The sequence below is a fragment of the Hakea prostrata genome, chromosome 6 (genome assembly GCF_041222555.1).
Source record: "Hakea prostrata isolate BN-2017 chromosome 6, UWA_Hpros_2, whole genome shotgun sequence".
NCBI lineage: Eukaryota > Viridiplantae > Streptophyta > Magnoliopsida > Proteales > Proteaceae > Hakea > Hakea prostrata.
In genome coordinates, this window is record NC_142605.1 from 36358150 (window position 1) to 36602795 (window position 244646).

General features: G+C 36.5%; 29 protein-coding genes and 1 long non-coding RNA gene across 39 annotated transcripts in view; 16 read left to right on the plus strand and 14 right to left on the minus strand.

Annotated features, from left to right (window-relative positions):
* LOC149013744 (D111/G-patch domain-containing protein) overlaps nt 1-453 on the minus strand; it is a 10523-nt gene extending 10070 nt beyond the window's left edge. The window contains exon 1 of the mRNA XM_089159165.1: nt 181-453. Within this exon, the coding sequence (XP_089015291.1) occupies nt 181-258 (78 nt within the window). The 5' untranslated portion in view covers nt 259-453. The remainder of the gene's footprint in view (nt 1-180) is intronic.
* Nucleotides 454-2163: 1710 nt separating this feature from the next.
* On the plus strand, nt 2164-9194 carry LOC149013745 (DET1- and DDB1-associated protein 1-like). Its single transcript, XM_089159571.1, has 4 exons — nt 2164-2487; nt 7004-7064; nt 8410-8471; nt 8577-9194. The coding sequence occupies exons 1-4, from the start codon at nt 2404-2406 to the stop codon at nt 8667-8669; spliced, it is 300 nt and encodes a 99-aa protein (XP_089015697.1). The 5' UTR covers nt 2164-2403; the 3' UTR covers nt 8670-9194.
* Nucleotides 9195-15336: 6142 nt separating this feature from the next.
* LOC149013746 (mitochondrial metalloendopeptidase OMA1-like) lies at nt 15337-18824 on the plus strand. Its single transcript, XM_089159801.1, has 3 exons — nt 15337-16436; nt 16530-16660; nt 18393-18824. The coding sequence occupies exons 1-3, from the start codon at nt 15693-15695 to the stop codon at nt 18688-18690; spliced, it is 1173 nt and encodes a 390-aa protein (XP_089015927.1). The 5' UTR covers nt 15337-15692; the 3' UTR covers nt 18691-18824.
* Nucleotides 18825-32742: 13918 nt separating this feature from the next.
* Nucleotides 32743-35561, plus strand: ISPF (isoprenoid F). The gene is made up of 3 exons (XM_089157813.1): nt 32743-33107; nt 33218-33348; nt 35065-35561. Exons 1-3 carry the CDS (start codon nt 32765-32767, stop codon nt 35296-35298), a joined length of 708 nt encoding a protein of 235 aa, XP_089013939.1. The 5' UTR covers nt 32743-32764; the 3' UTR covers nt 35299-35561.
* A 127-nt stretch (nt 35562-35688) lies between these two features.
* Nucleotides 35689-47702, plus strand: LOC149013748 (DUF21 domain-containing protein At2g14520-like). The gene is made up of 13 exons (XM_089157811.1): nt 35689-37517; nt 37612-37688; nt 37766-37849; nt 37950-38063; nt 38684-38770; nt 38925-39064; nt 39142-39229; nt 40350-40423; nt 43258-43439; nt 43559-43818; nt 44498-44544; nt 44622-44847; nt 46468-47702. Exons 1-13 carry the CDS (start codon nt 37337-37339, stop codon nt 46516-46518), a joined length of 1611 nt encoding a protein of 536 aa, XP_089013937.1. The 5' UTR covers nt 35689-37336; the 3' UTR covers nt 46519-47702.
* Nucleotides 47703-52069: 4367 nt separating this feature from the next.
* Nucleotides 52070-55626, plus strand: LOC149013749 (1-aminocyclopropane-1-carboxylate synthase-like). Its single transcript, XM_089157812.1, has 4 exons — nt 52070-52299; nt 52402-52533; nt 52735-52895; nt 54630-55626. Exons 1-4 carry the CDS (start codon nt 52117-52119, stop codon nt 55624-55626), a joined length of 1473 nt encoding a protein of 490 aa, XP_089013938.1. The 5' UTR covers nt 52070-52116.
* A 523-nt stretch (nt 55627-56149) lies between these two features.
* LOC149013750 (uncharacterized protein PAM68-like) lies at nt 56150-57263 on the plus strand. Its single transcript, XM_089159202.1, has one exon. It carries the CDS (start codon nt 56215-56217, stop codon nt 56764-56766), a length of 552 nt encoding a protein of 183 aa, XP_089015328.1. The 5' UTR covers nt 56150-56214; the 3' UTR covers nt 56767-57263.
* Nucleotides 57264-61131: 3868 nt separating this feature from the next.
* On the minus strand, nt 61132-62435 carry LOC149013751 (heavy metal-associated isoprenylated plant protein 39-like). Its single transcript, XM_089160037.1, has 3 exons — nt 62195-62435; nt 61723-61798; nt 61132-61617 (listed from the first exon to the last, which is right to left on the minus strand). Exons 1-3 carry the CDS (start codon nt 62198-62200, stop codon nt 61274-61276), a joined length of 426 nt encoding a protein of 141 aa, XP_089016163.1. The 5' UTR covers nt 62201-62435; the 3' UTR covers nt 61132-61273.
* Nucleotides 62436-70058: 7623 nt separating this feature from the next.
* LOC149013752 (C-terminal binding protein AN-like) lies at nt 70059-85987 on the plus strand. The gene is made up of 9 exons (XM_089158095.1): nt 70059-71013; nt 72961-73181; nt 75311-75896; nt 76698-76866; nt 76942-77072; nt 78964-79749; nt 79850-79897; nt 84194-84307; nt 85307-85987. Exons 1-9 carry the CDS (start codon nt 70261-70263, stop codon nt 85376-85378), a joined length of 2880 nt encoding a protein of 959 aa, XP_089014221.1. The 5' UTR covers nt 70059-70260; the 3' UTR covers nt 85379-85987.
* Nucleotides 85988-89216: 3229 nt separating this feature from the next.
* Nucleotides 89217-99416, plus strand: LOC149013753 (protein REVEILLE 6-like). 2 transcript variants are annotated; one of them, XM_089158296.1, is made up of 9 exons: nt 89217-89617; nt 91314-91371; nt 92128-92251; nt 92344-92499; nt 92621-92743; nt 93709-93818; nt 94221-94280; nt 98281-98383; nt 98501-99416. In XM_089158296.1, the coding sequence occupies exons 1-9, from the start codon at nt 89388-89390 to the stop codon at nt 98521-98523; spliced, it is 987 nt and encodes a 328-aa protein (XP_089014422.1). In that variant the 5' UTR covers nt 89217-89387; the 3' UTR covers nt 98524-99416. The 2 variants fall into 2 exon arrangements, with proteins under 2 accessions (XP_089014422.1, XP_089014421.1); XM_089158295.1 differs by having other exon boundaries at nt 92344-92520; nt 98501-99415.
* A 1284-nt stretch (nt 99417-100700) lies between these two features.
* Nucleotides 100701-126439, plus strand: LOC149013754 (uncharacterized). Of its 2 annotated transcripts, none has more exons than XR_016173900.1 (4): nt 100701-100983; nt 101065-101888; nt 125200-125353; nt 125878-126439. It is a non-coding gene; the product is annotated as an uncharacterized LOC149013754 (long non-coding RNA). The 2 variants fall into 2 exon arrangements; XR_016173899.1 differs by having other exon boundaries at nt 101065-101142.
* A 5355-nt stretch (nt 126440-131794) lies between these two features.
* On the minus strand, nt 131795-145450 carry LOC149013755 (uncharacterized). 2 transcript variants are annotated; one of them, XM_089158384.1, is made up of 10 exons: nt 144482-145450; nt 144269-144358; nt 143882-144096; nt 138950-139152; nt 138658-138766; nt 138154-138470; nt 136544-136957; nt 135609-135696; nt 133893-135464; nt 131795-132227 (listed from the first exon to the last, which is right to left on the minus strand). In XM_089158384.1, the coding sequence occupies exons 1-10, from the start codon at nt 144553-144555 to the stop codon at nt 132202-132204; spliced, it is 3108 nt and encodes a 1035-aa protein (XP_089014510.1). In that variant the 5' UTR covers nt 144556-145450; the 3' UTR covers nt 131795-132201. The 2 variants fall into 2 exon arrangements, with proteins under 2 accessions (XP_089014510.1, XP_089014509.1); XM_089158383.1 differs by lacking the exon at nt 131795-132227 and having other exon boundaries at nt 132277-135464.
* Nucleotides 145451-146251: 801 nt separating this feature from the next.
* LOC149013756 (Ribosomal L5P family protein) lies at nt 146252-149050 on the plus strand. The gene is made up of 3 exons (XM_089160075.1): nt 146252-146566; nt 146753-146953; nt 148519-149050. The coding sequence occupies exons 1-3, from the start codon at nt 146315-146317 to the stop codon at nt 148852-148854; spliced, it is 789 nt and encodes a 262-aa protein (XP_089016201.1). The 5' UTR covers nt 146252-146314; the 3' UTR covers nt 148855-149050.
* Nucleotides 149051-150539: 1489 nt separating this feature from the next.
* Nucleotides 150540-156763, minus strand: MDAR6 (monodehydroascorbate reductase 6). The gene is made up of 17 exons (XM_089159257.1): nt 156536-156763; nt 156266-156440; nt 156076-156175; nt 155908-155985; nt 155524-155595; nt 154749-154867; nt 154570-154654; nt 153773-153862; nt 152828-152929; nt 152610-152699; nt 152408-152488; nt 151741-151812; nt 151559-151653; nt 151389-151477; nt 151214-151276; nt 151087-151127; nt 150540-150942 (listed from the first exon to the last, which is right to left on the minus strand). Exons 1-17 carry the CDS (start codon nt 156543-156545, stop codon nt 150823-150825), a joined length of 1482 nt encoding a protein of 493 aa, XP_089015383.1. The 5' UTR covers nt 156546-156763; the 3' UTR covers nt 150540-150822.
* Nucleotides 156764-159129: 2366 nt separating this feature from the next.
* On the minus strand, nt 159130-160700 carry LOC149013758 (uncharacterized). The gene is made up of 3 exons (XM_089159210.1): nt 160494-160700; nt 160281-160410; nt 159130-160024 (listed from the first exon to the last, which is right to left on the minus strand). Exons 1-3 carry the CDS (start codon nt 160675-160677, stop codon nt 159340-159342), a joined length of 999 nt encoding a protein of 332 aa, XP_089015336.1. The 5' UTR covers nt 160678-160700; the 3' UTR covers nt 159130-159339.
* Nucleotides 160701-164356: 3656 nt separating this feature from the next.
* Nucleotides 164357-167736, plus strand: LOC149013759 (protein NRT1/ PTR FAMILY 4.5-like). The gene is made up of 5 exons (XM_089159225.1): nt 164357-164456; nt 164626-164843; nt 165932-166372; nt 166473-166597; nt 166820-167736. The coding sequence occupies exons 1-5, from the start codon at nt 164369-164371 to the stop codon at nt 167646-167648; spliced, it is 1701 nt and encodes a 566-aa protein (XP_089015351.1). The 5' UTR covers nt 164357-164368; the 3' UTR covers nt 167649-167736.
* Nucleotides 167737-174224: 6488 nt separating this feature from the next.
* Nucleotides 174225-177116, plus strand: LOC149013760 (small ribosomal subunit protein eS10z-like). Its single transcript, XM_089158313.1, has 5 exons — nt 174225-174333; nt 174410-174458; nt 174541-174820; nt 174943-175075; nt 176682-177116. Exons 1-5 carry the CDS (start codon nt 174331-174333, stop codon nt 176751-176753), a joined length of 537 nt encoding a protein of 178 aa, XP_089014439.1. The 5' UTR covers nt 174225-174330; the 3' UTR covers nt 176754-177116.
* A 276-nt stretch (nt 177117-177392) lies between these two features.
* On the minus strand, nt 177393-180026 carry LOC149013761 (pentatricopeptide repeat-containing protein At1g11290, chloroplastic-like). The gene has a single exon (XM_089158310.1). It carries the CDS (start codon nt 179626-179628, stop codon nt 177511-177513), a length of 2118 nt encoding a protein of 705 aa, XP_089014436.1. The 5' UTR covers nt 179629-180026; the 3' UTR covers nt 177393-177510.
* A 183-nt stretch (nt 180027-180209) lies between these two features.
* Nucleotides 180210-183152, minus strand: LOC149013762 (heat shock protein 83). The gene is made up of 4 exons (XM_089158312.1): nt 182791-183152; nt 182554-182695; nt 182168-182448; nt 180210-182041 (listed from the first exon to the last, which is right to left on the minus strand). The coding sequence occupies exons 1-4, from the start codon at nt 182926-182928 to the stop codon at nt 180491-180493; spliced, it is 2112 nt and encodes a 703-aa protein (XP_089014438.1). The 5' UTR covers nt 182929-183152; the 3' UTR covers nt 180210-180490.
* A 4116-nt stretch (nt 183153-187268) lies between these two features.
* QC (glutaminyl cyclase) lies at nt 187269-196703 on the plus strand. 2 transcript variants are annotated; one of them, XM_089158992.1, is made up of 11 exons: nt 187269-187812; nt 188848-188904; nt 189494-189529; nt 191063-191127; nt 191796-191859; nt 194086-194203; nt 194299-194396; nt 194973-195043; nt 195183-195210; nt 195346-195400; nt 195958-196703. In XM_089158992.1, exons 1-11 carry the CDS (start codon nt 187549-187551, stop codon nt 196065-196067), a joined length of 966 nt encoding a protein of 321 aa, XP_089015118.1. In that variant the 5' UTR covers nt 187269-187548; the 3' UTR covers nt 196068-196703. The 2 variants fall into 2 exon arrangements, with proteins under 2 accessions (XP_089015118.1, XP_089015119.1); XM_089158993.1 differs by having other exon boundaries at nt 195964-196703.
* Nucleotides 196704-198053: 1350 nt separating this feature from the next.
* Nucleotides 198054-201367, plus strand: LOC149013764 (putative serine/threonine-protein kinase At1g01540). 2 transcript variants are annotated; one of them, XM_089159866.1, is made up of 7 exons: nt 198060-198912; nt 199446-199550; nt 199731-199853; nt 199947-200117; nt 200254-200383; nt 200482-200691; nt 200842-201364. In XM_089159866.1, exons 1-7 carry the CDS (start codon nt 198317-198319, stop codon nt 201073-201075), a joined length of 1569 nt encoding a protein of 522 aa, XP_089015992.1. In that variant the 5' UTR covers nt 198060-198316; the 3' UTR covers nt 201076-201364. The 2 variants fall into 2 exon arrangements, with proteins under 2 accessions (XP_089015991.1, XP_089015992.1); XM_089159865.1 differs by having other exon boundaries at nt 198054-198912; nt 199731-200117; nt 200842-201367.
* Nucleotides 201368-203529: 2162 nt separating this feature from the next.
* On the plus strand, nt 203530-205846 carry LOC149013765 (protein BPS1, chloroplastic-like). The gene is made up of 2 exons (XM_089159873.1): nt 203530-203620; nt 204482-205846. Exon 2 carries the CDS (start codon nt 204496-204498, stop codon nt 205564-205566), a length of 1071 nt encoding a protein of 356 aa, XP_089015999.1. The 5' UTR covers nt 203530-203620; nt 204482-204495; the 3' UTR covers nt 205567-205846.
* LOC149013766 (mitogen-activated protein kinase homolog MMK2-like) lies at nt 203540-213146 on the plus strand. Of its 5 annotated transcripts, none has more exons than XM_089159869.1 (9): nt 203540-203620; nt 205871-207355; nt 207476-208031; nt 208168-208364; nt 209006-209135; nt 209884-210021; nt 210592-210924; nt 211996-212179; nt 212271-213146. In XM_089159869.1, the coding sequence occupies exons 3-9, from the start codon at nt 208026-208028 to the stop codon at nt 212441-212443; spliced, it is 1161 nt and encodes a 386-aa protein (XP_089015995.1). In that variant the 5' UTR covers nt 203540-203620; nt 205871-207355; nt 207476-208025; the 3' UTR covers nt 212444-213146. The 5 variants fall into 5 exon arrangements, with proteins under 5 accessions (XP_089015995.1, XP_089015994.1, XP_089015996.1 ...); XM_089159868.1 differs by having other exon boundaries at nt 205871-206348; nt 206746-208031; XM_089159870.1 differs by having other exon boundaries at nt 205871-206348; nt 207197-208031.
* A 560-nt stretch (nt 213147-213706) lies between these two features.
* Nucleotides 213707-219234, minus strand: LOC149013767 (putative polygalacturonase). The gene is made up of 7 exons (XM_089157745.1): nt 218877-219234; nt 218686-218775; nt 215158-215618; nt 214947-215073; nt 214681-214855; nt 214512-214582; nt 213707-214392 (listed from the first exon to the last, which is right to left on the minus strand). Exons 1-7 carry the CDS (start codon nt 219232-219234, stop codon nt 213707-213709), a joined length of 1968 nt encoding a protein of 655 aa, XP_089013871.1.
* A 543-nt stretch (nt 219235-219777) lies between these two features.
* LOC149013768 (putative polygalacturonase) lies at nt 219778-222775 on the minus strand. Its single transcript, XM_089159286.1, has 7 exons — nt 222743-222775; nt 221974-222309; nt 221763-221889; nt 221498-221672; nt 221321-221391; nt 220505-221184; nt 219778-219798 (listed from the first exon to the last, which is right to left on the minus strand). The coding sequence occupies exons 1-7, from the start codon at nt 222773-222775 to the stop codon at nt 219778-219780; spliced, it is 1443 nt and encodes a 480-aa protein (XP_089015412.1).
* A 1551-nt stretch (nt 222776-224326) lies between these two features.
* On the minus strand, nt 224327-226674 carry LOC149013769 (putative polygalacturonase). The gene is made up of 6 exons (XM_089158991.1): nt 226621-226674; nt 225811-226146; nt 225599-225725; nt 225336-225510; nt 225135-225205; nt 224327-225018 (listed from the first exon to the last, which is right to left on the minus strand). The coding sequence occupies exons 1-6, from the start codon at nt 226651-226653 to the stop codon at nt 224333-224335; spliced, it is 1428 nt and encodes a 475-aa protein (XP_089015117.1). The 5' UTR covers nt 226654-226674; the 3' UTR covers nt 224327-224332.
* A 1470-nt stretch (nt 226675-228144) lies between these two features.
* LOC149013770 (putative polygalacturonase) lies at nt 228145-230402 on the minus strand. Its single transcript, XM_089157746.1, has 6 exons — nt 230370-230402; nt 229601-229936; nt 229390-229516; nt 229124-229298; nt 228947-229017; nt 228145-228830 (listed from the first exon to the last, which is right to left on the minus strand). The coding sequence occupies exons 1-6, from the start codon at nt 230400-230402 to the stop codon at nt 228145-228147; spliced, it is 1428 nt and encodes a 475-aa protein (XP_089013872.1).
* A 1615-nt stretch (nt 230403-232017) lies between these two features.
* On the minus strand, nt 232018-234059 carry LOC149013771 (putative polygalacturonase). Its single transcript, XM_089157747.1, has 5 exons — nt 233502-234059; nt 233290-233416; nt 233022-233196; nt 232820-232890; nt 232018-232703 (listed from the first exon to the last, which is right to left on the minus strand). The coding sequence occupies exons 1-5, from the start codon at nt 234057-234059 to the stop codon at nt 232018-232020; spliced, it is 1617 nt and encodes a 538-aa protein (XP_089013873.1).
* Nucleotides 234060-234898: 839 nt separating this feature from the next.
* Nucleotides 234899-238052, minus strand: LOC149013772 (putative polygalacturonase). The gene is made up of 7 exons (XM_089157748.1): nt 238020-238052; nt 237251-237586; nt 237040-237166; nt 236776-236950; nt 236600-236670; nt 235797-236476; nt 234899-234994 (listed from the first exon to the last, which is right to left on the minus strand). Exons 1-7 carry the CDS (start codon nt 238050-238052, stop codon nt 234899-234901), a joined length of 1518 nt encoding a protein of 505 aa, XP_089013874.1.
* Nucleotides 238053-240332: 2280 nt separating this feature from the next.
* Nucleotides 240333-242186, minus strand: LOC149013773 (putative polygalacturonase). Its single transcript, XM_089159185.1, has 5 exons — nt 241815-242186; nt 241603-241729; nt 241336-241510; nt 241135-241205; nt 240333-241018 (listed from the first exon to the last, which is right to left on the minus strand). Exons 1-5 carry the CDS (start codon nt 242145-242147, stop codon nt 240333-240335), a joined length of 1392 nt encoding a protein of 463 aa, XP_089015311.1. The 5' UTR covers nt 242148-242186.
* Nucleotides 242187-244646: the final 2460 nt, after the last annotated feature.

Below are 244646 nucleotides of genomic sequence, written 5' to 3' on the forward strand. Positions count from 1 at the left end.
TTATGCAAAATTCTAACTCTAGGAAGCAGACAAATAAAACAGCCTAGGATACAGGTGAAAGATCAAAATACTCCACCGAGTAACAGTTTCGAGAAATTGGAGGCGATTTTGGAGAAACGGAGAAGCTAAGAAACATTTTCAGACATAGATTGATCAAGAGAGAGAGAGAGAGGAACTCACCATTTGCTTCATAAGGCGAAAGGCAGCAGACTGTTTCTCAATTCCAACATAGCGAAGGGGAGCTTCAGGTGCCGCCATGGCTTCTTCCACCGACGATCCTCCCTTCGTCGTGTTCTAACGGTTCCTCTCAGAAAGAGAGGGAGAGAGGGAGAGAGGGAGAGAGAGGGAAAAACCTTCGTCGGAGATGCAAAATCCGAAACTAGGCAACAGTGGAAGACGGAAAAGATACACTAACACGTTGCGGCGCGTTTGGTTAAGTTGCTTTACGAGGTCACCGTTCAGGCATCAGATGCAATTTTATAAATTTTACCAGGAAAATACCGACTTCCGCTCTCGAACTAAAATGTCTTACGGATCTCTATTTCGATTCAAGTTCGGCTAGTCCAGAATTTGGGCCTGGGCTGGGATGTAGCAGCCCAAGTCCAGTGATAATGGACTCAATCAACCCATCTCTCAATCCGGTCTTGGTTGATCTTGATTGGGCCAGACTGGGTCAGATTGACCCTACTTAAGACTCCATTTTCAAGAAATTCAATTTGATTGAAATACCATTTGTTGTCTATAAAAAATAAAAAAAAAAAAAAAAACCATTTGCCTAAGTAATATTCCTCTTATCTAGACTTCTAGATTCCCTTTTGTTTGGCTGGAAAGCACCCCAGACTTTTTCTTTCCGGTTAACCTACACTAGATATATTATGTTCTTCTTTTATAATAGAAAGAGAGGCTTTTGTAAAATGCTGTGTATATACGCAAGTAATTTCAAAACTTTAAGATAGAAATGATCGTGTACTCTTTTTTTTGAGGTGAATTAGAAATGATCGTTGTGTCGTGTGCAATACATGACTTCTTGACTCCAGTTGAAAAACAAGATCGAATCATATGCAATCATGAACAAAATATTTAGTTATGATTTATCGAAAAAATATGGGAAAGGGATGGAGGAGAGGAGTCGAGTGATGGACGATGGAATCTAAGATCTCCTTAGTCTTAAAGCCCTCATGTAGAATGCTACATCAAAGCACATTCACATTAGAGTTTTCTTCAACCATGGCGGCTGATGGATGCATGGGAAACGTTATAAATTTAACTATGAAATTTTTCCAAAGCCACCCTTTGAGTTTCCCTAGTACCACTATCCTTCCTGCGATCAATCATACTTCTAATGAATAACACCATTCGTCTTTATTAAATTTTATTATTTGGAAAACACAACACGATTACTGATTAGGCACTATTAAGTTTATGTTTGAAACAGTGACTACATATTCTTTTAGCATACAAGAATAAGCTATTTTGTATCTACTAAAGTACCAAACTAGCCAAAATAGCGTCCACAAATTTACCCTTCATTTATCTTCCCTACTTATTTCTCCCTCAACCCCATGTTGTTATCTTGTCCGGATCTTTCGTCAAAAAATTGACAATTTACCAGTTCCACATGATCATCATTGTTTTCAATTTTTTTTACATTTTTTTTTTTGGGTTCATCTCGGGCGGTTCTGATTTCATCCTCAAGGGAGCTTTTATATAATTAATGTCGCCGAATGGATGCGAACCCAAGACCTCTCCTAGATAGGTTGGGCATTTAACCGCTTTACTGACCCATCATCTTAAAAGAGAAATCCAAGTGATCGACATCGAAAAAGCCCTACAACTATTAGCAGAGAAAATATACTAAAGGTCTCAAAATTGTATAATTCAAATCCATTGTAATTATTGAAAATACTCCAGCTAGAGGATGGAATATGTGCCTTTAATTCTTTTGCCAATTGAGGAACCCTTGGGGATTAACTTGTTTTTTTTGAAAAGTTTAACTTATTTATATTATATCGTTTAATTTTAATTTCTTAATAATTAGGGCTACTGATATATTTTATTCGTACAAGGGTCTAATTGATTAATTGGCTAAGTGAAGGGGTGGCGCTGAAATTTCACTTTGAACCATTTATTCTAGGGGTCGCCACTCAGCCAGCCTATCATGAATAAGAACGAGGGAATATCCATAATTCCATAACGAGTACGGCCTTTTCAACCTTTTTCGGGTTAAAGTTGCACGATTAACTCTGGAAGCTGCGAAAATTGCTAGAGTTTATATTTGCTCTGTAATTCTTCGATGAATTCCGATTTCGTCACATCGATGCCATGGTGCTCTAAATGGGCAATATCTAGTTCGTTTTTCCTCGTACCTGCGATCGACATCCACTTCCCAAACCCATTTCTTTAATGGGATCTATGTTCGGGAACTGGCCTTCAATCGATCCTCACAATTTTAGCCAACTTCGACCATCTGATCCCTCCAATCCTTCTGTAAGCTTCTTGTCCTTTTCTTTTTTTCGTTGTTGCTTGTAATAACTATAATGTTTTAGTTGGAATTTCATTTATGTTTACTTTAATTTATTGTTTGGATTTGAGTTCATCACCCCTTCATTCACCTGAGAATTGAAGTTCGAACTAGAAGTATAGAACTACTTTATTTTAAAATTTGATGGGTTTGCCGTTTCTTCACGCAAATTTAGTATTTTTTTTTTCAGTGATCTGTTCAGAAACTACTGTTCAAATTTTTAATGAAATTTTAGGGATTCCACACTCGTGTGGAAAATTATAGAACCTGTTGTTTCTATTCATTTGCATGTCAGGAAAAGAGTTCATATTTGATGGGCTGGCAACCATGAGGGGTTTCAACTGTTATGTGAAATTTGGTTTTCCAGTGTGTATTACTGGTCGGGACAGTAAGCTTTATATATCCCCGTTCGATGATGTAGATAGAGGTGAAGCCTACTGTGTGCATAGTTCCAGAACAATTTTAGTGCTGTTTCTTATCCATTGATGCCTTTCTTTTGATGCAAACATAATCTGTTTACACTAGATCACATTTTGTGGGTTGGAGCTCAAATTTATTGAGCTGCTAATTCAGTTCCTGACCCTATCTTATTGTGTAGAGTCCTAGATTAGGGAAACAGTCTGGACCAATAGTGCGTTAGCATAGATCATTAGCACTTAACACAATGCAGTTTTGCACTGCCACCTCTGGAACTGCACTAGCAACTTAAAAACTATAGAAGGTAATGTTAGAAGGAACACCAAAGGAAATGTGGTAGAGTCCAAAAATGAACCAGACAGCACAAAGATTGACATGGTTCGTACACCAATATGACGTACTTGTTACATGGGCAAAGTTGAAGATGTTTCACCATGTAAAGGAGCAAAAAATTACAATGGAGCCCTCTTATGAGAACCCAATACAGACTGCAAGCTCTCACCTAACATTGTAACTCAAAAAACCCAAATCTCATTTGTGCTCTACAAGAAGATGATAAGGCATATTAATACTCTTCCAAATGGGTTGGGTTGTACCATACCCCTTCACACCCCTAGCAAGTTCAGTTTGGGGCTTAATTGCCTCTAGAACATATTACGATGGTTCAATCTTCTAGCTGAGTACATGAATGTGAAAAGCATAACAGGTAATACGACAACTCAGCCTTATCCCCACTAAATGGGGTTAGCTACATGGGTGCTACATGGTTAATGTGGCAAGTACTAGAGAAGAAAGTAGAAAGGACAAACTAGGTGCCGAAAGCCTCCGCACAAGCAGAGTCCAAGGGGGAAATTTCCTAGCAACCTTACCCAGCAATTTTTGTTGTGAGGCTGTTTGGATACCTTGACCTCATACTACAATTGTGGTTCACCAACCATTGCATAGATCCGTCCCTTTACTAGAGAATAGAAGTGTTTCAAATAAATATGAAGACTTAATTAAAGATACATATGATGATGTGAAAACAAGTGTAAAAGTGATGGAGGGTCTGGTGGTGGAGATGGGGCCGTTGGGATGGATGAGTGGCAATACTAGGTAGGATAAAGTAAAGGATGGTTATATTAGAGTTGGTTTGAGAGCCGTTCTGATACATGGTAAGCTACAACAAATTCAAGATGGCATGACCATGTTCAATGAAGGCCTTGGATGCTCCAGCACAGTGGAGTATAGGATTCAGGCTAAAGGAACAACAGGAGCTAGGGGGGCAAACCTAAAATGACCTTGAGATAAATGGTGAGTCAAGACATGCATAACCTAGGTTTCATATCAGGTATATCTGAAGTAGGAGGTAGTATTAACTAAAAATAACAGACAGTTTGACTACTATTACAATTCCGACATTTGACTTTACCTTTGTTTTGAGAAAATTCTATTGTCAAAGTCTTCCAATTGTTATTGTTCATAATGAATGCTGAATTTGCTTTGCTTCTACTAAAACCCAGGTATTTTTCCATCATAACGTCTCACCCCCGTTAGTTCTGTTTCTCTTTCATAGTCAGCACCAATTATTGAATTGCATGTGGAAATCTGTGCAACTGCACCACTCCCAATCACTTTTAGAAACTTGGGATCCAATTTGATGAGCTGACTGCAAAACCATGGGAAGATAATGGCATGATAGAATCAACAATTGAGCCCTGATGGCTGACAGGTTGTGGAACAAATTTATGCATAGTTTGTGCTTCTCAGAGTCATTAATCACAGTTGACTAAAAGTCGTAGTAATGGCTCCCCTACCACTCATTTTTTAGATCACATTACTCTATTTGAGATGGTACTATGAAGCCTAAATATAGCATGATTGGTGTGTTGGGTGCTAATAAGATAAGTTTTGGAGTGAAGTCCCCCCCCAAAGGAGAGAAATCATGGCCACAACATGAACATGACCTAGGGATCAAAGTGGATGTCCAGTAATTCACAAGATAGTGGATACAAGTATCAAATATGTTTGTTGAGTGTTTAAGCGGTTTGGTTTAGTATTTGTATATTTATTCTAGAGGATAGGAAAATGCACTGTTGGCAAACCATTATGACACTATGTTTAGATTTTGACTCCAAATGGATTATGGAGCTTGGCCCCATGATCAGTCCAGACATGATGGAAGTAGTTCAACCATTTTTTCTCATTCAATGTCCCTATTTTGTGTTGAAAATTGTGAGATCACACTTAATTTTAAGGAATAGGCAACGAGGGAATATGCTTGTTCGATACGATTTCACCTAAAAGCTCAAACTGTTATGAAGGGCAGCTTAACGTATGCATCAACAGGTCGTCATCACGTAGATGCCCATTTCCATCGAGGATGCAGGTTTCAGACATAGCCTCTACTGTGATAGTTATATTGGTGAATGTAATTTCAGATTCTGGCATGGCAAAATTTTGAAAATGAAGTGCTGTTGTTTCAAAGATTGTATAAGATATCTTAACTGATGATTTCTATGATCATTCAGAGATTCACTAGCCACTTTACCCTGAAAGATGCTTTGAAGTTGTTTCATTTGATCCATGATAAATGGAAGCATGGTCCAATGGTTTGACTTCTTAGAGTAAGATGTATTATTTTCTGTGAGGGAGCTGAGATATGTACCTGATTGATGGCCAAAATGTATTTCTCAGAATTTGTGGGAAAATTTTCTTGATTGTCCCTTGAAAATGGAATGATTAACTTACTTTGCATCTGAGTGATATAGATACTTGTCATCCATTTCATTTATTGGGTAAGTGATCACAGTTTTCTCATAAACCTTCATTGGGTAAGTGATCACAGTATTCACATAAGGTATAATACACAGTTGAGCCTGGGAATAATAATTTTGATGCATTACACGTGCATTGGCTGGGCTTCATTATTGTTCATAGTTGGCCCATAAAAGATGGGTCTAATTAAGTTCATCAAGCCAGCATTTATTAGCACATGTAATGAGTTAATTTGAGCCCATTGAGCGAGAATAAAGTCGGCCCAGTTTACAATTGATCAGCAGCTTGAATAAAGATTCTTTTTCTGTTGGGGATGGTTTTTAGTCTATTTTATAGGTTGTTATATGTAAGTATAATTTTCTAGGATTTTTTTTAGTTTGCTAATTAGATTTGGATTGGGATACCTTGTAAGTGTTTCCTATTTAGGATAACATTCAACTTGTGAGGGATTCCTTTCCACACAGAGAAGGCACCTTTGATGTAATCAATTGGAAGCTTAAAAGTAAAGAACGGAGGGTGAATAGTCATTTTTTTGGTTGTGGGGGGAGGGAAGAAACTAATTTTTTTTTAAAACATTAATGGTTGGGAGATGCAGTTTGGGTGAGATGCCCATGGCCATGCTTCTAATAACTCTTGGGAATTGCTGAAAGGTGAGGAGGCCCTTGGCAGTTGACATGCTCCCCCAGACGTCTGAGAGAGTGGTGGTGAATGGAACAATATTGGATGTGGAGTGTTTACCTTGGGGTTCATCTTCTTATTTATAGGAGGATGCATGAATCTGACTTATGGCATTGTAATGGAGTGTATAGGCCTTCCAGCCTATGGGTGGTGGAGTGTAATGCTCCTCTGCCAGGGGGCAGTTGACCCAGACCTTTCTGCTAAAAGGGTGGGGTTGCAGTTAGGGTTTCCGCGTGCTGGGAGCACATGCTGTCTCCCTGATGAGCTAGCTTTGCCACATATCTCTTGCTGTAGTGAATCGATTTTAGGAATATCAGGGACTAAGTATTTTTGCACCGAAACAGGCTTGAGATCCTTTTCAATTCACAGTAGAGGTGGCATAGTTTCGGATACAAAAGGAGGTGTTGGACAACCCATTCTTAATTTGCTGTTGGTCTCTGTAGAATTTTGAACCGTCCTGGTTGTTAGCTTGGATGTACTTATTTTATTTTGTTAAGCATCAGATTTGCTGTCCCATTTGGGTATATGATTTCACTTTTCTTTTGCATTTATTGTTAAAAAGCCAGTATGTAATAAGATGTATCTTTGCAATATTCTTTTGTTCTGATTTTTTTTGGGTGTTATCTTCAGAAGCTAATGCCTGCTACCTATCATCCTACTCATAATCGGACAGTTCCACCGCCTAATCAAGGTTAGATCAGATCCTTTTAAGTCCACAAGACTTTACAATATTCTATTTTGGTTGCATTTTGCAATTATAGAATGATATAGTTCTTAGCTTTCATGCATTTTTTTTGCCTGCTTACTGGTTTTAATTTAAATTAATCCATTTTCTTTGTGCTTAATTGTTCCCAATGTATCACTGTGTTCTTCCCGAGGATTTGCTCATTTTCTTTTTTTTTTCCCCTCCTTTTTTTTTTTTGTTTGGGGGGGGGGGCAGTTGACACCCGTAAACAGAAGAAAAGAGAGTGGCACTTTAAATGCTGTACAACATGTAATTTTTGGATGATATTCAATGGGTCTTGTCGGCATCAGATCTTTGCTACATGTCCTTAAGATCATGGGTTATAGACCCTTAGGCATCAAGAAAGTATTAATGCAGCCTGTTCCTTTTAAATATGGTTCCAACACATTGTGTTAATTAGGTGATTCTCCACGTATGGTGTCAATTTATGGTGATTGTATTTGGATTTGGAAGACATGTACAGTGAGATGGTTGGGCAAATAGGAATGTGATCTTCCTCTCAGTTTAACAGCTCAGCCACGAATACTGACTCTTCCAGCAAGTTGAGCTAGTAAGGTAAAGTCACCTGCCATGAATGGGTAATGGCTGGAAGCCTGCGATGGTTTAATAGTTGATTTGGTTGTCCTGATCTTGCTATGTGAACTAGCTCTGACCTTGTTAAACACAAATGGATAACAACCTCCACGCTTCCTTTCCCCTACTAAATGGGTTGGCTAAATTGATCGTTGTTCTCCAATCAGTCCTATTAGATGTCATTACAAGAAATGAGACCTAAGCTATGCATGTTAAAATTTCAGGAGGGGCTTGAACTTTATCCCTGATGCTATAACCACAGAAGTAGGTTAGTCATCCATATTTGGCTATAGCTCTATTTTAGTTACCGAATCACTTACGCCTGCTCCATCTGTCCAAGTTTATATATCATATATGTTCTAGTAGGGTAATAGCTACTTTGTGCAGAACTGCAAAAGATTGAAACAATCTCCTGCCACCCCTCCCTGGACCCTGCAAAAGTGGGATTTCACTGGATTATGACTGTTTATTATGTTCTTATATTGGTTCATCAGTTTATTTTGGGCTGGTCGGTTATCTGCTGTAGTTCCGCACTGAGTGCACATCAGGTAGACAGAGCAAAACACAAAAAGACTCTTGACTCAGATTTGTGGAGTTTCCTGTGTCTGTGACTACAGAAGTTGTATAACCTCAAAATTCAGTTTGCTAGTGGAAGCATCTTCTAATGTCTGTGTATGTTTTAAGTGGTTGATTGCTAACATCCTCATGTTTTTAGCAGTTATATCAACTGAAGCCACAAATATTCTTTTGAGACAGTTCTACCAACATGGTGAAGAAAAGGTTTGATTTCTGCGCTTGATTTAAATTAATCTCAGTACACACAAGCATCTTATGCCTAACCTTAACCCTTTATTTCGTTCTTTTTTTTTTGTTCTGTTCTTTCAGTTAAGGCCCAAGAGAGCTGCCTCTGAAAATCTGACTCCAGAACATGGGTTCAAGCAGCCTAGGGGTTCAATGCCAGATGAATGTTTCAAATGAGCTCTTCAACCAAGTAATCTACTAGTTATCTGCGTGTCCCGTCTGCTCTTCCTACCATGTGAAGAATGGTGTAATGTATTAGTTGGGTGCTTGCTTGTGGATAGAATGCTTTGGGAAGACATGTAGATTATGTATCCGTAGGACATATATTTAATAAATACAGGGTATCAAACATCCCTTTTATGTCTCTCAGAAGCAAATCTTGGTGTTAACTCTTAACCACTCAATAAAGGGGGGAACACAAAAAAGAAAAGAAAAGGGAAAGCAATCTCGGGCGTGTTCAAACTTCAAATTTCTCAGAGCGATAGAGAGAGAAATTAATCATCTCTACCGTGTTTGTTTGTTTTTATTTTTTATTTTTTATTTTTTTGTTTTTTTAATTTTTAAGAAGTCTACCGTGTTTTCTTTGTTAGGTTCCATGTCTAACCTTTTCTTAATTCTATATCTTCATGAGGCGTATTTTTGTCTTTTGAAGAAATATAATTGGAAGATATCACTAGTTATTAATGGTGGATGGCATCAATATTGGGGGTAACATATAGGATTCTTGGAAAAGAAAGATGTGAGAATGCATTTGTGGAAATATTACGGTTTAGGTAAAATGTAGAGTGCCACCCCCTTTAATCCAAAATTAAAACCAACCCTTGTGGTTGTCTAATTTATCAATTAGATTTCTTATAGGACAAAAGCCCCTGAGAAGAAATTGAAATTAACTGCTGATGCAAGTAAATTAAATCGGAAAAAAAATGTAGGTTCTCTTAGGGCCTGTTTGGTTACTTGAATTCAGAGATTTCAAATCTCTGGATTCATGAATCTGAGTATTATACCCTTTTGGTTGTAAAAATCTCCAGATTCATGAAATCTAGAGATTCACCTTTTTACACTAAAAACGTGAATCTGTAGATTTATGGGTAAGGGGTGAAATCCAGAGATTTCAAAAAAGCTATACATTTGCACATTCATAAAAATCACGTCGATCAAATAGTTTTTTAGGATGAATCCACAAATTTCATTCCACAACCAAACATCTAATTTTAAAAATTATGACTCCATAGATTTGAAATCTATAGATTTGAAATCTCTAGATATTTGAAATTTCCAGACTCATGTAACCAAACAGGCCCTTAGTGAATTATAAACTAATGTTAGGTCCTCTTAGTGCAATATATTGGGGAAAATTAGGTGATTATCCACTTTTAGGTTTTCTTTTACAAAAGTAACCACTAGATGTTTCACTTAACAAAACTAGCTAAAACTAAGTTTGAGTTTACAAAACTAACCACATTGAAAAGGAAAATCAGTGATTTTGTCAGGAAATCACTAATTTTTCATTCCCTTAACATTTTTAACCCTTAAAACTAATCACATTGAAAAGGGAAAATCACTATTTTGGCTAATTTTGTAAACCCAAATTCAATTTTAGCTAGTTTTGTTAAAGTGCATATTTCATATAAACCTGTACAATTCATTTTTTTTCGAATATCAGCCAAAATTTTGATGATATATTCCAAAGCATTTCAAAATTGACTAGTATTTGTCATTTTGGTGAGAAAAGTTAAAACTATGCTAAATAATATCCGATTCAAGTATGAGTTTGTTGGTATTTAGGACATATTTCGTTTCATTTCAAATTCTACTGATGTTTTCCAGTTAAATTCCATATACAAATGATGTTTAGTTTTTTCCCAAACCGTATATTATGCATGCTTCATACTTCTTCAACATTGAAACAACGTTTTTTTTTTTTGGCAACACACTTTTCTTTATCATGGATTTAGGGACCTTGTGTAAACATATACAACGACGTGTTTTACAAGCCTAATTCCACTCAAAGTGATGAAGAGCTTCAATGATGTCTTTAGATGAGCTACTTGATGCTAATCTCTAATTCAAGTGAGTTTACGTTTAATTGTTATTATCAATCGGTACAATATTCTATTAAGGTGTATATCTCGTTAAAATAAAAAGCAAAATAACAAGGTGCGGTTAAATGTTGTTCATAAAATTATACTTTTTATTCCATTGCACTCTGGTCTATTGAGATCAGAAACTCTAGTTTTATAATGAAGTAAAATAATCGAATCCTATGTAAACAGCCACATGGAGATAGAATCTAACACACACCTGAAAAAAACAGAACGATGATCCTTTATCTGGGCCTGTATTCATTTATGTTATTTAGTCAAGGGCATTATTGATCTTTATCATTGTGGGAGTGATTAAATGTTAGGATTTTACGTTATAAATAGCTTATTGAGTACTCATAACCGTTTCACGTAATATTTTGGTTTGAGGTTGTTTACACACACTCTCAAGCGAAAGATTCCAAAGAGTAAAAGACTTCAGAAGTTTTAAAAAAAGTAAAGAAGGCAAATCTATAACAATAACACACTACAAATATTTATTTAGCTACCCTTCCATTGATTATATTCATAATATATTATTTAATTATTATAAAAATAATATAAATCACTCTCATGCAGGTCCAACAACTTGGTTTTAAAAAGTAAAGAAGGCAAATCTATAACAAGAACACACTACAAATATTTATTAAGGTTATGATTCATTGATTACTTTATCTTTTGATTAGTATAAGGTGATTCCAGAGTAAGATTTAATTTTGAAATTAGATCGAATAGGAGGATTCCATTGTTTAATTTAATAAAAATAAATAAATCATAACACAAAATTATTATAATAAAAGTTATGAATTGATTACCGATTAGTTGGATTGTGGGATTGAACTAAGGGAGGATTGAGGTAATTAATAAAACAATAACATACACCTAAATTATAAAACGATACCAAAGATGTGGATGTCATTGGAATCCAAAAAGTCGTCCACATAGATCGAAGATAATCCGCGACCATCCAAAGTTGGATGATCAGCTAAAAGAGTTCAACTGGGAAGTAATTGTGGTTGATGACCCTCAAATTCATAATGCTATGGCCCTACCCTGTGGTCAAATTTTTGTATATACGCCATATCTTCAAACTTCTGAAATTAAGTTGGATTTCGTATTATCGCATGAGGTTGCCCATGTCATTGTTGCGCATTGTTTTGAGAACGTTTACAGAGATCCGAACGACAAACTCTGCTTTAACGCGCTTGGTTTTGTTATGCAATGTATTTTTGATGGTTCTATTGCCGATATTCTTCACTTAGTTTTCGAATCAAAATGTTATATTCGAAAACATAAATGTGGCATTCAATCTACAATTTATCACCTTCTTTGGCTTCATCAAGAACGCAAGTATACGTAATTTACATTATTCAATTAAGTTCTTCTACTTTGGTCTTTGCTTCCCCACTAATTTGTTTATCTTGTTTGTTTATTAGGAATGAAATTGAAGTTAACACCGTTGCAGTCATATTGATGTCCGAAGCCGGCTATGACTCGAGGTCAGTTCCTCGATTCCTTCAGAATATGGATGTGAAAGGGTACACGTATAATCCTACTACTTCGACTCACCCTCCTAAATGGGTGAGAGCCAAGATGGTGGAGAAGGGGAATTTAATAGAAGAAGCCCACCAAAAGTATGAAGTAATACTTGACAAGCAAGGGGCCATAAAAACTCTCCAATGGCAATCAGAACATTTTACCCTCACAAGTATTTGCTATTTGGTAAATTAATTTGAAAATATAGAAGGCTACATTCTAAAGTATTTTAGCTCTCATAATGAGCAGCTAAAGACAATCGAAATAGAGGTTCTATCCACAGGATGTCACATTTTAAAAGTATAGAAGGCTACATATATTTTATGTCAGTTTGTTTATATTTATGGGAGTTTGATAGGCTTGCCCACTCCTTAGATTGGATCATCCAATCATTGGTATCAGAGCTAGTTTCTATAATCAACAGAACACCTAACTAATCAAACGATAAAAAATCAATAATTCATAATCTATAATAGTCGTTCGATGGTGGTCGAAAATGAGATGGGATGGTATATAGTTGCTTTGTGGTCTCTGCATTCTATTCTTCCAGTCGAATGCAGAGAAACTGACCTCGAGTCATAGCCGGCTTCGGACATCAATATGACTGCAATGGTGTCAGCTTCAATTTCATTCCTAGTAAACAAACAAGATGAACAAATTAGCGGGGAAGCAAAGACCAAAGTAGAAGAACTTAATTGAATAATGTAAATTACGTATACCTGCATTCTTGATGAAGCCAAAGAAGGTGATAAATTGCAAATTAAATGCCATGTTTATGTTTTCGAATATAATCTTTCGATTCGAAAACTAAGAGAATAATAACAGCGATAGAACCATCAAAAATACATTACATAACAAAACCAAGCACGTTAAAGCAGAGTTTGTCGTTTGGATCTCTGTAAACGTTCTCAAAACAAAACGTAGCAATAACATGGGCAACCTCATGCGATAATAAGAAATCCAACTCAGTTTCAAAAGTTTGAAGATATGGCGTATATACAAAAATTTGACAACGAGGGTAAGGCTATAGCATTATGAATTTGAGGGTCATCAACCACAATTACTTCCACAGTTGAACTCTTTTAGCTGATCATCCAACTTTGGATAGTCGCGGATTATCTTAGATGCTATGCGGCTGACAAGCAGACTTTTTGGATTCCAAGGACTCAGTGTTAATTAAGCCCACAATCCAACTATTGGTATCAGAGCCAATTTTTATAATAATTTAGGTTATAAATTATTGATTTTTTCTAAATTAAATCTTGAATCCTCCCATTCGATCCAATTCAAAATTAAATGAATAGAACACCTAACTAATCAAAAGATAAAAATCAATAATCATAACCTTAATTATTATAGAAGCTAGCTCTGATACCAATTGTTGGACCCATGATGATTTATATTATTTTTATAATAATTAAATAATATGTTATGAATATAATCAATGGAAGCGTAATTAAATAAATACTTGTAGCTAAATAAAATTTCTGAAGTCTTTTACTCTTTGGAATCCTTCGCTTGAGAGTGTGTGGAAACAACCTCAAAAGTCTTATTACTCTTTTGAAGTCCTTCACAGAAGCTATTTATAACGTGAATCCAACAATTTAATCCCCCACTCCCACAATGACAGAGATCAATAATGCCCTTGACTAAATAACATAAATGAATACAAGCCCAGGTAAAGGACCATCGTTATTTTTTTCAGGTCTGTGTTAGATTCTATCTCCATGTGGTTGTTTACAATTTACATATGATTCGACTATTTTACTTCATTATAAAACTAGAGTTTCTGATCTCAATAGACTAGAGTGCAATGGAATAAAAAGTATAATTTTATGAACAACATTTAACCGCATATTGTCATTTTGCTTTTTATTTTAACGAGATATACACCTCAATAGAATATTGTACCGATTGATAATAACAATTAAACATAAACTCACTTGAATTAGAGATTAGCATCAAGTAGCTCACCTATTTCAAAGGGTATCAGAGATTAGTCAGTAACTTAACTCTATTTGAGTTATCCGTTAAGTTTTTATTTTAAAATCGATTTTGAAATTTTCTGAATTTCCTATTTTTCGTAATACTTAGTAACTAATTATAGAGTAAGTTGTAACTATTTATGCAGAACATTAGCTATCATCTAAGTCTTATTTAAATAAAGATATTGCACAGTAATTTATTACACGTAATAATTGGGGTTTGAGGTTGTTTCCACACCATTTGCACGGAGAGTGATTACCATCAACCAATACTACGACGAAGATTGATTCAACGAACCAGATAGGCCGGAGATCCGGCCAACGAAGACACAGCAAAATAGGACGGAGAATGCGAAAGAAATGATAATGGTAAGAATAAGAAAGAGAAGAGCTAAGATTCAAGAAGAAAAAAAACAAAGACAATAGAAGGTAGATGAGAGAAAACATATATATAAAGGCATACAAAGGTGGTTAGCTTGAGGCATATTTCTCTCACAACTATTCACAGTTCATCGTTCTACTCAGATAATCGATCATCGTTCAAACTCTTTGTTGTTTTTCTTAAATCTTTTATGCATTCGTTTAATTGCTACAACTAATTTTGCACTATGTCTTACCTTTGCATTATGGCTCGGAGATTCTTAACGGCCCAATCCAAAAATTCGCTGATGGTATTCAATCAATCTTCCGTCGCAGTATTGGTTGATGATAGTGAATATCTCTCCATCACAGATGGTGGTGGTGAAACAGAGCATTGTCCTTCTTCGCATATGGTAGTGAAGCAGTCTCTAATGGTCGAAAGCATTCGGTTTTGGACGCTTGTTTTGATCACTTCTTTTACTTCTGTTTCTATTACTCTGCTCTATAAGGATTTAGACTCTGCATTGTACAGTGTACACAAAAAGGAAGCGATTCATTTATCTGTCGAAGGAGAATTTGATGAACATGACGCCATAGAATTGAAATCTCTATATTTTTTAAATTTCCAAACTTTAAGTGGCACAAAAATACTCAGCAAAATTAGGCGCGAAGCCCGAATTTCGATTAGGGAGATTCGATAAACCCGGGGAAAATCGAACGTCTAAAAGAAACCCTAATCGGAGGATACGGGGATCCTTTTTAACCAACTGCTCTTGTATAGATTACACACCGTAAATCAATTCCATCTTTAGATCTTTGTGCTCTCTAATTATTGTCATTTGATTCACGTTACTAACTCTTGCTGTTTCTCTAAAGAAATCGACGACCTAAAAATCGATTTAAATGGCTGCGGGAAGAGGGATTCATCACTTGTTGAAGAGAAGACTTCCCTCCCAATATACTCTAATTCATACCTCTCTTCCTCTATTTATGATTATTGTTCTCTGCGTGTGATTATTTACATTTATTTCGCTCTTCTGTTGAGGGTATCGAGAACCATTGGGTGTTTAGTTTAATTGGCCTGATTGGTGGCTTTTCCTTTGACATTTCGCTAGATAACTACGATTTGTGAGCGTCACGTTTTCTCTTATACAATACTTTTCCTTTTTGTGTTTGTAGTTTATACTCGATCTCTATTCTGAATCGGAACTAGAGTTCGGGAATGGTATTCTAAAATTATGAGTCCTTACAACAAAGCAAAGTTTGCTGTTGTTGCGTTGCGGGGCTTTGCTTCAAGAATCTTAACTGAAGAACCTGTTCGTCGTTATGGGCTTTCTTGTTCGTCGTTGATTTCTTCGAGAACCTGTTCTGGGATTGCAGTTAAACCGAATCACTTACCCTTTCTTCGCTTTGGGAAAAGATTATATTACACGTATCAGTATCTGGACCATCAGCAATTCAGACCCAGAAGCCCTAAACGATGGTACAAGCACCCTCTGACCGCGATCATTGGTGTTCTTGTTGGCTTTGTTGGCTTTGTTGGCTCTGGTTTAGCGATTAGTGTTTATTTTGGGAATTTAGAGACAGTTCCTTATACAGAACGTAAGCATTTCCTACTTTTCTCCAAGAAGACCGAAGGAGAGATTGGTGAAATTCTGTTTCAGAAGTTGAAGGAGGATGATTCTATCAAGGGAAGGATTCTTCCTGACATCGACCCTCGTAGTATTCGGGTGAGGTTGATAGCCGGAGACATCATTGAAGCTCTTCCAACGCGGTTAAGCGGTGAATTTAATTGGGAGATTGTAGTGGTGGATGCGATTTCTCCTATCGCGGGTGTGTGTCTCTTTAGAGGGCTCTTTACAGGAGTAGAATCTGCGTTTAATGCCTTCTGCCTCCCAGGTGGGAAGATTGTTGTTTTTACCGGTGAATTCAAATTCAAGTTTTATTCTGATGCAACGATAGCGAGTGTACTTGCACGCCAGGTATATCAATTATACTATTCCTAGATCAAAAATCACTTTTTATGTTTTTGCTGAACTGATCGATATCTTTGTTAATTTCTTTTTTTCAATGAGATTGTCCATGTCGTGGCTCGACATCCTGAAGAGACGATGACAAGGAAGATTAGGGTTGTCATTCTACGCACGATTCTTGCAAAATTTACCGGCAGGGCTCCCTTTGTTGTTGGGCTTCCTTACTCACAAAGGTATACATTTTGCCTTTCATATTTAAATTTTAAATAAAATATAGAGCTTTTAATTTTATATTTGTTCCTTTTTGGGGTCAAAGTGCATATCATCAAAATTTAGATAATGACTCCAGCCATAGGGTTAGGTGAGACCTGCAATATAAGAACATGACTAGGGCACGTGAGAATATCTCTCAACCTTCTACAGGTTGAAAGAGCTACCACGTACCTTTGCTAAAATAGGCATATAAGAAGATAAAAGTAACTTATCTAATGGTGAGACTTCTATTATACATATACACAGATCGTAGTCCTGATTTATATACATACCTAGTTAAATACGTACAACCTTCCCCCAAAAAAAAAAATTTCACAATTTAGTTTATCAATTACAAAAGAAAATTTTCCATTGTTTTCTTCAACTATGGTCTTGGGTAATGGCACACTTTCCTTTATCATGGATTTGGGGACCTGTAAACATATACAATGATGTGCTTTATAAGCCTCATAAGAGATATAGACAACCATGCAAAACAAACCAAGTATACCATGCATCAATTACTTTATCAAAGTTCTTTGAAGTAAAATTATTTTCGTTACATTTTAATGCCCACATCAGGTTTTTATTTTTTCTTTCTATTTTCTTTATTAACTCTAGACCTAGGCTTTACCTATATAGATGATGCCTTCAGTCTAAACAACATATGTGGCATCGGTTTCAATCTCAGTCTTAGTCTTAGATGTTTTCACTTGGAGATTCATTTTCAGTCTTTTGGCAACAGACAGCTATCGTTAGTCTAGTCTATTTTTTTACTTTTTTTGTGTTGTTTAAAAGTTCAATTCGAATCATGCATTACTATGCCACTTTAGTTTAAGCTATTACTTAACCTTGCTTAAACAGGGTTGACGCAGTTCATACAACCACCAATAGAATCCCACATTTAAAGAAAGAAAACATGTAAATTCTAAATTTAACAAGTATAGGCATTGAGCATTGTTTCATTCAAATATTTCAATCATCATTTAATACATTGTTCAATTACATGCTAGATTTTCTTGTTCAAAAGACAACACATGATACAATTTTGTGGATTGCATAAGCGAAAGAAATAAGATCTCATAGTCTACAAGTAGATATTATCCATTTATTGAGTGGCACCATTCACTTGCAATAAACATGAGTTAGTCAATATCACTTATCTGTTCTTGTGATGGGCACATTTCTTTTGATCCAAAATCAATTAGAGACCGCACCTTGTCTTATTAGTTTTACTGTCTCTTTTAATCCATAAATTTTACTTGAATTATAAAGAATATTCAAATCCTTTGTCTTATTTTAGAGTTAATGAGCCTACCTTCCTTTTGGGGTCTCTTTTAATCCATAAATTTTACTTGAATTAGAAAGAATATTCAAAGCCCTGCGAGTTATAATAGACAGAATAAAGTGAACCTTTCTGCAAATATGAATTAATTGGAAAATTTCAGAGTAAGCTTACAAATAAAACTTGGACTTGGAGATTTCATGTTAGGGGAGTTGTTCCCCCCCTGGTTTTGGAAATTCTTTCTCTTTCCTGTGAAGATCATGGTCCTTGGTCAAAACTTCAAAGTTATGGAGAAGCTTTCATCTTCATGACATTTGTGGTATGATTTGTTTTTATCCAATCCACGAACTATTGTTAGTAAACAAACAGTATCATTTTCTCTTGCTTCTACCACTGCTGATTTATAATTTGTTCATCACTTTTATTAGGATGGAGTGGGAAGCAGATTACACTGGACTATTATTAATGGCTTCAGCTGGATACGACCCCACAAAAGCTCCCTTAATGTATGATATTCTGGCCTATAACCGTGATCCTTGGTATTTTGATCCTTCTCGGTGTAGATCAAAGGTTTTAAGGGAAGACAAAGTCATGGAAGAAGCTTACAAATTGTATGAAGAAGTAAAAGCAAACAAAAGGACTGAAGGAATTATTCTAAGAATATGGAGAAAAATTGGCGGTATAATCCACCGAAAAACAACTTCTGGTGTTTCTTGCATTGAATAGAAAATACATTTCTGAATGTACTAGGTCATTTTTGGGTGTACATTACAAATAGCCATGATTGAAGTAATTAGCTCTGTTTATTGAACCTGCGCATAGCTCATTAATTTGTTTGAGCTTTTTATTGAATATATAGATAGATGACAAGGAAGCTTTCCATTGGTTGGGTCAATGAAAAACAAAGGGTTTTGGGATCTAATAATTGTAAACTTAGAAGATAAACTTTGATAATCACCATTCAAAATAATTGTAGAAATTTATAGTAAATTTTAGTAACGTTTTTTTTTTTATGTAACTTTTACTTTAATTCTTAAATATGTAAAATCTCGTTGTAGAGTAATATATATTTAAATTGTTTAGAATTGACAAATATAATCATGTGAATTAAAAACTCGAGACTTTTATTTATCTTGGGTTTGACATTTTCGTTTTTTCCTCATTAATTTTCTTGAAAACTAAATTGTTGGATAAGTACCCATAGAATTAAATGTATCATTTAATAAAGTGTATTTCCTATCTTGACCATATAAAAGCAATTGAGTTGGAATGCTGGAAGATTACTAATTTGGATACACTTTTAAAGCTTGAAAAGTTTATGAATTTTATCGAGCAACTCAGGCTTGCTGAATTCACTTCCAGTGGGTCTAATCAATCATCCACTCTCTAAGATTAAACAATAAATGAAAAAATTGGGATTCCAAGGCATGAAAAATTTTCACCCCATTTAAGGTCATCATTAAATTGAGAGGTACAAAGAGAAAAGAGAAGAAAGGGAAAAATAAAAGAAATCAGAATTTCTCCAGATGTGAAATTTGAAGTTTCTGTTTCATATGAAATTTGAATTATTCAAACTTACTTGTATCATTACGTTATATTTACTTGATATGGGCTTTTAAGGTCTGAGAGCAAGTTGGAGTGTGGATACCAAAGCAAGATTGAAGGATAACTAATTAACAAGATCAGGAAACATAGAGACACTGGACACTCATATGAACAATTCTGAATTCTTACCTGTGACCATGTCACTTGAAACTGTATCCAGTTGAGGAAATTAGGCAACCTTAGACAGTTTGTCTCCTTTTAGAAGACCCATTCTTGTGCCATTGATTTGGCCCTAGTACCTTAACACTACTGAACATCATTTCATATATACTTCCAACATTGGCCCAGACTGAAACTTGAAAGATCTTATATATTGTACGCTTTTTTGGCGGTTGTATTTGGTTCTGATTTCTGATGCCCAGTTGTGATTTTTTCCTACTCTATAAAGTCATATTTCTTTCAATCTTTAAGACCACAACTATGTGAATGCATTATGTGACCAGAGGATATTCCTGTTGCTAACACTGTTCTGACCTTCTCTGTTATATGTATGTGTTCACTCTACTCAACACAGTGAGGGCCTTCTATCTCTACTGCTCATTAGGAGAGCTACAAAAATTTAGAATGTATTCTTTTATCCATTCAAACAAATCTACCATGTAGCAAATATTTTTGAGGAGAAAGTGTTCTGATTGCCATTGGAGAGTTGTTATGGCCCCTTGCTTGTCCAGTATCACTTCATAATTTTGGTAGACTTTATCTATTAAATTCCCCTCTTCACAATGTTGGCTCTCACCCATCCAAAAGGGTGAGTCAAAGTAGTAGGATTATACGTGCCCCCTTCCACATCCTATTCCGAAGGAATCGAGGAACTGACCTCGGGTCATAGCCCGCTTCTAACATCAATATGACTGCAACGGTGTCAGCTTCAATTTCATGCCTAGTAAACAAACAAGATGAACAAATTAGCAGGGAAGCAAAGACCAAAGTAGAAGAAATTAATTGAATAATGTAAATTATTGTGTTCTTGATGAAACCGGTGATAAATTGCAAATTGAATGCCATGTTTATGTTTTCAAATATAATCCTTGGAAAGAATATCAACAATAGAACCCTCAAAAATACATTGCATAATAAAACCAAGCGCATTAAAATAGAGTTTGTTGTTCGGACTCGTGTAAACGTTCTCAAAACTATGAGCAGCAATGACATGGGCAACTTCATGCGATAATACGAAAGCCAACTCAAAAGTTTGAAGATATAGCGTATATACAACAATTTTACGGCCATAGCATTATGAATTTGAGGGTCATCAACCACAATTACTTCCCAGTTGAATTCTTCTAGCTGATCAACCAACTTTGGTAGGCCACGGATTATCCAAATTGTTGGTATCTTTTGTAATTTTTCATTTATTTTAATTTATAAATTAAATTAAGAAAAAGAATTTTCTCCCACTGATTTCGTTCTCTTATATCAATCCTTAATAAAGAAAATTTATTCAAATTAGATATTATTCAAAATAACTCCAAAATATTGTTATTTTAAATCCAACGCGATTTAATCCCTAATAAAAAACTTTTGATTAAATTCCACATTTCCACCATCATTTTTTATCAATCCATCCAATCTCTAATATTCTAAAAAAAAAAAAATCATATTATATCATATCATATTATTTGAATATAAATTGAGATTATTTAAGATATGTTATTTTCTTAATAAATAATGAAATATGGTACAATTTAGTAAATTCTTAAAAGGTGATTAAAAATAAAAACTCTCTCCCACTTTTTACTAATAAAACCATTTTTAACATAATTTTTAATTTATATAAACCAAAATTCTTTATTTGAGATTCGATTAATTTTTTATTTTTAAGAAATAATGTCTTATGGATTTATCTCATTCTCGATTTGAATTTAATTTTTTTTAATTATAAATTATCATAATATTGTTAATAGATTAGTTGCCTTAAAAAAAAAACTCTTAGTTTTATTAAATTATTTCTATCTCAAAAATAAATAATATAATAATTTAAAATATTTTCCTAAATTTAAATCTCTAGATTTCTATATTTTTTTTTTATCATAATCTATTCATCTCCTTAAAACTTTCTTACGGTTGACCAAACAACTTCATTTCATTTTATTTATTCTTTGTATCTTTTTAAAAAATAATAGAATATGAGTTGAGATACGAATATTGATATTTTATACAATATATATTTTTCTTAATAAAATAATGAAATATCCTACAATTGAATCATTTTAAAAAAGTAATATAGAAAAACAAACAAACATAAAATCATATGCAAATGAACATCTAAGCATTAGAATGACTTGAATGAAATAACAACTTTATTGTTATTTAGGTTAAACAATACCATTAAGAATAGAACGTATGATGTTATAGACATCAATTAATTATTCTGAAATTTATAGAAAAAGTACGGTTTAGTATTATAGTCTTTTTATCTATTTTTTTTCAAATTTATACTTCAATATTTTTCTTTCATTTTTTTATTATATATAATTGCACACACACACACACACACACATATATATATATATATATATATATATATATATATATATATATATATATATATATATATATATATATATATATATATATATATATATATTATATATATATATATATATATATAAAGTCATCTTATCAAATTAACTTTATGCCACAACAATTTCAATATAACTTTACTCCACAATTGTAAATTTGTAACTATATTCATCTAATTTATATAATAATACTTCAAATTATAGTTATTTCTTCTATTTTAGTTAAACTTCAAAGTTATAATTCATAATAAAAATAATAAGTCAGAAGCACCTTTTATATATATATATATATTGAAATACATTACATTTTGTAATTCAATAATTTGGATAATCATTCAACTAATTAAAAATAAATATTATAATTTAATTCATATTGTTGTGACATTAGAAATAAAAATTTACCTGAGATTTGTAGTATTTCAATTTCCTCCCGTATGTCAATCATATTATTCAAAAAAAAACAATGAAAAATCATTGTGTTGAATTAGTAGTCGTTTTGATTATTAATGTGATTCTTGTATGACTATTTATTATCCTCAATCATGCATAATTTATTTCTTAAAAAAAAAAATAATAATAAATAAATTCATGACCCAATTTAGTGGCTTAGACCTAAGCATAAGTGACACGTTCTTTTTGCACAATTATTTTTTTTAGATATTTATTATTTATTATTTTAAAAACTAATCATGCATTTATTGAGGCAAAAATGAGTGATCTCTATTTATTATTAGGCATTGGACCATTTTGAACGGTGGATCTCTCTTATTGTGTCTCCATTTCTTCCACCGTTTTGAATTCTCTCATTTTGGATTTGATAATTGATTTTTAAATAAAGTCTCATTGTCTCTCCATTTCTTCGCCATTTGGACTTCTTCGCCATTTGGGTTTGATAATTGATTTTACAAATAGCCATGATTGAAGTAATTAGCTCTGTTTATTGAACCTGCGCAAAATATTATTTGTTTGAATATATATACCTAGATTTGTAGTTTTCAGCTTCCCTTATGTGAATTTTATTAGATAGATAACAAGGAAGTTTTCCATTGGTTGGGTCAATGAAAAACAAAGGGTTTTGGGATCTAATAATTGTAAACTTAGAAAATAAACTTTGATAATCACCATTCAAAATAATTGTAGAAATTCCTTCAAAATTTATAGTAAATTTTAGTAACGTTTTTTTTTTATGTAACTTTTACTTTAATTCTTAAATATGTAAAATCCCGTTGTAGAGTAATATATATTAAAATTGTTTAGAATTGACAAATATAATCATGTGAATTAAAAACTTGATTGACCTGCGCTTCATTTATCTGGGGTTTGACATTTTGAACATTTTCCCAGTAATTTTCCATTGAAAACTAAATAGTTGGATAAGTACCCATAGAATTAAATGTATCATTTAATAAAGTGTATGTCCTATCTTGACCATATAAAAGCAATTGAGTTGGAAATGGAATGCTGGAAGATTACTAATTTGGATACACTTTTAAAGCTTGAGAAGTTTATGAATTTTATCGAGCAACTCAGGCTTGCTGAATTCACTTCCAGTGGATCTAAACAATCATCCACTCTCCAAAACTTGTCTGTCACCATTTTGATAATCTGAAGACATCGAGTCAGCTATTGTCACAGATGATTTAAGATGGAAGAGATTTCATTTAAAAGCAACTTTGAATGCGGAAGATCAAATGGACACTCCTGGCTTCTGGTTCAGACCCAACGAGCACTCAGTATTGCAATCGTACCAATGGGCTAATCAATCATCCACCCTCTAAGATTAAACAATAAATGAAAAAATTGGGATTCCCATGCATGAAAATTTTTCACCCCATTTAAGGTAGGTCATCATTAAATTGAGAGGTACAAAGAGAGAAGAAAGGAAAAAATAAAAGAAACCAGAATTTCTCCAGATATGAAATTTGAAGTTTCTGTTTCATATGATTTGAATTATTCAAACATACTTGAATCATTAGTTATATTTACTTGATATGGGATTTTAAGGTCTTTGAACAAGTTGGAGTGTGGATACCAAAGCAAGATTGATCGAACACTAGACACTCATATGAACAATTCTGAATTCTTACCTGTGACCATGTCACTTGAAAGTTGAAACTGTATCCAGTTGAGGAAATTAGGCAACCTTTAGACAGTTTGTCTCCTTTTAGATCGAAGACCCATTCTTGTGCCATTGATTTGGCCCTAGTAGCTTAACACTGAACGTCATTTCATACTTCCAACATTGGCCCAGACTGAAACTTGAAAGATCTTATTGTATGTACGGTTTTTTGGCAGTTGTATTTGGTTCTGATTTCTGAAGCTCAGTTGTGATTTTCTCCTACTCTATACTGTAACACCACAACTATGTGAATGCATTCTGTACCCATGGGATATTCCCGTTGCTACACTTCTCTGAACTCTGCTATATGCATGTGTTCACTCTACTCAACACAGTGAGGGCCTTCTATCTCTACTGCTCATTAGGAGAGCTACAAAAAATTTAGAATGTATTCTTATATCCATTCAAACAAATCTACCATGTAGCAAATATTTTTGAGGAGAAAGTCTTTTGATTGCCATTGGAGAGTTGTTATGGCCCCTTGCTTGTCCAGTATCACTTCATAATTTTGGTAGGCTTTATCTATTAAATTCCCCCTTTCACCATGTTGGCTCTCACCCATCCAGGAGGGGTCATAGCCTGCTTCTGACATCAATATGACTGCAATGGTGTCAGCTTCAATTTCATGCCTAGTAAACAAACAAGATGAACAAATTAGCGGGGAAGCAAAGACCAAAGTAGAAGAACTTAATTGAATAATGTAAGTTACGTGTATACCTGCATTCTTGATGAAGCCAAAGAAGGTGATAAATTACAGATTGAATGCCAGGTTTATGTTTTCGAATATAATCATTCGATTTTGAAAACTAAGTGAAAGAATATCAGCAATAGAACCCTCAAAAATACATTGCATAACAAAATTAAACGCGTTAAAGTAGAGTTTGTCATTCGGACCCGTGTAAACGTTCATGGGCAACGTCATGCGATAATATGAAAGCCAACTCAGCTTCAGAAGTTTGAAGATATGGCGTATATACAAAAATTTTACCGCACGGTGGGGCCATACCATTATGAATTTAAAGGTCATCAACCACAATTACTTCCCAGTTGAACTCTTCTAGCTGATCATCCAACTTTGGTAGGCGGCGGATTATCTTAGATGCTATGCGGCTGACTAGCAAACTCTTTGGATTCCATGGACTCAAAATCTTCTCTCTTAGCTCTTCCTTGTGCAGCTCAAATTCCGATTCACCAGCGGACTCAAAATCTTCTCTCTTAGCTCTTCCTTGGTGCAGATTAGATTCGAATCGTTTCTTTGCCTTTGTGAGATGGATGAATCGAGTCTTAATTGTGGGGGGCAGAGTATTAATTCTCATAATTCTCATAGATGTGTGTAATTGAAGCAGAAGCAACAACCGTGATTAGAAGAAGCGTGAAAAACTGAATGCTTTCTCCCATTGGAGAAAGCTTCACCACCATTTTTCCCACCACGAGGAAGACTGCGAGGGATTCATCACCATCAACGAGGAAGACTGCGAGTAAAGAAAATTAGATATTATTCAAAATAACTCAAAATTATTGTTATTTTAAATCCAACCGGATTTAATCCCTAATAAAAAACTTTTGATTAAATTCCACATTTCCACCATCATTTTTTATCCATCCATCACCATCTATATTCTTAAATAAAAAATCATATTATATTATATCATATTATTTGAATATAATTTGAGATTCTTTAAAATATGTTAATTTCTTAATAAATAATGAAATATGGTACAATTTAGTAAATTCTTAAAAGGTGATTAAAAAAAAAAAAACTCTCTCCCTTTTTACTAAGAAAATCATTTTTTTAATATAATTTTTAATTTAAATAAACCAAAATTCTTTATTTGATATTCGATTATTTTTTATCTCATTCCCGATTTGAATTTCATATTTTTTTAATTATAAATTATCATAATATTGTTGATAGATTAATTGCCAAAAAAAAAACTCTTAATTTTATTAAATTATTTCTATCTAAAAAATAAATAGTAATAATAATTTAAAATATTCTCCTATATTTAAATATCTTGATTTCTATATATTTTTTTATTATCATAATCTATTCATCTCCCTAAAACTTTGTTACGGTTGACTAAACAACTTCATCTCATTTTATTTATTCTTTGTATCTTTTTAAATAATGATAGAATATGAGTTGAGATACGAATCTTGATATTTTGTAAAATATATATTTTTCTTAATAAAATAATAAAAATATCCTACAATTGGGTAATTTTAAAAAAGTAATATAGAAAAACAAACAAACAAAAAATCATATGCAAAGGAAAATCTAAGCATTAGAATGACATGAATGAAATAACAACTTTATTGTTATTTAGATTAAACAATACCATTAAGAATAGAACGTATGATGTTATAGACATCAATTAATTATTCTGAAATTCATAGATAAAGTACGGTTTAGTATGATGGTCTTCTTATCTAATTTTTTCAAATTTATACTTCAATATTTTTCTTGTATATATATATGTATAAATTCATCTTATCAAATTAACTTTATGCCACAACAATTTCAATATAACTTTACTCCACAATTGTAAAATTTGTAACTTTATTCATAATAAAAATAATAGTCTAGAAGCACCTAATATATATATATATATATATATTGAAATACATTACATTTTGTAATTCAAAATTTTGGAAAATCATTCAACTAATTAAAAATAAATATTATAATTTAATTCATATTATTATTACATTAAAAATAAAAAATTACCTGAGATTTTCTTCTATAAATTAATAGTATTTCAATTTCCTCCAGTATGTCAATCATCTTATTCAGAAAAAAGACAAATAAAAAATCATTGTGTTGAATTATAACTAAATACATAGAATAACTAAAGACAAATGAAAAATCATTGTGTTGAAATAGTAGTCATTTTGATTATAAATGTGATTCTTGTATGACTATTTATTATCCTAAATCATGCATAATCTATTTCTTTAAAAAAAAATAAAAATAAATTAATGACCCAATTTAATGGTTTAGACCTAAGCATAAAAGTGACACGTTATTTTTGCACAATTAGTTTTTTTGGTTATTTATTAGTAATTATTTTAAAAAACTAATAATGCATTTATTGAGACAAAAATGAGTGATCTCTATTATTATTAGGCATTGAACCATTTTGAACGGTGGATCTCTCTTATTGTCTCTCCATTTCTTCCACCGTTTTAAATTCTCTCATTTTGGATTTGATAATTGATTTTTTAATAAAGTCTCATTGTCTCTCCATTTCTTCACCATTTTGACTTCTAACTTTAACTCTCATTTAACATATCTCATCCAATAACATATTAAGTAATTAATGATTTCTTGAAAAATGAGAAAAGTAGAAATTGTGAATTAAAATTAATTCAATAATTTAAATTTACATTTATAGACATCATTTATTACTGATTCAAAAGTCTAACCGATTGAATACAATAGGTTATTTGTGGAAAACAAAATGTAGTCTTGTACCTTGAGTTCATATTTTTATAATAATAATAATAATAATAATATGATTTGGATTTAATTGATTTTAAATAAAGGGAGGAGAAGAATTAATGAACCCTATTGATAACCGGCAGATAAATAAAATCCCAAAGAGATGAAATCAGTGGAGGATTTTCCATCTCATTGTTCTACACTGATACTGTTATTCTCACTCAGTCTATGATGGATTTAATCTTAACCATTATGCCGGTAAAATTTTTATTTATTTACCCACTTTTAATTTTCTTTTGCTCTTGCACTCAAGTTTCTTAACCCATTTACTTTGTTCTTTTTCATGTTATGTTCTGTGATGTTCTTACAGCACGCATTGTGCATATATGAGACTGTTAATTTGATTATTCATCGTTTTAACATTTATTTTTTCATCCTTATTTCTAAAACTCAATGAGTAATTGTGAAATGGATGTTGTTTTCTCAACGTAGAAATCGAGTCCGAAGCTCTGAAAATGAACTTGATCTAACAGGTTTTTTTCTAATTATATTTTAAAATTGTGACCTGATATGGTGTGGCATTAATTCCTTGTATTTTCTTGAATAAGTTCTAATTTGTCTATGAGATTGTGCACAAAGATCGAGAACTTCTGGTGTTTTTCATCAATACTCATCTAATTACAAGTTCTTCAATCTTCCGGTATTAGTCATCAAAACTCTTTATCTTTTGAAAGAAACATTTTCGGATCGTCCAATGACAAATCCTTTGTTCATGCTGTTAATTGTAATATGATATGTATTCTCACCAAATAGAAGTGGAGGCCTTAATCTCAAGAGCTTGTGCATGATGAATTTAGCCTTACTATCTAAGGCTATTTTTGGTATCAATTCTCATTCTCTATTATGCCTATTTAAAATAAATAAGTACAAGAATTCATTTTTGGTCAAGAATGAAAAATGGTTTGGCAAATTTCATTGAAAATAACAATGAGAAATGGAAAATAAGTTTGGTGTCAAGATAAAAAATTGTGTAAAAATGATAGTACAACAAGTGAGAAAAGTAAAAAAAGTATGGTTGTTATAAAAGAAGATGTATTGACTATTTTCACCCTCATCTTACTTATAGAACTTTAAGTAAACTTACACAAATGAAGATAATGAAATTCTCATCATAATCCATAATGGATCAAGCTTATTTGAAAAATTATGCTGCAGAATTTACAATCTTTAAATTTTTTGGTTAGAAAATGTTGTAACGTTTGAGATATGTGTGCTATTTGCAAACCCTCAATAACCACCCCAAATCACATCTTTTTAAAATGCCTTTTGAGAAAAGATTTGGTTTATTTTATCTATTACCTAGTTTGTTGGTAGACCATAGACCAACTCAATAACGTTCAAGATTTATTGAGTTACTCAAGCTCTAACTAAGATCAATGGAATTTTATCATTGCTATAATCTCCAATGCAATGTGGTTAATTTGGAATAGTTTCAATTAAAAATCTTGTAAGGGGTAATCTGGGTATTCTACATGTATTAAGTGGTTTGGCTTAACCGGTTGGTTCACTTACATGTGTACGATGTACACTGAGAAGAAGAATGATAGAGGACCGTACACAAAAAAGAAGCGATTCATCTATCTGTCGAATGAGCAGCAACAGCTCTATAAATCATCATGGGTCCAATAATTGATATCGAGCCAGGCTTCTATAATAATTAAGGTTATGATTATTGATTTTTATCGTTTGATTAGTTAGATGTTCTGTTGATTTAATTTTGAATTTAATCCAATGGGAGGATTCAAGGTTTAATTTAGTAAAAATCAATAATTCATAACCTAAATTATTCTAGAAGCTGGCTATGATACCAATGATTGGATCCATGATGATCAATATAAATCCTATAATAATTAAAACATGTATTATGAATATAATCAAAGGAAGTGTAGCTGAATAAATACCTGTAGTGCATTATTGTTATAGATTTGTATTTTTTATTTTCCTTAAATCTTCAGAATTCTTTCACTTTTTAGGATCCTTCACTCAAGTATGTAGAAACAACTTCAAACCTAAATATTACGTGAAATAGCTACGATGACCCAATAAACTATTTATAATGTAAAACCCTAACCTTTAATAACTCACATAATGATAAAGGTTAGTAATGCTCTTGAATAAATAACCTGAATAAATATAGGTTCAAATAAATGAACAGTGTTAATTAAGCCTATAACCCAACAATTGCCTTCCAACTGAACATTTTAAAGTAATCCAACTTTGGCAGACCGCTTATTATCTTAGGCTCATTTTTGAATCAATTATCATTATCTATTATGCCTATTTAAAAATAAATAAGTAAAAGAATTCATTATTGGTCAATAATGAAAAATGATTTGGTGAATATTGTCGAAAGTAAATTATGGAATGAAAAATAAATTTGGTTCAAAATAAAAAAATCTATAGGAAATAATAATGAACAAGAGAAGAAAAAAAAAAAAAAAGGGAAAAGGTATGTTTTTTATAAATTTTTTAAAAAAAAAAGTGTATTGATTATTCTACCTTCATTAAACTATAAAATTTTAAGAAAAGTTATGCATAAATGAAGAGAATGAAATTCTCACCAAAATCCATAATAGACAAAATATTTATTATGGATTTTGGAGGTTTTTATATTATTTTAAATAAAAATAAAAGTGTTAATAGATGCTAAACAATTTAAAATAATGAAAAAATCTCATAAGAATGAGAATTGATTTAAAAAAAAAAGTCTTATCATTATGAGATTTTTTCATTATTTTAAATTGTTTAGCAACTATTGTCACTTTTATTTTTATTTAAAATAATAGAAAATTTTCCAAAATTTATAATAGACTCTTTTTTCTTTCTATTATGGATTATTCATTTATATGCAAGTTTACTTAAAAATTTATAGTTAAAAAGAGGGTAAAATAATCAATACATACTTTTTTATAAAAACCATAATTTTTCTTCTTTTTTCACTTGTTTACTATTATTTTCTAACAATTTTTTATTTTGATACCAAACTTATTTTATTCCATAATTTATTCATAACAAAATTCATCAAACAATTTTTCATTTGACCATAATAAATTCTTGTATTTATTTCTTTTAAGTAGGTATAATAGAGAATGAGAATTGATATCAAGAAGAGCCTAAATAATGGAGTTCTTTATGGGGCTTGTGGGTCCGTTTTATTATCTTATGCAATGTCCACTTTGAAGTGTGAATATTAATACCTATAGGTTTAGAAAAATTATGCTGATCATAGTTCAGTCTAATTATACCATTGTGGGATCCACAAACAATGTCAGACCTCGATCAAGATATCAATTGGAATCTAATCTAATTAAAACATTATCACATAATGATAAAATAAAAATATAAAAATATGCAAAGCAAGATTGTGTTTTAATAACTAAATATTGTTTTAAAAATAGTAATAACTCATGGTTTTTTGGTCTGCAGATAACAAAATCTATTGATTGAATTACTTTTCTCTAATAAAATTGAATCAAATAATAATCTGGTTTACGCGTGATCTAAACGTTGGATTTATTTTCCAAAATAAAAACGTTGGATTTGATTTTAATAATCAATTTTGGTTTATATTAAAATCATCAGTGGGACCCAAAATGGATCACAGATTCACAATTGCACCAATGAAGTGGATTTCAGAAAATCAGATGGGCATTGGTCTATTGGAATCGGCTGATAGCGATTCGGTAGACGCATTGAGAGTTTCATAGAATCTGGTTTCTGGGGTTTTACTTGACCAATTCAGGTCCGAGTCGAATCTGAGTTACCATTAGACGATTCCGTCATCCATTCCAAGATTTAAAATCCTACTCATGGAACACGTTTGAAGCTTCTAACCGGTTTTATATTCCTATTTATTTTTTAAAATAAATTTTCAGCGCCCAGCTTATTCTTAAAATTAATACCACATTTTAAATTATTTAATTTATCAATAAGACTTTTTTTTTTTTTTTTGTTGCCAACCCTGGTTCCAAGGTTTTGCCCTGACTAATCCGGTGTTTGACCGGGGTCGCACACGTGGTTGTGGTGGGTGAGTCTCCCAGTGAGAATTTTTTGCATCCACAAGATTTCGATATCGAAACTTTGCTTGAGTGGACCAAATTGCTTATCACTTGGACCAACCCCAGTTGGTATCAATCAGACTCTTTATAGAGTGAAATATATTAGTGATACATTTTGTCATTAAGAATTCATTATTAAATGCCATTGCAAAAAAGTTAGGATTTTCATAAAGATAATAATGAAAAATCTTATGCTTGACTAGTTTCTTTGTCGTGTTTTAGGGTCTATGATTTCTCTTCCCCTCTAAATCATAAATCTTCCTAAAATTTGGAAGAGTGGTGTTTCTAAATTTAAGATCTATAGGTAAATAATTAAAAATTAATTAAAATAAAGATAGTAACGAGAGGTCTAACAGATAAATTAGATAAATAAGGGGTGTGACATTAATGTTAAGGGATAACTCAAAGGGTGATTTGAAGAAAAAGGAAAAATTCAATCCCACCCCCTGAGTTTTATCCAATTAATCAATTAAATTTCCTGTTACTAACACCATTACTCTGTTTACCAAAAAAAAACACCATTATTCTGAATTATTATTTATTTATTTATTTTTAAATACTTCTTTCATATTTTAAGGAAATAAAAGCATAGAGGAGAAGAAAACAAAAAATATTCGTTCGATAATATAAATGATGAAAATACAAGAATTGAAGAAGAGGAGTGATCGTAGACAATAGAGGAAGATGAAGCCGAGTTGAACGTAGAATTTTCATTCATGGGTAATCTTGTCTTTTTGAAAAGTTTAATTTTGTTATATGAGGACTAAAGGTGTCATTTGAATATTTTTCCCAGGAATTTAATTGATAAATTAAATAACTCAAGGTGAGATTAATATTAGGGTTAATTCAGGTGGCGCTGGTTTTATTTATTTATTATTATTATTTTTCGGATTACTTAATATTTTAGTGGACAAAACCCCACTGATTCGGTCGATTACAGCGCCGTGTGTCTCTCTTCAGAATCTGAAGAGGCGAAGACCGAAGCTTCAAAACAATGGCAGCAGCTTCTCCTATCTCTGCTTCTGTAGTTTTGGGCAAAGTCGCCACCAATAAGCTAACTTTTCATCTATCGCCATCTTCTCTTCGTCCTTTCAACAACGACAATGGTCGCAGCACTTTCACTGGTCTTGTCTCGTCGTTTCCTCGATCTCTGACTGTATCTGCAACTGCTTCTGCGATCGAAGTCGAAAAAGATACAACTTCCAGAAATCCGTCGAAGACTCTTCCTTTCCGCGTCGGTCACGGGTTTGACCTTCATAGACTGGAGCCTGGGTACCCATTGATCATTGGCGGAATCGATATTCCCCATGATAGAGGCTGTGAAGCTCATTCCGATGGTAAATTTAGGTTATAATCGAACATTTTGGTTAATTAGGGTTTTCAATTGCGGGAATTTCGGTTTTGAAGTAATTTACCGTTGGTCTTCTTCTTCTTGTTGTTGTTGCAGGTGATGTGTTGTTTCACTGCGTGGTTGATGCTATTTTAGGTGCTTTGGGGCTTCCGGATATCGGGCAGATTTTCCCAGATAACGACCCTAAATGGAAGGGTGCAGCGTCTTCTGTGTTCATGAAAGAAGCTGTAAGTTTATTGGCATTTTTTCTATTTGCTGATTTAGCTTTGAATTTTTCAGGGGCATAATTTATTTCTCAGTAGCTATTAAATATATTTAAGTGATTAGGTATGCTATCCATGTTTGTATGTGCCTAGCCTGCGAGCCATGTCATATTACCGATAATCGGCAAAGTTAATCTTATCTGATTATCTCAAACGGGTTGATATTTCAAATATTTTTTGTGAGATAGTGTGTGAATTAATTATTTGAACTATTTTGTGATTTTCGGCTCCGTTGGTCTTCATGTGCTATGCAGATATGTCAAATGGAGTTCTTGATCTAAATTGAGTCACCAACAAGCTGACTGTGAACTGCTAATCCACAGCATCCTAGAATATATTAACCGGTAAAAAATGACAAATAACCAATTAAATCATCGGCAAGTAGACACAGCATAGATGCTTTTCAAAAAGCCTTTCTAGGGGACTACAGTATGTTAGTGATTGCAGCCATAATTTTACCTTGACTTTGTGACACCAGATACAAAGTAGGAAGTACACTTTGCAAAATATTTAATTATCATCTTCCTATCTGCTTCTAAGGTCATGATTGCATCATCATCATCATATCATGGTTGTTTTTGCTGGCTGCCAATATTTGTTTGATGGGCCTCATTGGCATTTTTCTTTTGTTAGCCATTTGTCAATATTTGTCTGATGGGCTTTGTCAGCATTTTCCATTACTGATTCAATGCACTTGGTAATTTTCATCCTGACGGTGAGACCAACAATGTGAGCAGAAAGCTCTGGATGGTGGACCTGTTTCACACAGAAAAAAGAAAAGAACAAAATTTGGCATAAAAGCTTCCATAGTAAATGCTTCGGCAGACTATTGTTAGCTTGTTTTCGAAAATTGAAATTATACTGGTAATAGTAAAACCGTCTTCCCTTTGAGGATGAATTTGCTGACATTGCCAAAATCCTTTGCATAATTTACAATCTGTTGTTGTCCAACACAGGCTTAAATTTCAAGGAATAACTGTAAGGTCTAAAAAGGAGATGGATAGATGGAAGCAAAGGCTTTGCAATGTAATCACAGTGAGCTAGGCTAGCCACATAGATGGCCTACTTTTTGGATATTGGGGTGATTATGCTGTTGCGGTTTTATTATTTTTCCTCTTTCATTTTATGGCTGTGGCTTGGCCTTCTCTTGGCTCTATTTGTGAATTATGTTTTTCTCTATACAATGTGTTTTCCACCTATATATGTGATTGGGGCATTATAATTCAAAAATTATAGGCAAGTTGCTGTTAAGACATATTTCAACACATTGAATTCATAAATGATTGTACCCATTGCACAAGGTTCTCACACTTGGCAAGGTCTGGGAATGGTTTGATTTGTACAGTTTTACTCCTTTTCCCAAAGAGGATGTTTCCAGGATTTGATCCCATGACTGAATTGAATTCATAATGAAATTATAAAGTATAGTTAGCAACTTAGCATTACAGTTTGATTTTCTGATTGCTGCTGCAACTAATCAGTCTATCTGGCTGCATCATCACATCATCAAAGTTGCACTCCAAAAATTTTTGTTTTTAAGATTTCTAGTTTCTGAAGTTTGCTCTGCTACTTCCTTCACTTTGTTCCCTGATAAGCAAAGAGGATGTAGCTCATAGTATTGCTCTTTGATGTCAGGTGATTAGTCTTGTCCTGTCTTATTCTGTAATGTTGCCTTTTCAGGTGAGATTAATGCACGAATCAGGTTATGAACTGGGAAACTTGGATGCAACATTAATTCTGCAGAGACCAAAACTGAGCCCACACAAGGAGGCAATCAGAGCCAACCTGTCAGCTCTGCTTGGCGTGGATCCATCTGTCGTTAATCTCAAAGCAAAAACTCATGAGAAGGTGGACAGCCTCGGAGAAAACCGTAGCATTGCAGCGCATACTGTGGTTCTTCTTATGAGAAAGTGAAAGGGTTATCTTCCAAAACGGTTCAGTGAGAGAACTTAGAATTCTTTCCTGATTTATATACTGTTGGCAGAAAAATGTATCTGCTTAGTTCTTGTAAGAATTGAGTATCATGTGGTCGCTGGCCTAATGGGGCCAATGTTCAGCATTGTATGTAACTCAATTATAATATATAATAGGCTTCAAAAGTATAGAAATTGTAGAATATTCAGTTACTCTAGTTCTTTCACATGAACTTTTCTTGAATCCTTTCAGCAGTAATATCAGTGCTCAGTCAATTCTTGACATTTTGTGTTGCAGAGCTGAAGTTCGAATTGTGCGGTCTGGAAATTCTCATGCACAGGCCATTTGATGGTCTTCAATCTTAATATGAAAATGTATGGTCTTTCCTCTCTTTTACTGGCACGGGTAGAACCTAATATATATTTGAGAAAACTGAAAGACTAGCAACATCTGAGACAGGGGTTTTTTCCCCAATCAAACTTCTGTCCTATCCAGTAAGTTTTCAACAGGCCTTGGGGCATGATGAATCCCCTTTGATCCAACCATGGAAGGGTTAAAGATTAGTTGCAGATGCTACCTCAGCCCTTCCAGGAACTAATATTTAGTTTCCGACAAGCTCTTACTTCAGTGGAGCTTAACTAAAACTAAACCTAATCCAGTGGATTCTGTTGTAAACAATACCTTACAACAGAACGTGTGTAAAGTAGAGGGCTGGGGGCTTGGGCATGCTGTTAGTTTTATAAGTTAGTGGGAAACACCAAACACAGAGCAGGAGAGAGGAAGGTGTGGGATGAGTTGTTTCCAAAATGATGGGCACCTGGCCAGTGTATCCTGTGGTGCTAGAATGGAACTGTGAGAGATGAAACTGAAAGGACTTTTGAATCTAGACTCAACTGGTTCAATGTTGGCATCTTGAAAAACATAATGATATGTTATGACTTATGATACACATAAAAAAGCATCACATTAGATGTAGGAGTTGATCTCACATCAGACTTAGGATTTATGGGGAGTTGGCATGAAATTAGGTTTCTTCACCTTTGACACTGACTCTTTGTGATATAAAATAAAAGATAACTATAAACGATGACATTGTAAGATGAACAAACTTTTGCTTTTATACTCCACAAGACAAAGAAACTCCTGTTTGCTTGTGAATTGCATAAAATAGTAACTGATGCAGAAGCATGGTGAGCGGCGGTGATATAAAATTTCTTCTGTATGAACAGATGATGTGCTGGTGAAGGAAACAACAAATGGAAAAGAGAACTCAGAAAGAACAAAAGAAAAGGAGTTGATCACAGTGTCAGATGACCCTCCTTTTTTTTCTTAAAACAAACCCATTATTAAAATAATACTAATAACACAATGAGATCATGTTATTCACATTAGAATGTTAAAAAAATATTTTTTTCTTGAACCAAGCCAAATCTGTAAAAAAGTGTCGAATCTAATAGCATTTTGTTTTTGGCTGCAACTATCTTTGTGAGAGCCTTTAATTTGTGGATGCTGAGTCCCAAATCACTGGGATTTGCGTGAAACACCCAGGTGAGTTGTTATATGGGGAAGCATTTAGGTCAGGGTTTTGGCATAGTTTGGGTAGCTACGTGTATGTATTAGCGCATGCTTAAGTCTGGAAATTAACTGTTTTTGGAGAAGCCGGATGGGTAAAGGTTGGCTGGCTTTAACTGATTTCACTTGTGTGCATCAGTAAGTGTTAATGTGGCGGTTAGAGTCTTCTGGGTTCAAGTTTCTAACTACTCTCTGTCCGTTCTTCCTCGGCTATACACCGTCTTTTTCGCTCTTCTCTAAATTCCAAGAAGAAATTTGATAGTTTTGGGTGACAGTGCTGGTTTTCTGTGACGTGAGACCCCAAAAAGGTTGAAAACGTCACCTGTTCGAACCCACCCCGGATTTTTCTTCTCCGTCCCCTTTTCTTCTGTGTCGATCTTGGGGGAGGGATGACGTTTTCAATTCCCTATATATTCTCTGTTCATGTCTTCTTAATAACTGAATTTGAACTGTTGAACTCGTTACAATGGCTGCCAACGACGTTCCTTGCTGCAAACCCATGTTTTGGGTATACCTTATGATCTCTACTGGGCTCGTCACCTTTGCTGGTCTCATGTCTGGTCTCACTCTTGGACTCATGTCCATTAGCAAAGTTGAACTCGAGGTGCTCGTCAATGCTGGCCAGCCCCAAGACCGTAAGAATGCTGGTAAGCTTATCATTCAATTTCATTGGGTTTAATGTCATGACTCCTTTCTTCCTGATGCCTCTGTTTTTGTTTATTTTGATGTCTTTCTTGGCAGTTAAGATTCTACCTGTTGTGAAGAACCAACACTTACTCCTCTGCACACTTCTCATTTGCAATTCCTTGGCAATGGAGGTAGGCTGCTAGTTCTTCTTACGTCCTTGCCTTGCAGTATAACACACTAACATTTACATTTTTTGCATCTTCCAAAGGCATTACCCATTTTCCTTGATGCGATTCTTCCAGCTTGGGGTGCCATATTGATATCAGTCACTCTTATACTTGCATTTGGAGAGGTAACATCCTGGGTATTTGGTTTCTGAGTCTAAAACCAATTTAATCACATTTAACTGATGCCAGATGTTCATTTTTCCTTTCCTTCTCATATAATTGTAGATAATCCCTCAAGCTGTTTGTTCACGATATGGATTGAGTGTTGGGGCAAAACTTGTTGGATTTGTTCGAGTGCTTATGTTGGTTGTCTTCCCCATATCCTATCCTATCAGTAAGGTAACTTGCGTGTTCGCCTACGATGATAAGTAATCTTGTGTTCATCATTAGAAACACCCAGTATGGTTATACACTCATATGATGTCTTGCATAGAAGTTGTTCCAAGGGGGAGTTAGCTGGCTATGGCTGTTCTTTCTGAGACTATACACCCAACCCAGTGGTTGCTATAGCTGGCGTTTGTGATCCATCATTTATTTTAGCCCATTAGATGGAAGGAATACTATTTAATCTCAAGGAAGCTGGAAAAACTGATTGCCATTACCACCTCCTACATAGTGCAATAGACTTGAGAAGTACTTTTTGGCTTGGGAAAAATCGGATGCATTGCGTCTTGGTTTTACTCCATATGATTTCTTAATCATAGAGAAAAACTAAAAGAGTGGCAAACATACTTTTCAAAAATTGGAGAATACTCATGAGAGCTTCCCTATAGATATTTCTAGGATCATTGCAGAAGATGCTACAGGTGCAAAATACCTGAATGCATATTTTTGTTCCATATTGTTTATACTTGTGTATTCAGATTCCCCTTGAAAAGATGATGGACGGAGGGAAGGAGAGAAAAGAGTGGCTTTTGGAGGTAGTTCATGACGTTTTTGTGTTCTCTCCATTGTGGCAGTTATTGGATTGGCTTCTTGGGAAGGGGCACTTTGATCTTTTCAGACGGGCAGAGTTGAAATCATTGGTCAATTTGCATGCACATGAGGTTTGCTTCTTAAAACTATACCTAACTGTTTTGCCTCTAAACATCATTTTCGTGACAAAGGAAATCATTGGGTGAAATCCATCTTGTATTAATGAAAGGTGATTACATCTTACTGAAATATTCACAATTCTAGTGATTGCATATTCATTGTTAGGCAGGGAAAGGTGGAGAGTTGACGCATGATGAAACTACAATTATTGCAGGAGCCCTAGACCTGACACTGAAGAGTGCTAGAGATTCCATGACGCCCATATCCAAAGTTTTTTCCCTTGATATAAATTGTAAACTTGACATGTACGCGTATTCCTCATTTCTGTACTTGGCATTCTTTCTGTGTGTCGCTTGCAGCAATAATCTGCTTTTATTTTTAGGGATACAATGGGATTAATAATGACCAAAGGTCATAGTCGTGTACCTATCTACTCTGGAAGGTCAACAAATATCATAGGCCTTATTTTGGTAAGCATTTCAGATTTGTTATCTCATGCTATTGAATCCTTTAAAAGGTTCATATGACATCAAAGTTGGAATTTTACATTTTCATGGGTGTTTACTTAATCCTATTTATTTCAATTACACCTTGCTGCTTTATAAAGGTGGATGCAGCTTCTAAAGTTTGTGCATACATTCCTTAATGGAAACTATCTGTTGTCATTTTCCACTTGGATTCAAGGTTGTCGATTTGAACTTGTTCATGTTATGAGGAACATAACTTTATGTAATCTTCATTGTGAATGCAATGGAGTAATCGAATGATTGCTGTTATGTTATCCATTGTGAGCTCAGGTCTGTATGTCATATGGTTGATGCACTAAATTGAAATCATGAGGTTTTCCAGTGCACTCAATGTGTTCTTAAGAACATATAGTTGGAGGTATTGTGTAGACTTCTGAAAGTGCCTTCTTGTATTTGATCGATAAATCTAGTATTCATAATGATTTTGCCATTTGTGATGTTTTAACGTGAGAATAGAACCACATCTACCTGCTTGTCCATGTCCATACACAGGAAGAGATATGGGGACATATATGATAGGGAAAAACCCACGCAACTTTCTACCCCAGTTAAAGGAAATTCCATCTGAGAAGTGTACTGGAAAAGCTCTGATAGGTGTATGACCAATAAAGTTACAATTCTATTGTTAACGTGTTATCTGTAATCCTCTCTTGCAGCACTTTATTTTATTAAGCATGTTTGAGACAGTTGTTTTCATTTCTGTGAAACTTTTTATTTTTTATTTTTTTTATTTGTCTTTTGTTTTGAGTTATTTCAACTCTAATAAGTTTTTTTTGTTTCTCAAGTACTAGTTGTTGGATTTATTGGGTGCATAGGTTTTACCATTTGATTGTCATTCAAAAAATGTATCATTGAAGGTTATGCTTATAGTGAATATTGTCTTGTACGCTGTTAACATCCCTGACTACTTATTTATTATACTTTGTCTCTAAAAATATGGTACCACCTATGTTCTCACTGAAAGCGGATGTCAGAAGTTTTATGGTATTTAATTTATTTTACAATCTTGTTCCAAATTATAATATTTTGCATTACTTAACATTGTGATTTCTTTTCGTTTTAGGTGAAAAATTTGATCACTTGCCGCCCTGAAGATGAAACTCCAGTTAGAAATGTAGCCATAAGGAAAATCCCAAGGTATGGAATTTTTCAGTTGACATTCGTATTGGTTACATGTCATGACTCTTATTAAATGGTTATTCTCACTCAATATATTCTTATTAGTACAAGTTTCTATCCTATAATTATGTAAGCTATTTAGATTTCAAAATAAACCTTGTTTGTAAAGGTCTGTAATCAGTGTTTCAAATGAACTTTAACATAACAGTTCCTACTTTTAACTGAAACAAAGGTAAGAAAGGAGGTTTTGAACTTCCAACAGTTAACTACCCCAAGCTATAACAACTACTATAAAGAAACTGTTGATTTCTGTACAGCTATAGTTGTTTACAAGTAGGATAACAAGTACATATTTATGATGGTTTGAGTAGTGAAAATTCACCTGAAGATCTCTTCATAAGTATAAATTATGTCCCTCTATACTCCACTTTGGCTGTCATCGAGGCTACATAAGGTGGCTAACTATGCACCAGAAGTGATTATTTGACAGGTTACAGTTAAATAAATTAGCTCCCAACCAATTGATCACTGCCTTGTCTCACCTTATTGATCATCAAACTTCACATCAGGATCCATCTGGTATTAATTGGCGTAGTACATAACTTGCCTTTTTTGCTTCTTCCAAACAGATTGGTCGCATTCAATACTACTATTATTCATGATGCTTCAACTCCCAAACTGCACCTTGAATGACTCAGTTCATTAATTGGAAAATGCATGCTCAACTTTGCAAAGCAATAATTCCCCTGACTTGTAACTCATACAGCCAATTAAAGGTATAGTTGGCAACAAAACCTGTCTCACTTGATCTAGCCATCACTGTTGTATTTAAATTTCAATTGGCATGTGCCAATAGACATACCAACAAATTGTCACAAACAGAAACCAGATGGTTACCCCATTTTATGATCGGATGTTAGTGATCAGATTGTACATGAACCACCATGGTCTGCCCACCATGGTTCTTGACCATGAGATATTACTTCATAACACTCCAAAGCATGAAATGATATAAAATAGGGATAATTACTGTTGCCCCCTTGTACTTTGATTTTATTACTACTTTATCACTTGTACTTTTTAAAATTACTATTCCAACCTTTAACTTTGTCAACAATTACTAATGCCCCCCTACCGTTAAGCTCCATCAGTTTACTGATGATGTGGCATCTATATATTTTTTCAAAATCCCAAAAATAACCCAGCAATTATCTTTTTACTTATTTGCTCTTTTTTCAAGTTATAATACGACCCTTAATAGGAAAAAAATTAACTTTAATTTCACTTTTCTTTTTTAAAAAGAAACCACCAAATAAAGGAAAGATGTGATTTTTTTTCTCTAAAAATAAATCACCCAAATAAAGGAAAGATGTAATTAAATAGAAACTAAAATATTAAGAAATATCAAATTTAATTCAAAGCTGAAAATTGAAAATCAGCTAATATATGCTGACCATTATGTATGTTACCAAATTTTCTATCAATTAGATCTTATATGCTAATTTGTTTGTAAAACTTCCATCATGGTGATTATGAAAAATTTAAGTGGAATGTGAAAGTTTCAATAATCATAAGTATGTGGTCCCATCAAATCCAAAACTAATTCTAAAATATAAGATTTTGAGGATATAATTGACATGCAATATAGTTTCTATAAATGAGGGTAATGCCATATTTTTCACTTCTTAATTTAAGGGCAAAATAGACATTTCATATTTGATGTTAACAGCCACTTAACACCTTTAGAAGTGAGGGGGGCAATAGTAATTTCACAAAGAAGGAGGTTTGATTAGTAATAAAACCAAAGTATAAGGGGGCAATAGTAATTATCCCTATAAAATATGGTGAATCATGTATGTTTGATGATATCCACGTAAACAATTTCTGTATTGTATGTGTAGATGGAATAAGTAGAGAGGTGATTTACAGAGATCTCACGAAGGGAACACAAAGAAACCATCCATAGTGGTGCTTGCACAAGACGGAAATGAATAAAAAATGGAGATAAATCATTTTAACCCTAGGGAGGAAAGGTATGAGAGATAAATAGTGGATAGAAATCTTCACATGATCTGAGGTTATGAAGACGACCACCTTGGGTTAGGTTACAATCAATTCAACTCATGATGGAAGCAGATTGAGTACACATGAATTTGTGTCTTGCAGTCTGTATCCATTTAGGTGGATATACAATGGGGATGTATATGGGTTTTGTTGGGGTCATGAAATCATGCCAGCGCCACCCATGAGTCCAACTTCTTCTTCTTCTTCTTCTTCTTCTTCTTCTTCTTTCTTTTGGGGGGGGGGGGGCGGTTTGAGGGTGGGGGTGGGAGTTTGAGGGAGAGACGTAAAACTCATTTTGTCTGCTTTGGACATCAAGTTTTTGTGAGGTTATCATTATCCTTTGCATCTATCCCAACTTTATAAACATGATTCTTTGTTCTAGGATGTTTATGGTCTATTTGCAGGTTGCAAAATGTTTTTTTAATTTTTATTTTTAAGGGACCTACGTTCATTTAATATTTCAAGGTTTCTCCCTGCTACTGTTTCTAAATTTTCTTCCAGCTACTGTTTCTAAGTTGCATTCTTACATTTACATTAAACAGTCTAATCTTTCTTGTTTTAAGCTTAATGTTGCATTATTCTTCACAAGAATGATCCGGGTATGTATATTCAAGTGAAACTAATTCTGTATATTGTAATTAGCTTTACTAGAATCATCTGCATTTTGATGAATTGTGATGATCATGATGATGGTGATAACACTGTCATTTTCCCCTCATGTTTGTTACCTTCATTGTGATTATCTGTGTTGTGGTTCTATGGCATAAACTTGCATGGATCTTTGACAGGGTCTACGAAAACATGCCACTTTATGAGATACTGAATGAATTTCAGAAGGGTCATAGCCACATGGCTGTTGTTGTAAAGAACCAGAAGGTTTCCGAGTTATCTGTGGAAAATGCTAGACTCAAGCCTGGGATGTTAGAGAGAAAGACAAAACTGAATAAAAATCAAATAGAAGTGGAAGAAGGTACAGATTTTGATTCCTCAATGTGGTACTAATTTGGTACTCAATTCTTGTAATGCTTGAACGTCTTCACAAAATTTAGGTCATTAAAGAAGAATCAAATTAAATTCTTACTTATGCAGGAAGTTGTTCACATTCAGATGTAGAGAAGCTCCACAACCCTGCTGCATTGGCATCCCCTTTGAGTTCTGATGTCACCAACACTTGGAGGCCTACGGTAATAAGTATCATGGAGCAAGAAGAAAAGTGTAAACAACTGAGGAAAAAGGAGCATGGAGATGAAAGTATTCTTGATGTAGATTCAGATCTTCCTAGCTATACATCAGAGGATGACGTCATTGGTATCATAACAATGGAGGATGTTATTGAGGAATTACTACAGGTAAAAAATGTTTTTCAGAGCTCTTGGCTTTTGGTTTCATCCATTGAACAGACTTTATATCATCTAACTATGATTTGCATGGATCATGGAATAACTAGCTGAAATAAAACATGATTTTTGTTCATAGTGAGTATGATACAGCGATCTGATGCTGAAAGCATCCAAAAGACAAACAAATCACTAGAATCTTATGGCTTCTATTCTGTAAAATCCAGTAATATTCCTAAGGGTGTATTTGAAAGAACAAGTGACACAAAATTGTTTTATTTTTTTTATTCTGTAAAATCCAGTACTATTCTGAAAATCATGTACGATAGAGTCGTGACCTGGACGCAAAATAGAACTGCAATGATTTATAAAGTGCTAATAGGAACTCTTCCCTTTGTGCTCCACCTAAGCATGGAGTTGAAGCAAAATAACTTCCATCGATATTGTTCCCAAAGACAGCCTAAAGATTCGGTGTTGAGGATCAAGACCTTTTTGGTTCTTTATACATCAGAAAATTTTAAGACTAACAACAATTAATGTTCTATAATTTCACGAGAGTAAGAAGTCTACATCTCCCAGGTTGATTACTGATAACTCTAAATTCTATATTAGAGTACAGCATATACTCCCCCCCCCCCCCCCCCCCCCCCAAAATTGCTGAACTAATCTTTTTTCTTTCCTGTTTCTGAAGGAAGAAATATTTGATGAAACTGATGGGTTTGTTGAGGTCCATGACAAGTAAGCAACTTGCACTTTGATTTGTTCAAAACTGAATCATATAGTTATTACTGACTTCCTACCCTCCTTCATTTCAGGATTACAATAAATATGCTACACCCAAGAAGATCATCACCATTTAGAACTCCAGTGGCTTCTCCACTTTCTCCGTATCATCATACTTCTATATTGTGTTCTCCTGTTTCCCGATATTATCGGTCACCAGGTCCATTGCCAACTCTATCTGGCTCCCCTGGAAAATATTCACCAAATTCTCCAGCAAAACTTACAAGCCTTGGACAAAAGTCACCAGCCTCACATCAAGTGAGTTTGAACGTATATATTTCTTATTCTTCTTTATCAGCTATAGAACTTTTCATTTCATTTATTTACAAATGTTATCTCTTCCCTGGTCTGTCATCTCCCCCCCCCCCCCTCTCACACCCAAAACTCTGTTGTGTTTTCTGTTGCTCAATGTGAATTATTGCAGCTCCAGTGTTTGAAATTTACTGGCGATATAACATGTCTCTCAGAAAGAATACCTTGAGGAAATCATTGATTTGTATGGAATTTGCATAAAGCAAAAGAATTCAATGTTTCTAGGGCTTGAGCTTTTGGCTGGTTGCATTCAAAGTAGTACCTACCATTACTGGGGTCCAATCACTACAGTGCATGTGTGCATTCTTAAATGAACAAACCAGGAATTCTGAGATGTTCAGATAAAGAACGTTGACAAAATCTTTGTGGAATGAAAGGAAGTATCTTAGTCTTTGTCTTAAATTGTTTGGAGACTGAAATTTAAGTTAGAAAAAATCTGAGGAACTTTAAGACCGAGCATGAGTTGATCTCTTAAAGAGAAAGCCAGCAGAGGGGTGTAGTTGGGGAATGAATATCAAGAACACTGGGCCTAGAAGTTTCTCTGAAAGAACAGGGTGCGTTGAGAGCAGAAGTTCCAGTTGGTGTGATGAGAATTGGTGAGTTGTAAGTGAAATTCACACTAGAATAGAATTTGGGTTCATTTTCTGCCCCATTAAATATATTAACCGTCAAAACTCTATCTTGACTTTTCAAGTGACAATGTCATTGGAAATCTTGGCTTTAACACTTTATATGTCAACCACATACAGTGCGTTTCCTAAGAACTAACCCCTAACTGGCTCCCCTGTCATACCTACAGTCAGCCTCTGCCCCCTCTCCAGAATGTAAATAAAAATATATATTAGAGGAGATACAGATGGGGAGGAATAATCAGTTGATGAAGGAACATGGACCCATTCTTTTGCAATAAACGTAGGGGAAACCGCTGGGGGCAATGAGGTGAAGTGGTTGGATCTTGTGAGCTGGTCCGACCACTGCTATGAACTCAGAAAAAGTAAGCATGTATGTGACTTGATTTTTTTTCCAATATCTTCAACTAGGACTGGACGGACTGACTTGCAAATATGGTTACTTGATAAAATGTAACCTTCAATGCTTCTTCAGCTAAAGAGCCAACCGTGACCACTAATCTATATCAGCAATTAAGAATTTTTGGTTTCTCCCCTGACTCGGCTCCAACTATAAACTGTGATGCTGGCCCAACTTCCTGGCAATGGTCCAACCAGCTATTTTGGTTAAAACTAAAATGTTGAAGGGTACAACTTCTTGGTGTAAAACCGTAAAAAGAAAGCAATAAGAACTGCCCAGTAGGCAAAGACCAACATCTCATAATTAAGAGGTTGTGACTTGAAACATCCTTGGAGCCTATCTATGAAAAAATGGAAGAAGATTGCAGTAAGTATAATTTTGTTAAAAGAACAGAATTTCTTTCAGAACCTTGTTTCAAATCTTCATATAGCATTGAGAAAACATTCTTGAATGTTAACAAAATTAGGTGAAATTTTAATTTTTGGAATCTTGTAGTCCACACATTTTGAGAGAATAATATAGCTGCTTGTTTCTTAGCAGGTGTCGAGAAAACCATATGAGAAGCTACAGAAGTTTGATAATATGTAAGGCTACAATTTTTTGTCAGGATGATAGAATGCATATATTTTCTGGTAACTTCTTTGGACATGAATGCTGAGTTCTTTTAGATATAAGGTGAGTTTGTGCCTTAGTGTAGTCAAATCATTTGGATTGTTACTTGTAAATTTGCTGCATAGTCTGTTTTTGTCTGTTATATTGTTTCATGTCACACAAGTGCAGTTCCTAAACTCTAGTATGTACAATGTAACATCGAGAAGATCATTGGAAAAGAAGCTTTCCATTGAGCCCTTTACTGTTTTTCCTGTATTTTTGCCTTACAATTCCTAGTTATATTGAGAGACTCAGTAATCTTGTGGGCAAGAATTGGTCATTTCCTCTCAGTATTGTTCTCCTAGCCAACTCATTGAAGTGGCACCCATCCCATGATTGGCGACTACCTGAAGCTCATAGATATCATTGGAATCCAATATTTACATGCAAGATTGGTAAGAAGTTCTTTTTTAAAATAAAAAATAAATTGAATCCAAATTTTCAACCCTTGAATGTGTTTGTCTAGTTATTGTACTACTATTGATCTGGTAGACATTTGACAACTGCATGTGGCTCCAAGTATACAGTAGTTCGTCATAGGTCCTCCAGAAATGAACCAAAATTCTTATTCATTGCTTGGCTGACAGATCCAGAGCTCCATCAGTACTCATTGTGATACCTGGAGGTGGCAATTAAGTCAGGTTGCTTATGGTGGATAAACCCTTCAAGCTGCACACCACCCAATTGAAAACAGGGGTGCGCTTAGGTGAGACATGAGAATACCCAACCCAACCCAACCCAACCCAAATACTATTCTGTTTTTCAGTTTCTCCCCTGTTGGTTCTCTCTTAACAGAGAATGAAACCCAGTAACTCATTTAGAATGAGGGCTTCCTGCCAAGTTTTGTGAAGAGTCCTATCTCATGAAGTAATGCTATGTCAAGGCAATAACAACCCACCAATCCAAAATTTTGAATCTTTTGGTTTAGGAGCACAACCTGCAAACTACGTTTGACTGACTCCTCAAGACCATTGGTATTGATCCAGTCAGATAGACCATTTTTCACTGTAAAAAGAAAAAGAAAAAGAAATGTGAAACACATGGATTAATGCAACTGATTAAACAAGGGAAATGGATCAGATATACAGATCAGAAGCTCACAATGGCGTCTATATTTTACTTTCTAAACAGGACTTGTTTTCCTTAGTAAACATTTTTTTTTATTCTCTCTAACCATGTAACTCTGGTTTCTTATATAGTTGCAAGAGCAGTATGGTGTTGGTATGAAATTCTATTGAAGTTTGAATGATCAACGATTGACGTTCATTCTTGAAAAAAATTTGAATAGCCCAAGAATGGGAGACAATCACGCAATCGATTCAACTAAACACCTCAAGAATTTTCTTGCTGACCATCCACTTGCCAATTTGTGAGACAAGGGAGCCGCCAGCAATAGACCCTTCCATCCATCCATGCCTGAGTGAAGATTGTTATTGGCTCTTTGTATCTCTGATTTTTTCCCATTCAGCCATTTTAGTCTTTCTTGTATTTGGGTTATTAAACAATTTCACCATACGTCCGTGGATTTATACAAAATGTGTTGATTCAGGAGTAGTGATGGCTAGGTCTCTCTTTCTTATTTCAATCACATGTTTATGAGTTACCCTTAAAATTCTTCCGCTGACCATTTAAGAAGGTTGAGACCAAGAGACCAGTCCCCGGTCAACCCCACTCATTTAAGAGTCAACTATTTACAATATTGGATTTGGAACAGAAAACATAGAAAGACAATGAAGCTGGTAAAACGCCTTTTTCTTTTTCTTTTTTCCTCTAAAGCTGCTGATAAAACAAGTCTTTTTCTGCTCTAAAACTGCTGGTAGAGCATTTTTTTTTTCTTTCTTCCTACTTTAAAACCATTAACTACCTTCCCCCACCCAAGAGTGCAAGAGAGAGAGAGAGTTGTGCCTAATGTGCATTGTGCAGTTTGATTTGAACACATAAATCTTCTATGCCAATGAACTGTTGCAAGAAGGTGATGCTTGCTGGCACACACAAGATGAGATTTATATGGTTTATCAAAGACTGCACACTCATGATTGAGCAAGGATGGTGTTTGATTAGGAAAAAGAACAGATATAATCTTAGTCATTTTTATACAAATTCGCCCTCACCTCCCACACACAGAAAGAAAGAAAAAAAACTTTTACTTCTTCATTTCAATCATTTTATTTAATTTAACTAATTAATTATTCTTTCTCTTCCTCTCAATTATAGCAGATAAGACAAGTTACTTACACACCACTATGGAAGTATCTAATTTTAACCAAAATTAAAATATCAATAAACACTACAAAAAGTCTTCTTATCAGATTAACCTAATACCACAATAATTTCAATATCACTTAAGTCCACAATTGCAAAATTTTAACTTTATTCAGTTAATTCTAATATAACACTAATTTAAGTTTATAGTTCATAATAAAAAGAACATATCAAGAATTTAGATAATCATATTCATTAAAAATAAATAACCTAATTTAATTCATATTGTCATGAAATTGAAAATAAAAATTTACCTGAGATTAAAATATACCTAAGTACTTAAAATATCCAAAGACAATAGCCATAAACATTCTTATCATTTATGCAGATTTTTTTGTATGATTATTTATTATTCTCAACCATGCATCTTGTATTTCTCAATAAAAAAAAGCAAATTTTTAGAGATACCCAAAGACAAAAGCATAGACATCTCAAAAATATATCAAATTAGCATAAATACCCTAAAATCAAATCTCTCTTAAATTTTCACAATGATACACTCTCTTAACAAATTATGTTAAGTCATGGTGAGATAATTTCATAATTCCTATATTACTCTTATCCTCTTATGACTTTACAATGTTGCCCCTAAAAAATTGAATCCTAACTGTCATTTTGTTTCTTCCTCCATGAATTCCTTCTTCCTCAATTCGTCATTTTATATTATATAGAATAATACAGCTAGGGATGTATTCGTCATTTTCTTTAACTAATTAGTATTTCTAACGGAAAAAGGGGTGATTGCAAATTTGGCATAGTTTTGGGGTATCTATGATTTTCACCAATTACCTCGGGGTGTTCCTAAAAATTTTCCAACAAAAATCATGCAAAATGTATTAATAAAGTATTTTTTTAAATTACCAGGAAAAAAAAAGAAACGAAGTACTCTTAAAATGCCTTAGATGAACATCAAAATTTTAAACATTTCTTTATGTTCACTTAATTCATTTGTATTCACCACTTCACATTATATAGTTTGAAATATTATTTATTTTTATAGTACATCCAACAACTTTATAACTAATGGTCACTTATAAGTATTACCACCTAATTAATTTTGACAAGTTCTACCAAATGTTCGAACTCTATAGATAGTATTATGCGACTTATTAGTAATTTTTTACATAAATCTAAAAACTAATTAATTATCCTTTTTATTTTGTACAAATTAATTAACATGCCATATATGTGAGATGTATTGCTCACCTTTTTTGTATTTGTTTTTTCCTCTCTTTTCTTCTTCTTCTTTCCCTTTCTTTTTTTTTTTTTTTAATAATAATAATTATTATTATTATTTAACCATTTGTGCATCTACACGTGAAAGTTTACTGGCTTATCTGTGAAAAAGAAAGAAAGAAAACAAAAATGGTGGGGGTTTTCTCACATTTATTTAAGTTAAAAAAAGAAGAAGAAAGTAAGAGAGTAGGAGAGCAACGACCCCCTTGGGCCTTGAGGGGTGGGGGTGGGTGGGGTGGGGGGAGATGCAAAGAATCTGGGTGGGTTAACCCACCAAACTCTAGAGATTTTTAACCTTGAGGAGCCAGAGGCGAGATAGTCAGCCATGGCATTCTCAGATGTTACATCTGGATTAATCCGATCCAGATCATCCCATCTTTACAAATTATGAGTGATCAGGGGATGTCACACACACACACATTAGACATATATACAGAGACACAATACTCTCCTGTTGCCATATCTTGGACATAAATGGAGGTAAACTAAGAATCTACAGTAGACAGTATACATATATGGGAGAATACTCATGAAACTACAAAACGAAGAAAGAATTTCTCCAAAATACATTCATGCCCGTGAGACACACAGCAGGGAAGGAACTTGCCAGGAACTGAGGAATTAAATTACCTAAGACTATTGTCTTATATTGAAAAAACAGGAAAAGACAATGAGATCTTTGCCTTCAATAAACCCACGCCACCTGCAGAGTTGAATGAAGAATAAGGTAGCTTTTGTAATGTAATCTTTCTTCTCCTTCTTTGTCCCAGTTTACAGTTAACTCAATTTCCATGACTTTTCTTCCTTAACTACTCTAATTCCTGAAAGAGAAAGAGAAAGAGAAGAATGTGGTTTTTTCTGTTCTTTTGACCTCGTTTGGTGATGAATAGACAAACAGTTTCATAATCAACTTTTCTGAGTTTCTCCCTTCCCTCATGGCTTAGAATCGTCTTCACTTGTGTACCACAACCTTTCTCTCACTTCGTCATCTCATTGATTTTAAGTAAGTCATTCAAGATGATGGCATGGCATGAGATAGTTTAGTTTTTAAGCCACTAACCCTAGAATCCATGGTTTCATGCATTCCGACCAAACCCAGAGTTGCACCATTCCTCTGGCCTTTTCACGTGTGGAGATGAAAATTGAATTATGCCGTGAACGTCACGTTAACGAAACCCATATTTCACGTGAGATTGAATTTGAAATTACTTTGAACCAAAAAAATAAAATTATATCTGTAACGTCCTTCACACATTGCTGCATGTCCGTCGATGTTCTGCTAAACTTATTCTAGTCGTTTGATTGGAATAGTCAACCACGTTAATGGAATTTGACTTTTACAAGTTATGATGCATCAGCTTGATGGTCTCTTTAAAGGAGCTCAAATATCTGCAGAAAATACAGTATGGACCACCAAATTATTCCTTGGCACAATGACAGCAAGTGATCAACAACTTAAAAGAAAAAAAAAAAAAAAAAAGTCCTAAGCAGCGTTGTTATTCATGATTCATCTACATCTAGTTAAAAGGGTTTCAGTTTTTCTAAACTAGTGAAAATTGAGATCCTTCATGGAAGGTTCACTTTGTATGAAATATGAAAAATTCTCAAGAGAACAAGTCCAATCTGAATTACTTCTTCGTAGCCACCATAAAAGGACTTCAGGCCACCATGAACAGACAGACTCACTCGTGAAATAATAAATCAGAAAATTAAAGATTAGTGGATGTATATCCATTTTAGCCTCCAGCAAATTACACGTGCCTTATGTTTTGAGTTGAATCGATGCATTGAAACTACTACTAGAAACATACTCTTTGTTAATTTGCTTGGATTTGAAGATTTGCCTCTCCTTTTTTGAATTCTTGAGCTTTGAAAAGTTCTTTTTCTTTGGCCAGTCACACCTGCATTTGTCTATAAATGGGAAAACGTTTCTGGGTTTCAGTAACCCATCTCTTTAGTTCACTGGTCGACCTACTCAGGGCCCATTGCAGTTAGTTCTCAACGCGCGCTCTCTCTCTCTAGCTTTACATTACATTTATGGATTTCAGTTCCAAGTCAAGTGATCAGCCACACAAGCAACTGTTATCCAAGATTGCAACTGGCCATGGACATGGCGAAGATTCCCCATACTTTGATGGTTGGAAAGCCTACGACAAGGATCCTTTCCACAAAACACAGAACCCTAAAGGAGTTATCCAGATGGGTCTAGCAGAGAACCAGGTTTGAACAAAACCCACTTCATCATGTTGAGTCATGGTTTAATTAATTTCCATGCATTAGTGCTAAAGTAATTAACGTTCTTGCTTCTCATTACTCTTGCAGCTTTGCTTTGACTTGATAGAAGGTTGGATTAAGAGAAACCCACAAGCGTCTATTTGCACTGAAGAAGGAATAAAAGAATTCAAGGGAATGGCAAACTTTCAGGACTACCATGGCTTACCAGCTTTCAGAGAGGTAAGCAAAGAAAGAACCTAAATTAATTCTTCTTCTATTATCATTATTCTGTTAGGTATTTGACAAAAGCTCTAAAACTAATTAATTAATGACACTAACTTGAATCAAGCCATTTGCTAGGCTGATTAGACATTACATAACATATTCATAATCTTATATATATCAGATGATCAAAGTTAATTTATTGATTCTGAATGACAGGCCATGGCGAAGTTTATGGGAAGAAGCAGAGGAGGAAGAGTGAGATTCGACCCAGATCGCATAGTTATGGGTGGAGGATCCACTGGAGCTAACGAGATGATCACCTTTTGTTTAGCTGACCCTGGTGATGCTTTCCTGGTCCCCTCACCTTATTACCCAGCGTACGTGTGTCTTTTCCTTCTTCTTCCATTGTTTTTAAGTTTTTAACTCGTGCTTTAATGAATAAAAAAAGGAGAGGTTAAAAGAATAATGTGGATTAATTAGGTAGCTGTGTTCATGATTAATTAGTGCATGAGAGATTAATCCCCCCTTTCCAAAAGAGAGAGAGAGAGAGAGAGAGATTAATCCCCCCACCCATGCAAGCGTTTTGTTGTAGTTCATAAGGTAAGGGCTTGAATTGCCAAAGTTGCAATGCGTTCAAAATTAAAATATAATTAAAAAATAAAATCCATCTTTAGTGGTTAAAGAAAAACTTAGAATGCTAATTAAGTGGAACTAAAATTTTGTTTGTACCATGTGGTCTTTTTCCTATCAATAGTCATTCTTTATTTTATCTTATTTAAAATAAATGAATACGTTGTGCTGTTAGGCGAAGCGGTAGAGTGCTGGCGAGAGTCCAGTAGCCGAAAGCATCACTAACATACGCTCTAACCCAGTACCATGGGGCACGTGAAATCCTGTGTGAATCAGCAATGACCATCTTGCGAAGCTAATTACTCCTAAATGATTGATAGTGAAGTAGTACCGTGAGGGAAGAGTGAAATAAAACATGAAACCGTAAGCTCTCAAGCAATGGGAGGAAACCAAGACTCTGACCGTGTGCCTGTTGAAGAATGAGCCGGCAACTCATAGGCGGTGGCTTGGTGAAGAGTCTATTTTTTGTCAAAAAAATAATTTAATAATTTTTTTCCATAATCAAATCATGAAATGAAAAATAAGTTTGCAAAATGAAAACTTGATAAAAAAAAAATAATATTAATAACGAAAATTGAGAATGGATCTTTACTTTAGGCTCTTTTTGTATCAATTATCATTCTCAATTATAAGGTTTTTCATTATTTTAAGTTGTTTGGCATCTATTATCAGTTTTATTTTTATATAAAATAATAGAAAAACTCCCAAAATCCATAATGAACTTTTGGTCTATTATGAATTATGGTGAGAATTTCATTCTCTTTATTTATGCACAAGTTTACTTAAAATTTTATGGTTAAGATGAGAGTAAAATAATCAATACACATTTTTTTATAAAAAACCATTTTTTCCCCCTCTTTTTAATCACTTGCTCACTATTATTTACTAATAATTTTTATTTTGACAACAAATTTATTTTTCATATCATAATTACTTTCAACAAAATTCACCAAACCATTAATATCATTCATGACCAATAATGAATTCTTATACCTATTTCTTTTAAATAGGCTTAATAGATAATGAGAACTGATACCAAAAAATGCCTTAGAAGTGAGAAAAAAAAGAGAAACAATAATATATAAATATTTTTATTTATTTATTTTTAATTTATTTATTATGATACTCTCAACATGTATTTAGAATTTTATATATTTCTTCTTTATAAAGTCTATTATGAATTTTGAAGACTTTTCTATTCTTTTAAAAAAAAATATAATTTAAAATAGATATTAAACATGTCAAAAAGAATGAAAAAGGTCAGGAAAAAAAAGGGCCCTCAGATTGTTCAAACAAAAAATATCTTCCGTTCATCAATTGTCAACTTGAAAGGTTGTCTAAAGGGGAAAGAAAATTTTGATATCCATTAATTGGAGGCTACTCCAAACTTCTTATATACAGAATGATTTATAATCTCGTCTTAAATGTTTTTCTTTTGGTGTGGTGTTTAAATTACTAAAAGACTGAGCATCCAATTGCAGATTTGATCGAGATTTGAGATGGAGAACAGGAGTGCAACTAATTCCCATCGTCTGCAAGAGCTCTAATGGTTTTAAAGTCACCAAAGCTGCATTAGAAGAAGCTTATGAGAAAGCCCAAGAAGCCAACATCAATGTAAAGGGAGTTCTCATCACCAACCCATCAAACCCTCTAGGAACCTTCATGGACAGAGACACACTGCAGACCCTAGTAAGCTTCATCAACAAGAAGAACATCCACTTAGTCTGCGACGAGATATATGCAGCAACAGTGTTCAGCCAACACCAATTCATAAGCATTGCAGAGATAATAGAGGAAGATGGTGACTGCAATAGAGACCTAATCCACATTGCTTATAGTCTCTCAAAGGACATGGGCATCCCAGGCTTTAGGGTTGGGATAGTTTATTCATATAATGATGAAGTTGTGAATTGTGCTCGTAAGATGTCAAGCTTTGGGCTTGTCTCCACACAGACACAGCACCTTATTGCATCTATGTTATCAGATGACAAGTTTGTGGAAGAATTCCTGGTTGAGAGTGCAAATAGGTTAGAGAAAAGGTATAATTTCATCAGAACTGAGCTTCGTAAGGTGAAGCTCGACTGTTTAGAAAGCAATGCAGGTCTCTTTTGCTGGATGGATCTGAGGAAGATGCTTAAGAAACCAACATTTGAAGAAGAAATGGCTTTATGGCGTGTGATAATTAATGAAGTTAAGCTCAATGTTTCACCTGGTTCTTCTTTCCATTGCTCGGAGCCAGGTTGGTTTAGAGTTTGCTTTGCAAACATGGATGATAAGACAATGGAAGTAGCTCTGAAGAGAATACAAGCGTTCGTGAGAAAACCTGAAGGAGAGGAAGTGGTTGCAGAAAGGAACAAACGCCCCAAGAAGGGCTTTAACCTTGGGCGTCTAAACAGCTTCTCACGAAGGCCGATGGAAGATATTATGTCACCAAGCATTTTGTCACCACACTCACCCCTTGTTAGTGCCAGGACATAAGGCCAAATCCTAGCATGTTTCCTCTCTTTTCTTTTCTTTTTTAGGGGTAAACTCGTAATTTGTCTGAAAGGAATGTATATATATTATAGTGTATACATTCTTTCATTCCTCAATGAGATTAATAATGTCATTTTATTTCATTTCATATGAATGTTCTCTTAAAACGATGTAGCTTTCAATTTTATTTTCAGCCATAATTTTGTTGAAAAAAAAAAAAAAAAAAAAAAAAAAGAAGAAGAAGAAAGCAAACAAGCAAAACACGGTTAAAGAATTTATCATAATTGGACAAAATTATACCGTGTTACTTTTTGTTCGTCTCTTATTTTAATAATAAATAGCAGAATAAATACAGTCAAAATGTAATTATATATATATGAACCTGCCAATACAAGATATACCCAAACCCACCGAGGCTGTTCAACTAATTACAGAAAAATGAATAGATAGAAATTCAAAATATCTCTCAAATTAAACAGGCAACTCATTTCAGCCATACGTTTTTTCTAGATAAGGTTATCGCATCTGGGTTCACAATCCAAATTACTTAGAAACATGGATGGGTAGCAGAACTGGAGCAGATAGCTTAACATGGAAACTCTGGTTTGTGTAGGATCTTCACCTCTCCATCTTAAGAAACCATCTAACCTAGTTCTGCTCTTCAACACCAAACACATTACTTTCAGTACTACTCAAAGGACACTGAAGCTACACGCACAGGCCAAAGGTTTTGGAGGAGAGTCGGTTACAGTACCTGAGAACAAGAGAAACGAAAGAGATGGTGTGAAGAACACAGGTAATATTAATGGTAGTGGTGATGATGATGATAAAGATAGTATCCCAGAGGTTATATTTGAGAGAATGTTAGTTCGGATCCTGTTCTTCGTGGGCTCTCCCATGGCTACCGGTCTAGTATTGTTGCAGGTATTTGATAAACTCAAGGAACAACAAATTTGGGATGTACCACTTTGGCTTCCTTTCTTGATTGCAACACTAGCCTTTGGAACGTCTGGGGTTGGCCTTGCTTATGGCACTCTATCTACGAATTGGGATCCAGAGAAGAAGGGTTCGCTTCTTGGGTGGGAAGAAGCTCAGCAGAATTGGCCTGAACTGTGGAAGGAGGATGAGAAAAACCAGAGATGATTTTTTCCAGATTTTTCTTACTTATTAAATCACTTAATTAACCTGTATTATTTCTTTTCTAGTAGCTGCTTTGCTGCTTTGCTGATTTGGGTGTAAGTATAGCTTCCACAGATCAAGAAAACATGTGGGTATGATTTCATACATAGAAATCTTCTAATGTCACAAATATCAATTCGATCTTAAATTCATATCTTGTTCAGAATCGAGATGAATAGAGATGGAATTTCTCTTCTTTTCAAATGAAAAGTAATGATTATTATATTAAGATAATCAAGAAGAAAATAAAATAAAAATTTTCAATTTGTGGGTGTCATCCTCATTCCTCACGTAGAGGCCATGCTAGTCTTCTTTGTATATCTCCGAAGAGACAAGAAGAAAAAACCCCTCAGGCAGAGAACGTAAACATAAGGAAATTTGATGGGTAGGCCCATTAAACTAAAGGATATCGCAACAAGACAACTAGTTTCACCCAAAAGATGATTAATTAGTGGAGAAAAAGGACAACTAGATAAGAACTAATCGGCCTAACCTGCCAAAATAATTTTATCCACAAATTCTACTTAGTGAGAAATGTTGCACACTAATAGGTTAAAAAACAGTTGGGAGGAAAGGATTTCAGTTACATGAACCGGGCAGGTTTCAGGAGGAAGAGAATGACAGGAGTTTGGACTTCTTTCAACCTCTCATTAAGATAGAGATTTGTACTTTCTTCACACTTCTCCACCATATATCTGGAGAGAGGTTCATCTCTGAGTTTAAACAAAATGAATCATACGTTAGATCTACCGAGATACCCCCTTCTTAACATGGCTATACATTTATTATACAAAAGTTTTACTTCAGACATGCAATGGATCTTTTGACAATTGAATGAAATCCGATTCACGAAATAATTTTATCCATGGACAAAATCGTTACGATAAATTAGGTCATAATGCTAAATAAATCATTACCACAACGTAAAGACTAAAGAGGAGAGGTCATAAGCGTTTATATTATAAAATAAAATTTTCATATAATGAAAAATGATGAAAAATATAAAATAAACCCTTAACATACATCTTTATATTGATAGAAAAGTGTAAGCGAATCATAGATCTATATGGCTAGAAAATTGAGACTCAAATGATATATATCATTTGTGATCTCTCATGACATCAACGTAAAAGCTAGTGGTCATATATTCAAATTTAGTCAAAGAAATTTTAGCTTGATCGTGTCTGGCCGTCCTCGCCTTGTTTTGTAAACACTAATCTCATTTCCTCAATCTTACCAAAAAAAAAATCTCATTTCCTCAAGAATTAGGCTAGAGAGTTTAATATTATTTATTAAATATATATATAAATTTGTGTAACCAATAAATATATATAAATGGGCGCATGACATGTGATGGAATGATGATGACATGGAACGTATTAATCTATTATCAGTTGTCCTTATATCGCGTGCTCTAGGCCCCTGTCAACCTTACCTCTAAATCAATTGTCCCAAATAAAGCCAAAGTTTGCTGATGTGGATGGAATGATCCACTTTTGGATGGGAAGATGCTAGCTAGCTGGCTACCTACTTGCTTGTGCCGTACCGATACAACGCTGAAAACCTAACCTCATGGGTACGTATATCTACCGATACGTATCGCTCTTTGTATTTGGAATTTTGGATTGAACCGATACAACACGGTTCTAAGGGTACTGATGAAAATATAAGAGTAAAACCGTCCGATCCACTCATCACATCGGTATCAACATACGATTAGCATGCATAAACTAGTCCAGACGATACGAACCGGTCAAAGTTGGCAGAAGCTCAAGAGAAGATTTTTTCTTGAATTTTATCCTTCCGCTTAAGGCTATGTTTGGATGTCCATATCGCAGGATACCCATCCCATCCCAAGAATCACTTTCTACTCAAAGCACTAATAACGAAGATCTCAAAGAGTCCCTAGCAGGCCATTTCGGCAGAAAGGTCAAACCGGGGTTTTAAAAAGGCAAAGGTGTTTTTTTAATACTGGAAATTAAATGTCGTCCCAAGGATTGAATCCACGATCTATCCACTGAAAAGTATGGATCTTTACCACTCAACCAACCCTGCGTTGACAAACCGGGTATTATATTTTATATAGGTTTTGGTCAGCTTTTAATCCCAACCCCATTTTTGACCGATCTAAGGTCTCCTTTTGTTTGGTAAATAAATTTCAACCAGCTTTTTTATAATAACATAAATCGAGTAAAATTGCTTCAACGCTAAATAGAGTAAAATTGTTTGGGTGCTGTGCATGAACGGTTGAGATGGAGCATCTATTTCTAAAAAATGTATCATCATACTTTTGAAAAATTAAAAAATCAAAATCAAAATTTCGCATCTCGACCTTTTCCAGTACAGTATTGTATAATAATTGCACAATACTGAAGTTGAACTTCAAATCGAGATTGTTAAGGGAAAGTCAGTTCAAATTCGTCTAAATGACTTTGATATCTTCTTCCAAGCTCACTTCTTTTGATTTCAACATATCAGGTCCGAGAAAGAAAAATCCAGGAAGCTTCAACTTGCGGAGAAGAAATCCTCCAGACTTTGCCGTTCATCTTTGACTTATATCATAATTCTTTGACAAATTTCAGTCGATAAATAATTGTTAAGTTGAAAACTTCAATACATCAGCATTGGAGGAGGTGGCTGTTAAAGGGTCAGAGTCAACCCAAGGCATTCCGTCAACAAACACAGTGGATGGACGGTGGGCAAGCCACCATCTTGTTTGGCACTGAAAAGGAAGACTCATAAAAGAGACATTCTAGTCTTTGGATGAGCTGATTGAGTCTTCAACATTAAAACCTATTAATTTTAACCCAATGACTTCTAGAAATGGAAAGACCTTTGAAAGCTCTCAAGCTGAATTCTAAGTCTCTCTCAATATTCTTGGATATCAAGTCTTCACAAAATTCCTTTTTCACCCAAAACCAAAACTGAAATGATTTCAGAACACCCCCAGAAGAAAAAAAATTGAAATAATTTACTCTAATCAGCATCAAAGATGACCTTACAAATTACCATCAACACAATATCTCTGAAAGCGAGAACAAAAGATTATTAAGAGCCACATGCATCAACCCTGTTGTCCTTGTATGGAATCTAATAATGGTGACCCTGTTTGCTCCTTACTTCAAATAAATCCAAACACTTCAAAAAAGCCTTTGGTGAGAACATGTCTCAAATTCTTTTCAAACAGTTCTGTATACAGTAACTTTGTCTACCAAAAAATTGATAAAAAAACAAAAAATTTTACAGTAAATTCCCATATATGTTTCTCTAATTTGATTTCCACCATGATGGCTATACTTGAATCCACAAATAAATCCAAACACTTCAAAAACGGTGAGAACATGTTTCAAATTCTTGTACTTATGCCTACTTTTCAAACAGTCTTGTATACAGTAACTTTGTCTACCAAGAAATTGATAAAAAAAATAAATTGTTTACAGTAAATTCCAATATATGTTTCTCTAATTTGATTCCCACCATGATGCCATGCTTGAATCCACCAAAGATCATAATTTGATTAGATTCCCAAGTTGGGTGACCCTTCAGGGATCATGATCGGAATTAGAGAGGTCAAACAGCAAGAAGATTTACCTCTCATCTGGGCTTGGGAAGTCTTTCCACCATGCATGGACATTGGACACTCTCATTTGAATTGAAATAATTATTTATTCCAAGTAGGCTTTCATATATGATCCAACTGAATAGTTTTATTATTTTATGTCAGAATTAACTGTTTAAGATTCCATCTTGGATATTGACTATTGACAAAATGTTAAGCACAATGTGCACCTAGAATAATTTTATTAATATCTACAGATGTGGATTGAAATAACAAAATAATATAATTTACTCAACCACTCTTTATTTTTATTTTTTTTATCTTGCGGCACTTATATAAAAAATGATCGTTAGGTGGCAAATTCTAATTGATGAGGCAAGCTTAACATATACTAGAAATGACTAATTGCTGAAGTGAATAATTCTGTTCAGTAAGCATGAAGTAACTGAAGAATTGAATGCTTATTAAGCATAAACTGTGAAGCAATCAGCTGAAGAGGGAGAAACAGATTGGAACAGAGACATTCTTCCAGATACCAACCAAAACAGCCTTAAATCGAGAAGCTTCAACCATTGACCATTACTGCATTACCCATAAAAAGACTATTAACATTTAATACCAATTCAACAAAAACCCTAAAAAAGTTGAAGCAAAAGTGAAGAAAATTTGGGAGAAGGTCTCCTAGTAAGTACTAGTTTGAGAGTCTCTTCAGTTCACACACTTTGAATTATAACGATCAATTCATAAAATAATTTCTACAAAAGAAAAAGTTATGCACCTCAAAATTTCATTTATTCCTCTTTTATACATCGATACCCTCTCCAATTGCTATGAGCAGTTTCTTGACCCTAGGGCATCGCCATCTTCAGCGAGTTATGGATTCAATTTCCAACAAAGCGAACTTCTTTGCAATCAACAGATAACACAGGCATTTGGGTTCTCTTCGGCAGACTGGACATAGTAGTGTGTTGTCAAGTGAGGATTATAAGCCTTATATGCCTTGACGAGCTCGGCGATTTGATCGTTAGGATCCTTCTTCTTCTCGTCTGCTGATTTATCTTTTTTGGCTTCTTCCTTCTTGGGTTCCTCTTTCTTGGCCGGTTCGTCCTTCTTCTTCTCAGGCTCTTTTGCCGGCCCAACAGAGAGTATCTCCGTGTGCCAAATTTTACGCAACTTGCCCACGACACTAACTGGATCCACATCTCCGATCACTGTCATTTTCTTATCCTTCATATCCATGGCGATGGAATCGATTCCTACAAAAAAGGAGACACCAAATGAAGAAGTGTTACAACTGAACTCGCCGGATTATCTTACTTCGAGACAGAAAACATGAATTTTGAAAAACAACCATTCAGTACCTGGAAGGGAAGACACTGACTTCATGGCCTTCTGCTTGCCTTTGTCGTCATGTAAATCTATCTTCAAAATCACCTTCTGCAACAAAGCCAGCAGAATAAACGATACAGTTAGATTCAAATTCAAACAAGTAAAAAAGAGAAACAAATTCGTAGTCGTGCAAAATCTGATATTTAGCCCGTCATAAAGTGGGAAACCAACAAGATTCTAAAAGCCCCAAAAGTAATACACAAAAAGGAAGCTAGAAAGGCAAACAAAATTCGTCGAAAACAGTTGTTATTATCTAATTGAAAGTACTTCTGAGGAAAATTTTGATGCAAATCCACTGAAACGCTACAAAATCACAATTGAATGTTTAGTAGAGGGATTTCCACAAAAAATTAGGGCAAGAATGAGCTCAAAGTGTTTAAAAAAATCGGAAGCATAAGTAGTGAAGTATAAGAACTGAATTAGAAGCAAAGAGAGAAATCTGACCTTCATTTCTCTTGGATTTCAAAGATCAGACAAGGGAAACAACTAATCAAGCACCAGATCGCAGCAGAAAGAGGGATAGAGAAAAAGAACGAGAAACGAGGATGAGAACCGAAACAGATCTCTGGCTATGCCTTCTGGAACACGAAGAGAGGGTTGAATCCGGCTTTAAATAAAGCACACGGAAACAATTTTCCACGCAGTGAAGTGAAATAAATCGATTACCTCAACAATCCGAGGCGTTTCCAGGAAGGAGCCGGTATTTATATAGTCTATGTCGTACACAGAGACCTTGAAGGAGTCGCTTTTGCCGTCACAGGGAAGTCAAGAGTCACGATACGATATACGATACGGTACGAATCAATACCGTATTGGATATAACCGATATGAAACATGATTGCACCCAAATATATTGATGGTGCGATACAATATAAATACGATACGATACAAACATTAAAATCACTTTACCGATACGATATTTAAACCTCTACCAAAAGCCATCGTTTCCAAGTTCCAAAGCCTTCGTTCACCTTGAAGACCTTGACCGAACGGAAGAGTCGATGTCACCATTCGCTGTTTCTCTCATATATTTTATAATCAATGCAGTCGCGTATCCTCACCGTTCGATCCTGATCAACTCTGCGCATGAAACATTTGGTGGTAGTGGTACTGTGGTAGTGCTTTATCGTACGCACGTGGCTTACAGTAAATCTAAACACGTGTATGGATGGTTATGGTTCAGCCGGTTTCTATATTTGGAATCTTAAGGGACCCACATTTCGACATTTGGAACAGACCGTATATTTATGGGTCCCACCGTGGACGTATGACATGGTTTAAGTTTTAGAGTTCCTACTGTGACGCATTGTCTTAGCGTGACTCGCACGTTTAAAGCTAATGGATCGACACGTGGAATATTCTAGGCCATCATCCCTAAAAGATGATTTTCTAAAGAGACGTCTCTTTTAAAAATTTCGTCAGCCGATAATCTTTATGCTATTTTCGATGTTCATCCGTTGGATTATTGATACCAATCACATGGTGGATCCGTGCGGCATGGGATGGACTGTTGTGTGGTGTGTACTATTTTGCGTAAGGTCAGTCTGCCAGCTCATACTTTACACGGCTCTGACGTTTGGGCATGTGGTCCTTCAGTCCTGGTTGGATTAGACCGAAAAGTAGATCGAACCACCCATTCAAACCATAATGTTCACCACCAACCTCTCTTTTGAAAAGAGGATGAGCCGCCGGGATTCAATGTTTAGAAACCAATTCCCCCTGAGTAAGGGTGTCAATTGTATGCCGAAATCGTTTAACTATTCCGAACTATACTGTATAAAACTGCACCGGATCCCACTGTTCAAAATTTTGTACCGTACATACTGAAACCGAATTTCTTCGATACGGTTCCAATTTCAAGTACTCATACCATCAATATGTACCGAAACCGTACCAAATTAAATTAAATAATAGAAATGTAAATATACAATTATAACACTTAACCTTTACCCTATCTCTATTTCAATTTTTGGTTTGGTCCTTCACTCATCTTCTTAAATGTATTTGCTTTGTCTCTATTAATTGATTTATTTGTTTTGTCTATGTTAATATCAAATTTTATTGATTGTTTGATTGCAATTTCATTAGAAATTTAATGAACGAATAACAAAAGTGGCATGGGTTCGTTCATATGAAAATTATACCGCATCAGATACCGTGTTTAAATTATTTTCCCAGACTGATTAAATACCGAAACCATACCGAACTGTTTTTACAAATACCAAAACTATACAGTACCATGTAAATTCGGTAAAGTACGGTTCTGGCTTTTTATATTCAAAGTTGGTATTGTACCGATTAACACCCTTACCACTGAGTTTGGAGATTCCAGATTTATGGGTCCCACTTTTTTTTTTTTTTTTTGATGAGGTTCATCCGGGCCAACTTAAGTGCACCACAATTACATCCTCAAGGGATATTTTATATATATATATAATTAATGCCGCCGAACGAGTGCGAACCCAAGACCTCCCCTAAAAAAGTTGGGTCCCACATATTTCCACCATACACTAAGATAAGTCCCACCTTTAAATTCATATAAAATGAAACACCTAATGGGTCCCATGTAAATCTTACCCGTAATATCATACTATCATATCATATCATACTATCATACTATCATACTATCATACTATCATATCATATCATATCATATCATATTATATCATATTATATCATATCATACTATCATATCATACTATCATACTACTATTATAAAAGTATGAACTCAGAGAAGATAGCTACATTTAGTTTTCCCCTATTACCCCTATGTATTAAGTTAATTAAATATTTTATTAATAATAAATAATGTCTCAAATAGTAAATTACTATAAATGAATAAATGACAATTACATTCTTTCAATACCCTTCATTGATTCCCACGATTACACCCTTTCCAACAGATAATATTTATTACAAAAATTATAATAATATAATATATTTAAAGCAAATGAGTGAATAAAAATTATACCATAAATCACTGATTACTGAATTCGAAGTAGTTGAATTCCAAAAGGTTTCATACTATAAATCCCAAAAATTGTAAATTTAAATTATTGAATAGATTTTAATTCTCAATTTCTTGCTTTTTCATTTTTCAATAAATCGTGATTGCTTGATTGATATGTTATTGGATAGTAATAAAATCTAATTAATTAAGAAAACATTACTTAAATTTACATAGAAAGAGGAAATGTCTCTTAAAATTGACTTAATTGAAACTCACACCCACAGTTGTTGGCAAGAGGGAGACGAAAAAGTTTTCACCAAAAAAGAAGAAGAAGAAGAAACGTTGGGGGCGCATACCAAGTCCGTCAACAGTTCGGATCTTAAAACATGAAGGGAAAAAAAAACCCAACGAGAACATACTCTCTCTAATGTCAATTTTAGCTATTTGATTCCTCTCTACGGTTGAAAGCAAGAGTGGCCATCCACTCAAGGATCACGTTCTAGTTTAGAGTTATGATTGACTTGATTGTTGAAGGCAAACTGCCGATCGCAGCGACTGGCTCGGTGTTTAACAATTCTTTGTCTAGTAATTACATAGTTAGAATTAATTTAGCAATGAAAGGATCCCAATCTAAACCTATTCAAACCAATATGTACTATATCGGTGTTGGAACGGCAAGATCAACCATACATAAAGGGTTTGCACCAACAATTATGAAAATAAATTGTAGAAAAAAAAGAATGACCTAATTAAAGAGTAAATTGTGTGATTTACAAGATGATTCCAAGAGTTATTAAGAATCAAATAGCTGACATTATTTGGTTTCAGGTTTCTCAAAACTATGCATGATCATGTCTAATAGTATTTTGTTTCTATTTGTGGTCAAGTAGTCCATCTCGTACCATAAATTGCAACCAAAATTTATTCTACGAACTTAGCAAAATAAAAGTGAAGACTCAACTCACTCAAGTAAAGACCGATGAGGATTCAGTGTTGCGGCAGCACATGATGCCAATGGTTGGATGTGCTAACGTACACTGTTGTTAAATCTGAACCGTTCAATTAAACGGTCTAGATTTGCCTAGGCGTACGGAAATACATGCAGCCAACGTGCAACACTGAAGTAAAGGTCTAAGTAAGTAAAATTGTTTGGGTGCTGTGTAATTAATGCACAGCACCTGCAGCGTACAATCGAGATTTCACCGTTCATTTTTAAAAATGTATTATCACATTTATGTGAAATAGATAGTCGAGATTGAAATATTCGTTCATTATTCTCAACCGTTTACAGCAAAGTGCTGCGCACTAAAGACGACCTCCGAAGACTCAAGTATTCCCACGAAATCGCAAATGTCACATCCCTAATCTAATTTTTAACATTTTCTTTCCACGGTGAGAAAAGGTGAGTGAATGGGTGGGTAAGTCAAATTTGTTGGATTGAGAAAAGGAAAAAGAAGGGAAATCATTAAGAAAAAGGGAAGTGGGGATTTTCCAGGAAAATTAAGAAAAAGGAGATGAGAATAGAGTGGGTTGATAAAAGTGAAATTAATTATTGGGTACGTTTAGGAAAGTTCTGGAAAATGATGATAGGGAACATAAGGCCTCTTTCACAAAAATCACATGACATGGTCACATGGATCATAGCTGACGTTGGACGAGTGAGAAAACGATGGAATATGCAAATCCACCAGGACGCTTCTCCCACTTGTCCTCAGCTCCTAATATGCTGTTTGGTATCATGGAAACCTGTGATGGCAAAGTCCACAAGAGTGTAAGACAGAATATTGAAGTTTGATGGATAAAGAATATTCCAAGTTTTAATAAAATTTACTTGTTAGGTTTCTTATCCCCAATTTGGAAGATGGACCGCACTGATATATTTTGGTGGACAATGTGAATGATTCATTTTGCAAAAAAACCCATAATTCACCACTGATCTCCGTTTGTAGAGGGGGTGTGGGGGCTCCGCCCCCGCGAGTACAGAATGACTTGACCCGATGGGTAAATCTGTTTACCCGATATTGGAGTCTATATATATGTACCTTATATATCTACCACATTATTGAAAGTATTGAAATTTTTTATTAAGGTTTTGAGTGAGGATTCTTGTAACGTCATTCTTAGTGATTGATTGTGAAATCTCCTTGTGTATAAACCACGTTAAATTTTTGTGCGTGTTAATTTTTGTTTATTTATTGATTCACAATTTCGTAGTGTTTGTTCTGACAATTGTTTCTATTAGAGTTATTTATATTTTTATTTTATCAAGATAAACACTGTGACATTTACTAAAAAAAGAAAATGATGGTTGGAGCTTGGTATATCATATATCATGAAGGATTATTATCATTGTTATTATTTAAAAAAATGATAGTTGATTTTTAATTTATAATGGCAATGTTTTAGTTTAAGAAAGGTCTTATTATATTGATGGAAAAAAAGTGTGCATGCATTAAAACCATTATTAATAATGCATAGGTTATTAAGAAGTATTTTTGGGATTATCTGCATAAATTACATACCTTAATATTCCTAAGAGGTGTTGGTTTCAATCATTAAAACAGTTCTGCGTTGGCCTTAATTATTATCTTCTATTTTTCATGTTATTCACTAAATTTTTTTTTGTTGAATATTGGGTATCAATTGCCTATCCATTGCATCAAAACCCAACATCTATTATAAACCATTAGATGGGCAGCAAGTATAAGACTATAGAATAGATGAAATAGAACTTATCTGTTATCCTTGTCTTTGTTGAAGTTGAATGAATGAAATCGGTCAACATTCACAATGCAATTTGGTATGTCACCTTCACAAATACAATACAATAACAACAAGAAGAAATCGAGCAAAATTTGAGTTGATTTGGTTTTCCACATATCACTAAACTTCATTGGGTATTTTGAACGCCTCCTAAAGAAATGACAAATTCGGGTCTGACTTTGGCTTCCTCACCCTCACAAGAACAACATTTATTTAGAAAAAAATTGACATACACTCCAATTTGAAATCTATTTGCAAAGAACGTCCGCATTTGAGTTTTACTCACAAATTCGTTAAAAATTCTCACTCTTTGATAGAAAACCAAGAGACTATATTATTGGCGTTAAAACTAGTTAGAGTTACTAGGGATCAACTCTTCTCTTTATATAGAAGAGGAAGAGACACCTATAAGGGATTTGGGGATCTTTGAAAAATGTAAACCTCCCAGATCATGTTACTAATTGCCCTTAAGGTCAATTGTTTGTTAGCCATTCAAACAAGACTTTTCATAGACTACCCATTGGCCATTTAGGTAATCAAACTGGGCAATAACATTACCTCTAACCCTTCATTGTAAAACACAAAAAATATTTTGAATCTTTATCAATTGCCTAACCATACTGCACAAATTCCAACAAACATGAAACTAAAACTAAACCAAATGATAAGATTATTTGAAATCTATCTTCTTAGATTTTGAAAACGACTGATAAGAAAATCTCTACGAAAAGGCAATTAGGATAAACATTATGTGGTCCACAAAAATATCTAACTTGTGGATGTATGAATAAACTCAAGTTATTACACAAGGGTGCACAAAATAATTATTGTGGTCTTAAGGGTTTCCATTTATTGCAAAGCATTGTGTGTGGTCTTATTCCTAAGAAACATGAACCATGCACCTCTCACATTGCTGTGGTTTTTATTTTTTATTTATTGGGATATAAAGTAGTGTTTTCTTTCACACATAAATAAGCATATATGAGTAGAGGGTCCTTCCACCTCTTTCTTTAATATAATAGCAGAGATTGCGTAGCTAGAAATGCCCTCTTTTTTCTCGTGCCTGATTGAGTGGTCTTGTTCTTTTCAGTGGTTATTAGAACTTTACTCGACCGGTTCTTAAGCTCTAATTCAATAAATTACTCTATCATTAATCTAAGGATTTAAATTGCAAATCAAACCGTTTAACTGTACATAACTGCACCATCAAAAACCACACAGTACAAATTTCAGTATGGTACGTACCAAAACCAAATTTCTTTGGTATTGTTTTGGTTTTAGGTACTCATACAATCGGTATGTATTGAAACCGTATCGAAACCGTACCAAACTAAGAGATATAAATGTAATTTACAATTAAAAAACTTGACCTTTATCCTGTCCTTAATTCTATGTTTCAGTTTTTTCCGTTTCGTCATTTACTCATCTTCTTAAATTTATTTGTTTTATCTCTATTAGTTAGATTTACTAGATTTACTTACTATGTCTCTGTTAATATTTTTTTTATTGATTGTTTTATCACAATTTTATTAGGATCTTAATGAATTAATAACAAAAGAACCATGGCTTCATTTGTACAAAAATTGTACCACACTAAATAATGTGTTTAAATTATTTTTCCACACTGATTTAATACCGAAAATGTACTAAATCATTTTGCAAATACAAAATTTACACGGTACGATATTGTTACAGTTTTAGGCATTCAAAGTTGGTATAATTCCAAAATCGTATTGAATTACTGAAACCGTTACCGATTGACACCCTTACCCAAAAAAGAAATCCTTTTTGGTCCATAGAGTGCCCAGTGAGCAGTTTTTTCCCAAAAAAAAGAAAGTCATTGAAATCGAAAGCAAAAATAAAACATGGTTGAGTAGTAAAGATCCATGCTTCTCAGTGGTAAAGATCCTTCTTCACAGGTCGATTTTGGATGGAGATATGAAAACTGTTGGGTTCGAAGTTGGACTTCTCCTGACGCATGCACCCTCAGACAGACGGCCAAACCGAGCGAGTTAATGCTCTACTCGAAGAATACTTGAGGCTCCGAAGGAGTGCAAATCAAACTGAATGGGTCAAGTTGCTTGATGTAGCCCAATTTTGCTATAACTTGCAAAAGAGCTGCGCGTCGAACAAGAGCCCTTTGAGTGGTGCCTACAGCCATATGAAAGAGTCCCCAGCGTACCTTGCTGACCGCATTTCATTTACAGTATAAAAAAAAAACACTAGTACAAACAAAAAAAGAAAAGTAAATCTTTGGCAATCTCTTAAAAAAAAAAAGAAAGAAAAAGAAAAAAAAGGAAAAAAAATTAGGGTGAAGAAGACGGAACGACAGACGAATTAGAAAGAAACTTGAAAACTAAATTGGGTCGGAGGATATAATCTGGTTTTTAAGTTATGTGGGTTTCAAATTGGAGAAAAATAAACTATTTTATCTTAGCCTTTAAATTAGAATCTAATACGTGGCGCTCTAAGGATTCACTGGGCACCCTATGGGATATCCTTCCAAAAGAGGATCAAAATCCTCATTTTTGTCCCCAATTTTAATTTTCCTTTTCTACGTTTAATTGAAATTTATTAAAAGAATAAAATAAAACCCTCAAAATATCTAGCGCCGTCGTTCCTCTCGCTCGAAGCAATTCAGAGAAGACGGAGAAGCCGAAGGAGAAGAGGATTCATTGAATGAGTCCTAAATCTTAACCCTTCTTCATGTGATCCTCGTTTAATCTGGGTTTCATCTTGCGGTGCAATTTGCAAATTAGTGGAGTTTCTTTCTCGTTCTCTCTGCAACCGATTGACGATGATGGATTTCCAAGAAAAGGATACGTCGACGTCGATCTCACTGCCGAAGAATTCTAATCACAATTATCCTCCGTTCTATCGAATAATGAATGGTCCTGCTTCATCTCCAGCTTCCTGGTTCGAGATTCGGCTGTTTTATGTTCGAATTACTCCTTGTGTGATTGGAAGCGCCCCGAGTCATCTCACCCTCCGCCACATTAGACGCGAAATTGGGGTTTCTCTGGATATCAATGGTTCTCGCATACCTGCCTCCGAGACGGCTTCTCTCACCCTTCGTCGTGATCGTATCGATAAGGAGTCTTCTGAGGTCACCTATGTTAGCACCGATAGCGTTCGAGTTGCTGGTCCAATTGAATTCGAGGTGTATGAGAGGGAAGATTTGATGTTGTGTGTTTCTCTGGAACGGGTTGAATCTTCTTGGGGTAATAGCAGTGTTGGGTTCGATCATCATCAGCAGCGGATGGAGAATGATTCGAAGACGGGTTGGAGTATGGATTGCTGCCTTGCGGCGTCGATTACCTCGGGTTCTTCTGCGTTTTTTCAACCAAAACTTGGGGTGTCATCGCCTTCCATTGAGGTTTATCTTGCTGGGTGGTCTTCTGGCTTCCCTGTAGTCCTTACCAAGATAATTAATCTCAGCCCCAGAAGGAAGCCTCCGCGGCATGCCACACTCGATTCTATTCCCGAGGAAGAAGAAACTGGAAAGGACCAGAAGAGCATGAATGACATCGATAGTCACAGGAAGATAATAGTAAGTCTGTGACCCAGAATCAGCTTTTAATCGTTTTTCTTTCATCTGTTGACGTATGTGTATTATATGTCTGCTGTGGTTGAGTTGTGATCTGTTCCAGTTGAATACCTTCTTTCAAATCCTGTTTGATAATTTGTATAGGCGTCTTACTCTTTTTTCAAGAAACATTTCCTTTTACCTAGCTGGCAGAAGTTCGAGGTGCTTTTGAAGAGAAAGACATGATCTTTTATTTCCATGTATCACTGGGGGCGTGGCCTGTTCTGCTTGCTTATCATAGATTAGTCTAGCATTGTTCTGCAGACTAAACTTTCATCAGTTAGCCCTGAAACTCATACTAGAAACACTCCAGTCTTTCAAATTACAGGAAGTGACCTGGAAGGGTAGAGCAAGTCATGTGTGTGGTCAGATTACTTAGTGATATTCAAATGTGTTGTCCAACTTCTAATGCTAATCACAAACACAAGTATTAAGTCTTGTGGTCTACAGTTTGAGTTATGATAGTGCATTTCACTTTAGTTTACTGTTAGGTCTTAACCTGTAATTTTTAAAATCGTATATTGTATTCACCTAGACTAGTAGGCAGCAATTCCTGTGCAAGTCGTAGTATATGTTAGAAACATACTCTTCTAGCTAAAATTTGGTCCGAAAGTTTCTAATGAATTATTAGCGAACTATTGTTTTGGATTGCCTGCTCTCTTCCTCTTTTGTTTAAAAATGATGGAGAATCAAAGTCTTCTCTTCTGTGGTAATCTTCCTCATCATGTTCATTGCGGTTTAGATCTTTTATGCTTAATCTTCTCCTAAATCGTCACACATATCAGGTAGTGAGACTCTTATTGTTATCCTTTTCTTTCTATCTTGCACTGACCTCCTATTTTCTTCTTTTTGATGTTACATGCTTCTGCATTATTCATGAAGAAGGCAGTACTTATTCTCCTGTATGTGCAAAAGTCTTGCAGTTAATGAATTTTAGAATATGTTTCATGTGTTTATATACTTGAGAAAGTTTGTTACTTATATTATTTGTTAAAGGTTTCCCTTTGAACACTAAATGTGTTATATGCACATTCAATTTGTCAAAAATAACTTTTATATGTAGATGAATACATGTTTGATAAATAAGGTATTATCAAACATTACGTTCTCAATACACCTTGTCTATTCTAGTGAAGATGAAGATAAATATGCCACATGCCAGACATGGACTTTTTGATGACCATTTCTTATAAACTTGACAAAAAGAACTTTAATTATAAATTTCAGTCCATTTAAACGATTTGGGTAAAGGATACAGATCAGATCTGTGGAGATATGTAGTCAAATTCATTTTTTCTGTCATGTGCATGTTCATGAAGCAATTGATAAGAATCATCACGGCTGGCTTCTTGTCTTTCAGCTAATTCACCCATACACTACTTATGCAAAGCTCAGCAAGTATTGAGTTGCAGACTCATTGCAACTGGAAGGACATATTGGCTGAGGATGTGGTTCTAAAGCTTGTTGCATATGAATGGTGCATGAGAATCTGTTACCTTGGCATCTCTACACTAAGGATTCACCATACTGTGACCTTCCCAGTCCCACGCCGCCTTCTTGAGATACTGAATGATCTAAGCTTGATTTTGCAATATGTGACAATGTTATCCAACCAGTTGGAGTATGACTGGGAAAAAGGAAAAAGGAAAAAAAAAAAGTAAACTGAAACAGATAAGGCATATTACTAACAATTTGTACATTTTTACCATTAAAAAAAAATACTGTTGATATTACTAACAATTTGTACATTTTTACCATTTAAAAAAATTACTGTCGATTTGCTTTCTAGAAATATTTCTAGGTCCTGTGCATTCTTAAATTGTTGAAACAATAATGAAGTCTAGTAAATACTTTGAGTTAATTCCTTTCTTTACGTCAATGAATGGCCTAATAATTGTCAGTATTCTGCAGATTGCAGATGCCGAATCTGACGATTGTGATTCTGAAGATAAATTTGGGATGAGATTCTACTCAGGAGATATGTATGCTGATGATGATGGTCAGCTCTCATGGTTTAATGCTGGTGTTCGGGTTGGTGTGGGAATCAGTCTAGGGATGTGCCTTGGGGTTGGAATCGGCGTTGGACTGCTTATGCGCTCATACCAGGCAACAACCAGAAATTTTAAGAGGAGGTTTTTCTGAACTTACATTCAGCAATAGGAAACCTGTGATTCTAGTTAAGAAGCCCCAACATTTGTCATTGATGTAATGAAAGAATTTTGTTACATGAGGTGATAGTTGTGTAGTATTGGGTATGTAGAATGGATTTCTGGATGATGTGATTTCAGAGGAGCACAGCCACTTTCGCCCAGCTCATTGCTATGACAGATGGATTATCGCAAAGTCAGTATTTCAACTGCGATGGGAGGCTGATAGAATGAAAGATCAATTCAATCCTTGAGACAGCATTTTTGTCCAAGGACCATGGACATAAACCGAAATCCTAGATGGTTCATGTTTCACTGGGAAGTCCAGGCAGGGATGTAGAAATGTTGAGGAGTTACTGTGTTTTTGTGAGTTTTTATTTTTATTTTTTTGGGTGGGTTGTATTCTAGCTTGCAGGTAATGTTTCATCTTTCCGTGCTGTAAAGATGTAAAGATTAGGCTTCTTTTGTAATATAAGGTATTTATTTCAGTGAAGCTCTTTCTCTATCAACTGTTGATGTTGTGCAATTTCTGTATCAGTCTGTTGCTGTCTATTTTACCATCCTCGTGACAAATATTTCCTGGAGAGTATTTTGTTGGTTCTCAATTATTTTACTTCTCAGTTTTTCACATTATTAGCATATTAGGGCATTTTATGGGAAGAATCCAGCCATATTGATTTCAGCATTTTTAGATGATTGGAAGACCAAAAGGATACAGGAGCCCCCACGGATGGTGCATTTCTCTATCGGTCTTTTGCTGTCTTTCCTCCCGAATATTCCGGAGAAATGTGGTTTCATTTTTTCTTCAGTTTTCCATTATTGCATTTAGGGCATTTTATGGGAAGAATTCAGCCATATTGATTTCAGCATTTTTAGATGATTGGCTGGGACAACCTTATTTTTTTAAATAACATTATCTTGGATTAATACAATTTCTTTTTAAACTTCTGAACAGTATTTTTATTGAAATTGAGGCATCATTGTGTTGGAGGAATGGTAAGTGAAAATCCCCTTCTATAACCATATAGGTTTTAGGTCTGTTTTTTGCTGATCTGAAATGTACTGATGCAAGAGGGATCCAGGTCAGGTGCTCCATGCAGCCAAACAAGAGCTGAGAACCAATATAGATCAGCAATTACTGCTTTTTGAAGAGCAAAACTCACAGATCATTGAACATGTAGAGGAAGTCATTGAGAAAATAATCTCACAAGTGGGAAATAACAGAGGAAGAACTCTTCTTTAGTGATCAGGTTGTTATGCTTCGAAGCAGAGATGATTCCGGGTATCAATCTTCAAACAATTTTCGTTACTTCGAATCGAAGTCCATGAGTTGTGTAGGTGATCTGGTCCAACACTTTTGAATTTGAAGACCGTTGAATTGTTAACAGACCATGTTTAAATCGCCCAGATTCTGCCCAACACCATTTATGCCTGAATTGTTTGATAAGTGATAACCCTTTGGTCTCCGTCATGGCGTCATTCAAGTTAAAGTAAAAAGACAACAATAGCCCTTGGATCATATGTAATTCGAGGTGTGCCACAAAAGTGTGTGGAAACCGTTGGCTCTCATCATTAACTTTTATTCGAAGTTAAGTAGAATGTCTTATTCCAACAAACTTAACAAGCCATGTCATCTAATTTCTTGATTTTCTTACATAAATCCTTCCATTTCAAGCAAAATACTTGTCCGTCTAATCAAGTTTTGCATATACCCCCAAAGGGGAATCTGAATATGCCCTGTAATCCAAACCCTATTGATGCATCGTTCTTTGCATTCTTGACCACAAGATAAGAAGTACAAGATAAGAAGTCTTTCAAGAAGATTCCAATCCAATGTTTTATGTCCAACCGTATATATTAGTACTCTATACTGGATGTATCGTATCGAGGTCATTTTTGTCAACAAAGAGGGAACTCTGGGTTTAATCGAACTCGTTCCCGACTGACGGGAAGAAGGAGAAGAAGTGAGACAGGAGCCAGTGAAGAAGAAGAAGAAGAAGAAGCTCTGAAGCGGCAGCAGAGGTAGAATCAGAAGCAGCAACAGAAACAGCGTCGAAGGAAGAGAAGAGGAAGAAGATGAGAGAGTTTTCGGCAATTGATGGCAGCGGGAAGAGTATGACATCAACAATGGCTCCCCGTAATAGTAACTCAAAATCAGCAGCTTCATCTCTTCCCTTAGTGGTATCTCTCAACTGTCTCGAAGATTGTAGTCTCGAACTAGAATCCCTAGCGGGCGTAGCCATCGTTGAGCACGTAGGTCTCAATCGCCTTGCTGAAGGCCGGATCGAATCGGCCGCGGCAGTTCTACTCCATTCGCTGGCTTTCCTTCCTCGGGCTGCTCAGCGCCGTCTACAGACATGGCAATTCATCATCTGCCTTGGCTCGTCTGACCGTTCCGTTGATTCCGCCCTCGCTGCTGATCTCGGTCTTCGTCTCGTCCATGTTGACGCCTCTCGTGCCGAAGAGATCGCCGACACCGTTATGGCTCTTTTCCTTGGCCTGCTTCGCCGGACTCACTTGCTTTCTCGCCACGCATTCTCTGCTTCTGGTTGGCTCGGTTCCGTCCAGCCTCTATGTCGCGGGATGCGAAGGTGCAGAGGTCTCGTATTGGGCATTGTTGGTAGATCTGCTTCTGCTAGGTCTTTGGCCACTAGAAGCTTGGCGTTTAAAATGAGCGTGCTTTATTTCGATGTTCAAGAGGTATACACAGTAAATGCCCAGCATTTCTAACTCATGATCAACTTCTTTTCCTCCATTCAAACTTCAAGCTTGATTTGATTTTTTTTTCCCCGTTAAATTTCCTCAAGGAGTTCTCTTCTATTTGGTGGATTTTCAGTTGCTGCCGTTATTTGTTGTTACAAGTTCGTGCTTTGAAGTATCTTTCAAGTTTCATAATTCTTTGGCGCGCTCGTAATTGGACTGATTGAATGCGTTATTATTTTCGAGTGCAGATAGTTGTGAAATGTTATAGGGTACAACAGTCTGAACCTACTTGGCTTTTTATGTTTTTTGCTTAGTTCACTTGTCTGAGGAAGACAACACGAAATGTTTCAGCTGGTATAATTCTGAAAATGTAGTTAATTGCCACTGAACATTGCCAAGCTATGTACCCGAAATGAGTCTCTGCAAATAGGTAGAGTATAGGTTTCTGTTCCCTTTCCCCCATCGTTTTTATTTCCTTTATTAGATCCTTCCGGTTTCACACCTTCAACTTATGCTTCTTCAACATAAACCACTTAACATGCATTCTTGAAATGTTCTCCAATGGGCAACTACATAAATAAGAGGGATCAAATTACTGAATGTTTGTTGTCTGGTTGGTTCAGGAACCGTAACCCGAGAATTGTCCTGTATAGAGTTTGTGGTGATGGTGCTCCTATTCTGAATGTAGTATGGGTTGAATATTTAGTAATATGCTATGTGATTTTATATTGTGTCTGATATTTCTTTAGATTCTTATCAAATTTGATTTAACTTCTCTTTTATCTATTCTCTTTTCAGGGTAAAGCAAAATCAGGCAGGCCTTCTATAAAATTTCCTCCAGCTGCCCGAAGAATGGATACACTTAATGATTTACTTGCAGCAAGTGACCTTATTTCCCTTCATTGTGCTCTGTCAAATGATACCATTCAGATCATTAATGCTGAATGTCTGCAGCATATAAAACCTGGTAATTTTCATATTAAAGTGATAATACGCAATTCGTTTGTATGCTTAATGAAAGGATGAGTGCTCTTTTCTGCAGGAGCGTTCCTAGTGAACACAGGAAGCAGTCAGCTGTTAGATGATTGTGCCTTGAAACAGCTTTTGATTGATGGAACTATTGCTGGCTGTGCACTAGATGGTGCTGAAGGGCCACAGTGGATGGAAGCATGGGTATGAGCATTAGCCTTAGGGTATGAATTTGTTATCTTATATGCATGGTAACATCAAGGCATGGGTATATTAGTTGAGGTATAATTATTTATTGTGTTGTATGATTTCTTGGTGTTAGATATCTTTATCTCTTGATGCAGTTAAGAATGTTCAGTTGGGTCAGTCGGGTCTTGAAGACTCTACTTTGGACCATGGTTGGATCTATAGGCAAAAAGTTTCCTGACCTATGGCCATTCATGACTGATAGCCCTTGCTACTGGTGCCGCCCCCACCCATTCTCTCCTTAGCTTTTGCCAAAAGTGAGCTTGCTAATCCCACCACCTCCATTGAATTTTGAGGGAGTTGTAGCCATTATGGAATCGATGGTCCAAAACACGGTGAAAACTCTTGCATGACTTTGTTACTAGGAAACAATTATGGTAACAAGAGGCATACACAGTGCACGAGGCTTCTGCCACTGCATGATCTTGGGAGGTTCATATCATATGCAGCGTTACCCCTGCTTTTGCTAAGAGTTTATTCCATACTTGAACCCATTATGGCATCAGTGGCCAAAAACACAGGGGAAATTCTTGCATGAGTTTGTTACTAGGAGGTGGTAATATAAGGGAATGTGCCAACCGTTGCATGAGATTCTGCCACTGCATGGTCTTGGGATGTTCATATTGTATGTAGCTTTTAACCTTACTAGGAAATAATATCAGATTGGTCATAGTTTATGTAATACATGGACCTGTGCATCATATAAGGTTGTGTTGTAAAAATTATTTCTTAACAATTGTTTATGGCTTTCTGATTTTCTTTATCTTTAATTTAATTTTTACTGTTTTGTGGGGGAAGGGGGGAGCTTGTGTGGAGGTAGTAAGTGGACAATATGAAAAGTTTACCTTCCTTGGTTCCCCTTTTACTTTTAGACAAGATTGCATTCTGTTATAACCACTTAATTACCCAGGAGAACCAATTTTTTTTTTCAAATGCTGGCTGCCCTTACAGATGGGAAAGTTTGGAACTCAATCTCGGTGGTCTTAAAAACTGAGTTGGACCAAGATCTTGCAGATTTGGATATTTTAATATTTATTTTGGGTGAGGGGTGTTGTGGAAATCAAGGCCAAGTAACGGTAGGAAGCATAGAACTGCAATAAATTTGTAAAATATACTGAGTTATCCAACAAATGGCCACGTTATCAGACTTATCCAAGATCTCAATTCAGTGGGGATAATCTAGGGTTTCAACCTCCATCTTGTCTCAGTATCCCAAAACTCCGAGATCTCGACGGCTCAATCCATGCTTACTGAGTGACAATCGATATACTTATTATATATTATGAAAAACTTAAATGTTTTTATTATATAAAAGATTTAGAGGCCATTGTTAACCAAATTTAGGATAGTTATTTTATCTTTCTTTCACCTTTTTTTTTTTTTTTTTTTGGTTGGGGGGGGGGGTCTGGTTAGCAAAGTTTGAAAACCCAAATTGCTATCTTTTTGGCTTCCCAGGTGTACAAATCTCCTTTTTCCCTGACTTTTCTTGTTATTGTATCCATCCATTATTTCATGATATCCTTTATATATGTTCACTTCACTGACAAAAAGTGCCCTAGTTTTGTATAATAGTACTCTACATTTTTTGAGACATGAATTTTATGTGTGGCAAAAGTGTTATCAATATGAAAGTGTAATTATCGTCTAATAAAAACTGGTTCATATTGAGTTAAGAAGGCATCAATAATGTTGTCATTCCATATTTCTCAACTGTCAACTCAGATGGTTCAACTGGATATACTGTTGTATGTGTGTGTGTGTATATGAACATTTATTTACTCAATTAGGTGCTAATTATTTATTCTTCATGTGCTGGTGCTGAACCTTCAAATCCTGACCCTTGCTTCAGGTAAAGGAGATGCCCAATGTATTGATCCTTCCCCATAGTGCAGATTATAGTGAAGAAGTATGGATGGAGATAAGGGAGAAAGCTATTTCTATGTTACAAACCTTTTTTATCGATGGGGTTATTCCAAGTAATGCCATCTCTGATGAGGATGATGCAGTAAGTGAAACAGGATATGAAGAAGAACAATCTGAGAAACTAGAAGGTGAAAGCGTCTCACGGGATAGTATCGGTGAGCAGTTGACTGCTGAGATTCAATTAAGTTCAGAGAACTATCGGAAGGGTATTTCTCAATCAACAGAGTCACACAGCCTGCCTCAAGTTTCAGGTGCATTGCAAATTCGAGCTGAGGGAAGGCATAGCAGGTCTGGAAAGAAAACTAAAAAGAGACATACACGGCGTAAATCCCAGCAGAAGTCGGATGATTTCGAAAGAGATAGCAACTATACCTCACGGAGAGAAAATGATCCTGCATTGAGTAGTACAGATCAAGTGTTAAGTTCCAGTTCTCGTTTTGGTTCCCCAGAAGATTCTAGAAGTAGGAAAAATCCAGTTGAAATGATAACAGAGTCAACCTCTGAGAGCAACACAAGATTAAATTTGGGGATTAGTAGGGCATCAGGTGAACTGCTAAAAGATGGTTATGTTATTGCCATGCATGCAAGAGATCGTCCTGCTTTACATGTGTCCAGGCAAAGAGTACCTGGTGGTGGCTGGCTGTTGGACACAATGTATAATGTGACTAAAAGGGATCCTGCAGCACAATTTTTAGTTGTTTTCAGGAGCAAGGTGTGTATACAGGCTGTTTGTTTGTTTTACTGATTTTAGTGGAGGTGTTATTTGTCTTGCTTATCAGCCTAGCATACTTGTTTGAATACCTTTTCCTCAGGATTCAGTCGGATTGCGATCTTTTGCTGCTGGGGGAAAATTATTGCAGGTACTCATATTTTTGATAGTTCTGTTTCAAATAGATTATAAATATTTGTGAGCACTGGAGAGCTTGATATCCAATTCTTATTCTTATTCAACCAACAGTGGTTACCACCATTTTTTTTGTCTTTCTTCCCCCCTTTCCCTCTCCTTCCACCGAATAATATAATAAAGAGGAGTAATCTCTGGACTCAAATTTTGTCAGCAGTAAGATGATATTTTTGTATGTCAGACTAACTCAACTCTGCGGCATTTTCCCAATTTAACAGGGACACTTACAGAGATCCTATTTTGTTTCGCTAATCAACTCTCTAAGGCCACAATTCCTAAGCTATGCATGTCTTTCACCACCACTTCTTCTAGCGACATTATTCACCCCAGCTTTTTAGCACATCCAATATGAATCATGTCACTGTTGATGATTGAGATTAGAGGCATCAAGAGTTTATCAATCTCAGTTGGGCAGACCTTATTCCTGGCTAATGGGATTTGACTTCATGAAACTGAAAGCTGTTTCTCTTTATTTAGATCTGTGAACAAAACAATGGCAATCTAGAATTGCATAAGATCTCTCCTAATAAATGAAAATTGCATGCTACCTTGCTAAGGTTTAGACCTATAATGTAGTACTGTATTTGAATGATCAAAGCAATAGCCAATCAAGATCTATTCAGAGAGAATGAATTCCAGATTTGGAAGGTTATCTATAGCACAAATTACTTTTGAATCAAAACTGAAACCTAGAGTGATATCTTTACGGTAACTTTAGAATAACTTATGATAACAGGGACAGAACTATAATTCACGGTACTGTTGATTAGAAATGAGCTAGGCTGAGTGGAGATTATCACATAGAAAAGATAAAGGTATCCTGGAAGTCTAATATTAGAAGATGGGCAGATCTGATTAGCAACTGAAATAGAAGATTATTCACTAAAACAGACTTGTTAGTAGATGGGGAAAGTGAGGGAACAATATGAAGGAAATAAGAGAACAGTAAGGGCAATAAAGTAGGTGGATCAATTGAATAGACCACCAACCTACCTTGATTAAACACGTGGTTTCTCCTTAGAGAAGAATGACTTGGAAAAGCAAATACTGATTTCAATTCATGAGTAAAGTGATCAACCCTCTTATACACGTCTCTTTATATGGTCAATCTCGAGAAATGTAAATATTTCAACCAGCTACTGGCCAACACCAACTAACAAGTGTATTGACTCAAACTTGGCATTGACTCAACTGCGACCCAACTCTCAACAAAGAGATGCTTCTTTGACAATGGAGTTTCTTATTTTCACACTACAGCCCCCTTTTATTGACTTCTGAGACATTTCCTAAATTCCCATTCACATATGGATTGGGCTTAGGCTGCCCATAAGACCATACCCTGCATGCAAACTACTTGTGCAGTGATGAAGCTGCATCACTGTAGGATGATAGTAAGGAGCGGTAGCCCCTAGCAATGTCAATATCTATATCCAGACCTCAAATCTATCTTGTACTTGGATGTATAACTAGAATAGGGATAATAAATTTTGTTTCTCAGATATGTTATTTAAGTACATTCTGATGGTTGCGGATTGGTGACATGGATCAGATTGGGACTAAAATGCTTGAAGTGATGTTTTTTAATTCCCCCTAATGATCTGGTGATTGAATCATATTTAAAGAATGATGCAGCTGCTTGCAGCTCCGGTGTAGAACACTAAAAGTATGATTCTCTAGAAAATAAATAATTTAGAATTTTTGTTTCACTTGGTCCTTTATTAGTACTTCACAAGGCATGATTACAAAAGCTTGATTATTGGCTAGTCAACAATGCATTTGAGCTTCTTTTTTTTGATATATTAAAGTTGCCCTAACACGAATAAACAAACCCCTCAACCAAAAATAAAGTCACATCTTAAAGAATTTTTCCTCCCTTAAGAATGCTTGTCTTATCCAAGACTGAGTTAGATATCAACTTTAGATTAAGTCATGGGACTTGCTGGACCAGATATTGGTAATCTAAAGCTGCACAGCGTTTTTAGGTTCTAGAAACTAGAGATGGTAATGAGACTGGTAGGCAATATGATATGTAGGTATCTGTACCCTCTTTTTTATTTTTAAATCTTGACAATTCTTCAGAGTTGTAATTTGTTTAGTGATTTTGATTGATGATTTTTTTTGGGCACTTCTTCCTTAAAACAGAGGTAACTACTCACCAGAAGATACATGTAGCTGCTAGGATTGGGCTCCCAATGGAGCCAACCCCTTATGCAACAATTCATATTGTTGCTACTCATTTTGCTTAGATTTGGTAGATTTCTGTGAACTTGGTACATAGCAGTTAGAGCTACAGTTGTGGTAGGACTATAAGCTATACCAAACCTAATTCATTGTGGTTGCTATTGCAACTTGTTTGGTTGTAGTAAGTTGTAGACTAACCAAAACATTGTGGAATTGCATTTTTAGTAGTTACAAGTTACAACAGTAATAACAAGCCTTGTCCTAGCTAAATGGGGTCTGCTAATTATTTTTTATTTTGAAAAAGCTATGCAACAACAACAAACCTTGTCCCAACTAAACGGGGTTGGCTACATGGATTCTCCCCTTCCAATCAGCTTTGTTTAAGGTCATACTAGATATAAGGCCTAAGCAATGTATATCCTTTCTCACCACTTCTCATAAGGTCATCTTAGGCTTGCCCACAGCTCTTCTAATTCCTTCAATCTGGATTCAATCACTTCTCCGTACAAGGGCATTTACATGCTTTCGTTGAATGTGATCATGTCACCTTAAACGACTATCTCGAAGCTTATCACCTATTGTGCTATTCCTAGGCCAGCTCGAATGTGATCATTACTTGTCTTATCCTTCCTAGTTTTGCCTCTCATCCATCTTAGCATTCTCATTTCAGTTGCACTGAGTTTTTATATATGATGTTTCTTAATAGCCCAAATCTCTGCCTCATACATCATAACTGGTCGTACCACAGTCCGATAAAATTTTCCTTTGAGCTTTAAAGGAATGCGTCGAGCGCACAAGACCCCGAAATCGCCTCTCCACTTCATCCATCCTATTTAATTCTTCGGGAAACACCATCCTTTATTATCACATTTTTTTATTTATGACTAAGCCATGATACCTAAAACAATCGCTTTGAGGAATCTCCTTCGCATCAAGTTTCACCACCTTATCGTTGGCCCGATTAGGACTAAAGTTACAAATTAGATATTCTGTTTTCGTTCTACTTAGTCTAATGCCTTTTGATTCCAAAGTTGCTCTCCATGATTGAAACTCGTTATTAATCCCTACCTATGTCTCATCTATCAACACAATGTCATCGGCAAAAAAATACACCGAGGAACCTCATCTTGAATGTCTTTAGTTAATTCATCCATTATAAGTGTCCCCCCCAAAAAAAAAAAAAAAAAAAAAAAAAAAAAAAAGAAAAGAAAAGAGAGCTGTCCACATCAGAATGGGAAGGCCAGGCTGTCCATCGATCTACTGATCTTTATGGCAAATGGTTAAATGAGAAACTTGACCTTAGATCATTGGTTAGTATCTAATTTGTTCAAATGGTGGTTGGGTTTCGGGCAGGGTTGGCATCGGCACACTTGTATGGTTGCTCCATTGCAATCTAGTGATTGTGTTTTCTATTTGAAAAACAGCCTCTCCAAGAAGCAGGGGGTAGGGCTGTTTATACTATGAATCTCCCCAGTTCTGCTGCAGTGGGAACTTTATACACTGGTATGCCCCTTTCTTGGTTGTTGGTTAGGTTCAGGATCCTCTTGGTCACCCATCGAGGTTGGTGGTATATTCTTTATAGGATTTTCCCTTTATTTTGCAATTGGTCCTTTTCCATAGACATGTTTGAAGTATTGTAATTGTTGAATAAGTAGTTTGAAATTGACTTCAACGTGTATGTAGAACTGGAAATCTCCTCCTAAGTGCTCTTTGAGTTAGGTTTCAAAAACTATCTGAAAAAGATGTGTCATTATCACATTTCAAGCTTGCATGTAAATAAAATATTTACCCTTGTTTTTGTTTGGGGGGGGGGGGGGGGTGGAATAATTAGAAAGGCAAAAAAGTACAAGGCTACAATTTTTTTGATGCCTAGGGGAGTCTCAAGAAAAAAAATTTCATTTGTGTGACTAAATTCCTTCTGCAAGCTATCCTGATGGTTGTCTGTTGATCTATTTCCTTTGGTAGGATAACTTATGCTGTTCCTGATATCAGCTACAGCATTGCCAATTGCTTTGCTTTTGAGGGGTTATTTCTTTAAGGTTCAAAGCTTAATTTTATTTTTGAATTCCAGATCAACAGAAGAATGGAGTTTGTATTTGCCAGCCACAGTTTTGATGTTTGGGAGAGTTGGATGTTGGAAGGTGCTCTGGAGGAGTGTAGGCTTGTCAACTGTAGAAATCCCTTGGTATGTTTCTCTATTAATACAATTCTTTTGGTATATAATTCTCATAAGATGAGCTATTCTTATCAAATTACATTTGATTCCATATGATTCCATAATTACCATAATGCTGTTTTTGTTATATTCTTTCTGTGAACATTATAGCTCCTAGCTTAAGATATTTCTTTGCATAGTCCTTGTTAATTGAGCCTTTAGATTTCCGCGTTTGAACAAATGCTGTCATTGTTTGGTGCTTTGTAATTTGGTAGAGCTAGAGCTGACTTTGTATGACATTGGAGATTTTGTTTTGACATATATTTGTAGTTTATGGTTGCTGCTGGTAGAAATTCGGGTGATCAAAATCTGAAAAATCATAATGAACTTGTTACACTATCCTAGGAGCACCAAGATATCCATAAAGGGTTAAATTTACTCATGTCAAATGGAAGATATGACTATCAAGGATTGGACCCCCCCCCCCCACCCTTTTTTTCTTCTCTCTCTCTCTCTCTCTCTAGAAAACTTTGAAGCGTATCAGAAAAGCCACACATCAACAAAGGGTTAATTGACTTTTAGGACCATTGAATGGCACAGAGCAGCTGTGGAACTTAACTCATACACTATGTGAAATGTACAGTTTTTCTTTTTTCCTGATGAAATGTTATTGAACAATCTTCACAGCAATCATAAAATGTTGACTGGCTTGTTTCTTTATCCAATTCAAAATGCATGGCAAGTGCAACATGAATTTACTGTTCCCCCCTTTTTTTGATGAAGGATGAAAATAGATCACATAAACATCATAACAGATACAAAGGTCCTAATGGGTCTACTATCCTTTTGTCTTCTTTAATATGATTTTCGGTTTTCTGAAGCTTGGTGAAGTCATTCTAGTATTCTCTAGAAGCTTTTGATTTTCATTGTGGATAGATTACCTATTGCTTTCTGAAGAAGCACTTTTGATTCTTGTATTGTGCATTACCGCATATCGTTTTCTGAAGCATGCTGGCTGATTGACTGCAGGCCGTTCTGGAGATTCGGATTGAGATTCTTGCTACTCTAGGGGATGATGGGATTGCTCGCTGGCTTGATTAGGGTGGTTTTGTGGGATATGGAAGATAACTTTATGTTTCCTTCCTTGGATTTTCTTGTTTGTAATTCTCTTTACTTGTAAAGCATTTGATTTTGTTTATCTCAACATTGAACTGTCAGTGTTGTTGGTATTGTGTACTTTGTGCTGTAGCTCATTCAGCCTCTCCCCTTTCCCTGGGAAGGGCCCCCATAAGGTATTCCTCTGTAACTGTTTCCTTTACGAAGAAAGCTCCCTTTTTTCCTTGTTGAAGACATGATTCTTGCTGGTTGCTTTTATGTGTATTAGTGTAAAAATTGGGAGATTTTGGGTGCAAGGTGGCCTATCATATTGTATCCTGAGCCTATTATATTTTAGTATTCAATCAAGGTGAGTTGAACCATGATCTCCTCATTAAAGAGGCATTGGCCATTGTCAGTTGAAAAAGCCTTTGATGGTCGTTTCTGGGTTTATAAACACTGATCAGGAGCAGAAGTCAATGAGAATATACATTCAGGTAATCTTAAGAGAATTGAGAAACATGAACACATTCCAATCGTACAGTTCTCAAGCCAAAATGAAGGAAACTTGGAGAAGGGTCGATTCTTCTGGTGGAACATGCTCTTTTTGGTTTGCTAGAATGTGCTAGAATTAAAAAGTTAATAACTAGAACCTCCTTTGTGTTTCTTCTTAGAAAATGTTCCACTTGGTCACCCAATTCTCATGGTTTGCACGCTTTGCGTTGCTTCTAATCCTTGGATTTTCTTTCATACTCTATACATAACAATAACAAAATTTAAAGAAGAGATCCTTATGCATTCTAGATTGTCTTGATCCACGCTATGGATGTCTCTATTTACGAGCCGTATTCTAACAAACATTCCTTAAAAAAATGGAGATCTACTTCTGCATCCTCTTCTGTAATGGAATGGCATGCTTCCATATACAATAGTTTAATGTGTTTATTTCTTATTTCTTAGTCATGAGATTTGTGTTTGAATTGAATTTCTATAATTGGTCATAAAAATTAAGCCAGCAGTCAATTTATAATATGACAAATATTTTGGATTTATTTAATGTCAAATCTAAATATAATTAACTCCATTGATACAAGATTAGTCTTTATCGATATCAGGCAGGAGAGTATATAAAATAAATTGTTGGAAATATAATGATATTATAGGCAATCGTATAAAACAAATAAAATAGAATCATAAGTAAAAAAATCATTTTGTTTCAAATAGTATGAATGATCTTCTTGTCGAAAGTATAGTTGCGTATATCCATCTAGTGATACATGGAAAAATAGCGGAGTTGAAATGTGCCGATAATGGCCGGTACTTTCTTTAAGGAATTTAAATGTCCCGAATAGTGCATACGGGTCCTGAATGTGTTTTTACTCCAAGATTAGTCAACCCCTCCATCACAAACGGTGCACTCTGTAATTGATAGACTAAATGACCCATAAAGTTATGTTCACCAATTCATTTCTATGAAATTATTTGAAGAAAACTAATGCTTCTCAAAAACATTCCAGCACAAGAATAACAAACCCCTCCCAGCAAGAGACACCATCGAAAGTTGTCTCCAAAGGATATATCTCTCCCCTTAAGAGATGTTTGTTAGCCACCAAACTAGCCTTCCAAAAGAAACATTCATTGACCATTTAAGTGCACTTTTGGAAAAGAATCAACTTCCGGTAAAATAGATTTTTTGAATTTTCAAGTAAAACTACTAAAATTACAATAGAAGTCATATACTTAAAAAATAAACGAGAACAAAAGAATAAATAGACTTTTACATGGAAGGTAATGTCATCATTCGAATTAAACTTAACCATAATTTATAATTTATCATTGTCTATTGTTCTATCCAAAGAAGTGGAAGATGCAATAGGAGCCTTTTCACCTGCAAGCCAAGTGGGTTTCTTGAAACTCTAACGTTAGTACCTAATAATAGTATAGTTTACATCAAGTTGACGCAAGTATGCAAACAACACATCTATTATGGAGAAACATGATACAGACATGGTTGACTCCCCCACCTCCACATTATCTAGAAGATTCAGGTTTTTGATTCTTGATTATATGTGTTCTGGATAAACATTTTTTTGGCATCATGCAAAAGATTTAGTCATAATCGTAATTAACTAATAAAATCACTTTCTCGTGCATTATTTTACATTTCTTTATCTTAGACAGTGCAAGGTTCATGCAAATAATACTGTTTATGATCCTAACCTTGATATGACATCAGAGATTTTTTTCATGCCAAAAATATAACAGATTCTCTCTCATTATCTTCCTTTTTTTTTTGGTAGAATCGAAGCTTCTCTTATTCAATACTCAAAAAGAGGAGTATTTGATACTGGCAATATTAGATACATCACCAAAAGATCATTTAATCGTTACCATAAAAATAGAATTATTACAAAGTTATACAAAGATCATCACAACTGATGGAATAAAAGAAAGATATGTGATACTGACAATCAAAATTTTTTAGGGTTAGAATCTCATAAAAAATAAGATTTAAAATGAATACCAAACACATCAATGGATGAAAAATGTAACAACAACAACAACAAGTTTTGTCCCAATTAAATGGAGTTAGCTACATGGATTATTGTCCTCCAATTAGTTTTGTTCGAGGCCATGCTATATACAAAGCCTAAGCTATACATATATTTTCTCACCACTTCTGCTAAGATAAAGGTTATCTTAGCTTTACCCCTAGCTCTTCTAATTCCTTCAATATGGGTTATATCACTTCTCTGTACATGGGCATTTATAGGTCTCCGTTGAATGTGGTCGTGTCACCTCAAACGACTTTCTCGAAGCTTATCACTTATGAAAGCAACTCCTAGACCAACTCTAATATGATCATTTATTATCTTATCCATCTTAATTTTGCCATTCATTCATCTTAACATCCTCATTTTTGCTATCACTGAATTTATCTATATGATTCTTTTTAACAACCCAACACTTTGCCCGTACATCATAGCTGGTCGAACAACAGTCTTATGATGAGAATAAGAATTGATCAAGAAAATGCTGGAACCGACCCTTGATTTTGAATCTATGATTCTTGGTTAAACAAAAAAAAAAAATTGCAGCCAACCGATTCAGCTTCCAAGTAAGACCTGTTTAGTTACGTGAGTCTCGAGATTTTAAATATCTAGAGATTTCAAATCTATGGAGTCATAACTCATAAAACTAACAATTTGATTAACAATCCTAAAAAATTATTTGGTCAACGTGAATTTTGTGAATGCTCAAATGTTTAGCGCTTTTATAGTAGATTTTATCCCATACTCATAGATCTACATATTCACGTTTTTAGTGTAAAAAAATGAATTTTTAGATTTTACAAATTCAGGGATTTTTACCTGGTGTAAATTTAGCTTTCTTTTTTTTTTTTTTTTTGGGTACAAAGGGGCTTTATTAAGCCAGGATGAAAATATTAATAGGCCTCAGCAAGAGTCAAACTCACGACCACTTCATTAAGAAGTGTTGGTTTCACCACTAAAACAACTATTAGTTGACTAAATTTCGCATTTTGAATCCAGAGATTTGATATATTAGGATTTAGGATTCAGGTAACCAAACGGGCTAAGTAGAGGTCCCCTCTTGAGTAGGAAGATGTTGCCTGCTTGCCACGTGCAGAGACAAAGCTGGCAAGGACGGTTTCATCCCATCCAACCAACTTGACTTATAAATTTTCATTTCTGTTTACAATAATTTTCAGAAGTCCTTTTCAGAATGCTTAATTAAGTAAATAATCTGACCAAAAAAAAAATTAAGTAAATAATCAGATATATATGGTAGGTATATAATAATACAAGGTGGCCTAGAGTTTCGAACCCACCACAATTTCGATCTCATCAACAAGTAAACAAGTGACAAGTCCACCAACGAAAAACCAGAGAAAGAAAGAAAGAAAGAAAGAAGAAACGCGAAAAACAGAGAAGCAAATCACTGTACCTGAAGAAGCAGCAAAGCAAAGAGGTTCAAGAGAGAGAAAGTGTAGCATATGGTTTCTGTAAATCCAAATCCAACTCCACCGGAAGGTTTCTATTTGGATCCCATGGGAATATCTCTTCCCGGACTGGGTTCTTTGACGGCAACTTCAACAACTCCCTTGACTAACACAGCTTCATCAGATGATGCCAGCAAGAAGATTAGGAAGCCCTATACCATCACCAAATCCAGAGAGAGTTGGACCGAGCAAGAGCACGATAAGTTCCTTGAAGCTCTTCAACTGTGGGTTTTTCTTCAATATTTCTTCTTCTTTTAGTCAGTTGAATTAATCTGTGTTTCGAGTTTTTTATTTTTTTTATTTTGTAGAATGCAATTGCCTCGAATTGGGGTTTTGGGAAAATTCAATTTTGTTTTCTTGTTAGCGGCTTTGCATTTCGTTCTTTCTGAATTTCGGCGGGAGTTTGTTTGACGCCAGATGCCTGTATACAGATTGCATTTGGTCTTATTCTAAGATTCTGGGTTATTGATTACGATTCAGTTGCGGTTACTGAGTACGGAAGGTTGAGCACATACCTGAGTTTTTCGGGCATCTGATCGAGGCTATAATTTATTGGGTTGGATGTGTTTCTGCAAATTCCATTGACGGATCTCTAGAACATTATTTCGCTGGCTAATCTGCTGGTTTTTACCATTATCCTGACAATTGACGGATGTGTTTCTGCAAATTCCATAGACCGGTCTGTAGGGACTAATTTTTGCTAGCTTATCTGCTAGTTTTTCCCATTATACTGATTACTGAATCCTTACTTCTTCGTGCTAAATTGAATAATTTTCTAATGTGGCGCATATCGTGGGAGTATTTTTAATCTTGACTCCGTTGAGAATAGACTACTGGAGAGCTGGAAACTTTGTATGAAAATAGCAGTTCTTTGTAGATCTAGAACTGTCTACCAAGTTTTGAAGACGGATTGGTGTCATTCTGCGTTTCTGTTGCTCTTTTCTTTACCCCTTCCTGGAAATCTAGAAGTGTATCCACCGAGAGTAAATTAAATGATATCCCCCGTGCCCAACGCCAACTCCCCACCCCTCTTTTTTCTGTCAATTGCTGTTCCTTGCTTATGCCTTGGTCTCTTTTCATTCCCCTGCCATGAAAATATTTCTTATGTGCATCTGGTGCTTGCTTATTAAAAAAAAATGATTGCATAAAACTCCACTAATTAGGAAAGGGGCTATAGTTCATCATGTAGATAGTTTAGTTGCTACAACCGCAGAATGAAAATTCTAGTTGGATTTTTGTCAGTCCGGTACATGGTTTCAATTATGAGCATTTCTTGCAGCTATGTTTATAGTTGTCAGGCGAAGGATCTCTGGTACTGGAGTGGATGCATACTCTGTACATTTTGAGCGCACAAATGCAAATTCGGAAAAGCAAAGTAGATACAATTGTTAACTTTAGATGTATTAATAATTCCGAACAAGGAAAACGTTTAGGGGACACACACTGAACATGAGTATGTATTTGAAAGTTGAAACATGAATTATAAAAACCTGAATGGATCAAAAAGAAAGAAGTGCATAGCGCGTGATGTTAAAGGGTTTTTTTTTTTTGGGTAAACGATGTTAAAGGATTGAATTGTTAGTATTTGTGTTGGGGGTAATAAGACATTCATTTTCTGTGCCTAATTACCATAGTTCTGAAAATAGTTCATACTTGTGGTTGACATACATCTAAACTGAATAGATCTATGCATAGTTTCTAGACAGAGAGCTTGTCAGCTGGTTGAGGTTCTTGTTACTTTGTTAGATATGGCAACATAATTCCTGTATCTAACCTTGTTAAGTTGGAACAATGCTTAGTTTAGTAGATGCTGAGATTGTATTACATACCCTGAGGAGAGGGAACCTAATTCTTTGATTTTGTTCATATTTCTCTGTGTGGTGTTCTTTTATCAAATACTTATTGCCTGTTGATTTTCAGCTTTGATCGTGACTGGAAGAAGATAGAGGCATTTGTTGGTTCAAAGACTGTTATCCAGGTAACTTGAAATGCATGACTTCTTTGTGTTAGAATGATCTACCTTCAGGAAAATGTATCATTTTCATTTTCATTTTGTGCAGAGAAAATGTGTTAAAAGTAAGTGGTTCTGAATATTTTGGCTGCCTATTAGTTTCACAGCATAGATGTTGGCTAAAATCCCTCCTATGGCATTGGGGTAGGATGGGTGTTGGTGAGGTGCTAATGGACTTTTTATTTACTATAACAGATTCAAGAGAATCCTTACTGTCATGATTGTGAACTAGCATTCTTGAACAATTACATCATAAAATAATTACCAGCCAACCATATAATGGCTTGAGACATGTTGAATAAAGACACTTCTTTTATTATCCTTTCTTCTTCCTTTGTGACTGTGTGCTGTTTTTTTTTTTTTTTTTTTTTTGGGGGGGGGGGGGTTGTGGTTAAGAATTTTACACTGAAGGGTTATTTCGACTTTTTTTTCTTTCTTCTATTCTGTAAGTTTTTATGGTATGTTTATTTAGCCCAAGACAAGTGCACTTTGTTCAGTTTGTGCTATCTTCATTTTTTTTTTTCAGATTGGAACTGTCAGGTATATATTCCAGTTTCATATTGGGTCTGCGACCCAAAAAAAATTTCTCTTGCAAAATGCTCCATTTGTTGCAACATGCTGGGAACTTAGTCTGCTTAAGGAAGACCATATTGCCAAATCAATATCATGAATTGCTTTAGATATTTTGTCTATGTTCCAGATATTAAAGGATGGCCTTTGCAGATACGGAGTCATGCGCAGAAGTACTTTTTGAAGGTTCAGAAGAGCGGGACAAGTGAGCATGTGCCTCCTCCTCGGCCAAAGCGAAAAGCTGCCCATCCATACCCGCAGAAAGCCTCTAAGACTGGTTGGCATAGTTTGATTCTATTATGCTAAGTCTTCATAGTTAAACTCCTTAGTAAACCCTCTCAGCTTTTGGATGTTTTATGAACTCCGCAGCTCCGGTGCACTCACAAATGACAGGAGCATTTCAATCTCCAGCAGCTCTGCTTGAACCAGGATATGTTCTGAGGCCAGATCCTAACTCAATGCTCGGAAGTCCCATTACGAGTGCAGCCATATCCTCATGGCCTCATAGTTCTACACCACCAATTAGTATGTCCCATGTAGTAAAAGGTTTAATGTTCTTTCCTACTTTTATCTTCACAAGTTTAAGTCTGTTTTCATTTCTGAAGTAGTGAATTCTTATGTAAAAGTTATTTTGATGTTTTTTCAGATGAAATGGGATCTGCAGGGCCCACAGTGATTAACCATTGTTCCAGTAGCAGTGAAAGTACTCCAAGAATGTGGACAGCCTGTGAAACAGCTGATCAAAGGAATCAAGGACCGCCAGTGAGAGGTACTTATTTCATTGGTGTTATTGCTATATTTGAGAAAAATCAAACTGAGCAGAATTTCTTTGGCCTAGTGGATAGACTTGTCCTACTTCTCCCTAGTTCCCATTTCCCAATTTCTATTTGTACAAAGCATAAGTAGAGACTGTATCAGGGTTCCCTGCTTCGTCTTATTGGGATTAGACACTGTAAGCTTAGAAAGTTCACTTTCTCCATGTCCAGATTGAGTATAGTTTTTTCCTCGCTCTATTAACTCCCAGTCTCGGAGTTAAAAGAATAATGGCTTCTGGATTCTGGGGTATTCTCTTTATAGGGATCCAAGAATTGTAAATTAGGCTCCAAAGGGACATCAACTTCTGTGATAACATCTTCCTTGTTGCTGATGTATATAAATGCTATTGTCATTGCAAAAGTATTTGTGGGCAAGCCAAATGGTGACTTGATACATTATTTGGTGCTCCATTTTTTGGTTAAATAATAGTATCTCCAACAGAAAAGATTCAATTTATCCTTTAAACTTATGTTATATATTACATATATTCCTATAATCATAAGATAATATCAGAAGGAAAAAAAAGGACAATAATTTACTAATGCTGTTGTGGGCATTGACATATGCTTTGAAATTGATTTTTGTAATTTTCTGGGCAAGAGGAGAAACTTATATGAGCTGTACTCATCTAATGAGTGTTCGATAAACAAGAAAAGAAAGACTCCATTCCTTCTATTTGAGTTCATAGATTCCAGTCGATTATTACGCCAATGTGTGGTGAGGGAAAGGGTGGCTTTGCATAGTTTACATTGTGGCTTTTGCTAGTATAATCTGATCAGGAATGTGTCTGTCAAGTACAAGGGTGATTGTAGATATCTAATATTGTGGTTCTTGTTCTCAAACAGCACCCCCCTATCCCCAACCAAAATTATATAAATAAATACCTTATTTTCTTTTTATATTACAATTTGGGTGCAGTTATGCCAGACTTTGCTCAAGTGTATGGCTTCATTGGAAGTGTGTTTGACCCGAACACTAGTGGCCACTTGCAGAAACTAAAGGAGATGGATCCAATTGATGTTGAAACTGTGAGTCTTCTAAATCCAATTCCGTTTTATCATTCTGAATGCATGAAATAGGAAGTATACATGCTTAGTGGTGAAGCTGGTTACTTATTCTGAGCCAAACACTAGCTCACAAATTGGGGGTTGAAGCTGCTGTTTTGGGGGTGGGGGGGGGGGGAGTTGAATGCTGAGTTTGATATTATCAGATTTAGCGCAATAGTTACACTTAATTGGTGCTGTAAGAGAAAATTAAGAAAAAAAGAAAAAAAGAAAAGAAAGAGACCCCCTATTGGGCTTTTATGGTTCCATCACATTGTTTGAAGCATATTGCGGAATTTGAAGGCCATATCTATGAATCTCATATGAAATTTTGTTCATGAACAATGCTTTATACTGATGCAACATACCCTTTTTATTCGTGTACAGGTGTTGCTATTGATGAGAAACCTCTCCATCAATTTGTCAAGCCCGGATTTTGAAGATCATGTAAGTTCTCACACTTGTTCCTTTGTTTTTCCTTTGAAAAGGGGAAGGGAAAAGAGGGGAAAAAGAGGGGGGGGGGTTGTTGGTAGGAGGGGGTGTCGATGAATGCCTCATTTTTCTTTCATGAATCCATTTATGGTTTGAATTCGACTTATAACGTATTTATTTATCATGCTTTTGTAAATGTGATTAGTTATATAATTAGCAGATATCTGTCTCTGATTGTGCCAAAGGTTTTTGATGCTCATAGTGTTGGAATGCTCGGGTAAAGGAGGAGGGTTGGTGCGTCAGGTCGGCAGCCGGTGCCTGAAAAAATCTAGCCAAACCTTTTTTCATGGATTCGACCTTATATGATAAAAGCTATGCTAGGGCGTTCCCCGACAAAAGAAGCGACGCGCTACACTATGGCCCGGGTGTAGTGATAAGTGGGCAAGGGTTAGCTAGGGCGTCCCCTGTAAGCGACGTGTCGCATTGGCGCCCGGATGCGGTGATAAGTAGGCAAGGGTTCCCGCGCCGTGGACAAGTGCGGGTAAAGAAGCTAGTCCATAATCGTAGAATTAGATTGGCATCTTGGAATATAGGATCTCTAACTGGTAAGAGCTTAGAATTGATAGATGTTATGAGGAGAAGAAGGATTAATGTAGCTTGCATTCAAGAGACTAGATGGAGGGGTAAAAAAGCCAAAGAGTTGGATGACTTTAAACTTTGGTATACTGGGGATAAAACAAATAAAAATGGAGTGGGTATAATAGTGGATAAAGATTTAAAAAATGATGTGGTGGATGTTAAAAGAGTGGGTGATAGGATTATTGCTATCAAGCTTGTAATGGAGAAAGAGTTCGTAAATATAATTTGTGCATATGCACCTCAGGTAGGACTAGATGAAAGTCTAAAGCTAAAATTTTGGGAAAATATGGATGGATTAATGCAAGGAATTCGTCAAGGAGAAAAGATTATCATAGGAGGTGATTTAAATGGACATATTGGAAAAGATCAAAGAGGATATGAGAGTGTCCATGGAGGATATGGTTTTGGAGAAAAGAATGAGGAGGGGATTTCAATTTTGGATTTTGCTATTGCTTTTGATCTATCTATTATAAATATTTACTTCAAAAAGAGAAATGAACATTTAAGTACTTTCAAAAGTGGACAGCATAGAAGCCAAATAGATTTCTTCCTAACTAGAAGGACTGATAGATTGTTGTGCAAGGATTGCAAGGTGATACCGGGGGAAAACTTAACTACACAACATAAACTTGTGGTCTTGGATATGTGCTTTGTCCCAAGGTAAACTATAAAAGGTCCAAGGTAAACTATCCCAGAATAAGATGGTGGAATTTGAAAGGAGAGTACTCTAAATCCTTTGTTAATGAAGTAGTCAAACAAGGAAAATGGGATTTTAAAGGGGATACCAATGCAATGTGGAATGAGATGGATATGTGTATTAAAAAGGTTTCTAAAGATGTTCTAGGTGAATCAAAAGGAAAGATCCATTCTTATAGAGAGACGTGGTGGTGGGATAGTGAGGTTCAAGTTGCCATTAGGAATAAAAAAGCTAGTTTTAAGACATGGCAAAGAACTAAGGATGTTGAGGATCTTCAAAGGTATAAGTTAGATAGAAATGAAGCTAAGAAAATTGCGGGAAAAGCAAGGGAAAGGAAGTATGAAGAGTTATACAATAAGTTGGGCTCAAAGGAAGGGGAAAAATCTATTTATAAGATATCTAAGATGAGGGATAGGAAGAGTAGAGATCTTGACCATGTTAGATGTATTAAAAATGGAGATGGTAAAGTATTAGTTTGTGAGGAGGATATTAAGAAAAGATGGGAAACCTATTTCTCTAGTTTACTAATTGAGCATTCTTCAAGCACTTATGTTTCGGACGATTACACTTTTCACCAAGGCACCAATGTCCGAACTTATATACGTAGAATTTCGATGTCCGAAGTAAAAGAAGCTTTAAGAAGGATGAAACTCGGCAAGACACAAGGTCCTGATGAAATCCCAATTGAAGTATGGAAGAGCTTAGGAACCCATGGACTAGTTTGGTTGACTAAGTTGTTTAATAAGATTATGAGCACAGGGAAAATGCCAAATGATTGGAGGAGAAGTGTTGTGGTTCCAATTTACAAAAATATAGGAGATATTCAAAGTTGTAATAACTATAGAGGCATTAAATTGATGAGCCATACAATGAAATTATGGGAGAGAATAATTGAAACCCGTTTAAGACACTTAACTACAGTTACGAAACCAATTTGGATTTATGCCGGGAAGATCTACAACGAAGGCTATTTACTTAATTAGGAGACTTATGGAAAGGTATAGAGAATGTAGGAAAGACCTTCATATGGTATTTATTGACCTAAAAAAAGCTTATGATAGAGTCCCTAGAGCGTTAATTTGGCAAGTACTAGAGAAAAGAAGTGTTGCAAGTAAATATGTAGATATAGTTAAGGATATGTATGATGGTTCGGTGACCAGTGTTAGAACAATGGGGGACAAAGTAATGAATTCCCGATAACAGTTGGGCTACATCAAGGGTCAATTTTAAGCCCATATCTATTTGCATTGGTAATGGATGAATTAACCAAAGACATTCAAGATGAGGTCCCCTGGTGTATGCTTTTTGCGGATGATATTGTGTTGATTGATGAGACCCAAGTGGGGATTAATACCAAATTAGAATCATGGAGAGTAGCTTTGGAATCAAAAGGCTTTAAACTTAGTAGATCAAAGACAGAATATCTAGCTTCTAACTTTAGTCCTGATCGGGCAGATGATGAGGTGGTGATACTTGACGATAAAGAGATTCCTTAGAGTGATTGTTTTAGGTACCTAGGTTCAATCATTAGTAAAAGAGGTGATTTAGAGGATGAGGTTTCCCAAAGAATTAAAATAGGGTGGATGAAGTGGAGAGGTGCGTCTGGGGTCTTATGTGATCGGCGTATTCCATTAAAGCTTAAAGGAAAATTTTATAGGACCGTTGTTCGACCAGCTATGATGTATGGTGCAGAGTGTTGGGCTGTTAAAAAGAATCATATAGATAAACTCAGTGTAGCAGAAATGAGAATGCTAAGATGGATGAGTGGCAAAACTATGTTGGATAAGATAAGAAATGATCATATTAGAGTTGATCTGGGAGTTGCTCCCATAAGTGATAAGCTTAGAGAAAGTCGTTTGAGGTGGCACGGCCACGTTCAACGGAGACCTATAAATGCTCCTGTTTGGAGAATCGGAGAAGTGATATAATCCATATTGAAGGAACTAGAAGAGCTAGGGGTAGACCTAAGATAACCTTAGGAGAAGTGGTGAGAAATGATATGTATAGCTTAGGCCTTGTATCTAGCATGGCCTCGAACAGAACTGATTAGAGGGCAAGAATCCATGTAGCCGACCCATTTAGTTGGGACAAGGCTTATTGTTGTTGTTGTATAGTGTTGGAATGCTCGAGACTGTTTAATGTGTTGAACCTGCTATTAGATGTATACCCCCTCTATTTTGGTTCTCCCAAAACAACGCATCTTTTCTAAATTTAACCCTGGGTGTTTGTGTCATTGTTTACTTTGTCTGCAAGATCACATCTTGTTTCACCCTTTAATAAACCTTATGTCACCTGTGAAATTGTGACAGAGTATCTTCAATTTGCTTAATGTAGACGTTAAAGCTAAAGTGTAAATTGTTACGCATTTACCCGGTTACCAGTTGAACCAATCTGTTCGTAGTATCATAGTCTTTTACTCAATCAGAGGTCTTTATTGCTGAATTGTTCTTGCATTGTGTGAAATATTCCCTTGCATCTTCATGCTGCCTTATCAGCCGAAGAATGCTGACTTGTTTGTTTTATGTAGATTAGTAGGGTAGATTAGTAGGGTGGTAGAGTTTCTCAGTCATGCATTTTTCTGGGGGGAAAAAGGGATGATGGTATATAGTAATCTAGTTGGAGATTGCAATCTTTGTCTTGTTGACATGCATATGAATCTAATCTTCGGCTTTAATGCAGAGAAAATTGTTCTCATCATATGATGTCGACATTGAAAAGAAGAAACTTGGTGTTACAAACTGTACTTTCAATGTGGATGAATCAAAGAGTGTTCCTTCATTTGGTAAGAAACAGAAAACTTGTATCGTTAACCCTTCTACTGCACCGTCTTACAATTGCTGTCCGCCTCCGTCTTATTTCTGCACTAGCTCTTTCTGATTACAAGTTGGCCAATTATCAGGGGAAAAAGGGAACGTTCACTAAGCACCTCTTGCAGTTTGACTGTCTTGATAAAGTCGATGAGCGATGCTTGTATTTAAGTAGGCATCCATAGCTCCAAAGTAGTTTAGGTTTCAAGAGTTCATCTAAGACTGGCCTGCTATACTGGCTTGTCATATGAGAGAGGTAATCCCTTTGTAATGCAGACAAAGATGATGTCTTCTCCTAGAAGTAGTTACCTGGAGGTCATCCTGTACAGAGAGGTCGTTTGTACTGTTTTTTTTCTTCTTTTGGTTTAATGTATATGTGTTGTAATTATGTTTTAAGAGTTTTGCAGAAGAGAGTATGCTGTAGAGAACCCCCTTCCTGTCTAGCTGCTAGGACTTAGTAGTAATCCACGGATTGTTGGTTGAAACTCCCTAACAGATCACCGAATCGTCCTTAGAAGTTTCGTTTTAGTAGCTTTTTCTTCTCTTTTAGCTAGAATTATCCAAGACTGAACTCCTAAAACAATGGTTCCAATCAAGAGGATGTAAGAAGACTGGTATAAACCAGAGCCATTTCTGTTTGTATGAATAGGGTGAATAAATTATTAAAGTGGTTCTGTACTTCTTACGGGTCAAACCCATATTTGTTTAATTCTGCAAATAATTTCCGTTGGCGAGTCCGAACGATACAATTTATTCGTCTGAATCCGCATTTTTCCATTTATTCGGTGAAATTCTTGAGTTCTATCCATACGAATAAAATTTCGTGATTAATTCTGACATAATTGTATTATATGCGAATAATTTGGCCTGGTTAATAGGTGCATGGAAAAAATGGCAAAATCACATGGATTTTTCTACCTACCTTATCTTTTCGTTTTAATAAGGGTTGTTAGTATCTCACATATTGCCCGATAATGGGTTAGTCAAGTGATTAAAGACCGCCCTCCCACGGTGAGGTTCTGGGTTTGCACCCATTTTATATATATATATATATATATATATATATATATATATATATTAATAATTTAGTTCCCACCCCATAGTAACAAGCTATCTTCTCCCCAAAAAAAAAAATGGAAGTATCCCACATATTAAGCAATACATGTCCACATTGGATGCAACTGATACAATACATATCAATTTGTTTCTCTATTGTAAATATATTGGTAGGTACGATACATCTCTTTTAAAATCACCTGGCTGATATGATATTTGACATTAATACTCTAAACACTCTAAACAACAGTAGATGTGTGTATTATAAAAGAGGATTGTTCGACCAAGAAGCCATAACTTGGGGCACGCCAATGTTGCTGCAATTTTTTGTGCCTTTGTTGTTGAGTTGAAAGACAAAATTAGAAAGAGACCAAATGATAAGAGAAGACAAACCATAACTGAATGAAATGAGAGGAAGGAGATGTTTCACAGTTGAAAGCAAGCAAACCTTGTCAAAAGAGGTGGGTATGTTTGTTTTTATTTTTTGAATTCAGGCTAGTTTGCGCTCACCTCGACTAGACCTTGAGGGGGGAGGGAGATACCGTCCACAAGGGTTGAATCACAACTTGTCAACTAAAAAGTATGAATTTTACCATTCTACCAACCCTAAGCTAGCTAAGGAAGATGTTGCTGATGAAATAGTGATTTGAGCAACAATAAAAAAAAACTCTAACACTTTTTTTTTTGTTTGAAAGGTAATTTGTTACTATGGGGGTAGGAACTAAGTAACTTATATATATATATGCCGCCGAGTGGGTTTGAACTTAGGACCTCCCCTAACACTTGCCAATACATGATTGATTGAGTGATAAAGATTCATATTTCTCAGTGAGAGTTATTGGGTTCAACTCTCTCGGATGGTATTTCACTTCCAGTACTAAAGAAAAAAAAAAAAAAAAAAAAAAAAAAAGGGGAAAAACTGTGATTACTGATAAGAGGAATACTTGAGAAACAAAGAAAATTGTTTTATTTTTCGAGATTTCATGAAGAATAAAATTATAATTCCGTTTTTATTTATAAGAAGTGACAATGTAAAATCTTATATTGCGAGGACTCTATAAAAAACTCTTTTTATATTTTACTTCTCAATAATTTTAGTTTATTATTATTATTATTATTATTTGGTGAAGACAATCCTTTTTTAGTTGAAGAATATTAGTTTATTCTTATTTTCTTTTAAAATTTTGGTTTAAATAAGCTTTTTTCTTTGCACCAATAATCTCAGTATCTCACACACGAAAACCACAAATACGACAAATTTATTTGAAGACGCTCGAAAGTTCCAAATGTATTACTTTGCTTTTCCTTTTTTTGTTCAGAAACGGAAATGAGAAAACGAAAACGATTGATCAGCGGTCGCCCGCAGATCAAGAAGAGGACCCTAAAAGAACATTCATGGTAGCCCTGTTCGCATCCCTACTAACTTGTTCAAACCTGGTTCGCTCTCTACCTCCGGCAAGCTTTTTGATCTCCTCCATTCTTAGAGCAACAAGGATCAAGAGGCGCTAATGTCTTCGATGTATTAATACACATTCTATTTCATCTCGATTCATTTGTTTTGAAATCTCTCTCTCTCTCACTGTTTGTGGTGTTTCGTCAGAAAATACTGATTACCGATCAAGTTTGGGCACCTGTAATTTATTCTCAGACTCGCACTGAAAGCTGTTCATTTCATCAGGTAGATATTTACCTTACTCTCTGTTTTTTCTTTCCCCAACCCTCTCTTCGTGCGCCGATTTGGTAATTACTTTTTCTTTTTGTTTATATATTCAGTATTTGGTACGTATTATTTTCTAATTCGTGCTTAGTTAGGGTTCTTCATTACTTATATTTGTTTAACTTTGCGAGATCTAATATTTATCTCAAATTTAGCGTTTTTTGGGGTGAAGTCTCAAATTTAGGGTTTCGTACCATAATTGTTAGGAACATCAGAAGTGAACTTTTGAGGTTTTATCTGGAAACGTCGGTTGCAATGAGATGGTTTTTGGGGTGAAATCTCAAATTTAGGGTTTCGTACCATAATCGTTAGGAACATCAGGAGTGACCTTGTGAGGTTTTAGGACCATCAGGAGTGACCTTGTGAGGTTTTATCTGGAAACGTCGGTTGCAATGAGATGGTTTTGGTGTGAAATCTCAAATCTGGGTTTTGTATCATAATTGTTAGGAATATCAGGAGTGAGCTTGTAAGGTTTTATCTGGAAACGTCAGTTGCAATGAAATGGTTTTTACTAAATACCACAGCATGTTAACTGTTGTGAAGTCAACTTCTGAATAACACATAATCTGAATAACACATAATCTGAATGTTGAATTGGTGTCTGTTCATCCTGATCATTGGCAGGAACTGTCGTAACAAATTGGAAGTGGACAATAGATCTGAAAAATTCAGGGGTTCTACGGTTTCTTTACATCATTTGACTTTTTGTAAGTGGCTGGAACTGTGACTGATCATGGCTGTTTGACTGATCTGATCACTGTTTTTCAAAACAGTAGGATGGTTAAATAATGTTAGATGACATTCTTCTTGTGATCAGCTAGCCCATACTGTTAAGTTTCTTATGGATTATGAAAGATGGTTAAGATGATAGTATGTGATCAATGCTTCTAATTTGTACCACAAAGTTTGATGAAACCATCATAATGCCGAGGATGTACTTTGAAAAGATGAGATAACAGTTTCTCTGGTACAAATTTTAATTAATTGACAAGATTAAAGAAAGTGTACCTCGTGCACAAGTTTCCCACCGTTGTGGGGTCGGATTAGAACACGTGATCATTTGGTCATGTGGTCATGATAGGGCGACCTAGCGTTGTACCAATGCCTGCCTTCTAATTTGATGGTTGGATCCTGTTCATCTATTATCTTGACAATTGTTAAGTTTTGTGATAAACTAACCATAGTTGTCCTTCATGTATAGAAAAATATCCTTAGTTAATGAATCCTAACTAAAGTGTATTGCCAAAGATAAGAAGACTCAATGTGTCCCTCGATGTCCTTTAATGGAAAAAATTACTATGAGCCAACCCCTGTGGAAAAGACATTCCACGATACATTAGTAAAGATTAATTAAATAATTCACAAAGATTGTATGGGAATTGAATGGCTCAAAGCGTTGGTGTCACATAAAGCAAAAAATTACTATGAGCCAACTTGCGTGGAAAAAGCATTCCACGATAGTGTTGGATACTTATTTAAGGATTAATTAGATACTTCACAACCACAATGGGTACCCCGTACTAATGACTTGCAAAATTTATTTGTATATAGGTTTTGTAAGTGACAACCTTGTTCGGTCACACTTAGTCTTCTGATGCATGCATAATTTCTGAATGTATGCCATATATGCTATTTGTCATAAACTTATTGTGGTCTTCTTTCCTATATAAGAAGAAAATCCTTTATCATGGAATAGAATGTCTGTTGAATGTCCCTCGATGTCGCTTAGTGAAAAAATTACTCTGAGCCGGTCCCATGGAAAAGACATTCCACGGTAGCATTGGATACATGCTTGGGTATGAATTAGATCATTTTCATAGACTGTATGACTTATTCCGTAACTAAACAAAGAAACCATGTAATTATGATATGATTAAGTTGTGGGATAAACTAATTATAATCGTCCTTCATGTTTAGAAAAATATCATTTGTTTATGTATCCTAGCCTAAAGTGGATTACCAAAGATAAGAAGGCCCAAAGCGTCACTCGGTGTCCCTTAATGGAAAAAATTCTATGAGTCTAATCCGCGGAAATAGCTTTCCACGATAGTGTTGGATACGTTATTTAGAATTAATTAGATAATTCACAAAGATTGTATGGCAATGGTACGCCGTACTGATGACTTGCAAAATTTATTTGAATATAGGTTTTGTTAGTGGCAACCTTGTTCTGTAAAACTTAGTCTTTTGATGCATACATAATTTCTAAATGTATGCCCTATATGATACTTGTCACAAACTAATTGTTGTCCCCTTTCCTATTTAGGGGAAAAAACCTATATTATGTGTCCTATACTAAAGTGGAATGTTAAAGGAAAGAAGTAAATGGCTTAGAATGTCCCTCGATGTCGCTTAGTGGAAAAATTACTCTGAGCCGGTCCCATGGAAAAGACATTCCACGATAGCATTGGATACAAGGTTGGGTATGAATTAGATCATTTTCTTATTTGATTACTTATTTCGTAACTATACAAAGAAACCATGTAATGATGATATGATTATGTTGTGGGATAGACTAGCTATAGTCGTCCTTCATGTTTAGAAAAATAACCTTTGTTTATGCATCCTAGCCTAAAATGGATTGCCAAGGATAAGTATACTCAAAAGGCTCAAAGCGCCCCTCGGTGTCCCTTGATGGAAATAATTTCTTTGAGTCTAATCCGCTAAAAAGGCTTTCCACAATAGTGTTGGATACATTATTAAGGATTAATTAGATAATTCACAAAGATTGTATGGAAACGGTACCCCGTACTGATGAGTTGCAAAATTTATTTGAATATAGGTTTTGTGGTCGGCGACCTTGTTCTATCATACTTTGTTTTCTGATGCATGCATAGTTTGTGAATGTATGCCATGTATGCTCCTTGTCATAAACTAATTGTTGTTCCCTTTCCTATGTAAGAAAAAAATCATTTATCATGTGTCCCATTCTAAAGGGGAATGTTGAAGGATAGAATAAGTAAATGGCTTAGAATGTCTGTTGAATGTCCCTCGATGTCGCTTTGTTAGAAAATTACTATGAGCCAGTCCCGCGGAAAAGACATTCCACTATAGCATTGGATACATGGTTGGGTATGAATTAGATCATTTTATTATTTGATGACTTATTTCGTAATTATTCAGGGAAACCATGTAATGATGATATGATGAAGTTGTTTGATAAAGTATCTGTAGTCGTCCTTAATGTTTAGAAAAATATCCTTAGTTTTTGTACCCTAGCCTAAAGTGGATTGCCAAAGATAAGAATGCTCAAAAGGCTCAAAGCGTCCCTCGGTGTCTCTTGATGGTAAAAATTTCTAAGTCTAATCTGCTAAAAAAGGCTTTCCACAATAGTGTTGGATACATTATTAAGGAAATTGGATAATTCACAAAGATTTTATGGAAACGGTACCCTGTACTGATGAGTTGCAAAATTTATTTGATATAGGTTTGGTGGGCGGCGACCTTGTTTTGTGATACTTTGTCTTTTGATGCATGCATAGTTTGTGAATGTATGCCATGTATGCTACTTTGCATAAACTAATTGTTGTACCCTTTCCTGTTGTAGGGAAAAAAATCATTTATCATGTGTCCCATTCTAAAGGGGAATGCTTAAGGATAGAAGAAATAAATGGCTCATAATGTCTGTTGAATGTCCCTCGATGTTGCTTTGTTGGAAAATTACTCTGAGCCAATACCGCGGAAAAGACATTCCACTATAGCAATGGATACATGGTTGGGTATGAATTATATCATTTTCTTACTCAATGGCTTATTCCGTAATTATACAAGGAAACCATGTATTGATTGAATGATGAAGTTGTTTGATAAAGTAACTGTAGTCGTCCTTCATGTTTAGAAAAATATCCTTAGTTTTTGTACCCTAGCCTAAATTGGATTGCCAAAGATAAGAATACTCAAAAGGCTCAATCCTTCTCTCGGTGTCCCTTGATGGAAAAAATTCTATGAGTCTAATCCGCGAAAAGGCATTCCACGATAGTGTTGGATACATTATTAGGGATTAATTAGATAATTCAAAAAGATTGTATGGAAACGGTACCCCGTATCGATGAGTTGCAAAATTTATTTGAATATAGGTTTTGTGGTCGGCGACCTTGTTCTATCATACTTTGTTTTCTAATGGATGCATAGTTTGTGAATGTATGCCATGTATGCTCCTTGTCATAAACTAATTGTTGTTCCCTTTCCTATGTAAGAAAAAAATCGTTTATCGTGTGTCCCATACTAAAGTGGAATGTTGAAGTATAGAATAAGTAAATGGCTTAGAATGTCTGTTGAATGTCCCTGGATGTCGCTTAGTTGAAAAATTACTCTGAGCCAGTCCCGCGGAAAAGACATTCCACGATAGCATTGGATACATGGTTGGGTATGAATTAGATCATTTTCTTATTTGATTACTTATTTTGTCACTATACAAAGAAACCATGTAATGATGATATGATTATGTTGTGGGATAGACTAGCTATAGTCGTCCTTCATGTTTAGAAAAATAACCTTTGTTTATGCATCCTAGCCTAAAGTGGATTGCCAAGGATAAGTATACTCAAAAGGCTCAAAGCGTCCCTCGGTGTCCCTTGATGGTAAAAATTTCTTTGAGTCTAATCCGCTAAAAAGGCTTTCCACAATAGTGTTGGATACATTATTAAGGATTAATTAGATAATTCACAAAGATTGTATGGAAACGGTACCCCGTACAGATGAGTTGCAAAATTTATTTGAATATAGGTTTTGTGGTCGGCGACCTTGTTCTATCATACTTTGTTTTATGATGTATGCATCGTTTGTGAATGTATGCCATGTATGCTCCTTGTCATAAACTAATTGTTGTTCCCTTTCCTATGTAAGAAAAAAATCGTTTATCATGTGTCCCATACTAAAGTGGAATGTTGAAGGATAGAATAAGTAAATGGCTTAGAATGTCTGTTGAATGTCCCTCGATGTCGCTTAGTTGAAAAATTACTCTGAGCCAGTCCCGCGGAAAAGACATTCCACTATAGCATTGGATACATGGTTGGGTATGAATTAGATCATTTTCTTATTTGATGACTTATTCCGTAATTATACAAAGAAACCATGTAATGATGATATGATTAAGTTGTTTGATAAACTAGCTGTAGTTGTCCTTCATGTTGAGAAAAATATCCTTAGTTTTTGTACCGTAGCCTAAAGTGGATTGCCAAAGATAAGAATGCTCAAAAGGTTCAAAGCGTCCCTCGGTGTCTCTTGATGGTAAAAGTTTCTCTGAGTCTAATCCGTGAAAAGGCTTTCCACAATAGTGTTGGATACATTATTAAGGATTAATTAGATAATTCACTAAGATTGCATGGAAATGATACCCCGTACGGATGAGTTGCAAAATTTATTTGTTGGTGGCGACCTTGTTTTGTAATACTTAGTCTTTTGATGCATGCATAATTTCTGAATGTATGCCATATATGATACTTTGCATAAACTGCTTGTTGTACCCTTTCCTGTTTAGGGAAAAGAACCTTTATCATGTGTCCTATTCTAAAGTGGAATGCTATATAGGAAAGAAAAAGTAAATGGCTTAGCATGTCCCTCGATGTCGCTTAGTGGAAAAATTACTCTAAGCCAGTCCCGCAGAAAAGACATTCCACGATAGCATTGGATATATGGTTGGGTTTGAATTAGTTCAGTTCCATAGATTGTTTGACTTCACAAAGAAACCCTGAAATGATTATATGATTAAGTTGTTTGATAAGCTAACTATGGTCGTCCTCATGTTTAGAAAAATATCCTTATTTTATGTATCCTAGCCTAAATTGGATTGCCAAAGATAAGAAGACTCAAAAGGCTTAATCCTTCTCTCGGTGTCCTTTGATGGAAAAAAGTACTATGAGTCAAGTCCGCGGAAAAGGCATTCCACGATAGTGTTGGATACGTTATTAGGGATTAATTAGATAATTCACAACGATTATATGGCAAACAGTACCCCGTACTGATGACTTTCAAATTTTTTTTGTATATAGGGTTTGTGGTCGGCGACCTTGTTCTATCATACTTTGTTTTCTAATGGATGCATAGTTTGTGAATGTATGCCATGTATGCTCCTTGTCATAAACTAATTGTTGTTCCGTTTCCTATGTAAGAAAAAAATCGTTTATCATGTGTCCCATACTACTGTGGAATGTTAAAGGATAGAAGAAGTAAATGGCTTAGAATGTCTATTGAATGTCCCTCGATGTCGCTTGGTTGAAAAATTACTATGAGCCAGTCCCGTGGAAAAGACATTCCACGATAGCATTGGATACATGGTTGGGTATGAATTAGATCATTTTCTTATTTGATTACTTATTTTGTCACGATACAAAGAAACCATGTAATGATGATATGATTATGTTGTGGGATAGACTAGCTATAGTCTTCCTTCATGTTTAGAAAATAACCTTTGTTTATGCATCCTAGCCTAAAGTGGATTGCCAAGGATAAGTATACTCAAAAGTCTCAAAGCGTCCCTCGGTGTCCCTTGATGGAAATAATTTCTTTGAGTCTAATCCGCTAAAAAGGCTTTCCACAATAGTGTTGGATACATTATTAAGGATTAATTAGATAATTCACAAAGATTGTATGGAAACGGTACCCCGTACAGATGAGTTGCAAAATTTATTTGAATATAGGTTTTGTGGTCGGCGACCTTGTTCTATCATACTTTGTTTTATGATGTATGCATCGTTTGTGAATGTATGCCATGTATGCTCCTTGTCATAAACTAATTGTTGTTCCCTTTCCTATGTAAGAAAAAAATCGTTATCATGTGTCCCATACTAAAGTGGAATGTTGAAGGATAGAATAAGTAAATGGCTTAGAATGTCCGTTGAATGTCCCTCGATGTCGCTTAGTTGAAAAATTACTCGAGCAGTCCGCGGAAAAGACATTCCACGATAGCATTGGATACATGATTGGGTATGAATTAGATCATTTTCTTATTTGATTACTTATTTCGTAACTATACAAAGAAACCATGTAATGATGATATGATTATGTTGTGGGATAGACTAGCTATAGTCGTCCTTCATGTTTAGAAAAATATCCTTAGTTTTTGTACCGTAGCCTAAAGTGGATTGCCAAAGATAAGAATGCTCAAAAGGTTCAAAGCGCCCTCGGTGTCTCTTGATGGTAAAAGTTTCTCTGAGTCTAATCCGTGAAAAGGCTTTCCACAATAGTGTTGGATACATTATTAAGGATTAATTAGATAATTCACTAAGATTGCATGGAAATGATACCCCGTACGGATGAGTTGCAAAATTTATTTGTTGGTGGCGACCTTGTTTTGTAATACTTAGTCTTTTGATGCATGCATAATTTCTGAATGTATGCCATATATGATACTTTGCATAAACTGCTTGTTGTACCCTTTCCTGTTTAGGGAAAAGAACCTTTATCATGTGTCCTATTCTAAAGTGGAATGCTATATAGGAAAGAAAAAGTAAATGGCTTAGCATGTCCCTCGATGTCGCTTAGTGGAAAAATTACTCTAAGCCAGTCCCGCAGAAAAGACATTCCACGATAGCATTGGATATATGGTTGGGTTTGAATTAGTTCAGTTCCATAGATTGTTTGACTTCACAAAGAAACCCTGAAATGATTATATGATTAAGTTGTTTGATAAGCTAACTATGGTCGTCCTCATGTTTAGAAAAATATCCTTATTTTATGTATCCTAGCCTAAATTGGATTGCCAAAGATAAGAAGACTCAAAAGGCTTAATCCTTCTCTCGGTGTCCTTTGATGGAAAAAAGTACTATGAGTCAAGTCCGCGGAAAAGGCATTCCACGATAGTGTTGGATACGTTATTAGGGATTAATTAGATAATTCACAACGATTATATGGCAACAGTACCCCGTACTGATGACTTTCAAATTTTTTTTGTATATAGGGTTTGTGGTCGGCGACCTTGTTCTATCATACTTTGTTTTCTAATGGATGCATAGTTTGTGAATGTATGCCATGTATGCTCCTTGTCATAAACTAATTGTTGTTCCGTTTCCTATGTAAGAAAAAAATCGTTTATCATGTGTCCCATACTACTGTGGAATGTTAAAGGATAGAAGAAGTAAATGGCTTAGAATGTCTGTTGAATGTCCCTCGATGTCGCTTGGTTGAAAAATTACTATGAGCCAGTCCCGCGGAAAAGACATTCCACGATAGCATTGGATACATGGTTGGGTATGAATTAGATCATTTTCTTATTTGATTACTTATTTTGTCACCATACAAAGAAACCATGTAATGATGATATGATTATGTTGTGGGATAGACTAGCTATAGTCTTCCTTCATGTTTAGAAAATAACCTTTGTTTATGCATCCTAGCCTAAAGTGGATTGCCAAGGATAAGTATACTCAAAAGTCTCAAAGCGTCCCTCGGTGTCCCTTGATGGAAATAATTTCTTTGAGTCTAATCCGCTAAAAAGGCTTTCCACAATAGTGTTGGATACATTATTAAGGATTAATTAGATAATTCACAAAGATTGTATGGAAACGGTACCCCGTAGAGATGAGTTGCAAAATTTATTTGAATATAGGTTTTGTGGTCGGCGACCTTGTTCTATCATACTTTGTTTTATGATGTATGCATCGTTTGTGAATGTATGCCATGTATGCTCCTTGTCATAAACTAATTGTTGTTCCCTTTCCTATGTAAGAAAAAAATCGTTTATCATGTGTCCCATACTAAAGTGGAATGTTGAAGGATAGAATAAGTAAATGGCTTAGAATGTCTGTTGAATGTCCCTCGATGTCGCTTAGTTGAAAAATTACTCTGAGCCAGTCCCGCGGAAAAGACATTCCACTATAGCATTGGATACATGGTTGGGTATGAATTAGATCATTTTCTTACTCAATGACTTATTCCGTAATTATACAAAGAAACCTTGTAATGATGATATGATTAAGTTGTTTGATAAACTAACTGTAGTTGTCCTTCATGTTGAGAAAAATATCCTTAGTTTTTGTACCGTAGCCTAAAGTGGATTGCCAAAGATAAGAATGCTCAAAAGGTTCAAAGCGTCCCTCGGTGTCTCTTGATGGTAAAAGTTTCTCTGAGTCTAATCCGTGAAAAGGCTTTCCACAATAGTGTTGGATACATTATTAAGGATTAATTAGATAATTCACTAAGATTGCATGGAAATGATACCCCGTACGGATGAGTTGCAAAATTTATTTGTTGGTGGCGACCTTGTTTTGTAATACTTAGTCTTTTGATGCATGCATAATTTCTGAATGTATGCCATATATGATACTTTGCATAAACTGCTTGTTGTACCCTTTCCTGTTTAGGGAAAAGAACCTTTATCATGTGTCCTATTCTAAAGTGGAATGCTATATAGGAAAGAAAAAGTAAATGGCTTAGCATGTCCCTCGATGTCGCTTAGTGGAAAAATTACTCTAAGCCAATCCCGCAGAAAAGACATTCCACGATAGCATTGGATATATGGTTGGGTTTGAATTAGTTCAGTTCCATAGATTGTTTGACTTCACAAAGAAACCCTGAAATGATTATATGATTAAGTTGTTTGATAAGCTAACTATGGTCGTCCTCATGTTTAGAAAAATATCCTTATTTTATGTATTTTAGCCTAAATTGGATTGCCAAAGATAAGAAGACTCAAAAGGCTTAATCCTTCTCTCGGTGTCCTTTGATGGAAAAAAGTACTATGAGTCAAGTCCGCGGAAAAGGCATTCCACGATAGTGTTGGATACGTTATTAGGGATTAATTAGATAATTCACAACGATTATATGGCAACAGTACCCCGTACTGATGACTTTCAAATTTTTTTTGTATATAGGGTTTGTGGTCGGCGACCTTGTTCTATCATACTTTGTTTTCTAATGGATGCATAGTTTGTGAATGTATGCCATGTATGCTCCTTGTCATAAACTAATTGTTGTTCCGTTTCCTATGTAAGAAAAAAATCGTTTATCATGTGTCCCATACTACTGTGGAATGTTAAAGGATAGAAGAAGTAAATGGCTTAGAATGTCTGTTGAATGTCCCTCGATGTCGCTTGGTTGAAAAATTACTATGAGCCAGTCCCGCGGAAAAGACATTCCACGATAGCATTGGATACATGGTTGGGTATGAATTAGATCATTTTCTTATTTGATTACTTATTTTGTCACTATACAAAGAAACCATGTAATGATGATATGATTATGTTGTGGGATAGACTAGCTATAGTCTTCCTTCATGTTTAGAAAATAACCTTTGTTTATGCATCCTAGCCTAAAGTGGATTGCCAAGGATAAGTATACTCAAAAGTCTCAAAGCGTCCCTCGGTGTCCCTTGATGGAAATAATTTCTTTGAGTCTAATCCGCTAAAAAGGCTTTCCACAATAGTGTTGGATACATTATTAAGGATTAATTAGATAATTCACAAAGATTGTATGGAAACGGTACCCCGTACAGATGAGTTGCAAAATTTATTTGAATATAGGTTTTGTGGTCGGCGACCTTGTTCTATCATACTTTGTTTTATGATGTATGCATCGTTTGTGAATGTATGCCATGTATGCTCCTTGTCATAAACTAATTGTTGTTCCCTTTCCTATGTAAGAAAAAAATCGTTTATCATGTGTCCCATACTAAAGTGGAATGTTGAAGGATAGAATAAGTAAATGGCTTAGAATGTCTGTTGAATGTCCCTCGATGTCGCTTAGTTGAAAAATTACTCTGAGCCAGTCCCGCGGAAAAGACATTCCACGATAGCATTGGATACATGATTGGGTATGAATTAGATCATTTTCTTATTTGATTACTTATTTCGTAACTATACAAAGAAACCATGTAATGATGATATGATTATGTTGTGGGATAGACTAGCTATAGTCGTCCTTCATGTTTAGAAAAATATCCTTAGTTTTTGTACCGTAGCCTAAAGTGGATTGCCAAAGATAAGAATGCTCAAAAGGTTCAAAGCGTCCCTCGGTGTCTCTTGATGGTAAAAGTTTCTCTGAGTCTAATCCGTGAAAAGGCTTTCCACAATAGTGTTGGATACATTATTAAGGATTAATTAGATAATTCACTAAGATTGCATGGAAATGATACCCCGTACGGATGAGTTGCAAAATTTATTTGTTGGTGGCGACCTTGTTTTGTAATACTTAGTCTTTTGATGCATGCATAATTTCTGAATGTATGCCATATATGATACTTTGCATAAACTGCTTGTTGTACCCTTTCCTGTTTAGGGAAAAGAACCTTTATCATGTGTCCTATTCTAAAGTGGAATGCTATATAGGAAAGAAAAAGTAAATGGCTTAGCATGTCCCTCGATGTCGCTTAGTGGAAAAATTACTCTAAGCCACCCCCCCCGGAAAAGACATTCCACGATAGCATTGGATATATGGTTGGGTTTGAATTAGTTCAGTTCCATAGATTGTTTGACTTCACAAAGAAACCCTGAAATGATTATATGATTAAGTTGTTTGATAAGCTAACTATGGTCGTCCTCATGTTTAGAAAAATATCCTTATTTTATGTATCCTAGCCTAAATTGGATTGCCAAAGATAAGAAGACTCAAAAGGCTTAATCCTTCTCTCGGTGTCCTTTGATGGAAAAAGTACCTATGAGTCAAGTCCGCGGAAAAGGCATTCCACGATAGTGTTGGATACGTTATTAGGGATTAATCGGATAATTCACAACGATTATATGGCCAACGGACCCACGTCGATGACTTTCAAATTTTTTTTGTATATAGGGTTTGTGGTCGGCGACCTTGTTCTATCATACTTTGTTTTCTAATGGATGCATAGTTTGTGAATGTATGCCATGTATGCTCCTTGTCATAAACTAATTGTTGTTCCGTTTCCTATGTAAGAAAAAATCGTTTATCATGTGTCCCATACTACCGTGGAATGTTAAAGGATAGAAGAAGTAAATGGCTTAGAATGTCTCGTTGAATGTCCCTCGATGTCGCTTGGTTGAAAAATTACTATGAGCCTCCCCGGAAAAGACATTCCACGATAGCATTGGATACATGGTTGGGTATGAATTAGATCATTTTCTTATTTGATTACTTATTTTGTCACCATACAAAGAAACCATGTAATGATGATATGATTATGTTGTGGGATAGACTAGCTATAGTCTTCCTTCATGTTTAGAAAATAACCTTGTTTATGCATCCTAGCCTAAAGTGGATTGCCAAGGATAAGTATACTCAAAAGTCTCAAAGCGCCCGGTGTCCCTTGATGGAAATAATTCTTGAGTCTAATCCCTAAAAAGGCTTTCCACAATAGTGTTGGATACATTATTAAGGATTAATTAGATAATTCACAAAGATTGTATGGAAACGACCGGATGAGTTGCAAAATTTATTTGAATATAGGTTTTGTGGCGCGACCTTGTTCTATCATACTTTGTTTTATGATGTATGCATCGTTGTGAATGTATGCCATGTATGCTCCTTGTCATAAACTAATTGTTGTTCCCTTCCTATGTAAGAAAAAAATCGTTATCATGTGTCCCATACTAAAGTGGAATGTTGAAGGATAGAATAAGTAAATGGCTTAGAATGTGTGAATGTCCCTCGATGTCGTAGTTGAAAAATTACTGAGCCACCGCGGAAAAGACATTCCACTATAGCATTGGATACATGGTTGGGTATGAATTAGATCATTTTCTTACTCAATGACTTATTCCGTAATTATACAAAGAAACCTTAATGATGATATGATTAAGTTGTTTGATAAACTAATCGAGTTGTCCTTCATGTTAGAAAAATATCCTTAGTTTTGTACTAGCCTAAAGTGGATTGCCAAAGATAAGAATGCTCAAAAGGTTCAAAGCGCCTCGTGTCTCTTGATGGTAAAAGTTTCTCCAGTCTAACCGTGAAAAGGCTTCCACAATAGTGTTGGATACATTATTAAGGATTAATTAGATAATTCACTAAGATTGCATGGAAATGATACCCAGGATGAGTGAAAAAGGGGGACGGTAATACTAGCAGCAGCATAACGAATGTATGCCATAATGATACTGCATAAAGCTGTGTACCCTCGAGGGAAAAGAACCACAGTGTCCTATTCTAAAGTGAATGCATATAGGAAAAAAAGAAAGGCAGCAGTCCCGAGGCAGTGGAAAAAACACCAAAAGACACCACGAAGCAGGAAAGGGGGGAAAGAAGGACAAAAAACCAAAGAAGAAAAAACCCAGGAAAAAACAAGAACCAAAGGACAAAAAAGAAGACAAAGGCCAACCTCTCCGGTGTCCGATGGAAAAAAGTACTATGAGCAACAAAGGCATTCCACGAAGTGTTGGATACGTTATAGGGATTAATCAGATAATCACAAGATTATATGGCAACGCCGATGACTTTCAAATTTTTTGTATATAGGGTTTGTGGTGGCGACCTTGTTCTATCATACTTTGTTTTCTAATGGATGCATAGTTTGTGAATGTATGCCATGTATGCTCCTTGTCATAAACTAATTGTTGTTCCGTTTCCTATGTAAGAAAAAAATCGTTATCATGTGTCCCATACTACCGTGGAATGTTAAAGGATAGAAGAAGTAAATGGCTTAGAAGTCTTGAATGTCCCTCGATGTCGCTTGGTTGAAAAATTACTATGCCCCGCGGAAAAGACATTCCACGATAGCATTGGATACATGGTTGGGTATGAATTAGATCATTTTCTTATTTGATTACTTATTTTGTCACCATACAAAGAAACCATGTAATGATGATATGATTATGTTGTGGGATAGACTAGCTATAGTCTTCCTTCATGTTTAGAAAATAACCTTTGTTTATGCATCCTAGCCTAAAGTGGATTGCCAAGGATAAGTATACTCAAAAGTCTCAAAGCGTCCCTCGGTGTCCCTTGATGGAAATAATTTCTTTGAGTCTAATCCGCTAAAAAGGCTTTCCACAATAGTGTTGGATACATTATTAAGGATTAATTAGATAATTCACAAAGATTGTATGGAAACGGTACCCCGTACGGATGAGTTGCAAAATTTATTTGAATATAGGTTTTGTGGTCGGTGACCTTGTTCTATCATACTTTGTTTTATGATGTATGCATCGTTTGTGAATGTATGCCATGTATGCTCCTTGTCATAAACTAATTGTTGTTCCCTTTCCTATGTAAGAAAAAAATCGTTTATCATGTGTCCCATACTAAAGTGGAATGTTGAAGGATAGAATAAGTAAATGGCTTAGAATGTCTGTTGAATGTCCCTCGATGTCGCTTAGTTGAAAAATTACTCTGAGCCAGTCTCGCGGAAAAGACATTCCACTATAGCATTGGATACATGGTTGGGTATGAATTAGATCATTTTCTTACTCAATGACTTATTCCGTAATTATACAAAGAAACCTTGTAATGATGATATGATTAAGTTGTTTGATAAACTAACTGTAGTTGTCCTTCATGTTGAGAAAAATATCCTTAGTTTTTGTACCGTAGCCTAAAGTGGATTGCCAAAGATAAGAATGCTCAAAAGGTTCAAAGCGTCCCTCGGTGTCTCTTGATGGTAAAAGTTTCTCTGAGTCTAATCCGTGAAAAGGCTTTCCACAATAGTGTTGGATACATTATTAAGGATTAATTAGATAATTCACTAAGATTGCATGGAAATGATACCCCGTACGGATGAGTTGCAAAATTTATTTGTTGGTGGCGACCTTGTTTTGTAATACTTAGTCTTTTGATGCATGCATAATTTCTGAATGTATGCCATATATGATACTTTGCATAAACTGCTTGTTGTACCCTTTCTGTTTAGGGGAAAAGAACCTTTATCATGTGTCCTATTCTAAAGTGGAATGCTATATAGGAAAGAAAAAGTAAATGGCTTAGCATGTCCCTCGATGTCGCTTAGTGGAAAAATTACTCTAAGCCAGTCCATGAAAAGACATTCCACGATAGCATTGGATATATGGTTGGGTTTGAATTAGTTCAGTTCCATAGATTGTTTGACTTCACAAAGAAACCCTGAAATGATTATATGATTAAGTTGTTTGATAAGCTAACTATGGTCGTCCTCATGTTTAGAAAAATATCCTTATTTTATGTATCCTAGCCTAAATTGGATTGCCAAAGATAAGAAGACTCAAAAGGCTTAATCCTTCTCTCGGTGTCCTTTGATGGAAAAAAGTACTATGAGTCAAGTCCGCGGAAAAGGCATTCCACGATAGTGTTGGATACGTTATTAGGGATTAATTAGATAATTCACAACGATTATATGGCAACAGTACCCCGTACTGATGACTTTCAAATTTTTTTTGTATATAGGGTTTGTGGTCGGCGACCTTGTTCTATCATACTTTGTTTTCTAATGGATGCATAGTTTGTGAATGTATGCCATGTATGCTCCTTGTCATAAACTAATTGTTGTTCCGTTTCCTATGTAAGAAAAAAATCGTTTATCATGTGTCCCATACTACTTGTGGAATGTTAAAGGATAGAAGAAGTAAATGGCTTAGAATGTCTGTTGAATGTCCCTCGATGTCGCTTGGTTGAAAAATTACTATGAGCCAGTCCCGCGGAAAAGACATTCCACGATGGCATTGGATACATGGTTGGGTATGAATTAGATCATTTTCTTATTTGATTACTTATTTTGTCACTATACAAAGAAACCATGTAATGATGATATGATTATGTTGTGGGATAGACTAGCTATAGTCTTCCTTCATGTTTAGAAAATAACCTTTGTTTATGCATCCTAGCCTAAAGTGGATTGCCAAGGATAAGTATACTCAAAAGTCTCAAAGCGTCCCTCGGTGTCCCTTGATGGAAATAATTTCTTTGAGTCTAATCCGCTAAAAAGGCTTTCCACAATAGTGTTGGATACATTATTAAGGATTAATTAGATAATTCACAAAGATGATATGGAAACGGTACCCCGTACAGATGAGTTGCAAAATTTATTTGAATATAGGTTTTGTGGTCGGCGACCTTGTTCTATCATACTTTGTTTTATGATGTATGCATCGTTTGTGAATGTATGCCATGTATGCTCCTTGTCATAAACTAATTGTTGTTCCCTTTCCTATGTAAGAAAAAAATCGTTTATCATGTGTCCCATACTAAAGTGGAATGTTGAAGGATAGAATAAGTAAATGGCTTAGAATGTCTGTTGAATGTCCCTCGATGTCGCTTAGTTGAAAAATTACTCTGAGCCTGTCCCACGGAAAAGACATTCCACGATAGCATTGGATACATGATTGGGTATGAATTAGATCATTTTCTTATTTGATTACTTATTTCGTAACTATACAAAGAAACCATGTAATGATGATATGATTATGTTGTGGGATAGACTAGCTATAGTCGTCCTTCATGTTTAGAAAATAACCATTGTTTATGCATCCTTGCTTAAAGTGGATTGCCAAGGATAAGTATACTCAAAAGGCTCAAAGCGTCTCTCGGTGTCTCTTGATGGATATAATTTCTTTGAGTCTAATTCTCGAAAAAGGCTTTCCACAATAGTGTTGGATACATTATTAAGGATTAATTAGGTAACTCACAAAGATTGCCTTGGAATGGTACCCCGTACTGATGATTTGCAAAATTTATTTGTATATAGGTTTTATGGGTGGTGACCTTGTTCTATCATACATTGTTTTCTGATGCATGCATAGTTTGTGAATGTATGCCATGTATTCTCGTTGTCATAAACTAATTGTTGTCCTCTTTCCTATGTAAGAAAAATATAGTTTATCATGTGTCCCATACTAAAGTGGAATGTTAAAGGATAGAAGAAGTAAATGGCTTAGAATGTCTGTTGAATGTCCCTCGATGTCGCTTAGTTGAAAAATTACTCGAGCCAGTCCCCGCGGAAAAAACATTCCACAATAGCATTGGATACATGATTGGGTATGAATTAGATCATTTTATTATTTGATTACTTATTTCGTAACTATACAAAGAAACCATGTAATGATGATATGATTATGTTGTGGGATAGACTAGCTATAGTCGTCCTTCATGTTTAGAAAAATAACCTTTGTTTATGCATCCTAGCCTAAAGTGGATTGCCAAGGATAAGTATACTCAAAAGGCTCAAAGCGAAAAAGGCTTTCCACAAAAAGGCTTTCCACAATAGTGTTAGTTACATTATTAAGGATTAATTTGATAATTCACAATGATTGTATGGAAACGGTACCCCGTACAGAGGAGTTGCAAAATTGATTTGAATATAGGTTTTGTGGTCGGCGACCTTGTTCTATCATACTTTGTTTTCTGATGTATGCATAGTTTGTGAATGTATGCCATGTATGCTCCTTGTCATAAACTAATTGTTGTTCCCCTTCCTATGTAAGAAAAAAATCGTTTATCATGTGTCCCATACTAAAGTGGAATGTTGAAGGATAGAATAAGTAAATGGCTTAGAATGTCTGTTGAATGTCCCTCGATGTCGCTTAGTTGAAAAATTACTCTGAGCCATTCCCGCGGAAAAGACATTCCACGATAGCATTGGATACATGGTTGGGTATGAATTAGATCATTTTCTTATTTGATTACTTATTTTGTAACTATACAAAGAAGCCATGTAATGATGATATGATTATGTTGTGGGATAGACTATCTATAGTTGTCCTTCATGTTTAGAAAAATAACCTTTGTTTATGCATCCTAGCCTAAAGTGGATTGCCAAGGATAAGTATACTCAAAAGGCTCAAAGCGTCCCTTGGTGTCCCTTGATGGAAATAGTTTCTTTGATTCTAGTCTGCGAAAAGTGCTTTCCACAATAGTGTTGGATACATTATTAAGTATTAATTAGATAATTCACAAAGATTTTATGGAAACGGTACCCTTTACTGATGAGTTGCAAAATTTATTTGTATATAGGTTTTGTGGGCTGCGACTTTATTCTGTGATACTTTGTTTTCTGATGCATGCATAGTTTGTGAATGTATGCCATGTATGCTCCTTGGCATAAACTAATTGTTGTCACCTTTCCTATGTAAGAAAAAAATCATTTATCATGTGTCCCATTCTTAAAGGGGAATGCTTAAGGATAGAAGAAGTAAATGGCTTAGAATGTCTGTTGAATGTCCCTCGATGTCGCTTTGTTGGAAAATTACTCTGAGCCAGTCCCGCTGAAAAGGCATTCCACTATAGCATTGGATACATGGTTGGGTATTTATTAGATCATTTTCTTACTCAATGACTTATTTCGTAATTATTCAGGGAAACCATGTAATGATGATAGGATGAAGTTGTTTGATAAAGTAATCGTAGTCATCCTTCATGTTTAGAAAAATATCCTTCGTTTTTTTACGCTAGCCTTTAGTGGATTGCGAAAGATAAGAATGCTCAAAAGGCTCAAAGTGTCCCTCGGTGTCCCTTGATGGTAAAAATTTCTGAGTCTAATCCGCTAAAAAGGCTTTCCGCAATAGTGTTTGATACGTTATTAAGGATTAATTAGATAATTCACAAAGATTGTATGGAAACGGTACCCCGTACAGAGGAGTTGCAAAATTGATTTGAATATAGGTTTTGTGGTCGGCGACCTTGTTCTATCATACTTTGTTTTCTGATGTATGCATAGTTTGTGAATGTATGCCATGTATGCTCCTTGTCATAATCTAATTGTTGTTCCCTTTCCTATGTAAGAAAAAAATCGTTTATCATGTGTCCCATACTAAAGTGGAATGTTGAAGGATAGAATAAGTAAATTGCTTAGAATGTCTGTTGAATGTCCCTCGATGTCGCTTAGTTGAAAAATTACTCTTAGCCAGTCTCGCGGAAAAGACATTCCACGATAGCATTGGATACATGGTTGGGTATGAATTAGATCATTTTCTTATTTGAATACTTATTTTGTAACTATACAAAGAAACCATGTAATGATGATATGATTATGTTGTGGAATAGACTAGCTATAGTCGTCCATCATGTTTAGAAAAATAACCTTTGTTTATGCATCCTAGCCTAAAGTGGATTGGCAATGATAAGTATACTCAGAAGGCTCAAAGCGTCCCTCGGTGTCCCTTGATGGAAAAAATTGCTATGAGTATAATCCGCGAAAAAGGCTTTCCGCAGTAGTGTTGGATACATTATTAAGGATTAATTAGATAATTTACAAAGATTGCATGGAAATGGTACCCCATACTGATGAGTTGCAAAATTTATTTGTATATAGGTTTTGTGGGCGGCGACCTTATTCTGTAATACTTAGTCTTTTGATGCGTGCATAATTTCTAAATGTATGCCATATGGAATACTTTGCATAAATTGCTTGTTGTCCCTTTTCTTGTTTAGGGAATAAAACCTTTATCATGTGTCCTATTCTAAAGTGGAATGCTATATAGGAAAGAAAAAGTAAATTGCTTAGCATGTCTCTCGATGTCGCTTAGTGGAAAAATTACTCTAAGCCGGTCCCGCAGAAAAGACATTCCACGATAGCATTGGATATATGGTTGGGTGTGAATTAGATCAGTTTATAGATTGTTTTACTTATTCCGTAACTTTACATAGAAACCATGAAATGATTATATTATTAAGTTTTTTGATAAGCTAACTATGGTCGACCTCATGTTAAGAAAAATGTCCTTTATGTATCGTAGCCTAAAGTGGATTGGCAAAGATATGAAGACTCAAAAGGCTGAATCCTTCTCTCAGTGTCCCTTAATGGGAAAAATTACTATGAGTCAAGTCCGCAAAAATGGCATTCCACGATAGCGTTGGATACGTTATTAAGGATATAAATTAGATAATTCACAAAGATTATATGGCAACAGTACCACATGCTGATGACTTGCAAAATTTATTTGTATTTTGGTTTTGTGGTGGGCGACCTTGTTCTGTGATACTTTGTTTCTGATGCATGCATAGTTTCTGAATATTTGCCATGTATGCTACTTGTCATAAACTAATTGTTGTCCCCTTTCCTATTTGAGAAAAAAATCCTTTATCATGTGTCCTATACTAAAGTGGAATGCTTAAGGAAAGAAGAAGTAAATGGCTTAGAATGTCTGTTGAATGTTGTCGCTTAGTGGAAAAGTTACTCTGAGCTGGTCCCTTGGAAATGACATTCCACGATAGCATTGGATACATGGTTGGGTATGAATTAGATCATTTTCTTGGACTTGATGACTTATTCCGTAACTATACAAAGAAACCACGTAATGATGATATGATTAAGTTGTGAGATAGACTAGATATAATCGTCCTTCTTGTCTAGAAAAATATCCATTATTTATGTATCCTAGCCTAAAGTGGATTGCCAAAGATAAGTATACTCAAAAGGCTCAAAGCGTCCCTCGTTGTCCCTTGATGGAAAAAATTTCTATGAGTGTAATCCGCGAAAAAGGCTTTCCACAATAGTGTTGGATACATTATTAAGGAATAATTAGATAATTCACAAAGATTGTATGGAAACGGTACCCAGTACTGATGAGTTGCAAAATTTATTTGTATATAGGTTTTGTGGGCGATGACCTTGTTCTGTGATACTTTGTTTTCTGATGCATGCATAGTTTGTGAATGTATGCCATGTATGCTCCTTGTCATAAACTAATTGTTGTCCCAAAAATTGTTTATCATGTGTCCCATACTAAAGGTGGAATGCTAAAGGATAGAAGAAGTAAATGGCTTAGAATGTCTGTTGAATGTCCCTCGATGTCGCTTAGTTGGAAAATTACCTTGAGCCAGTCCCGCGGAGAAGACATTCCACGATAGCATTGGATACATGGTTGGGTATGAATTAGATCATTTTCTTACGTAGTCGTCCTTCATGTTGAGAAAAATATCCTTAGTTTTTGTACCCTAGCCTAAAGTGGATTGCCAAAGATAAGAATGTTCAAAAGGCTCAAAGCGTCCCTCGGTGTCCCTTGATGGTAAAAGTTTCTCTGAGTCTAATCTGCGAAAAAGGCTTTCCACAATAGTGTTGGATACATTATTAAGGATTAATTAGATAATTCACAAAGATTGTATGGAAACAGTACTCCGTCTTGATGAGTTGCATAATTTATTTGTATATAGGTTTTGTCGACGGCAACCTTGTTCTATCATACTTTGTTTTCTGATGCATGCATAGTTTGTGAATGTATGCCATGTATGCTCCTTGCTATAAACTAATTGTTGTCCCCTTTCCTATGTAAGAAGGAAATCGTTTATCATGTGTCCCATACTAAAGTGGATTGTTAAAGGATTGAAGAAGTAAATGGCTTAGAATGTCTGTCGAATGTCCCTCGATGTCGCTTAGTTGAAAAATTACTCTGAGCCAGTCCCGCGGAAAAGACATTCCACGATAGCATTGGATACATGGTTGGGTATGAATTAGATCATTTTCTTATTTGATGACTTATTTCGTAACTATACAAAGTAACTATGTAATGATGATATGATTATGTTGTGGGATAGACTAGCTATAGTCGTCCTTCATTTTTAGAAAAATAACCTTTGTTTATGCATCCTAGCCTAAAGTGGGTTGGCAAGGATAAGTATACTCAAAAGGCTCAAAGCGTCCCTCGTTGTCCCTTGATGAAAAAAATTTCTATGAGTCTAATCCGAGAAAAAGGCTTTGGACAATAGTGTTGGATACATTATTAAGGATTAATTAGATAATTCACAAAGATTGCATGGAAATGGTTCCCCATATTGATGAGTTGCAAAATTTATTTGAATATAGGTTTTGTGGGCGGCGACCTTGTTCTGTAATACTTAGTCTTTTGATGCATGCATAATTTCTGAATGTATGCCATATATGATACTTTGCATAAACTGCTTGTTGTCCCCTTTCTTGTTTAGGGAAAAAACCTTTATCATGTGTCCTATTCTAATGTGGAATGCTAGAGGATAGAAGAAGTAAATGGCTTAGAATGTCCCTCGATGTTGCTTAGTCGAAAAATTACTCTAAGCGGGTTCCCCAGAAAAGACATTCCACGATAGCATTGGATATATAGTTGGGTATGAATTAGATCATTTTATGTGACTTTCTTGGTTAGTCCATAAGTATACAAAGAAACCATGTAATGATGATATGATTAAGTTTTGCGATAAACTAACTATAGTCTTCCTTCATGTTTAGAAAAATATCCTTAGTTTATCCTAGCCTAAAGTGGATTGCCAAAGATAAGAAGGTTCAGAAGGCTCCAAGTGTCGTCCGTTCTCCTATTTAGAAAAAAAATGATGTATTATGTGTCCTATACTAAAGTAGAATGTTAAAGGAAAGAAGAACCAGAAGGCTCAGAGCGTGCGTTGAATGTCCCTCAATGTCGCTTAGCAGAAAATTATTCTGAGCATGTCCTGCAAAAAAGTCATTCCATGATAGCATTGGATACATGGTCGGGGATTAATTAGACCATTTTCTAAGTTTGTATAACTTATTACCTAAGTATATAAAGAAGCCACGTAGTGATGATATGATTTAGTTGTGTTATGAATTAACCATTAGTATAATATCCTTAGTAATGATGCATCCTAGCCTAAAGTGGATTGCGCAAGATAGGAAGGCTCAAAACGCTCAAAGTGTCCCTTATGTCCCTTAATGGAAAAAAATTACTATGAGCCAAATCCTGCGGAAAAGGCATTCTACGATAGTGTTGGATACATTATGAAGGATTAATTAGATATTCCACCAGATTGTATGGCAACGGAACCTTATACTGGTGACTCACAAAATATATTTGTATACTAGATTATTCATTTAAAGATTTAGTAAAAAGATCTTGTTTGTGATGACTTATGAAATTGATTCTTGTATACGATTTATGAGCAGTGTCCTTGTTAGTCATGCTTAATCTTTGCTTATGCATGCATCAATTCGGAACATATGCCTTATGTGATATTATTAGGATGTGTCGTGAACTAGATTAGTCCTCTTTCATATTTAGAAAAACTCTTTTATTTTGTATCTTTTCCTAAAGTGGATTACTAAAGGTAAGAAGGCTCAAAAAGCTCATAAAGTCCCCTGTGTTCCTTGATGTCCCTTAATGGAATCAAAACTTGTTAGCTGTAGTTATCTGTTCTGTTAAATCTTGGGTCAGCCTCAGCTTCATAGGTTCAATTGAAAGATCTTGGTTTATGAGTCAAGATAGTGTGAAGTGCCTTCCTTCTTAAAGGTTGATTATGGTTTATGCTGGAGAAATTCTGAAGCTTGGAATCGGATAATTTCTCAAAAGTTGAAACTATGGTGGAAAGATGTAAATTGTTGTTTTGAATTGGAAGTTGTAAAGCTCTCCTTCAGAACTCATTCAAAGAGTAGGATTTTTCAAGACTTATCATGATTCGATTTGACCAATTCGGTGTCTTGCGGTATAAAAATAGTAATGGGTCTTCTTAGCATCATCAGAAAAGTCAAAGAGGAAAGAGTAAGAGTTGTGAATTCTTATGGTGTATATTCTGAACGCTTCCTCCTTCACTGCTGACCCTGCTCCTCTGTTTTCTGCTTTCTTTCATTTCTCTTTTTTCCACTTTGTTAATTCTTGCTAGGGGTCTTGACAATTCCGGGAAGACCATGATTGTGCTGAGAATTAATGGGGAGGACAAAGCATTATCAGTCCCACATTGGGCTTCAATATTAAGACAATCAAGTATGACAATGAGGTTCTACATCTTGTCTTCGAAGAAGGAAATGGTTGCACAACGTTTCACTATAAATGTTTGCATTTGGTTTTCTCTTTTTATTTATACTCTTGTCACAGATCAACTTATCTGCTTCATTAGGGTTTGGGAGATGGATTTAGCTTATGCTCCATGAATTAATTTTTCATATAACGTTGCTCTTATGGTGTCAAAGTTATGATGAATACAACGAAGAGTTCCCTGTCTGATATGAAAGTAGACATGTCTGCTGGGAACTGAGGATTAAATATACCATTGGCTTGTTTATTAGGTTCCTGAACCATCACTTTATGTCCTTGAGAATAGCTCAATGTCCTTCCTGTATTCCGCAACAACTTAGCAAACCTAGTTTAGTTACCTATCAAATGTACCTCCAGTACTAATCTAAGAAGTTGAGCTTGTGCCCAAGGCTGCCTTAATACAAAACCTCTACTAGATATTGATATTGATATTGCATTTTATATTTTGCTTTGCCAGGTATGTACTTAATATATGGGATGCTGGTGGCCAGAAAACTATAAGATCTTATTGGAAGAAACTACTTTGAACAGACTGATGGTTTGGTATGGGCTGTTTACAGGTCAGATGTGTTAGAAGATTGCATCATGTTGGTAATCTTCTGAAAGAAGAGGTATTTAAGTCTCAACCCACATCACCATGGCATTGGAGTAGAGTTACTTTTGCAAATCATGTTTCACATCCTTGAAATTGAATTGTTATCCTTAATATTTTACTGATGGGGATGTTTTTGACTGATCTTAAACAAAGTTAGACTACTCATTCTCTTTCAATCAAGCCACTTTTGCTGTCAGCACCCTTGGATGCTACTCAGCATGTACATGGGGCTAATAGTGTATTAAACCTTCATCCAATTTTTCTGTTTGAGTACCCTTTTCTTCAGCTCAAGCATAAAGAAATTTCTATTGATATACTTCAAAAACCTAACATCTTAATGGTGGCTCAACCCTTGATTCGCCATTCTCATTTTCTTTCGTGTAATTGTGCCCCCTTCTGATGATTCATGACGGTTCAAGTAGTTTATTCCATACTAACTTTTTACAATCCATCTTCCTCTATTCCTGTTGTTTCATGTATCCATGTGGAATGGGACCATTTACTTGCTAAGTGATCCCTCTGGTGTATCCTTCCTTGCAGGTGCTCAATTTGGATGCTGTGGACAAAACCCGTCACTGAAAAATTGTGAGTTGTAGTGCGTACACAGGAGGATTGCTCAAGCGATTTTATTGGGTTGTTCACCCTTTTTAATAAGGAGGTGGTATAACCGATCAGGTGTTGCTCATCATGTTCAAGACCGGTATGATTTTGACAACAGATCATACAAAAAAGGAAAAATTTCCTTGATTTAGTTTAAAAAAAAAAAAAAACCACTTCCCTAATATAGTACCAATTCTTTCCACTCAATTAATATTTTAATCTAAACTATTTAAATTATCTTTCTAATAAAGTCTTTTTTATAATTATTATTGTTTTTATGCTTTTTAGATCCCTCCCTTTTTTTTTAGTAATTTACTCCTAGAAGTTAGTTGCTAGTCATAATTAATTTTTTTTTTAATAATTTACTTATAAAAATTTATTTTTATTTATTTATTCATTGATGTATAGGGAAAACTATAAAAAGTGTTAGTTGTAAATTAAAAACAATTTCATTAGTAACTAATAATTTTTACGAGTAAGTCACTAAAAAAATCTAAAAGGTTATAAAAATAATAATCATACTACTATTATAAAAGCATGTATTTTATCTTTTTTGCAAATCTTTTTTTGTCCTTTTCTGTCATTATCATTGTTCCAAATATCAATAATGTAGTACTATTTGTTATTTATTTATTTATTTTTACAAGGATAATTTAGACATTTTAATTATAAATTATTGATAATTTATCATTAATTTTAATCCCTCTCTTAATTTATCTCTCGACCTCTTTCAATCTTTCTCAAAGTCTTTCGCTCTTTATATCCCTCTCCCTCTTGAACTCTCTCTAAATCTCTCTCTAAATTAGCACTCTCTCTAAATCTCTCTAACGACCTCTCTCAATCTCTCTCAAAGTCTGTCGCTCTCTATATCCCTCTCCCTCTCGAACTCTCTCTGAATCGCTCTCTCTCTCTCTCTCTCTCTCTCTCTCTCTCTCTCTCTCTCTCTCTATATATATATATATATTATATAATGCTCCTATGTTAATCATGTTTTAATCTCTCTTGATCTCTCTCAATCTCCTCCCCCAACTCTTCCTTCGCAGTTCTCGAGTGTATGAATCGCAGGTGACTGAGAAAAAGAAGGAAAGCAAATGAAATCACTTGCGTCCTGCGTGACAAACCCCTAAGCAGATTTGTAATGTTTGTGTTAATGGTGTACGCATTCATTTAACTTCACGTTGTCTTCTGTGTTGAGTGGTGGCAACTCGGACGTGAATCTCTCGCTCTCCCCTTCGGATGATCTCTTCTTCAAAGGAAGGCTTGTGCCTTTGGAGCCATCGTCACTTGATTTCAACCCTTCTGAGCCGAACTCGAAGTCTTAGTTCCCTATGTCCTTGTTGAAAACTGCCACAAATTTAAGGGTGTTCACGCTGGCACTCAAGAAGTCCAAATCGACAACTTTTGAGAAGTTGGAATCAAAGACGCTACGACGCTGCAAAAGAGGATGAACAACCCAAGACCCAACACCACCAACAAGGAAAATTTCTCATGGTGAAGTTGAAGGTCGAAGAGGTTCCTATCGCTTCCCTGTTTACCAGAGACAACAGTTCTACAAACTCTGGAGAAAAGCCTCAGAAGCAGAACACCGATGAGGTGGCTACAAATGACGAGGTTTTCGAAGGATGTGGTGCAGAAGTATCTGAAGATGATCAAGCCTCTCTATGTGAAGGTTTCTTGGTTTTTAATTGCAGAACAAGGATAAAGAGAAACACAGAAACCAATAAACTAATGCAAATCAAAAAGGAAGTAAAGATAAAATCCTTGTTTGTATCTTTGTTTCCTTGACCAAAAAGGAGGTTCGTTTTTCAGGAGATCTTAGGATTTGAATAGAATTTCAGATTTCTAGCATACAGGTTACTTGATTTCCAAGATGATTCAATGTCATCCATTGAACAAATCTAAAGATCTAAACTAAACTTCATATAAAATTCCAGATTTATATGATATAGGTTGCATGATGTCTAAGATGATTCACTTATTCATTTCATCGAACACTTATCGTCTGAAGATCTAATCTAACAAGATAGTTTGTGCTATTGTAGATTGCATCTTTTACTAGCTCAGAAGAGTAAAATTGATCATCTACAGATATGCTAAACATCACATTCACTCATCTAATTCTTGCTTCTCTTTCAACACTCGATAACTCGATTATCTGATATTAGGTCATCGTCCATTATCTTCAATTGCAAGCGTGAACAACGCTTCCTTCTCTCTGAAGAAATCCTATTTGAACTCATTGCTTTCACTTTAGAGAGATCGAAAGAATTTTTACACGGACTAATTGATTTCTTGTGAGAGGAATCGCTCGAACAACACGAAAGCATGGACGTCTCTGAATCTATGAAACCATATCAACTATACATTAAATAAAGGAAAAATTCAAAAAATAAAACAACAATCTGCTTAGGGTTTTGTAGAAACTCACGTGGGTCGCGAGTGATTTCGTTTGCGTTCCTTCTTTTTCTCAGTCCACCGCTATTCAGACACTCGAGATCTTGAAGGAAGAGTTGGGGATTCATCGGTAAAGGTAGGGATGTAATTTGCAAATTTCAGAATTTTCAAACCTTCAAATGTAAAAGCAAAATTTGTGTTTACATACATATCCATGCCTCTTTAGTTTACAATCGTTGGATTCATAGGTGTTGACGTGGCCTAATCCTCACCGTTGGCGGTAGCAGGCAGTTGCTGGCGCAAATAAAAATCCCAACAACCCCAACACCCCTTCCTAGTTCCCACCCCTTCTTCCATTTTCTTTTTGTTTTTTTACATGCATGGTTTTTTTAAAATTTTTATTAACTTATTACTATAATATCATATTCTCTCCATTTCACACCATATTTTCCTTCCTCATTAAAGTTATTTCAAGAAATCATTTGTCCAAAATTCTATAGGGAAATAGAGGTTGAAGCAAATGTTTTTGAATATTGTGCATGATTTGGATGGATTGTCTAATATTATATTGATCAAGCTATACGGAGGTTGCTCTCTTTTCCTTCTCTTCTTCGTGTCACTCTTTGTATATCTTTTTGTTATGTTGATGATTATATTTAGGGATAATATAACTGATCGAGTGTTAAATAGATAATACTGCAACATTCATCTTTTTCTTTCTTTCTTTCTTTCTGCTAGCGATGGTGACGAAGGAGTCCATAGTGAACTTGAGTTAAAATTGTTTTAAAAGTTTATCTGATTCATAGTTGTATCATGTATAAATTAATATCCTAATGCCCAATACAATACATGCTTATTTTAGTAGTCTAAAGATGATGAAGTAATCTTAACTTTTACTTCGTTATTAATTCATTTATGTATAAGATTATCAAATTTGAATTTAAAGTAGGTGCTGCTATATGTGAGTTATGTCCTAGAAAAGTGAACATAGGTTTATGAGCAGCAAGGTAATCCCATCCTAATAAATGCAGCAACATTTCATTTGGTAAATGTGTTTCTTTATGGAGATTGGGTGGTTATCTACAATTTTTTGGAGTTTTAAGGTGGTTATCTAGCATATCATCAATTGTCTTGGAAACTCATCAAATTTGGCAACACATAGAAATAACAAGTATAGAACTACAGTTGACAATTTCACGGTGTAGTATGATCTATTGTTCATTTTTAGAACCTTGCACAATACAAGAAAATATTAATTTTTCATGTTCTAGCAATATAGTTTTGGATACAACCAGATAAAAGACTTGTTTCTTTCTCTGTCTTCTCATTCTTTTATTTTTTTTTCTAATGATGTTTTCTCTTTCTCTGTCTTCTCATTCTTTTATTTATTTATTTTTTCTACTTTTCTATAACTCTTGGTTATATGGTTCACAAGAAATAGTGGATGTTTATGTTCTTTTGACATTTTTATTGTATGGTTAATATTATAATCTTACGTACCTTTAAATGAATTCTAAAGTATGACAAATAGTTTTTTAAGAATAATCAGTTGACAAAATCATGGTAGTAAACAATTTTCCAAAATGATTTGGTTCAAATGACAAAATATTAATATCAATTCCAAATGACCTAAATACTAAATTCAATATAAAAAAGAACAAAATCCTAAAGTTTGATAATATATTTTTTTAATGCCAAATAAAGCCATCAAGTTATGTTTCATTCGATTTTTGAAAAAAACTTGTGTCTTTAACATTAATTCATTCAATTATGGCCCAACAATCTTTGCTATTCATAGTTTCTATCCAATTAGGATAAATGAAATCCACGTGGTTCTAACTAGTAAATTATAAATACATTTATATTGAAATAATAGTTTAGATTAAAATATTAGTTTCTACCAAAAAAAAATATATTAGTTGGTGGGAAGAATTAGCGGCAAATTAGGAATTTGATAATTTATTTAAAAAATACTATCCGTTTAAGTACATTTTATTCTGAAAACACCTTTATCAGTAAATATTTTTTTAAAAAAATGTTGGAGGGAACCCACAAAATCAATATTTTTACCCTTTTAACCCGTAGACTATGATTGTTTGCAAATGTGGGGTGGAAAAAAAAAAACATATAGATCTTATGTGTAGTGGGGTGAGGGAGGAGAAAAGGAAAGGGAAGGGTTTTGTGAAAAAGTGATAGTGGTGGGTCTCACTTTTTACTTTTCTCAACTTTCTCACAAAGTCTTACTAAATATGCGGAGTTTTAAAATGGCTTGGGGTGGGAAAGTTGGGCTCACATCAGCAGATAAGTTTCCTTGATTCAAGCAAACTTGTCTTTTACTTTTTCATCCTAAACAATCAAACAATCTACCATTTTGGGATTTAAGGGAAAAGTAAAAAATCTGCACTTTTTACAAGAATTTTCCCACCTTACATTTATTCTAGCAAACAAACCCAGCCTTAATGTTTTACATTGATGTAGTAAAATCAGATTGGGTGTTTGATCTGAAAATAATGTACAATTGATTGCTTAACATTTTTTTTTAAATAAAATTGCTGAACCTTACATCTGTGTGGGAAAGTTGTCACCTTTTTGTCCCATGCTTTTGTAACTTCAAATTAGCCCAAACAAAAGTCCTGGAAAGCTAAGGCTAGCAGCCTCACAAGTAAGAGAACTACTGCATCATTACATACTCTATTAATATGAGAAAAGAAGAGATGTCCAGCAGATGGGAGACTTCTTAACGGATCATGAGGTTAAACAAATCAAAGTTGCAGAAGAATAAAGGATCATTGATACACTGTAGATTATTTTTGATAACTTTACCCATGAATTATGCATGTTGAGCAGGATGCAATGGGAAAAGTGGTAAAAGTTCTTGTCATATCTAATGTAAGAGTTGCAGAGGGACGCATATCGGACTATTGGATTAGTGGGGAGGTATGAGTCCCCACCATTCCCTCCCGTGCTGTCAAAAGAGAAGTATTCTTCTTAACGTTTTTTCACCACACAATAGTAAAAATTCATTTTTAAGTGCTGATAATAAATCAAAATTGAAACTTAAGAAATCCCACATTAATCTAATTTCTATCATGTAATGGAAAAATGTTAGAAGGACATACCAATCTCCTGATCTGGACTGGGTTGGTAGTAGGCTTCAGAATTGTGTGGGAATGTTGGGAAGGGGTTGATTTTGCCACCGTTTGTGCTTCGATTGACGACAAAGTCATCTCCTCCGTGCTTTTATTCTCAGAACGATTCTACCTCTTATCGTGAGAACACAAAACCAAAAAGTATATAAACATAAAACCAAACAATTCAACCATTTCTTCTCACTCAGCACCAGCAAAGTATTCCCATACTGCTGCCAAGAAAGTCTATACCATCCCTATCATTAAGTCTTTTTACAATATATATATATATATATATATATATATATATATATATATATATATATATATATATATATATTTTTTTTCATATTGACATTTTCTTTGTAGGTTTGCTTATCTTCTCTTTAGTATGTAATCCATCTAATAATTTTTTTTTAATGAAATACAAATAAAAGAGTAAGAACCCAAAATCTCTACCAGATGCCAAGGGCAAATGGAATGGAACCCATATAATACATTCCTCACAAAAACCTCCGGAGATAGAAACTAAGATGCATCTCACTGCAAGGATTTATGATCCAGTACCAGGATGAACTTGCACCGTTCCCACAATGTTTTATCAACTAACTATATCGGAAGCCCATGTCAAATTCATGATCGTACATACCCATTCTATTACCTGAAGCAGCAAAGGGATGCAACTGTCTTGAGTTCGATCTCAGTTCCATATTAATCAGCTGTTCCAATGCTTCGGAACGATTTATCTCTCCCCACCACCACCACCAGCTAAAAATGCCAAAATAAAGTATCAGTAATATGAGAAAAACAAATTTAAAATACAACTGATGCTCACCCTCCTTGGCAGTCAAGAAAGAAGAAATCAAGTCGTAGCAGCATTCATGATTGGGATAATCACATCCCAATCCCAGGATGTGTTAGAGAAGAAGAAAATTCCTGTTGATTTTTAGCATTGCAACTTGAAAATAAACACAGAAGACAGAAATACCAGCTACATGATCTTTTAGGACTCCAATTCCCTTCACTAATTAACGATTATTGGTTCATTGATGTTACTTTTGCCACAGAAAGATTTGAAAAATGCATCAAATACAAGGAAGAAAATTCGACCAAAACAGGAATTTCGACCTTGCAAAGGCTGAAATTTTGATGTTTCTGTCAAAATATTGGTCAAAACTTGACACTTTTTTTCTAGAAATTGGAACTTCAATTTCGGACCTCATATGGACTCAAAATGATTTGATTCTTGCATACTACCTATTTCAAACACAATAAACACAATGGAACTAGTATTTTGCCAAAAAAAAAAAAAAACCATTGAAAATTTATCATTCAAGTATACTAACAAATAACGGGTTTCGACAAGTGCAAACTGTATTGCATAGAGGCATAGAATCATCAACATACATGAATTGTTTGATAGAATGATTACATATAAAACAAGTCAACAAAATAAAATGAACAACTCGATCAATAACAACTAAATCAAGTGATGGTGTCTCACATATATTAAGTTGAAGCCTATACATCATATATACATAAAATAAAAATACACAATTTTAGAAAATAATTATTAAAATAAAAAAAATAAAAAAACGGTAAAAAATAATAAAAAGATAAGTTTAACAAAACACACTCGCTAAACATATATTAATTTCAAGGCAATACAAGATCATTTAAGGCATGAACAAAACAAAAATAAAAAAAAAGGGAAGTTTGGAACTATTGGATATGGCTCATGCTTTACATTCTATTGTTGCCGGAGTTTCTTTTGTAGCTATCGTGGCTTAAGAGGTGTTTGGAGGGGAAAAATGAGCAAAAGAGATGTTTGAAGGCAAATGAGTCATGAAAATTAGGTGAAATGGGCTAGAAATCAACAAAAACGAAGGGAAAACAAGTTGGAAGGTTGAAATGGTCGAAATTTTGGTTGAAACCTCCGAAATTGTCGAAATCTCCGAAATTTGACACTTTTTCGAAACAATTGTAATTTCGTTTCGTTTTTGAAAAATGCAGGCATTTCGACTGAAATTGCAATTTTCTTCTATTATCTAATATTTTTACAATGATACCACATGCTAATTGAACCAAAAACTGAGTTACCAGAATTCCAAATTGGAACATCATGGACACAACACAATGTTGACCCAATGTAGATGATGACAGCAACACTTAACTGTGTGTACCAATATATAAGGATCCCACCACTGTGAGATCTTGAGAGGGTCACAATGTATGCATCCTTGAACTTTACCATCAAACCTAAAAGCATAAAATAATGGCAGAATGACAGACAAACCTTAAGTTTATATTTACCATCAGAACACTAACTACTTTAGTGGCCTGACCTCATAACCAGGTAGTCCCGATGTCTACAACAAGAAAACAACATATGATAAGCTGGCAGGAAACCTAAAAAGCACAGGTTTGCTTTACCTGGCATCGGAACCCCAAGGTCATTGTAGTTTGGTTGTTGAAAATTCGGAGGAAAGCCTTGCATCAGATTCGTTCCAGACATGCAACTAGCCATTTGATTGGAGCCATGACGAGGTGGTGGGGAACCTCCAGGCAGTCCCTGTATTAAGTGACGCGGTGGGAGACTGTTTGGCATTTGCATCCGCTGTAACATTGAATGATGAGGATCAAGCCTTGTTGGCGCAGCAGATACATGCGGAAACTGAGGGTGACGTAACATATTTGCAGGGAAGCGGTGTGGTGCTGGATCCTGATGAATATTCTCTGGGCCCATGAATTTGATCTCAGAATTCATACGAGGACGATGAGCTTCTAATGAATGGAACACATGTCTTCCATGATTCATTGGAGAGTGATGAAACTGTGGAGAAGATGGCTGACCTAGCAGATTATGGTACGGAACCTCAGGTTCCACTGGAGCATAATGACCATGAAGAAATGGTGGAGATCCAAAACTTGACATGGCAGATCTTTCAAAGTTAGGGGTAGCATTCAGAGCTGCCAGTTTTTCAGTAATGTTTACTGGTGTATTTGAGGAACAAAATGGCTCATCTTTTGAGTTTTGGAGGTTCACTGAATCAGCTACCATAATCAAGCTGTCCTCTTCAGGCAGTCTAATCTCTATCGTCTCATCAGCTCTATCTTCGAAGCCAATGGCACCACTGAACAGAGACCCTAAATTAGTTTGGGGATCATCTAAGCGCAACTGAACCCTGTCATTTGTTTTTGATGCAAAATGATTACCGTCAGTAGTGCTGTTGTTGGATACAGAATCACCAACCATACAAGAAAACAAACCACCATCAGAAACTGAAAAGCCTGTCCCATAAGGCTCTGCAACGTTGGTTCTTCTAACCCCACCTGTTGCTCCTCGATTTGTCGATACCGGTGCGTCCACTGAGTGCAGCTCACTCATGAAGGCTGTCCCAAATAAAGTTTCAAGAGTAAGAGTCTTTTCAGAGTCCTGAAAATTTCCAGGGTTTCTCTTAGTCGGTTTTCCAACCACAGGCCTAAGATTTCCCATCCCATAGACATTAGGCTTGTCTGGTGCTGCTGAATCTACATTAGACAGCAGCGGTGGATCTTTATTGCTTGTTCCCTTCTGTAACAGACAAAGGAGATTTTGAGATGCAAGATCGTCAACATCAACTTTTGTATGTTCAGCTTTTCCATTTATCACACTCCATGGTTGAACAGAATGCTGTTGACTAGAACTGTTTCTGTTTATTTCCTGTAGAATAGATTGTTCAAGGTCTTCACATGTAATCACTCCTGGAGAGATGCCTGATTTGGTATGCTGGGGCATTGGTTCAGAGATTCCAACTGGTGCAGAAGTAGCACTTGTAGTCATAAACCTGTTGGGAAGTACATCACTTTCAAAAGGAAACATCAGTGGGATCTGATCTGTGGCTTTCTCGTCTGACACTCCAGATACGTGAGATTCACCTCTATCACTACTGGCAGTCAATGAAAGTAAATCCCTAGGTTTGCCACAAGAGAGATCATCCAGTGGTTTCTTTTGTGCAGTTGAGACTGAAAATGGAAAATCTCAGCATTAATTCATAATCTGCAGTAGGGTTCAGTCGTACGTTTTCAACTTCATCAACTGTATCAAATGTACCTCATATACTGAATGAACAATTCTTAAAAGTTATAAATAAACTATTATGCGATTACCTTCCTCATGAAACCATTGTGCAAACTTTGATGACTGGGAGGCTACGGAGCTCCATGATTCATCTCCTTTACTATCGTGCTCATGATGCTGGTAAGTAAAGAGAGTAAAGGGTGTCAACTTCTATTGTATACACTCAAGTCTTAAATTCATAATAATCATAATCAAGAAGACAGTACAACTCTCACTAATGAATTGCTACTGCAGGTAAGTATAAAGGTCATCATTCTAAACTCACTAGTACCCTGATGTTTACAGTTTCCCTCCCCAACCTCCCCAAGAAGAAGGGACTATCAAGAATAACCTAAAACAAAAGAAATAGATCCAAGACAAACACCATCTTCAAGTGAAGCAAATAGTGTGAGATACTTAAACGTGTTCAATATTTATATGGAGTTGTCTCACCACTACATTTAAATACTAAAATGAAGACCAGGTTATAAGAAACCAAACAAGATGTTCTCTTTCTAGAACATCTACCCCCCCCCCCCCAAAAAAAAAAAATAAAAAAAAAAAAAAAAATAAAAATTGAATCGCTGCCAGCAGCAGAAAATTTGGTTTTTTCCTTTTCCGGTTGAGTACCCTTGATGGATGGGCTAGGAAGCACATTTGTGTACGATGAATCACAACCAGTTCACAACAACTGAAAAGGATGTTTCTTGATGAATTATTCAATCCTTGGAATCACAAATATGGAAAACCCATGTACACAAGATAATTGGAGACATCTGATATCAAATAGTGTAAATACAGAAAATACTTCCTGCAACATGTCACTCTGAAAATTGAAAGACAGACAATCCGGCAATACAAGAGTCAAAGCATGTATTATGAGATTATGAAGATATGAAACTAGCAAGATTTGAGTCTTAAAAGGATTTCAAAGAAATACAGGTAGTCAAAAGCCAACACTCAAGAATCATGTAATCATGTTTACCTTGACAAAGATAGATGAACCAGCAGCATTGGCTTTTAAAGCACTACCAAACAGCTTCTCTACGACAGAAGTTGAATGACCCTGACAAGCTGTATTTACTATCTTATGCCCTGTCACTTTGTCAGTTTCTGTTGTTACCTCACCATAATTCTGTCCTTCAGAGACTTCTGAAAGTTTAGATGTTTTACACAATGTACTAACACCAGCTAAATTTCCATTACCTTCTCCAGATGAAGGGGACACTATCCTTTCACTTTTGTCCGCCAAGGGAGCCTCAACACTCTTAGCCTCATCATGAATGTTTGTAGAGTCCATGCACCAGGATTGTTTCTTGTCATGATTATCAAAAGTTCCCTTAGCAAATAAATTATCCTCAGCAGGCTCAGTGCTATCCCCAAATCCAACATCTCCAGCCTGTGGTAGTAAGAAAGTAGCAGATTACCAATGAAGTAGAAGAAACCACGGATCATTTCAAGGCTGGAAGTTGGGTAACTACATCTACAGGCAGATTCCCCCAAAACTAAATAAGCAAAACAATTGGGATATACTATCCCTCACATATTCGTTAACTCCAGAAAGGAGTAACATCGACTAAAAAGGAAAACAACATACCTGCAAACAATTTAACTTTTTTCAAACACCCATCCTTGTATCCTAGAAATAACTCAACAGGTTGCTACTAGAAGAAAAATTAGGAAGATAAGAGCTGAAAAAATGACGAGAAGTTATAAGATGAACAACAACAATTTCCAAGATGACAACCACTGCTTGGCAACCTGAAATTCACTAGTGAACTTTACCGCTTTTGCCAATGATCCAGAGGAAGAACTGGAACCTGTACGGTGGAGAGAGGGAAAATAAAACAGTGAAGCCCTTCCCCCAATGTATTGCAAGAAACAGATTATGAGACAATCTGCCCATCAAATTAAAGGGGGGAAGCGAGAGCACCCACTAAAATGATATCAGTAGATTATACAAATGAGATGAGAGAGATACAAGATCTGAAGTAGCCCAACCTCAAATTGCATCTGTTGTTTTAAGATTCTCTTGCTCATCATTAACCCATTTATAAGAATTTTCTTCATTCATTCCATCTTCCTCTACGAACTTTGCAATCGATGGATAAAACACGGTAAACGAAAATATTAGGGAGACAATACATTCTTATGTTTCCATGTCAAAGTGAAGTGCAACACTTAACCCCACTTTTCTTTCATTTAATGCCTCTTGGTGTTCCAAAAGTCCCTTTTCGTAGTCCTGGAGAGTTAGGTGCAATTTGGGTTGATGTATAGTGCAACTAGTCAGACATATTGGGTCATACGGGATAAGCACTGTATTTAACTGAGATATCTTTTTCTTCTTTCAATATAAATCTGAACTGGATGATTAATTTTAGCACCTATAATAACCAGGCCAGAAAACCTAAAATCCTCTAGATAATCATGCTCACTGGGTGAATGTTCAAGGTTCTCAATGCAGGAGCCAGGGCATCCATACAGGAAAACTAGCTACATTAAGCAAGAACGTTTGAAGCATAACAGCTACACTAGACACGAACTTATGTAAGCACAACCATCTGCAGCAGATCAATTCCAAATACTTCTGATTACCTTAGCTGTAGAGGGAGGAAGCACTTTTGATCCAAGATTCTTCTCTTGAGTAGAGCTTGTAAAACCTGGAGGTACAAGTGGTCTGGCAGCAGGAGTTTGTGTGGCAAAGAACAACCTGGCAGAATCATTTTCTAAAACCAGTGGTGGAAGAGAGGCCTGTGATGCGTTATCTTTAATAGGAAATTGTTTTTCATCTTCAGCACCCTCCAACAATGCAGTAATATCTGTGCCAGCAATTTCTCTCTGATTGTCTGAAACCTGTTTCAGTTTCTCTTGTAATGCTTTTTGTTGTTCCTTCCTCAGCAACTCAAATGAATCTGATTCACCAACGTGATAAATGTTACTGTAGGACCTTCCCAATTAGTTCCAAAAACTCTACTGGCTTCATACACATGCACATGCACACGCACACGTGAACAAAAAATAAAGGTAAAAGACTTGCCGAGCGCCATTTGACAGCTAAACTGGACCAACACTGGGCAACTGGAAGAAAGAAAAAAATACCTCTTCTCTTTCTTTCCTCTTCTTCTCTATCCTGACTTGAGCATTCAGTTGACCCAAATGTTTCATCATCAATCAAGTCAGTAGCATTCCTTGTAAATTGGGGTACCGCCTGGAAAAAGATGGGAAAAAGGAATGAACATGATATTGGGGTGACATTTATCCTTTCTGGTTACCATCTGTAATTTCTGCTCTGCTAACAAGCAGAATAAAAAATCATTCAGATAGCTAAACCGTCAATTCTCTAAAGCAGCAAGTAGAAGTAGTAAATAAGCATAAGAGGAGCAAAGAACACCTTATAAGGACGTGGTGGTTGATATGGTGTGTTACTCCTGCAGAGTTGATGATGACCATTCCCTCGAAACTTAGGAGCAGAAACTGTTGCTGTGAATCCAGGCTGTCTTAGAAAGGCACCAGCAGCACCACTTCCAAGAAGCCCATCATGCTCGGAAGTTTGCCACGAACGTCGTGGTTGGTTGCTATAATGTCTTCCAGAATCTGCATAGCAGAACAGAACATTGAGTAAACCACAAGGTCCACCCAATTCCTATATTTCAATTTGCAGTTATAGATAAACCAGTCTATAAAATTTCAGCTGATGTCATAAATATTTGTTTGCACAATAATAAGTGGATAGTCCACCATTGTTATTCAGAATTTAATTGTTCCAGAAAAAAATACACGAGGATCAAAGAACCAAGACCACAGTAGCAGAAAATAAAGATAAGATTTTACCTAGGATTCTTGAATGCTTCCTATAATCGAGAGAGAGAGAGAGAGAGAGAGAGAGAGAGAGAGAGAGAGAGAGAGAGGCAGTCAACATCTATTTGTTAATGTTAAATCTATTTCTAATCGAATTTGTCATAATGAATATTGTGACCTCTTTTCTTAACCCCTATCATCATATTGTACACATTCTAAAATTGGGACAGACGAGATTAGATTTAAGGACCTATAATTTAGCAAGGGTATGTTGGTAAATTGAAATTGTGGTTGAAAAATTAAAGGGAAAAAAAAAACTGTCCTTCCTCATCTACAATCCCAATCTCCTGAGACCAATGCAAGTTTCCACCCGGGAACCATTGCAATTGGTCAATTTCCAAAGAAATTCCCAAGAACAAGAACTATAGCTGACGCCTTAATCCCCATAGATATGGAACCCTAGGTTTTGTTACATTCAAGGCACACTCTGATGCCCAGCTCAATAGAAGAGGGTAAAAGAAAGAAAAAAAAACACACCAAATCCAATAAATACATCACTGCATGGATGGATCACAAGAAGGAACTAAGCCGAATATGTGGATGTGTGCAGTCCACCAAAACATGGGCGTCAAGCTCAATAACTCCCAAAATACAGGACAAGAGTTCTGCTAGTTTATATAATTTAAGAATTTAAATGATAGCGCTAGTTAGATGGAAAAATACAAATTTTGGCAAAATATATAATCCAAGTATTTCAGTAATATCGCATGTTAGACAAACCGAATTAAATATACAATAGCCTCTTTAAAAAGGGTAACATATGTTATGACTTCTTATTACTAGAACCAAAAATTCAAAAATATGTCTAGATGATCAGGGTGCACAACCTTGACAGTCGACCCTTGGTCTACTACATATAATAAACATCAGAAAAGGAAATATATATATATATATATATATTCCCTTTTCCCTTTGGAGTTTGGATGAATGACGGGTAACAAATGTTTATCCTACCAGAAAATTGGAAATAGTTCAACAATCCCTAGAAAAGGCATTAAAAGAGCAGAGCATATTAGAAGCAAACATGAAATGCATTTGCATTTAGAACTCATCAACACAATATTTAAGGAAAGAAATTGATGTGAACACAGAGACCCCCCTGGCTGAACCCCAAGTGGGCCCCAAGCACCACCCAAACATGCTGGCTGACCCATTCCAGGGGTATTTTGGTCATTTTTAGCCCTTTTAAGGCTCAAGATGGGCCTGGTTGGAATCCCCTCAATTCAAGGGTCTTGGATCTATTTTTATTTATTTTTATTCGGGTTAGTATTTTGTGAGTTATGAAAGACACCCTGGTCCATTTTAATTATTGTTTAAGTTGTGTTTGAGTGGGTTTCTACTAGTTAAGTTGTGGATAAGATAAGAGTCAAATGATTCTTTTACAAGAAGGGTTTTTTATCTTTTAGGAGTTTGCCTTTGATTAGAACTTATCTTTATTAAGCGGTTATGGTTTACTTAGGTAGAGAGTCTTTTCCTAACGAGGACTCTTATAGATAAGTAGTCTTTTATTTCAAGAAGACGTCTCTTATTTTAGTTGGTAGTTAGGTTGGTCTCTAAGTTTTAGTTGAGTTTGAGTCAAGTTCTTCTTTCTTAGTAAAGGCTACAAATGCCAAGTAGTCTTTGTAATTTTCAGTTTTGATGATTACCAAAGTTGATCAAGTTTGAGGACTAGGGTTTCCTTGTTGAGGGGGTTGAGTAAAATTAGTTCAAGTTCAGCTCCTTCTTCTTCTTCATTCCAGAAAAATTTCAAGCATTCCACCAGCAGCCAAGTAAGTTGAGAAGCCCCCATCCTCTGCCTCCTCTCCCTACTGCAGCTCTTCCCCACCCTTCCTCTTCCTTACGTGCCCCTAGAAGCCTCCCCCTTCCATCGTAGAGCCTCCCAACCCCTTCCCCCAAGCCCAAGAGCTCCCTTATTCCCTTTCCCTACATCCTGCGACAGCCCCTGCCCCTCCCCCAACTCTCCCATACCACCCTGCTTCCCACAGAAGCCCTAGGATCCCTTCCCCCCTCCAACTTCCAAATTCCCAGCCCCTAACTCTCCTTTCTTCTCTCCCTAGGATCTCCTTTCGTTTCTTTCAACAGAACCTCTTCAACTTCTGAGCATACCCTACAGTCCAGGACAATAAAAATCAGTTCTGAAATTATAAAAACAGCAAGTGCAAACCTTTTCCTACCCTAGCCAAAACTGCCTCCCCTAATTTCTGCCTAATTTCTGATTCTCCTACAATTTTCAGATCTAGAATTCTTAACACATTAAATTCAGATCTGACTTGGTCATTACAACAGGGTTTTCAAAGCTGTGAAACGCCCTACATATCCTTAAATACCCCATCGCTTTGCTGAAATTTCTGGGCAGCCCTTAGATTTAGGAAAATTCCCAAAATATCCTTAACCCTATGGGTTTTCATCAATAATATTGCAAATTGGACAAAAGCTTCCAGATTCCCTGAATCAAAGCAAAGCTTAACACTCAGTAAGCATCAAAATCTTTACCTTCATACTAAGTTGGAAAATGGGTGCCAACGGTTATCAACAGGATACCTTATTCAAAGTGATGCAGAATTACTGAATTAGTACATCAATCGAATTTCGGACCAGGTCCATACCCAGCTCCTATTTAGGATTATTTAATACCAATTCCCAGCCTATACACTGCCCAATGATGGCTCTCAGCCAGCTAGTAAGAAGATCCATATAAATAGGATAACAGCACCTGGAACATTCAAAGCATCTGGTACACCTGCAGAATCACAATCATCAGTAGCTACATCAGGATCACAAAAGTTGACAAGATCTTGTGGGCCCCATGCCAGGTATTGGTGAAGACCAATGCCATTGTGTGGAAGACTGTTAGATTAATTTATGTTTCTAATTATGATACTATTCGGTTAATTTATGTAATTAGCATCGGATAAATTAGGATTATTTACTTTAATGCGGTAAAAACTAAAGAGGAGGTGTCAACCCGGATTTTTTGGGCCCATGACAGCTTGTGTGGAGTAATGAGAATCAAAAAGGTTGTTGCCTTTTCGGAGATTATAGAGGCTTATAGTTTTAATTATTTCTAGCTTAGATAAGAGTTCCTACTTTAATTGGATTTTTTTGTTTCAAAATATTTCTACTAGAACATAGGATGTACTTGGATGGATTTACAAATAACAGATTAGGCTGACAATCAGCCGAGTTGAGTCTGCGAAAAAAGATAATTTTTGGTTAGAGTGCAGCTCTGGTTCTCACATGGCCTGAGCCACGCAAATGGAATCCAAGTGGGTCCACATATGGCATCCATATGAGCAGCTCAGGCCCGCATGAATTCTGTGAGAAACTGAGCTAGCCTCTTTTGGTTAGATTTTGCTATGCTGTCAGATGCAGTACGGAAGTGTTAGATGCCTGTACCTGTGGTGGGGGAGAGACCTGGAAGAGAGTGGGATAATCAATCCAACTCTTTCCTTCTTATCTAATTATTTTTGCTTCTTTGTTTCTATATTAATAGATTTCATGTGTAATTTGCTACAAGTTCTGCAATAAATCAAGGACTACATGCTACAAGTTCAGCAGCTGTTTTGAAGACCAAACCAGCGTAAAACTTTGTTGAAGAATTACCTGCTCAGGAGTCAGGACTACGTCCACTGTGATCCAGCTCTAATATTACTAAGTTGATAAGGTCACCATGCCCAAAGAAGACTATATTATCAAGCCACTTATGGTTGCCAATGTCCCGAGGAAAAAAGCCTATGGGGGGGGGGGGGTCATCCTACCAAATAAAATAAATGCAGCTCAAAATGGGAATATAACAAGAACCAATGCCCAATAAAACCCACAGCTGACGATGGCATGACTAAATAGAGTCAAACCCCACAACGAAAGAGAAGGTTAAAATCAAAACATTGATGCGACATCAGAAGTGGAAGTTCAGAACAATTTTATACAAATGAACAAACAAACTATTTCGTTGGCAATAGCAACCAAATGGGTCAAGAAAATGAGTCCCCTTCCTAGGTTCAAATGAATAAAATGCAGCCATATACACAAAGAAAAGGATGTACAATAAGCATACACTTCAACCATCCAGTCATCCATACCAAAGTGCCCAAAGTCAAAGTGTCTCATTATACATTAGCTATGGTAGATCACAGTGGTTAATAGCACTGAAAATGACAAGCATTGATCTAGAGTCCCACTGTCAATAGAATCCTCACTTGTGCTACAGCTGGGTTACTGATACAAGCAACTAGAGTTCAAAGTTGGGAAAGAGTTCCAATGATGGGTAAGAAGTTCTGGATTAGATTCCTGTTACTGTTAAGAGAGTTGAAAATTGTTAATCATTCCACGGCAACATTATATGCTATGGGATGATTCACATTTCTTGTTCTTTTAAGAAATATAGAGTCCAAAAAGTAAAAAGGTCATTAATTCACGTCTTCAAACAAAATATGAATACAATGGAAACTTAATCCTTGATTACCTGAAAACCACTCTGACTTTGAGTCAACATCTTTATCATTTGAATCAGATGAACGACTGTCCCACCTCCCCAGACTTCGTCGTGAATAATTATTGGAATCACCCCGGGTGGGTGGCGAAGATCCATATTCACTGCATCTAAAACTCTGCGAAGATAAGCCTCCAGCAATTCTCTGCCGCTCTGGCTTGCTAAAGAGCAAATCCTCCGCAAATTCACTGTTTCAAATGGGAACACCAGAGTAATTTCTAAAGCACATAATGAAGCAAGGAAACAACTTTCGAGATGCTAATTGTGATCCCTCTCAACTGTATAGTCAGTCTTAATAATGGTTTTCTTATTCATACTCTGCCTTAAAACACTTGACTATGGTAACATACACCAACTTACCTAATGATCGATTGCTTGAAATTTCTTGGCAGATTTTTGCAAGCATCCAACTCGCTCAAAGACAGAAGAAAATCTCTTGTATAAGAAATCCTGGATTTTCGACTCCCATTGGAGGGGAGGCGATGGAGGGAAGAAGAATGGTCATCAGATGAACCACCAAATAAATATACAAACTATAACATGAAAAGCAATAAGAGGAAGTTTTTTTTGTACTTTCGAGATTTTGGTGCAGTTTCAGTTGGCTGTGGCTGTGCAGGTGAGTACTGATAATCGTCCTCTGAGCTCATTGTTATATTCTTGGAATGTAAAATAAAAAGGATCTCTAGGAAGAACAGTTAAGCAGCAGCCCGGAGCTATTTAGAAAATCTAAAACTCGAAGTCCAACTATCTCAGCAAACGTGGCTATTCAGAACTCAAACCTAATAAAATACTCCAAGTTTGGATCATCAGCAATGTATTACAGAGCTTCAGTTCGGAAACCAAAAAATGCCTGGTAAAAGCGGTCAAACAGAACCGCTAATCCAGTAGTTCTAGCAGAACTCTCCGGCAGCTAATACCGTCTTCATCGATCATTGATGCTACGTCGACATATACCATCCGCGATTGCTATCTTGAAAACAATGAACTAAGGCTAAATTTAGAAACTGAAGTGGAGCTGTATCAGTCTCCAACAAATCTACCATCAGAGAGATGACATTCGAAGATTTAAGTACCAAGTGCATCACCTCTACAAATTTACGCAGAAAAAGATTCTCAAAACTCAAAGTTTAAAAGCAGCAGATTTGATTACAAGTAAGTCATCATTGTAAACAGGAGAAAATGGAAACATAAGCTTATAATCTCCACCGAGCAGCTTGTCATCGAAAATGAAAATTCCTGATTGTCTACCTGTTACTCGTTGACTTCCAAGTTAGGGCACAACAGCTGAAAAAACAACCTTATCGATTACGAAAAGCTGCTAGAATCACGAGAGAGGCGACAAACCATTCACAGCATAAATAACGAGGACTGAGAGGAATTTATGGTTTCGATCTTTAGCTTTCATTCTCGTTTTCAAACCTTTTGACAAAGCGCAGAGCGAAGCGAATAGAAGGAAAGCTGATGACTGCAAGAAGCCAATACCACTACAGAAGTTGCAGAGACACAGACGAGAAATTACGTTTCCCTCCTTCGACGACTAGAGGTAAAAATCAGACAAACGAAATTGCTAGCTTTTTCCCTTTATTCATTTTGAGATAATTACTTTTGACTCCCTGAAGTACATCGAAATTACTACCTTATACTCTGTATCTTTAGAAATTACCAGTCGGCTCCTATTGTTTGTGGAGGTTTTTGATCCATTAAGCATTGTTTGTTTGTAAGATAAAAAGATAAAAAAATTTGGGAAAATTCGACTGATAGGAGATTAGGAGGATGGGAAAATAAGAAAAGAAAGAAAAATATTTTGTGGAAAATTTATAAATGTGCGTTTTATTATTGTAATTTGACTAGCGTAGAACTATAGAGGTAGACCAGTGGATTAGAAAACGTTTTTTGCTAGCTTGACTTCAATTTTAAAAAATTGAAAAATTTCTCAATACCTTGGCTTGAATTAGTTTCTAAAATTAATGACATCCTAAGTTATCTAATTTATCAATTAATTCTCTATAGGATGAAAATGTATCAAAAACACTCGTAAGCAATACTAAATCACCATGTACTACAGTAATAAATCAATTACTATATATTCAAAGAAAAAAAATAAACTTAAATGAAAAATATTTTTAAACTTAGGATGTACATAGTAATATTGGAAATTGATAGATAAAAACAAACTTAAAAAACAACCGTGTTAATAATGGGAGATCTGAGTGATAAAGCATAAATCAGGGGTGGTATTAATATTAGGGTAACTCAGGGGTGGCACTGCAATTTTCCCTAAAAAAATAAATAGATTTGTCTTCTGGTATTTTCGTTGTTTTGGAAAATATTAGGGACATTTGGTTTCACTAACAGTGTAAATATTGTTTCAGGGACGGAGTAAAGGAACAGAGCTATCCTCTTCTCATGGCTTCTTCTGTGATTCTCTCATCATCTTCTTCTTCATTCTGCGCCAGATTCCCTATCTTATCGTCTCCCTCTTCGACTAGGTTTTCGTTCGGGAACCAAGGAAATGGCTTCCAATTTTCGGTGAGAGCAGAAAATGCCGTTTTAGTGGAGAAAGCTGAAGCAGAGAAGGCTAATCGCCTGAAGACCCAGTATCTGGAGAAAATTATTCCTCTGCTTAAGGAAGAGTTCTCTTACCGTAACATCCATGAAGTAAGTGTATCTTGCTATGGTTGTAGGTTACTAGAGTGTTCGATTTCAGTTTGTATGTTGAGAATTTCTTCCTAAAGCATGTCTCTATGTCTTGGAGAAACTGTGTTTCGAGTTGCCTCTTGTTCGTTTTAGGATTTGGGTTCTTTATATCTTATTTTATATTTTAAAAACGTTGATGCTGGACAGGTTCCGAGGATTGAGAAGGTTGTGGTTAATTGCGGTATTGGAGAGGCTGCGCAGAACGCAAAGGGTTTAGAAGCAGCAATGAAGGATTTTACGCTCATCACTGGGCAGAGGCCCGTGAAGACACGAGCAAAGAACTCAATTGCAACATTTAAGCTCAGAGAGGGTCAACCGATTGGAATTGCCGTCACACTCAGAAGAAATGTAAGTTTGATTAGTTTATTTTTCTCTGGGTGCTAGTCGGATTCTCTGTAAATCTGTGTGTTAGATATCATCAAACATAATCTAGGACTGTGAAAACATCCTAACCTTATCAATTTGTTAAGGGTCAACGGGTGGCCATGAACAAATGGAATACAGACTACCTTAGCTTTTGCCTGCACTAACAAAATCAAAACCTCCATTCTGCTTCCTACCAGGGATACCCATTTCTGAACATTTATTGCAGAAAAATCAGTAATGCAGTATCAATGAAGACCCTCCAGATTAGCGTCAGGGTAGTGGGGTATCTGGTTCATTCAAATCCTTAAAAGAGGCCATATCCAGTGCACAAGGCTCTAGTTTTTAGCAGTGTCTGGGGAGGGTTAGATGTATTCTCAGCTTGTCTATAGTTCATGTACTTGTTTTAGTGCTCTTGCATTGATTTTGTGAGCATCTTGAACTTAAGAATGTAGGTCCTAGGTCCTGATTCCCTAACCCCTTGTCCAAGTCAGAACACTAGTAGACAAGCCTCAAGTTAGACAGAATAAATGCCCAGTGCTTCAAATGTTTGAACTTGAATTGAAGAGAATAACAATAAGGGAACCTTCATACTATTGGTAGCACCATAGTGCCATTGCTAATTGTTTGTCATTTTTATGTTTGTTCAGTCGATCAACTTTTCATTCACTGGTATTATCAATTTAGCTAGGTTTTTACTGAGATAGCTATCACAAAACTGAGAACCATTTAGGACATGATATCTATGAGTCAACCACTGAGGCATATGATTTACATACTGGCTCCTCCGGATGCCTGGGGGTGGCACTAAATTAACTAGGATTTTGGAACAACAAAAACAGTTATTTTATGACATTTTGTAACAGACTCATAGAGGAAGTCAATATATCAACATGGTCTCAACTTAATTAACTTATGGCCGAGGATCCTGAAAAGCAAGAGTGTAAGAAGAAGAGGTTTTTACGATGACCCAACCATGTAGAAAATATCTCAAGGGATCCGCACGATCTCCCCCCCCCCCCCAAAAAAAAAAAAAAAAAAAAAAAAAAAGGAAGAAAATTTTCTGAATACTAGCACAGGATGTAAGCCTTGAACTCCATTAAACACTTCATTAACAATGCATGCCCTTAACTCTCCTGAATGAACTTTAACTCATGAGATAATGGTCCTCTTTGAAAATGTAAATTGAATGACATCAATGGCACCAAAATTATGGAGTGATGCTTAAAAAAGAAGTGGCATAAAAGCAATGAAAATAACTGCTAAACCCAATATAGCATCTCAAAAGTAAGGTATTGCTTCTGCTTAACTGTGATACAAACCCAAACTAACATGAGTATCTTCCTATCCCATAATAAAGAAAAAAGTGAAAACAAACAACGTAGAGCAAGGGTACTTGTCAAATGGTGGTTCCTGAGTTCGTTGAACTTTAAAGCTTGGTATCAGATGATACACAATTCCATGATATTCATTTCCTTTCTTTCTATTTAGACTGTATATCATTTTAGATGAAGAATTGATCAATAATTGTTTGAACTTGAACGTGGCAGATGATGTATTCTTTTTTGGATCGACTGATAAACTTGGCACTTCCTAGGACAAGGGATTTCCAAGGGTTTAGTCCCAACAGTTTTGATGGGCATGGGAATTACAGCATTGGAGTTCGTGACCAGAGTGTGTTCCCTGAAATCAGATTTGATGCCGTTAGTAAGCCAAGGGGAATGGATGTTTGCATAACTACAACAGCCAAAACAGACAAGGAAGGTCAGAGATTACTTGCCCTCATGGGAATGCCATTTAGAGAGGGTGGGGGACAAAAAGGAATGATCCGCAAGAAGAAGCTGAAGGCTCATCATTTTGATTCAAAATCCAAGGGTCGGAGATAAAGATGTTTAATCATATGGCTCTTCCAGCTTCTGCCCTGGAAAGGTTCTTCTGCCTATGTATTTTATGTCGTCCACAGACTCATTGATCTTTATTCAATGTTGTGAAGTCAGGCATTGTGTAATCCCTTACTTTGACATAACTGTGGCAAATCTCCTTTGTTTTTTACGTGCATGTAAGAGGTTCATCGTACTTGATTCAGATTTTTTTTTTTTTTTTTTTTGGGGGGGGGGGGGTGTTGGGGGCCTTATATATTCAGTTTATTATTTCTAAAGTGCTAACTGTAATGTTGAGCTAACACCGTGTTGTTGACCAAAAAAAAGCTAACACGGTGTTGGCGCCTGCTGCTGGATAAGTTATCAATATTCCAAAAATGTATAATGTAATCTTAGTCTCAGCTTCTTCTTCTTTTTCCCCACTGCCATGCAGGTCTTTAATCTTTTAGTGATTGAAGAATCATAAGGAACCAGATGTTGTATTTTTGAATTGCTTTGTTCTTTTGTTGGCTTGTTTTTAGGGCAGAAAGTAGAGTAGACCTGCAAGAAAACATCCTGGGGATGTGCCTATGGCAACTATGACATGAGGGATATTTACTTGTGGCTAGAATTTCACTGAACCAGGAGTTAATGCAATACCTCGCAAATGGGAATTGAAGCAGTCAAGCAGGGTGAAGGATATTTTTCAGGATGAGCTGCCCATAATGGAGAATTAACCAGTACAATGAAAGGTATTGATTTTTTTAAACAGGGTTTCTTTTGAAGGGCAGACGTTTTGTTCTATGTCCAGCATCCATGATGAGTCAAGCAAATGCAGCTCGGCCTCTGAAAAACCTTCCTTAAGTTCACTGCTCTGTTATCTTAATAAAATCCTGGGTTTTAACCAAAAACAAAATAGAGCACCAAATAAATAAAAGAACATTCAAGTCAAAGAAATCCAAGCAGGAGCTAAATACTTGGTTTCCAAATCCAAGCAGGAGCTAAACACTTGGTTTCTTGGATTATGGAAACCCTATTAAAAGCAGGGATTTTGCAGAATATCTTGAGCTTCAGCGATTGGGCTCACATCAGTATCGTCTGTTGTGATACTTAAAATTGCTTTCCAGAATTTGATGGGAGAGGAAGATACTTCCCAACCCTGATGAACTTGATATCAGAGAGGAGTTTTGAAGCCCCTTTTTTGCTGGATGTGCACTGGAAGCTTCCCCGTGGGAGGCTTGGGAAACCAATACAAGGGAGGGGGAGTTAATCCAAAGGTAACTGCTTAGTGTTTATGTTTGAACCAGGGGTGTGGTTGACACTCCCATGGTCTACTCTTTAAATACTGTCAGAATCTCTGACACGTTTTCTACTCCTTAGCATGATTTGGTTAATAACCAGCATGTTATGGTTTCCTATAAAGGCTACAAATGTAGCATGTCTTCCGGTGAATCCTTTGGCTTAGTGGTGGAAACGCCAGTGAATTGAGTGCTGAGTTTTCTGTGGCCGATTGTAAATTCAGGATATCAAGCACTTGAGAGGAAGAAGATGAAGAAAAACCTTCCATTTTTAAGGTTCAGGCACAGGCAAGGAAGCAAATGAAGAAAGAACTATGCTGAAAATTATACTCTGCTGGACTATGAATCTTTTTCCTTTCGGTTCTTGTTACAGATTGTCAATACAATCACCACCGTTATTGTTCACGGTAAGTACTTTTCTTTCTCTTTAATACAGAACCATGAAATGGTTTCCTTTTTATTGTGGATGGAAATATTAAGATGGAAGACAAGCATTGGATGACTGCTAATGACCTTGGGTTGAAGTAAGATGGCTAACTAGCTGGTGATTTAACCAACAGTGAGATGCAATTTCCAGGAGATCGGACTCTAAATGAAAGAAACACAAGGAAGTGAAAGGGCAAACAACCAGCTAGGAAAGTATCTCTTTGAGGTAATATTTTAACCACAGCTATGCCATGCTAAACTGACAAAAACTTCATGCCTGCAGGGAGCTTTGTGCAATTTGGAGAGCCTCCTCAACAGAGGATGCACCTTGAAGCTTGGCTTTGTCAATAGGTGGTTGGCTCCTTGCTAGTTTTGGGAGGAGTTGAAATTCCTGAAAGAATAGCAACAGCACATAATTGACATTAAATTTTGATTAGCAAAATGCAACAACGAGTGCTAATCCATTTTGCTGCAGACTCCAATATTCTGATGTTCTCAATAAAAAAAGTTTGGTAAAGGGAATAACAAGAAATACCTCAGGACTTCCGCTTTCTAGAAGAACTCCTTTCAATTTACCTACATAACAATGAGCAAAATGAATTGCATTTTCATGTTACAGATGTCTCAGATATAAAAGGAGATAATCATGTCACAGTGCTTACCCGAGTCTAGCCAGAATGTAATGATCTTCGGATCAAAATTACCAATTTCAATTGTCTCGCCAACTGTTCCACAAGGCAGAATGGTAAGTATTGGATTCAGTGGATGATAATAAACCGTGAACACACAGTATCACACTTGACAAAATGAAGCCAAAATACAAATAACATTTCTCACCATTGTCCCCATAGAACTGCCACCAAACTTTTCTTGCACTGCCTTCATACTCAAAAACTCTTGAATAGAAGAATGGAAGGTAATCATATCTGGATATAATGCGAATGATCAAGAGGCAGCATTTGGTCAAATTATAAGGATAAGTTTGAACTGAGAGTTATCCTACATACTGGTAAGTTTTTCCACTTAATAACGTATTCACACAATGTTGTGCTGACTGACGAGCATGACCAACATGTTCAACTCGCGCAATACGATCATACATCTGCTCAAAATCAAGCATATATCACACATTCTTTCAAGTTGGCTAAAAAATTAAAGAAAAAAAGGGGAGAAATTCAGTAAGGAATACCTTCAAAGGGAATGCTGCGACGTCTCCAATGGCAAAAACACCAGGTACACTTGTTCGGAACTGACCATCAACCTGAGAATATAATGCAATAGATTTCAGTGATGTAAAATAATATATTAATTCATAATTTCCTAAGAAGTGAACACCAATTGGTAGAAAAGAAACTCATTTAAAACTTGAATCTATTACAAGCAGGACAGGTATCAGGCTTAAATTGATTGTACTCAATCCTGTGAAAATGCATAAGCAGAGATCTAGATTCCAATAGTTTCAGCTACAATAAGTGCACAGGTATAATAAAGTCCTGGTCACTAAATCAAATCATTAATGTAAGCAATTGCATCATCAGTGCATCTAATTATTACTTTTAAGAGTTCAGCATATTTTAAGTTCATATCTGATGCAACAGTTAATGATTGACCATCAAGGAGCCTAGTTAAAACCCGACAATTTACTTCCCCTATGTAACTGAATCACATATATTCAGCGATGACCCACAACTAAGACAGGCATTCTCACTGCCTGATCATTTTTGCTTCGAACTGTTTTATTACACAGGTGTAGACAGAGCAGCCAAACTCTATGCACTTTTTTTATTTTATTCAGGATAGATAACTGTATGCATGTCATTATGATTACATCGGGACCAGTGAACTATTTCACTGACCTGTATGCCACCAACAGTGTTATTCAACCCCACATCTTCAAAGGGGCTGACAGCTGGCTTTGCTCCAATCCCAACAATAATCTACATTCAGAAAAGGCACAACGCTTAGCTCCATCTTATATTAGCAAAAATTTCATCTTTTCTGAAGTAACAAAGCATCCAAACTATGGCAAAGCACAGTACAAGATGAAAAATCAAATACCGTGTCTGCTTCTATGCTAGATCCATTTTCAAGGTTGACAGCAGTCACGCGTCCATCAGGACCAGCTTCTAGGTTTTTGACAAGAGCACCCTAATTTATAAATGAACAGAACCCAGAATTATTACATATTAAATGAACATATGGAATTCCCTAAACAGAAAGAAAATAGCAATCAATGTTATTCACCAAATGAATCAAACTGATGTAAAAAATACAACCTTCAAGAATTTGATACCATTTTGTTGGTAGAGTTCTTCATATCTATGAGCAAGAGAAGGAGTAAACAATCTTGGCATTAAATGATCATCTGGAAATATGACCTATTAAGAAAAGAACTATATGTTAAAATTGTAAATCAATTGCATAACCAAAACAACATTAGGAACTCCCGGAAGAATGCAAAATCATTCTTTTCGATGACCTCCAGGGTAATGTGAGTTTCATTGGACTAAAATCCTTAGGAACTACATAAAAACACCCCCATCCCTTAGCTGTCATGCTACAGGTAAGAAAACATTGTTCTCAGAAATTCATTTGGGATTCAACAAGAAACCCGTAACATTTTAAAAACATATTTCGTGGTCAATCATGTAGCATCACAAAACTAGATTGTGAAAGATTTTAAAAATGTCTCTACTGTCACCAATTCAGGAGATAAAATTTTCTGGTGTTAAGAAATTCAAGGAGCTTCTCAGGTAACCCAAAGATACAGATCATTAAGAACCACAAGTCATGTGAGGTAAGAGACAGTAGGGAAAAAGTCGATATGTAATGGTGGAATGAAAGAAGCAGAAATGACTTGTAAGATTGAACTACTAAAATTGTAAAGTTGACACTTAAGATGACATTCATTATCCATGGCATACATAAAGAAAACAACAAATTTTCCAAACATTGATGTACATTTGAGCAAATGTTGTAACCATTGCACAAGGCTTCTGCCCCTGCCTAGTCTGGCAAGGATCATAAAGTACGCAGCCTTACTCCTGCTTTGAAAAAAAGGCTGTTTCCATACTCAAATGTCACAGTGGAGCAGCCTTTACGGCCCACCCCCACACATGTTTACTTTAGTACAGAGGTTTAAAAAATTTACTTCATGACAATTTTTGTCTCAGCACTTCTAAAAACTTATCTGAGATATACCAAAAGCGATGCAACCATACCGTTGTGTCAAGCTTCCAACCAGCAGCAGCTGCAGCAACCTCCATACCAATATAACCACCACCAACAACAACAATCTTCTGGGCTCTCCCCTGTAAGCAATACAAGTCCATTTACAAAAAGCCATTAAAGAAAGAATAAAAGAGACTCCATATAATTAATGAAACAAGACTTAAGTAACTCCTAAGATTGGCTTTGGGGCATCCACTATAATAAAGAAAGATCACTTATTCATTAATTTATTTGGGGTCGAGTTTCCATCTGAAGTGCTTCAGACACATAGGGTTTGGCCACAGATTTTTGAAATGTTAGCGATGCTTTTAAGTTAAAGGTTAGTTGTGGAGTTCAAGGGCTTCCATGGGAGTGGAACAGTGAAAGGATTGGAGCTTCAAAATTCAACAAAGGACTTTTCATGAGATACCGGAGAAAGAAGCGGTATAGGAAGGGTGTGACTAGCAAATTAAATTTCTAACTTCTATTCATCCAAAAAAAAAAAATCTAATTTCCTTTTGTAACCTAAGAAGTAAGAAGTCAGTTGTTATTAAGACCCCAGTTCAACAAACACAGATAATTATTTTGTTCATTTGAACTAGTACAAATATGACGGGAAGAATAAAAAGGTTATGAGACCTGGAAAGCACGAAGCCCCAACAAATACCAAACATTGTTAGTTATTTGACACAAAAGTGCCCCCATTTCCATGGCTGAAAACAGTTCTGTTCGTTATATGCATGAAATTTGGAATTGAGGTCATCAGAGAACAAAGATTAATTAAAATATGCTTCAAAAGGAAATTTACCAATGATTGTATTACTGCATCAGCATCAGCAACATCACGAATATAATGAACACCAGATAAATTCCCTCCAATTTTCTCCGGAAACCTGGAAGCAAGGAAGATAACTTACCAATTATTGTTCAACCTATTACACAGGTATATTTGCTGAACAAGATCAGAACCACAACAGTTAAGGGTACCTCGAAGCTGTACATCCAGTAGCAATAATGAGGGATCCATACTTAAGAAGTTTCCCTGAGGATGTGGTCAGTGTCTGTTTCTCGATATCAACAGCAGTCACTGGATCCTCATATAACATCTTTAAAAAGAACAAGCGTATCATTATGAACAAAATTTCATAGAATATCTGAGGGGAAAGTTAGACAAGAATGAAGTAGAATGAAAAACAGGGAATAACTCTGAAATAGACTACAGTACTCATGAGTTCCTTACCAACTCCCTAAACCACACAATCCCCTACCCCCCCCCCCCCCCAAAAAAAAAAAAAAAAAAAAAGAGGAATGTGAAAACTTCAAATATTAGGATGCATCAAGTTATTCCTTTTCTTTTATAGTCAATGGCATCTACATTTAGCATACAGTCTGTAGCAATTGTCGGAAGATGCTGCACATGTATATTGAAAGCACTGAACTTCTCAAATGAGGCATTACCAGGACACAGTTTTTCTCCCACATTACAGTGTTCAAGATGGGAAAGTATGTTGGTCACAGAAAATTTATAGTAAAAGTGCTGATCGGCTGTTTTCTAACAGAACAACAGGGAATATATTTACTAAACTGATTTCTACACAATTAGTCAAAAACTTATTAAATAACCGAAATTAATGGCCGTAACCAATTTATAGCCAATGAACTATCAATCAATTGTGACTGGTGCTGAAAAGTATAACTCGCCAATTCTAGAGTGGATGTCTTCACACAATATATGTTCTCAAAAACCAAAAATTAGGCATACCTCTATGCCATTCTCTTTATACCAATCAGTAGTCTGTCTTTCCCCACCGGAGCCAACACACGTATGGAAACCCTAAAATAATATAAATGCAAAAAGTCAATAACAAGATCAACATAAACAACCATAACCTGATACCTGATTCTTCAAAATTGATGAGAATTGGATTCAAAATTCCCTTATGTATGAATGTAAGCTTGAGGGGGAAAACAAATTTGAGAAAAGAAACTCATTGTGTAAGTATTATTCAACATCAAGCCCCAAATTCTTCAACTAAATAGGAAGTTTCCGGTATAAGATGTACAATGATCAAAAAGAATCTTATAACTCTCTCAATTTGATTAGATTACGCATAAAAGGCTGTTTCAGGAGGAATAAAAGTCTTACAGGCAGACGCGCCGGCTTTTTATCTGGTGGGAAGAGATAACCCTTAGTCAAAGCAGGGCGCTCATAAGGTGGAACTGCCTGTATGAAAAGCCAGCAAGGCAGAACAAGTCTTAAAACTCCAAAGTGATAAAAGCTCTCGGGAAGAAGAGTAATTGTGAGACAAATAACCTCTTTACAGACAATACAGAGCCTTCCGTTGGCCATCCCCTGTTCGACAAAAGATCGAGCAGCATATCCAGCGGCATTACCACCGCCAACAACTACAAACCTGCAAAACTGAGTTAAGTAATTATGCAAAACAACCACAAAGCTCATGAGTGTACTCGTATGCAATCGATCGCAGTGTTTATAAGCTCACTCTCGATTCTGGTTGGCAAAAGAGGAAGACGCAACCACGTAGCTCCTCCGGAAGTTACGGAAGGAGATGGAAGTTGATCGAGGAATTCGATTGAGCATATGAGATTCAGGACACCACAGAGAAAGTCCATGCTTCAAGCTTGAAGAATATGTCATGGTCGTCATCAATCTTCTAACTGTAACTCAGAGGAAGAATTAATTAGGGGACACAGAAGAACAAATTACGAAGAACACGATTGTTTTACACTGTCCTACTTTGATGAGTTCGGACCTGAATGCATCTTCTTCTCCTTGTCTGAATCTTAGGGAGTATTTAAATATTTGTTATTGGCTCTTAATGAACCGAAGAGGCGAAGAATAAACAAATGAACAACAGCTACTAAGCTATCGCCAAATCATCAATGGCGACTAGAAAAAACATCAACGACGAATCGATTGAAAGGGGAAGAAAATGGAAAAAGCTGCATCTGGTTTTGGTTTGGTTTGATTTGGTTTTCGTTCGCTGGAAGAAAGAATTTGGGTTTCTATGTCTGAAGTCCGGCTCAGGTACCCACGTGTGTAAAAATGTTTTGGGTGGACCCGAGTACCCGATCCGAGAAGATAAAGAGCCAAGAAAAAACCCAACGGATAGTTTTCTCGATAGCCCACCGCCTCATGGTGTAACCGTGTAAGACACGATGGGTGGGCCATAAATATCCGATAAAACAAGTTAAGACGGAGGCCTTTTCGGGTTAAATCTTGGACTTGGAATAGAATTGGTTTGAGAGGATCAGATGCTGATATGAATCAGAATAAATCAGATTCATGAATCAGAATTGAGTTTGGATTCTCTATAAATCTTGAGGTATAGGTCTGTGTTCCTCTCATACTTTTTTACTACATATTAGGAGGGGGACTCATTGAGAATTATACTTCTGATTTATCTTGTTAGAATTAAGAAACAAACTCTCATATAATATATGGTGGAGAAGTGTGAAGGAAGCACAGAGAGACCTTTACTTTGCCAGTAGAAGATCCCAACTCATTAGAATCCATGTAATTTAGCTTCAGCCCATAACTTAAATGTACTACAAGACTTAGTCCCTAGCCTTAAGGGGACTTGAACTCTGACCTTCTACGAGGAAGTGTAGGTCTTTTGCCAACTGAGCCACCCTTTAGGGTTTGATGTCGTTCAATTTCAATCCAAATCAATCTACCAATCCAATTCTCTAATAAACCATGCTTGGGAATGGATTTTGGAATTTGTAATAGAGTTCATTGAAATGAGCAATCCAAATTTGATTTTCAATTTTGGAAGAAAGGTTCTCCGAGAGGTTGCCTTAGTTGGTAAATACAATACCTCATAAATAAGATTCCAATCATTCAAATCTTCTTGAGGTTGAGATTTCTTCCGTATGTATGTAAGCTACCTTCTATGAAAATTACTCAAAATGTTGTACATAAGGACTCTGGATCGATCCTCTAACTTGTCAGGGTAGAGGTCTGTGCTCTCTCACATCTCTCCATCACACATTAGAAAGGGGGCATATGGGAGACCCACTAAAAGTCCCATTTCTAATTCATTTTGTCAAAACTCATAGGTGGGTCTTCCTCTTAATATCTAGTGGTGAGGTGTGAGGAGACCACAAACCTTTACTCTAACAAATAGATGATCCAAACTGTACTTAAGCTAACACGGACACCTCGGTTGCCATCAAGAGTGCATGGAAACACATTTATTTCACAAATATCATTTTTTGTTTTTCTCCCTTTGGTAGAGATTGTAACAAACCCATAATTCTAACTTGGAATTCGTATTGCAGGTCCGAATACCCAAAGTTCATGGAGAAGTTAGAAGAGAAGACCGCCGCCTATGAAAGAGAACATAAAAACAATTAAACTTTGATTATATTTGCCTCCACTGAAATCCCATTTTTGGACATGATTACTTTGTTCTTCTCTTTGATTTATTCTTTTTGGAAGTTTGACATATATTTTTCTCTTTTTATTTAATTATTGAATTATTCTTGCTCTTGATTTATTATCATGTGTATTTATTATCATTGATGAGTAAACTGTGGATCGCACCTACAAGTTGTCGGGCGGGATCAATACCGACGGGTGGGGTGTGACAGAGATATCATTTCAAATACTATGATTTGTATGAAAAAATTATGGTTGGCAGATCGATATCATAAGTGATAGGTTTTGTGAAGATAAATTCCTCGATCTCTATCATATTCTCCAGAAGATACATAAAACCAAATCAACATCCCTCATTTCTTTTAAGTGGATAATCCGTGTTTGGTGGAAGGATTCAATAATGCAATTTATATGATGCGAACAAAATTTTGTTTCAAGCCACCACGAGGAGTGCAACCAACAACTGAATTTTATTTTTGTTTTTCTTTTTTCTTAGCCAAGAAAAACTGATTCTTGGTTCAGAAGCATTGGGTTCGACTATCAATCCAAAAAACTTAATTTGGAGCAACACAACAACAAAACACTTTGGTGCATTCCTCAGGAGTCAGGATTGCGTTCCAATGGATTTCATGACTCTTGCTTCCAAACTGGGAAACCATGACAAACCACCCACAGGATAAGATGGTTCTTTTTCATTCATATAACAGTTGGGTAATGTTATCTTCCACTCTCGAAGGTAAAACAACACGAAATTTGTGTTATTATTTCGATTTTTCTGCACTATTTTTAGGATCACGTTTTTCTACACTGTAGAGCCTAGATTAAGCATGGATGAAAGAAAGAGGTATCACTTCCTAATGGTGGAGAAGCTATAAATAAAGAAAAAGGGACCACCTATTTAGAAATGGAATGACAATTACTAAAGTCTGTATAAAACCATGATAACACAAAGAAGAAGGCAAAGGTTATATTAGTATTGTCAAACCAATCTGAAATCTCTGCCTGGGCTTAGTTGACCCATTTATTAATTAGCTCACCCCTTGTGTTTCCAAAACCAATCAAACATTTCCTGCTTGGTCTCGTTACATTCTTCACATTTTGTTCCTTCCAACCACACAAAAACAGCAAACCAACCCTGAGAAGAAAGAGAAATAAATAACATACCTCATTACCTTAAAATGAAGAGGGGTAATTAGAAGATAGTGTAGCTGAAGAATTTGAAGAAGAGGGTGCAATATTTCCTTCCCCACACATCTGTGACTCAATGGGTTGATCCCAAATTAGAATGCTTGATGGGCATGAGTGAGATTCAAGCCATTCATTCAAATCTTGCTTCTGTAAACAATCTAAGTCCATCTCCCCAACTTCTTCTATACCACAAGCTTGAACCTCAAGAGGAACCATGGCTTCTAGGTTTTCAAAAGCTGGCAAATAACTTGAGTGTATGCTTGGAGCTGAAAATGTTGAAAGAGGGTGAAGTTGATGTTGAGGAAGATAAGAAGGAAGAGGTGCAAGTGCTTGGGTTTCATGTTGGTTTACATCCACTGATGCTGCTTCATGGAAAAGCTCCTGTCTTGCTGTATTACTATTATTGCTACTACTCATACCAGTAAACCCATCCACCAAATTAGTGTCAAACATAAGAAGTGGGCATTGGGAAGAAAATAGGGTTTCTTGAACAGGTGTCTTTGGCATAAATTCTTGATTCACTAAATTCATTTGAGTTGATCCATAGCCCAGCTTTGTCAGCTCTGGAGTTGATGATGGCTTCCTTATTTTCTTCTTAATCCATGAGTTCCAGTAGTTCTTTATTTCATTGTCAGTTCTACCAGGTAAGTGACTAGCAATGTGAGCCCACCTACAAAACCCACTTGCAGATTACAACTTCAGACCTTGAAAACGCCATTAAAATGAAATTGAAGTACCAACTACCTGATATATAAGCTAAAACCCAGATGAGAAATCATCTTTAGCAGAATATATAAGCCTTTTGTTATGCATTATAAGATTCAAATATTAATGGACAATCCATACCGAAAAAAATATATATATTGATGGACAATCAAGTTCCACTACTTGCAGTACAAGATCAAACTCAAAAGGTGCACTCAAACCTGTTCCCTACTACAGCATGCAGGCTTATAATCAGCTTCTCCTCTTCTGGGGTGAACCTTCCTCGCCTGATATCTGGCCTCAAATAGTTAATCCATCTCAAGCGACAGCTTTTACCACATCTTTGAAGTCCTAAACCATAAAAACAACTCTATTATTGGATCACACGAACACACAGAAAACACCCACAGAAGAGAGAAATATATGAAAAGAACCTGCTTTTTCAGGGACTTCACTCCAACAACCATAGCCATGAGTGGTAATATATCGAACCAGCTTTTCATCTTCCTCAGGAGACCAGAGACCTCTCTTAACCTTCTGTTGATTGCAACAAGAATGATGACCCATGGCTTCTCTTGGCTTCTTCTTGCTTCCTGTCAGTAATAGTTTGTATGGCATTGAACCTCTGCAGCACTGAAGAAGGTGAGAGGAAGACACTAAGTCCTTCCCTTCCTCTTTTAAGAATAAGTACTACTATCAGGAGGTCAGACAACTACATTTTCAATGGGCCCTCATATACATCTAACACTGAAACGACTTGGCATCAACTTGTCTAATAGACTTCAGCAGTAGTCTCTTTATGTACACCATGTATTACGTAACCAACTCCACGTACCCAACCATGTCGGAGAGCCAATACTAAACTGAAGCTTCTGCTACAAACCCTTCTTCTTCAAGCTTAACCCTATGAAGGCTCACATTTTACACGCATACTTGTAGGCGTAATTTTAGGGGAATCTTATGGTCAACACATAGACATTCATGTCCCTCTCTTTCCCCATCACTTTCTTCTTCAAACCCATCACCACAAAGTGGTGGTTTTGGGTATTTCTTGTATTCTGCCAGTTCTCCAACACAGAGATCATATGCAGGCATGTTTATATTTAATATTCTATTGCTTAATTAAGAAGACAAACCCAGAGAAGAAAAATGGGGGATAAAACAGATTTCTTACTGACCCACAGGATCTATGATGTGAGACCCATCAAGAAAAGATGAAAACTGATCGAAGGGTGAACCATACTCTTCTCTGGTAATATTTGTATGGATACACATAAAGGCAAAGGAATACGATTTTGATGGGTGATGACATAAGATAACCGTAAGAAAAATGAAAAGGAAAAGTTAGTCGTGGGATATAGAATTTGGGTATTTCTTATTGATGTTTCTGCAAATGGTGTTATTGCAACGTTTTACATACGTAGCTAGATATATGAATATACACAATTTAGAGAAAGAGGGGATGAAAATGAAGGTGTCTGTTGATTAATACAAATCAGTCACCATATTGATGTGAAGATGAAGGGTGCCTTTAGCTTGGGTGCATCGCAAGCCAACAATCGAAGTAATAAATAAATCATTTTGAAAGGCTTAGAGGTACTCTTCTTCTCTTAAGAAGGGCTTGAAACTTGAAAAGAAGAAATGATTATGCTTAGCTTTAGGGAGGAGCAATGGAATTTGAATTGGGCCTACCACTTTACTATTCAAATGTTAATGTGAGAAATAAATTGAGTGTTTCCTTTTAAGCATGGTTGGTTGGGTTATTAAGTCATAGATGTAATGTCTCCACCATACACTCTTTCCTTAAATATATTCCCTCATCATTCTCATCCATCTTTCCTTTTCTCTTTTGTACTCTTGTTTGTTCTAAGATTTAACCCTCTCCCATGTAAATTCTCTGTGTGTACGTGTCTGCTGCTGATAGTGACTTATAAATTTTAATCACTTGTTTTCTTGTTGTTGCTGACAAAGAAGCTGTCAATGAAACTGCAAATCTTCTAGGTGGCTCTTTCATGGGTTGGATCTTCTTTAGCCCTTGAACCAGTTCTTCTGTTGCTTTCTGGAAGAGCTTTTGAAGTCTATACTCGAGGATGTCATTGTAGATCCAAACATAGATTCTACTTTCCTTTGCATTCCTGACTGGTGGTTTCTTATTTCAATCTGCTTTCTGTATGACTTTAGTTCATACACAAAGTATACTGAAAAAGATGATGATTCAGAGTTTTTACTGTGTCTCTTTTCAGATAGAGTTATAAGTTTTGTGTGGGAGACATTCCTTTCATGCTATTAAGGATTATCTTCTTTTTGTGAGATGTTTCTTTCCTTTCTCCCTGAATATCTGATGCATTATTGTTCGTGATGATAAGGTTCCTTATATGCTTTGTACTGTGTGACCTACAAATTAAGGTTTTCAAAAAAAATAAAACTGCCTGGATGTTGTGCATTAAATGCGCAATACGATGTTTCTTTCCTTTCTCCCTGAATATTTGATGCATCATTGTTCGTAGCATCATTGATGATAAGATTCCTTGTATGCTTTGTACTTTGACCTATAAATTAAGGTTTTCAAAAAAGATGAAATTGCTTAGGTGTTGTGTATTAAATGTGCAATATTGTGCTGCGTCCGGTCAAGATCGAAACTATGAATGAGATTTCGATCTTGACTGTTCGTTCTGCAAAAGTTGCTTTGAATACTTGTGCGAAACGAGCGGTCAAGATCAAAATTTCGACCCTCATTCGGATCTCGATCCTACGCAGCATGGTGCGTAGTACCCAAGTATAGCTCCAAAAAAGATGGATATGCCTCCTAGACCGAGATTTTGATGTCGACATTTTGCAAAAGTTGCTTTAAATACTTGTGCGAAACGAGTGGTCAAGATCAAAATTCTGACCCTTGTTTGGATTTTGATCATACGCAATACCAAGTAGAGCTCCAAAAAAGATAGATATGTTTCCTGGATCGAGATTTCAATCTCAACCATATGTTTTGTAAAAGTTACTTTGAATACTTGTACGAAACGAGGAGTCGAGATCAAAACCCCGACCCTTGTTTAGATGTCGATCGTACACAGCACAGTGCCAATATCCTAGTAGAGCTCTAGAAAATATAGATATGCCTAAGCTCAAGACTAACTTTAATGCTAACATTTTTTATGTTTAGTCTAATTGAATATGAGTTGAGATTCTCTCTATCCATCAAGTTAGAAGATCCAAACTCATTGAATACCATCTCCTTAAATTATGTAATCATTTCGTCAGCATTATTGGATTTTTTCGGTTAATAATAATATTATTACTAATTTTGCAGTTTTAAAGAACCAGCTAGAATGTATGCAAAAGTCAAATTTATTAACCAATCATGTCTTTGACAAAAAAGGAATCAATAAAAATGTTCCCACCGGCTATTCCGTCTTAGGGTTACCAATTAAATATCTTCTGGCCAAAAAATAAAAATTAATTAAATATCATTAAGAGCCCATGAACTAGCCTTTTATTGCAAAAGGTGGACCAGTTTCCAAACCGGACGCCACGAAGGTTTCCCTTTTCGGTTCGCTTCTCTATTTTTAATTTTTAATTTTCACCAGAAAGGTAATCAATCTCAACAAGGATGTGCTACAAATTAAAGCCACGTGTTCGTTCTTTGTCTATTTTTATTCTTTGAATTATTCATTATTTGGTTTGATTGATAAACCAAAATAATTAGACCGGTTTAAAAATATCATAATCCAAGGGTTAGAAATTAATAAAAGACACATGGCACTCATACTAGCTGCTAGATTGCAGCCCAGTAACGATTTGAATCCCGGCACGGAAGGTCTAATTTAGTGATAATTACTTGATTAGACCAGTCCGGCCCGGTCTGGTTTCCTCAGTTGCCCGCTTGCAACTTGCAAATGTTAGATAGCCCATCACAATCATCAAACATTATTATGAAGGAGACAAAAGTATAGCCTTTATCATGTCTAAATTTGTCATTACACAATTAAACTCTTAAAATGACTGCCCTGCCCTCATAAAATATCAAAATTCCTTCATCGATGCCCCTAATTAAGGTCCTCTCTTTGGCCTTGACTGATACAGTGGCCACGTGACTGGCCACTTGTGTTCTTCTCTTACCCCTGTTTGAATGCTGAGAACCCGGGGGAAAATTTTTATATTGAAAAACTTCATGTATAATGACTAAATAAATTCTTTCCAAGTTGCTCGTCTGGGTTTTAATATTCTGTGGACCCCTTCTCTCTCCTTATTTAACTCATTCACTGTTTCCAGATTGAAACTTGCAACAAGACAAGCTGAACTTCACAGCAACATGACAGTGCAGGGTTTCATAAATTGGAAAGGAAACTCAATCATGGAAGGGAAGCATGATGGATGTAAAGCTGTTTGGTTCATTTACTGTAAGTAGGGAAAGATCCATTTCTATATCTCTTGTAGTATTAGAATCATGCATTGTATTGCTTGTAATGTTCATTTTTACTTTATGAAATGAAAATTTAGAGTTTGAGAGATGAAGAAGAGAGAAGGGCAATGGCTGATCTCTTTGTGTGATTAATTTGGTTGTTGCAGTTATGGTGACTATGACAAATGCAGCTTTCGTGCCAAACTTGATGAACTTGGTGAATTACCTACACAGAACAATGCATATGGATATTGCAAGCTCATCAACCACTACAAATAACTTCTTTGCAGCTTCTGCTGGTTTTGCTTTGCTTGGAGGGTTTCTCACAGACTCATATATTTCTAGATTTAAGGCCATGATAATCTTTGCTCCCTTGGAAATCTTGGTAAGTCCTCTCTCTCCCTCTCCCTCTCTTCAATATTCTTGAGTTTCTAGGTATAGGGTAAGAATTGATACAGAACCTGTGAAGTTGCCTCAGCAGTACTGCTGGGAACATGGAATGTAAGAAAAAAAATCAAATAGAAGCAAAACCCTCGGTTTTAAAATCTTTAATTACTGTTAAGTTTGTCAAGTTTCAACCCCACCATCCTAAAAATGATATAGAAGTTCAAATTGAGTGTCCCACAACTATTTTTTAAGTGTAGGTGAGGTTCAAACATGAGATTAATTGCACACCCCTCTCCTTCTAAGTAAGCCACTTTCATGGACCACAACACTCTCGTGTTGTGGCTTTAGGAAGTTAGGATCATTTACTCTATGCTCCCTCACACATCTCCGCTATGTATTAGGAAGACAATTCATTTTTAAATTTTGATAAGAAAAATCAAAGGTGGATCTCTTCTGCATGGTGAAAAAGTGTGAGGAGAGCATAGACCTCTACCTGTCAAAGTAGAGGATCTTGACTTGGCTTTAGGGGTCATATTCACAACACAACCTGTTCTGAGACAGACAACAGTTACCACACTAACATGGCACAACATAATTCCTAAACAGGCTAAGCTACTCGAGTCCAGATCCTCTACCCATCAAGGTAGAGGTTTTGTATTCCCTTCACAACTCTACACGCACTAGAGCCCCTCCTCTGATTCATTTTGTCACACTCAGATGTAAGTCTTACTAGTAATATGTGGTAAAAAAATGTGAGGGAAACACAAACATCTATCTTCATCTGTAGAGGATCCAGACTCAAGCTACTCCCCATTGAATTGGATCCTCTCCGCCTTGTCTGCCCATACTGTCATACGTACACCTACACTCACATCAGTGTAAAACCCTCACATGCATGAGCTTATGGATCCTCTTTTTTTTTTTTTGGTGTCAAGGCAGGGCAGGGTAGGACCCACACGTGTGTGTATGTATGACTATATGGGCAGGCTGGGTGGAGAGGATCCGGACCCCACTCCAATGAAGCATATAACCTCTTCTCTGACCCCAAAAAAAATGTGTTCATAGCCTCTTGTCTCTGGACTGCAGGGGTATGGTTTGCTAGCACTGCAAGCTCATCTGCCGTCGTTGGAACCACCAAAGTGTGACATATCCAAGGAATCAAACAACTGTAAACAAGTCCATGGCTACAATGCAGCTTTACTTTACATAGGCCTGTATAGTGTGACCTTGGGCGAAGGTTTTCTGAGAGCTAACCTTCCATCCTTTGGGGGAGATCAATTTGATGATGACAATGAAACTGAGCTTCAGCGCAAGTCTAGCTTCTTCAACTGGTACGCTTTTGGCATCTCATTTGGATCAGTAATTGGTCTATTTCTCATAGTATGGTTGGAGAACGACAGAGGATGGGACTTGGGCTTAATTTTGTGTGCAGTTATTCTAATGCTTGGGATCATAGTGCTTGCTTCTGGGTTTAAATTTTACAGACATCAGATTCCAAGAGGTAGCCCTCTCACTCGGATGTTGCAGGTTTGTATGAATCGAACATCAACTTCAATAATAATGATCTCTCTTTGCATGACCAAGTTTGTATATGTATAATGTATCCTTTCTGCTCATTCTTTCCCAGGTTATAGTAGTTGCGTTCAAAAAGAGAAAGCTTTCCTTACCTGAAAATGTGGATGAATTATATCAAGATCAAACTAGTGAAGATATGGAAGATGGAGACGTATTACCACACACAAAGGGTTTTAAGTAAGTCCTCATTGTTATTGATGTGTGAGTTGGAGCCCAAAGCCATTTGCTTGCTTCTTTAGTCTGCTGCCTACGAGTTGTTTGATAAAATGCTGACAGGCATTCTAAAATCAAGATTGCACCTTAGCTCACATGTTTCCATTGTGCTCAATTGCATATTGGAAAAATGATTGTTGGGTTAATGTATTGAATTCAAAATTTTTATTTCTTTCCTTTTCTCAGGTTCCTGGATAAAGCTTCAATCTTCAATGGCAGAAGTGGAAAATGGTCGATTTCGACGGTGACCCATGTGGAGGAGCTGAAAATTGTGCTCCGAATGCTACCAATATTTGTTAGCTCTGTAATCGCGTACATTCCTCAGCCTCTGATTCTATCATTCACTGTTCAACAGGGTAGTACAATGGACAATGGATTAGGGAAGATCAATATATCACCAGCATCTCTCATGATAATCCCAATAACAATGCAGATGATACTCCTAGTTATTTATGACAGATTCTTCGTGCCATATGCTAGAAAGATAACCGGATATCGAACTGGCATCACTCATTTGCAAAGGATAGGTGCTGGGTTCATAACAGCAATACTGGGAACTTGTATTGCTGCAGTTATAGAGAAGAAGAGGAAGAGTATTGCAAGAGATCATGGGCTACTTGACTCAGGAGAACCAGTGCCCATGTCTGTAATGTGGCTCACATTGCAGTTCTTGTCTCTGGGTATCAATGATGCAATCACATTTGTTGGTTTACTTGAGTTCTTCAACAGTGAGGCTTCAAGGGGAATGAAATCAATAGGAACAGGAATATTTTGGTGCATGCTGGGTTTGACATCTTGGTTTGGATCTATTCTTGTGGAGGTAGTTAACAGAGTTACAAAACATGGGAGTGATGAAGGAGAGATTGGCTGGTTAGGGGGAAATAATTTAAATCGTAATCATCTTGACAGTTTCTATTGGTTGCTGACAGTCCTTGGGTTGCTTGGTTATATCAACTTTCTGTTTTGGGCAAAGAGATATGTATATAGGGTTGATTATTTTGTCCGTAAAGAATGAATACCACATGTAAGAGGAATATACTTGGATGCTATAAATGCAGAAAGAAAATTTTGGCTTATCTCATTGTTTTGTTTTTTTTTTATTTATTTATTTTTATATTGGGTTCCCAAAGTGGAGGAGGCAGTAAGACAAGTAAATTAATTGTTTTTATTTACTTTGCTTTTTTAGCTATGAAAGAGTTAAAAGTATGTTTATTTTATTGAAAATAATTAAATAATGGAATTTTTTTTTATCATGAAATGTTCAGCATTAGAGACGCGCGTCTCATAGTGGATCATAGGGAGAGAACAAGTAATATTACTCTTCATATGAGGAGCTAATCAGGACTCTTCATGAAAGTGTATGTATGATTATTTTTTTACATATATTTGTCATTATAGAAGACTAAGTTTTGATTGAGATAAGTCATCCTAGTTAGGTCAAAAAATTGTAAAACCTAGTCATGAATCCGATGGACTCGTCACGCCCAGCAAATGCTTAGACTCAATCTTGGTGATTTTGATTTTACTTCAAGGGAAATTACTAATTTGGGTCATTCAGCTTCCCCCTTCAGTTCCCTTTAACTGGTGTAATTATTTTGACTTAATATTAATCACTAGACCTATGGAGCGAGTGCATTTTACTTTTGAAATATCGTCATCTCTAATTACACTTCAAATTTCATCATTTAATTGGATATCAAGAGAGAAAACAAGAGAATCATGATTAGTCTCATTGTACTCGGTAAAGAGAAACACCAAAATTGATTCAAACCCTTTAGAGTTCAGAAGCAAAAAGAAGATAATTAGCGTTAGATGGAAGGTTATTGATATTTTTCCGTAAAAACCTTATTTAAGGAGTTAATGGGTAAAAATTGGAAGGGAGTGATTTCAATTTCTTTACTTGGTTTATTATTAGTATTTATTGTAATATAAGAAATTTTTCTAGAAAAAATGTCTCAACTTGACAAGCTAGGTTTGACCAAGCCACCAAGTTTTTGAAAAGGTTAGTCCACTCGAAATACCAAATTTCCAACTATAATATATACAGGTAGGTCACATTTCACTACAAGAAAAGGTATTTTTGGCACTTTTTCTCGAAGGGTTGTAAAAACTAGGCTAAAGTGTAGTTGAATAGATGTGTGAATATGTTAGATGAACGGCCATAAATATTCACCATCAGATTTGTTAAACTAAATCTGAATCGTCTAATAAAATACTTATTTTTCCTCTCATTATTTATGGGTTAGTTAGGTTTAACCTAATATCATTGGTTGTAGATTCTCGTGGGCGGTAACGTCTCTTTCTTCTTCCTTTGTTCTTTCTCTATCGGCTTCATTAAAATCCTTTCACCTGCATTAATCAAGCTAGGAGTTCATCACTAAAAACCTTATGATTCCAGTAGTTTTTTGTTGTTGTCTCAAAAAGGTGAAAAAGAAATCTCGCTTCACATGTACCTCATTTTCTCTTATCTCACTCACAAACCATTTCAATGTTTCTCACATTGCTTTCTTGCTTGTGATTTTCTCAACTATCTCTGCTAAATTATCTCTCCATTGTCGCGAATCCCATTATTCTCAAGAGAATTCTTTAGGTATTTATCTATTCTCTCACTTTTCATTTTCCATTTCTAGTTTTTTATGGTGAGGGAATGTGTGGTAAAAAATATCTCATGTGAAGAAATTCTGATCTAGAGCTTTCTAGTTTGAAATTTGTGATTTCGTTATTTTGTATATACATATTAGATGTTTATACGGTCAATTAGGAGATTTGTTTTACTCTTATATGTTATAAGGAACAGAGGAAGAAATAGAGAAGGAACAGAGGAAGAAAAAAGAGATTTACGTTACTCTAACCACCATGGTTGTTTTTCTTCATTTCTTTTTGAAAATTTAACCAGGATGATAGAAAGTTAACTTAACTAACCCATAAATAATGAGGAAAAATAAGAATTTTATTGTACGATTCAAATTTAATTAATAGATCTGATGGTAGATATTTGAAACCATTTAACTAACATATTCACACGTTTGTTTAGCTACCACCTTCCCAAAAAACTATTACTAATTAACAAATTTACCTTCATATTTTCCAACCATGATATGAGCATAGAAGATCACAATATTATACCAACATTTACATTACCCAGATATGGAATTGGATTATTATATATGGCAATTCCTTAGATGTAGATAATGATTCAGTCTTGCATCTATTCAAGTCACAAGGAAGACCTAACCTGTTCTTGATTCAATGAAGAAATCTATGTTATTAAATCCTGATTACTATTACTACCATATGGTACAGTAACACGCGCTGTAAGAGATTCAAATTATGTCTTTGACTTACAAGGAGAGGATTCTTGCCATAACCGCTAATTGATTGGTTCTCTTTTCTTCTTTGGTCTTCATGATTTTAATCTTTTAGGCAAGCACCTCAGGAAGGTAACCTAGTGATCTTGTTGGATGACTCTTCATCTCTGCCAAAGATAAGCTTATAAAAGAAAGCCAGCTTAGCAGTTATCCATAGCCAGCAAAACCAACCCAGAACCCTAACCTGCTTGAACCGATTAGGGAACAAGACTAACATGGGGAAAACGCAAAAGACCAACCCAGCCAATTCAGTCTTCTCGAATACGAGAACTGAGCCAAGCATGAATAAGGTCAGGAATGCACAGAAGACACTGAGACGAGACAAGATAAGCCGTGCCCAACGTGGAAGGAGACCATGCAGGAATTTCAGTGCCATGGAAGCAGAGACAGCCACAAGCATGGCAGATAATGAAAGGAAAACAGCCACACCATGACTCCCAAAAAGCTCACCTGCTTTACCTTGGTATTTGATGTCAATGAAAGTTAATATGATTGTGAGAGCAAACCCAAACATGGCATTGTACTTCCAACCAAATCCACTACTTCTATGCCTGCTTTGTTCTCTCCAACGGCGAGAGCCATTTAACCTCAGTAACCATTTCTTGCTAGCCATTTAACCTCAGTTGTTGTTAGGCATGTCCATGGAGATTGGAGTCACTGTTTCAGTTTCAATTTCAGTTTCAGAGCACCAAGCTTGAGAACTGATCTAGGCTTTATATATACTGATGAATGCATGTAAAGTTGAGGTGAGCCGCCATTGAAGATGATTCACTAACTTCTTTTCCTATTGGTTAGGCGTGATCCATCTCCTATGCTTTCCACTCACATTTCTCTGTGCTAATGAAGCAACGAGGTGATTTCCTTAAAGCTTGAAGGAAATGGGCCATCTGTGGCATACGCCATTGGGCAAGCCAACAACAATTTCCAACTTGAAGATCTGAAAATGATTCTTTAGGAAGGACACGTTAGATCTTCAGATAATTTCCAAAATGAAAGAAAAAGAATGATTGGGAAATCAGAAGACTTGTCGAAAAAGCCAAGTCTTCAGGAATGGGAATCGACCAGTCATCTTCGGTTAGAATTGGGATTGGCTTTCTTGAATCCAGTCAAATAATTACTCAAAAAAAAAAAAAAAAAATTTGGTTAGTGCTCAAAATATTTTAGACAATTCAAAAGAGTGAATAACAACTCCCACCACTAGCTAGGCTTTGCGGATTACTAATATTAATAGTCTATTAGTTGTGGTCTAAATATTCTATGCTTAATTGTCCCATTCTTCCGGAAATTTATATTAATTTAATTAAGAAAATAGCTAATAGCTCTAATATAAGGTTGGAACCATGGTACATTATGTCGCTGACTTATCGCGACATTTCGGCGATAAGTCGGCATGTCGCTGAAGGGCGACACAGATCCAGAGCTTCGATACGACACCTACAGAAAGTCGCCGGAAAATAGTCAAAAGTCGTCGGAAAGTCGATAAAGTTGCCGGAAAATTGTTCAAATCGACAAAATATCGCCCAAAATCGAACCGTAGCTGCCGGCTCTTCATCTTCTCCGACTCTAACGACATAAAATTTCACCTCTGCTGTTCCCTGCAACTTTTTCTTCAATATCTCTTTCTCCTACTATCTCTGCTTGCGTTTTCTTTATTCCATCAGATCCCAATTCTGTTCCAGATTTTAACCATGTCAACCTACAGATTTACGATCATTTCCTTTAAGTAACCCTCAAGTAAACCCTCAACCTGCAGTTTATAGGTACCCGTTCTCTTCACTCTAACAAGAACACGGAGGAAGGAGGAAAAAGATAGTATCGATGTCAACTAATCTCCCATTGGATCTACTGAAGGACATCCTCTCAAGGTTAGCCGTGAAGTCTTTACTTCGATTCAGGAGTGTATCTAAAGAATGGCAAAGTTTGATTGATGATCATCAGTTTACCCTGCTCCACCTTAATCATTCCAAAGAATCTCGTGTGGGGGAAACTCAGAGCTGGAAAAGAGCTTCGTCCCGTCGATTGCAGCGATCGTCCCTGTCGATTGCAGCGTCGAAAGGGAAAGGTAAGTCACCCGACATGTCGACCTATGTCGCCATGTCGGTGGTATCGCCAGGTACCGACACGGGGATACACATCGACATGTCGGACCTTGGTTGGAACCACAATTTTTTTGCCAAAAAAAAAAAAAAAAGCTTGAAACCACAAACTCTATCATGTAACTATTTCTTTTTTCTTTTTCTTTTTTGGTAAAATCATGTAACTATTTTTAAGTGAAGCTTTTATTTTCTTTCTCATAAAAAAAACTCCCCATTACATTTTTTCTTTTTTTCGGTAAGTGACTCCCCACTACATGAGAGTGAGAATCATTCCAATTCTGTTTTTCTTTTTCCTTTTTTTTTTTTTTGTTGTTGTTGTTGTTTGGCATGAAGAATCATTCTATTTTGTTAACTTGAAAATCCTGTTAGAAACTCTTTTTTATATATAAATTTAGAGTAATAGAAGAATAATTTCAAATAAAAACTTTGTGATTAGAAAAATTAATAGATTAACGCATTCAGATGACCAAGATGAAGTTTACCTAAGAATCATTGGAAAGACCAATTTAAACATGTTAATCATTGTTAATGACCAACATAAGCATAAATAGATGAGACAAAAGGTAAAAGCTAGCACTCAGATCCTCTAGGTTTCTTTTCTTTTCCTTCTTTACCCAAGTAGCATGAAATATGAGACAAAAGATAAAGAAGAAACTAATTCAGCTACACAAGAAAAAGAAAAAAGAAGAAGAAGAAGAAGAAAAACATGGAAAAAGTTCAGGTTGGAAACACAACGTTTAAGGTTTCAAACTAAGAATGAATGAAACAAGAGGATTTGTTTTGATACAAAAAGAATATAAGTATCTTTCTTGCGCCTTTTCAAGTAAAGCACTTCTTATGGAAAAAGCGGACACAAAATTATATGCCAAGATCTCAAAATGTATAAGAGAAAAAAAAATGAAGTAGATTTCTCCATACCAGCAAATGGTGTGCTCATTATCAAGGAATTTTATTGACCCATTAAGGAAGTTTGGCAAACATGCCCTAGAATAGGATGGTTAAAGCAGTTGGAAGTTTTATGGTGAACATGCCCTAGAATAGGATGGTTTAAGTGAATCATGGATGCTGCTATGAATGTGAAGAAGCATTACGCTCAATTAGCTGGGGTAATTCATGATCAAGTAGGCATGTTTATAGGAGGATTTGCTATCAAGATTCCTCTGTGGCATGTAATAGAAACAGAAATGCATGCAATCAAAGAAGGGGTGCATGTAGTGTTGGATATGGGAGCATAGCCACTCCAAATATAATCAGATTTGCTGAAGGCCATTAGATTACTAGACCTAGGAGTTAACGAGCAAAGATCGATGGGAAGATTAATTGTTGAAATTCATAGCCTATATGCTTCTAGAAGTCATGTCAGATTTGGTTATGTAAGGTATAAAAATAACATGACTACCTATTGGCTGTCTAAGAAGGGGCTAAATGGAAGAGAGGGTCACATCCTCAGAGAGGGGATTTTCTAAAAAGTGGTGTTTTAGTTTGATTTGGTTTGGTTCTGTTTTCTCGGTCATTCTCTTAGGGCCTGTTTGGTTACATGAGTCTAAAGATTTCAAATATCTAGAGATTTCAAATCTATAGACTTCAAATCTATGGAATCATAATTTATAAAATTAAGTGTTTGGTTGTGGAATGAAATCTGTGGATTCATCCTAAAAAAATATTTGATCGACGTTGATTTTTGTGAATGTGCAAATGTATAGCTTTTTTGAAATCTCTGGATTTCACCCCTTACCCATAAATCTATAGATTCACGTTTTTAGTGTAAAAAGGTGAATCTATAGAATTCATGAATCTAGAGATTTTTACAACCAAACGGGTATAATTCTCAGATTCATGAATCCAAAGATTTGAAATCTCTAGATTTATGTAACCAAACAGGCCCTTAGGGAAAAAAGAAAAAAAAAAACCTAACTTATGGGTCCAACTTACAACCAAACAAATGGGCTGAATTAATCCTAGATGGGCCGCAAGTTACACAAAGGCCCAAACAGAGCACCCAATTGCCACGGCCCACAGTCCACAATCCACTCTTAGCTTAAACAAATAGCCCTGGTTTCTACCGCAGAAAGAACGGAACACACGGCCCACATGAAAATATTTATAAAGAAAATTTCTAGGGTTTCAGAAAGCCTCTGTATAAACTTCTAGGGTTACACTCAGGTCTCTTAAACCAGAGAGCGGAGCGCGATATCAGAAGGGAAAAGAAAGGCTTGCTTCCGTGGTTGCAACCATGGTGATTTCTCTTTCTGATGCTTCATCTATAGCTGCTTTAATGTTTTGTTATCTCACTGATTATTCTTTTCTTGCAGATCATCCCAGAGAAGAATCGCAGAGAGATCTCCAAGTACCTCTTCCAAGGTTACTTTTTTTTTCCTATCTGATTTCTTCAATTACTCTTTGATGATACGCTTCTGATCTTGAATTCTTTGTTGATCTGCAGAGGGGGTTTGCTTTGCAAAGAAAGACTACAATCTGGCGAAGCATCCCGATATCGATGTTCCAAATCTGCAGGTTATCAAGTTGATGCAGAGTTTTAAATCAAAAGAGTATGTCCGTGAGACCTTTGCTTGGATGCACTACTATTGGTACCTCACCAACGATGGTATCGAATTTCTCCGAACATACCTCAATCTCCCATCTGAGATCGTCCCTGCTACTTTGAAGAAGTCTGTTAAGGCTCCTGGAAGGCCGATGGGTGGCCCCCCTGGTGATCGTCCACGGTAATCAGTTATCTGCTTATTGATCGTTGGTTCTTTTCATTTTGCTGCCGTCGAACCAAAGGGATGAAGAAATTTAAAAAAAAAAAAACCTAATCTGTAATGCTTCTATCTTGTGATTGTAGCGGCCCTCCTCGCTTTGAAGGAGACAGGCCCAGATTCGGTGACCGTGATGGTTACCGAGCGGGGCCTCGTGGACCTCCAGGAGAATTCGGTGACAAGGGTGGAGCTCCTGCTGAATACCAGCCAGCATTCAGGGTAAATCTTTGTTCGCTTAATCACTTGCACACTTTTGAGTTATATTTTTTCTTCTTGTTTGCGTGGTCTAGGTTTTATACTTAAGAACTATGATTTTTATTCTTTTCACCTGAAAGTATGTTCATACATGTGCGATAAATTTGTTATTGATCTGGAGCAGTATATTATATTGGTGCCTTTTGACATACTTCGTGACTTGATTGTTTTAAGGTTTTACCTGATTTGTTTATATACATGATACCTTTGGTTGGTTTCTGCCTTCTGACGTTTGTGTTTTAAACAATAGCTAAACTAATAAGATCCTTTTTGCAACCAATCTGTGGAATGTGGATTCCATTATTTGTTCAAAACTGCATATTAAGGCCATTATGATCATCTTTTGCTAATAGTTATCATGTATTTTTAGCCACTTTGTTTCTTATGTGTTAATTTTGCGTTTGGAGTTGTGTTCATGCTTGTATAAGCAGCCGTCTTTTTAGTAAGGAGTTCTTATTACCCAGCTATAATAATTTCTATACCAAAACTTGAAAATTTTCCTATCTCAATATCTTTGTGAAATATTTTAACAGAGTTAAGTTACTGAACTACAGTCAGTTGAATAAGACTAAATGTAGAAAGAATTGTGCACTTCTAGTAAAATGGTTGTGTTGTGGCCTTAAGGCTATGAATCATGTCTCACTATATTAAAAAGACTCTACATTAAGATTGTCATTTCTGGGTTGCAACTTTTGGGTTTTGAATCAAACAGGATTCAATTGTGAAAGTTTTGAAACATAATTCATGATATAGGCAACTAAAGACATTGGGGGTGGGAAAGAGGGCTGGATATTAAGGTTCCTAGGTAACGCCTTGACAGCTATCCTCGGAACCGTAGTTAACAAGGCAGAAGGTGACTATGATGCTGGACAAGGGTCAGTAAAACAAGCCAACCTAGGGACTTGAATGTGTAGACTACATTTTGATAATTTTAATTGAAAAGTATTGAAAGCATAGATCTACATACCAGGTTCTAGGTCTAATCAAATTATAATTACCGAGTATTCTCCTGTGAAGAGGAATCATTTGGGCTCATCTCCAGTTGAGAGGAATCATTTGAGCTCATTTCCAGTCAAGAGGAATCATTTGAGTGCTGAGTTCATCCTTCGGTTGGAAGAGTTCATCAAAAACTTTCAGCTCATCTTTCAACCTATGGAGCTCATCAGAAACTTCCGAGCTCATCCTTTGATTAACTGACTCCATCAGAAATCCTGAGTTCTTGAATCATAGAGCTCATCGGGATCCTGAGCTCATCACTTGACCTAAGTATTCTTTGGGGGGTTAGTGTTTGACTCAACACGAGCTGCATTCGAAGTAGAATCTTTACTGTCCATGACCCTCGGGGGAGCAATCAAATATTCCTTTTGTCTTTTGAGGCTTCCTCTTATGCTTCTAGATGTGTTTATTCTTATCTAATGTTTACAAAGATAAAAATTCTTTAAATTTTGGCTTCACTGAAAACCAATGATGGTTAAAACAATGCTGTCCCACAGTTTATTTTCAATTATTTGCATGCTTAACTTTGGTGATCCTTTCATGAAGATACTAATAGTTATATTTGGGTTTACAGGGTGGAAGACCTGGATTTGGCCGTGGAGGTGGTGGCTTTGGTGCAGGTCCCGCCAGTTCAAGTATGCCTTGAGGAGCAGATACTATTCTGTGCATGTCTTAATTTTGGCTGTCTAGGCAAGTTAAATCTTATAGTGGTGGTTAGTCTGTATTAGCCATGCGAGCTTTTTTCCTGACGGATTATTTTGTCAAAATGACGGTGAAATTTTGTTGATTTTAAGTTTTTGGAGCCAACTTTTATCACTATTAGCTCAGAAGTTCTGATGAATGCTGATTCAATTATTTCGGTACATTGGTTGCTTTGTATTTTTGTCATATGCCTTGAAGACTCTTCTTGGTTTATCCGTGCATAGAGGCTGTTCCAGGTGCTTTCTGAGAAATAGTAGTGTAAATCTCCACAAAAAAAAAAAACGGAAATTCCAATCTGCGAACGCTTTCTGGACTCTTGTAAACACAAGGGCACTCAAGGATGCATTCAGGCATGTTGAACAACAATCCAGATTAAACTCCAATCGTGTGTTAAGTAAAACGGCAGCAAATGTACAATTTAGTAATGCAAATTCCAGAGTCGCTCCGAGGAGTCCTCAATGTCAGGGCAATACCAACATGGTTGATTATTGCCAAGCTTTGTTTACCTTCAACTTGATCGACTGTCACTATTTCAATAGTGTAAAAGTAGACTTTTTAGCAGTAGGCAATTTTGTCTGAAGCATTCTGTGAGAAACACTGAAAGAGCCAAAACGAAGGGACTTTTAGAAAGAAGTTTCCAAATCATATCTGAATTCAAATCTAAATGTCACTCAATGGTGTGAGGCTAGGATTTCAGGAGTTCAAATGAAGGTCTGAATGTGTTCCCTGATCCCTCTTAGCACCCTATAGATCTTCTCACTCTCAGGATGCGTTGTATCACCTGCAATGAATGTATAGCTCTCCCCTCTAACTTCCACACTGCTCCATCCTGCATCCTTCTTCAGACCCATAACACGCTTCATTTCTGTTCTCAACTTCGCGGCATCCTCCCATCTATTGACTCTTGCGTAAACATTCGACATTGTCACCCTCCACACCTTTCCGTCTGGATCCAAAATGGAGAGGTTGCTTGCGGCTTTTTCAGCAGCGTCGACATTGCTTGATAATCCACAAGAACCAAGTAAAGCTCCCCAGACAGCTTGGCCAGGCCTGAAAGGCATCTTCTTTATAAAATCTTCTGCCTCATCAAGTCGACCCTGTCTCCCAAGAAGGTCAACCATACATGCATAATGTTCCATACTAGGCTCAACTCTATATTTTTCACCCATATTGTTGAAGCATTCATAGGCTTCCTCTACCAATCCTGAATGACTACAGCCTGATAGAACATTGACGAACGTCACTGCATTTGGTTGGGTATCCGAATTTATCATTCTTCCAAGAGTTTCAAGGGCAGAAATCCCATCTCCATTGATCCCATATGCTGCTATCATTGCATTCCAAGAACCTGTGTCTTTTGCAGGCATCTCTTGAAACACCCTCTGTGCAAATTCTATCCTGCCTGATTTTCCATACATATTTATAAGGGAATTCCCAATGAAAATATCATTCATAAAGCCAGACCTAAAAATGTAACCATGGATGACCTCGCCCAGATCCAATGATGCTAACGCAGAGCAAGCTTGGAGTGCTGTCAAAACAGTGATGAAATCAGGGACAATTGCGTCGTCCCCTTTTCTGTGAACTTCACCAACCAGCATCAATGCTTCTAAGGGTCTTCCATTTTTCACAAAGCATGAGATCATAGTATTCCAAGAAACTATATCCTTCTCATTCATCTCCAAGAATATCCGAGACGCCAAATCAGCTCGCCCATTTTCAGCATACATGTCCATGAGGGAATTCTCCACCACGATGCAGGGCAAAAAACTGTGTCTGATCAAGTGGCCATGTGCTTCTTTACCATGTTTTAAACAGTTTGAATGCCCACACCCTTGAAGAAGTATAGCCATTGTCTCTGGTCTAAGATAATGACCGTGACCCCTGAAAAAGAACTCCCGGAAAATCTTAATACTTTCTTCATGATACCCATTGCTAGCATACATTTGTATAAGAGAATTTGTCACAAGAGCGTCCATGTAAAGTTGTGATTTTATAGCAAAACCATGGATACACGTAGAGATCAACCATCTGTTCAGCAAAGAACAAGCTTGAATAAGACTCAGAAATGTTACTCTGTTGGGTGCAACCTCATCTGCTAGCATTTTAGAAAACAAAATGAGGGCTCTCTCAGACAATCCGTTGAGAACACAACCAGATATTGCCATTGTCCAAGAAACCACATCTCTACAACATGACTTCTCCATCAGCTTCTCAGCAGGCAACGAAGCCCCACATTTAGAGTATGCATTCACCATAGAGTACTGCAAAAACTGATGCTTTATCCACTCATTAACAATGAGACGGCCATGAATCGTTTCTGCCAGTTTTAAGTTGTGAGATTGCCCACAAGCCTGGAGCAGAACTGCAAAGGTGAACTCATTGAATTCTATACATTCCAATAACATCTGCTGGAAAATTGAAACAGCTATATCAGCAAATCCATTTTGACAACATCCTGACATCATAGAAGTATATGACACAACTGTTCTAACAAGCATAGTGTCGAACACCTTAAAAGCATCTCCCAGTAACCCACATTTCGAGTAGAAATCCACAAGAGAATTAGCCACGAAAACATTCGAAGCAAGGCCAGACTTCAAAACACCAGCATGGATACCATGCCCTAACTTCAGCTTCCTCTCAGCAGCACAAGAATTAAGTAAACGAACTGATAATGTTGAACTAATAAAGACTTCACCCGCTGAATGGACTTCCACTGGTGAGGCAACGTTCGCCGGCTTCCCCAACTGATCCTGATTGCAAGTTTTCTGGGATACCAAGGAAGATACGGTCATACAACTGGATAGCGAAAGCATTAGGAACCGTCACAATCTTCAAACGGCAAGCAATCCAAGTCACTTCTTTAGATTTGCCGCAACCCACAGAAGCCTTCCAACTGGAACTGTACAAAGGGCCGGGGAGAGACGGAGGAAGACACCTCAATTTTCAAGTCAAGTGGGGATTAAAATTCTGAGTATTGGATTACAAAATCTGAAGGATTTTCCACTCAATGAAATCTCAAGATATTTTGTATTCAACGCATTACTACTTCGTCTTGCTTCTTTTTGCCCTTCGAGAATGTAACTGTAATACCAAGGGGATTCACCAGAATAAATTAAGTCACAGAACAAAGAAGACGTTTTTCCCTCCAGACAATGATGACACTCCAAACGATGGTTATGGGAAAGCTTCGTTATGAACATAAACCCCTGATGTAGATTGAACACCAAACGTTATGAACAGGAAACTCAAGGAACAGGCACCAGAATGAACAGAGAAGGTTGAAACCCCTCCTTATTTTCCTGATGAACAGGTCATGTATCCAGTGTTTCCACGTTAACGCTATCAAATAAATCAAATCGCAGGAAAAACACACAATCAGAAGTAAAGACTAAGCTTGATTTACCATTAGAGAACTATTGAGTAAGTAACAAGAGACAGTATTCAAGGGGTGACACTATAGGGGAAGACAAGTATAACCATCCAAACCACCCAATAAGAGCCCCCGCCCTCGCAGAATGTATTTAGAACAAAACCCAAAAACCAGAGGGAAAGAAAAGATCCTAGAGTAGACAGCTAAGACACAAGCAATTGAAACAGAAAACAACTCAACACACCAAGAAACTCTTTCCTTCCGTAACAGCCATATTGACATGTTTCAAAATATCCTAGAAGAACCTAATCTACTTCTTCCATCTTGCTCTCTTCGTTTGCATCTTCTTCCAGGGCAGGCATCTCTGCATCATCGCCAGCTGCTTCATCCTCGTCAATGCTCAAACCCAATTTCAACATTCTGTGGATTCTCGAAGCGAAAGTGTTGGGGTCATCCAGACTAAAACCAGAGTTGAGGAGAGCAGTCTCATAAAGCAACATGACCAAGTCCTTCACAGACTTGTCATTCTTGTCAGCTTCAGCTCTCTTTCGCAGCTCCTCCATGATGCCATTGTCGGGGTTAATCTCCATGGTCTTCTTGCTCGACATGTAAGCACCCATGCTGCTATCTCTTAAAGCCTGCGCCTTCATGATTCTTTCCATGTTGGCGGTCCATCCATATTCTCCGGTCACCAAGCAACAGGGAGAATCAACTATTCTATGAGAGACCACGACCTTCTCAACCTTGTCTCCAAGAATATCCTTCATTGTCTTGCACAGATTCTCAAAGGATTTCTTCTTTTCTTCCTGTTTCTTCTTCTCTTCTTCGGTCTCATCATCAAGCTTCAGGCCTTCTTTGGTAGCAGAGACAAGCTTCTTCCCGTCGTACTCCTTTAACTGACCAACAGCATACTCATCAATTGCATCGACCATGAAGAGGACTTCATAACCTTTCTTCTTGAGACGTTCCAGGAACGGAGAGTTCTCGACGGCTTTCTTGCTCTCACCGGTAATGTAGTAGATGCTATTCTGTCCCTCCTTCATCCTGGTAACGTAATCCTTGAGGCTTGTCATTTCATCACCACTCTTAGTAGAGTGGTACCGAAGCAGATCAGCCAGCTTTGACCTGTTCTGGCTATCCTCGTGAATACCCAGCTTCAAATTCTTCGAGAACGCCTCGTAGAATTTGTTGTAATCCTCTTTGTTCTCGGTAAGTTCAGTGAACATCTCAATGCATTTTTTCACAAGGTTCTTCCTGATGACCTTGAGAATCTTGTTCTGCTGCAGCATCTCACGTGAGATATTCAGAGGAAGGTCGTCGGAGTCCACAACACCCTTGACGAAACCAAGGTACTCCGGAATCAATTCCTCGCAGTTGTCCATGATGAACACTCTCCGGACATAGAGCTTGATGTTGTTCATCTTCTTCCTTGTGTCAAAGAGATCGAATGGTGCCCTCTTAGGTATAAAGAGAATAGCCTTAAATTCTAGCTGCCCTTCAACTGAGAAGTGCTTCACAGCAAGATGCTCTTCCCAGTCGTTGGTCAGGCTCTTGTAAAATGAAGCATACTCGTCTTTTGTTATCTCCTCTGGCTTCCGCAGCCAGATGGGTTTTTGCTTGTTGATTTGCTCCCACTCGTGGGTCACCTCTTTCACCTTCTTCTTCTTGGATTTCTTCTCCTTCTCCTCGTCCACTTCTTCAATGTCACCTTCCTCTTCTTTCTTTTTATCCTCATCTTCATCATCGCTCACCTCCTTCTCAGTGGACTTCTCGACCCACAGATAGATAGGATAGCTGATAAATTCAGAGTGCTTCTTTACAAGATCTTTCAACCTTCTCTCCTCCAAGTACTCCAACTGCAAAACACACAGAACAATCAGGAAAAAAAAACAGAAAAAAAAACAGAAAAAAAAAACAGAAAAAAAAAAAATACTAGAAAAGAAAAAAGAAAGTGTAAACGACTAGATTATTGTATCACTAACCTGATCTTCCTTCAGATAGAGTGTGATCTTTGTTCCTCTACCAAGCTGCTCGCCACTGACGTCCCTGGTAACGGTAAAAGACCCACCGGCCTGCGACTCCCAGATGTATTGCTCGTCATCGTTGTGCTTAGTTGTCACGATGACCTTCTCAGCAACGAGATAGGCAGAGTAAAAACCCACACCAAACTGACCAATCATGCTAACATCAGCCCCAGCCTGCAATGCCTCCATGAACTCCTTGGTTCCAGACCTAGCGATTGTACCCAAGTTGTTCACCAAGTCTGTACAAACCCGAACGAAAGATAATTCAATCAATATCGCCTTCTTCATCACAGCGAACAACAAGAAAACCCTAGAAAGGAAAAAAGAACGATCATATTACTTACCAGCCTTGGTCATTCCAACACCACTGTCGATGATCGACAGGGTCTTGTTAACCTTATCAGGAACCAGCCTAATGAAAAGCTCCGGTTGCGCATCAAGCTTGCTCTTGTCTGTCAAACTCTCGAACCTAATCTTGTCTAGCGCCTACTCGGATTAAAACGACCAAACATCAGAATCAATAAAAACCAAAAACAACTCACAAGGCAATGTGGATCATAGAAATTCATAACTATACTCACATCAGATGCATTGCTGATGAGTTCACGAAGAAAGATCTCCTTGTTGCTGTAGAATGTGTTAATAATAAGACTGAGAAGCTGATTGATCTCAGCCTGGAAGGCGAAAGTTTCTGCTTCTCCCATCTGAACATCCGCCATGGCGATGATTGACCTTCGGATCACAGAGAAACGATTAACAGAGTAGAAACTAACGAATGTAGAAAATCGATGAACACGAAATAGCGCTTGTGAGCTCGCTTTAGAAGATCCAAATGAACTGCAATTCTGATATGAATGACAGAAGAGAACGAATTGGGTATTTATATATTCAAGAATTTCTGGGGTCTTCTTGCGGTGGATAAGCCAGGGGAGGGCTCTCTACCCGCGACTCTAGAGTCTTCTATTGAGTTTCTTGTTTCTTCTTTTTATTTATTCTTATTTACTTTTAATTTTTGTGTGTTCATAAATCCAGAAGGTTCTTTTAGTTGGAAGCAATCTAGAATGTTCTTGACAATCTTATTTTGATGATGCCGATCTAACACTGCAAAAAGTGCCACATATCGCAATAGATTCATATAAGTTTTGGCGGTTTAAATGACGACCGAAATATAGCATTTTAATTCAACAAAAAAAAAAAGAAATACAGCAATTTATAAAAGTATGCAACTTGAACTCTCTCGCAATTTCCCATCCAATATCCATTACAGGGTTTGTTTTTTTTTTTTCATTTTTCTTTACTAATACCGGTCAAAAACCCTAGAGGCAAAAAAACAAAATAAGCTTACGGGACACCTTCTCAGAGATTATGATCAACAATCTTCAGCCCTCATGGTCGAGGCTTGGCTATGCGTACAGTAGTTCTAAATACTTTTGGTGAAAGAGTGGATTTGAAAATTTTTTGACTGAATGTTCCGACTTGTTAATAAGGATCCTCCACCCCTCAACCATTGGATATTCTATCCATTATAAAGAATATTTGGAGTTTGGGCATTGTTTTGTGCAATGTTTCTTGTTTATATTTCTAGGTGGAACAACTTAGTTGCTAACCGCCTTAGCCTGAAGAGCCAAGTCGTTGGATGATATTACTATTTGGCCCATTTCTATTCCTTGGCTACAGTCTTTATGTAATTCTGTTCCCTTAGGCTGTGTTTGTTTGCTGGAATAAAGGTGAGGTGGGAAAAAAGGGGTGGGAAAATTCTTGAAAACAATGTAAATTTTTTACTTTTCCTTTAAATCCCAAAATGGTAGATTGTTTGGTTGCTAGGGGAGGGAAAGTGGGAGAATCAAGGAAACTTGTCTGCTGATGTGGCAGCCCAAAATTTTGAATTTTTTTTCTATTGATTTAACAATCACAATTCAGGATACACTTCAAGCGTGGACATATTTCTCACATAATAATCACAATTTTTTGTTCAAATCTTCAAATTATTCATTCTATTTTTATTTTATTTTTTTGAAAATGAAGGTACCCTATTTTCTAGTGGGGAATTTCATTTAATTGATGTTTCTATGAGGTAACCTTTGTATTTTATTTGGTATGTATAATCCACTTTGTATATGATGTGACTATTCAACCATAAAACTATTGAGTTGCTCCAAAGTATCTTAACTAAACTGGCCATAGTTAGAATAACCAACCATCATTATATCTAACCTATTACACCTTCAAAATCCACCCAAAAAAATACAAAATAACCAATCAAAATAAAATACAAATAACCAATCATCATTGTTAGGCTGGTTTGGATTATTCAGTCCGATTTTATTTTAATTTAAATTAATTTGGTTAGAACCAGCGGTTTAGTCTTTAAATGGGTCTGAACCAAAATCCAGTTGAAATTGGTTGAGTTAGGGGTTGTATGACAATAATTCTTTGCCAAAATTCTCAATTCGGCACAGAATACATTTTTTATGCTTCTAGGCGAATTTGGTAAATTTGGCATAGAATCTGTATTGAAATCTTGACTGGTTGGACACAGATGGACATGTTAATTTGCACATAATCTTATATAGTATGTACAAAGTCAGGGTATAAAATGTGCACTTTTTTTTTAATAAAATAATTAAAAAAGGTAAATATACATCAGTTGATACACAATTGCTCACATAAAATCAGTTGGCGTCATAATGTTTCAAGTGATTGGTGGGAGTCTCGCTATTGTTGCTTATTGATTTGCAATTGTCTTCCTTTGATCTTCCATTTATCTTGCTTCATTTTAGTTTTTTTTAGGGGGAACATAAGGGGTCCGATATGACTTATTCAGCTATCCAATGCGAGTTTTCGTACTCTTAAAACTTTTTGTCGACAACTTGTTCGTCGCAGATGTAGTTATGAATAGCATAACAAACAATGACAATTCTAGCTTGAGTATGTAATGTAAACCCATGATGCATCTTAACCAAAATTGAAAACCATTAGGCACTCAAAACACCTTTCTATAATATTCCTTGCCAAAAGCCTGTAATTGAAAAGTTCAACTACAATCATTGGCCCTCGACTTCTCCCCTTGAAATCTCGCAAATGATACCTATTACCCTTGAATGGTGTCATGAATCCAGTCATAGTCGAGTATCCAGAATCAATCATATAATACTTACCTACGACAAATTAAGATAATAAAAGATAGTCCCATCAGTTTAGATCTAATGAAGGGTTAAAAGGAATCGATGAAGTAGTTGTATTAAATTTACCTAGAGGAGGTTGAGGAAATTTAAACTAGGGTCTATAATCGCCTGTCTAAAAACTCTACAATTATTTGCAGAACCTTTCTAGCTAGAATAAACAAACGTGAATTTCATATCAAAGGAATACGCACACATGACATTCTGTGTGGTGATTCATTTCCTTTCACGAAATGGTACTTGTCTTTCAGCCGATGCCACTACATGCATATGAGTACCATCGATAGCACCAATATACTCATAGTACAGTGAACATTTTCAAACCCATTAATAAATGTCGATGGGAGGTATAAAATTAAGATGTTTACTATTGTATTCTAATAATGAAAGCGTGTATCATACCTTAAAGTAAGAAAAAGGTTTTGGGTTTGTGAGGATCTCATTTGGAATTGCATTAAGGTTAGGAGGTTTGATGTTTTATCTGCTTAATATCACAAAAGCATTTAACACTCTCTTGAATACTCTTGTAATTGTCCCCAACGAATGTTAAAAATCTTCCGCGACATCCTTATATTTGAAGTCATGACCAAGTAAACACAAAAATATGCCAAGTTGTTCATCAACACAAGTGTACTTAGTATCGTCTAACCACCCTCGATGTCGCATTTTAGACACTAGGTTATAAAACACGTGTCGTTCCATTTTGAATTTCTCGTAGACTCGATCTACGTGTTCCTCTAAGATTTCTCTAACACGTTCCAGTCCCCTGAGTTTACTATTTCCTATTGGCTCAGCGAAGCGAGACACTTGTGGTTGCTCCATTAGCTGCATCTTCAAACCAAAAAACCCTATGAAAATCTTTTCATCTAAAATCATTATATGTATCTTATAGTCCCTGAAAATAATCACACGAACCCTATTCAAATAAAAAAAGAGATATCACCCATCTTAAGTTCATTATATTCCATATGATCCATACCATATTAAAAATAGATGAACATAATGCAAACTATGCAAATCCAAAGTTATGAATATAGTAACCTAGCACACATAAGTTGCATACAATGCACATCCAAAGTAGGAGGGTCTGTACCCTAATTAAAAGCATATAATATCATCCTAATCCATAGACATATATAATCCATACAATCTATAACCAAAAAAATAAAGGGTAATTTTCATCTAAACCCGCTGAGGTTTGTTCCAGGTCACTTTTAGTCCAGTTTAAGTTTTCTTTTGCATATGGCTCCCCCGTGGTTACAAGAAATGATTAAATAAGGACAAGCTTAACATAAATCATTAGTTTAATAATTTTTGTGATGAAAATACCCTTGTTTTTTTTTTTTTTAAATAATAATTCTATCACTACATGTTTAATTAATACTATTTCATTTTTTGTGTTCTTCATACATTTCAGTCCAATTTTTTGGGACTTCACACTTAGTGGGTCATCTTGTATTGTTTCCATTCCACGTGAAGGAGTGCTTGTTGGCACTTCTTTTATTGGTTTACACCAATAAAAAAACTACATCCCCTCAGAAATGATGCACATCCTTGATATAACCCATTAGGATGTCGGACAGATGTTGAAATTCTGACTGCAGCCACTCAGCCAGGCTCCCACAGCTGCAATTTGTATCGTTGAACTTTAGATAAGAACTTATAACATCGTTTATACTGGATGTTGACATTCTGATACAAAGGGGCATCCATATAATGTATATTCTTACTCTCCAGAAAAGAATAAATGAAACATGGGGTGTTTAATTCGATTTAATTTGATCCGGTCCGACCTGATTTACTCGGTTCGATTTTGAATTCGGATTCCCTAGTCCCCCGTGCATTCCCATATATTTTGTCTGTGAATATTGGACAGTTGGATCATGGATGAGCGACGAATACCTATCTACTCCGTCGCCCCTACGAGGTTGCGGAGAAGCGGGATTCAATAACGACGAAGGTCGATCGAATTCAAAGCAAACTCTCTTCTGCAGAGAGCACAGAACAACCGCAACAGCTCATTCTACTAGGGACCACTGTCTCGAAGAACAAAGCGCTGAGTAATCCATTTTTCCTTTTCAAATCTCTACACTTGTAGCAAATTCTCAAACCAAAATCCAAAATTTGTCCGTCACTGTTTCCCTATTTCACTCGCACATGAGAGCTGTCATCATGGTTGGCAATTCATTGAAGAGAAGAACTAAGAGATCGACTTCTTCGCCGCATCCTTCCATGGCGCCTCCCGCTTCTTCATTCAGTTGGAAAAGAAGTTCCTTTGTGATCCCTCTCTTCTTGGTCTTAGGCGTTCTTGTCACGTATTTTTCATTGGGTCGAAATCAATTACTCTCTCAGGACCCTTCGTTACATTACTCAATTGAAGTTGTCAATGAGTATCCTCACGATCCAAAAGCCTTCACGCAGGTATCCATTTCTGTGATTGCTGCGTTCATGTTCGCGAAGACGACTTCAATGTCATTGCTATCCATCCCTTGCCCCAAATTTTTATGTCAATGCTAGCTAAATTGTAATTATAATGCTTTTGTTGGACATTTGAGTAGGCAAAAACCATTAGCTGAATGAGAGCATTTATGGGGTAGTATCAGGTTCAGAAGCATGTGTGTTGATTATGGAATAGGATATTCTTTCGGGATTAAGGAAATCACTGTTAAATACTTGTCATGAATATTATTGTATCTAATTGATTTTACAGCAGTTGCCTGCGTTTCAGTTTGTTTGTGTGAAAGACTAATGTTTGGGATGGTCAAGGAGGTACAAATTTTTTATATTTATTTTTTTTTCCGAGCCTTCGGGTTATAAATTTTTGTCCGCAGGTTCTCTTTACTGCAAAGGTTGGATGTGAAGAAAATAATTCCATATGCCCAATAGGCCTCATGTCTTCATGGTATTAATATGGTTGATCGTGACTTCATTCTCTATGGTGACACTATGTTAACTGAAGAATGCGGTGGTATGATAGGTTTACAACTGTAGAAAGGTTTTCATAATCCCTGGGAAAGTGTAGCATAAATGAACTTAATATATTTTGCTGAAAAGAACTTCGTTCATGAGTGGGTGACAGGTGAGTAAACCTTTACTTCACCTGGTTGGTCCTGAAGGAAGGAGCAGAGCTAGAGCTTTAGATATGAAGGCTGCAGATTTCCTGATGAGGGATAACCAAGTAATTGACACTGAATTTCTAATTAAGTGTTCCAAACTTCCAGTTCATGGAGTAAATTTGGAAGAGGGGGGGGGGGGGAGGGAGGTCAATTGTTTCTAGAGAGCAGTTGACAAAACTTGATTATAAATTGGTCCCCATCTTAGCTCTTGAATTTTTTTTTCTATTCAGAATTATGCTTTTGAAGAATTTTCACAATAATACCAAGTGGTATCATGCTCTTTAAAATGCAACATATTTTAATACAGTTTATAACCCTATCATGCTCTGTTACTTTTCAGGGCCTACTGTATGGAGGAAATGACACTCTGTATGAGTCAACTGGTCTTTATGATGAGGTTATTGCCTGCTTTGTTATATTCTTTTCTGTAAACATAATCAAATTCATGAATTGTTATTAGGCCTTTGATAACTATATATGTTTTCTACCATATGCCATGTCCTAATTTGGCGTCTGAAGGATTTAGCCAGTAGCTGTTGCTGATTTTTCTGTTCATTTGTGTTGTTTTGCATACTAGAAGGCTGGGTGGAAACTCTATCATCCTCAGAATATCCTCATGATTTATCAGGCAAAGCAATCATAAAAGCATTTTGGCTTTTGCCTTTTGCTACTAAAACTACTTCTAGTTCATTTTTTTAGAAGGGCAAGTTAGAACCCTATATTGTATGGAAAAGGTGCAAAAGCACAATAACATGGCTGGCACCAGTCAAGGAAGTATGGTGTGGTTGCATTTTAGTAGTGCACCTCTTGTCGTGGACATTCAGTTTGAAAAATCCATTGACATTGAATACATATCCTCACAATTATGCTTACAGAATTATTAACAATTAGCATTTTCTATTATATGTTCATGTTTCTTGATGTAAACTTATATTTTATATTCTTTTCCAGTCGACATGACATTCCATTTTCCTTTATAATTTCAGTCATCAGTCAGGAAGGTCAATCTCCAGACCGGGAAGGTAAGGATAACTCTAATATTCAGAAATCTTATGTGGCTCAACATGTCTGGATATCGTTTGTTTCTTTTCTGGATATGACTACTTTTAGCTATTATTTCGTAATTTGTAGATGAACCATGTAACAAAGACATGAATTGCTATATCAGTGTCTGATATGGCATCCCGGCCTTTGCTGAAAATTGCCAGATTAAAAGTTGGAAAGTAATACCAATATAGCATTGTAACAATTAGCAAGTTTGGTAGGTCATCTGAATCTTAGAATTTGCTCAGTTTGTCACACTATTTCTATTACAATAAGGTGAAATAGATGAGAAAGATACTGTTATTTAGGTGTAAGAAGATTGTGTTGTCTGGTGTACGTTAGCTAATACATGTATTACGATAATTACCGATTGCTGCACATTGATATGGCTGTTAAAGGCCTATAAGTCTGTGGTTCTTTCTTTTTCTTCTTCTCCCCCCCCCCCTCTCCCCTTTCTTAAATTTGGCTACCAGACTAGTTTATCAAGCCTGCCCCAAATAAGTAAATAAAAAATATAGAGATCTGATTAGAGTCTTGTTTTTGAAATTAGAGATTTTAGGAGCTTTTACAGAAAATGGTGATTTTGAGGAAAGCTTGATCTTTGTCCTTAAATCTTGGTTTTTTATCCTATTTTGTGAAGCAAATTTATACATATAGGTTAAACTAATTTAGGTGGTCGAAACTTGACCATTTGCAACAATTTAAAACCACTCTTCCTAAATAATATACAATATCAATACTTAAAAGCTTGCTTGCACCCCTCCTCATTCTTGCATTCTTTGGTCACTGGTACAAGGCCAGATCAGTTGAATTGCCTCTTTGGTGCTAATAATAACCTTTCCTGAGTGGTTCACCTCTGATTCTATCTTCTCTAGGCTTGCTTTTCATCAATACTAATATCCTCATCCGATCACTGCGATTTTTAATATTTGTTTCTTTCTTACCAACATTTATATCTGCAAGACACCCATGTTTTTATAGTTGTCGTAGATGATGTATACTATTAACTTTGATAGAATGTGTGACTAAGCTTCTCTCCACTTCATCCACCTAGCTCAGATTGTACAGGAGCCATCCTTTTGAATCTCTCCCTCATTATGATTGAAACCAAATTTGGAAAAATACTCTTTGAGTCTTAGGATTATTGCTTAGCCTATTAGTCTTAGTCTGAGGTTTCACTTAACTTGCACTCATTATACTTATTTTGTCTGAGTTATTTCATAACTGTTTGGTCATAATTTCAGGCATCTTTCATCATTCCACAGTTGAACTGTTACTCTCTCTTTGATCATTTCATCGAAAACCATCTCATATCAGCAGTATATACTATCCATCTGTCATCTGTCATCTTTCATCTGTCTTCACATTTGTGGCTGAAAGAATATGTAATGGATTAGTTTTTCATGCTTTCCGACTATCCATCAATCTCCTACATGAATAAAACAAAATGATTAAGATAGGCCATTCATAACTTTCAGTTGTATGTTATCTTGTATCATTAATATTTTCAGGTCGAAGTACTTAAAAAGATGGGTGCTTCTTATTTTGGGGAAGGTCTTACTCTTCTTGGTGAAAGGTATGTAGTGGATAACCATTAGTTGGAGTTTACTTCTCTTGTTGGTTTTGTTAATTATAGAAATGAAACCTGGAAGACAAAAGGAAATAAGTTCTTTTTGTCTTTTCTCTCATCATCTTTTATTGCATGGATTCAGGGCAGAAAAGAAACCTGGTTCTTGTATTTAATTTGGGAATACATACATGTCATGCTATATATGTGGTCTAGTTTAACATATTTCAAATATAACAGATGTTTATTCACATGTCTTCTACGTATGAGTCTTGTTGGTTCCTCAATGTCACTTCTGTTTTTTCCCCCTATATTTAGAACCCCTTTTTCCTTACAGTACAGAACCTTATGGCAACATTGTGTGTGTTGCTGCAACATGAAGTTATAAGATTGCTTCATTTACATGTTGGTACTAAATGATGACATTGTAATTAATGGCTGCTATGAATATGTCATAGTATTTGGAGAAATTGATTATTTTCTGCTTTTTCATGAACTCACAAATTTATTTCTTTTACCTTCATTTCGATTCAGAGTCATGACACTATTCATTCCCCTTAGATCTATCACTTCATTGAGAATCTTTGACTATTTATGTCCTTTTTGTAGTACTCTTTTTCATGCTTTCCAGAATCTGCTGAAATTTCTAATTTTGTATGTTTCATGTTCTTTTGTAGGTTGTTACAAGTGGTTTGGTTGAAGAAAACTGGTTTCATATATGATCGATATGATTTAAGTGAAGTTGGTTCTTGACCTCACCCCCATTTTTTTTCTTTTTCTCTCAATCTCTTGTTCATTAGGGAGTTCATTTACAATTCATATGTAAATTATTTCCCCATCTTGAATAGTGAAATATTCTGATGGTTTTCTGTAATTGCTATTAGTTATATGCATCTGTTGATGTAACTTTATACTCACTAGGGTATATATTGGTGGAGACTTTCTCTTGACTCTTCTGCTTGCAACTATTTCGCAAATCATTGTTTCTCCAGCAAACAGTTGAAACACAAAAAACACATCTGCACTGTGCTTCCTTTCATACTTATGCAGATTAATAGAAACTTCAAATGCCTTCCGATTGGTACCATTGGACCACCACTTCTCTCTCAAGATCACTCAAAATCTCCCATGGCCCTTGCTGATGACCTCATGATCTTCTTTGAAGCTGACTCCCTTCCAATTTTATCCATTTTGTGTTGCTTGTGCTTCTTTGAAAATATTTCTGGTCTCTGCATGCACCCTACTCAATCCCTTTTTCCCTTTGGTGTCTCTGAGGCCAGGGCTTCTCTGAAAGATTTGTCTGGCTTTCCTTTGGGCCTGTTTCCAGTCAACCATTTGGGCCTCCCTTTGGTCCTTTCTCAGTTGATTAACCACCACTGTTTCTCCATCATTTGTGTAGATAGCTTCCCACTTTGGAAAGGCAGCCTTTTCTCATATGTTGCTGCCTTGAGCTGATTAAATCTGTTGTGCAGTTCTCATACATCCACCTGCCTGGCATTTTTGGCTCTCTCTATTAACCATTTCAAAATTGGTGTCCCTTGTGATTGCCTCTCTGTGGAAAGGTTGTGATTCTCCTTGGTTCCTCCATCCCACCAGTTGTGCATCCATCTTCATCCCAAAGATGAAGGGGGCCTAGGTTTGAGCCTTTGAGGAGAACTAAAGATGTTAATCACTCCAGTACCTTGAAGCTGATTTGGAAGATAGCTTCTAAGCAGAAGAGTATTTATGTCAATTTTCCCACCCTGTTTGTTTGGACTCATAATTGGTTGCTCCTTCCAACTTTGATGCCTCTTGAGTCGAAAGAAAGATCCGGAAGCTTAGACATCTTGCCTAGGGGTCATCTTTCCCAGGTGATGATGTTTGCTTATCTAGATTTTGGCTGGACTGTTGGCACCCTCATGGTGTTCTCCTTCACCAAGTCCGTCAGTTAGGGAGAGGAAACTGAGGCAAATTCGATATGATCAGACACGCAGAACAGCCCCTCCTCCGTCCCGCCACACCCCAGAAATGCCCAGGCACCAGAAGACCCAGGATGGTGGTGATACGGTGCTCTCCATGTGGCCCCTGAGGAGGGCAAAGCCAGGCTGAATCAGTCAGCCAGAGGCACACCCCTAGTGGGTGAGCATGCATGGCAGCAGTAGATGCAAGTGAAACTGAAACAGCCCCCGCAACAGGGGCCCGGGGGGGGGGGGGGGGGAAGGCGTGACAACCTCCACCCCGCAGAGGAAGCCACGGCATTAGGCGCTCAGGGGAGGCGGGGGCGGGGGCGGGGGGAGGAGGCAGGCCCAACAGGCACACCCCGAAAAGCCACATGAAGGTCCCACCAGAGCTCCAACCCTGTCTGCATCCACAAGCAGACCAGCCCGAGGCCGGGAAGGCACGGCCACCAAAAGTGGACCACTCTCGAATGCCCCTCCCTGCAGAAGCAGAATGGCCAACAAGGCCGCCCGAATACAACAAAGCCAGAAGTAGACAAGTCTGTTGCTGGAAAATAACGAACGGAAAGCGCTGGGCGGCCAAGGGCGAAACAGACCCAGCAGACTGGAGCCATTATTTGTAGGTCAAACAACACCCCCCAGTGGCGAACCCCAGAACAAGCTCATGGAGTGGGCCCCCACCGCCAGCCTCCCCCAGAAGGCTGGTCTTGGTTAATCTCCTTCAGTACCCTGTTCTCACTCTGGGGTTCGGCTTTTTCTCTCTGATAATGATTTACTTTCTTCTCCCCCTCCCCGGAAAAAGGGCCAGGTTGCCAGGCTTGTGGCATTAACTGCTAATCTAAGCAAAATTTGGTGTCCAAATGCTTCGCCTGCCCCGCGACCTGTGATCTTAACTAGGAATAAATATTTATACACTTCTTGGAGTATGGGTGATACTCCCGTTTCTGGAATAAGCTGCTTCCATGTTTTATGTAGTTCCCAATCGATTGTCAGTGTAGTTTTGTCTATTAATTTTATACTTGTGGTGCAGGTTGGAAAGTTTAGTCATCAGATGCAGGATGGTTGGGGACTGGCAACTGATGGGAAAATCTTATTTGGTAGTGATGGAAGTTCAACTTTGTACCAGCTTGATCCTGAGACATTTAAAGGTAACTGTTTCAAATTCTGCATGAGGGTGGCTATGTGTGGCTTCTGGCATTTTCCTATGAATTGTTCTGCAGCTGAATAGCTTCTGTTTGTGCAGTTGTAGGAAAATCTGCTGTCAGATACAATGGTCTTGAAGTTCATAATCTTAATGAATTGGAGTATGTAAATGGAGAAGTATGGGCGAACGTTTGGCAGGCAAGCCCTAATCTTTGAGTGGTACTTCCTGCTTCATATTTGTGTTATGAGGGCTCTGCATGATCTCTTGCTTGGAGTCGCATAATTTTAGATGTAAGAGGCACTTCTTATCATTTATAACCGATCTTCAAAATCACTCCCATCAATCAGGCATCCCTTAGGTACTTGTTACTGCTTACTTCAATGGTTTGCCTCTTAAAACCATAATGCCTTTTCTTGGTTAGGTTTCAGGGGATAAAAATTATTGTGCCTCGCGTTCTTGTGTGGTTTTCACCCTGCCAATGCTGTGGCTAGGAGGGTGCCTTGGTCACCTTGCACCCAGGCCCCTTACAATGCCGTACTCACCTAGATGCTGTGACAAATATGGTTTTCTGACTTAGGAACTCTCATCTCTCCCGTCTCATAATACTTTTTCACTTGCTTGAAATGTTAGGGTAGGCACATTATTGCATATGATGGATAATGTATCATTTCATGGCGTAGTTTTATATCTAAATGATAGATGTGTATCTTCTCATGGATTTTGAAGCTCATAGTTATTTTGAATAACCTGGATTGTTGATCTACATGGTGTAGACTGACTGCATAGCTAGAATTTCCTACAAGGATGCAACTGTTCTTGGATGGATTCTCCTTCCCAGTTTAAGGTTTGCTTCTTTGTCTTTTTGGCAAATTTCTTTGCTGTCTCACTGTTGGTTTTTCTTCAATTCACTCATGACATCCTCCTTTGCGATCAGTTGAAATTCTGAAGCAGTTAATTCTTCTTTTTCTTCTTTTTTTTCCCAGGCGAACTTTAAAGGAGGAAGGAAACAAAGTAAGTTATAAAACCTTTGAATGAGATTTTTATTTCTGTCAGTTCTAGAATCCTAATATTCTTGTGTTATTGCTGCTTATGACATCCACCAGTCTTGATTTCTTTCACCTTGCGCAACTCTTTGATACTTTTCAGGTTATTGATGTTCTGAATGGAATTGCCTGGGATGGAGAAAAGAACCGTATATTTGGTAAGAACCTTAATTTGATCCCCAGCAACTCTTGTATGAAAAAAAAAAAAACCAGATTTGCTTTGAAATGATGAAGATAAGATAGTGTGGTTGAGGAAAAATGGTTATGCTCCTCAAGATTCTTATTTAAGCGCTTGCCTCATGAGTCAAGAGGATTGAGAGACTGTAGTTTTCTTTTACTTGCGAGGTTGCCTGCTTATCCTATTTTCTTTTAGTTGGTAGCATTCTGTTTATGAAAAAAAGGATCCATTGATCCCTTTCTTTTTTGTGCCAAGAATTTTGTGTAATGCAAAAGAGATGCATCATGTTCTTTTTTTCTTTCTTTCGGGCACGGGGGTTATATGAATTATGCATCATGTTTGGTGAGTGTGATTTCTATTTTTCCCCCTCGCTAATTTGAACTTTTTTAAGTGGATGTGGATCTTTGAGGAAGGTCAAATCTAGGGTCTTTGTGGAGTACCACAAGAGGATAGTCACATCAGTCCCATAAGAATTGGCTTTGAGTTGTTAAATCCAAATTGTTCTGCCCTAATTTTTTTCTTCTTCCATTCATACAGTAACAGGGAAGTTATGGCCTAAGCTTTACGAGATCAAGTTGCATCCAGTGAGGGCTCTAGATGATGATACCATAAAACAACTCTGCCTGAGAGAACGGTTCCATTTTTGACGTGTCTGAAGGCCTTATTGAATGATGTTGAAGTGAACATAGTGATGCTTTGCTTGATCTGCTAGCAACTCCCTCTTTTGCTGGAAGTTTGTGGTGCAGGGTGCAGGCTTAATTCAGTTCAATGTTCTAGTATAACCACGTCTTCCCTATAATTTATTTCTTGTTTACAAGATCCTGAAGGAGGGAGCTACTCACTTCAAAGGCACACATCAAAGCCATCGGAATTCTGGTTTACAACCGTTGTTTGATGCATAACCTCCATCATCGCCCAGAAATTTCTCTCTCTGTTGTAGTATATTATTCTTTACCTTTTATGCCTGCAAAAGCAGTTATAATTTTGTATATGCTTCAGCTCAAATTTTGATTTATAGCTCTAATGCACAAGATGAAGACAATCTAAACCCTAATATGCAAGATGATCACCTCACCCCACTTGAATGGCAATCTAAAACCTAACAATCGATCATAGTTTGGTTTCCAAATTTTAGATTGTAATAATCGGGATGAAAACTAATTTGTACCAACTTGATATTGGTCCGAACCGACTAAGTTGAAGCCGTCCAAAAGATTGATCCAAATCAAACCGGAATAAAAAACCGAATTAGTTGGACTTAATACCAGCCACATGCTGACAAGATCTCGACTGTAACGAGGGCAACATGTTCACCATTGAGAGTTTGGATCACCTCCTTGTCGGGGGAGCATTATGTGTTCATTGATGTCTTTTCACTACATTTATTTTGTGAGATCTACTTTAAAAATTGATAAAATAATTCAAAGGTGGTGAAAATGCATGAGGGGAGCAATTTGATCGGGATTCATCAGTTGGTGGGTGCTACGAGACATCTGCATATTCTTTTTTGTTTACCTAAAAATACACTAGGTGGGTGCTACGAGACATCTGCATATTCTTTTATGTTTACCTAAAAATACCCACCCTCTTCATACAAATGGCAAAAACTATACTTGACGTAGTGCATGGAGTTTGGATAATTTCTCCGTTATAGGAGAATAATGTGATTCCCTAACACTTTTCAACCACACAGTATGACCCTACTTCTGAATATTATAAAATGGATTAGATCCTATTGCGTGGTTGAGAAATAGTTTTGGAAGTCTGAATTACTTCCTCGTTGGAGTAAAACAATGTGCTCATGCTCTTGGCACATACTAGCGAGGCCCACTTTTAGAGATTGAAAAAAAAAAATTAGAGGTAAAAATCTTTAGTACATTAGTCAATTGATAAATAGTTAACAAAGCACATTGTTCTTCCCTGACGAAGTGCAAGTTAGGTGTGTCAATAAAACCCCATTGATCTGTCTAGGCGTAAACCCACCCTGAGCCCCACCTGGTTCCGACCGATTTTTTTCAACTCAAAGGACAAGCTTGGATAACAAAATAATGAGCCCTGATAGGATCGGGTTTTGGTTTAGCCCATGGGCCAACCCAACCCAACCCAACCCAACCCGATCCTATATTAGTTTAATTTAATTAAAGCTATACTTAGGAAGGTTATTTGATATTTTGACACCAAAACAATATACTAATGCAGTGCAGTTTAGTTGGTAAAATCAATAGTTTTTAACAAAGAGTCATGTTTAGATTAATCAGGGCCAACCCTTGGATTTGGGATTTTTAAATCCTGGTAGATTGTGTTGGACTTAGAGTTAGGTGAGGTTGGGGTTTCAGACTAACCCGGCCCAAATCGACCCGTTGACGCCAACCTAGGTGCAAGTGCAATAAAATCCGGCGGTGACATTAATTTTAGGTGTAACTCACTCAGAGTGACGCTCTCCATTATTTTATTGGTAGGAAAATCATGGTCAGTGGCCATGATCTGTCAGACAATAGTTTTTCCTGCATTTTCTAGTAATGGCGTTGCGTGGAATCTGAAACCTTGACAGCTGCGATCTCTTTTTCTTTTAAAAAGACAGCTACGGGCCTACGAGGTTTAAGATAATTTACATTACAAAAGAAGATGTTGAGGATATCCATGGGATTTCGACAAAAGCTTAGGGCGTTTTAAGTACAATACCTAATTCTTCATTTGAAGTTCAACAAAATTCACACTCTTCCACTCCAGTCACACTCTGGCACTGTTTTGTCTTTGAGTGTTAGCTTTCTCTTTCTTCTCTTCTTCACAAACCGTTACCATTTCGCCGGAAAATCAAAGCTTTTTTTGGTTTTTTTTCCGGCTTATAATGCAATTTCCACTAAGATTATCTTAGGGTTTCCTTATTATTGATGCCATGTCGATTTTCGATACAGCGTTTTTGAACAGTGAGCTCTCGAAGCCGACTTCAATCTTTGGTCTTCGCTTATGGGTTGTGATTGGAATCTGCTTTGGTGCTTTTATTGTTCTCATACTCTTCCTTCTTTCTCTCTGCATTACATCTCGTCGCCGTAAATCTCCCAAATACCACCGCTCGCGTTCGACGAAGGGGATTGGTCTTGTTGATTCGACTCCTGTGGTTTCTAAAGAGATCCAAGAGATCGTTCATCATGTTGCTCCAGATCAGCGCCATGCGTTTCCTCCTTCTATTCCCGAGATCCAGATCGACATTGGGAAGCCTGAGCATCGGGTGGTGTTCTCCGATAGGGCGCCTTCACACGCAAGCGGTGAGAGCCGATCGACCACTGCGACGGATTCCACATCTATGGCTAGCGGCCCTCCTGAGGTTTCGCATTTGGGTTGGGGCCACTGGTACACTCTCCGGGAGCTTGAAGCGGCGACCAACGGTTTTGCCGACGAGAATGTGATCGGCGAAGGAGGCTATGGGATCGTTTATCTCGGCGTTTTCGCTGACAAATCTCAGGTTGCTGTCAAGAATTTGTTGAATAACAGGTACCAAATCTCCCAAAATCGTCTGTTGCATTTTGTTCTACCATTGCAAAATTGCTTATGAACAAACTCTTGATAGACAAATATCTTATTTTGTCTTGGTGATTAAAGCTTTGGTTGAATATTTTGTTCTCTCTCTCTCTCCCCTCCTGCTACCAACATGTTCTTCTCTTCGGAATAGAAACTCCATGCGAACTTACTGAATGAATCCAGAAACACAACTGATTTCTTCTTATTTTGTAAGGAGACGTTGAGTTCCTTTCATACTGCTTTAGTTATTCCAAAAAACTGATCTTGGACTTCTGAGCCTGTGTGTGTTTAATTCTTGTTCTCATGGTGATCCGAGAAGCTTGTTGTGTTAATGGCCTGGACTGTCAACCATATATTCTTTTGTACTTACATAATATATTTAAATTGCTTTAAGGAAGATAACTATAACTTTTATCTTGGCTTCATAGATATGGAAATTTTCTCGTGGACCGTATAAATGTCTCAATGATATTTCAAGTTAATTGATGAGACTAATGAATTATCAGGGGTCAAGCTGAGAAAGAGTTCAAAGTAGAAGTGGAGGCAATTGGCCGTGTTAGGCACAAAAATCTGGTTAGATTGCTTGGATACTGTGTGGAAGGAGCTCACAGGTATGAATTTTTGAAATATATCTGAAGAGCCACTGTCTTCAAGATCAATCTTGTATGGTAGGGTTTTGCTGAAACTGTAACCAGGCATTGAAATTCTGTGAAAGCTAATATTATGATCTGATTTGATCCTTGAAATATATATGATTGATTGTTTACTCTCCTTTTTCTTTTTTAAATTAGGATGCTTGTTTATGAGTATGTAGACAATGGTAATCTGGACCAGTGGCTGCATGGGGATGTAGGTCCAGTTAGCCCTTTGACATGGGATATCCGAATGAACATTGTTCTTGGAACAGCGAAGGGGTACTGTAGTTTTCCTCTGAATTTTGTTCCCATATATGTTCCACCCCCCTCCCCATTCTCTCACCTTATTTTGGTTGGAAAATGTATTTGCAGTTTGGCCTATCTTCATGAGGGTCTGGAGCCAAAAGTTGTTCACCGTGATGTAAAGTCTAGTAATATCTTACTCGACAGACAGTGGAATTCTAAGGTCTCTGATTTTGGGCTTGCTAAACTGTTATGTTCTGAGAGGAGTTATGTTACAACTCGTGTCATGGGAACATTTGGGTCAGTCAGCTTTGTTATTTAAATCTGGATAAGTTTGATATTCTTAAACATTTTATTTTATTTATTATTTTTTATATGCAGTTTTTTTGTGAAATCTAAAGGTGGTTTTGACTAACAAACTCATATTCTTTTTTAGATACGTTGCACCTGAATATGCTTGCACTGGTATGTTGAATGAGAGAAGTGATGTATATAGCTTTGGAATATTGATCATGGAGATAATTTCAGGGAGGAATCCTGTTGAATATAGTCGACCCCCTGGAGAGGTTGCTATTATGAATCTCTTTCATCTCCTCTTCTAACCTCACCTTGGGTTGGATAGTTATCAGTTTTCGATAGCCAAAACTAAACCATTAAATTGCAGGTGAATTTGGTGGACTGGTTGAAGACAATGGTTGGAGAATGGAGATCAGAGGAAGTAGTGGATCCTAAACTGCCTGAAAAGCCTTCTTCAAAGGCACTCAAACGGGTTCTTCTGGTCGCTTTGAAATGTGTTGATCCTGATGCACAAAAAAGGCCTAAAATGGGGCATGTGATCCACATGCTTGAGGCGGATGACCTGCTTTTCCATAATGTAAGTTTTCGTAGGATAACTAAACTCAAGTTCTTCAAAATCTATAGAAGCAGATTCAGTAAAGAGAATCAAAAGAGAGCCTGTACTACTTGGTTTCACTTCCAGCCTGTCTAATCAATAGAGACCTTGTACTACTTGTTTTTACTGCAGGAACGCCGAATGGCAAGGGATGGCACACGATCTAATCAGGAATATAAACCTGCAAACCAGGTTCCAAGATTGGGTGATAAACAGATTGCCAACCAGGTAGTTGCTAAACAGAGAGATAAACAACCGGAAAGCCAAATTATTGCTAGACTTGGTGATAAGCAGTTTACCAGTGGAACCTCCAACACTAGTGAAGGTGATAGCAGTTGCAGTTCATACCAGCAAAGTAGGAGATGACAGGGTAAATTATGTGTACTGACAATCAAAGTTTGTCCCAATTAGAAAATCATTGTTCCCCACATTTTCAGTAGATTTTTTGCTCAAATTTTTATTGAAGAATTCATTATTGGCATTTGCTAAATGTTAATAGGTAATTGATGATTACCTTGTATTGAGATGTATTAGTATCATAGGGAGAATTGGATTAAAATCATTTTGAACAAATCATTGTAACGCATTGAATGAAAAGTTTGAAATGACTGTAAATTCCATCTTGAGTCTGTCAATCATTTATTTTCTGTTGTTTTTAGTTTTTTTTGACGATCTTTTTGGTTGGAAATAAGTTCATTTAGATAAATGGGCTTCTCCTGGTTGACTGGAGGGGCTCTACTTCAGTGTTGTGCATTAATTGTGCAGCACTGTGCTGCTGCAACCGATCGAAGATCTCGACCATTCGCTGCAAGTGTTGTGCATTAATTACACAGCACCCCAGCAAAATCCTGACTGGAGTGTTGCATGGCCACCAATCTAGTTTTGCTAGGCTGGCTGGAGGTGGGTTTGTTGGCCATGAGTAGGCCATTATCTCCTTCACAAGCAGGAAGGCTCCACCTCTGTTTCCAACTATAGGACAGAGGGCACCACAAATAACAAATTTGAGCTGGTTTTTTTATGTAACAGTTGAACTACCTTTTTGTCTGTATATGCCCTTCTGTAGTAAATGGTGAACTGCCACTAGTGGTGGTGCTTCTAGCACATAAGTGGTAGTAAATTATGTAGAGATAATAAGACTAAGGAGGTATCCGTTTAAATTATGATTCACAAGTTTATATCGATTATTTTAGCTGGCAAGAGGCCCATCTAAAATTTCAAGAAGATTGATAGAAGGTGCAAGCAGATACATTTACTTTTCTTTTTGAAACAGTCGATCTTCCATGTATATACTGTGTATATGATGGATGAATCGTAGAGTCCACCCACGTTTGAGTACTTTGCAGTTTTTTTAGGAATAAGAGATTTTTATATATTGGGTATAGAAGTATAAAATACTAATTGAATCTATGATTTCTTTAGGTGTTGCTTTTACCAACAGAGCAATCTATAATGATATTTTACAGATTTTTTTTCCCTTTTGAATACTGCAAATGCAAGTCACTATTGATTCATGTGTGCAAATAATTGATCCAACCGTGCTTAATAAAACTAAATGTGAATAGTTTTTAATTTGTTTTTTTATATATAAATTTATACCTTTCTTACATTTAATACTTGTAAACTTGCAAAACAATTTTTTATTTAACTGCATACAAGAATCCAAGTACATTGACTTCTCCATAATTTTACGCTTTTAATTTTGTTCTCAGATCATTCCGAATAATTTTCCATCCGAATCATTTCCTGAATTCGAAATAAGTATGTATTCACCACCATCATCAAGCAGAGATGGGATGTTAGGTTTGATGCCGGCAATGGAATCGGGACCTGCTTGCTAAGACCTTCGTTCATCAACCAATTTCACTTTTCGCTCTCTTTCATCGACAACCCAATCGGAATTGGTATTGAGAGGAAGAACCATCACAGGCGATTGGCAATTGCAGTAGAGGGAGAACATTGGGAGAGAGAAATTAGAAAAGCGGATTCTAGTAAGGAAGTTGGTTTGTTCATGTCGAAATATTAAGTGTCTAATTATCTCAAACCCATTCGGTTTCCTGTCCGAAACCCTAGCAATTGCTCAAGAAATCGAGAAAACAGCACCAAAACCCTAGCAGAAAACAAAATTCGCGATAGCAACGAAACCCTAGATCTGGAAAGAAATCGGCAGTGCTCAGGAAGATATAATAGATCCCCATCTGACTTCAGATCCCAGAGCAGTCCATGAAGGAGCCATTAACGCACAAACGGAAGCATCGACGGCTCCCAGAAAAATATATCTGGGTTGGTAGAGAGAGAGAGAAAGGAGGTTTGGATTCGAACGAAGAGAGAGCCTTTTGGGAATACAGGGGTTTTTTACGCAAATTTAGAAAAAATAGGAGAAATTTGGTAAAATAAAAATTCCATATTTACAATTGAATCCCCTTATAATCAGGAACGTTGGATCTTACAAATGACACGTCATAAAATCCCTTATAATCAGGAACGTTGGATCTTACAAATGACACGTGTCATAAACCAACGGGCGCCCACTGCAAATAAAAATCCGGTTTGGACAAGAAACTTCGCGAGTAAGTATATAATGGACCGAGCGTTCACAGATTCCTAAGCAACTATAAGATCCAAACCGTTGAGATTCTCACATAAACGTGTCGATGAGGTCCATTCAGAAAATGGTAAAGTTAGTAAATCCTTGGCCGTCCGATCAAAATCAAACGTTAACTACAGATCAAAACCTACCGCCTACCCTACTATATATATAGATAAACTTCTAGTCTGAATCAGACGCTTCAGGTCATAAAATCGGGAGTTTTCGTTTTATCTTAGCGCAGTGCAGTGTTGTAGCTTTTGCAACTTTATTTCTTCGAGTTCGAGAGAGAGATTTGTTCTTCGTAGTGCCGATTTCGATTAGCAGGTGCGGTTATTAAACTTTCATTCTTGTTTTGTTTTATCTTTTACAAAGATCTATTAAAAGCTTCCGTTGTTTAATCGGGATTCTATCGTTTTTTTTTGAAAAGTTAGGGTTAGGGTTTCGATTGATTTGAATTCCCGCTCACGATCTGTGGGTTCCTGGTTTGATATCTGCTTGGGCCGTCCTGTTATTTGAGGTAAAGATCATGACACTACGATAGAATTTTGGGAGGAAAACCATGTGGTTAGATGCTTTTGCGAGGGTTTATGTGAAATTATTTTGGGAATTCGTTGGCTTCGGTTCGTTTCTTTGACTTTTACTTGCGGCTGCATGTTTTGATTGATATAGATTGACTGGAGGATTAAGTTGAAGTATTTCAGTGAGAGAAATTGCGAGTTAAAATCATACCCATAAAAAGTGGGATTCCGTGTTCATCTCGCATGAGCGATCTGCGATTGCCCCTTGTCGGTGCTGCTGCATACTTACCTAGTTAATGTCGATGGGGGCCCCAAAAAAAAACGAAAAAGAAAACGGTAGATCATCATCAGAATCAGGGTTTCGATGTAGGTATTTGCCCAAAGTAGAACTTGGAACCCATGGGCGTTTTGTTCGGGAGTATTTGATATTTCAGATTGACCCAGATGCCCCTAGAAATGGATCTGTTTGCATGGTTTTCTAGGATTACCGATCATTTTGGAATCTCTTAAGGTTGTATTAAAAATTAGTGTGATGTTTCCCTTTGATAGAACTGTATTTTCTGCATTTTAATTTCATTTTTTAAAACTTTATATCTTTTTCTATTTATGTCATCTCTGTTTCCATTTCGTGCTGAGGGGCAGTTTTCTTTGTGTGCTTTCTTGACAGTTGTATATAGTAATATGAGTAGGCCACATGATGGACATCCCTCGGCTTTTCCTTTTGGAAACCCTTTCCGAATGATATTTCCCAGGGGTTCATGGATGTCTCAAAAGCTTATGGGACTGTTGAATTCGTTTGAGGAAAGATTGGCAGAAAGGCTGAAGAAGCTCAAACTGAAAGATGAGGGAGATGTCCTTAGCTTGTCGTGGATGCGACTGGCAATAGAGTTGCTTTCAGAAACGCATGCTGACATTAAAGTTCTTATTACTGACCTTCAATTTCCTGTCGCTGACTGGGACGAAAAGTGGATGGATGTCTACTTGGATAATAGTGTGAAGTTACTGGACATCTGTCTCGCCTTTAGCTCTGAGTTTTCTCAGATTAACCAAGCTCAACTTTTTCTTCAATGTGTGCTACATGTTTTGGATGGCACTAAAACTACACCATCAGATGAGCAGTTTTCGCGTGTGCGTTCTTCACTGAGTGACTGGAAGAAGCAGATTGCTCACAGGAACCCCAAGCTGGAGAACTGTTCTATCATCTTACATGGTCTCAGCGAATCTCTTCACATGGGTAAGGTTAAGAACTCTGCAAAGGGAAAGGTATTGATGCGTGCTATGTATGGGGTCAAGGTTCAAACTATATTTGTTTGTAGCATCATCACAGCAGCTTTCTCGGGCACAGCTAATCCACTGGTGGAGTTGCATGTTTCTGACAAATATCTGTATGCTGAGGCTTTTAACGATTTGCAAGCTAATGTTAACGGAGTTATTAGGAGAGTAATTTCAAGTGGAAGTTTTACCCTATTAGGGGAGCTCGAGGTTGTCAAGGCTAGCGTTGGGAGGTTGTCTGCCATGATTGACAGGGATCGCAATGGGCCTTTCAAAGAAGAAACAATGTCAAGCGCTGTTTCAGAGTTGAGAAAGAGTTCTGAAAGGCTTTCACAAGGTGTGGATGCTCTTTCGAAGGAAGTAGAGGGCTTCTTCCAAATCGTTCTTACTGGTCGTGATGCTTTACTCAGTAACCTAAGAGTAGATGAGTCTGACTATGTCAAAATAGAAAGCAATGGCGAACTTCAGGGTGTAAGGTGACAGGTACTTCTGGATATGTAGTTTGTTAGGTTTTCTGACTAGTTAGATCTCAACAGTATTTTCACAAGCCTGTAATACCAACGAGAAGGCTATAGTGAGTGAGTTCTGTAATAAGAAACTTTGAGCATGTTATCCTTAATATACATGTTTGTGTATATCCGTCGTGTGCGTCTGTCTGTTTTTGGTTTTCTTGTGATGAACTATGTATGTTAGTTAGTGATATACTCAATGAAAATGATTCGGGTGAGATTTGAGTTCACTGTTATGTTTTATATTACCAAACCAGATTCCTCTTGTTCTGCAGAAATTTAAGTCGCTGAGTCCACGTCGTTCAATTTGTTTCTATGTAGACGTTGATTGATAACGTGCGAGAGAGTTGTACTAAATGGGATATTTGTAAGTTCTTGCAACCATGTTTTAAATGTTATATATCAGCAATTTTTTCCATTTGCTTTTCCTTCTTAAGTGTAGGGTATGTTTCAATTCCTTTCTTATGAAATAGACTCTGTCCTCCTCATGCTAAAACTATTAGAAACCCTGAATCTTGAATCGATCTCAAAATTTATTTTTGTTGCGGGTGGTTTTGAGTGGAGATATATCAATAGGTCAGTAACCTGGATAGACTTCCCTCGATTTTCTGTTGTCCATTACTAGGATGGTTCGAGTGTGAATCCTAAAAGTCCCAGATGACTTTGGAGTAGTGCTACAGGCAGAGCTGTAACTAACTTAGAGAAGATGGTTGGAAACTGCGACGTGTAAGGTTTTATTCAAAACTGTGGAAGGTAAAGAGTTGGAATCTGTTCTTACTTAATTGAATGAGAATGATTAGTAATTAAGTTCATATTTTGTATGTATTCTTAGATTATTTGTATATGGATTAATAAGTGATGGAGAAGTATAAGGAGAGCATAATGTTCTACAATTATTTCACATGATACAAGTGACATCCCACTGGGCGAGTTTTGTGAGCTGGAGCATTCATGTTCCCTGCAACAAGCCAGGAAACAACTTCCTCAGATGCATCAGGAGACCACAAAGGATCTCCTATAATCTAATCGATGATTTGCCCCAAGAAAATATCTAGTCAAATTGAAATGGCTGACCTGTTTTGTAGAATGCATTCTTAACCTGATGAGTGTTGAGCATCCATATTTTTCTGATCTTTGGAAATGATTTCAGTATTCCACCAAGAAGACCTGATGCCCAACACAGCTTGTAAGAGTATATAACCATGTAATGCTGCTACTGGTGGCCCGGTGGGTATGAGTTTCATCAAATCTAGATGAGCTGGTTTTGAAGATTTCTAACTTATTTGGCACACTAGAAGGAGACATGCATATTTTGGCATTGCTGATCCAAGAGTTGTTTCACTTTCTGAAGTTATATGCACTAGCTGAGCAAGTATTCCATCAACCGATTGGCAGCAGTTCTAATTTTGACCGATTGATCTTTAAATTGATCACTGAATTTATAGGCATGCATGCTGAGGTGATGATCCATAATGAGTGCATACAAGAATCAAGAGGGCCTAGAAACCCTCATGGATGATGTGTTAAACTGTGTTTGCTTTTTCAGATTACTAATCAACCCCACTTTTCCCAGAAGTTGATAAGCATTGTTGCATCTGTAGCTGGAAGGAGACTGCTTGTTAACGTTGGCAACTTCACCATAAGTGCATCCACACTTATTATAGTTGCGCCGCCGCTGCAGGTCCATGAATCCGATGAGAGAATCAGGATCAGATCACATCAAGTTAGGGTCAGTGGAACGGTGGAAATGGATTCGTAAGGCATGCAAGACGAACATTTATTTTTTGTTGTTTTGATTTTGAATATTTGGATTCACTCATTCTAACCCTGAAACCCGATTCCACTGGTGTGTCCACGCCCCCTGACTGGCTGATATAAAGGGTGATTAAAGCTCACATTGATGGATTGGATTGATAACAACTCCAACATAGAGAGGAAATTTGAAAGATGGAAACATCTTCAAAGTTTCACGGATTTTCAAAGGAAGTTCCAGATGTAATCATGGAAGTCACGGTATAACTGTGACTCTGGCTTTCTATATATATGCAGTTCATTGTTGTTTAATGGCTTCCACCCAAGTTTGGTTCATGGGTATAACATGAATCTAGGATACGCTCAAATGCTTTATGGATTTTAAAAGCAAAGAGAAGTGAAAGTAGTTCTCATTATGATAATTTTAAAGGTTTTTGCTTTCTTTACGTGATCATGTTATTGTATCTTTCAACATTAATCTGTTTACTGCTGCGTGAATGATCACAACGATTTCCATTTTCTTTCCCAAATGGATTTTCCTCTTCGCTTGGACTTTCACGGAGTCCCACGGATTTCAAAAGAAACTTCGAGATGTAAAGTAGTTCACATTCCAGTCTTCATGCCTCACGCAAACTCGCGGTTAAAGAGGGCACTAAGAAATTGACATTGCAGAGACGGATGGAGGTTTCTGCTTTCCCCTTTATTTATTTCGTTTTCCATACTCTGAAGCTCCAGCGGAAGCTCTGCAATTGAGCTGCGCAAGCTTTGTTCTCTCCTCTGTTTTAGCTTCTCTCTAAGCCCTGTTTTTGAGTTTTTGTAGAAGGGAAACTTCGTCTTCAAGGCTTCAATCATGTCAACAGTATCGAGTTCCACCTCAGCCGATTCCAATATCAAAGGAGTTCTCAGTCATGGCGGTCGCTACGTTCAGTACAATGTCTGTGGGATTATGTTCGAGGTTCCTACCAAATATGTTCCACCCATACGACCAGTCGGCAGAGGCGCTAATGGCATTGTGTGGTAAGATATAATCTTTCTTTCGGATTATGTCATCCCATGCTCTGTTTTCTGTCAGCCATGGTGCTTGGTTTTCATTTTCATGAATGTGTTCGAGTTGGGTTTTGGGAATTCTGAAGACAGTGCTGAGAATCTGCTGCAACACGCTGGTTTGTTCCTGGGTTTGATATGAACCTTGAACAAAGCTGAAAAGCTTCTGAGGAAGAAAGAACATTAAAAGCCACAAATTTGTAACATAGGTTGTAAACTTCAGAAATCAGAACAACTGGCAAGTTACCTGTATTCTGTCCTCAAAATCAAAACCCAACACTAACACCAACAAAATAAAAGAAAGAAGGATTTTTGGATCATTAAACAACTATGTATGAAAAGCTTCTTGTTTCATGTGTCTGGTCTGATCTTCATATACACTACTTGTTTCTGTAGGTTAATTTATCATTCAGTTAATTGGTTTTGCAATATGCTCTGGATTGAAGTAGAATTTTAAATAAAGGTCTTGTGGATGAAATATTAATTTTAGATTTTCAGGTTGATGGTTCTATTATCTTCTTCTTCTCTTATTATTATTATTTTTTTAATACTCAGTAATTCCCTTTTCATTAATGATGATGTGAAGGATTAATCTAAGCTTTCTTGTTCTCAAGTGCGGCTGTGAATTCAGAGACACATGAAGAGGTTGCAATTAAGAAGATCGGTAATGCCTTTGACAATAAAATTGATGCCAAAAGGACTTTAAGAGAAATTAAGCTTCTCCGCCACATGGATCATAAAAATGTAAGTTCAGTTCCCTTAGCAGTTCTCCTGGGTTCATTCAGTCCTAGACATAATTTCTGAAACCACTAGATAGTCTTGCCTGATCAGACTGGTTGTACTGTAGCTAGCTAGTAGCCAAAAGGGATTGGAGATCAGATCTCCATGAATCTTACTCACTCAGTGGATTCCTTTGTCGTAACTGCCTAACCTAGGGAAATCCATCAACCGAACTTTTCAACTTGAGGTCCCTTGGTAAAAGCATCAGTGACAGTGGGCATATGGCTTAGGAGATCCTCTGCATAAAGTAGCAGTGATAATGAGCTTTTAACTCAAGTTGATTCACTATTTGCTTTGTATTTGTGCTGTAAGTTATATCCAGTTTACATATGGAAGAGAAAGATCATCCCAATTCTCCACCATCTATCAGCCACATATCATTACCCTATTGAGTGTACCACCGTTATGGGTCAGTACTACTGGTTAATATGGATACTGCGCCTGCTTCTGATTACCAAACCTGTGGTTGCACTAGAAGCAACCAAATTCAGTTTCACTTCTCTGTAGAAGAAAACAGTAACAATTTGTTAGTTCCAAATGAGAAGGGAGAACATCATCCCAGGATCTTTCTTATATGTATATCCTCACACTATCATTACTTGAACTTCTAATCTTTGCCTTGCTTTTTGTATTTGGTGGTAATTCTACAAGTTGTTATTTCTAGTCACTTCAGATTTTAATGGCCTGACTTCTAAATTCTTAACCATGACAGATCGTTGCCATCAAAGACATTATACGACCACCAAAGAGAGAGGATTTCAATGATGTTTATATTGTTTATGAATTAATGGATGCTGATCTTCATCAGATAATCCGTTCCAAGCAACCATTGACAGATGAGCATTGTCAGGTTTTACATTACCATTATATCATGGCATTCTTTGTTGAATTTTTATCACGTCAAGACTATAAAGTAGTTCAACATTTTTAGCTATTTCATATTGTGCTTCCCAGCTTTCTGTGAACAAAAATAGAATTTGCAATTGGACAAATCCATACTCTTTAATTTGTTGTAACGAGCTAGAGAACCTGCCCCCCCCCCCCCTCTCTTTTTTGTATTTCTAGTTTCCTTAAATAAAATTCTATGGCTCCCCTGTATCCCAAATAATTTGGGCTAAAAAAAAAAAAATCCATGATAAAGATTCATCCACTTGCTATTATAGTTAGTAAACATGGGGCAGATTTTTGGGCATTTTTATATAAAGATGAATTTATATCTCTCTACCCAACCCAAGCGACTGATTTCTCTAGGCTACCTACATATGTGCTGAAACTATCAATCTATGTTGTATACCTGAGAGCTGTTGCCTGTTGGTGAGTATTTTGGATAAGAGAAAGGAGGATAGAAACTCAGTTAATTGTATGTATCTCAATCTAAGTTCTATTAAGGCATGATAGATATCATTTGCAATGTTTGCAGTTTTTCCTGTATCAGTTATTACGAGGACTGAAGTATGTACACTCAGCTAATGTATTGCACCGTGATCTTAAGCCCAGCAATTTGCTTATAAATGCAAATTGTGACCTTAAGATTGGGGACTTTGGACTGGCGAGGACAACTTCTGAAACAGATTTTATGATGGAGTATGTCGTTACTCGATGGTACCGTGCACCAGAATTGCTCCTAAATTGCTCAGAGTATACTGCTGCTATTGATATTTGGTCAGTGGGTTGTATCCTAGGTGAAGTCATGACCCGTGAACCCCTCTTTCCAGGCAAAGATTATGTTCACCAATTGAGACTTGTCACCGAGGTATGACTTTGAAACAATGAATTTTCCATTTAATTCAGATAGAGTTTCCTTGCAGCTAGTTTTTTATAGTCCAAGACATCTCCTTAACAAATTTGCTTTTTCCCCATGAAAGAAATGAAAGAGAGTTCTTCTTGGCCTCTAAAATTATCATTTATACCCCCTATTAACAAATTATGCATTTCCTCGAAAGAAAATGAAGTATGAATATCATGGTCTAGTCACAAGAATTTGCCACAATTTGGTCCTGCTGTTTACCATGGTCATTTGTCTGAAATTTCCTGCTACTGCTTTAAGTTATGGTAATCTTGAGATGTCAGGCCATATTAAATTTAGCCGTGGCAAATCTGTTTTACCACCCAATGCAATTTAGAGACTCTTGAGATATCTTAAACAAGAAAAAGTTTTGTCAAAAACATTTTCAAAAGAACCAGAAAAGGCTAGAACAGAAAAGACGGTTCTTTTCTGTATCTATTTATTATTTCTTTTTGTTGGTTGTTTTGGGAGGGTGTGTGTTTGGAGCAGGCGAAAGAAGGTAGGTTACCTTTCTCTTTCTTTTATTTGTGCTTTTTCTATGAAATGGCAAAATGACCTTTACACACATGGACCAATAAGGGCTTTCCATGCTCTGCTGACATCACCATGCCCTGTGGAAAGTTGTTGGAACAATTCCAACTTGGTAGAGAGAACTTGGTCTGGACTAGCCACGCATCAAGTTTTATGGCTTTAATCAATACCTTCTGTGTATGTCCTTGCATTCTCCTTTTGGCATGCACTCTTTTGCTGGTCTTTGATATTTAATGCTTTCATTTTCTATGTTGACAACTTTCTATGAGATGAAAATTAAAATGTGAAAGGGTTAACTTGGGTATACCTCTCCCAAAATTTTGTCCTCATCCTATCCTACATGTGGCAGGTTTGTGCTGCAAGCAAAGCATTTCCTCAGTTAACCAGCATGATTTTCTTTGATATTCCTTTGTCTTGCTGACCTCTACCTCTATTAAAAGCTTCTACCTACTTTCTTAATAAGTTGCAGAGTATAATTAGCTTTGCATTTTCTTCTATTTGGAAAAGCTTCTAGGTTCACCTGATGATGCTAGCCTCGGATTCCTCCGAAGTGACAATGCCAGAAGATATTTTAGGCAGCTCCCACAGTACCCAAAACAACAGTTCTCTGCTAGATTCACCAATATGTCTCCTGGGGCTGTTGATTTACTAGAGAAAATGCTGGTGTTTGATCCAAACAAGCGGATTGCAGGTATGATGGGATTTAGAGTATATCACAAAAATTAGCTTTTTTTGGAGCTCATTTCTGTTAATTTTTCTTTCTTCATATTTGTTATATGCAGTTGACGAGGCATTGCGCCACCCGTACTTATCGTCTTTTCATGATATAAATAACGAGCCAGTCTGTCCTACACCTTTCAGAGTTGATTTTGAGCAACCATCCTTAAGTGAAGAGAATATAAAGGAACTCATCTGGAGGGAGTCTCTGAAGTTCAATCCTGACCCAATTCATTAGGGAGTTAAGAATGGTATTACTGTAACGGAAGGTCTAAACACATTCAACTTCTATTATAGCTTGTAAACCTTATTGCAGGAAGTTGAAGCAAATCTTTTTGCAAGATTATGGTTCTTCAGAATGCCGACATGTAAATGTGGGTGATCTATCCATCAATACCAAGGGTACTGGAGGAGCTTTGGACATTAAAAGGGAAACATTGTGTATTGTCTTTTAAGGTTTAGTAGTTCTGATCTTTCTAATAATAGGATTATTATCTGAACAATCACTTTGATGTATCTATGAATCATATATTTTTTTCTTCTGGAAGGCCTTTGCTGGTTTTTGAACCTGAACTTTGTATGATATGGGCGTGTAACAAATTTATTCTCTTAATTTTATGTTTGATGTGTTGATTAACTGTTAAGCAAGTGCCTGAGAGTTAAATATATATGGTACTACTAAGCAAATTCCTTCCAATTGTTCACACTACTTGGAACATCTGAGAGTTTTACATTAGATGTATTTCCTAGTGTCTATGTCAAGACTCTATCCATTTTAATGGAAAATAGTTTTCTGCATTATTGGGAATAATACTGTCTCTATCATTTTGGAGAATTGTCCTCATAATTTAGAAGTCTTATATCAAGCTGCTTTTGTTCATCCGGCCTCTATGATGTGATGCAGGTTCATCCATGCGGTTTATGGCATAGGGAACTTCAAACAGTAGCTATTTGATTGTTGTGAATTGGGTTTTATGATAGAAAACAGGTTCATTTCTACAGTGTCTAAGATTGAGAACTTCTATAGTAAGTATCAACGAAAACTTTTATTGGGTTTTTGTGCCTGTGATGCTTGTTGAAGTTTTTTCTTAAATGAATGTGTGAAGATTTCAAAAACAACAGAAAAGATGGGCTGTCTGATCGAAAATGATTCCAAGCATTTTCTTCAATCGTTCCATGGAAGATATATTTGGTTTGTCGTTCAATGAAATTGTGCAGATTTCAAATGGAAAAGAGCAGAGTAAGAAGGATCCCAGGTACTTTTCCTCAGTTATGTTCTATAGAAAATTTTTGTATTACTAATGATTAAATGTCTTAACATAGAAATTTGAGTAGAATTGCAGTAATATGCTTGCTATTTCTTATTATTTTTCAACTCTTTGGTCCTAATTAGGACCAGTAATGCCTTTGACAGGCAGCTTCAATACTATATAAAAACTAACAAAAAAAAAAAAAAAAGAAAAAGAAAAAAGAAAAGAAGACTACAATATCAACTATTGACTCAGACATTACAAGTTTGGAATTTGACATTCTCTATTGGTAGCTTGTCAGTTGGGAATGGGCAAGGGTAAGCACCTTGATCTGGCAACAACGCACAAGCAGGAGGACTCACATTACTGGTTACTCCGCTGATATCAGTGCAATTCCATTGAATTTTCTTGGGTTTTGGCGAGGGCTTAACAGTGACGTTAGAGATGCAAATTCCAGAATAAATATCATCTTTAATACCAGCTAAATTTGCTGCCATGGTGACATTCTCGGCAACCATATCACTGTAATTGATATCTTTAACAACAGGAAGTGCTTTAGGATCCCAACCATCATCTGGGTGAGACCCATAAGCTCCAGTCATCCAGAAAACATACTTCATGGTATGCATAACAAATCTTCTTGCAAATATCTTTTTCACGTATCCACCACGCCCTGGAGAGCTTTTGATCCTTATTACAGACTCCGAGTTAATGGCAAGAACATCTTCAGCCCTGATATTTTCGATGCCACCAGACATCTCACTCCCAAGAGCGATAACAGCACTGTCTGGGGAAATGCAGGTGAACCTTTTGATTATGACATTCTTTGTGGGCATCCCAAATTTTATCCCATATTGATCCCATCCACTTTTCACTGCAATGCAGTCATCCCCAGAAACTACATAACAGTCTTCAATTCTAACATTTTTGCATGAATCTGAATAGTAGAGGAGAACCCAAGAGAAAAAAGAAAAAGAAAAGAAGAAGCTCAATTTAGTTTCTAGCTGTTCACTGAAATGAATCAATAATTGAATTCCTCCATATCTCTAGACAAACCTGGGTCAATCCCATCAGTGTTCGGGGAATCAATTGGTGCGAGGATGGTCAGGCCTAACACCAACACGTTACTGCAATTAAAGACACAGTGTTTTGATTACAAACCATAAATCTTTTTCATGAGGAAGATGAAGAATGGTGTAGTGTTTATGAATGGGAAGGAACCAACCTGCAGTAAGTAGGATGAACGAACCAACTTGGAGAATTGAGTAGAGTTAGATTGGAAATCTGGACCCTGTGAGAGAACAAGATTTCAATCATGTAAGGTCGGGTATGGTTGGTTTGGTTATTGTGAAATTTATCCCACCAAGAGACACCTTGGCCATCAATCGTCCCATTGTTACCTGAAATCCAAGAACCCATCAAAGTTGAATAACGAGATAGAGAACCCAGAAACAGAGGAACCTTTAAATTGCAATTGATGAACAGAAATACCTGTAATGACCACATCAGTTAGGTTTGTGCCATAAATGAGCGCTTGATATCTTGGACCCTTGTCTACATTATCTCTTCCTTTCCCATAGGAAGGCAAAGGAGGGATAAGTGGATACTCAGCTTCATCCTAACAAGTTCATATCAAGTTAAGCTAATCACATATAGAATCGTAGAATTGAAAGTCAAGAACCAAATAAAATCACATAGAGACCTGAGATCCGAGAATGATGGCATCTTTGGGTAGAAAGAGAGTGAAACTGCTTGTGAGGTTGAAGCTCCCGGTAAGCCATTTTCCTGGAGGAACGATCAACACGGAACCACCGTCATTTGAGAATTTGCTTAGATGTTTGATAGCCTCGCGGAAGGCATTGGTGTTTGATGTTTTCCCATCTCCCACACCTCCAAAATCCGTGATGGATGCAACGTGTTTTCTGCAAGTTATGGCTTCATAGCTGAATCCAGCCTTGGGGTGCGAAACATTGGAGCATTCGGCCTCCCTGAAGATCACCAATCCATGCAATACTATCACGGCAACTATCTCAATTATCTGTGAATTTTTAGTTTCAGAGGCATAAAATGTAAGTATTAGACACAACGGGAACAAACCCAAATGCAAATTCAGTAGAAAAATGAAAAATAGGGGACTGATGGAGGTGAGTACGAAAAATGAATCTAAAAGTGATGACCAAATGTTTGTAATTTTGGATTAAAAAAATTCAAGAAATGCCCATAAACAGAGGGTGGTGAAGGTGAAGGAAGGGAAGAACAGTAAAAAGAAAAAGAAAAATAAAAAGATGGTTGCTAAATGTTTGATATCCAGGATTTCAATTTTAGATGCATGAATTAGAAAATAACCAATCTAGTAACCCGAACAAGTGGAAGAGCAAAACATATAGTATAACAGATTTTTGTTAGAACAAGAAATAAAAACAGAGAAAACAGAAAGACATGGAAGTGGATCATCAAGGATAACATTGAAGAAGATGTAGAAGAGCTACGTTTGTTATTCGGGCTTTTCTGGAACAAGTCATTGCTTAAAAAATCTCTGCAAAAAGAAAGAAAGAATTGTGGGTTGGAGAGAGGAGTTAGACTTGGTGTTTATATAGAAGGAAATCTGTGATTTTTAAGGAAAAATCTTTAGAAATCTTTGACCAATACTTTCTAAAAATGGTCAGAAAATCTGGTCATCCTGTTAGACATTAATGGCAAGTGCAGTCTCTAGTATTCCCTTCTTCTGGGAGAATTTTTTGAAATGGAATAAATGCCGTACATCGGCAACGTAAAACAGTTTTAACGGTCATAATACACGCCTCCAATTCCAGTGATTTTCTTTGCAAGATCAGAGTCTGTTGTCTGGATTACTTTCCGGTCAGAGGAGAACAATCTTGACGCTTTTGAGCCACAAATAGCTTTGGGGTCTGCTTGTAAAATATTGAACATAATTAAAGCAAAATTTCAATAGATTCCCTATGGGTCCCACTCCATACATTTTGTGGTTCAAATGCATTTTTTTCCCTTCTTTTCCTCAGGGGAGCATAAATTGCACTGGATCCCTTGTGGGTCCCACCCCATACATTTTGTGGTTCAAATGCCTTTTTTCCCCCCCTTAGGGGAGCATATTGTTCTATCCTAACAGGGAATTGATCGCGACTCGCAAGATTATGGTTCTTTGGAATACCAACATCTATAAATTGTGTTCAATGCGGGTGCTCTATCCATTAATATCAAGGGTATAGAAGGAGCTTTGGACGTTATACTTCTTAGGAAAAGGGAAAGTTTGTGTAGAGTCTTTGGGGGGTTCAATAGTTCAATAATGAACTTATTATCTGAAAAATTGCTTGATGCATTTTACAAATCTTATCTTTCTCTTGGGAAAAAATTTGAGGGACGTCCCAAAATGAATAGCAAAGAGTAAGACTCCCTAGGAATATATCAAATTGATAGAGACAACCCGAAATGTCTCTTAAACTAACATAATGGTATACTTTGTTAACAATTTTCGTTAACTAATGGGTAGATAATCTCATAATTCCTAGATTACCCTTAATGTCATGTAACTTTACAATATTGCCCTTAATCTTTTGTCTATACTGGGAGAATTTCCTTGATCTATGGTATTTTAACCAAAAAAAAAAAACAAAACTTTATAAGGTTGTTTAATTTTTTTTACCTTGATGGATTTTAATTTTAAAAATATTTATTTACTACGTATTTTAATGCTTTTCATTCCCTTCTAATAAAGGAACCGTTAAGAACCGTTAAGAACGAACTGAACCAATTGTTATAGCCCAAACCAAATCAACTGAAACTTATTAAATGGGGGTATGAGTTAAGGATAAAAAACTGTTAGGTTTGTGGTTGGTGCTGGTAGTGGCCCATTAGCTTGAGCCGAATGCATCGAACCATTACCTATGCCGAAATGTTATAACCCGTTATAATTGCTAGTTTTTAATTTTTAGCTTTTACCCCCTTATAGTTTTTCCTCTGCAATAATATTGTTCCTTTCTCAGTTTCTCCCTCGTGTTGGCATGAATACGCTCTCTCTCCAAGACCTCAAATGTGAGATAATATGAGAAACAAGTGTTGACCATTGTGTTAGAGATCACTGGACAAGCATTTCTCATCAAGTTTGGGACCATTCTTTTATCGATCATGCTTAGCATTTAATAATCTTTTGGTTTTTAACTTTTTATTCTTGCCTATTCTTTGAGAGTTATGACTTTTATTTTGAATCTTTTTCATGCTAAAATATACACTTTTCATATTCACCATTTCGAATCAATTAATGATTTTCAATTAAAATGATATTTTGTATGCATCTACGATTTTATATTGATATCTCATGTGTTATTTTTTTTTGTTAATAAGATTGTGTTTGATTTTCTTTAAAGAGATATATAAGTTTTTGGTAAAAACAAAAAGAGTTAAAGAAAGTGATTTTGTTTGGATGTTAAGCCCAAGCAGCAAGATGTAACTTGTAAGACCCTTAGGGGGCGTTTGGTTCCGCAATTCCTTGGAATGAGATTCCAGGGAATCATGAGTCCAACAAAAAAACGTGTTTGATATGGATTAGCAATGGTCTCAAAACTGACTGAACCTGAATCCAAACCGTTAGTCAACCCATACCCAAGCTATGCTAAACAAAAACCATTATTTTGTAAATAGTCCGTCTTTGGGCATCGCTTTCAACCTAAAATCGTTAAGCCTGAATCGAAATTGCCCCCAAACCGAACCATTGACACTCGTAGCTCTTAATAATTTCTTTTACCTTAATTACCCATAATTTCATTTTAAAGTTTTTTTTTCAATAATTTATTTCTACAATTTTTCAAAAAATCCTCACTGGGAGACTCACCCACCACAGCCAGGTGTGCGACGTGGGTCGAACCACCGCTTTATAAACCGGGGTTGGCAAACAAAAAAAAAAAAAAAATTTTTTTTTGAAGATTTCAAGTGCAAAACACCAGAAAAGATGGGTTGTCTTGGTGAAAATGATTCCAAGTGCCTTTCTTCGATCGTTCCATGGAAGATATATTTGATTGGCTTCAAGATCGAAGCCCAGGTCTGATTTGATTTGAAACGAAAATGGGCAGCGGAAAAAGGATTTCCAGTTAACTTCCCCTCGATTAAGTTGTATAGAAAATTTCTGTACTTTGGAAAAATTCAAATGGGAAAATGGATACCATCAAAGTAATGATTGAGTACTAAGACTGGGGGTTACGTTCAAATCTAAACTTACACAGAAATTTGAGTAGAATTTGCAAGATTGCAATTAATTTCTTATCATTTTCGAACTCTTTTGGTTCTAATGTAGGACCAGATGTAATGCCTTCAACAGCAGGCAGGTTCAAAATTAACTAGATAAATTAACATACAGAAACAGAAAAGACTTGGACTTGAATATCAACTGTAGGTTGACTGAAACATTACAAGTTTGGAGTTTGAAATCCTCTATGGGTAGCTTGTCTGTTGGAAATGGGCAAGGGTGAGCAGCTTGATTTGGCAACAAAGCACAAATAGGAGGGCTCGCATTACTGCTCACTCCACTGATATCGGTGCAGTTCCACTGGATTTTCTTGGGTAGTGCTGAGGGCTTAACAATGATGTTAGAGATGCAAATTCCAGAAAAAATATCATCTTTAATCCCAGCAATATTTGCTGCCATAGTGACATTCTCGGCAACCATATTACTGTAATTGATATCTTTAACGACGGGAAGAGCTTTAGGATCCCAACCATCATCTGAGTGAGAACCATAAGGTCCTGTCATCCAGAAGACATACTCCATGGTATGCATAACAAAATTTCATGCAAATATGTTTTTGTTGGAGTTCATTTTTGTTAATTATTCTTTCTTCATATTTGTTATAAGCAGTTGACAAGGCATTGCGCCACCTGTACTTGTCGTCTTTTCATGATATAAGTAATGAGCCAGTCTGTCCTACACCTTTCAGAGTTGATTTTGAGCAACCATCCTTAAGTGAAGAGAATATAAAAAGGAACTCATTTTTAAAATTCTTAGGAAAAGGGGAAAATTGTGTATAGTTTTTTAAGGTTTAGTAGTTCTGATCGTTCTAATAATGGGTTTATTATCTGAACAATCACTTTGATGTATTTATGAATCATATATTTTTCTTTTTTGGGAGGCCTTTGCTGGTTTTTGAACCCGTACTTTGTATGATATGCACCTGTAACAAATTTTTTCTCTTAATTTTATGTGTGATGTGTTGATCAACTGTTAAGCAAGTGCCTGAGAGTTAAATATATATGGCACTACAAAGCAAATTCCTTCCAACTGTTCACACTACTTGGAACATCTGAGAGTTTTACATTAGATGTATTTCTTAGATGTCTATGTCAAGAATCTATCCATTTTAATGGAAAATAGTTTTCTGCACTATTGGGTATAATACTGTCTCTATCATTCTGGAGAATTTTATGAGTCTTATGTCAGGCTGCTTTTGTTCATTCGGACTCTATGATGTGATGCAGGTTCATTCCTGCAGTTTTATGGCATATGAAACTTCAAACAGTAGCTATTTGATTGTTGTGGATTGGCTTTTATGATATTAGACAGGTTCATTTCTATTGTCAAAGATTGAGAACTTCCATAGTAAGTACCAAGGAAAACTTTTATTGGGTTTTCGTCTCGGTGATGCTTGTTGAAGTTTTTTCTTAAACGAAAGTGTGAAGATTTCAAAAACAACAGAAAAGATGGGTTGTTTGATCGAAAATGATTCCAAGCCATTTCTTCAATCGTTTCATGGAAGATATATTGGGAACGAAATTGTGCAGATTTCAAATGGAAAAGAGCAAAGTAAGAAGGATTCCAGGTACTTTTCCTCAATTATGTTTTATAGAAAATCTTTGTATTACTAATGATTAAATGTCTTAACAAAGAAATTTAAGTAGAATTGCAGTAATATGCTTTTATTTCTTATTATTTTCAACTCTTGGTCCTAATTAGGACCAATAATGCCTTCGACAGGCAGCTTCAATACTAGATAAACTAACACACAGAAACAAAAAAGACTATAGTATCAACTGTTGACTCAGACATTACAAGTTTGGAATTTGACATTCTCTATTGGTAGCTTGTCAGTTGGGAATGGGCAAGGGTAAGCGCCTTGATCTGGCAACAAAGCACAAGCAGGAGGGCTCACATTACTGGTTACTCCGCTGATATTAGTGCAGTTCCACTGGATTTTCTTGGGTTTTGGTGAGGGCTTAACTGTGACGTTAGAGATGCAAATTCCAGAATAAATATCATCTTTAATACCAGCTAAATTTGCTGCCATGGTGACATTCTCGGCAACCATATCACTGTAATTGATATCTTTAACAACAGGAAGTGCTTTAGGATCCCAACCATCATCCGGGTGAGACCCATAAGCTCCTGTCATCCAGAAAACATACTTCATGGTATGCATAACAAACCTTCTTGCAAAGATGTTTTTCACATATCCACCTCGCCCTGGAGCGCTTTTGATCCTGATTACAGACTCTGAGTTAATGGCAAGAACATCTTCAGCCCTGACATTCTCAATGCCACCAGACATCTCACTCCCAAGAGCAATAACAGCGCTGTCTGGGGAAATGCAGGTGAACCTTCTGATTATGACATTCTTTGTGGGCATCCCAAAATTTATCCCGTATTGATCCCAACCACTTTTCACTGCAATGCAGTCATCCCCAGAAACTACATAACAATCTTCAATTCTAACATTTGTGCATGAATCTGAATAGCAGAGGAGAACCCAAGAGAGAGAGGGAGAAAGAGAAAAAAGAAAAGAAAAAAGAAGAAGCTCAATTTAGTTTCTAGCTGTTCACTAAAATGAATCAATAATTGAATTCCTCTATATTTATAGACAAACCTGGGTCAATCCCATCAGTGTTCGGGGAATCAATTGGTGCGAGGATGGTCAGGCCTAATACCAACACGTTACTGCAATTGAAGACAACAGTTTTGATCACAAACCAGAAATCTTCTTCACGAAGAAAATGAGGAAGATGGAGAATGGTGTAGTGTTTATGAATGGGAAGGGACGAACCTGCAGTAAGTAGGATGAACGAACCAACTTGGAGAATTGAGTAGAGTCAGATTGGAAATCTGGACATTGTCGGAGAACAAGATTTCAATCATGTAAGGTCGGGTATGGTTGGTCTGGTTATTGTGAAATTTATCCCACCAAGAGACACCTTGGCCATCAATCGTCCCATTGTTACCTGAAATCCAAGAACCCATCAAAGTCAATCAACGAGACAGAGAACCTCGAAACAGAGAACCTTGAAATTGCAATTGATGAACAGAAATACCTGTAATGACCACATCAGTTAGGTTTGTGCCATAAATGAGCGCTTGATATCTTGGACCCTTGTCTACATTATCTCTTCCTTTCCCATAGGAAGGCAAAGGAGGGATAAGTGGATACTCAGCTTCATCCTATCAAGTTCATATCAAGTTAAGCTAATCACATACAGAACCACAGAATTGAAGGTCAAGAACCAAATAGAATCAAATAGAAACCTGAGAACCGAGAATGATGGCATCTTTGGGTAGAAAAAGAGTGAAATTGCTTGTGAGGTTGAAGCTCCCGGTAAGCCATTTTCCTGGAGGAACGATCAACACGGAACCACCGTCACTTGAGAATTTGCTTAGATGTGTGATAGCCTCGCGGAAGGCATTGGTGTTTGACGTTTCCCCATCTCCCACACCTCCAAAATCCGTGATGGATGCAATGTGTTTTCTGCAAGTTACGGCTTCATAGCTGAATCCAGCGTTCAGGTGCGAAAAATTGAAGCATTCGGCCTCCCTTAAGCCCACCAATCCAAGCAATACTATCACGGCAACTATCTCAATTATCTGTGAATTTTCAGTTTCAGAGGCATAAAAATGTAAGATATTAGACACAAAGGGAACAAACCCAAATACAAATTCAACAGAAAAACGAAAAATAGGGGACTGAGTATGAAGAACGAATCTGAAAGTGACGATCGAACATTTGAAATTTAGGATTAAAGGAATTAGAGAAATGCCCATAAATAGAGGGTGGTGAAGGAAGGGAAGAACAATAAAAATAAACATAAAAAGATGGTTGCTAAATATTTGATATTCAGGATTTCAATTTTAGATGTATGAATGTAGAAAATAACCAGTCTAGTAACCAAAACGAGTGGAAGAGCAAAACATATAACATAAAAGATTTTTGTAAGAAAAAGAAACATAAATGGAGAAAACAAAAAGACATGGAAGTGGGTCATCAGGGATAACATAGAAGATGATGTAGAAGAGTTACATTTGTTATTCTGGGATTTCTAGAAGAAGCCATTGCTTAAAAAACCTTTGCAAAGACAAAAAGACTTGTGGGTTGCAGAGCTGATTAGAGTTGGTGTTTATATAGAGGGAAATCCTTGATTTTTAAGGAAAACCCTTTAAAAATCTTTGACCAATACTTACTAAAAATGGTTGGAAAAACTGGTCATCCTGTTAGACATTGATGGCAAATGCAAGTATTCCCTTCCTTCTTCTTCTCAAAGATTTTTTTGAAATGGGATAAATGCCATACATCGACAACGTAAAACTGTTTTAATGGCTATAATACACGCTTTTGAGTCTAGTGATTCTCTTTGTAGGCTCAGAGTCTGGATTACTTCCCTGTGACGGGAAGAACAATTGCTTGATGTATTTTACAAATCATATCTTCTTCTTCTGGAAAAATTTGAGGGACATCCCAAAATGAATAGTGAAGAGTATAGACTCCCAAAGAACATTTCAAATTAGTAGGGACAGTTCAAAATGTCTCTTAAATTAGCATAATGGTATACTTTGTTAACAAATTTTGTTAAGTTATGGTTAGATAATCTCATAATTCCTAGATCGCCCTTAATGTCATGTAATTTTATAGTATACCCCTTAACCCTTTGTCTATACAAAAAAGTTTCCTTGATCTACTATATTTAAATTTTTTTACTGTATAAGGTTGTTTAAAAAAGTTTTACCTTGATGGGTTTTTATTTTGGAAAAATATTTACTTCTACTACCTATTTTAATATTTTTTGTTCCCTCCTAATAAAGATTTCATTGTAGCCCGAACCGTTAAGAACGAACTGAACAAAGCGAAGCTTATTGAATGGGGTATGAGTTGAGGACAAAAAAATGTTAGGTTTGGGGCTGGTGCTGGCCTACTTGTTAGTGCCCGTTAGCCTGAGCCGAATGCACCGAACCATTACCCATACCGAAATGACATTTTGTATGTATTTACAATTCTATATTGATATCTCATGTGTTATTATATATATAAGATTAATTTTGAGCTTATTTCTCTTTAAAGAGGTAAAGAAGTTTTTATCAAAAACAAGAAAAAGGTAAAGAAGTTAAAGAGAGTGATTCTGTTTAGACCTTAAGCCGAAGAGGCAATATGTAAGACCAATATGATATTAAAATTTGAAATAGGCTATTACAATTTGATACGAGTTGGTAATGGTCTCAAAACTGATCCAACCCGAATCAAAGATCAAAGCCCAGGTCTGGTTTGTCATTGAAGGACTATGTGCAGATTTGAAAGGAAAATGGGTAGGGCAAAAAGGATCACGGGTAACTTCTCCTCAATTATGTTGTATAGAAAATTTCAAAAGGGAAATGGATAACCACAAAGTAACGATTTGAGTACCAAGACTGGGGGTTGCGTTCAAATATAAACTTACACAGAAAAGAAATTTGAGTCGAATTTGCAATTTATTTGTTACTACTTTTGAACTCTTTTGGTCCTAATTTAGGACCAGCTGTAATGCCTTCAACAGGAAGGCAGGTTCAAATAAACTGGATAAATTAGCATCCAGAATTAGTAGAAGAAAAGACTTGAATATGAACTGTAGGTTGACTCAACTCAAATGTTACAAGTTTGGAGTTTGACATCCTCTATGGGGAGCTTGTCGGTTGGAAATGGGCAAGGTTTAGCAGTTTTATTTGGCAACAAATCACAAACAGGTGGGCTCACATTACTGCTCACTCCACTGATATCGGTGCAGTTCCATTGGATTTTCTTGGGATTTGGTGAGGGCTTCAGAGTGACGTTAGAGATGCAAATTCCAGAATAAACATCATCTTTCATACCAGCAAGAGCTCCCGCCATGGTGACATTCTCGGCATCCATATTACTTAAATTTATATCTTTAACGACGGGAAGTGCTTTACGATCCCAACCATCATCTGGGTGATCCCCATAAGCTCCTGTCATCCAGAAGACATACTTCATGGTATGCATAACAAAATTTCTTGCAAAGATGCTTTTCACATATCCACCTCGCCCTGGAGCGCTTTTGATCCTGATTACAGACTCCGAGTTAATGGCAAGAACATCTTCAGCCCTGACATTCTCGATGCCACCGGACATCTCACTCCCTAGAGCGATAACAGCGCTGTGTGGGGAAATGCAGGTGAACCTTCTGATTATCACATCCTTTGTGGGCATCCCAAATTTGGTCCCATATTGATCCCAACCACTCTTCACTGCAATGCAGTCATCCCCTGAAACTACGTAACAGTCTTCAATTCTAACATTTGTGCATGAATCTGCACGAACAACATAGGAGAAAAAACAAATTAAGCCTAGTTTAGTTAGTTTCATTCAAGCTAGCTAGCCATTCACTAAATTAATTGATTGAATTCCTCCATGCGTCTAGACAAACCTGGGTCAATCCCATCAGTGTTCGGGACTTCAATTGGTGCGAGGATGGTCACGCCTAACACCAACACGTTACTGCAATTAATTAAAGACATAGTGTTTTGATCACAAACCAGAAAATATCTTCTTCATGAGGAAGATGAGGAAGATGGATTGAGATTAATGGTGTAGTACGTGTTTATGAATGGAATGGGAAGGAACAAACCTGCAATAAGTAGGATGGACGAACCAACTTGGAGAATTGACTAGAGTCACATTGGAAAACTGGACCTTGTCGGAGAACAAGATTTCAATCATGTAAGGCCGGGTGTTATTGAGCTGCTTCTTCTCAAATTTATCCCACCAAGGGGCACCTTGGCCATCGATCGTCCCATTGTTACCTGGAATCCGACAACCCATCAAAGTCCATCAACGAGAAAGAAAAGAGAATCCTTCAAATTGCATTTTTAAATTGGATAAAATTAATACCTGTAACGACAACATCAGTTAGGTTTGTTCCAAAAATGAGTGCTTGAAATCTTGGACCATCGTTTTTATTATCTCTTCCTTTCCCATAGGAAGGCAAAGGAGGGATAAGTGGATAATCAGCTTCATCCTAACAAATTCATTCAAGTCAATGGTTAAGCTAATCACAAATAGAACCATTGATGGTCAAGAACCAAATAGAATCAAATAGAGACCTGAGAACCGAGAATAACGGCATCTTTGGCGAGAAAGAGAGTGAAATTGCTTGTGAGGTTAAAGCTTCCGGTAAGCCATTTTCCAGCAGGAACGATCAACACTGAACCACCGTCACTTGTGAAGTTGCTTAATTCTTTGATAGCCTTGCGAAAGGCTTCGGTGTTTGACGTTTTCCCATCGCCAACACCTCCAAAATCTGTGATAGATGCATTGTGTTTTCTGCAAGTTACGGCTTCATAGCTGAATCCGGCAGTCGCGTTTGTAACATTGGCGCTTTCGACTTCCCTTAAGCCCACCAATCCGAGCAATACTATCACAGCAACTAACTCCATTATCTGTGATTTTTTAGTTTTAGAGGCATAAAACGTAAGATATTTGACACAAACGAACAAACCCAAATACAAAATTCAACATGAAAACTAAAAACAGGGAATGATGTAAAACGAACAACCAAATGTTGTAATTTGGGATTAAATAAATGCGAGAAATGCCCATAAACAGTCTGGTGGTGAAGGAAGGGAAGAAAAAAAAAAATGCTTGTTGAATGTTTGATATCCGTTTGTTAGAGGATTTCATATTTAGATCCGTGAACGTACGTAGAAGATAACCAGACCAGTAACCATAACGAGTAGAAGAACAAAACATATCACATAAAAGATTTTTGTAATAACAGGAAATAAAAACAGGGAAAACACAAAAACATATCACATAAAAGATTTTTGTAATAACGGAAAATAAAAACAGGGAAAACACAAAAAGATGGAGGATGATGATGAGAGACAACATAGAAGAAGAGGCAGAAGAGTTACTTTTGTTATTCTGGGCTCTCTGGAACAAACCATTGCGTGAAGAAATTCTGCAAAGGAAAGAAGAGAATTGTGGGTTGGAGAGGTTACTTGGAATTGGTGTTTATATAGAAAGAAATCCGTGAAGTTTAAGGAAAACCCTATGAAAACCTGTGGCCGAAATTTTCCAGTGATCTGAAAATTTGATCTTTCTGTTAGAGATTAATAGTAAATGCAATTTCTGGCATTCCCTCCTTTATTATATTTAGAAACAAAATAGAAAATTTTTCAGCGCCATCCCCGGAGGAGGAGAAGGAAAGAAGGAAGAAAGAAAAGAGATGCCGGGTACAAAAAAAATAAAAAAAGAATTTTATTTTTTTTGATACCAAAGATTGGATTTATTGATGTAGCCGTTTTATCTTTCTCCATACGAAAATTAAGTGACACTTAACATAAGCGTCTTGGTTTTCAAGTCGATTGTGAGTCTAATATGGGTAGAGTTGAGAGTCTATGGGCATAAACAAGATTTAACAAGGAAAAAAGGAGTATTAGTGCTAATTAGGCTATCAATACTTTTCATGGTTCTATTCAAAAAAATAGAAAAGAAAAAAAGGAACTCTAATAGTCACACGGATCGAGTTTCGAATATGCACATATTAATGCATTATCCATAAGCACATCAATGCAGATATAAGGAGTTTTAAAGTCCAAAATCTATGGAATATAAGGAGAATATATATAACTACATTGAATACTTTCATTCTTGAATTTTTCTTTGGGAAGGTAGCAAGACATCAAGATGTTTGTAATTTCAACCATTGGTAAATGAGACGTTCGTAAATAATGAGGAAGGCGTAGGAGAACTGGTAAATGATACGGTACTAGTGAATATACAAAGGGAAAGGTCAAAAGCCGGGGCGGGGGGAAGCCATCTATGCCTGGGCTCTTTGTTGGTTTCATAGCAAACAATGCAACTTTAATTTCCTCTTTGCTTGGTTGTTCAGCTGTCACCATAGGATCAATATCATGAAGTACTTTATCAAGGTCTCCATTAGTAACATCATCAGGGGCAAACAATGTAGCATAATAGTCTGAGAAGGTGTCCTAAATCTCTGCTTTTGACAAGTTCCATTCCCTTGCTGTGTTATGAATTTTTAGCACTTCGTTTCTTCTCCTTCGCATTACAGTCGATGCACGAAAAAAAGAAGTGTTCCTCTCCCCTTTCTGCAGCCATTGTACTATGGATTTCTGTTTTTAGAAGTCCTCTTCACACCTCAGTAATTGTGCAAATTTCAAATGGAAAAGAGCAAAGTAAGAAGGATTCCAGGTACTTTTCCTAAATTATGTTTTATAGAAAATCTTTGTATTACCAATGATTAAATGTCTTAACAAAGAAATTTAAGTAGAATTGCAGTAATATGCTTGCTATTTCTTATTATTCTCAACTCTTTGGTCCTAATTAGGACCAATAATGCTCGCGACAGGCACCTTCAATACTAGATAAACTAACACACAGAAACAGAAAAGACTACAGTATCAACTGTTGACTTAGACATTACAAGTTTGGAATTTGACATTCTCTATTGGTAGCTTGTCAGTTGGGAATGGGCAAGGGTAAGCTCCTTGATCTGGCAACAAAGCACAAGCAGGAGGGCTCACATTACTGGTTACTCCGCTGATATCAGTGCAATTCCACTGGATTTTCTTGGGTTTTGGCGATGGCTTAACTGTGACGTTAGAGATGCAAATTCCAGAATAAATATCATCTTTAATACCAGCTAAATTTGCTGCCATGGTGACATTCTCGGCAACCATATCACTGTAATTGATATCTTTAACAACAGGAAGTGCTTTAGGATCCCAACCATCATCCGGGTGAGACCCATATGCCCCTGTCATCCAGAAGACATACTTCATGGTATGCATAACAAACCTTCTTGCAAAGATGTTTTTCACATATCCACCTCGCCCTGGAGCGCTTTTGATCCTGATTACAGACTCTGAGTTAATAGCAAGGACATCCTCAGCCCTGACATTCTCGATGCCACCAGACATCTCACTCCCAAGAGCGATAACAGCGCTGTCTGGGGAAATGCAGGTGAACCTTCTGATTATGACATTCTTTGTGGGCATCCCAAATTTTATCCCGTATTGATCCCAACCACTTTTCACTGCAATGCAGTCATCCCCAGACACTACATAACAGTCTTCGATTCTAACATTTGTGCATGAATCTGAATAGCATAGGAGAACCCAAGAGAAAAAAAAAAGAAAGAAGAAGCTTAATTTAGTTTCTAGCTGTTCACTAAAATGAATCAATAATTGAATTCTTCCATATTTCTTGACAAACCTGGGTCAATCCCATCAGTGTTTGGGGAATCAATTGGTGCGAGGATGGTCAGGCCTAATACCAACACGTTACTGCAATTAAAGACAACAGTTTTGATCACAAACCAGAAATCTTCTTCACGAGGAAGATAAAGAAGATGGAGAATGTTGTAGTGTTTATGAATGGGAAGGGACGAACCTACAGTAAGTAGGATGAACGAACCAACTTGGAGAATTGAGTAGAGTCAGATTGGAAATCTGGACCTTGTCGGAGAACAAGATTTCAATCATGTAAGGTCGGGTATGGTTGGTCTGGTTGTTGTGAAATTTATCCCACCAAGAGACACCTTGGCCATCAATCGTCCCATTGTTACCTGAAATCCAAGAACCCATCAAAGTCGATCAACGAGACAGAGAACCTAGAAACAGAGAATCCTTCAAATTGCAACTGATGAATAGAAATACCTGTAATGACCACATCAGTTAGGTTTGTGCCATAAATGAGCGCTTGATATCTTGGACCCTTGTCTACATTATCTCTTCCTTTCCCATAGGAAGGCAAAGGAGGGATAAGTGGATACTCAGCTTCATCCTATCAAGTTCATATCAAGTTAAGCTAATCACATACAGAACCACAGAATTGAAGGTCAAGAACCAAATAGAATCAAATAGAAACCTGAGAACCGAGAATGATGGCATCTTTGGGTAGAAAGAGAGTGAAATTGCTTGTGAGGTTGAAGCTCCCGGTAAGCCATTTTCCTGGAGGAACGATCAACACGGAACCACCGTCACTTGAGAATTTGCTTAGATGTTTGATAGCCTCGCGGAAGGCATTGGTGTTTGACGTTTCCCCATCTCCCACACCTCCAAAATCCGTGATGGATGCAATGTGTTTTCTGCAAGTTACGGCTTCATAGCTAAATCCGGTGTTCAGGTGTGAAACATTGAAGCATTCGGCCTCCCTTAAGCCCACCAATCCAAGCAATACTATCACGGCAACTAACTCAATTATCTGTGAATTTTAAGTTTCAGAGGCATAAAAAGGTAAGATATTAGACACAAAGGGAACAAACCCAAATACAAATTCAACATAAAAACGAAAAATAGGGGACTGAGTACGAAGAATGAATCTGAAAGTGACGATCAAACGTTTGAAATATAGGATTAAAAGAATTAGAGAAATGCCCATAAACAGAGGGTGGTGAAGGAAGGGAAGAACAATAAAAATAAAAATAAAAAGATGGTTGCTAAATGTTTGATATTCAGGATTTCAATTTTAGATGCATGAATGTAGAAAATAACAAGTCTAGTAACCAAAACGAGTGGAAGAGCAAAACATATAACGTAAAAGATTTTTGTAAGAAAAAGAAATATAAATAGAGAAAACAAAAAGACATGGAAGTAGGTCATCAGGGATAACATAGAAGATGATGTAGAAGAGTTACGTTTGTTATTCTGGGATTTCTGGAAGAAGCCATTGCTTAAAAAACCTCTGCAAAGGCAAAAAGACTTGTGTGTTGCAGAGCTAGACTAGGTGTTTATATAGAGGGAAATCCTTGATTTTTAAGGAAAACCCTTTAAAAATCTTTGACCAATACTTTCTAAAAATGGTTGGAAAATCTAGTCATCCTGTTAGACATTGATGGCAAATGCAATCTCTAGTATTCCCTTCCTTCTTCTTCTCAGAGATTTTTTTGAAATGGAATAAATGCCGTACATCGACAACGTAAAACTGTTTTAACGGCTATAATACACGCTTCCGAGTCTAGTGATTCTCTTTGTAGGCTCAGAGTCTGGATTACTTCGTGTGACGGGAAGAACAATTGCTTGATGTATTTTACGAATCATATCTTCTTCTTTTGGAAAAATTTGAGGGACATCCCAAAATGAATAGTGAAGAGTAGACTCCCCAAAAATATATCAAATTAGTAGGGACAATCCAAAATGTCTCTTAAATTAGCATAATGGTATACTTTGTTAACAAATTTTGTTAGGTTATGGTTAGATACTCTCATAATTCCTAGATCACCCTTAATGTCATGTAATTTTACAATATTGCCCTTAACCCTTTCCCTATAAAAAAAATTTCCTTGATCTACTGTATTAAATTTTTTTACTGTATAAGGTTGTTTAAAAAAGTTTGACCTTGATGGGTTTTTATTTTGAAAAAATATTTACTTCTACTACCTATTTTAATACTTTTATTTCCCTCCTAATAAAGATTTCATTGTAGCCCGAACCGTGAAGAACGAACTGAACCAACCGAAGCTTATTGAATGGGGTATGAGTTGAGGACAAAAAACTGTTAGGTTTGGGGCTGGTGCTGGCCTACTTGTTAGTGGCCCGTTAGCCTGAGCCGAATGCACCGAACCATTACCCATACCGAAATGACATTTTGTATGTATTTACGATTCTATATTGATATCTCATGTGTTATTATATATATATATATATATATATATATATATATATATATATATATATATATATATATATATATATATATATAAGATTTTGAGTTTTATTTCTCTTTAAAGAGGTAAAGAAGTTTTTATCAAAAACAAGAAAAAGGTAAACAAGTTAAAGAGAGTGATTCTGTTTAGACCTTAAGCCGAAGAAGCAATATGTAAGACCAATATGATATTAAACTTTGAAATGGGCTATAACAATTTGATACGAGTTGGTAATGGTCTCAAAACTGATCCAACCCGAATCAAAGATCAAAGCCCAGGTCTGGTTTGTCATTGAAGGACTATGTGCAAATTTGAAAGGAAAGTGGGCAGGGAAAAAATGATCACAGGTAACTTCTCCTCAATTATGTTGTATAGAAAATTTCAAATGGGAAATGGATAACCACAAAGTAACGATTTGAGTACCAAGACTGGGGCGTTGCGTTCAAATCTAAACTTACACAGAAAAGAAATTTGAGTCGAATTTGCAATTTATTTGTTACTACTTTTGAACTCTTTTGGTCCTAATTTAGGACCAGCTGTAATGCCTTTAACAGGAAGGCAGGTTCAAATAAACTGGTTAAATTAACATCCAGAATTAGTAGAAGAAAAGACTTGAATATGAACTGGAGGTTGACTCAACTCAAATGTTACAAGTTTGGAGTTTGACATCCTCTATGGGGAGCTTGTCGGTTGGAAATGGGCAAGGTTTAGCAGTTTTATTTGGCAACAAATCACAAACAGGTGGGCTCACATTACTGCTCACTCCACTGATATCAGTGCAGTTCCATTGGATTTTCTTGGGATTTGGTGAGGGCTTCAGAGTGACGTTAGAGATGCAAATTCCAGAATAAACATCATCTTTCATACCAGCAAGGGCTCCCGCCATGGTGACATTCTCGGCAACCATATTACTGTAATTGATATCTTTAACGACGGGAAGTGCTTTACGATCCCAACCATCATCTGGGTGATCCCCATAAGCTCCTGTCATCCAGAAGACATACTTCATGGTATGCATAACAAAATTTCTTGCAAAGATGCTTTTCACATATCCACCTCGCCCTGGAGCGCTTTTGACCCTAATTACAGACTCCGAGTTAATGGCAAGAACATCTTCAGCCCTGACATTCTCGATGCCACCGGACATCTCACTCCCTAGAGCGATAACAGGGCTGTGTGGGGAAATGCAGGTGAACCTTCTGATTATCACATCCTTTGTGGGCATCCCAAATTTGGTCCCATATTGATCCCAACCACTCTTCACTGCAATGCAGTCATCCCCTGAAACTACGTAACAGTCTTCAATTCTAACATTTGTGCATGAATCTGCACGAACAGCAGAGGAGAAAAAACAAATTAAGCCTAGTTTAGTTAGTTTCATTCAAGCTAGCTAACCATTCACTAAATTAATTGATTGAATTCCTCCATGCGTCTAGACAAACCTGGGTCAATCCCATCAGTGTTCGGGACTTCAATTGGTGCGAGGATGGTCACGCCTAACACCAACACGTTACTGCAATTAATTAAAGACATAGTGTTTTGATCACAAACCAGAAAATATCTTCTTCACTGAGGAAGATGAGGAAGATGGATTGAGATTAATGGTGTAGTACGTGTTTATGAATGGAATGGGAAGGAACAAACCTGCAATAAGTAGGATGGACGAACCAACTTGGAGAATTGACTAGAGTCACATTGGAAAACTGGACCTTGTCGGAGAACAAGATTTCAATCATGTAAGGCCGGGTGTTATTGAGCTGCTTCTTCTCAAATTTATCCCACCAAGGGGCACCTTGGCCATCGATCGTCCCATTGTTACCTGAAATCCGACAACCCATCAAAGTCAATCAACGAGAAAGAAAAGAGAATCCTTCAAAATTGCATTTTTAAATTTCTTGGACAGAATTAATACCTGTAATGACAACATCAGTTAGGTTTGTTCCAAAAATGAGCGCTTGAAATCTTGGACCATCGTTTTTATTATCTCTTCCTTTCCCATAGGAAGGCAAAGGAGGGATAAGTGGATAATCAGCTTCATCCTAACAAATTCATTCAAGTCAATGGTTAAGCTAATCACAAACAGAACCATTGATGGTCAAGAACCAAATAGAATCAAATAGAGACCTGAGAACCGAGAATAACGGCATCTTTGGCGAGAAAGAGAGTGAAATTGCTTGTGAGGTTAAAGCTTCCGGTAAGCCATTTTCCAGCAGGAACGATCAACACTGAACCACCGTCACTTGTGAAGTTGCTTAATTCTTTGATAGCCTTGCGAAAGGCTTCAGTGTTTGACGTTTTCCCATCTCCAACACCTCCAAAATCGGTGATAGATGCATTGTGTTTTCTGCAAGTTACGGCTTCATAGCTGAATCCGGCAGTCGCGTTTGTAACATTGGCACTTTCGACTTCCGTTAAGCCTACCAATCCAAGCAATACTATCACAGCTACTAGCTCCATTATCTGTGAATTTTTGGATTTAGAGGCATATAAAACATGAGTATTAGACACAAATGGAACCAACCCAAATACCAATTCAACATTAAAACGAAAAACAGGGAATGATGTAAAACGAACAACCAAATGTTGTAATTTGGGATTAAATAAATGGGAGACATGCCCACAAACAGCGAGTGGTGAAGGAAGGGAAGAAAAAAAGATGCTTGTTGAATGTTTGATATCCATTTGGTAGAGGATTTCAGTTTTAGATGCATGAACGTACGTAGAAGAAACCCAGAGCAGTAACCAGAAGGAGTAGACGAACAAAACATGTCACATAAAAGATTTTTGTAATAACAGGAAATAAAAACAGGGAAAACACAAAAACATGGAGGAGGAGGATGAGGGATAACATAGAAGAAGAGGCAGAAGAGTTACTTTTGTTATTCTGGGTTCTCTGGAACAAACCATTGCGTGAAGAAATTCTGCCAAGGAAAGAAAAGAATTGTGGGTGGTTGGAGAGGTTACATGGGATTGGTGTTTATATAGAAAATAAATCCGTGAAGTTGAAGGAGAACCCTTTGAAAACCTGTGGCCGAAACTTTCCTGTGATCTGAAAATTTGATCTTTCTGTTAGACATTAATAGTAAATGCAGTTTCTGGCATTACCTCCTTTATCATATTTAGAAACAAAATAGAAAATTTTTCAGCGCCATCCCCGGAGGAGGAGAAGGAAGGAAGAAAAAAAAAAGAGAGATGCCGGGTACCAAAAAAAACAAAAAATAAATTATTTATGGCAAAATTGGAATTTTCTTTTTTATAACAAAGATTGGAATTTTTGATGTTGCCGTTTTATTGCTCCATACGAAAATTAAGTGACACTTAACATAAGCGTCTTGGTTTTCAAGTCGATTGTGAGTCTAATATGAGTAGATTTGAGAGTCTATGGGCATAAACAAGATTTTCCAAGGAAAAAAGGAGTATTAGTGCTAATTAGGCTATCAATACTTTCCATGGTTCTATTAAAAAAATAGAAAAGAAAAAAGGAACTCTAATAGTCACATGGAGTTTCGAATATGCACATATTAATGCATTATCCATAAGCACATCAATGCAGATATAAGGAGTTTTAAAGTCCAAAATCTATGGAAGATAAGGAGAATATATAACTGCATTGAATACTTCCATTCTTGAATTTTTCTTTGGGAAGGTAGCAAGACATCAAGATGTTTGTAATTTCAACCATTGGTAAATGAGGAAGGCGTAGGAGAACTGGTAAATGATACGTTACTAATGAATGTACAAAGGGAAAGAAAAGCCCGGGGGGGGGGGGGGAGCCATCTATGCCTGGGCTCTTTGTTGGTTTCATAGCGAACAATGCAACTTTAATTTCCTCTTTGCTTGGTTGCTGCAATAAAGTCGCTTTTTCTTCAGCTGTCACCATAGGATCAATATCATGAAGTACTTCATCAAGGTCTCCATTAGTAACATCATCAGAGGCAAATAATGTAGCATAATAGTCTGAGAAGGTGTCCTAAATCTCTGCTTCTGACGAGCTCCATTCCCTTGCTGTGTTATGAATTTTTAGCACTTCGTTTCTTCTCCTTCGCATCACAGTCGATGCACGAAAAAAAGAAGTGTTCCTCTCCCCTTCTTGCAGCCATTGTACTCTGGATTTCTGTTTTCAGAAGTCCTCTTCACACCTCAGTAATTGTGCAAATTTCAAATGGAAAATGAGCAAAGTAAGAAGGATTCCAGGTACTTTTCCTCAATTATGTTTTATAGAAAATCTTTGTATTACTAATGATTAAATGTCTTAACAAAGAAATTTAAGTAGAATTGCAGTAATATGCTTGCTATTTCTTATTATTTTCAACTCTTATGTCCTAATTAGGACCAGTAATGCCTTCGATAGGCAGCTTCAATACTAGATAAACTAACACAAAAACAGAAAAGACTACAATATCAACTGTTAACTCAGACATTACAAGTTTGAAATTTGACATTCTCTATCGGTAGCTTGTCAGTTGGGAATGGGCAAGGATAAGCGCCTTGATCTGGCAACAAAGCACAAGTAGGAGGGCTCACATTACTGGTAACTCCACTGATATCAGTGCAGTTCCATTGGATTTTCTTGGGTTTTGGCGAGGGCTTAACTGTGACGTTAGAGATGCAAATTCCAGAATAAATATCATCTTTAATACCAGCTAAATTTGCTGCCATGGTGACATTCTCGGCAACCATATCACTGTAATTGATATCTTTAACAACAGGAAGTGCTTTAGGATCCCAACCATCATCCGGGTGAGATCCATAAGCTCCTGTCATCCAAAAGACATACTTCATGGTATGCATAACAAACCTTCTTGCAAAGATGTTTTTCACATATCCTCCTCGCCCTGGAGCGCTTTTGATCCTAATTACAGACTCTGAGTTAATGGCAAGAACATCCTCAGCCCTGACATTCTCGATGCCACCGGACATCTCACTCCCAAGAGCGATAACAGCGCTGTCTGGGGAAATGCAGGTGAACCTTCTGATTATGACATTCTTTGTGGGCATCCCAAATTTTATTCCGTATTGATCCCAACCACTTTTCACTGCGATGCAGTCATCCCCAGACACTACATAACAGTCTTCAATTCTAACATTTGTGCATGAATCTGAATAGCAGAGGAGAACCCAAGAAAGAGAGAGAAAAAAGAAGAAGAAGAAGCTCAATTTAGTTTCTAGTAGTTCACTAAAATGAATCAGTAAATTGAATTCCTCTATATTTATAGACAAACCTGGGTCAATCCCATCAGTGTTCGGGGAATCAATTGGTGCGAGGATGGTCAGGCCTAATACCAACACGTTACTGCAATTAAAGACAAGAGTTTTGATCAAAACCAAAAATCTTCTTCACGAGGAAGATGAGGAAGATGGAGAATGGTGTAGTGTTTATGAATGGGAAGGGACGAACCTACAGTAAGTAGGATGAACGAACCAACTTGGAGAATTGAGTAGTGTCAGATTGGAAATCTGGACCTTGTCGGAGAACAAGATTTCAATCATGTAAGGTCGGGTATGGTTGGTCTGGTTATTGTGAAATTTATCCCACCAAGAGACACCTTGGCCATCAATCGTCCCATTGTTACCTGAAATCCAAGAACGCATCAAAGTCGATCAACGAGACAGAGAACCCGAAATAGAGAACCTTGAAATTGCAATTGATGAACAGAAATACCTGTAATGACCACATCAGTTAGGTTTGTGCCATAAATGAGTGCTTGATATCTTGGACCCATGTCTACATTATCTCTTCCTTTCCCATAGGAAGGCAAAGGAGGGATAAGTGGATACTCAGCTTCATCCTATCAAGTTCATAACAAGTTAAGCTAATCACATACAGAACCACAGAATTGAAGGTCAAGAACCAAATAGAATCAAATAGAAACCTGAGAACCGAGAATGATGGCATCTTTGGGTAGAAAAAGAGTGAAATTGCTTGTGAGGTTGAAGCTCCCGGTAAGCCATTTTCCTGGAGGAACGATCAACACGGAACCACCGTCACTTGAGAATTTGCTTAGATGTTTGATAGCCTCGCGGAAGGCATTGGTGTTTGACGTTTCCCCATCTCCCACACCTCCGAAATCCGTGATGGATGCAATGTGTTTTCTGCAAGTTACGGCTTCATAGCTGAATCCGGCGTTCGGGGGTGAAACATTGAAGCATTCGGCCTCCTTTAAGCCCACCAATCCAAGCAATACTATCACGGCAACTATCTCAATTATCTGTGAATTTTCAGTTTCAGAGGCATAAAAAGGTAAGATATTAGACACAAAGGGAACAAAACCAAATACAAATTCAACAGAAAAACGAAAAATAGGGGACTGAGTATGAAGAACCAATCTGAAAGTGACGATCGAACTTTGAAATTTAGGATTAAAAGAATTAGAGAAATGCCCATAAACAGAGGGTGGTGAAGGAAGGGAAGAACAACAAAAATAAAAATAAAAAGATAGGTTCGAAATGTTTGATATTCAGGATTTCAATTTTAGATGCATGAATGTAGAAAATAACAAGTCTAGTAACCAAAACGAGTGGAAGAGCAAAACATATAACATAAAAAAAATTTGTAAAAAAAAAGAAATATAAATAGAGAAAACAAAAAGACATGGAAGTAGGTCATCAGGGATAACATAGAAGATGATGTAGAAGAGTTACGTTTGTTATTCTGGGATTTCTGGAAGAAGCCATTGCTTAAAAAATCTCTGCAAAGGCAAAAAGACTTGTGTGTTGAAGAGCTGACTAGGTGTTTATATAGAGGGAAATCCTTGATTTTTAAGGAAAACCCTTTAAAAATCTTTGACCAATACTTTATAAAAATGGTTGGAAAATCTGGTCATCCCGTTAGACATTGATGGCAAATGCAATCTCTAGTATTCCCTTCCTTCTTCTTCTCAGAGGTTTTTTTGAAATGGGACAAATGCCGTACATTGACAACGTAAAACTGTTTTAATGGCTATAATACACGCTTCCGAGTCTAGTGATTCTCTTTGTAGGCTCAGAGTCTGGATTACTTCCCTGTGACAGGAAGAACAATGTGCTCCTTTACGTTTTGCGCCTCAAATAGCTATGGGGCTTGCTTGTAAAATATTGAAAAAATTAAAGCAAAATTTAAGTGGGTCCCTTATGGGTCCCACCCCATACTTTGTGGTTCAAAAACATCAGGGAGCATACTATTCTCTGCTAACAGGCAACTGATCTAGACTCGCAAGATTATTGTTCTTCAGAATTCCGACTTCTCCAAACCGTGTTCAATGTGGGTGATCCATCCAATAATATCAAGGGTTTTGGAGGAGCTTTGGACATTATACTTCTCAGGACAAGGGAAAGTGTGTGTATAGTCTTTGAAGGTTCAGTAGTTCAATAATGGGCTTATTATCTGAGAAATTGCTTGATGTATTTTAGAATCATATCTTCTTCTTTTGGAAAAATTTGAGGGGCATCCCAAAATGAATAGTGAAGAGTACAGACTCCTCAAGAAAATATCAAATTAGTAGGGACAGCCCAAAATGTCTCTTAAACTAGCATAATGGAATACTTGGTTAACAAATTTTGTTAAGTTATGGTTAGATAATCTCATAATTCCTAGATCGCCCTTAATGTCATGTAATTTTACCAGATTGCCCTTAACCCTTTGTCTACAGGAAATTTATTTAAATTTTTTACTGTATAAGTTTGGTTTTACCTTGGTGGGTTTTAATTTTGGAAAAGAAATTACTTTTACTTCCTATTTTACTACTTTTGTTTCCTCCTAATAAAGATTTCATTGTAGCCCGAACCGTTAAGAACGAACTGAACCAACCGAAGCTTATTGAATGGGGTATGAGTTGAGGACAAAAAACTGTTAGGTGTGGGGCTGGTGTTGGCCTACTTGTTAGTGGCCCGTTAGCTTGAGCCGAATGCATTGAACCATTACCCATACTGAAATGTTATAAGCCGTTATAATTACTGGTTTTTAATTTTTAGCTTTTACCTTCTTATAGTTTTGCCTCTGCAATCATGCTATCCTTTTCGTAGTTTATCCCTCATGTTGGCATGAATACGCTTTCTCTACAAAACTTCAAATGTGAGATAAATATGTGAACAACTATTATTGACCGTCGTGTTAGTGATCGCTGGATAAGCAATTCTCATCAAATTTGAGACCATTCTGTTTTGGATCATGCCTCCCATTTAGTAATCTTTTGGTTTTTAACTTTTTATTTTGGCCTATTCTTTGAGAAATAAGACTTTCATTTTGAATCTTTTTCATGCTAAAATGTACACTTTTAATATTCACCATTTCGTATCAGTTTATCGATTTCTTTTTCAATTAAAATGACATTTTGTATGTATTTACGATTCTATATTGATATCTCATGTGTTATTATTTGAATTCTTTTTTGAATAAGATTTTGAGCTTATTTCTCTTTAAAGAGGTAAAGAAGTTTTTATCAAAAACAAGAAAAAGGTAAAGAAGTTAAAGAGAGTGATTCTGTTTAGACCTTAAGCCGAAGAGGCAATATGTAAGACCAATATGATATTAAACTTTGAAATGGGCTATAACAATTTGATACGAGTTGGTAATGGTCTCAAAACTGATCCAACCCGAATCAAAGATCAAAGCCCAGGTCTGGTTTGTCATTGAAGGACTATGTGCAGATTTGAAAGGAAAATGGGCAGGGCAAAAAGGATCACAGGTAACTTCTCCTCAATTATGTTGTATAGAAAATTTCAAATGGGAAATGGATAACCACAAAGTAACGATTTGAGTACCAAGACTGGGGGTTGCGTTCAAATCTAAACTTACACAGAAAAGAAATTTGAGTCGAATTTGCAATTTATTTGTTACTACTTTTGAACTCTTTTGGTCCTAATTTAGGACCAGCTGTAATGCCTTCAACAGGCAGGCAAGTTCAAATAAACTGGTTAAATTAACATCCAGAATTAGTAGAAGAAAAGACTTGAATATGAATTGTAGGTTGACTCAACTCAAATGTTACAAGTTTGGAGTTTGACATCCTCTATGGGGAGCTTGTCGGTTGGAAATGGGCAAGGTTTAGCAGTTTTATTTGGCAACAAATCACAAACAGGTGGGCTCACATTACTGCTCACTCCACTGATATCGGTGCAGTTCCACTGGATTTTCTTGGGATTTGGTGAGGGCTTCAGAGTGACGTTAGAGATGCAAATTCCAGAATAAACATCATCTTTCATACCAGCAAGAGCTCCCGCCATGGTGACATTCTCGGCAACCATATTACTGTAATTGATATCTTTAACGACGGGAAGTGCTTTACGATCCCAACCATCATCTGGGTGATCCCCATAAGCTCCTGTCATCCAGAAGACATACTTCATGGTATGCATAACAAAATTTCTTGCAAAGATGCTTTTCACATATCCACCTCGCCCTGGAGCGCTTTTGATCCTGATTACAGACTCCGAGTTAATGGCAAGAACATCTTCAGCCCTGACATTCTCGATGCCACCGGACATCTCACTCCCTAGAGCGATAACAGCGCTGTGTGGGGAAATGCAGGTGAACCTTCTGATTATCACATCCTTTGTGGGCATCCCAAATTTGGTCCCATATTGATCCCAACCACTCTTCACTGCAATGCAGTCATCCCCTGAAACTACGTAACAGTCTTCAATTCTAACATTTGTGCATGAATCTGCACGAACAGCAGAGGAAAAAAAACAAATTAAGCCTAGTTTAGTTAGTTTCATTCAAGCTAGCTCTCCATTCACTAAATTAATTGATTGAATTCCTCCATGCGTCTAGACAAACCTGGGTCAATCCCATCAGTGTTCGGGACTTCAATTGGTGCGAGGATGGTCACGCCTAACACCAACACGTTACTGCAATTAATTAAAGACATAGTGTTTTGATCACAAACCAGAAAATATCTTCTTCACGAGGAAGATGAGGAAGATGGAATGAGATTAATGGTGTAGTACGTGTTTATGAATGGAATGGGAAGGAACAAACCTGCAATAAGTAGGATGGACGAACCAACTTGGAGAATTGACTAGAGTCACATTGGAAAACTGGACCTTGTCGGAGAACAAGATTTCAATCATGTAAGGCCGGGTGTTATTGAGCTGCTTCTTCTCAAATTTATCCCACCAAGGGGCACCTTGGCCATCGATCGTCCCATTGTTACCTGAAATCCGACAACCCATCAAAGTCCATCAACGAGAAAGAAAAGAGAATCCTTCAAATTGCATTTTAAAATTTCTTGGACATAATTAATACCTGTAACAACAACATCAGTTAGGTTTGTTCCAAAAATGAGTGCTTGAAATCTTGGACCATCGTTTTTATTATCTCTTCCTTTCCCATAGGAAGGCAAAGGAGGGATAAGTGGATAATCAGCTTCATCCTAACAAATTCATTCAAGTCAATGGTTAAGCTAATCACAAATAGAACCATTGATGGTCAAGAACCAAATAGAATCAAATAGAGACCTGAGAACCGAGAATAACGGCATCTTTGGCGAGAAAGAGAGTGAAATTGCTTGTGAGGTTAAAGCTTCCGGTAAGCCATTTTCCAGCAGGAACGATCAACACTGAACCACCGTCACTTGTGAAGTTGCTTAATTCTTTGATAGCCTTGCGAAAGGCTTCAGTGTTTGACGTTTTCCCATCTCCAACACCTCCAAAATCGGTGATAGATGCATTGTGTTTTCTGCAAGTTACGGCTTCATAGTTGAATCCGGCAGTCGCGTTTGTAACATTGGCGCTTTCGACTTCCCTTAAGCCCACCAATCCAAGCAATACTATCACAGCAACTAACTCCATTATCTGTGAATTTTTAGATTTAGAGGCGTATAAAACATAAGATATTAGACACAAATGGAACCAACCCAAATACCAATTCAACATTAAAACTAAAAACAGGAAATGATGTAAAACGAACAACCAAATGTTGTAATTTGGGATTAAATAAATGGGAGACATGCCCACAAACAGCGGGTGGTGAAGGAAGGGAAGAAAAAAAGATGCTTGTTGAATGTTTGATATCCATTTGGTAGAGGATTTCAATTTTAGATGCATGAACGTACGTAGAAGATAACCATACCAGTAACCATAACGAGTAGAAGAACAAAACATATCACATAAAAGATTTTTGTAATAACAGGAAATAAAAACAGGGAAAACACAAAAACATGGAGGAGGAGGATGAGGGACAACATAGAAGATGAGGCAGAAGAGTTACTTTTGTTATTCTGGGTTCTCTGGAACAAACCATTGCGTGAAGAAATTCTGCCAAGGAAAGAAAAGAATTGTGGGTGGTTGTAGAGGTTACTTGGGATTGGTGTTTATATAGAAAATAAATCCGTGAAGTTGAAGGAAAACCCTTCGAAAACCTGTGGCCGAAACTTTCCAGTGATCTGAAAATTTGATCTTTCTGTTAGACATTAATAGTAAATGCAGTTTCTGGCATTCCCTCTATCATATTTAGAAACAAAATAGAAAACTTTTCAGCGCCATCCCCGGAGGAGGAGAACGAAGAAAAAAATAAAAAATAAAAAAATGGAGTTGTGAGGTACAAAAAAAAAAAAAAAAAAAAAAAAAATTTTTTTTTTATGGCAAATTGGATTTATTTAAGTTGGAATTTGTAGCACTTTGTTTCTTCTCCTTCGCATCACAGTCGAGGCATGAAAAAAAGAAGTGGTCCTCTCCCCCTCTCCCTCTCCTGCAGCCATTGTACTTCAGATTTCTGTTCCAGAAGACCTCTTCACACCTCAATAATTCTTTTAGCTCCTTACTTAGCATTTCTTCTGGAAACTATGATGCCTTTTCCATCGGTAACCCATGTAAGTGTGATAATTGTTTCTGCAGCCGCTTAATTTGTGATTGCAAATGACCAAAAAATTCGTTGTTCCATACTGTTAAGTCTTCTTGATGCCATTGTAATTTCTGAAATAAAATGGACTAGGAATTATGTGGGTTACTCTTCAGCCATGCTTTCTGGACAACAGCTCCATAGTTGGGGTTACAAAGCCACATTGCTTCAGAACGAAATGGACTTGGTCCTCTCCCTGGTCTTCCATCCGTATCCACAGTTAATAGTGCATGATCTGAGGCAATTGTAGTTTCTGCAAAGATAGCCAATCAACATTTCCCATTACTCTAACCTTGATATCCCCCCCCCTCCCCCAAGTTTGTTATTATTCCATGTCAATGCAGCACCATGAGCACCTAGGTCCTTAAAATTACAATGTTCAACCATCTCACGAAATCCCTTGACATCTTTGCTCCCTTTGCAATTTCCTCCACTCTTTTCATGCATAACCAGTTACCCATTCTCCCCTCATTAACTGCAATTATCGAGTCTCATACCTCCTGTTTTTTATGTCTTAATGGATCCCCATAAACCATTGTCAAATAATTTTCTTTCCACTGCCCATTTTCATGAAAGCATCAATGTATCTGACCGTACTTTGCAGAATTGAAATTTGGAATTTACCCCTCCAGTATACTACCAACCCACTTGCCTTTCCAATTGGATTCACCGAGAAGCAATTGTCCATCCTCAGTGTTTCTTGTAACTTTTCAATGTGTGACATAGAGACCAAAGTTTCCATTAAGAACAAAATATCTAGTCCCTTTTTTTGACGAGCTTCATCAAAACTCTTCTTGTAGAGGTTCCCGCCAGACTTCTGCAATTCCAGCTTAGGAGAATCATGATGATCCGTGGGGTTCTTCTACCCAGCCACCATGGGGTTTGAGTTTAAAGGACTACTCTTTTGAATCTTGATCAGTGTTGTTTCTCTTTGAGTGCTCCCCCACCTCATTGCTCTTTCTCTTCTTCACTATCCCTCTTATTTGAAATAAGCTTCCAGACGGTGAAGATTGTAAATTTAAAGGTGTTGTATTTGGGTGTGCAGGGTTCAGGGACATATAAGGTCGGGTTCTATGATTATTTAGCCAGGGTAAGGGGTGTCCATCACATTTAAAAGTGGACTAAATGGATATTGATTTTGTATTTTGTATGATTCTGGGCTTTGGGGTAATGGGCTATGAGGTAGTGGACCGTGGGGTATTGAGCTTTGCGATAATGGGCTTTGTGGGAAATGGATTTGGTTGAGCAAAGCGGGGATTTGGTTGAACAAAGCGGCGATTTGTTGAGGAATGGAAGCACCTGATTGGAATTGTTGTTGTAGGCTCTAGAAGATTCTTTTTTTTTTCGTCCAAAGGGCTCTAGAAGATTCGAGAAGAAGGAATCCGCGTTTATGCTTTATAAATGATTTTTAATAAATTTATTTCTACGATTTTAGTTTTCATGTTTTATTT

Bases quoted from the DNA above. Each gene is read 5' to 3' on its own strand.
- LOC149013760 (XM_089158313.1), top strand. The intron at 174,459-174,540 runs GTTACTTTTTTT...GTTGATCTGCAG, and splicing joins CTCCAAGTACCTCTTCCAAG to AGGGGGTTTGCTTTGCAAAG. The intron at 175,076-176,681 runs GTAAATCTTTGT...TTGGGTTTACAG, and splicing joins AATACCAGCCAGCATTCAGG to GGTGGAAGACCTGGATTTGG.
- LOC149013752 (XM_089158095.1), top strand. From the start codon at position 70,261: ATGATGGATTTCCAAGAAAAGGATACGTCGACGTCGATCTCACTGCCG. The intron at 73,182-75,310 runs GTTTTTCTGAAC...CAGCGGGAAGAG, and splicing joins ACCAGAAATTTTAAGAGGAG to TATGACATCAACAATGGCTC. The intron at 79,750-79,849 runs GTGTGTATACAG...CCTTTTCCTCAG, and splicing joins TAGTTGTTTTCAGGAGCAAG to GATTCAGTCGGATTGCGATC.
- LOC149013769 (XM_089158991.1), bottom strand. From the start codon at position 226,653: ATGGTTTGTTCCAGAGAGCCCAGAATAACAAAA. The intron at 225,726-225,810 runs GTCTCTATTTGA...TGAATTTGTTAG, and splicing joins CCGTTATTCTCGGTTCTCAG to GATGAAGCTGATTATCCACT. The intron at 225,511-225,598 runs GTATTAATTTTA...GTCGGATTCCAG, and splicing joins AACTGATGTTGTCGTTACAG to GTAACAATGGGACGATCGAT.
- LOC149013765 (XM_089159873.1), top strand. From the start codon at position 204,496: ATGAGTAGGCCACATGATGGACATCCCTCGGCTTTTCCTTTTGGAAAC.
- LOC149013746 (XM_089159801.1), top strand. From the start codon at position 15,693: ATGAGTCCTTACAACAAAGCAAAGTTTGCTGTTGTTGCGTTGCGGGGC. The intron at 16,437-16,529 runs GTATATCAATTA...TTTTTCAATGAG, and splicing joins CGAGTGTACTTGCACGCCAG to ATTGTCCATGTCGTGGCTCG. The intron at 16,661-18,392 runs GTATACATTTTG...CACTTTTATTAG, and splicing joins GGGCTTCCTTACTCACAAAG to GATGGAGTGGGAAGCAGATT.
- LOC149013751 (XM_089160037.1), bottom strand. The intron at 61,618-61,722 runs GTACTGAATGGT...CCTTTTTTGTAG, and splicing joins GTCAGTGTCTTCCCTTCCAG to GAATCGATTCCATCGCCATG.
- LOC149013759 (XM_089159225.1), top strand. From the start codon at position 164,369: ATGACAGTGCAGGGTTTCATAAATTGGAAAGGAAACTCAATCATGGAA. The intron at 166,373-166,472 runs GTTTGTATGAAT...ATTCTTTCCCAG, and splicing joins CTCTCACTCGGATGTTGCAG to GTTATAGTAGTTGCGTTCAA. The intron at 166,598-166,819 runs GTAAGTCCTCAT...TCCTTTTCTCAG, and splicing joins CCACACACAAAGGGTTTTAA to GTTCCTGGATAAAGCTTCAA.
- QC (XM_089158992.1), top strand. From the start codon at position 187,549: ATGAGAGCTGTCATCATGGTTGGCAATTCATTGAAGAGAAGAACTAAG. The intron at 189,530-191,062 runs GTAAGGATAACT...TAATATTTTCAG, and splicing joins TCAATCTCCAGACCGGGAAG to GTCGAAGTACTTAAAAAGAT. The intron at 195,211-195,345 runs GTAAGTTATAAA...GATACTTTTCAG, and splicing joins TAAAGGAGGAAGGAAACAAA to GTTATTGATGTTCTGAATGG.
- LOC149013756 (XM_089160075.1), top strand. From the start codon at position 146,315: ATGGCTTCTTCTGTGATTCTCTCATCATCTTCTTCTTCATTCTGCGCC. The intron at 146,567-146,752 runs GTAAGTGTATCT...GATGCTGGACAG, and splicing joins CTTACCGTAACATCCATGAA to GTTCCGAGGATTGAGAAGGT. The intron at 146,954-148,518 runs GTAAGTTTGATT...TGAACGTGGCAG, and splicing joins CCGTCACACTCAGAAGAAAT to ATGATGTATTCTTTTTTGGA.
- LOC149013771 (XM_089157747.1), bottom strand. From the start codon at position 234,059: ATGGATATCAAACATTCAACAAGCATCTTTTTTTCTTCCCTTCCTTCA. The intron at 233,417-233,501 runs GTCTCTATTTGA...TGAATTTGTTAG, and splicing joins CCGTTATTCTCGGTTCTCAG to GATGAAGCTGATTATCCACT. The intron at 232,891-233,021 runs GTTTGTTCCTTC...AATTAATTGCAG, and splicing joins GTCCATCCTACTTATTGCAG to TAACGTGTTGGTGTTAGGCG.
- MDAR6 (XM_089159257.1), bottom strand. The intron at 154,655-154,748 runs GTACCCTTAACT...CCTTGCTTCCAG, and splicing joins ACTGGATGTACAGCTTCGAG to GTTTCCGGAGAAAATTGGAG. The intron at 151,128-151,213 runs GTAAGCACTGTG...ATTGTTATGTAG, and splicing joins TACATTCTGGCTAGACTCGG to GTAAATTGAAAGGAGTTCTT.
- LOC149013748 (XM_089157811.1), top strand. From the start codon at position 37,337: ATGGCTGCCAACGACGTTCCTTGCTGCAAACCCATGTTTTGGGTATAC. The intron at 37,518-37,611 runs GTAAGCTTATCA...CTTTCTTGGCAG, and splicing joins CCAAGACCGTAAGAATGCTG to TTAAGATTCTACCTGTTGTG. The intron at 44,848-46,467 runs GTGAGTTTGAAC...CTTGTTTCTTAG, and splicing joins AGTCACCAGCCTCACATCAA to CAGGTGTCGAGAAAACCATA.
- LOC149013772 (XM_089157748.1), bottom strand. From the start codon at position 238,052: ATGGCTTCTTCCAGAAATCCCAGAATAACAAAC. The intron at 237,167-237,250 runs GTTTCTATTTGA...TGAACTTGATAG, and splicing joins CCATCATTCTCGGTTCTCAG to GATGAAGCTGAGTATCCACT. The intron at 236,951-237,039 runs GTATTTCTGTTC...CTTGGATTTCAG, and splicing joins AACTGATGTGGTCATTACAG to GTAACAATGGGACGATTGAT.
- LOC149013773 (XM_089159185.1), bottom strand. From the start codon at position 242,147: ATGGAGTTAGTTGCTGTGATAGTATTGCTTGGATTGGTGGGCTTAAGG. The intron at 241,511-241,602 runs GTATTAATTATG...GTCGGATTTCAG, and splicing joins AACTGATGTTGTTGTTACAG to GTAACAATGGGACGATCGAT. The intron at 241,206-241,335 runs GTTTGTTCCTTC...AATTAATTGCAG, and splicing joins GTCCATCCTACTTATTGCAG to TAACGTGTTGGTGTTAGGCG.
- LOC149013770 (XM_089157746.1), bottom strand. From the start codon at position 230,402: ATGGCTTCTTCCAGAAATCCCAGAATAACAAAC. The intron at 229,937-230,369 runs GTAACTCTTCTA...TAAAATTCACAG, and splicing joins GAAATCCCAGAATAACAAAC to ATAATTGAGTTAGTTGCCGT. The intron at 229,517-229,600 runs GTTTCTATTTGA...TGAACTTGATAG, and splicing joins CCATCATTCTCGGTTCTCAG to GATGAAGCTGAGTATCCACT.
- LOC149013762 (XM_089158312.1), bottom strand. From the start codon at position 182,928: ATGGCGGATGTTCAGATGGGAGAAGCAGAAACTTTCGCCTTCCAGGCT. The intron at 182,696-182,790 runs GTGAGTATAGTT...TAATCCGAGTAG, and splicing joins TCATCAGCAATGCATCTGAT to GCGCTAGACAAGATTAGGTT. The intron at 182,449-182,553 runs GTAAGTAATATG...GGGTTTGTACAG, and splicing joins TGTTGGAATGACCAAGGCTG to ACTTGGTGAACAACTTGGGT.
- LOC149013768 (XM_089159286.1), bottom strand. From the start codon at position 222,775: ATGGCTTCTTCTAGAAATCCCAGAATAACAAAT. The intron at 222,310-222,742 runs GTAACTCTTCTA...GAAAATTCACAG, and splicing joins GAAATCCCAGAATAACAAAT to ATAATTGAGATAGTTGCCGT. The intron at 221,673-221,762 runs GTATTTCTGTTC...CTTGGATTTCAG, and splicing joins AACTGATGTGGTCATTACAG to GTAACAATGGGACGATTGAT.
- LOC149013749 (XM_089157812.1), top strand. From the start codon at position 52,117: ATGGATTTCAGTTCCAAGTCAAGTGATCAGCCACACAAGCAACTGTTA. The intron at 52,534-52,734 runs GTAAGCAAAGAA...TCTGAATGACAG, and splicing joins GCTTACCAGCTTTCAGAGAG to GCCATGGCGAAGTTTATGGG. The intron at 52,896-54,629 runs GTACGTGTGTCT...ATCCAATTGCAG, and splicing joins CCCTCACCTTATTACCCAGC to ATTTGATCGAGATTTGAGAT.
- LOC149013758 (XM_089159210.1), bottom strand. From the start codon at position 160,677: ATGCCATACAAACTATTACTGACAGGAAGCAAGAAGAAGCCAAGAGAA. The intron at 160,411-160,493 runs GTTCTTTTCATA...TTTATGGTTTAG, and splicing joins TGAAGTCCCTGAAAAAGCAG to GACTTCAAAGATGTGGTAAA. The intron at 160,025-160,280 runs GTTTGAGTGCAC...TGGGTTTTGTAG, and splicing joins CATGCTGTAGTAGGGAACAG to GTGGGCTCACATTGCTAGTC.
- LOC149013750 (XM_089159202.1), top strand. From the start codon at position 56,215: ATGGAAACTCTGGTTTGTGTAGGATCTTCACCTCTCCATCTTAAGAAA.
- LOC149013767 (XM_089157745.1), bottom strand. From the start codon at position 219,234: ATGGAGTATGTCTTCTGGATGACAGGACCTTATGGTTCTCACTCAGAT. The intron at 215,619-218,685 runs GTAAGTTTAGAT...CATCACTTTTAG, and splicing joins AATTCTACTCAAATTTCTGT to ATTCATTTTTCGTACTCACC. The intron at 214,856-214,946 runs GTATTTCTGTTC...CTTGGATTTCAG, and splicing joins AACTGATGTGGTCATTACAG to GTAACAATGGGACGATTGAT.
- LOC149013745 (XM_089159571.1), top strand. From the start codon at position 2,404: ATGGGATCTATGTTCGGGAACTGGCCTTCAATCGATCCTCACAATTTT. The intron at 2,488-7,003 runs GTAAGCTTCTTG...TGTTATCTTCAG, and splicing joins CTGATCCCTCCAATCCTTCT to AAGCTAATGCCTGCTACCTA. The intron at 8,472-8,576 runs GTTTGATTTCTG...CTGTTCTTTCAG, and splicing joins ACCAACATGGTGAAGAAAAG to TTAAGGCCCAAGAGAGCTGC.
- LOC149013755 (XM_089158383.1), bottom strand. From the start codon at position 144,555: ATGAGCTCAGAGGACGATTATCAGTACTCACCTGCACAGCCACAGCCA. The intron at 139,153-143,881 runs GTAATCAAGGAT...TCTGCTATGCAG, and splicing joins AAAGTCAGAGTGGTTTTCAG to ATTCTGGAAGACATTATAGC. The intron at 135,465-135,608 runs GTAATCGCATAA...TTCCATTTTCAG, and splicing joins ACAATGGTTTCATGAGGAAG to TCTCAACTGCACAAAAGAAA.
- LOC149013753 (XM_089158295.1), top strand. From the start codon at position 89,388: ATGGTTTCTGTAAATCCAAATCCAACTCCACCGGAAGGTTTCTATTTG. The intron at 91,372-92,127 runs GTAACTTGAAAT...TGGCCTTTGCAG, and splicing joins GTTCAAAGACTGTTATCCAG to ATACGGAGTCATGCGCAGAA. The intron at 94,281-98,280 runs GTAAGTTCTCAC...GCTTTAATGCAG, and splicing joins GCCCGGATTTTGAAGATCAT to AGAAAATTGTTCTCATCATA.
- ISPF (XM_089157813.1), top strand. From the start codon at position 32,765: ATGGCAGCAGCTTCTCCTATCTCTGCTTCTGTAGTTTTGGGCAAAGTC. The intron at 33,108-33,217 runs GTAAATTTAGGT...TTGTTGTTGCAG, and splicing joins CTGTGAAGCTCATTCCGATG to GTGATGTGTTGTTTCACTGC. The intron at 33,349-35,064 runs GTAAGTTTATTG...TTGCCTTTTCAG, and splicing joins CTGTGTTCATGAAAGAAGCT to GTGAGATTAATGCACGAATC.
- LOC149013764 (XM_089159865.1), top strand. From the start codon at position 198,317: ATGTCGATTTTCGATACAGCGTTTTTGAACAGTGAGCTCTCGAAGCCG. The intron at 200,384-200,481 runs GTTGCTATTATG...ATTAAATTGCAG, and splicing joins ATAGTCGACCCCCTGGAGAG to GTGAATTTGGTGGACTGGTT. The intron at 200,692-200,841 runs GTAAGTTTTCGT...TTTTTACTGCAG, and splicing joins ATGACCTGCTTTTCCATAAT to GAACGCCGAATGGCAAGGGA.
- LOC149013761 (XM_089158310.1), bottom strand. From the start codon at position 179,628: ATGCTTTCGCTATCCAGTTGTATGACCGTATCTTCCTTGGTATCCCAG.
- LOC149013766 (XM_089159869.1), top strand. The intron at 209,136-209,883 runs GTAAGTTCAGTT...TAACCATGACAG, and splicing joins GCCACATGGATCATAAAAAT to ATCGTTGCCATCAAAGACAT. The intron at 212,180-212,270 runs GTATGATGGGAT...TGTTATATGCAG, and splicing joins TCCAAACAAGCGGATTGCAG to TTGACGAGGCATTGCGCCAC.